This window comes from Dama dama, chromosome X (genome assembly GCF_033118175.1).
Source record: "Dama dama isolate Ldn47 chromosome X, ASM3311817v1, whole genome shotgun sequence".
NCBI lineage: Eukaryota > Metazoa > Chordata > Mammalia > Artiodactyla > Cervidae > Dama > Dama dama.
Window position 1 is genome coordinate 40,201,614 of NC_083714.1, and position 242,749 is coordinate 40,444,362.

Below are 242,749 nucleotides of genomic sequence, written 5' to 3' on the forward strand. Positions count from 1 at the left end.
TTTCTTAAATGATTATGTTCTATATTTATGGAGGATGTTAGCATGCAAGTAGACATGTGGATAGCAAATGAGCACATGCAGCGATGGTCAACATCATTAGCCACTGTGTGCATGCTAAGTTGCTTCAGTCATGTCCGACTCTTTGCGACCCTATGTAGCCTGCCAGGCTCCTCTATCCTTGGGATTCTCCAGGCAAGAATACCGGCAAGAATACTGGGGTGAGTTGGCCTGCCCTCCTCCAGGGATCTTCCCGATCCAGGGATTGAACCTATGTTTCTTACTAACCTGCATTGGCAAGCGAGTTCTTTATCACTAGCGCCACATGGAAAGCCCCATTAGTCAAATCAAAACTACAATGAGATGATACTACAGACTTGTTAGAAGGGCTAAGATAAATAATGCTGATGATATCAACTGCTAGTGAGGATAAGGAACAACTGGCAATCTTAGTCAAAATGATTCTTTGGTGATAGGAGGCAGAATAGTGGTTACCTTTGTGAGAAGTGGAGGTGATTGGAAGGAGACAAGAGGTGGACTTCCAAGATGCTAGTAAAAATCTACAACTGTTCAGTCTGGGTGATGGTTACAATGGCTGTATTTACTTTATGAAAATTCACTAACATGATTTGTGCACTTTTCTGTATATAAAGGTTTACTTCAATAAGTTTATCAAAATTATAAAAGTCAGGACTTCCCTGATGGTGCAGTGGTTAAGACTGTGCTTCCAATGCAAGGGGCGAGGTTCAGTTCCTGGTTGGGGAACTAAGATCCCACATACCATACAGCACACCCAAGAAAATATTTTTTTTAATTATAAAAGTAAAATATTCTCATTATAAAAATAATGCAAAGGGTACAGAGGCATACATCAAAAATTAAAACTTGTTCCCTGTAAACTCCATTGTACTTCTCAGTGGTAACCACTGTTACCTGTGTCTCTTGTCTATTTAAGCACATAAACAAATAAGGCTTTTCTTACACTAATGGAGAGTGGAGCCATAGTGTTCACAAGTTAGAAACAAAGAGTGGACATTTGTCAAGAAAATTCATTTCGGGGACATAGGATGGAGATGTGCAGCTAGAGATCGAAGATGCCGGTCACACTATCAAAACTAATGTGCGTGTGTGCTAAGTCACTTCAGTCATGTCTGACTCTTTGTGACCCCACGTATACAAAGTTATCACAGGTGTATCTTCTTTGAGAAAGATTTCCTGAACATTCTTCCTATCCTACTTCCCTGCTGTGACTCTTTCTTAATGCTCCCACAACATTCTGTGCTCACCTCCACTGGGGCTCTTCTCACATTGTTTTCTGCTTATCTGCTCATGTATTCATGGGTTTTTCTAGACTGGGAGCTCCTGATAGGGTAGGGATTATCATTTTTATTTTTGTATTCCCAGCATCCAACTCAGCACCTGGGCCACAGTAAGCACGCTGTGAATGTTGATTTGAGCAAGTGAACCGATTGAAGGAAAAATCTCCAGGAAATGCATCTTACAATCTCACCAACAAGTGCAGCATCTGGATGGAAGCAGCAGATATCAAGCCATCTCAGGTTGTCTGCTGCAGACTTGTGTGGAGAATCCCACAAGGTGAAACCAGAATCCTCAAGGTGAGATAGGACTTTGCATTGGAAGCTTTAAAATGTAATGCCTGGCTTTGTTTTTTGTTTTTGTTTTTTTTTGTTTTTTTGTTTTTTTACAGTCCAAAGGGATATTTCCCCAAATAATATTTTTTTCCATTTATTTTTATTAGTTGGAGGCTAATTACTTTACAATATTGTAGTGGTTTTTGCCATACATTGACATGAATCAGCCATGGATTTACATGTATTCCCCATCCCGATCCCCCCTCCCACCTCCCTCTCCACCCGATCCCTCTGGGTGTTCCCAGTGCACCAGCCCCAAGCACTTGCCTCACAATACCTGGCTTTGAAAGTGAAAGTGAAAGCCACTCAGTTGTGTCCAACTCTTTGTGATCCCATGGACTATGCAGTCCATGGAATTCTCCAGGCCAGAATACTGGAGTGGGTAGCCATTCCCTTCTCCAGGGAATCTTCCCAACCCAGGTATGGAACTTAGGTCTCCCGCATTGCGGTCAGATTCTTTACCAGCTGAGCCACAAGAGAAGCCCAAGAATACTGGAGTGGGTAGCCTTTCCCTTCTCCAGGGAATCTTCCCTACCCAGGGATTGAACCCAGGTCTCCCACATCGAAGGCAGATTCTTTACCAACTAAGCCACAAGAGAAACGCAAGAATATTGGAATGGGAAGCCTATCACTTCCCCAGTGGATCTTCCTGACCTAGGAATCGAACTGGGGTCTCCTGCATTGCAGGCCAATACTTTACCAACTGAGCTATCAGGGAAGTCCGCCTGGCTTTGAAGAAGCTGAATAACACAATTTACTGTGCATTTACTATTCAGAAAACTAACATCATGGCATCCGATCCCATCACTTCATGGCAAATAGATGGGGAAACAGTGGAAATAGTGGCTGACTTTATTTTTCTGGGCTCCAAAATCACTGCAGATGGTGACTGCAGCCATGAAATTAAAAGACGCTTACTCCTTGGAAGAAAGCTATGACCAACCTAGACAGCATATTAAAAAGTAGAGGCATTACTTTGCCAACAAAGGTCCGTCTAGTCAAGGCTATGGTTTTTCCAGTGGTCATGTATGGATGTGAGAGTTGGACTATAAAGAAAGCTGAGTGCTGAAGAATTGATGCTTTTGAACTGTGGTGTTGGAGAAGACTCTTGAGAGTCCCTTGGAGTGCAAGGAGATCCAACCAGTCCATCCTAAAGGAGATCAGTCCTGAATGTTCATTGGAAGGACTGATGTTGAAGCTGAAACTCCAATACTTTGGTCACCTGATGTGAAGAGCTGACTGATTTGAAAAGACCCTGATGCTGGGAAATATTGAGGGCAGGAGGAGAAGGGGACAACAGAGGACAAGATGATTGGATGGCATCACCAACTCGATGGACATGGCTTTGGGTAGACTCTGGGAGTTGGTGATGGACAGGGAAGGGAGGCCTGGCGTGCTGCGGTTCATAGGGTCGCAAAGTCAGACACGACTGAGCGACTGAACTGAACTGAACCATGCATTGATCTGACTAATGGAAAATAAACAATAACTTTTAAATTCTCTTCCTTTGAGTGTGATGTGTTCAGGTTAACACATTGATTAGTCAATGTTAATATATATATTGTTAATATATAAGTCCTACATATATATACAAATATATAGGACTTCCCTGGTGGTTGAGTGGCTAAGACTTCATGCTCCCAATGCAATGCAAGGGGCCCAGGTTTGGTCCCTGGTTGGGGAACTAGATCTCACATTCTGCAACTAAGACCCACTGCTGCCAAATAAATAATTTTTTAAAAAAAGAATTTTGTGTGTGTGTGTGTTTGTGTGTGTGATTTTTAGCCTTCCAGATCCCACAGAAATGCTTAAAAAGTGAATCAGTGTAATTAAATCACTTTGCTGTACACCTGAAACTAACACAACATTTAAATCAAATATACTCTAAAGTAAAATTTTAACAAATTTTAAATAAAAAATTAATAAGTATAGGCTTATTTGTTGCAGCATTATTTAATATCATATGACTGGAAACAACCTAAATGTTCATCATGAGGGGACTAGTTAGATAAATTGTGGTATGTCATTCATATAATGGAATATTATACAGTTCTTTAAAAAAAAAGAAAAAAAGAAGCACTTTGTTGCCATAAACTAATCTCCAAGGTATAGTGTTAGATGAAAAAAGAATGATGCACACAGTCCATTGTATACTACTATGTGTAAAAAAGAGTGAAAGAGAATAACTGTATTTGCTTGAATGTACATAAAAGCATCTCTGGGAGATACCAAGAAACTGACAATATTGGTTGCCAGTGAAGAACTAGGCAGAAAAGGCTGAAAGAAGACTCTACATTGCATACACTTTTGTATCACTTATATATCTAACCATGTGAATGTATTACTTAGTCAAAAGTAAATGTAGGGACTTCCCTGGTGGTCCAGTGGTGAAAACTCTATGCTCCCAGTGCAAGGGGTCAGGGTTCAATCTCTGGTCAAGGCACTAGTTCCCACATACTTTAACTAAGAGTTCACATGCTGCAATGAAGATTGAAGATCCTGTGTGCTGCAACTAAAACCTGACACAGCCAAATAAATAAATAAATATTTGAAAATAAGTAAATATAAAAAGAATGAAATCACAGCAACAATGCTAAACAAGAAAAGATGACATCAATATGAAATAAATTTTAAGGAATATTGGGAAGTAAAAAAGTCAATGAATTTGGGCTAACAGAGAAATCACAGCAGAAAACACTGCAATTCAAAAAATCAGACTGAGTGGTCTTTCTCAACAGCACAGCAATCTCAGAGTTGGTAAATGCAAAGAGTGGGGTAGGTGGGGAAGAAATCATTATGGTAACTCATTTAAGATCTGGAGTAGGGACTTCCCTTGTGGGCCAGTGGATAAGAATCTGCCAGCCAACTTTGGGAGGCACAGGTTTGATCCCTGGTCTGGTAAGAACCCAAATGCCTTGGAGTGACTAAGCCTGTGCCCCACAACTATTAAGCCTGAGCTCTAGAGCCCATGCTCCTCAACAAGAGAAGCCACCACAGTGAGAAGCCCATACACTGCAACAAAAATCAATATAGTGAAAATGAGTATACTACCCAAAGCAATTTATAGATTCAATGCAATCCCTATCAAGCTACCAGTGGCATTTTTCACAGAACCATAACAAATAATTTCAAAATTTGTATGGAAATACAAAAAACTTTGAATAGCTAAAGCAATCTTGAGAAACAAAAATGGAACTGGAGGAATCAACCTGCCTGACTTCAGACCGTACTACAAAACTACAGTCATCAAGGCAGTATGGTACTGGCAAAAAGACAGAAATATAGATCAATGGAACAAAATAGAAAGCCCAGAAATAAATCCACACACCTTTGGACACCTTATCTTTGACAAAGGAGGCAAGAATATACAATGGAGAAAAGACAATCTCTTTAACAAGTGGTGCTGGGAAAACTGGTCAGCCACCTGTAAAAGAATGAAACTAGAACACTTTCTAAAACCATACACAAAAATAAACTCAAAATGGATTAAAGATCTAAACGTAAGACCAGAAACTATAAAACTCCTAGAGGAAAACATAGGCAAAACACTCTCTGACATAAATCACAGCAGGATCTTCTATGACCCACCTCCCAGAGTAATGGAAATAAAAGCAAAAGTAAATAAATGGGGCTTAATTAAACTTAAAAGCATTTGCACAACGAAGGAAACTATAAGCAAGGTAACAAGACAGCCTTCAGAATGGGAGAAAATAATAGCAAACGAAGCAACTGACAAAGAATTAATCTCAAAAATATACAAGCAGCTCATGCAGCTCAATTCCAGAAAAATAAACGACCCAATTAAAAAAATGGGCCAAAGAACTAAACAGACATTTCTCCAAAGAAGACATACAGATGGCTAACAAACACATGAAAAGATGCTCAACATCACTCATTATCAGAGAAATGCAAATCAAAACCACAATGAGGTACCATCTCACACCGGTCAGAATGGCTGCTATCAAAAAGTCTGCAAACAATAAATGCTGGAAAGGGTGTGGAGAAAAGGGAACCCTCTTACACTGTTGGTGGGAATGCAAACTAGTACAGCCACTATGGAGAACAGTGTGGAGATTTCCTAAATAACTGGAAATAGAACTGCCATACAACCCAGCAATCCCACTGCTGTGCATACACACCAAGGCAACCAGAATTGAAAAAGACACATGTACCCCAATGTTCATCACAGCACTGTTTACAATAGCTAAGACATGGAAGCAACCTAGATGTCCATTGGCAGACAGATGGATGAGAAAGCTGTGGTACATATATACAATGGAATGTTACTCAGCTATTAAAAAGAACACATTTGAATCAGTTCTAATGAGGTGGATGAAACTGGAGCCTATTATACAGAGTGAAGTAAGTCAGAAAGAAAAACACCAATATAGTATATTAGCGTGTATATATATAGAATTTAGAAAGATGGCAACGATGACCCTATATTCGAGACAGCAAAAGAGACACAGATACAAAGAACAGACTTTTGGACTCTGTGGGAGAAGGCAAGGGTGGGATGATTTGAGAGGATAGCATTGAAACATGTTTATTGCCATATATGAAGTAGATAACCAGTCCAAGTTTGATGCATGAAACAGGGCACTCAAAGCCAGTGCACTGGGACAACCCTGAGGGATGGGATGGGGAGGGAGGTAGGAGAGGGGTTCAGGATGGGGGGACACACGTACACCCATGGCTGATTCATGTCAATGTATGGCAAAAACCACCACAATATTGTAAAGTAATTAGCCTCCATATTAAGATAAATAAATTAATTAAAAAATAAAATGAATACAGTAGAATAAATGAATAAATAAACAACTTTTTTTTTAAAAAAGTGCTAGAGTGGAACAGCTAGGACAAGTGACCCCTTTCTTCCTCTCTCCCTTCCCCCATGGATCCTTTGTCAGCAGCAATACTGGGCCTTTGCCCTCAGGCTAAAGCCTAGGGAGGGCCCTGAGAGCTCTCCAATGAATAGGAAAAAGAAAACAGAAAGAAAACCAGCCTCAGTCAAGGGTGAAACCCTCAAAAGTGCTCTACCCCCAGATGAAAGCCCTTCTTTATCAGTTGTGGGGGTCCCAGCCTTTCTGCCTCTCCACCCACATAACCTAAAGGGAAGACTGCCTGTTGACAAGCCCTACCCACTTAAATAGAACCCACAGTCAGCTCTCCCATTCCAGAAAGAGGTTCATGGGAGAAGCAGATCAACACAATTTTAGAGGAAACCCATGCCATCCAACCATAAAAGCGAACAGATTCATAAATATGACCAGACAACTAAGGTCATCAGACATTGGAGGAAAACTGTCAACATAAAACAGAAGGACCAAGATAAAGAAAATGAAACTGATCCTAGAGGAAAGAGAGATAAAGGAATGGAAGAAAACAGAAAACAAATGCATTGTGATGTCTATCACCAGAGGGCCTTGCCAGTGCTGTACTACCAGATTAGAATGTTTTACACTTTCCATTCTATCCCCTGAAAAGAAAATTTAGTAATTTGGTAAAGATTTACTAATTCCTTACAATGTGTCAGGAGGCAAGGATTCTGAGATTTGCGTTTTAATCATCTTTCCTCTAAAAGCTAATGGTAGGGAAATCAGACAAGTCAACTATGATGTAATATGTCAAACTCTATGATTGATTAAGCACAGAAGAGGGCATTTTATCAGCTGGGAGGGCTTATTTCACAGAGTGGGTATTTCTTCAACATTAGTGAATAAAAAAGGAAGGAGTCATGAGCTTCCCTGGTGGCTTAGTGAGTAAAGAATTCGCCTGCAATTCAGGAGATGAGAACTGGATCCCTGGGTTGGGAAGATTCCCCTGGAGGAGGGCATGGCAACCTACTCCAGTATTTTTGCCTGGAGAATCCCCATTGACAGAGGAGCCTGGAGGGCTACAGTCCATGGGGTCACAAACAGTTGAACATGACTGAGCGACTACACATGGATGCATTCATGATATTTACAGCAGACAGCTTGAACAAACAATATGTTTAGGGAAATAAACTCAGCTGGACATGGGTGAAGCTCAAGGTTGAGCATGAGTGAGTTGTGGAGGATAAAGAAAGAAAGGTGGGCAGGGGTCAGAACTTGTGCTATGCTTGCAATGGAAACACTATCCTCTAGGCTAGGGTTTTACAGACATATTCAGGGAAAAGAGTCCTTGAGAGGCCCTTTGTAAAACAAACAAAACGCTGATATATTTAACTCTTTCTTATGTACTGGAAATAACTTTCCTAGCAGAAACTCTGACTGTGTTCTAGGTTATCAATATAAAATCACAACCACAAGCATAGTCACATCAGAATACATGAGATCCATTGTTTTTTTGAGTTTTTCCCTTGATGCTTGTTTGTTGTAGATCAATCACCAGCAAGAAGGAAAGAAGAGAAAGGTGACAGAAATTTCAGAAAATTTTAGGCAAGAAAAACTGAAAACTGAAACAATTCAATCCATTAACTTGATTCTTTCCTGTGAACTAAGAAAAAGATGGTCAATATTTGACTTTAGCTAAAGGCACTTTCCTGTACTCCCCAGGTCTATAGATTTCTTGGTAATCTAGTTTAAAAAGTACTTCTGGATACAGTAAGCAACTGAAATTTTTAAAGGGGTCCCAGGGCCAGTCCACTCCTTGTCGGGGGAGAGACAGGTATGGGAGGTCCTTAGACAAAGGACATCTGACAGAGAATCAGAAAATAGAACTAAAATGTGGAAGCTGGAAAGGTAGCCATTGTTACAGTAATCTGGGGGCTTCCCTAGTAGCTCAGTGGTAAAGAATCCACCTGTAATGCAGGAGACACAGGTTCGATCCCTAGGTCAGGAATATCCCCTGGAGGAGGGCAAGGGGACCCACTCCGGTGTTCTTGCCTGGAGAACTCCATGGACAGAGGAGCCTGGTGGGTTACAGTCCATGGGGTTGCAAAGAGTTGGACACGACTGAGCGACTGAGCACGCATGCAAGTTACAATAATCTAGAGGACCAGGCAGAGGAAGGATGGGAGAAAGAGTGTACTTCAAGGATTAAAGGATTATCAGGCTATTTGGAGCTAATCCCATTCATGATGAATATGCCAGGAAACTGTCAATCTGCTTCCCTGGGTCCAACTCAGAGTCTTAGGAGGGTAAAAATAGATTAGATAATATGGTCAGTGACAAGATTCAGAGTTAACATTCTTCTGGAAGATGGACGGGATGGGGCTGGAAAGACAACAAGGTAATCAATTAGGAGAGGACAATTCAGTCATCTAGGAGAGAGGGGATGTGCCCTGGACTAGGATGTTTCCCTGGAGGCTAGAAAGGAGTGGTGTAATCAAGAAGCTTTTGGGGATGAGGAAGCCACTGGGATTGGGGAGTAATCTGGGCAAGAGAGAGGAAGGAATCCTGGATGGCTCCTAGGTCTTGGACAGTTAGGTGAGTATAGTAGTACCATTCACTGAGATGGGGAGAGCCTGGAGGGAGAACAAGTCTGGGTAGGAAGTGGAGTGGCGGGATGAGTTAATTTGGGGTCCTGGCAGATGCAGGATGGCTTTGGGGTGTCCAAGTGGAGATACCTTGGACTCAGAGGTAACTGCACTTACAAATCTTCAGTTCAGGGTTCAGGTATACATCTGGGGTTTATCACAATGAAAGTAATAGTGAAAACCATGAAAATGGATGGCAGTCATCCCAGGTAAACATATAGAATGAGAAGAGGGGAGGGGTGGGAGGAGCATGAGGATGGGAGATGCCAAAGTTTTAAGGTGTACAAGGGGAAAAGGAAGCACATGGAGAAGGAGAGTAAGAGGCAAGAGGGAAGAGATTTCAGAAGGATGTCAACAAAAAAATAGTTCAACAGACTACTGGAAAGGTCACTAAAAATTAACCCTACGAAGTATTCAACTCAAACCATTGTGTTGAGAATAGTGGAAGCAGTTTCAGGGGAATGTTATGAGCAGAAGTCAGGAAGTGTAGGCAGGGAGATGGGACAACAATTTTCTCCTGAAGTTTGTCCCAGGACCAAACGTGCCACTGTCGGCATCTCTGTGGTCCCTCCTGCGACCTCTCCCTCGGAGCTTGGCTGAACTGATGGTCACAGGATCCTTGCAACTCTGGCATGCTGTCATCACATGAAACTGGCCTTGGAGATGTCCTCGAGCCCCTTTTAGCTCTCGTGATAATTTTCCTTTAGTGGAACTAAGGTTCCTTGTCTAAGAACTGAAGCCTCTGATTTGACTGATCAAAGTTTATCACATGCATTGAAGCCACCTACTTGGCAGATGTAGTGAGATCTGGGCCCAGGACAGGATGCTGGGGCGTGGGAGGGGAAGAGAGCAGGTGGTAACTATGCAGATAGCATGCCTAGCAGAGGAGTTTGTTACATTTCCTATTTGTCTGTCAAAACAATTTTATAGGAATCACAAAAGCAATCTTATCATGGTTCTAGAAAAAGTTGGGATGTGGGGTAGGGATTTCCATAGCTGTTTTTATTTCAAAGGCAATCTGATAAGACCATCAAAAGCCATTCAGAAATGGGTAATTCTACACACTTCAATAATTCAAATCGCTGTCAAAACATTGGGTGTTTTTGAAGCTATTGTTGTTTGTTTGCTGTTTACTAATATGCAAGGAGTTGGCAATCATTTGGAAAACTCATAGCTTAAACAAACACCAGAAAACTTAAGGTGAGAGTGTTTTGCTATTGCTTGTTTCAAAGATCTTTCAGGCACATCTTTACTTGATTTCTCAACAACCTAGAGGACAGGCAAAGAAGGTACAATTGCCCCTTTGGGTATGAGGGAACTGAGATCTGTAGAGGGAGAGTAGATTTGCTGGAGGTTCACAGCAATTCATTGGTACCCCAAGGTCTAGAATTCAGGTCTCTTAACTGCAGCTTAGTTTCCCTATTCCAAATAGACAGATCAGCATCAACAATTATTTGATGAATTAGAACAGTATAGACAGGCAACTTGGCTAAATCAACCTAATATTCCTACTTTAACCTCAATTCCAGAATTTTGGCCTGAATTACACAAGACTCTACTTCTCTTGGCCTTGGAGAAGTGTATTTTTCTTTTCTTTTTCTTTCTATTGGTGTATAGTTGCCTTATGATACTGTGCTAGTTTCTGTTGTACAGCAAAGTGTACAGACACACACACACAGTGTGTGTGTGTGTGTGTATATATATATATATATATAAAATGTTTTTGGGGTTTTCTTCCCTTTAGGTCACCACAGAGCACTGAATAGGATTCCCTGTGCTATACAGTAGGTTCTCATTAAGAAGTGTATTTTTCTTGAATACACTTGGAAAGAAAGTGTATTTTCTTTCCAGTTAAATTTTTTTACTAATTGTTAGCACTCCTTTTTGCTTTATGCCATGTAGACTTGACTTGAAATGCCACAGGGATTTTGTTGGGTTTAAAGATGAAAGAAATCTTAAGGAGCCAGCAGCAAGCCAGTCATAAAATCAATCCAAACTTTTGTTGGTGTTTCTTTCTTTCTCCATCTACCAGGTTCCCGCTTTATATTAGTAAGATTGAAATTGAAATAAGCCTATTGCTGGTGGATTCATCTGTCACTTTCCTTGAAACTGGTGAACCCCATACGTTAGACAGTGATAGGAAAATACTGCCATTGTCTGTTAAGGAGTCTATGACATTTCAAGGCAAGAATGAATATATGGAAGAAGAAACTTATTTCTTCTTTACTAATGAAAGGGAAAGCCTGGAAGTGAATGATATGGTTAGGTTAAAAAAAAAAAAACCTTTACGTAACTTTTTTGCTGGGAGAGAAGACTGCGAAGCACATTTTCCAGGAAGTGTGGGCTGCGACGATTGTGTGCTCTTAACTAATCCTGAGTAAGGTGGCCACTTTGACAGTCTTCTCATGCTGCCTCTGCCACCTTCTCAGTCAGAAGACATCATTTCAACTCTAACGCAGCATGATCGAAACATACAGTCAACCTTCTCCCCGCTCTGTGGCCACTGGACCACCTGTCAGTATGAAAATTTTTATGTATTTACTTACAGTTTTTCTTATCACCCAGATGATTGGGTCAGCGCTTTTTGCTGTGTATCTTCACAGAAGATTGGACAAGGTAAGATGAACCATGGGTCTTCATTAACTAAATTTACGGTTTTTATTGATGTGTGGGTTGGTTGGATTTAGTGCTACCCAAATAATGGACAATGTTAAGAACCCAAATAGATAAATGGTCTCGTGGCATAGTGGTTGTGGTCTAGTTAGTGAGATATTCTATTCTTTTCTCTGGTCAAGACCCTTGACTCTGGAGTCAGATTGCTGGGTTCAAATCTTGACTCAATCCCCTACTCGTTTTCTGATCCCCGGACAAGTTATTTTACATTTCTATGCCTCAGTTTCCACATCTGAGAAATGGGGATGATAATGGTACTCACCTCATATATTAAATTCAAGCTAAGACCAGAACCAGGCACAAAATAAGCATTGTGGAGACATTAACTATAATGTTTTGCAAATGTTTTGCTTAAAAAGTAAACTTTTTTTTTCTGATGGAGACAACTGTTTTTCTTCTAAATTTTCAACAAGAGAAGGAAAGCATCAATTTGACCTGAAAATTCATAGTGCTTCAGGTTAACATAGACATAAAGAAGTCCCCAATTTGCAACTTATAGTGGAAGTGGTGGTCTCTGTATAATTCTCAAATGCTGATTTTAGCTGTAAGCTGCTCAGTTTCCCTCTGAGATGTTGTGCATTCTTGAATAGCCAGACTTACAGAACAAAAGAGTGGAGTAAGTTAGTAGGTTGCTCTGCATTCTTAAGAAAAAGTTGCCATTAGGATTTATTCTGTTTCCATGTGTTTACCCATCTCCACTGATGAGCATTATTGGCTGTGTTGACAAAATATCAATCATGGATGAAAAGGAGAAATTTTATCAATTATTTGTCTGGTCTGGATGTGGGAATTGTGGATGCACAGCATCTGGAGACTGTGTTTTCTCAGGGATGTGCGAGGGGTCTTTATTGAGCCACCAACCTTGAATTATGACCATAGGATTTTCTATCAGGATAAGGTGGGGCAGGCAGAATTGAGGCATTTCACTGGGTTACTACAAATTTTAGGTTTCACTGCTTAGAAAAGAGTGGGATTCTGTGTCTGGTTGTTTGTTCATGGGCTGGTGGGCTCTGCTAATCAAATGCCCTGCCAATCAAATATTTCCCCTAGCCTCAACAGGGGAAATATTGACCTGGGTAGATCCCTGTGTGGGGAAGATCCCCTGGAGAAGGGAATGGCAACCCACTCCAGTATTCTTGCCTGGAGAATTCCATGGAGAGAGGAGCCTGGTGGGCTACAGTCCATGGGGTCGCAAAGAGTCGGACATGACTGAGCGACTAACACATACACACACAGAGACTCAAATTTACCCTGGCACTTGGGTGTTCTCTTAATGACAGTGAAAGCCGCTGGCTAACTGGACCTTGTTTTGAATCTAAAACTGTAATCTGAATACAAGAAAATGTCACAGAATTCGTTGATTAGCCAAGTGACTTCCATACATTTAATTATTGTAGGACATCAGAAAATAAAATATCTCAACTTTGGGAATGAAAGATGATTTCTTTAAAAATGTAAATGCTTTTTGCAGATACTAAAGTTAAAAAGAGAGAGATGTAATTAGAGTTTGAGTAATTGAGACGCATTGCAAATCCCCTTCTTTTTATAAAGCACTGGATCACAAATGTTAAAACTAAGTGGGCAAATTAGCTCACGAGAAAACTATTTTATAGATTATGTTTATAATGACCTATCATTATTGAAGCAATGGGAAATATGACCATTAAAGAACGTTGCTGCTAATATACATGAAAAAACATACACTTTGTGAAGAAATTTCGTTACAATGACTATGATTTCTACCTAGTGTTTCAGGCAACATCATATTCTCTTTGCTGGCTTTTGTAGATTTTTTTAAACTGCTAATACTAAATATCACTAATTCAGTATCATTGCTTAGTCGCTAAGTAGTGTCTGACTCTTTGCGACCTATGGACTGTAGCCTGTCAGGCTCCTCTGTCCATGGGATTTTTCCATTAAGAATACTGGAGTGGGTTGTCATTTCCTTTTCCAAGGGATCTTTCCCACCCAGGGATTGAACCTGAGTCTCCTGCATTGGGAGGCAGATTCTTTATCATTGAGCCACCTGGGAAGCCCCAGTCCAGTGTACTAATGTGTTATCATTCCCCATTTATATTTGCAAAGCCCTCTTGTGTTGCTGAGGCTATGGAAGTGATTGTATAGGCAGACCATTAGCTGCCTTCTTCAGAATTACAATTTCTCATGTCCCTGTCATTTCAAAAATAGATAGAAGACGAAAGGAATCTTCATGAAGATTTTGTGTTCATGAAAACGATACAGAGATGCAATAAAGGAGAGGGGTCCTTATCCTTACTGAACTGTGAGGAAATTAGAAGCCGGTTTGAAGAATTGGTCAAGGTAAGGACCTCAGTCGTTGCGAAAAAGATCATTGAAAAGTTTTGGAGGGGGGAACCTGCTAGGTTGGGCAACTAAAACCTAACCATGTAAAAGTTTAAACATGTGTCGGGTATATACTATAGATACAGGTAGACATACATATGTACACACGTGTATATGGGTGTGTGTATAAAAAAGCAAAAAAGAAGCCAAAACTCAATGGTTAAAAGGGAAAGGAAAGTTTAAAGTGTGCTCGCTCATAGGAATGCCCTTAAGAAGAACAAAAAAGGCTCTCTCTGGAGAAAATACACACTCTCCTGGGCACATTCACACACGCACATGAGCTCAGACAGGCAGATGGCTCGGGGGGAAAGGATGAAGTCCACCACACTTGCTTTTTGCATTTTCTTACCTTTCCATCCAAATCTTGGTGTCTTCCCACTGAGGACCCAGGGTCTGGTCCCCATTTCCCAGGGAAATGATAAACATGGGCCACTGCAGTGTTGGCAGGCCACCAGTTAAGGGTTTACCTTCATTGGGGGTGATGGGGACTTCTGAACACTGATAGACTCTTAACATGTGAAGGAACGCTTTGCTTCTCTCATGATGGAATTTCAGGTACCATGTAAGTAAGATCTTTTCCTTTTACTGTGAGGAGAGGTGTGGGCAATGGGTGATGGACTGTCTCAGTGCCACTCGAACCAGACTCCATAGAATACCACCTGCTCATGGAGCCAGTCTGCTCTAGGGCCAATCAAGACCAGAGGCAGAGAGAGTTTAAAGTTGTCTTGCCCAAAAGACTGGTGCCCAGCATTAAGTCACTGCAGTGGTTCATGTTGTTGTTGTTGTTTAGTCGCTAAGCTGTGTCTGACTCTGTGACCCTATGGGCTGTAGCGCACCAGGCTCCTCTGTCCATGGGATTTCCCAGGTGAAATACTGGAGTGGGTTGCCACTTCCTTCTCCATCAGTGACCTATGATGGGTGCCTAAAGCAAGAGTTTTGGGACAGTTTACTGAGGATGTGCCTACAATATTAATCTCATCGTCGTAGACAAGGGGTCTAGGAGCTCTTTCTCCAGAACAGCATCTAGAAATCTTTGTGCCTGTTTCGCCCTCAGAACAGAGTTAAACACCTTGGGCCCTCCGGGGACTTGGGGGTTGTGAGCAGGAGGCCACATCCAGGCTGAGGATAGTGCTGTGCCAGTTGGGTGGGTATCTAGAGAAACCAACAGGAGTTCTCACATAGAGATAATGTGTAATTTAACCCAGGAGTGGAAGGGCCTGAGATCTTATTTCTGAGCTTTTTCCTGTCCTCCTATACTGTCCCTGGTATGTCATTTAATCCAGTAGTGAGGACTCTGGGAGCTTATCCCTGAGTCACCTATGGGAATCAGAATGCAGCTCAAATCTGTGGCTGGCTTTTAGGTTCTCCACAGGAATGCAGGTTTTAGAGGAAGACTCCTAACTCTTTACATGCAAGGCTTGGAAATGATTTGAGTTTCCCTGGTTCCTTGAGGCTTCTGGCCAGTATTACAGAATATTGGAAGGTGTTGCAAATTTAAATGTGATTAAATCCACTTGGAGATAAATGCTTAGCATATTAAATGTGCTTGGCTGTGTGATCTTGAGCAAATGACTTCACCTCTCTGGGCCTCATTTTTCTCAGTTATCCAATGAGAAGGTTGAGATGTTCCACCGGCACTACCAGCTTCAACATTCTATAATTCTGGGATCAGCCTCCAGTTCCCCCAAAGGCATTGAGAATGATTGTTGGTTTCTTCCCTCCCTCTTACTGAGAGTTTTATAGTTATATTGCCAATATCTCATGGCTGTATTTCTGGTCAGATATGCAAAGCTTCCCAAATCAGCTACCAGGAGAAAAGCAAGGAAAAAGTCAGTTTTGTCTCTCCGCTTATACTTGCATGAAAAAAGTGGCAGCTCCCAAGTTTCATATTCTGAAAAGGCAGACCTTCTCAGGCATGTCCACCAGAGTGCCTTCTGTGAAATAGAGGAAGCCTCTTGCCTCCACTGCTGCAGGGTAGAGTCCGAGTCAATGTCATCTGCACCTCCAATGCCCACGACAGTCAGACCCAAAATACTCCAGCTCCCTCTCCTCTTCCAATGACTGACCCCACTCCAATATCCATGCCATGAAACTTCTCATTCTAAAACAAAATATTTTGGACTTTTTTTTTTAACCCAACAGGCCAACAGCAAAATAACCCCAAATTGGATCATTTATATTCTTAGCTAAAGTTAACAGGCTTTCTTTCTGGATCACAATCTGACTACTCCAGAGCAACCCAAAGTTTGAATCTCAGGAAGTGATGTCCAAAATCATCAGATCCAATTATCAACCCAGAGCTGCTGCTTCTCCCCACAGTCTCTACCCAGCAGTCCCTCCATCTCTGTTGGAACACCTCTAGTGACAAAGAACTAATTACTTCCTGAGGCAGGTAGAACCAAGCTGTCACTCTGGGCAGAAGATGGGATTCATGGTGGACATTAGGTAAATGGAGGCAGCATTTCAACTAGTATAATTTCACATTAAATCTTCCTCCCTGCCCAACCACCTGCTAGAATGATCAGTTCCATGATTGTCTGCTGGCCAATGCCCACGATGTCTTCGATAAGGTCAGAGCATCTCCTTTTCGAGTTAAAGATCAACCTATCCATCCCTGTCAAACGAGTTCCCACTAAGAGAGAAATAACTCCTTCCAGATTTTCTAAAATCAACTTTAAAAAGTCTGTCAGTTGAGGTGGGGAGTGAAGCAAGAGGAGGGGGAAGGCTCTGGGGCGTGTGGCTGGGGGAAAGTTCACAGAAAGGCAAGGCCGGACGCGTAAAAGACAAACTTTGCTGACTTCACATTTTCATGTTGGCCAAGCCCTGACACCAGGGCAACCACCTAGTCTAAAAGTATCTCGACTTCGATCATCACACTCCATCTTTTGAAAAGACACGAAATACTCTTTTGTTGGCTTATTATCTTACAAACATTTTCCTGTCGCCGCACTTTCACGCCACCACCCTTGAGCTCAAGTGGAAAGTTGAAGCTCTGAGCCCCGTGCAAGCATTTTGAGGCGCAGGCTGCCCATTAGGCTCCGTGACTTATACTCTCACACCTGACACCTGAGCCCCTCAGTAGTAACAACACTTTTAATTCCTTTTGAGGGAAGAACAAAAAGGAAGGGTGCTGTGGAAAATTGACTCCAGTAACGGGAAGGACCACAAACCTTTGATTGTCCAAAGATGTGAAAATATTATTGCTGTTCTCCTTTGTGCACAGAGCACAGGGTGATGGTGTGGGTTAAGCCCTGCCTCAGAGTGTGATCTCATAGTTTCTACTCTCGGCTTCAGCCTCAGACTCCTTGGGTGACCTCATGCCTGCCAGTTAAGCCCACCAGGCCTTTTATTCAGTATCTTTAAAATGGCAACAGCAGCCTTTACTACCTTCCAACCTGTGTAGATGACACTCTGTGCTAGCTTTCATAAGGGCCTCTAACCATTCTGCAGTTGCTAGTGAGAAGCAACCCCTTAAGAAGTACTGTGTTTGCCTTGGAATCTCAGCTGCAGTGAGAGATTACTTAGGTTTCTTCTACATAGATTATTTTAAATAAGAACAGGCCACATGAGGCAACAAACAACAAGAGAATCTCTTCAGCCCATTGAAATGGACAACAAAATAAAAAAATGTCTGAGGGTCTTTTCAGGGTCTGAGATTTCTTCCCAGTGTCAAACTTACTACTTCCATTTCCTAAGAGGTTTCAGACTAATTTTATTCTAATAGATACACACCATGTTTTATGTTTAGTAATATTCTATCTACCAGTTCCCAAGGAAGAATCAGCTCCCCATTCAGCATTATTTGTCAATATCTCTCAAAGTTGGGGAGGTTGGGGTCATAGGAGGGGTCAGGATGGCAACCTCTGGCCTGGCACAGTAACAGAGCCCAAATGCTGTTTCCAGGTCTACCCCTGGGCTTTCTGGGCTGTCAGCTCATCTCTCAAAGCCCTGGGCTCTGAATTACAGTAGGATGGAATTAATGACAGGATCAGAGTCTATACGATAATCCTCACCAGAAACAGACAACAGAGTAGTGACAGATGTCAAATGCATGCAACCTCCCTCTAAAGACCCCCGCCAGAGTTCCTGTCAAAATGACCTTTCTCTATGATTCTTATTTTAGGATATAATGCAAAACAAAGAAGTAAAGAAGAAAGAAAAAAACTTTGAAATGCACAAAGGTAGGTTGCTCTTCTTTACCATTTCTATGAATACTTAAAAGCAAAAAGGAAACTTTAGGCTGACTGTATTGAACAACGCCAAGTTGAATCAGGGAACCTTTAGCCCTGGAAATAAAGCAGGAACACAGCTGCGAAATCAACACCTTCCTTGGTGCCTGTTACTTGGAAAGGATTTGTGTGGACATATTTACAGGGAAGGCTGTGCTCCTTTAGTGCTGACAATACCAAGTATGAAGAAATTGTATTATTTTCAACACCTTATAGCAACCATGCAGCCTAGTGACATCTATGGAGGATAAGATGACCAGACAGTCAGCATTCGGTAGTGGTGTCATTCATCACTCAATGATAACAGTTTTTCATGGGGAACCACAGCCAGTAGAACCTCAGGGATCAAGAAGTGATCCCTTTGTTCTTTGCTCTGTTCTTGATGTCCGAGCATCTCAAACATCCCAAAGTTGAAGGGACCTCTTGACGGTCCTCAAATCTCTCACCATCCCCAGGTCATGAATCTCCTTTATGCTAGCACTAACCGTCTTCCCTCTGAACAAACATGTCTAGACACCTTCTAGCTCATAAAGCAGCCTGGGCCATCTTTGAATGACTCTAATAATTAAAAGAAGGTTACTATATACTCAAGAAAAGTCTTTTCTTCTCTGGAGTTGAAATTTGTTCTTGTAATCTCTATTCACTGAATTGACTTCTGATCTTTGGGGCCATACTAAGCAAAGTATATAATTCCTCTTCTACACAGCAGCTGTCCAGATGTTGAAAATGACAATCATGGCCCCTGAGCCTTTTCTTCTCCAGGATAAACCTCCTTAGTGTTTTCCACTGTTCCCCCTTTCCAGGATTTTTCCTGTTCTTTCCTGGACACACTGACTTCCCTTTTCCTGTTAGAATGTAGCACCCAAAACCAATATAATAATTCCTGGAGTGACCTGAGCAGCTGAGTATGGGAGAAATGGAGTGTTGGTAAATGGGTGTTATTAGAGAGACTACTATATCACAAAGTCAGTGTAAAGATGGTATAGCTTGTACAAATTTAATATACACAAAGAAATGCATTCATACATATAGAGATACATATACTGTTCTCTGAGGCAAAGAGCTTGCTTTAACTGTTGGTCTGAATGCAAGGGGTTGCCTGATTTCCATGAAGGCTTTGCTTTCAGAATGACTGTAAACTACGTTGAGTGGTACCAAATTGTCTGTTAATTGCCATGAAACTTGAGGAACCAGTTCATGTGGGTGCTGCCTAGCAGCCTTTGAGAAAATGATATACTTAACAAAACTGGTCATTTAGGTCATACAACTTGACTCAGTATTTATAGGACACCTACAAGGTGTCCAACTCCAAGCTCATTACTGGAAAAAAAAGGAACTTTCACATCATGTCTACACTTAAAAGATCAGCACAGCTAATTAAGGAGCAAGTCTTTTACACGATCAACGGTTGGAGGTAGATATACTGTGGCCAGTGCTTGACCAAATCAGACACCGTAAGCATCTTACTAGCTAAGTGTGTAGGCATGACTTTGGGGTTCACTAAGATGACCAATGGATGGGAGCTTTCTTAAAAGCAAGATTCAAAATGTGTTTAAAGAGGATCATTTTTCTTTAGCCTGTGTCAATCTTTGTAAAGCGAAGTCAAGTACTGAACTACTCTTGGAAGAATTGGGCTCAGTGGAAATAATCAATTCAATTGTTCAGATTTTGGAAACAAACTTTGCCCTTTGTGGGAGGGATTTCAGGCCATCTTACCCTTCTTTTCACATAACCTGTTTAAGTACAGTCTCTATGGCCCAGCTGCAGAACTAGACCAAATTGTTTGGTGGCCAGTTTCGTGTTTCTTTGTCCTGACAGTTGGTCTTTGGTTTCATTTCAGGTGATCAGGAGCCTCAAATAGCGGCACATGTCATCAGTGAGGCCAATAGTAAAACAACCTCTGGTAAGTCCAAAGCATCTGCATGTTAGTCACCTGAGTGAGGGGCAGGCCAGGAGGCTAGAGTCAGGCAGCCTAATGATTAGGCTCCTCTCTTCCTTTGGGGCCCAATTTACAAAGCTCCCCAGACACGTCTCATGCACTTGCCTTTGTCTTCAAAGTGGGCTCAAATGCACAGATGGGACTTGGAGGAACAAAAGGCAGTGGAAAGAAATCCCGATGTTCTCATTAGGTTCTTGCTCTGTAGTTGATTCTGAGTGATGAATTACTGGGTGGAGGGACCATTATGCTGACAACATAGACGAGATGGCAGATAGTGACCTTTTGACTGGGAGCATCCCATTCTAACCCCTCTTCACTGTGTGTAAATGGGCCTCAAGGGGTATTTCCTGCCATCTTCCAATCCCTGTATGATTAACCCCCACCTCTTTGGGGCCAACCTTAGGGAAATTAAAGGTAAAATCATTCTGCACAGATCAATAGGTGCCGGTACGTTAGATTTTCCAATGAAGTAACAATAGACGACATACTGGAATCTTTTCAACTCTGAATGATTTATCTTTCCATATACGTTCTGCCATGATTCTAGCCCTCAGATCTTTTTTCCCAAATCTGTACCTCATACTAACTGGCGTTGGAGAATGTGGCCCATCTGATAAACGGATGGAAATGTACACACTAGCATAAAATCTCCCATCTACATAAATGCATGCCAAGAGCATTAAAGCAGTCTGAAAACTTCAGCACAGTGCTCTGGAATGGAGTTCTAAGCAGTGTGTGTGTGTGTGTGTGCATGTGTATATGCACATGTGTGAGACACAGAGAAACAGATAGAAACCAAGAGAGAGGCAAGGAGACACAGCCTCATCTCTGAGGCGGCTCGGGCTTCTCAGTGGGCGTAACACATAGGTGGTTATCCCGGATCATGGTACAGGAGTAGGAGTGCTGGATAGAAAGGTTTTGAACACTGAGGTTTAAGAACCATGACTGCCACTTGCTGAGTGACCTTGGGCAAGTCCCTTTCCCTCGCAGCAGTTTCCTCTCTCACTTACTTCACGAGGTGACTCTGAGCATCAAATCAGCTAATATGGAAGAAAGTTATTCTGTCAAGCATTGTACAAATCTAAAGTGTCATTCCTTAACTGACTTCCCTGTAGCTGTCAGAAGAGTAACAAAAAGCCCTTTTTGAATAACACTCCCACAATATTTCGTAATTCTGCCAGTACCCCTTTCTCAGAAAATACACTTAGGGGAGAATATCACAACCATGGTCATCCACATGATACCCTCTCATCCGGATTGGATGGATGCCAGCCACAGAGACACCTCTTAGAAGAATAGCTTGACTTGGATAGATGTCACGGTGCTCCCACGTTCTGCCAGAAGGTCCATGATGGCTCTTGACCCTAGTGTAGTTGACAGTCTTCAACCCGGTAGGTTTGCAGAGGATCAGATGAGAAGAGAGTCACATTTCTTACCCCACCCCAGCCACAAACTTCTCAGACCTACTTGGTCATGCTGCTCTAATCCTGACCTACCTCTTACAGCAAGGACAAAAATTAGGTAAGGACTTGATAACAATAAACCTTTTGGACAGAAAGATAGGGAAACTGCCCGTGTTTTCTCAATCAGATAGTCTAAAAGTGAACACATCATAATGAAGACTTTCTAGAGTGGTCTGGAGGCCCAAGCAATGTCAGGTATTTCAGGATGCCTTTTCTGATTATAAAAGGGTGAATCTCAACAGGTGGCGTCTTGTACACTGATAGGCCTAAGACCACCAAGCAGGAGTGAAAAAGAAACAGCTCAAGGAAGCAAATGCATCAGTACTTTCAGTTCTCCCCACCCCCACCCCCCGCAGCCTCGCTCTCTGTGGGAGCTGAGATTTGAAATCGGCTGCACACACTACTTTGAACCCACTCAACATCTCAGCCGAGAAAATGGCACATTGTTGGTGGGTACTCTGGCTTAGCCACAAGAATACAGGCACTTTCAAGTTGGTGGCGCCCACTACAATGGGAGATCAAAACACACAGTGAAATGACAGGTTTATTTTCATACTTCCTTGCCTAATTTTAGTCGTTGCTGTGGGAGGCAGACTGGGTTTACAAGAGCCCAATCAGGTAGGAAGAAATGGGGGTCTTGTCTTTGCTCTATGCTGCGGCTGAGTGAGAGAGATCAGCAAGTCTTCGATTTTAGAAAATTCAAGGAAAGCAAGATATGAAAGTTGATATTAGCAAGGCTTTTAGCATTTTGGCATGCATGATTTATGACATGGGATTTTTTAAATCATTCACACTGTCTGAAGTTCAAGGGTCAATTGGCTTTAAGAGCTTTTAAGGGGAGAAGGAAACTCCCTGTGCTGTTACTTGAGTTAGTCTGCACAGCGAGTCTCAGGGAGATTGACTTGCCCAAGCTTGAATAAGATCTGGATTGGAACCAGCTCCGTCCAACAGTGCAGGCCAGGCTGAATGGTCAGCCGTGGCTCCTCCATTGTCTCTGAAGGCTGGAGGGGTCCTTTAGACTCCCTGACGCTGCAAACTTGCCTTCCTGTACGAAGTCAGTATCCAGTATGGAACTTTATTGTCTGTGAGAATCTGAATCACATATGCACAACCTCACCACGGCTTTCCCCCTTCTCCATTACAGTTCTCCAGTGGGCCCCCAAAGGATACTACACCCTAAGCACCAACCTGGTAACCCTCGAAAACGGGAAACAGCTGGCCGTGAAAAGACAAGGACTCTATTACATCTACACCCAAGTCACCTTCTGTTCCAATCGGGAAACTTTGAGTCAAGCTCCATTTATAGCCAGCCTCTGCCTGAAGTCCCCAAGTGGATCAGAGAGAATCTTACTGAGAGCTGCAAACACCCACAGTTCTTCCAAACCATGCGGGCAGCAATCCATTCACTTGGGAGGAGTCTTTGAATTGCAACCGGGTGCTTCGGTGTTTGTCAACGTGACTGATCCAAGTCAAGTGAGCCACGGGACCGGCTTCACATCATTTGGCTTACTCAAACTCTGAACGGTGTAAGCTGGCAGGCTGCGGCTGGGCTGATGCTGGTGGTCTTCACAATCCAGGAAAGCAGTTAAGACCACTCCCCCATTGAACTGCCTATTTATAACCCTAGTATCCTCCTGACGGAGAACTATTTATTATACATCCCAAGGCATGTAGGGCTGCAATGAGTAAATTACTGGGCAGGGGAAACCTCAACAGGCCCTGATCCATAAGAGCTTATATTCTGAAGCAGCAACTCCACTGACACAGACATTCAGAGTCCTGTGAAAAGACACCATTATGCACAGCTCGAATTCTGAGTAAACAGCAGAAAATTAGCCAAGTTTAGTTTTGTTTCTTTGCATGCAGTGTCTTTCAGTGGAGGATATATTTGATTTCTCAGTGAAGATGCCAAAGGGAAATGGGGAGCTTCAGCTCACATTAAATCATGGTGGATTCTGGGTCCCCGGGGCCCTGGTGGAGGTGGGGCAGACTTTAGGAAGTATAAGGCAGTAGAGAACCAAAACCCTGCCCCCACCAGCCACCCTGACACTCATTCTCATCCTCTCTTTCTCTCCTACACACACACACACACACACACACACACACACACTGAGTCAGGCTGTTGCTCATCAAGTATCTTATTTCAACCCTGTTCCTGTCTCCACTACTGTTGATGGGGTGGGGGGTGGGGGGGAAGAGACATCAGCTCTGAGGCTGCACACTCCTCCCTGAGAAATGACTGTATTTAAAGGAAACCTATTGTATCTACCTGTAGTCCTCATTGTTTCCAGAATGAACTTGTGATTATCTTATTTATTTTTTGAATAATAAAGATCTCTTAACATGATTGTTGTTACTTAGCATCTGAAGCCCCAGGCCAGGTTTCGAGGGTGCGGGTTCGGGGGAGAGGAAGAGTGTGGTGTTTTCAGAAACTTGGTTCTGAAGCTTGTGGCACCACAAAATATCTTGGTGACAGTACACTCCCTGGAGGGCTGTGATAGCCTCTGATGGATGATAAGGGAGCTTAGCCAGTGAGAAGCTTATTCTGGAAATGTTGCAGGAGATTGAAAAGAGGCTGGGTTTTCTTCTAGATTAGTCACAGCTAAGTGAAGCTTAAATGAGAAGCAGTTGCTTATCTTTTCAATAGTTGTCAAAGTGGTTCCACCTTAGGTAAGAGGACATGGAGTGGGGACCAGCCGAGGGGAAGCATTTGCCCCTCGGTCTTGTCACCTCCAATTGAGGGGGTTTCACACAAGAAACCCAGAGTGGCTTCATCTTCCTGACCAGTAGAGGGCCCTTCCTCTGGCAAATACAAGCAGAAAAACATTACTGTAGCAATAAGAATGAGGCTGAGGAGAGGTCAGTACAGTTCTTGGCTGCTGGTCCTGCTCTTTGGTCCTCTGGACAACACAATCCCTTCTTGGCTGAGTGACTCAGAAGGCCTTAGAGCATGAATTTCTAACATGAGGCTGAAGAGTTGCTAGACAAACTTGCTGGGTTGTGTACTTTCTCCAACAAGAGAACTTTGGTCTGACCCTGGGTGACATTGTGGGTTCAGAGATATATCCACAGTGCTATCTTGTCCTCCAGAGTGAAGATCCTTCTACAGTGTCACTCTCACATGGGAGACTTGAAGAAAGAGGGGCAGCAGCTGTGGCAGCAAGAAGACCCTGGTCATGATCTTCTCACAGGTGAGCCAGGCCCCCATCTTGCTGACGGGAAGGCTTGGTCCAGTCCCAAGAGAAGACAATACACCGGCCATGACTGCCTCTCTCACGGTTGCTGAGAACCCACTGTGAAGCACAGCCTTGGGTGGGCAAGAGGGTCATTAGAAGGTAATTCATGTCCAGGCCTTTCTACACTCACATCCTCTGAATGAAACCTTGTCCCTGCACTTCACCCCGCCTTCTTCTTCTTTGGAAATCATGATGTTCCAGGCTATCTCTACCTCTAGGAACCGAGTGGCTAATAAAATCTGTTATCAGAAGGAATGCTGTACACACAGAACTTCAAAATTTCTAGGCTATCTCCTCTGCTGCTGTGCTTCCTACTGTCCTCTAAATGCCACCTCCCATAGCCCCAGCCCAGAACTTTCTCCTAAGTGTCAGCCTCACAATCCAAGTGCCTTCAACCCCTCAGATGGCTTCCACCTGAGGTCAGCCTTACCCTTGCCAAGAACTCCAAGGCCCGTCCCCTCCTGTTCTCCTCCTGTTCTACCTGTTCACAGGGGGTCATCTCTCTCAGCTCAGGGCTTGAATGACCCCCTTCAGGCTACTAATGTCATGCCTTTGGTCCTGACCTGCCCCCTAGAGTGTGTCCCCTCTGCTCACATTTCCAAACGGTGGGCCCAGGGGTCAAATCTGAGGTATCCATATGGAGCCCTTGATCTTTCCCCTGCACGACGGGACCTACTTTCAGTGTTGCCCATTCCACTCAGGACAGCCTTACACAGTCTGCTTCCCGAGCCACCAACCAGGCCTGACCCCTCACTGCCCTCAATCCCACATCCCATCCCCCCCACACAACACGTCAACCTTATTTCTTAAATAGCTCTTAATCTACTTTCTATCTCTACTGCCAGGATCCTAGTCTGAAGTCCTGCTGTCTGTCTTCTGGAAGTTACAACAGCCTCCTAGACTTCCTGCCTCCACGCCTGCTCCCTCTCACCCATTCATCCTTCTCATCCATCATTCAGCAGTCAGAGGGAATTCTTAAATACAATCCTGATGTCCACCACTCCCCTCCCTTTTTAAAAAAATATTAATTTATTTATCTATGCCTGGTCTTAGTTGTAGCATACAGAATCTTTAGTGTTGGCATTTGAACTCTTAGTTCCAGCATGTGGGATCTAGTTCCCTGACCAGGGATTGAACCCAGCCCCCTGTATTGGGAGTGCCAAGTCTTAGCCACTGGACCACCAGGGAAGTCTCACGCCCCGCTCCTTCTTAATAACCTTAGAATAAAGACCAAAAATAATGAACTGATTTTTTATTCTGCCAATGCCTGTCCCAGGGTAAGTGCCAATCCTCAGCTCCTCTGAGCAAGGCTACAAATGCTTTCCTGCCTTAGGAAATGGGAGTGCAATTTTCTCTGCTTGGGCCCCATTTCCCTCCCCACTGTCCCCTGCACTGAGGCTCACAGCACTTACAAGGTTAAGGTGTTTCCTCCTACGTTGGGAGCTTCTTCGGGACCAAGACTTTTTCTGTGACAGTAAGGAAGACTTTTTCTATGACAGTAACTTTGGTGTCTACCGAGGGTCTGGCACAGAATTGGTTCTTTATTCTTTGTGTAGGAAGGAATCAGTGAATTAGTGCATGCAGCTGCTTCCAACCCATGAAATAATTCTGTGTTGGTGAAAGCAAGAATTTGCCATACTGTAGAAACCTTCATGACATCTAAAATATTTATAGGATGAAAATATACTCAGGGAGGAGAGAATGACTGAAAATTATACTGTTGATAAAAACAGATAATATATTTTTATTATATTTTGCAAAATAGTACATGATCATTGGCAAGATAGTCCGTGATGTTGGTTACAAAATTCATGTAATATTTTCAAAGTTGTTCCAGTAAATGACGAGGACTTGGGTCCATTTCTGATCTACCTATATTAATAAAATTCTGATCATAAATTATCAAACTAAATTTATTTTTGTAAATTATCACTTTGCATTCCCGCTAACAAGTGGGGAGAGGAATGCTTGAAATGATCAGTGATTTTTATTTTCAGATAAAGAGAAAATAAAGTATAAATAGGACTGTCTGAGTTCCTTGATAAGAAGCAAATGTCTACAAATACGAACAGCGTGCCCTGGCAAGTTATCAATACAGGGGCCCCAGTTAAAAAGAAACAACATATAGATTCCTGGGCTCCAGGAGGGAACACATTTTGTGTTGCATTTGACTGCTTCCAGGGAGAAGGCAATGGCACCCCACTCCAGTACTCTTGCCTTGAAAATCCCATGGACGGAGGAGCCTGGTGGGCCGCAGTCCATGGGGTCGCTAAGAGTCAGACACGACTGAGCAACTTCACTTTCACTTTTCACTTTCGTGCATTGGAGAAGGAAATGGCAACCCACTCCAGTGTTCTTGCCTGGAGAATCCCAGGGATGGGGGAGCCTGGTGGGCTGCCGTCTATGGGGTTGCACAGAGTTGGACACGATTGAAATGACTTAGCAGCAGCAGCAGAGGGCCTGACCGCATTGTTAGAATTCACACTGCCTTAAGCCTTTAGAGCAGTCTGAAATACTTTGGAGACACAGACAGGGAACATGAGTTTCATTATTTTTCTTTTGCTCTGTGAAGCACATCTCTATTAAAAAAAAACTACCGGAAATCCTCAGTGTAGTGCAGTGGTTAAGTCTGGAGTCAGACAGAGACAGTCTTAATCCACACTCCACTGTTTTTCCAACATTATCACCACAGACAATTCATTTCATCTCCTCTGGGCCTCGGTATCCTCATCTGTAAAGTGAGGAGATGCTAAAAATACCTGCTTTGCAAACTTGATGAGGATTTGATGAGACCATTCTCAGAAAGCCCCCAGCAGAGTCTGCTCTCTGGAACAGACCATCCTATAAAGAGCACCAAAGGGGGTCCCCGTTGGTCCCCAGCACACCAGCCTGCACCCAGTGGCATAGGCAGAGAGGATGGCACCTTAAAATGTTTGAAACTTCCGAGACCAAGGTGAATGGTAGCCCAGGTACACATGAAAGGCCTTGGCATGTAGTAGACCAAAGACCACACCCAATTTGAAGCAAAGTGAAAGCAACACCAAAAAAAAAAAAATAGGCAAGGCTAGAACAAGGACATATACCGAATACTAGAGCAGGTCTGTGTGTAGCAAAGACTTTCCTATGGTTTCATTGTCAAAAATGATTAACAATCAGAGGCTGAGGTTGCCAAACTTTACAGTAGCCTTAAGCAGTTCTAGGTTCCATCCTCAGTGTTGGTCCTTTAATGGACCGGAATCTGGTGGTCCGGAGAGTAAGAGAGAGAAAGAGGCTGATTCCCCTGGTTTACGCGGAAAGCCAATAGTAGGCACCAGGCGCCCTCTCGAGTGGGTGAAGGTACAGTGCACCTTCTCGAGAGGGTCTTAGAAGCCTGGGCAAGAAAGTGAGCTCAGCGGGCCTCCGCGCTCCAAGGAATCAGTCAGAAATAGAGAGAGAAAGACAGAAAGAATAGAAAGAAAGAAAGACAGACACGGGGACCAAAGCTCTGAGGGAGCAAAGGTGTTTTAATCAACATGACGTGGGCATATATACTGTCTTACAAGGTGGTTATTCTCAGCAAAGACAAAGATTAAAATTCCAGACTTACAAAACATAAGATGGCCCCTATCAAAGAGAGAGTTGCAAACAATCAACTTTTACCGTATGGCTCATAAAAAGGAAGAGGGTACTCATCACCGTAATGAGAAATGCCTGGATTCCTCAGCCCCAGGAAAGGCGTGCCTCTCCTCTTAATTCCTAAATATTCAGGAATTAATAAGGGCCAGAGGGTTCCTGACAGATCCAAAACAGCACACAGGAAGCCTCTTGTTAAATGCTTCCTGACACTCAGGATATTTAGGAAGATTTTTTTTTTTAAATCATTGGTTCCCAATATAAAGTATGTCAGCATATAAACTTCCCCCTTCCAAAATAAATGTAGCATAGGGATGTATTAATATAGTCAATATCCTGTGATAAACTGTAATGGCAAAGAACATGAAAAAGAATATGCATATGTATGTATAACTGAAACACTTTGCTGTACACCAGAGACTAACACAACACTGTAAATCAACTGTGAAGTGAAAGTCATTCAGTCATGTCCGACTCTTTGCGACCCCATGAACTATACAGTCCGTGGAATTCTCCAGGCCAGAATACAGGAGTGAGTAACCTTTCCCTTCTCCAGGGGATCTTCCCAACCCAGGGATTGAACCCAGGTCTCCCACATTGCAGGTGGATTTTTTACCAGCTGAGCCACAAGGGAAGCCCAAGAATACTGGAGCGGGTAGCCTATCCCTTCTCCAGAGGATCTTCCCAACCCAGAAATTGAACTGGAGTCTCCTGCATTGTGGGCAGATTATTTACCAACTGAGCTGTCAGGTAAGCCTGTACTTCAATAAAATTAATAATAATAATAATAATAAAGCCCCCTCCTTCCATACCACACTCCTCTGAGTAACCCCAAGAGGCAATTCAGCAGCTCTCAAGAAAACCATTTAAATATATAGCTGCTTTTTATTCTTCATTCCTGGAGTTCCATTGAGTTATCCATCACATTTTCCCTACTAATGTAACTCCATTTAAAGCCCAGTAATTTTGGTCACTAAACTTATCTTCTGTACCTCTCTGACGGTAATTGTGTGTGTGTATGCATGCATGCTCAGTCGTGTCCATCTCTTCGACGTCATGGGCTGTAGCCTGCCAAGCTCCTCTGTCCATGGAATTTTCCAGGCAAGAATACTGGAATGGGTTGCCATTTCTTAAAATCCCACATGAAACCTTTAACACATCTTCAATCTGATACACATTTCTTGTTACTATGAGTTAAAGATGTGTATTTTTTGAAAGATTTTTTTTAATGTGGACCATTTCAAAGTCTTTATTGAATTCGTTACAATATTGCTTGTTTTATGTTTTCTTTTTCTGGTCACAAGGCATGTGAGATCTTAGCTCCCCAACCAAGGATTGAACCTGCACCCCCTGCATTGGAAAGTGAAGTCTTAACCACTGGACCACCAGGGAAGTCCCAAAGATTTGGTTTTTTATCCATCCACCCACCCATCCAACAGTGAGTTGGTTCTGTGCTTTGCATGCAATGGATATGACCCAGTTTCTGCTGTCAAGTAGCTTACAGAATTTTGCATCACAGGTGTGCAAACGTTGAAAGCCCACCATGAATGCTGCAAGATAGGTCAGAATCAGTGTTACAAGGGATACATGGGAAGGACATGTAACTAGGACAAGCAGGGGAAAGTGGGTTTCAGGAAAGGCTTTCCAGGACATGTGGCACAGATCGAGCCTTAGGGGATGTTGGGGGAGAGGGACCACATGGAGGAAAGGAGGGCCCAAGAGATAGAGCAAATTGTGTAAAAGCAAACGTGTGAAGACAAATAAAGGGTTCTGGGGAGTAGGCAGGAGTCAGCTCACAGAGGGCCTCATGTGAGAAAAAGATGTTGGTATACTGGCCTAACAGCACATGCTGAAGCCCAATCTAGAAGAGCATTTGTGCTCACCTGGCAGAGAAAAACAGCTCTCTGAGCTCCTTAAATTCTTTTGTTTGCTTGTTTTTTCTTTTTCTTTTTTTGACTCTGTGGCATGTGGGATCTTAGTTCCCCAACCAGGGATGGAACTTGTACCCGCTGCAGTGGAGGCGCAGTCTTAACCACTGAACCACGAGGGAAGTCCCTAAGATTGTTCCTTATTTTGAGTTTGTCTGATATTTCCCCATGGTTAAAATCAGGTTACACTTTTTGGATGGAAAACTACATACCTGATGTGTTCTTCTCGGGTGTCCTATTTGGAGGCAAGTGATGGTCATTGGCCTCTCATTGTTGATGTAAACTGTGATGCCTCACTTCAGGTGCTGTCCAATATCCCCACTCTATCTAGAGTTACTATTTCCTACCTTGCAACTAGTAAGCACTCTTTGGGGAAACACTTTAAGACCATGCAAGTAATTTGCTCATCATCAAAGTTTCCCTCTATGTTTAGCATCCAATGGTAATTTTGGCCTGAATCGGTCTTTACTACAATGGCTGCAAAACGGGGATTTTCCAACTCCAGAGTTCCTTTCTCGTTTACCAGTCAATACTCATGGTATAATAAACAAGAACCTTCCTTTTCTCCCTACTTATTTATCGGTATAGACTCATAGATTTCTACTTTTTCCAGTGTTTTCTAATTCATTACTGTATTTTGGTGCTCAAATTTTCCCTGGTTTGGCCAGTAAGAGCCTCTTCAAGTTCACACCTGGGTCTTTCTCACATGCCCCTCTCATATTTCTGAGCATCACTTTCTGGCAGAACAAGATGTTCCAGGCTCATCTTGTACCTTTCCTGCCTCAAACGTAGAATCAGCCATTTCTCCAAGAAGCCCTTCTTCCTTTCAGTGCAGAGTATAGTGTGTAGAAACCAAGTTATGGGCACTAGGTGTGTTCATTGTATTAAGATGTCACTTCTCCTAGGAAATGTATGCATTTAGATGTACATGTATATGCACATACATACCAAAGCTGTCAGCCTTAGCAAATAAAAATTCAGGATACCCAGTCATATTTGGATTTCAGGTAAACATTGAAAAAATTAGTATAAATATATTCCATTCAAAATTTGGGAACTGCTATATACCAAAACATTATTTGATGTACAGCTGAAAGTCCAATTTAACTGGGCATCTTGTATTTTATCTGGCAATCCTAATACATATAAACATACACACTACATGTACATAAATGGACACACACACATGCAGAGATATATATGCACATGTGTTTTGGAGATCATGAGTTCATACAGATACTTGACCTGAGTCTAAATGGAAAAAGAACAAAGTTGTTTGATGTACAGGGATGGGAAAGGGATTCTAGACAGGACAAATGGCATATTTGGGACTTAAGAGAAATTCAAGGAGATCAAAATTTACTGAGTGTGGTAGTAGCAAGACACTACATTTTTAAACAGGTCAGTGACATAGTCAGATCTTTTAGATAATCATTCTACTGGCACCAAAGAGGCCAGACTACAAGAGGCAAAGAGATGCATGAATCTGAGGGAGAGATGACAAGCACCAGAAATAGGCAATGGAGGATGGAGAGAAATTCAGGGGCTACTGCAGAGTTAAAAATGGTAAGACTTGATGACTATATGTATAAAGGGTTAATGTATACATTTATACAGGGTTGAGGGAGAGAAAGGAATGAAGGATAATGCCTATTTTTCTGGTTGGGGCAACTAAGTGGCCAGGGATGCCATTTATTGGGATAGGAAACACTGGAAGAGCATATCTGGGACTACAAATGAGGGGTCCAGTTTGGGACACACTGACTCTGAGGTGCTGTAGGACATCCAAACTGAAATGTCCACAAGGTAGCTGCCTCCACGGGTCTGGAGCTCAGGAGAAAGGTCAGGATGGAAAAATATGGACAAGGGAGTCATCTGTACTTTGATAAATGAAGTTATAGGAACAGACAAGATTGTCCAGGAAGAGGCAATAGAAAGAAAGAGAAGAGGAAAAGAGCATTAAGGATCAGCAACATTCATGGGGCAGGCAGGAGACAGATCCAGCAAAGGAGACTGTGGGGTGGTCAGAAAGATTGAATAATGCCAGGAAAGTTGGGATCATGAAAGCCAAGGAAGTAGAGATTTAACAAGGAGGCAAGGGACAAATGTCAATATAATGAAAGCTATGGTTTTTCCAGTACTCAGGTACGGATGTGAGAGTTGGACCATAAAGAAGGCTGAGCGCCAAAGAATTGATGCTTTTGAATTGTGGTGCTGGTGAAGACTCTTGAAAGCCCCTTGGACTTCAAGGAGATCCAACCAGTCAATCCTAAAGGAAATCAACCCTGCATATTCATTGGAAGGACTGATGCTGAAGCTGAAGCTCCAATACTTTGGCCACCTGATGTGAAGGGCTGACTCACTGGAAAAGACTCTGATGCTGGGAAAGATTGAAGGCAGGAGGAGAAGGGGATGACAGAGGATGAGGTGGTTAGACAGAATCACTAACTCAATGGACATGAGTGTGAGCACACTCCAGGACATAATGAAGGATAGGGAAGCCTGGCATGCTGCAGTTCACAGGGTTACGAAGACTTGAGACGATTTAGCAACTGAATAACAAAGGGTCAGATACTGAAGAGAAGTCAAGATGAATATTGAAAAGTCCTCCCTGCATTTGTTAATAAGAGCTCATCAGTGACTTCAGGAGAGTAGATGGCTAAGGTAGAGGCCAACTTGGCAAGTGTCATATGTAGAAGAGGCAATGCAGTAGAAAGAACATGGATCCAAGAGGCAGACAGACCAGGGTTTCAAATCCCTGCTCCACACACACTAGCATATTGTTCAATCACTGTACCTTTCTTCACTTGTAAGATGGGGATATCAATACTGAATACCTAATAGGGTTGTTTTGAGGGTTACAGGAATTTAACCATGTAAAACAGTGCTGAGCCTAGCACACAGGAGGTGCAGTGTTATAGCTATTGCTTCAGAGTAGGAAAGAAACCACTGAAGCGATCTCAAGCAGAAGAGTAGTATCAGGTGCCTACAAAATTGATGACGACAGAAGTGGAAGTCAGGGGGCTTCATTAGACTAATGGCTGTCAAGGTCATAGCACAGTGGTGATGATCCAAATCCAGTTTCAGGAGATACGGCTGCTGCTAGAGTCTGTCATCCACAAAGCTGTGAGTACAGAATGTAGTACAGAAGCCACAAATGTGTCTTTGGATCTCCCTGTCAGCCACCAAGCCCTGGGAAGAGAGCCTCTGCCTAACTGAAGCCTTTCAACCTTGTGCAAAGGCATCTCATTGGCAGAACTGAAAAGGTATCAGAACCCACATTGTATCCAGAATCCTAGCTGCAAGGGAGTCTGAGATAGTTATTTTTTAGCCTTGGGGTAAGGTAGGAAGAGGAATGGATGCTCAGTAGCAACCAATAATACCCAGTGCAGCTATCTTGTTTGGGAGCAAATATTTTCATCCCGACCACTGAAACCAGCATTCCAACTGTGGCCAAAATAGAGCAAAATTGGCAAAATCCTGCTAAATATACTGAGAGATGGAAACAAGACTGAAGATCAAGGGATAAGTTTGAAGAGGAAAGTGAATATCTCTATCTCTAATATTGAAGAAAAATGGCAAGAAGAGGTACAGACAGTTTCTGGTTTGGGGCCAGGAGGAGAGGGATGGTAAAGTTAAGGGACGTTCTCCCTCAAGAGACATATTATCTCTGTAAAGTGGGGAACAAATATCATCTGCCCTGAGTGGAAAAGATAGAAGCTAGTTCAGGGGCCTGATGAGCATGGATAACTAATGAGGGAAACAGGAAAGGAAGCTGACACAGTATGAGAAATCTTTCCACACACCAGTGAGCAAAAAAAAAAAAAAAAGAAAGAAAAAGAAGAAGAAACACAGGACTTATTTTATAAAGCATTGTTATTCTTATTTATTGAAAATGTCCATTTTAAAAGTCTTCAAAATAAAAACAAGTTAGAAAATTTGAGCTTGTGTAAGAAGGGACACGACAGAAGAGGAACTGAAAGGCCTCGAAGGGTAGCAGTTTAACTACAGGGTTAACAGGGACCCATTTATAGAGTATTGTAAACAACACAACTATGGAGACACTGCTGTCAGGTTAACATGGCTTCATTTCCTGTATAGGATTATTCAGTGTGAGCGTGGACACCACTCTGCAAAAGCTACATTACCCAGAATACCCAGGGCCTCTCATCAGAAGGGCCACACCCCCAAAACATGCATATAGACACGTCACTTTAAAATAAAGACCTTTCAATATTTTAAGCAATCCTATATACCTTATCAACTAAAGTATTTGTAATCACAAAAAATGTTTCCTACAGATATAGTTTGCACATTTATAGCAAGCCATTGACTAACCACAGACAGGGCAGATGCTACGATCTGTGTTGTTATTGTTGTTTTTCATCTGGAAGTGAAGGATGGCATGTCTAAATCATTGGACTAAAAACAGAACACAGCCATTCCAAGAAGTCTTCTTCAGTCTTCAGCTTCCAAAGACAGCTGTGTGTGGTTGGCTGAGATTGGTCTGCAGGAAAAGTCCATTTCCTGTGGATGATGTAATTTCTGCTGTGTGGCAAGCAGTCAACAGCCCCATAACAGGTAGCTATGGGAGTTGAGACCCACCCACCCCCCCCCGCCCCGTACTAAAAAGGAAAAGGGCTTAGCAAGCTGAGGAGTTCAAGTTTGGTTTCTAAACAACATTTGCAAAACCCACAGTTATAAGTACCTACTGAATGTATCTGGGAGACAACTTTGATCTGTCCATTGGTCCTTGACCTCTCTTTCCAGCGATCTCCCCCATCTGGCCAAATTGCCTCTTTTGGGGAGAGACAGGGGCAGGTTGTTACTTCAACTGTGCTGGATTTGGATGTGTGCTGCCCTGCCATGACCGTCTTCTACACCCGGTTTATCACAGTTCTAACTTCTCAGATATTAGAAACCCTCAGCAAGGGTTTGATTCGATGAACAACTTGAGTAAACCAGTTCCAAATAATCAGCTTTGCTAGGAACCAGCACACAGCTACTAGAGGGGCCCTTTCCTTTCAGCTGTACAAACTGGCCCAACAGCACAAATCTGCAAATCAAGCTTAGAGTCCTACTCAAAGAGGCTGATGATTATTACAGCATCTCACAGCATACATGGGAGGACAATCAAGGGAATTAAAGCTGTCTGCTAGGGCGCCACATCACCTCAGTGTAGACTGAAGGATGAGAAGTTGCAACTTGAATATGTGACATAGATAAAAGGAACTGCTCACAGTTTACATTTTAAAAAAGCAAAAGCACACACAAACCAGTTTACACACCGATTGGGATGGTTGGCTTAAAGCACTGGGGAAATACAAAACTTCTACACAAGGCAGAAGGCCAGGGACAAAACCTAGCATGCACTGGCAAGAGATGGGCAAGTCGGCTACTGAGGGGAAGACACTCCAGTGCAGGCTGCTAATGGATTTGGTGTTGGCGTGGGTGACCAGAGCTTCTGCCCCACAGAATGGAAACATAAACCAACACGAAAGGAGGAAGGGTGCTACAGTTTTCTTGGTCTTATAGATAACACAGGGTAGTCATTTTAAAAAGTGGGTATTGAGGGTGGCACAGGCTGGGTCAGGGAAGGGCAGCTGGATCACTGGGCAAACATATTTGCCTTTCACCTTCCCCAGTCAGAGTTCCAGAAATGTTGCCTTCAGTAAATTAGGTACTGAGGGACTGCCAGGTAGAGGGAAGCATTAGGGGGAAAGTCAAGTTCACATTTAATAAGCCATGGCCAGCCACTTGGGGAGAGCAGCCAGCCCAACAAGAGTGACCCAAGGATAATGGCTGGTAAAGAGGCACTATGAGTTGAAGGCCATCTGAAGACCCTGTGAGTCATCTGCCTACAATAGCTTCCCTTTGCTTACTATTGGAAAAGACTCTGGGGAGACTTCTCCCACCCCCTCTTGCTTTTTTACTCCTGTCAAAAAAATAAACAACCAACCAATAACCAAACAACTACAAACACTCGTCCAAACACACACACACACACACACACACACACAAAGATATGAAATAAAAACCAGAGAAGTGAGCAAACTGAGTCAGATCACTCAGCTGGACATTTCCCAACACCCTACAGGCACCCTCTGCCAGCCGCACAGTGATGGTTATGGGAGAATGGAGGTCTTGCTACTGGACTCGGCCCGAATACACTCATCAGTTTGCTTCAGCAGCCTCCGGACCAGCTTCTCTAGGTCCCTTCTTGATTTCAACTCTTCCTCCAGGCACTGCTTCATTCTTTTATTCTCCTATGATGGGAAAAGGCTGATTGGTTACCAAACAAACAGTCCCTGCCACAGGGCTCCTCATACTCAACCTCTTAGCAGCCTTCACCACTGAGGACACTCTCCCTCCTCAAACTCCTCTCCCTCAGCAGCTTCTGGATTGTTCTACTTCTTGCTGACCAATCCCTGAAATATTAAGACAAGCATTCTCTAGGGCTCTAGCCTGGGCCCTCTTCTGACTCACTCTTTTCGCCTACTGTTTCTTTTCCTTCAATTCGCCTACTGTTTCTTTTCCTTCAATTCAAGTATCTATGAAGAGGCCACCCCAATTCTCTCTGGCACTGACCTCATCTCAGCTCAGGAGCACCAGGTCCACAGCCCCCAGGGCCAACTTGATATTTCTGCCTACACTTGTTATAAGGCCCTCAAGTTCATTATGTTCTAAAGTGAACCCAATATCTCCCCCATTACCCAAACATCTCTTCCTCCTGTAGTTTCTGATTTTCATGAAGGGCACCACCATATCAAAGTACATACCCAGATGAAAAAGTTTCATCTTCCATCTCTGGCTCTTTCTCTCTCTCTTTTTATTTTTTAAATAATTTTATTTATTTATTTTATTTTTGGCTGTGCTGAGTCTTCGTTGCTGCACGGGCTTTACTCTAGTTTTGGAGAGTAGGGGCCACTCTCCAGTTGTGGTGCACAGGTTTCTCATTGCAGTGGCTTCCTTTGTTGCAGAGCATGGGCTCTAGGCATGCAGGCTTCAGCAGCTGTGGCACATGGGCTCTACAGCACAGGCTCAATAGCTGTGGTGCCCAGGCCTAGCTACGCTGGGGCATGTGGGATCTTCCTGGGTCAGGGATCAAACCCGTGTCTCCTGCATTGGCAAGTGGACTCTTTACCACTGAGCCACCAGGGAAGCCCTCTGGGTCTTTCTTAATTCGCACATCACAGCACCATTCTCCACAGACTCTAACTCGGTGATATACCTCCTTTACTTCCATGTCCCTCCTCTGCAGCCTCAGCAGCTCTCTCTCCTCAGCTCAGGACTTCATCATGTCTCACCCTGAGTTCTGTAATAGCCTCCTAAGTGATCTTCCAGCTTCTGGTCTCTCTCCCTACGATCCATCCTTTACCCCGTCAGCAAGTACAGGCAGTCTTCAAACTCAAGGAAGAGTGACAGAGGAACCCACAATTCATGACTTATGGTTCTATTTACACTTGCTCATGAATGACTTATCTTTTCTTAAATTCTGTTTGCAAATGTCAGGGAACATGAAAGTTGCAACTAAGTTTGGGACCCTATTTTAAACGCTAAATAGGTATATAAGCAAGCCTCAGAAATTGAAATCCAAGGCCACATGGTAAAATCTACAAAACCCACCTGGATGACACAGGGAAATAAGAATCCCCACCTCACCACCTTGTTCCTGGCTTTCTCCTGAGGGTGTTTATCCATGCGTGGCAGGGAAGAGGGAGCAGGCCTGTTAGGATCTGAGAAATTTCATTACCTGTTTCAGCTCTTTGACCTCATCCTTCAAGGCATAAACAGTATCGACAAGGCTCCTAGAACATAAAGTTCAGAGATTAATAGCTGGCATCAAAGTATTAAGTGATACTTAAGAAGAAAAGCAGCTTTATAGAAATACAGTTTCTGAAAACCAGTGACCTTTCTGGAGGATGGGGAGAGATACTGCTATGAATGGCCCTTGTGTCCCTCATTTTCATGGGCTAACAACCACCGTCACACCAGCTCATTCCAATGCCGAGTCACCACACTTTTTCTATTACTTCTCTCCTCCACTGCTCACTTCCCAGCTCGGGTGAGTACGGAAAAAGCGACTAGTATATTGTACACCTGTAACTTATGTATTATTGTATATCAACTCTACTTCAATTTTTAAAAAGAAAAAAGTGAAAAAAAAAAAAAGAGACTAGGGCTACTCGTAAGGTTCTGATTTCTCTCTTGGGGGAAGAGAGGTGCATCACCTGACATACTGTAATGAGAGGTGTCACCAGGCCCTGCCTAGCCTATAATATCTGCACAAGTGCATTGCCCTTCTCACCAGCGTACATGACACAAAGTCAGGGCATTATTTCTGGAAGATTCCACATATTCCAAAAGGGATAAAGCATCTTGGCTGAGTTGTAGAAGAGTCATTCCCTCTCTCTCTCTCTCCCTGGACAAGGACTTTGGAGATCGGAGTTCCACTTATTCTACAACTTACCAGTCCTCTAACCTTGGGTAACCAGTTTTCTTCTCACCCTCTCTTGGTCTCATTTTCTTCACATACAAAATGGGGATAGTAACCCATTCCCTGAAAGCCTCATAAAGTCGTTGGGCAGGTGAATGTAGCCATAATGATAGCAATTACATTATTACTATTATTGAGTTAATAACTATTACTATTGAGTAAATAACTATTACTATATGATCATCACTTATTGAGTGATTATCATGTGCTAGCCTTTGTACTTATTCATCATTTAACCTCACAACAACCCTGAAAGTATTATTATCACATCCAGTTTATAGATGAGGCAACTGAGGCAGAGAAAAGGGAAGGAACTTGTCCCAAGTCACACAGCTAACAAGTACTAGAATCTGGACTTGAATCAGGGCTGTTCTTCTCTTGAGCCCAAGTGCTTTACCATTTGGCCGTATCACTTCATACACCAGATGGAAAAATATATTGACGGTGCCAAGCGCTATGAAACAAGCTGTCTTATGCAAATTTAGGCCTGACTTCAGAAATGACTCAAGTTTAAACAAGTACTTAACCTGATTTTCCCCTGGTAGGTCACCCTCATTACTGTGCAAAGGTAGGTCAAGGACATAACTTTCTTGAATCACAATTTCCTCATCTGTAATGGTGGTGAAAGCAATGTATCTCATTGGATTGCTGTAGGAGTTTAAATGAGGTCAAGTATTGAAAGTCCAGTGCCTGAGTCCATAAATGTGAGGGGCATCGCCATGAGCAGGGGAATTGGTGCTGTGGCCTTCCCAATGCCTCCCAAACCCATCTGGAGTGGTATTCCTTTGTACTCTGAAGTTCCTTCCTGTCCGGGGAGCTGGCTGGCCCCTCTGCCTCTCCTTTCTCCTTCTCTTTGTTGTGGGAGCAGCCCTCCCTGGGCTCCCAACTGTACGATCAACCAAGAGGGCCTCATTCTCTGATGAGGAGGGTCTGCCCTTCAGTGCAGGCTTGGTGTGCTGGAACCTTCTTTTCAGCCCCTGGAAATATCAGAAAAGGTTTAGCCAGCTCTACTCACTTTTCTTCAATGATGGTCTGGCCGTTGCTTCTGGTTTCTTCAACGATGAGTTTCTCCTCCTCGGGGAGTAAGACTTGGGGAATGGAATCTTTGCGAGCACCTACAGGCAAGGGTAGCGAGAGGCAGGGGAGGGGGATTACTAGAGGAGACTATTGGGGGTTTGTTCCTTTCTACGATTGTTTTTGAGGGGTCTTTGTTGACGGCATCTGGCTGACCGGCACCCCAAGAGCAGTCACGTTTTCTGATGAAATCTTTCAGACATGAGGAATTCAAAATGGCCGAATACACTGTTTCAACCCTGGGGGCAGGGGCACATTTTGTATTCAGAAACAATGTGAAAAGGCTGCTGTGAGACTGTCCTCAACCAAGGGCTCCTCCTTTCCTGTTCTGCCTCCTCCAAAGCAAAGAGCTGGCCAGCAACCATTCTTCCCTGCCCATCTCTGTGTGTTTTGTATTTTAGTAAAAATCATGCAGAACATAGCACTACATGGGGATGCAACATGCTTAAAAGGTCTTCAGAAGCATCATTCACCCCCATTTGTTCTCTTTACCATCTTACAGGGTGAGGTAGAGTCAGTGGAGACCATTTTGATCAAGGGTAGAGTGGGGGGTGGGGAGATGATCGCAACAGCTGCAAAGATGCAGGCGTCCTGACCACTGTCTGCTCACCATCTCCCGGCTCTGGGATGGAAAAGGTGACAGAGCAGCCATGGGACCTGACCAGACAGCTCTCCTGCACCTCCAACCTCTGCCTCCCTTCTGGATCCTTCCTCTGAGAGCTAGATCCCTTAATCTTCTGTTTCCTTGAACCACTGGCTTCCTCTCTTCTAAGCCAATTCCCTTCAATTTATGAACACTCACTGCCTTCACTCAATCTCCACACCTTTCTCGAAGCAGATGTGTCTCTGTCTTCTGCAAGGCCCAAGACTTTGTAGGTGCTTAATAAGTGGGTAGCAGACTGGCTGACTGACCAACCAACTGGATGCAGCAAGAAACAGTAGGGATCAGTTTTAGGGGAGCAGGACTTTTGGCTGGAGAGGGATGTATGGTGTCGGTCGCCATGACACCATGATGCTAAATGGCTTACTGCGTGCCAAGCACTGTGCTAGACACTTTCCACACATAAAAGGGAAGCCAGGGAGGAGGGCGGACAATGTGACTCTTGAGGCCAGAATGCCTGCCTGCACCTCTGAGCAAATTTCCTGTCTCTATCAGAGTGAAGACAGGAGGAAGCAGGAGATGAGGTCAGATATCATAGGAGGACTGCTGCTTCTAGTGTCTCCTTGTGTCCCTCTCTTTCCTGGTTTATACAATAAAAACTGCTCTCACTTGTCTTTTCTGGCTCCTGGAATCTTGTTATTAGGGCTAGGCATGCCCAGGGTTGCAGCCAGGTTGGGTCTGAGAAGTACAAGGTGTGACAGTCTCCCCTTCAAAGTCAAATGTATCAAAGTCCACATAGAATGCTTTTCCCATGATGTCCTTGGAGACATGTCACTTTGACAGTACCCCTCAGGGTGGTTCACCGAGGAAGCCCTGCCCACGCTCAAGCATGGGCTCAGTGGCTGTCCCAGTGGAGCCTTAGGGAGAGTTCATGTCTTCCGCAGAGGCAAGACCCTCACACCAGGTATCCTTAATGTCTCTAATAATGAAAGGCCAAGGACATGAGCCATGTGACATGTCTTTTATAAAAGCACAAGGAAGAATCAGAAAACATCATCTCACTTTCAGTCTGTAGCCTGAAAGTGGCTGGGGGAAATACCCTCAGCTAATAGGTCCCTGATAAATTGTAGACACTCTCAACAGGCCCTGCTAAGCAGCTACATTTCCAGATTTTCAGAGCAACTCTGAAACTTGAGCTTGGTGAAGCTCTGTTTGCTTAAATATGCAGCTGATCAAAGATAATATTTTGACTTCCTTTCCAAATCTGCCTATAAGAAGAGATTAGCATCAGTTCACAGACACAGGAACCCTTTGGGCTCTTTAATTCCTAACTAGTGTTGGTGAAGGTATTTGTGTACTTCAAAGGAAATTGGCTTTAAAAAAATTTTTTTTCATTTCTATCACCTCCAACTTTTTTTTATTCTTGCATCTCTCTTTCTCTCTGGGTGAAAAGAAACAGTGGGTAAACAAACCGCTTGGTAGCTAAAATCAGCTTATCTGAAAGATGCAGCCTTGTACCCACTCCTCTGCTGCAAGTCACCTGCTTTCCACACCCTGCAGCCCATCTGGGTTGCTTTGCTCTTTTTCCAAGAGGCAGTAAGCAGTAGCGAAGAAACATCACTCATTAGAGAAAGTGGCTGGGGGGACCTACTTGAGGCATGGCCTTGTGGAAAGCTTGCACTGGTACAGTAAGCTTCAATCACCTTCAGAATCTGAGCATCTTCTTCCAGAGCAGCGGTACCTGTCAAATGTAACGAATCGTGACTTTTCACAGAGATACACGCCTCTGGACCCTTGAAATGATGCACGCGGGTGCTGGGCACTGGTTTCTTTGACCAATGGTGTTCATGCTAGGCGGGAGAGAAAAGCTGACCAGCTGTCATGGTGGAGCGAGAGTGACAGTAGCCCTGAGGAGCTCTGCGGTCAGCACCAGTGAGTTCAGCACCGAGAGTGGTCTGCTCTGGAAGCCGCTCGGAACACTAAATTAGAGGGTCTCCCAAGTGTCTCAGAGGCTTACAGGGCCAGCACTGTGCTTGGCGTTGGCCTCAGTTCTCAGCTGATACACCACGCCCTTCCTCACCATCAAATTTCAAGGCTCACCTTCTCTAAAGAAGCTTTCCATCACTAACACAATACATTTTTTTTCCAACCAGCCAGGCTAGTCATTGATTCTCCCTCTCCTCCCCAAGCCCCTCCAACTCATCCTAAAAGTGACTGTTAACACACTCATGTGCAGACCTAGGAGTGGGGTAGGGGATGGGGGATACAGAAGCTAAAGTCTAGCAAAGGGTTTATCCAGACTACTTCTGACTGATAGGCACAGCTCTGTCACCCATTTGGGAAGCATCACTTGCTCCTTCATGTGTGTCCCAGAGTGCCTTGTTTCCAGCCGCAGAGGCAAATGTGTACGTATCCACTGGCTGACCGACTTTGCAGACTGTCTCTAAATCCAGCCCTATTTCTATATGCCAGCAGGCAGATTCCTTGGCTAACTGAAAACATCACTGAACATTAAACTCCCTTCGGGTCTATTGAGTCAGTCTCAGTAAAGGCAAATATCTCAGGCATTCAGAAACTAAGAACAGAAAAATGTATCCACGGCAAATAGGTCCCTTTAGTGTTTCTAAACCAGGTAAGGCCAAATAGTCAACACAAAAACCATCCAGGTGAAAAGCAGCAGGAGACAGCTTATTCCAAAGTCTTAAAGGAGGCCAAGCTTTCGCATGCGTTTTTCCCTATGGGCAAGATGATGCTGAGAACACACTGCTGGAATCTTCTGCTTTCAAAAAATTCCTCATCTATAATCAACTTTCTAAAAATAAAAAACACATACATACTTTTCCGGATGACATATTCCTCCTCTGATGGTTTTCTTTCGGTCTTTCTTTTATGAAGAAACTTCTTCATCGTTTTGGGGCTTTTACTAGACTCCTATAAGGGTAGAGGTTTCTTCATGAATTAAGGTTCTCCTCCCGCCCACCCCCCGCAAAAAAAAAGCAAATTAAAAACAGCAAATGAAATTAAGTAGAATGGCTCTCTGATTTTTACAGTCTCACTTAGGAGGGTATCAAAATTTAATACTATACACAATAAAAATGGCTCCAAGAATGGCATGGGCCAACTGCAGATGCAGGAGGCCAAGTGCCTTTAGGGTACCATCTGGAGAGATGGTAATGGATGTCACTCCTAGAGAAATAACACTACTCCTAACTGGGTTTATACTCCCCATTGATACAGTTTTAAGGGAATGAAATAACAATTATAACTATTAGTGGGGTATAGACCACTTTTCAAAGAGCTTCAAAACTAATAAATTCTCCTTAGCAACAGTCCCACAAAGAAGAATATCAACTTCCATTTGCGAGACAGGAAAATTAAGGCAGAGAGACTAAGTACATTCCCTGTATTCAGAGAGAATAGCCAAATGAAAGATTTCCTGATAAATAATTTGGGGTTACCTGTAATGTACCTACAGCCAAGCAAGGCATATTTTTAATTAGTAGATAAAAGATATATGAATTGTTGGATTTGCCATATGAATAACCAGAAAGTCTAAAAAGTGCTCGTAAAGTATCCAAGTAAACAGTGATCATCTTATTCCAACCTCCCATGCAATGTATGTACAGGATGAATGGATAACAATTGCTACCTTAAAAATAAATGCAACAAAGAATTTAATTTCTTCCTGTTAACCTCAGTGATTTCCTTAGAAAGCAGACAGACATGAAAAACTCACATATGACAAAAATAACAGGAAAAATAGAAATAGCAAAAAAAAAAAAAAAAAAGCCCATGGAAAACAGACATTTTACATGCTATTTCTATTTTTCCTGTTATTTTTGTCAAGCGTGAGTTTTTCATTTTTGTACATATTTCCCAAGAGCCTGCTTTTTTGAAGAAAGTACTTACATGTCAGAAATGTATCTTCATATTTTAGCTACCAATTGTAAAAAGGGACAAAACAAGCATAAAGGAAAGCTTCATTCATCAAAGATTACAGCACAGCATTAAATGATGTCACTGTACACCAAAGATATTGTTCTACCCTTACCTTTAAGATATAAGACATCCTCTAAAGTGAATATGTAAAGAAAGAGAAGATGAGCGTGAGAGGTCGATGGTTATAGTGACCAAATCCATTTATCAATAATTCTAAAACAACATTTGAAATGTTAGTGTTATCATAAATTACACAGAGAGAATATCATCATGTTTCCCACATTAGTTTCAGATGCAATATCATCATGCAAAAGCCCAAGGAATACAGTTCTGTGCAGAATTACAAATGCTGAAAATTACTGAAATACACACTATATAGTAAGAACATATTAATAACTCACTTCTCCCAGCAGAAACAAAGTGATCATGCCTTAGTTTTAATGGATTAGTTCTGTGAAGGATTAAGTCAACTTTACCCTTCAAAGCTCACCTTAATTTGAATTTAGTAACTGACAATTACAAAATATCCATCATTAAAAAGGGGACTTAGGTAACTATGAAGTGGCACTCCTGGTTAAGGTAATCAGAGGAGAAAATTGGATGATTGCAGGAATCACCGATCAATTTCCAAAGCCAATCTCTGGGGCTGTTTTCTGGCCAAATTCTGAATAGAGGTACATAATAAAGATTCAGCTCAAGGATTATTTTCCTATCATGTCAGGTTGAAAAGATCAAAAAATCCTCTTGTATCCAAACATAGTTCTACTTTTACTGCACTAAGCATTGGAGGCAAGAAGTGAAACAATGGCATGGTGTTTTAAATCAAAACAAACTCAAAACTGAGCTAAGTCTGCATCACACATCAAAAACACACATCTGGTACAAAAATATATGCTGCCTTGGCACCGTAATTCTAAGACACATCTCATAACTGTCACGAACTTAAATCTTCATGTGGTAAGACCTATTTAAAGAACAGTTACTAATAAATGAGGATCTTTTCTGAAAGCTGGAATGATGAGAACCGTGCTAGGGGAAAAAAAAGTTTGGATGGAAAAGGTAACACTCCACACAGTTTCAGAAGACAGTGACTGGCATTTCCTGACTGCAACTTTGAGACAAGGAAAAAAAAAACCACACCTTGAAATACCCATTCTACCCAAATATCAAATGTCCTCTAGGCTTGTTGCTTAGAAGCCTCTTTTTTTAAAGACACTCCTTTCATTAAATTCTTTCTTTCCAACTGCAGCAAATAATTCAGATTTTCATAGTTTAGACCCGGGGTTTGGTCCCATAAAACTTTTACTGATTTGGTTTCATAGATCAAAATGATTCAAAATGCAGAATTGGGTCTGTTTGGTTAGCAATTCCAAGCTAATGAAGTGACTTTTGTTTGAGATGTATGTACATTATGACCAATTTATAGAATTCTCATATCATCATAAAGGCAGGGGCCCTTCAGGAGGAGACCAGAGAAACTCAGGCAGTGCACAGAAAGCCTGTGGGTATTTAAGACATATGTGTAGATGGACAATGGGGAAATGAAAAATTAAGAAATAAAAAAAAAATCACTGAGTCTGGCAACTCAAGACTGACTATATCACCTACCATCAATTCTAGCACATCCCCACAGAACTGTTTCTAATAAGCTACAAAATCAGCTTGTCAGAAGCATTTTATACCATATGTAGCAAAATTACCTCTTTATAACCTAGTGCTGCTGATGGTCTAAGTGGAGGTGCAGGTCGTAGACAACTTAAGCTCCACGGTTTTATAATTTGAGGAGGCTCCAAGGGTCCTCGGGGCTGTCCAGTAGAGCTAAAAGACTGGGAAAATGTCTGATGAGATGGTAGCAATTGGCCATATGACCCCAATCCTGGGCCACACAGTGAGAGAACAACAATAGCTTGGTTGGATCTGAAAAGCCAGGCCCAGAAAGGAAAAGATGGGAAAACAAGTCTCCAGTCAGAGGACTGGCATTTTCCAGTCAAGACTTGGGGCCTCAGAGGAACAGCACAACTCTGACTCCACATCCCATGAGCCCGCCCTCCCTCTGTCCTGCAATTTCCTTCAAGTCAGATGTTCTTTTTCCCCTGAAAGGGAGGAAAGTGGAATAACAGTCAACATTTAATGAGTTCAGTCATGTGTTTGGCACTCAATTAGGTGCTTACATAGGTTATTTTCATCAGAAAAACTTACGGCAAACTTTAGCAAAGCCAAGTAACCAGTCAGCAATTGGCAAAGTCAAGATTTGAACCCAGATCTGATGCCAAAAGCCCCTTTTCTTCTCACAACACACTATGCTCAAAACTGGAATTTGGGCATCACAAGTTTGAATGTTAACAGACAACACAGCACATCTTCAGTCTCACTCAGCAAGTACAGTAAAATCTCATCAATTCAAATTCCGTGAACTCTGTGATAAAGCAGAAGGAGGCAGCTCTCAAAGTTTACCCTTAAAGGTTAATGAAGAAATGTGATAGCATAAATGAGATTGCATGGAGATGTTTAAGTATTTAAGAAGGTAAACTATCTCTTTTGCCTTAGCACATTATTAATACGAGCACGCTGTTGTTCAGTTGCTAAGTCGTGTCTGACTCTTTCTGATCCCATGGATTGAAGCACCCCAGGCTTCTCTGTCCTCCGCTATCTCCCGGAGTTTGTGTAGATTCATGTCCATTGAGTCAGTGATGCTATCTAACCATCTCATCTTCTGTCACCCCCTTCTCCTTTTGCCTTCAATCTTTCTCAGCATCAGGGTCTTTCCCAATGAGTCAGCTCGGCGCATCAGGTGGCCAAAGGATTGGAGCCGAAGCATTGATGAGCATAACAGTTGCTAAGTAAAATAAATCCTGTTTATCACTAAAACATCTTAACAGGACTTCTGGTTAGAAAAACTTTGCTAGCAGTTCAGCTGGAGTACCTTAATAACTGTCAAACAAAGCTGCATATCTCAAACTCTGTGTTAATTGGGATGGGCCTCCCCCATAACAAGAAAGCAGAATTAATGAGGTTTGACTGTACTTCTAATCCTAAATATCCAAACTATCTAAAGGCTAAGGGCATGCTCACCACTCTTGTAAGTCCTCAGTAGGCAGGATTTGACAAGAGACTCAATAATCCCTGGACAGGACAGACACACTACTTACGGAGTGAGCACTACAAGATGATGATGATGTTTTCGATAATGAACTGCAAGAGGCAGGTCCTCTGATCAGCCTGTACAGATGCTCCAGCCAATCCTGGAAGTCCTGGTTGTTGCTGCAGTGGACCACAATTCTCTCTACTATGTTACCTGGATCATCCGATTAGGAGCATTTGGAAACAAAAGACAAGGAGGACCTTGAGCTTGCCTCATTCATAAACACACTTTGTGCAGCTAGGACTTGGGTGTCTATCTTGAGAAGTTTTCATACCTATGAGTTAACCCTGTTGAAACTCTTCTATCAGGAACAGACAAGCCATAATAAAGATATAAATACTCGTATTTGATTTATAAAAACCATCCTTGATTTCTACTGCTTATAGAATCTTGGAAGTAATAATAAAACTTCACTCTAAACAAACTCAGTCCCCAGATTTAAGCATAGGGCCCATCTAGTTCATAATCTAAAAGGAGAATAGCATACTGCTTTACCCAATATCAAAGATGAAGCCAGATCCAACTAAGACTGGTCTTTAGGCCAACACCAAACCTCGGACTCCTTATTGGGAAAGAAGGGGTTAAGGTCTGGGGCCAGCATCCTAGTGTTAGCCATTGAGTTGTATCAGTGAAAAACGTGCAACCATTACATGGATATCAAACAGGTTTGGCTAAAGGGACAACAGGCCAGTTGGGGGGCATGACCAAGGTGTGGCAGATTGCTCAGTCTGTGAGGAAAGTTTCATGGCTTTTCAGCACTTTTTAGAAACACAAGTCTTGCTAATTCATAGGCTGATGATAAAATTGTTGATAAAAGTTCACATCTTTGGCTCCACTGCCACCAGGGGATAGATGACAGAGGGAGAGAAAACTATATTTACATCAGTTCATCTTGTTATTTGTTAGCTCTTATGCAAGAGAAGATTGAAACTAATAGCAAAGCTGAGGCTCATGAATGACCACGAGTCTTCCCTCCTCTTGCTGTAACCTAATTATCCAAGGAAATGGGATATACTTTACCATGTCCATGGAAATCTTGCTAATGGACTATATAACAGAAAATAATAGCATTTATTTATTTAAACCCCACTTCATTTCGAAAAGGATTTGAAGAAGAAAAAATTACCTACCTGTGATTTCGAATGTGGAGTCATTCCCTTCAATTTCATCTAATCTAGTCACCACCATTCCTGCTATTGGTATTTTTCCCTACCAGAAAAAGAATATCCCCATTAATTCTGTGGTTATACATGTCTCTGTTTTTGTTAGATTTTCTGACCCTCTTAGGAACCACTGCTGAATTCTGGCGAGACATATTTCTCCAGTCTGTCAATAGATAATGTGTTTCTCTGCTTTAAATTTTAATCAGAAAAGAAAGCAACGGGAAAATGTGGGTTGTGTTTTGCTAACACACTGTAAATCATGAGGTCAGGATTTAATCACAGTTTACCCTTCTAACAGATTTTCAGGAGAGTCTGTCAACAAAGCAAAAACTCAAATTTCATGAAAATTAGTCATTGCTAGGCCAAGATAGGATAGGCAACAATAACTTATAATATGCAGTGTCTTGAGAGTCAACTGAAAGAAGCTGAATTTCCTAAGGAGTTGAATGACTTCATCTCAGAAACTTGAGTCATATAATGTGACTATAAGAAGACAATCACAGAGGCAAGTGTCAGCTTTATATCTTCTCAGCAATAATGATATGATCTAGGCCTGGAAAATGCTGCTGTTAATTTACTTAGTTGCAGACTTTGATTTCTGTTTACACATTTATGACCTATCTCATAACCAGAACAGTGGAGGTTCAGGATAAACTCATTATGCTAACATAAAGGTCTATGTTCAAAGGAATATCTGCTCTCATAAATTGTTTAATTATACAAAGGGTCAGAACATCCTGCCTTTTCTGGCTGGGGCTCTTAATACCAGAGTGAAAACGGTGCATCTAGATGAAAACCTGTTTTCATTATCTGTCTTGTTGCTTTATATGAAATCTACTAACCTGATAAATAAAGCCACTCATCCGAGGACTTGCAGATAACATTATCAAAACACTTGAAAATAACATGAGGTACCGCTCCTCTTTTTCCTGAAGTGGAGGGAAAAAGATTACATGTAAACAGAAATTGCACATTTTGTTTACTAAGAATTTCTGGGAAAAAAAAAGAATTTCTGGAATAATTTTTGTAAGATAGATCTTATATAAGGCAATGAAACACAAATAGTGATTTTTTTAAAAAAGATACCCAACTTAAAAGTACAAAACTCGTTTAATTGTACTTTGAAATGTATATAAATCCAATTTATCTGTCTCTTTCCTATACACAACGTGTGTGCTCAGTCACTCAGTTGTGTCCGACTCTTTGTGACCCCGTGAACTGTAGCCCACCAGGCTCTTCTGTCCATGGAATTTTCCAGACAAGAGTACCAGAATGGGTTGCCATTTTCTTTTGAGGGGACTTTTCTGACCCGGGGATTGAACCCCCATCTCCTGCATTGGCAGGCGGGTTCTGTACCACTAGCACCACCTGGGAAGTCCATCTATACATAACAGTTAAATACAAATGACCATGCTTGTTTCCCAAGCATGAAGCCTGAAAAGTCACACTGTTAATGCCTTCTCGCCCATGATGCAACCACAGCACAATATAAGTCTTAAGGTTGTCAAAGTGAAAATGATTTTACTTTGAAAAGTGGCCAAATAAAGGGGTTCAAGTGATAAGAAATTTATTATGCTCTAACACAGGGGTCCCCAACCTCTGAGATCTAATGCCTGATGATCTGAAGTGGACCTGATGTAATAATAATAGAAATAAAGTGCACAATACATATATTGTGTTTGAATCATCCCCAGACCATCCTGCCACCCCTCTCCCGTTCGTAGAAAAATTGTGGTCCCCCAAACCCATGTCTGGTGCCTAAAAGGTTGGGGACTGCTGCTCTTAACACATGTGTTAAACTCTTCCTAACATTACTGTTAATCAGTAACTACACAATAATTATTATACTCAAATAAAACAAAGAAGGAAATACTTTTTTAAATGGCACTAAAGGAAATTTTGGACACAAATGCTTCTCTGAACTCCTTGAGCAGATATACAGTGAGTAAATGCCAAAGATGGCGCTGGGCTTGCACATCTAGCCATTTTACCTACAATTATCCACAAGCCCAGCTCCATCTCCTTCCTCCTGCTTGAGAAGAGCAACTTTTCAAGGCTAATTTTTCTATCAAGTGTTCTGCATTCTCTCCCATCTTTCTCTTGGTTGGACTTCCTTCTACAGACATCTTATTTCCTGCTCCTGCTTCCAGCCACTTTCTCCTGTCTAACTCGCTTTTTCTGCTGCCTTTAGCATAGGCACATCTCCTGTCCATTTCATAGACTTTCATCTGCCCCCTGTGGCTTTATTTCTTGACGTTTTATTGCCAAATTACTGGCTGCTTTCTTTTTCTCCCCATTGATCCCTCCCTAACTGCACCCTTGTCACTCTCTCAAAGTCATCAATCACTGCCTTTGTGTGACATCCCATGGCTTCTCGGTCTCCATACCCTGACCCTTCTGCAGCCCTCAGCAGTCTGACCGCTTTCAAATGTTCTTTCTGGAATTTCCATGACAACACACCCCCCTCATTTCCCTCTTTCTTTCTTCCACTTTCTTTTTCTGGCACTATTTCCTTCTTGCTTTACCCAAGAGGTTTATCCCAAAGGTATGAAAGACTGTTAGAATGGCTACATTAACTTTCCCCAAGGTATCTGCATTTTACATGAGATTGCTTATTTTTTTTCTAGTGTTTTTTATTGAAGCCTAGTTGATTTACAATGTTTCAAGTGTATGACAAAGTGATTCAGATATATATATTTTCAGATTCTTTTCCATTATAGGTTACTACAAGATATTGAGTATAGTTCCCTGTGCTATACAGTAGAATCTTGTTGTTTATCTACTTTATGTATAGTAGTTGGTATGTGTTAATCCCAAATGCTTAATTTATTCCTCCCCACTTTCCTCTTTGGTAACCACATTAACCCAAAGTAATGAATCTCTGACACAGACCTGTCAGGGAGTAGAAGAAGATATTTGGGGAGGGAGAAGATGATTGTAGTACCCAGTAAATCATGCCAGGTGATGTAATCAACCTTCTTCCCCTACCCCGCCCCCTTCCTAAAAGACATAATCCATCTTCAGGCCTTTGTGCTTCTCTCTGGACATTTACTTCCCAAGAAAGCACATCTGTCAGCGACATGTAAGCCTCTGCCTCTAACTCTGACCTCCTACCCACATTTCTATACCTTTTCAGCACCTGCCTACAAGTCACCTCCATCTGGTCCAACCATCACTTAAAGTTACCAGGTCTGAAATGACATCCGTCATCTCTTCTAGCCCCTGGATCACCACTTCCAATAGGCTTTCCTTTCCAAACAGGTCTCAGACTTGCCCCTTAAGTTTCATTCTCTCCACCATCACCTTCTTGGGCGGGGGGTACTTACTTACCACTTTCCAACCCAGCTGGCCTGTCTCCAGCCCCATCCCCTCCAGTTGAGCGGACATGTATGGCTGCCAGATCAGAGAAGGCAATGGCACCCCACTCCAGTACTTCTGCCTGGAAAATCCCATGGACGGAGGAACCTGGTAGGCTGCAGTCCATGGGGTCTCGAAGAGTCAGACACAACTGAGTGACTTCACTTTCACTTTTCACTTTCATGCACTGGAGAAGGAAATGGCAACCCACTCCAGTGTTCTTGCCTGGAGAATCCCAGGGATGGGGTCACACAGAGTCGGACATGACTGAAGTGACTTAGCAGTAGCAGCACGGCTGCCAGATGGTGTCATAAACAGCTCTTTCATTATGTTTCTCTACCTCTCAGGCCTGGCATGGTTTCCTGCTGCCTGTTGCATCCATTTGAACTACCCTTGCCTGACATCCGACATTCTTCAAAACCATCAGCTCGCTCTTGCACTCCGCCTGGGAGGTTTCCTCTGCTCCCAATCAAGTGCCCTGAAGAACAAAGGCCGCCAAGTTCCCGCTCTCTCCTGAGACAATAAGGACCTCTCCCTTACAAAATCTTCCCCTCTTCTCTTCATGGCCCCCTCCTCTGGTCCTGTCTCCATATAGTCCTTCCTTGCTCTCTCCCCTCTCTGAACTTCTATGGAACCTACTGTTGGGATGTCACAATCTGTCATGAACTATTTTGATTTGTTTTCCAGTTGCAGTTTGGGTTTTCATCTGTCTCTAATGAGTACTTTGAAGGCAGAGATCAAGATCATGGCTGTTCTTTCCTCCTAACCCCCTCCCACAGCACCAAGCAGAGGACTGGGCAAAGAAGAGGTCCTCAGTTTCTGATGCGAAAGTTCAAGTGTTTGATCTTGATGGGAGAAGACATAAAGGAAGAAACATATAAGAGATGGAAGGAGTGGTGTCAAACTGTGAAAGCTCTTACCTCACTTGTTCCACACTGCACCATGACTTGTGACATAAAGATCACATTCCCCAAGGTTTTAATATCATCCCCTTCCCATGCCTGAATAGGTTCCGAAAGGATCTGCAGCTCCAGCTGTTTTCTCTTTCTGAGATCTTGGCACTGCCCCTACAGAACCAAAGCAGAACATAATGGAATAGGAATTCTTCCGAAACAGACCTAAAACAAGACTAAAATAAGATGTGGTTCTTGACTCTCAGATTTCCACTGAGTCCCTGTTGTTCATCACAAATCCCATCACCTGCTCCATTCTGGACAGACAGAAAGGTCTACTACCTTAAATTGCTAGCCCTGAGTCCCCAGACATTTGTAAGGAAGAGCTACTTCTCATTTTGTCAAAACATCAAGATAAACTGGTAGAAGGGGATTGCCTCTCCCTCCCCACAAGGAGTATGGGAAAATAAGCAGAATTACATCAAACGGGGACAGTACATTCAGATCTGCTGCCTGGCATCCCTGTTGGCGCCACCTCCCCTCCATCTTGTCTATCTTTGCATGAAGAGTGCTTTGAGTTACAAAGCAATCTTATTTTTCTAACTCAGTTTCCAACCAAATAATATCTTAATTTATAAAAAGACTCCAAGAGCTATTGAAAAAGAGAAAATTAAACTACTTATGCCACAGTGATTCAAACTGATCTTATAATGAAACATGTGCACCATCCTACACTTTGTTTTGGGACTAGTAGTAGGTTGCTATAAAAAGTACTAAGTTCATTTTTATCCTTAAAAGGATTAGAAAAAGAGATACAACTGAATTGCACAAATACAAATTGCAAATACAAGCCAAGAAACAATATGTGGGCTATAGTTACTATATATATATATATATATGTGTGTGTGTGTGTGTGTATATATATATATAACTGTTTTGGAAAATGCAGTTATCTTAAAATAATTTAACAGTAATCAATCCAAATTGAATATGAAAATAAGTATATGATTAGTTATAGTCCTGTTTCCAAATGACTGTCATAGCATTTTGGGATATGTTTTCTATAAAATCTCTCTCTGCTGTTCCTTTCAGGTAAATGGAAGCTTGAAGAAATAAATTGATACATTTTTGAAGCACCTGGAATGGGAATAAGTATACTATAACCATCAAAGTAACTTGTACAACATGTAAAATGATTAGAACTAATTTGTTTTCAAAAGAGACATGTTATATTCAATCTACACAGGAAAAAAGAAAGGGGACACAAATAACAATAACAAATGCCACAGGTTTCAGTGGCCTGTTCTATTAGGTTGAACCATATCAAACAGCCAATATTTGACGATTTTTTGTCTTCCACGGGAAGTTTAACCTGATACCTTACTCTCTGGTCTTCAACTTGCTATTTAACTGTAGACATGTCAGGTACAGATCTTTCAACAGCAACAAAAATGAGGTGACGGTGAAAGTTGCATCATAATCTTACAGCAAGAATCAATAACTGAACATTGATCTCTATCACTTGGAACACTATGGAAATGTCTAAAATGAAGCTTAACTTAATCAATGACCCCAAATAACATTTACTTTCCTCCTAAAATGCCACCAAGCGGTTTTACATCAGTGGTTTCAAGAGGACATTAAGCCATCATGCTCGAGATTTGAGATAAAGGTACCTTTGATAGCAATCTGTATACGGCAATTGTATTTTAGCTGTTTTTTTTCTTTTAGATTTGATGAAGGATTTCTTTTTCCTATGCAAAGAATAGACTCACACCTTTTGGCATAAGTAGATGAATCCAGTATTGATGCCTATCAGTGAAGGATGAGTTGCACAGACGTAAGGTGAGCAACACAGGGGTAAAGACAAAGACACAAAAGGAAACCCCCCACCTACACAGCCATGCTTAATGTGGCAGAGACTTCAAATGTGAGGACTTTACACCCTCAGCCTGGCAACCTTTCACAGGTAAGCATGATGTTTGGAAGACAACATTAAATGAAACAATCACTGCAATACGGTCACTAGAGCTTACTGTTTCCACTCCAGAGACCTTTGCAAAAGGAAAGAAACATTACACACAAGTCACTGTTTTAGAAACAAAGACTACGAAATAGAGAATAATAACTTTAGAGCATCACCTACCATGAGAGTTTTGAATGCTATGATTGCTTTCAGAATATCCTGGTGATCTGGATGCGTATCCTATCAAAAGAATACATTTTAAAACAGTATTAAAGGAGAACAAATCAGTGGTTGCCAGAGGGTGGGGTGGGAGGAAGGTGTGGCTGCAAAGAGATCAAAAGAAGACATTTTGAGGGATGATGGAACTGTTGTGTATTGCATCAGTGATGGTGGTAACTCAAATCTATACATGGGGTAAAAGTCATAGAACTGTACCTCAAAGAAAAAATCAGTTTTGCTATATGCTAATTTCAAGATTACAAAACAAGACAGCACTTGAGCCTTTGGAATCTCAGCACCTCTAATGATTAGGTGATAAAGAAATTAAGACTGTTCGGAATACATTATATATTTGGTAACATATATTTGGTTATTGAGGCAAGAGTTTCCATTTCCCCTTTTGCTACTATACTGTGGATAATAAATAATAATTATTTAGGGTCATCATTAGGTCGTGTTGTTAGTAAATGATAAGAGGTAGGGAACTGTGGAAACTGAGTGATGCTCAGAGAAAAATCAATCCAATCTCATCTGCTAACCCCCCTCCATTTTCTTTCAGCAGACTAAACCTGGCGGACGGGAAAAAATTCCGTTTCATACCATGTGCTCCTTCTTCAGCAAGCTTATTTGGTCTGCAGTTTCACAGGACTTACAATCCCCAAAAGTGAACAGGTTCAAAAATGGTTCTGAGGGGCTTCCCTGGCAGTCCAGTGGTTAAGACTCTGTGCTTCCAAGGCAGGCAGCAACAGTTCAATCCCTGGTTGGGGAACTAAGATCCCACAAGCTGGGCGGTACAGTCAAAAAACAAATTAGCTTCAGAACGAATAAACAGCCATTTTTTAAAAAATGGTTTTGAGGAGTCCACACCTGCATAACTCTTGATGAAAGGAAAGTGGAACTCCTTGGGGAGAGATCCAGCTAAGCTTTGAATTTCAGCAGGAGTAATGGGAAGATATCTGCTGTGCAACCAGCCTCCGGTGATAAAATACAGAGCTGAGTAGACTAAGGGTCTAACCCAAGCCAAGAACAGCACTGCTTATGAAAAGAAAGGTGGTATTCCTTTATAAACTCATCCTTCCCCAAATCAGCTGACCACTGTGAAGTTCAAATGTTACTCTATCATGAGCCGGCAGCCATGCTTAGTGATCAGAAAGCTGGACAAAGTGTCTTACCAGATGTTGAATTCATACTCGGGGTATGTATAATCTCATAGTGGGAAATGAAAGGCAGCCAAAGGCAGGTGACCACCAGCACATGGAGAAGGAGTGGAAACAGGCTCCAAAACAGAGGATCCAGGCAGGAGGAGCACCTGGGATTTTATCTCCTCCAGTGAAGTGTGTATTAATATTTGCACTTCAGCACTGAGCAGTTACGGAACCTGAGGCCGCTCATTTCTGAATTTTTGTGAGAAACAAGGAGGGGCCAACCTCAAACAATTTAGCAAATTAGTTTAGCTTTTGGAAAGCCATCCAGGGCTCAACACATTGCCGGGCTCTAACTGAAATTTCATTCTGGCTGGCATTACTCACTGGCTCCCCACTGCCTGCAGATTTCTGGCAGGTCAAAGAACCTGAGAATGTGGTTTCGCTCAGAGTACACACTTTCAATCCTTACAAATGCTGACATGACTGGCAGCATGCAACCTTTTTCTTTAAAGATATTCAAACCCTTTCAAACCTCAAAACCTTTCCCCAGACACAGGAAGAACAAGTAGGGTAAATGCAGCCTCCAGGCCCCCCTCACCCACCCACAACCCCATCCCCCAGGCTCCAGCACACAAGAACTACTCAAGAAGCTATCCCTGTTGACTGGCTTTTAATAAGAGGATTTGGGCTCTTGAGGCAAAAAATGCAAGGGGACTTTGATGGAGATGTCTGGCTGCATAAAGAAAGAAACTGAGAGTGGACCCATTTATTCTTCTTTCAAGAAATACCAGAATCTTCCACTGTAATCTAGCCTCAGAAAGCTGAATGACCGCAGTGACCTAGGGATAAATGCTCCTGTCTATAATAATAAAAAAAAGTTCTGTGCATTTTCTGATGCTGATTTGCTTTGTTTATCTCCCACAAGAAAGTTGGTTCATATATCAGAGCAACAGAAGATTTCTTTGTGAAAGATCTCTCTGTAGGACCACCATCTGAGTCAACCAGTGAGCAAGACCGAGGCTGGGAGAAGGGAGGGGAGGGAGAATGACCATGAATATTTAATAATAAAGAGGGAGTATCTTTCAGTTATTAGATGAGTAAATCTGGGGGATCTAATGTACAGCATGGTGACTATAGTTAGTAACACTGAATTGTATACTTGAAAGTTGCTTAAAAAAAAAGGCATTAAAAGTTCTCACACAAAAAAAGTGGTGGATGTGCTAATTAACTTGATTGTATGGTCATCATTTCACAAAGTACGTGTATAATGAATAATCACATTATATACCTTTTAAAAGTCACGTTATACAATCTAAATGTATACAGTTTTTATTGGTCAGTCATACCTCAAAAATAAAGCTAGAAAAAAATTGATAAAAATAAGTCCAAAAATTTAAAAATCTTCAGAGGGAAAAAAAAAAGTCCCCTTTTTATCTTGTTGCATTAAGAGGAAAACTAAAAGCCCAGGAAGAGGGAACACTGGATCAAGTAAATTTTGAAACCAAGATTTTTCCTAAACTCCTCACCAAGGCTAGTTTGGAGGTGGACTGGCTGCTGCCTCCATAGCAGAGGTCCATACTTTGTATGTGAGCTTAAAACAGTTCACCTTCCCTTACCTCCATATGCCGTTCCAACTCTTGCAAGAGTGTAACATACTTTTCCAGTCGCATGAAAGGTTTGCTGAGGCTTGTTGTTAAAATGAGGATACCTGGACTGGACGCACCTTGATTTTCCATAAATCGTTCCAGATCATCACTGGCAAAAGGACGAATATAGTTTTGTTATTGCTTAATATTCCATGTAAAGAGCTATCGGCTGAACATGATTGTCCTATATTTCACAGCATATAAAACCAAATAAATTTTGTGTCACCAGCCCAAATGCTGTCCAACGCATTTCAACTCAATTCCATCAGCATCGCACGCAATTCCATCAGCATGGCACGCAACACGGTACAGTGGTGAGCCAGGCACTCATGACCCCTGGCTTCGTTTCCTCATCCAACAATTATTTATTGAGCATCTACTAAGTGACAGGTTCTGTTCTCTGTTGGGAATACAGCTGTGAAGAAAACAAAAATCTCTGCCCTTAAGGAAGCCTATACCCAGAGTCATGGGGTGTACAATCTATCAGATGATCTTAATGTCAGGTTCGGAAAGTCTTTTCTGAGTCCCTGCAAACATTTAGTTACTGGCTGGCGAGATGCCAAAGAGAATAACTCACCAAGTGCTCTCTATCACCAGAACACCACTTGCAATGTTCCAGAATCAAGTCCTAAATTCAGACAGCAGCATGTCTCTATGACTAATCACAAAGTCACTTAGCCTAGGATCTGAAAACATGCAGCAGGTTACCCAAATAACTCGGCCAAAAATAAAAAAAGGACTGTAGGGAATTCCCTGGCAGTCCAGTGGTTAAGACTCCGAGCTTCCCTGGCAGGGGGTATAGGTTCCATCCATGGTTGGGGAACTAAGATCCCACATGCCAAGTGGTGGGGCCAAAAAAAAAAAAAAAAACCTCTTAGGAACCATGTCCTGCCAATGTGTAACCTTGGGTTTTCCCTGCCCTTCAGCACATTCTGGGTTTTCTCCTTTCCTCCATCTGGATTCTGAGTCCTAGGGCTGCAAGATCATTATAGTTCACATTTCTGCAAAATAGAATTAAAGAAGGAAATCTGCTTTATCACTTGACCCGTCTCCTTCCTTGCTCGCCCATGCATATCCAATCCATCACAAGCCTTCTTGTACCTGTTCATTCCTTTCTATTCCCACTGCCACTGACTTAGTTCAGGCCTTCATCTCATTCAGTCTAGTTCGCTTCAATAGTTCAGTGGATCCCCTGGCTTCCAGGCTTTCTGGTTTCTGAAACCCCCTGCAGACCACCACTCCTGCTGCTTTCCTACTTAAAAACCGCCAATTGCCTGAGAGATCAATTCTTAACTTTTTAGACTCCCACTGACCCCACCAATCTTCTCATCACTCTGCAACAGGAACCCTGTACTACCAAATGACCTATTTATTCTCCCTAGAATACATCTTACGCAGCACTTTCTGACTATGGCATGTTGGGATAAGTTGTATTGTGTTCAAAGAAACTCACTATCAGTGATAACATGCTAGGGAGTTGGGGTGGGGTGGGTTGCAGGTTAACCCTACTATAAACACTCTCCCTCTCCCTGGGCTTTTGTGAGCAGGAGAGAAAAGAATGGAGTTTCAGTTGTTAAACAGAAACCTTGAATCACACAGAATTAAAGGAATGTCAGAGGAAAAAGAATTGGGAATTGCACCTTCACGGCAGCTAGAGCTCATCTGAGTGGTCGCACCTAACCATCAGTGCTGCCTGTTTTATCAGTTTCTGCAGTCTTGGTCCAGAAGCAGCCAAGGGGATTGAAGTGCCCTGGACTTGAAATCATAAAACAAATTTGGTGACCCTGGATCAGTTACCAACCTCAGCTGACTCATCTGTAAAACAGAGATAAAACCTACTTCCTACTAAAATCGTGAAGCTTAAATATTGAGGTTTATAAGGCTATTGCTTCATGCTAAGTCTTTGCATGCATTTGTTCTTGTTTAATATTCACTAAAACATTTTCACACAGGTGTTATCTTCATTTTACAGACAAGAAACATAAGACTCAGGAAGGATGAGTGAAAGCAAGTAAATAGCTAAGTTGGGGTTCATACCCAAGTCTGTTGGAAATCAGTACCATCTGATGCTTGATGTGGAACACAGCAATGGCATGGGCCATCTCTGAGGTCTAAATCATGAATAAAAGGAGGGTGGGAGCTGAATTGACTTGAATAACACATGGAGAACTTCTATAAGAAATAGTCCTTTGGACTTAGAAATTATAATACTAAGTGAAGTAAATCGTATAGAGAAAGACAAATATCATATATCACATATATGTGGAATCTAAAATATGATACAAATGACCTTGTTTACAAAACAAACTCACATAGAAAATAAACTTATGGTTACTAAAGGGGTAACAGGGTGGGGAAAGGATAAATTAGGAGTTTGGATTAGCAGATACAAACTACTATATATGAAGTAGATGAACAACAAGGTCTTACTATACAGCACTATATTCACTATCCTGTGATAAACCTCAATGGGAAAGAATATGAAAAAGAATATGTATCTATACGTATAACTGAATCACTTTGCTATACACTTGAAACTAACACAACATTGTAAATCAACTATATTTCAATAAAATTTTTTTTAAAATAGTGCTTAATGCAAGTCACTAGGGAAACACCTAAGTTAGCCTGCCTCTGGGTCAGATTGGCTTAAACTTAGAAAAAAATCATCACATATAAAATATAATTAGGAAAATAACTCGAAGTAGGAGAGTGCATTTGAGAAGAAATGTAATTTTAAGAAAATCGTGTTCATAATTTCTTTTCAATTTGGTAAACAAGTCTTATTTTTCCTTTCCATGACTAAATAACTACCGCATCCTCAATGTTCTACTCAAATTGATACAAGGGTTACAACAATTAAAAGCAAATGTTAATGTGTATTTTACTACTTTCCAGGCAGCATTCTAACTTCTAGGCTTGTCAAATACTACAAAAGAATTTCTTTAATTTTCCCAGTATAACATGAGATCACTGTGTCAGAATAAAACACTGGTTATTGGGGAAAAAATAACATTTGACTATTGCAACAAAAGAACAAAATTATCTTAAAGTCACTGCCCATTATGATAAATAGATCCTCAAAGACACATTTTACTTAACCAAATAAATCTAATGCACAAATTAATATCATTATACACAAATATAATATGCAAATATATATCACTATACCAAAACACAATCTGTCTTTCAAATACAGCTTTTAACTTTTATACAGCCTATTTGAAATGTCTTTTGAGTTTAACACGTTCTGTATGTGTGATGTAATACAACAGAAGCAGTTTTCAATGTGTGAATGTTGTTTACAACTCAATATAACCTTATCTCACAGAATGCACACAGTGGATGGGGCTTTGGCACATTCTGGGTTGGGCTGGAAAACTCAAGAAAACTGTACATTATAACGACAGTACAGGGCTTAACTATCTCATCTGACAGTGTTTCTGTAGACTCTCTGCATAGATTTCTACTTCGAGTGATGATAACTCCATGTAAAGCAGCTAGAAGAGGGTTAGGCTTTCCCCCCTTTTTGCCTCACTCTCTCGCACCAGCCTTTCTTGGGAATCGCTGTAGTCGGGAAAGTGGTGGTAAGACATGAGGCGCTGGGAGGCTGGGTCTGGCCAGTGGAAAGTCCCGGGGATACCACTCCCACTGGGTGGGGTGGATCTCACTTAGCCCTGTTTTCACTGATCCAGTCCCAGAATCTAGGCTGCCTGCTGCTTTCCTGTCCCCACCACTTTTTGTTTGTGATTAGTCTCACTTGCTCCCTTCCCTGGTTCCTCAAAGACAGAACAGAATCTAGTCTCAGAATTTTCCCTATGTTTTACGTCCCGGAAGCAAGTACACAGCTCTGGGTTTTTCTCAAAGTCTTCACTGCTGACAACAATGGTAAACAAGAGAGTGAATAAAACTAACAAGAGGAAAAGGACACGTCGTGTTCGTGGTAGTTGCCACAGCAGAGCCGGAAGTGAGGTCCAGATCTGCCTCCATGCTCTCTCTTCCTCTCTCTACTCTGTCGGTTCACACCGGGTCTCTCTCCCTCGTGAAAAAGAATGGATGCCACACTGAAGCATGGGAGAGAAGTGGGTATTTTTGTAAGGGTGAAGTTACTCCCAGAAAGAAACAAGAGCTACAATAGCAAGCCAGAAGGGGAGAGAGAGGGGAAATCCCAAAAGACCTCACCCAGGGCAGAGCAAAAGACCGGGCCAGTCATTCAAATATATGTAAATATGGGGAACATATCAAGGTTGGGGTCCGCTTTATATCTCGAAATCCAGAAAATGGCTTACTGCACTTTTCACAAGGTACCAACACACGATCATAGCATTTTAAGGCTCTGTGTGTGGGCTCAGTGCCAATCGTCATAAACATTTCTAGTATGCTACTGCCACCTGCTGGCAGAAAGCAAGATGTTCACCTGACTGGCTTGCTCTGACTCGGTGATTAGTGAGTGAAAGTGAAAGTCGCTCAGTTGTGTCCAACTCTTTGCGACCTCATGGACTACACAGTCCATGGAATTCTCCAGGCCAGAATACTGGGGTGGGTAGCCTTTTCCTTCTCCAGGGGATCTTCCCAACCCAGGGATCGAACTCAGGTCTCTGCAGATTCTTTAGCAGCTGAGACACAAGGGAAGCCCTTGTGATTGTCCAGCTGCTAAATACCTACAGCTTTAGCAGAAATCCAGCAGTGTCCCTATTTCAGCTGAAACCTTCATGTAAAACACGATTTTAATCTGAATTTTCATTCAACTATGCTTTGCCTCTAGTATGTCTGCATAAATTACCACAGGATGCCTAAAAAAACAGCTGAGATTATACTAGAAACACCATTGAGGATATCCCCAAGTATTTTAATTTTCATTCCTTACATGTAAATAAGTTACTAAGATAAAAATTCAGTTCTATGGGACTCCAGTAAGTCTTCCATCAATTCAAGTGATATTATAAAATTCTCAAAAAAATCACTAACCATATGTAAAATAGATAAATAAGGAGCTATGATATAGCACAGGGAGCTATATTCAATATCTTGTAATAACCTATAATGAAAAAGAATCAAAAACTTGGGGCTTCCCACGTGCCCCAAGTGGTAAAAAACCTGCCTCCCAATGCAGGAGACATAAGAGACTGCGGGTTTGATCACTTGGTCAGGAAGATCCCCTGGAGGAGGGCATGGCATCCCACTTCAGTATTGTTGCGTGGAGAATCCCATGGACAGAAGAGCCTGGCGGGCTACAGTCCATAGGGTTGCACAGAGTTGGACACGACTGAGGCGATTTAGCACACATGCACACACACACACACACACATATACGCTGAATCACTTTGCTGTAAACATGGAATATTGTAAATAACTATACTTCAATGAAAAAAATCATTAACCAAAATCAAGCCAATAGGATACAGTAATTTTCCCCCCAAAGTTGAGAATCTTTATATTAATTGTGGAACAAATTTTTAATCATAATGTTTGAAGGAATCTCTACTGTTATTTATATTTTAAATTCCTAACATGGATAAATACAAACTCAGTACCATTTCAGCACACAGAATTACAAGAGAAAATTCTTCAGTTGCGAACTTTCAAAGATGCAAACGTGGCGGTTGCTAATGAAGACCTGTTGGAAATGGGGGCCCAGAGAAAGGATGAAGGGAGACAAGAGGAAGAAGAAGTAACTGCAGAACTGAATAACTTCACGATGCAGGAAAAGGCAAGGGGATTTTCTTTATTTGAGGAGGCTCTGTTAGTCACAGGACCCAAACGTAGAACAGTACACAAAGGTTGCAGCAGCCATTCAGACTGCAATCCAGAGCTACCGTGGCATCTCTGACAAGAAAAAAAAAAAAAGGAGCTGCTACCCAGACATCACTGGATTGGTTTTTCAAGAGGGTGGATAGAATTGAATCCAGCAAGGAACCAGAACCTGTGCCATCAACATCAGGCATGAGTGAAATTGCACCTTACCCTCCATCTCCTATTGCTCTACCATCTCCCACCTCCTCTTTGTCCTCCAGTCAGTAACTCATCTTGCCTGTTCGCTCGATGCCAGCTCCTGTATGCCAGCTGTCGTACTGTACTACTGTGCTTTTCAGGGTACTGTACTGTAAGATTTAAAATGTTTTTATTTTTTGTGTTTGTATTTTATGTATTATTTGTGTGAAATGTATTACAAACCTACTACAGTACAGTACTATATAGCTGATTGTGTTAGTTGGGTACCTAGGCTAACTTTGTTGGATTTATAAACAAACTGGACTTACAAATGTATTCTCAGAATGGAACTTGTTTGTATGGAGGGGACGTACTGTATCATATAATATTGCTTATATGTGGCATCTAGAAAAATGATACAGATGAACTTATTTGTAAAGCAGAAATAGAGACAGATAAAGAGAACAAACAAATGGACACCAACAGGGGAGGGATGGGTGGGATGAACTGGGAGGTTGGCATTGACATGTATACAGTACTGATACCATGGATAAAACAGATAACTAGTGAGAACCTACTGTATAGCACAGGGACCTCTATTCAATACTCTGTATGGCCTCCATGGGAAGGAAATCCAAAGAATAGGGGATATATATTTACATGCACTTGATTCACTTTGTTGTATAGCCGAAACTAACACAACAGTGTAAAGCAACTATACTCCAATAAAAACAAAAATAAATAAATATAAGTAATTTTTTTAAGACAAAATTCTCTAAACACTACAAAAATCTGCCATCTGAGGTACACCATTTCTTTCTGGTATTTATTCAGAATTGCTATTCTTGGATCAGAAAAAAGAGACTATGTACTCCTATAAATAGCAAGCTAACATGATGGGGATATCTTTTTATAGGTATTAAGAAATTTGCCCTTATCCCCACAGGATGTTTAAGTATCCATCACAGGAAAAATGCCTCTGAACCATTTTGTCTTTAATGAAGATAAGTAGTAAAGTATGAAGACATTCCTGGAAATAATCAAAACAAATTCAAGACTGGCGTTCCCTTGGGGGAGGGAGCAAAGGAGGAGCAGGAAATATTGGAAAGTATGCACAGGGCTCCAATTGCTGCTATAATTTGCTTCTTAAGCTGAATGGTGGGAATGTGGGTGTACTTTATTTTCTCTCTGCTCTTTGTGTGCTTGAAATAGTGCATGATTTTTTTCTAAAAAAACAACAAGTAGCTGGTAGAAGATGAATAAAGTACAAATGAGGAGTGACAGTAACTACCTTGCCGGGTACTTTGTGCACACTGTTTCATTGACTTCTCACACCAACCTGGAAAGCTAGGTGGTTTTATTTTCATTTTACAAGTGAGAAAACTAACGTTTAAAAGTGAAGTGAATCCTGTTTACAATAGCTAGAAAATGGAAGCAACCTAGATGTCCATCAGCAGACAAATGGATAAGAAAGTTGTGGTACATATACACAATGGAATATTACTCAGCTATTAAAAAGAATGCATTTGAGTCAGTTCTAAAGAGGTGGATGAAACTGGAGCCTATTATACAGAGTGAAGTAAGCCAGAAAGAAAAATACCAATACAGTATATTAACGCACATATGGAATTTAGAAAGATGGTAATGACGACCCTATATACGAGACAGCAAAAGAGACACAGATATAAAGAACAGACTTTTGGACTCTGTGGGAGAAGGTGAGGGTGAGATGATTTGAGAGAATAGCATTGAAACATGTATGTGAAACATGTATGTGAAACATATGTGAAATAGATGACCAGTCCAAGTTCGATGCATGAAACAGGGCACTCAAAGCCGGTGCACTGGGACAACCCTGAGGGATGGGATGTGGAGGGAGGTGTGAGGGGGGTTCAGGTCGGGGGAACACATGTACACCCATGGCTGATTCATGTCAATGTATAGCAAAAATCACCACAATATTGTAAAGCAATTAGCCTCCAATTAAAATAAATAATGTTTTAAAAAGTGAAGTGAATAACCCTAGATAACACAGCTTCTAAGTGGCAGAATTGTAAACTGAGACAATATAAAAGTGGTAAAAAGTTTAGGATCTAAAAGCAAGGACCTAACAGAAGCATAAGAGAATAAGAAGAGGTAGCAGGAATATACAGAAGAACTATACAAAAAAAGATCTTAATGACCCAGATAACCACAATGGTGTGGTCACTCACCTAGAGCCAGACATCCTGGAATGTGAAGTCTAGTGGACCTTAGGAAGCATCACTACAAACAAAGCTACTGGAGGTGATGGGATTCCAGTTGAGCTATTTCAAATCCTACAAGATGATGCTGTGAAAGTGCTGCACTCAATATGTCGGCAAATTTGGAAAACTGAGTGGTGGTTACAGGACTGGAAAAGGTCAGTTTTCATACCAATCCCAAAGAAAGACAATGCCAGAGAATGTTCAAACCACCATACAGTTGAGTTCATTTCACATGCTAGCAAGGCTATGCTCAAAATCCTTCAAGCTGGGCTTCAGGAGCATATGAACCAAGAACTTCCAGATGTACAAGCTGGGTTTTGAAAAGGCAGAGGAACCAGAGAACAAATTGCCAACATTCGTTGGAACATGGAGAAAGCAAGGGAATTCCAGAGAAACATCTACTTTTGCTTCATTGACTATGCTAAAGCCTTTGACTCTGTGGATCACAACAAACTGCAAAATTCTTAAAGAGATGGGAGTACTGGAACACCTTACCTGTCTCCTCAGAAGCCTGTATGCAGTATGAGAAGCAAAAGTTAGAAATGGACATGGAACAACTGACTGGTTCAAAACTGCAAAAGGAGTACAACAAGGCTGTATATTGTCATCCAGCTTATTTAACTTACATGCAGAATACATCATGTGAAATGCTGGGCTGAATGAATCACAAGCTGGAATCAAGATTGCTGGGAGAAATATCAGCAACCTCAGATATGCAGATGATAACACTCTAATGGCAGAAAGTGAAGAGGAACTAAAGAACCTCTTGATGATGGTGAAAGAAGAGAGTGAAAAAGTTGGCTTGAAACTCAACATTAAAAAAAAACTAAGATCATGGCATCCAGTCCCATAACCTCATGGCAAATAAATGGGGAAAAAATGGAAACTGGCAGATTTTATTTTCTTGGGCTCCAAAATCACTGTGGACGGTAACTGCAGTCATGAAATTAAGACACTTGCTCCTTGGAAGAAAAGCTATGACAAACCTAGACAGTATATTAAAAAGCAGAGATATCACTTTGCCTATAAAGATATATATATATATATATATATATAGTCAAAGCTATAGTGTTTCCAGTAGTCATGTATGGATGTGAGAGTTGGACCATAAAGAAAGCTGAGCGCTGAATAATAGATACTTTTGAACTGTGGTGTTGGAGAAGACTTGAGAGTCCCTTGGACTTCAAGGAAATCCAACCAGTCAATTCTAAAGGAAATCAATTCTGAATATTCACTGGAAGGACTGATGCTGAAGCTGAAGCTCCATTACTTTGGCCACCTGCTGAACTGACTCATTGGAAAGACCCGGATGCTGGGAAAGATTGAAGGCAGGAGGAGAAGGGGGTGAGAGAGGATGAGATGCTTAGGTAGCATCACCAACTCAATGGACATGAATTTGAGCAAACTCTGACAGACAGTGGAGGACAAAGGAGCCTGGAGTGCTGCAGTCCATGGGGCCACAAAGAGTTGGACATGACTCAGTGAATGAACGACAACAACAAAAACTGAGAGGAGGCTGGTCCTCTTAATTAAGAGCAACAAGCTACACAAGAGGCCAGCTAGAACCAGGGAAAGAGACAACTAAGGAGGGCCAGAAGAAACTTCAAACATTGGTCTCAAAAAACTATCCCTAGAATGAGACCCCAGAAATAAATCCAGATACCTATGGTCAATTAATCTTCGATAAAGGAGGCAAGAGTATAAAATGGAGAAAAGATAGTCTCTTCAGCAAATGGTATGGGAAAGCTGGATAGCCACATGGAAACCAATGAAGTTAGAACACTCCCTTACACTACACACAAAAATAAGTCAATATGGCTTAAAGACTTAAATATAATATAGGACACCATAAAACTCCTAGAAGAGAACATAGGCAAAACATTCTCTGACATAAATTGTACCAATGTTTTCTTAGGTCAATCACCCAAGGCAATAGAAATAAAAGCAAAAATAAACAAATGGGACCTAACCAAACTTTTAAGTTTTTGAACAGCAGTGGAAACCATTAACAAAAAGAAAAGACAACCCACAGAATGGGAGAAAATGTTTGTAAACCATGTGACTGACAAGGGTTTAATTTCCAAAATATACAAACAGCTCATACAACTCTATATCAAAAAAACTATCCAGTCCAAAAACAGATTTGACATTTTTGTCAAATAAGTAGACATTTCTAAGTAGACATTTCTCTGAAAAAGACATACAGATGGCCAATAAGCACATGAAAAGATGCTCAACATCACTAATTATTAGAGGAATGCAAAATAAAACTAAAATGAGGTATCACCTCACACAAATGGAATATAACAAATACTATACATATATCCTCACTCCACTTTCTTCTCTCAGTTTCATTAATAGATAGAAAATTATTATACTACTAATAATTATGGGAATGTATTATTGGGTTTATAACATATAGTCATGATATGTATAACAAAAGTAGCACAAAAAGGGAAGTAGAGAAAAAGAAAGGGAAGTAGAAATAGAGCTACACTAGGAGCAACGTTTTTATATCTCCCCAGAATTGTCACTGGTAACATGAAGCAGATTCAGGCAAGATGTATATGGAAAACCTCAAAGCAAACAGTAAAAAAATAATTTATGGGGTGGGAGAAGAGATTGACTCTGGTGGGCATGAGGGATCTGCTGTGACAGAAATGATTTTGAATTGTGGTGATGGTTGTAAAACTCTATACATCTACTAAATATAAGTTAAGCAAACTGGTTAGAAAACAAAATAATTCAAAAAATCATTAAAGGAAATTGGGTTTCAGCTCTGACATCCAAAGAGCTTAGAAGTTATCATTACGATTCTCACAACAAGAAAAACACTGAACAAACTGAAAATCAATTACTTTTCTTAGATCCACTGAGAATTGACATCACAGGGAAAGCCATCAGCCCAAAATCTAGAAAGCCAGTCAAACACAAAGAATTAAAACCAAGATCAACTTCCCTGAGGAGAAGCCACTGGAGCCAGTAACTGGTAGAACCACTCAAATGGTACTTTTGATACATTGCAAGAGTCTGAGCATGGACTAGCTTGACAATTAAAATTTCCAAGGATCCAGTCTTGGGGAGCCCAAAACTTTTGTGTGTTTTGTATCCATTAACCCAAGCAGGCTCTCGTAGAGAAAATCAGAGAAAAATCCCTTTGTGTTTCAGAAAAGGGGAGAGAAAACTGACCATACTGAAATGCTCCCAGAACATTCTCTGTAACAAAGGCTTGTTCTCCAAAGGAAACTATGTTGTCAGAGACTTATCTGACCTTCTCTCATCTTCCTCTCATAAGTAAGAGGAGGAAAAAATTCTAAGAAACACTTCTACAGATCAGAGGTCAAGGACACTGGTCCATTCAGTTCAGTTGCTCAGTCGTGTCCGACTCTTTGTGACCCATGAGTCGCAGCACGCCCGCCTCCCTGTCCATCACCAACTCCCGGAGTTTACCCAAACTCATGTCCATTGAGTTGGTAATGCCATCCAGCCATCTCATCCTCTGTCGTCCCCTTCTCCTCCTGCCCTCAATCCCTCCCAACATCAGGGTCTTTTCCAATGAGTCAACTCTTCGCATGAAGTGGCCAAAGTATTGGAGTTTCAGCTTCAGCATCAGTCCTTCCAATGAATACCCAGGACTGATCTCCTTTATGATGGACTGGTTGGATCTCCTCGCAGTTCAAGGGACTCTCAAGAGTCTTCTCCAGCACCACAGTTCAAAAGCATCAATTCTTCGGTGCTCAGCTTTCTTCACAGTCCAACTCTCACATCCATACATGACCACTGGAAAAATCTAGCCTTGACTAGACAGACCTTTGTTGGCAAAGTAATGTCTCTGCTTTTTAATATGCTATCTAGGTTGGTCATGCTATCTAGGTTCCTTCCAAGGAGTAAGTCTTCTAATTTCATGGCTGCAATCACCATCTGCAGTGATTTTGGAGCCCAAAAAAATAAAGTCTGACACTGTTTCCCCATCTATTTCCCATGAAGTGATGGGGCTAGATGCCATGATATTAATTTTCTCAATGTTGAGCTTTAAGCCAACTTTTTCACTCTCCTCTTTCCCTTTCATCAAGAGGCTTTTTAGTTCCTCTTCACTTTCTGCGATAAGGGTGGTGTCATCTGCATATCTGAGGTTATTGATATTTCTCCCGGCAATCTTGATTCCAGCTTGTGCTTCTTCCATTAAATAAGTGAAATTTATCCATAATATTATAGAATGCATCCCCTCCATCACACCTTATACCACATCAACATGGCTCCAATATAACAACGGTGGATTACAGCTGAGAGAGCTGCAAGATATAGACTTTATGAAGAAATTCTTAAGAAACACAAAGATACAGAGGGAGGGGAAAAAACAAAGAAGCTAGAAAAAACTAAAGCCTCTAGTACTCACAGAAGGCATAAGCAAAAGAAGAAAAAATAAATAAGTGGGACTATATCAAACTCAAAAACTTCTGCATGCACAAGTAAAGGAAACTATCAGTAAAAAGAAAGGCAACCTACGGAATAGGAGAAAATATTTGCAAGTCATAATCCTATAAGGGGCAATATTCATAATATATAAAGAATTAAACTCAAAAGCAAAAAATAAATAAATAAATAAAGAGCCAAACAATCTGATTTAAAAATGGGTTGAAGAACTGAAAAGACATTTTTCCAAAGAAAACATACAAATGACCAACAGGTACATAAAAAGGTGCTCAGTATCACAAATCATCAGGGAAATACAAATCAAAACAACAATCAAATACTACTCATGCTTGCTAGGGTGGCTATTATCAAAAAGACAAGAGATGACAAGTGTTGGAAAGGATGTGGAAGAAAGGGAACCCTTGTTCACTATTGGTGGGAATGTAAATTGGTGCAGCTACTATGTAAAACAGTATAGGGGTTCCTCAAAAAATTAAAAATATATCTACCATATGGCCCAGCGATTTCACTCCTGGGTGTATATCCAAAAACAAAATAAAAAAAAGAAACTCAATTTAGAAAAAATACATTCACCCCAGTATAGCAGCACTATTTACAATGGCCAAAATATGAAAACAACCTAAGTTTTCATGGGTAGATGAATGGATAGAAAGAAGCTGTTATATATATATATATATATATATATATATATATATATATATATAACATTTCAGCCCATTTTTAAATCAGATTGTTTGGCTCTTTTTTTGCTATTTTGTTATATATATTTATGTATATATATACACACACACACTAATCAGCCATGAGAAAAAGAAATTCTGCCATATGCAACAGCGTGGATGGACATTAGGGCATAATGCTAAAGTGAAATAAACCAGACAGAGAAAAATATTGTATGGTATCACTTACATGTGGAATTTAAATAAAAAGTCAAGCTCAAAAAGAGAGAGACAGAGAGAGAGAAACTTGTCATATATAATAGAATTCCCATAAAGCTATTAGCAGGTCTCTCAGTAGAATCTTTGCAGGTCAGAAGGGAGAGGGATGATATATCCAAAGTTGTTTTTTTCTTAATTAATTTATTTTTTAACTGAAGGATAATTGCTTTATGTAATTTAGTCACTAAGTTATGTCTGACTCTTGTGACCCCATGCACTGTAGCTTGCCAGGCTCCTCTGTCCATGAGATTTCCCAGGCAAGAATACTAGAGTGGGTTGCCATTTCCTTTTTCAGGGGATCTTTCCGACCCAGGAACTGAACCTGCACCTCCTGCATTGCAGGTCGATTTTTCACTGCTGAGCCACCAGTGAATCCCTATATTGAAAGTACTGAAAGAAAAATACTGCCAACAATAATATAATATCTGGCATTATTATCCTTCATAAACAAAGGAGAAATAAAGACTTTCCCACACAAACAAAAGCTGGAGACTGTATCACCATTAGATCTGCCTTTACAAGAAATTCTCAAGAGAGTCCTTTAAGTTGAAATTAAAAGACACTAAACAGCAACACAATAGCGTTCTTATTTATAAAGTCACTGGTTAGTTAAATATATAAACAAATACAGAATACTACAATACTGTTAGCTATAGTACATAACTTGCTTTAATTCTGGCATAGAAATTAAGAGACAAAAGTATAAAAATAACTATAAAAAGATGCTAATGGATATACAATGTAAAAAGATGTATCTTGTGACATCAATAACATAAAGTGGAAGGGAAGTTGTGTGGAAGTGGAAGTGTAGAGTTGTGTGTGTAACTGAAGTCAAATTTTTATCAACTTAAAAGAGACTGTTACATTTTATGTAAGCCCTATAGTGATCATAAAGAAAATGCCTATAGATGATACACAAATGAAAATGAGAAAGGAATCAAAACGTCACTACACAAAATCAATAAAATATGAAGGAAGACAGCAAGAGACAAAAAAAGCTGCAAGATAAACAGAAAACAATGAACAAAATGGCAATAGTAAGTCCTTCCTTTTCAATAATTACTTTAAATTTAAATGGATTAAAGTCCTCAATTAAAAGATATAGAATGGCTGAATGGATTTTTTTTAAAGACCCAAATATATGCTGTCTAAAAAAACTCACTTTATTTTTAAAGACAAGCTCAGGCTGAAAGTGAAGAGATGGAAAAAGACATTTTATGCAAATAGAAACCAAAAGAGCACAAGGGTGGCCATATTTATATCAGACAAAACAGAACACTGTCAAAAAAGACAAAGAAGGAAAAAAAAGCATCACAGTAAAACGATTAACTTACCAAGAAGATATAACAATTAAATTATGTTTATATACAAACATCAGAGCACACAAATACATAAAGCAAATATGAACAGACTAAAAGGAGATACAGGCAGCAACACAATAATACCAGCGAAATTTAATATTGCACTATCAATAATGGATATAACATCCAGATAATAAATGACTTGAAAAATGTTTATAGATCATATAGACCTAGCAAACATATACATATCAATCTGCCCAACAGAGCAGCATATGCATTCTTTTAGTGCACAGAGACCATTTTCCAGGTTAGGTTATATATTATGTTACAAAACAAAACTTAACTTTAAAAATACTGAAATCATACCAAATATCCTTTCTGATTCCAACAGAATGAAACTAGAAACTAATAGAAAACTGGAAAATCCCCAAATATGTGGAAATTAAACAACACACTCTTGAACAACCAAGGGCCAAAGAAGAAATCAAAAGGGAAATTAGAAAATATCTTCAGACAAATTATAATAAAAATACAACATAGCAAAACTTACAGAATGCAACAAAACAATTCTAAAAAGGAAGTTTATAGTGATAAATGCCCATATTAAATAGAAGAAAGAGCTCAAACAATCTGACTTTACACCTTAAGGAACTAGAAAAAAGAACAAAAAACTAGGTCCAAAGTTAGCAGAAGGAAAGAAATAATAAAAATTAGAGCTGAAAAAATAAACAAAATTGACCTTTAGTAGACTAAGGAAAAAGACTCAAATAAATAAAAACAGAAATTAAATAAGAGACATTACAACTGATGCCATGAAAATAAAAAGGATCATAAGAGACTACAGGCATACCTCTTTTTATTGCACTTCACTTTATTGTGCTTCACATATATCGTATTTTTTACAAATTGAAAGTTTGTGGCAACCCTGTGTCAAGCAAATCTATCAGCACCATTTTTCCAACAGCATTATTTTTAAATTAAGATATACACATTTTTAAACATGTTGATGCATGCTTAATAGCCTATAGTATAGTGTAAACATAATTTTTGTATGCATTAGGAAACAAAAAAAAATTCAGGTGAGTTGCTTTATTGCAGTGGCCTGGACCAAACCTGCAATATCTCCAAGATATGTCTATTCTATGAACAATTATAAACTAACATACTGAATAACATAGAAAAAATAGACAAATTCCTACCTACATACAACCTACCAAGATTGAATCATGAAAAATAAAAAAAATTTAACACACCAATGATGAGCAAGAAGATTGAATTTGTAATAAAAAACCTCCCAACAAAGGAAAGCCCTGAACCCAATGGCTACACTGCTGAATTCTATCACACATTTGAAAAATTCGTTAATTCGTAACACTAATTCTCCTCAAACTTTTTCAAAAAATTAAAGAGACAGGAACACTTTCAAACTAATTTTATGAGACCAGCATTACCCTGATACCAGAGCCAGAGAAAAATACCACAAGAAAAGAAAACTACAGACCAATATATCCTGATGAATATAGATACAAAAATCCTCAACAAAATATGAGCAAACCAAATCTAATAGCACTTTTTAAAAGCATCATACACCACGACCAAGTGGGAAATATCCCTAGGACACAAGGATGATTTGACATACAAAAATCAATCAGTGTGATATATCACACTCAAAGGACAAAAGATAAAAATCACATGATAATCTCAAGAGATGCAGAAAAAGCACTGACAAAAATCCAGCATCCTTTCATGATTTAAAAAAAAAAAAAAACACTCAACTAATCACGAACAGAAGGAAATTGCCTCAACATAAGAAGGCAATAGATGAAAAGCACACAGCTAACATACTCAATGGTGAAAAATAGAGCTTTTTCTCTAAGATCAGGAACAAGATGCCTACTTTGGTTACTTCTATTCACATAGTACTGGCTGTCCTAGCCAGACAGGCAAGAAAGAATAACAGAAGGTATCCAAATGGGAAAGGAAGAAGTAAAATTATTTCTGTTCACAGGTGACATGATTTTGTATGTAGAAAACCCTAGAGATTCCACAAAAAACTGGTAAAATTGATAAATGAATTCAGTAAAGTTGCAGTATTCAAAATTACATAAATCAGTTGCATTCCTATACTTTAACAATGAATTATCCAAAAAAAAGAAACAGAGTGAGAAAGAAGGAAGGAAAAAAGAAAGTAAATAAGTCTTATTCACAATAGCATCAAAAGAATACAATACTTAGGACTAAACATAACCAAAGAGACCAAAGATTTGTACACTGAAAATTACAAAACATTGATGAAAAAATTAAAGAAGGAACAAACAAATGTAAAGACATCCCATGTTCACAGATCAGAAGAAATCATTTGTTAAAATGTCTAGACATCTAAAGTGATCTACCGATTCAATGTTATCCCTATAAATTCTTAATGGCATTTTTTAGAGAAAAAGAAAAAAAAATCTCCAAATTCATATGGAACCAAAATGGACCCCAAATAACCAAAAGGATCTTGAGAAAGAACAAAGCTGGAGGCTTCGCACTTCCTTGTTCCAAAACATATTACAAATCTACTGTATTTAAAACAGTATGGTATTTTGGCACAAAACAGACAATAGATCAATGGAACAAATAAGAAAGCCCAGAAATAAATCTATGCATATATATTTAATTGATCTTTGTCCAGGATGCCAAGAATATATAATAAGAAAAAACTGTTTTAAACAAATGGTACTAGGAAAACTGAACATGCACATGCAAAAAAAGAAAGAAAGAAACTGGACCCTTACCTCACACCACACACAAAAATCAACTCAAAGGGGATTCAAGACTTAAACCTAAAACCTGAAACTGTAAAATTCCTAGAAGAAAACAGGAGAAATGCTTTACAACATTGGTCTTAGCAATGATTTCCAAGAGCACAGTTAACAAAAGGAAAAATAGGCAAGTGGAACTACATCAAACTAAAAGCCTTCTTCACAGCAAAGGAAACAATCAAGAAAATGAGAAGGTAATCTATAGAATAGGAAAAAAATATTTGTAATTCATATATTTGATAAAGGGCTAACCTCCAAAACAAATAAGGAACTCCTACCACTCAATAGTAAAAATACTAATAACCCAATTTAGAAGTGGGCAAAGGACTTGAATAGACATTTTTCCTAAGAAGACATACAAATGGTACATGAAAAGATGTTCAATATCACTAATCCTTAGGGAAGTGCAAATCAGAACTATGATGATATTTTATAATAACTATAAATGGAGTATAACCTTTAAAAATTTTGAATCACTATATTGTACACCTGCAACTTATATTAACATTGTACAATTATACTTCAATTAAAATATTACATGAGTATTTATTTGAGGAAAAGAGATACATGACCCTTAGTACATAAGATTGTATACATTTAGGTAAAGAACTGGAGAAGGAAATGGCAACCCACTCCAGTATCCTTGCCTAGAGAATCCTGTGGACAGAGGAGCCTGGTGGGCTGCCGTCTATGGGGTCACACAGAGTCAGACACAACTGAAGTGACTTAGCATGCATGCATGCACTGGAGAAGGAAATGGCAACCCACTCCAGTGTTCTTGCCTGGAGAATCCCAGGGACAGAGGAGCCTGGTGGGCTGCCGTCTATGGGGTCGCACAGTCGGACATGACTGAAGCGACTTAGCAACAGCAGCAGCAGCAGGTAAAGAACTGTAGAAACACACACAGAGATACACACACAATGAGACATTCCCTCACATCTGATTAGGATGGTCATTATCAAATAAGAAAGAGAACTTCTCTGGTGGTGCAGTGGATGGGAGTTCACCTGCCAGTGTGGGGGACACGGGTTTGATCCCTGGTCCAGGAGGATTCCACGTGCCGCAAAGCAACTGGGCACCACAAGCACCACAACTGCTGAGTTCATGCTCCAGAGCCAGCACTGCAACTACTGAAGCCCATGTGCCTAGAGCCTATGCTCCACAACAAGAGAAGCCACCCCTATAAGAATCCTGTGCACCACAACTAGAGAGTAGCCCCTGCTCGCTGCAACTAGAGAAGGCCCACGCAAAGCAATGAAGACCCAGTGCAGCCAAAAATAAATAAATAATTAAAATTAGGAAAGAAAGAAAGACAAATAAGACACTGGAATCTTCAGGCACTATTGGTGGGAATATAAATTGGTGCAGCCACAGTGGAAAACAGTATGGAAATTCCTCAAAACACTGAAAATAGAACTACTATTTAATCCAGCAATCCAACTTCCAGAGATTTATCCAAATAAACTGAAATAAGAATCTCAAAGAGACATTTGCATTCCCATGTTTGCTGAGGCATTATTTACAACAGCCAGCCAAGTTGTGAAAACAACCTAAATGTCCATTGATGATGAATGGATAAAGAAATGTAGTATGTACATGCCTATCTCTTTAAACAGAAGGAAATACTGTCATATGTGAAAATAGAAATGAAACTTTGAGGACATTACACTAAGTGAAATAAGTCAGTCACAGAAACACATTACATGATTCCATTTATATAGGGTATCTCCATTAATCAAACTCATAGAAGCAGGAAGTAAAATGGTGGTTTCCAGGGGCTGAGATGAGAGGAAAATGGGGAGTTACTCTTCAATGGATATAAAGTTTCAGTTACAAAAGATGAAAAAGTTCTAGAGATCTGCTGTACAAAATTGTGCTAATAATTAAAATGCTGTTCTGTACACTTAATAATTTGTTAGGAGGACAGATCTCATGTTGTACTTTTGTTTGTTTTACACAATAAAAATAGAAGGAAAAAAAGTGGAAGCAAAATTAAAACTTTCTCAGGCAAACAAAAACTGAGGGAAATTGTCACTAGTAGATTTTCTATCAAATATTTTTAAGAGAAGTATTTCAGAGAGAAGGAAACTTGGATCTACATAAAAAAGGAAGAGTGTCAGAGAATAAATGCAGGTAAAATAAAATCTTTTTTTCTTATTTTTAATAGAACTGTTCAAAGTAATATTAGCAACAATATATTGAGTGATTTTACATTATGAATAAATGAAATGAATGGGAATAATAAGAGACGAGGGGGAAGAACTGATAATGCTCTAAGTTACTACTTGTGAAATGGTAAGTGTTATGTGAAAGTGCTGTTAGAGTAGTTGTAAATGGATATTTCAAGCTCTAGGGAAATCACTAAAATTCTTCCTAAAAAAGAAGAGAAAATGAAATCATACAAAATGTTTAACTAAAACCAGAGAAGGCAGTACAAGGGGGATAGCAAAGAAAGAACAAGTGCAATGAATAGAAAACAGAACATTTTAGATATTAATCCAACTATAATAATAATCACTTTAAATATGAATGGTCTAAATATGCCAGTTAAAAGATACAGACTCTCAAAGTGGATTAAAAAACAAGACTCAATTATATATTGCCTACAAGACACAGATTACAAGCAAAGGAATGGAAAAAGACATATTAAGAGTAATCAAAAGATAGCTGGACTAGCTATGTTATTTTCAGAAAAAGCTGATTATCAGAACATGAAAAATTATCAGGGATAAAGAGAGAGAATTACATGAAGATAAAAAGGCCATCTCTCCAACAAGATAAAGCAATCCTTAACACAAATGCATCTAACAAAAGGACATCAAAACACTTGAGGGAAAAGAAAGTGATAGAACTGGAAGGAGAAATAGATGGCTCTGCTATTGTAATCCATCCCTCTATCAGTATCAGTAAATTCAGCAGGTCAAAAATTGATAAGGATGTAACTGAAAAGAATAGTATCATTCATCTAGCTGATCTAATCAACATTTATTGAAAAATTGATTCAACAAGAGCAAATACAAATTCTTAAGTTCACATGAACATTCACAAAGAAAGATCCAATTCTGGGACATAAAATACAATGCAACAGATTTATAAGAATAGAAATCAACAAATGGTGCTGGGACAATTGGGTCAGTTCAGTTCAGTTGCTCAGTCATGTCTGACTCTTTGCAACCCCACAGACTGCAGCACACCAGGCTTCCCTGTCCAATACCAACTCCCGGAGTTTACTCAAACCCATGTCCATTGAGTCGGTGATGCCATCCAACCATCTCATCCTCTATTGTCCCCTTCTCCTCCCACCTTCAATCTTTCCCAGCATCAGGGTCTTTTCCAATGAATATTCAGGACTGATCTCCTTTAGGATGGACTGGTTGGATCTCCTTGCAGTCCAAGGGACTCTCAAGATTCCTCTCCAACACCACAGTTCAAAAGCATCAATTCTTCAGAGCTCAGCTTTCTTTATAGTCCAACTCTCATATCCATACATGACTACTGGAAAAACCATAGCTTTGACTAGATGGACCTTTGTTGGCAAAGTAATATCTCTGCTTTTTAATATGCTATCTAGGCTGGTCATAACTTTTCTTCCAAGGAGCAAGTGTCTTTTAATTTCATGGCTGCAGTCACCATCTGCAGTGATTTTGGAGCCCCCCAAAATAAAGTTGGTCACTGTTTCCACTGTTTCCCCATCAATTTGCCATGAAGTGATGGGACTGGATGCCATGATCTTCATTTTCTGAATACTGAGTTTTAAGCCAACTTTTTCACTCTCCTCTTTCACTTTCATCAAGAGGCTCTTTAGTTCTTTGCTTTCTGCCATAAGGGTGGTGTCATCTGCATATCTGAGGTTACTGATATTTCTCCCAGCAATCTTCATTCCAACTGTGCTTCATCCAGTCCAGCATTTCTCATGATGCACTCTGAGAAACCCTAACCCCTAGGGTTAGGGTTAAATAAGCAGGGTGACAATATACAGCCTTGACATACTTGTTCCCGACTTGGAACCAGTCTGTTGTTCCATGTCCAGTTCTAACTGTTGCTTCTTGATCTGCATACAGATTTCTTAGGAGGCAGGTCAGTTGGTCTGGTTTTTCTATCTCTTTAAGAATTTTCCACAGTTTGTTGTAATCCACACAGTCAAAGGCTTTGGCGTAGTCAATAAAGCAGAAGTAGATGTTTTTCTGGAGCTCTCTTGCTTTTTTGATGATCCAATGGATGTTGGCAATTTGATCTTTGGTTCCTCTGCCTTTCCTAAATCCAGCTTGAACATCTGGAAGTTCACGGTTCATGTACTGTTGAAGTCTGGCTTGGAGAATTTTGAGCATTACTTTGCTAACACGTGATATGAGTGCAATTGTGCAGTAGTTTGAGCATTCTTTGGCATTGCCTTTCTTTGGATTGGAATGAAAACTGACCTTTTCCAGTCCTGTGGTCACTGCTGAGTTTTCCAAATTTGCTGGCATATTGAGTGCAGCACTTTCACAGCATCATCTTTCAGGATTTGAAATAGCTCAACTGGAATTTCATCACCTCCACTAGCTATGTTCATAGTGATGCTTCCTAGGCCCACTTGACTTTGCATTCCAGGATGTCTGGCTCTAGGTGAGTGATCACATCATTGTGATTATCTGGGTCATGAAGACCTTTTTTGTATAGTTCTTCTGTGTATTCTTGCCAACCTCTTCTTAATATCTTCTGCTTCTGTTAGGTCCAGACCATTTCTGTCCTTTATTGAGCCCATCTTTGCATGAAATGTTCCCTTGGTATCTCTAATTTTCTTGAAGTGATCTCTCTTCTTTCCCATTCTATTGTTTTCCTCTATTTCTTTGCATTGATCACTGAGGAAGGTTTTCTTATATCTCCTTGCTATTCTTTGGAACTCTGCATTCAAATGGGTATATCTTTCCTTTTCTCCTTTGCCTTTAGCTTCTCTTCTTTTCAGAGCTATTTGTAAGCCCTCCTCAGACAACCATTTTGCCTTTTTGCATTTGTTTTTCTTAGGGATGGTCTTGATCACTGCCTCCTGTACAATGTCACGAACCTCCATCCATAGTTCTTCAGGCACTCTGTCTATCTATTTCTAATCTAAGATCTAATCCCTTGAATCTATTTGTCACTTCCACTGTATAATCATAAGGGATTTGATTTAGGTCATACCTGAATGGTCTAGTGGTTTTCTCTCCTTTCCACATACAAAAAAAAATGAAATTGGACTCCTACCTCACATCACATGTAAAAATTAACTCAAAAAGGATTAAAGAGTTAAATTAAAGAGCTAATACTATAAAATTCTTAGAAAGGCATATCTTCATAACCTAGATTAGGCAATATTTTTTAGATATAACACCAAAATATAAGCAAAGTAGATAAAATAGATATATTGGACATCATTAAAATTAAACAAAATAAAAATTTTTGTGCTTCAAAAGATACCATCAAGTGAGTAAAAAGAAAACCCACAAAATGGGAGAAATTTTTTGCAAATCACACATTGGATAAGAATATATAAAGAAGAATGTACAAAGAAATGTTGCCACTCAAAAATGAAAAGATGAATTAACTCACAAAAAATGAACAAACGTTTTGAGTAGACATATTTCCACAGAAGATATTAAAATAGTCAAGAAGCACAGGAAATATCATTAGCCCTTAGAGAAATGGAGGGTGACTGCTACTAGTAAGGGGTTTCTTTTGAGAGTGATGGAAATATTCTGGACCTAAACAGAGATGATGGTTGCACAATGTAATATATAAACAACCACTGAATTGTACATTTTTAAATGGTGAATTTATGGTATGTTAATCATATCTCAATAACGAGACAAGTAACCCAATTTAACAACAGGTGAAGGATCTGAATAGACATTTCTCCAAATGAAGGTACACCAATTGCCAATAAGCACATGAAAGAGGTTCTACATCATGAGTCATTGCTGCTAAGTCACTTCAGTCGTGTCCGACTCTGTACGACCCCATAGACAGCAGGCCATCGGGCTCCCCCGTCCCTGGGATTCTCCAGGCAAGAACACTGGAGTGGGTTGCCATTTCCTTCTCCAATGCATGAAAGTGAAAAGTGAAAGTGAAGTCACTCAGTCATGTCCGACTCTTAGCGACCCCATGGACCGCAGCCTACCAGGTTCCTCCGTCCATGCGATTTTCCAGGCAAGAGTACTGGAGTGGGGTGCCATTGCTTTCTCCGTCATGAGTCATTAGGTAAATGCAAATCAATATCGCAATAAGGTATCATTTCATACCCTTTAGGAAGGCTATAATCTATAGTCAAAAAGACTAATGATAACAAATGCTGGTGAGGATGTGGAGAAAGTGGAACCCTCATAAATATAAATTGGTACAGCCACTTGGAAAAGTCTCACAGTTCCTCTAAAAGTAAAACAGAGTTACTGTATGACCCACCAATTTCACTCCTAGGCATCGACCCAAAAGAAATGAAAACATGTCCACACAAAGACTTGTACATGAACCTTCATAATAACACCATTCACAATTCGTATGTCCACAAACTGGTGAATGGAAGAACAATATGTGGTATGCATACAATGGAATGTTTTTCATTATATGACAATTTAAAAAGCAGTGTACTGATAAGTGCAACAGCACTGATGAACCTTGAAAACATTATGCTGAGTGAAAGAAGTCAGACACAAAAGGCCATATGTTGTGTGATTTCACTTAAATGAAATGTTCAGAAGAAGCAAATTCATAGTGACCTAAAGTATTTCAGTGGTTGCCTTGGTCTGGCAATGGAGAGTCACTGCTAATGAGTATGGGTTTGTTTGGAGAATGATGAAAATCTTCTAATATTGATCATGGTGATGGTCGCACAACTCTGAATTTACTTAAATTAATTTAACACTTTAAATGGGTGAACTGTATAGTATGTGAATTATATCTCAATAAAGCTGTTATATTAAAAAGGAAATGGTAACATTTTATTTCTTAAGTACATAGGTGTTCATTTTATGATAATCCTTTAAATTTGCATTTAGAGTATTCTGTTTGTAGGTGAAATACATGCCTCCATAAAAACATTTTTTAGAAGTCTGACAGACTTGGATTCTAATTCTGGCTCAACCACTTAACAGTTATGAGTACTTGGGCAGATTACTTAACCTTCCAATGTCTTATCTGTAAAGCAGAGATGGTAATAATAGTAACTCTATCATAGGCTTTTACATCATGCGCTTGGCACATTGTCAGAGTTATTATTAGCTCTAAGCAGTTGAGCCACTTGCCTAAATAATCCAGAGTCACGGCTTCTCTTTCTTTGAACTCCAACATCCATATTTGCTATTTCATAAAAATTCACAACTTTCATCAGGGACATAAAACTGACCTCCAAGGAGGACCTACTGAATTTTACCTTCAAAATGCCCTTACATAACAGATCTATAAAGCCAATCAAGCCCCTCACAAAACAGGACAAAACCAAAGTTTCCATCACTTTCTGAGTGTTGGTGTCAACTAGCATTCCAGCCTGGCTCTGGGAGTTCAAGTCAAATTAAGAGAAAAGTCTTTTCTGCCTTGAGCAGCCTCCAGAATCATGTTGGTCTGAATCTAGACTCAGTTCACTCATAAGAGCCTCTGTGTGTTGTTCTTCCTATTGTCCCACCTGGATTTCTAGTACACAGTTTCAAAGTCAAAACTGTGTCTACAGAATCCTGGTCCCGATGAATATATCAGTGAATGTGTCAAGGATGAGTCGTCAGAGGGGAAGGAAGGGCAGGAGAGACGTGAGCTCAGCTGGATCCCTTGCAAGGACTCTTAAAGGAGACAGTGTTCTGCTGTTCTCTATGAATCTGAAAGCTTATATTCATGCATAATTATAATCAGAGATCTTTGCTTAAAGTATGTGACACATAATTTCATGTCTATTTCTCTCAAGGGTCTATGCTCCATGAGGGAAGGGACCTTCTCTTCCTTGTTCACAACTGGATCCCCATCAGCTACAATAGGACTTTGCACATAGTAGGTGCTCAATAAATTAGTAGTTACATGAATGGGCAATAAAACCATATAACAATGAATCGATTTCTAGTATAATGAACAGGGATAATCAAGAGTTCAGAGGCAGACTCTAGATTTCCAAATAGGTAGTGTGAGGAAAGGGTATCATTGCAAAACAGCTTTTGGGGGGAAATGTTAATAATTTACCTGTGCTGGGTGAGCACATTTACAGCTGAAGGATGATTTGCACAGTAAGCCAGATACATAGATTTAAAATGAGGCATGAGGCTCAGAAGACAACCACCTACTTTGTGTTGGTTTTCTGGAAACCTGTAAGTAAAACAAATGGAACACACAATGTGATATAGAAAACAAGATAAAGGAAGATGATTTCTATTAAACCTGGCAACATGCAAACCTTTTGAATTCTTTTGCCAAAATTAAAAAGAAACTTCTATATTATAACCATTTTATCTATGAAATGCAAGTTCTTGGCCACTGCTTTAAAACCCAGCCACCAAACATAGCTCCAATACATAGAGTCAGATACTTATTTTGCATTAATAGGGGTTTTAAGATGCTTATTCAAATTATGATATTCAAATTTAACCAGACACACTAAAAATACTCTTGATTAATTTACATGAAGTTCAAGTACAGATAGTTTAGTTGGTAAAGAATCTGCCTGCAATGCAGGAGACCCTGGTTCGATTTCTGGGTTGGGAAGATCCGCTGGAGAAGGGATAGGCTACCCACTCCAGTATTCTTGGGCTTCCCTGGTGGCTCAGCTGGTAAAAAATTCACCTGCAATGTGGGAGACCTGGGTTCGATCCCTGGGTTGGAAAGATCCCCTGGAGAAAGGAACAGCTACTCACTCCAGTCTTCTGGCCTGGAGAATTCCATGGACTGTATAGTCCATTAGGTCGCAAAGAGGCGGACATGACAGAGCAACTTTCACTTCACTTCACTTCAAGTACAGACAAAACTAACTGAATCCAGAAATGACACATCACAAAGGAGTGTTATGTAGTCTTGGTGACAGTTTCTAGGCAAGGTGACATCCAGATGTTTAAACTTACAAGTCACCTATCTTAGTTTATCTTCCCTGGTGGTTCAGACGGTAAAGCGTCTGCCTACAATGCAGGAGATCAAGGTTCAATCCCTGGGTCTGGAAGATCTCCTGGAGAAGGAAATGGCAACCCACTCCAGTATTCTTGCCTGGAAAATCCCATGGATGGAGGAGCCTGGTAGGCTACAATCCATGGGGTCACAAAGAGTCAGACACAACTGAGCTACTTCACTTTTTCTTAGTTTGCAAAAAACTCAGAAAAGCACAAGAAAAAAATTACTTGGCATTCCACCATTCAGAGATACCGATTATAACAATTTTGGCTTATTTTTGGACTCTTCTATGTGTTTCCTATAAAATGGAAAACAAAGATGACAAATCTAGATGGCAATCTGCTCTTAGTCACCATCTTTCCATACCAATCATCTGAATCCCTATCAGCATTTGGAGTGGCTCCTGAGGTCTCCTTGTGAGGGCTCTCACCAGCTTCCTCCGTGGACAACCACTTGTGCTTCACTAAGCTCAAGAAACAGGCAATTGCCCCCAAGTTCCCTATAGATGACAAAAGTCACCAATGTCTGAGATCCACCACTTGGATAACTAATCTTGCTCCAGAAATAAACTGCCTGATGATCATCCAGTTCATTCTGCAGTATGAAGTTGAACACCTCAATGATCTAGCTAGCCTTCAATGATGTATTGTGCTTCACATAAAGGTATTACTTGGAAAAGTAATTTGCTATGTATGAATTATCATCTAATCGATGATAAAGGCATCATCCATAGTCAGTTTAGACCTTGTCAATATAATTTTTAAATAAAGCCATAAGCAATTGACTAGATGTAGAACACTGATAAGCAACTAGTGGTCTGACACTGTGAATACCACCACCTAGTGAATTTTCTCTGTTGTTGTTGTTGTTGTTGTATAGTCATGTCCAACTGTTTTGCAACCCCATGGACCGTATGTAGCCTGCCAGGCTCCTCTGTCCATAGGATTTCTCAAGCAAGAATACTGGAGTGGGCTGCCATTTCCTTCTCCAGGGGCTCTTCCTGACCCAAGGATTGTACCCCCATCTCCTGCTGTGCAGGCAGATTTTTTATCACTGAGCCACTGGGGAAGTCCAGATTTTCTCTGTACTGGGACAATTTACTAAAGTTGTAATAAATGTATAAATGCATAAATACAGAGTGCCCATATCTAAGACAACAGTAAAAAGAAAACAAAACACACATTTAAAAAACCCAATGATGCTAGCTATCTTAATGGCAATGTGAGACACTTACTTTGAACATTCTTCCAAGGCTTGGCAGAGCGTCTGTTGAAATGTGCATACTTCCTCGAAGTTTCCCAATAAAGATGTAAACTCCACAGTACTCAGACTGAAAAATATATATATGCAGCTTCAGTGAAGAGAACTTGGGGATGACTTGAGCTATCTCTCTCTAGTCTGGTTAGGTGATAGTTTGCTAGTAACCGGCAAATGGGACAAAGGAAGCAATTCTTATATTTTAACTTTTGCTTCTGAGTTGACGCCAACTCTGTGGTCTTAAACAACTTTCTAAAACTTCTTTCCTTGGTTTCCTTTTCTATAACAAGAATAATGATCCTAAAGAAAATGAGTGTTTACAAGGTACATTAGGTATTTTACAAAACGAGGAGTAAATGAGTAACAAGTGTTTAGCATCTGAGCATTGACAGGTTGGTGGTTGCCAAAGGTAGGGAGAGGGGGTGGGTGGAATGGATTATGGTGCTCAAAAGGTTCAAGCTTCTGGTTATAAAATAAGGAAGGCATAGGGATGGAATGTGTGGCATGGTGACCATAGTTAATAATACTGTACTGCACATTGGAAAGTTTCTGAGAGAGTAGGTCTTAAAAGTCCTCATCACAAGAAAAAAAGTTTGTAACTATGTGTGATGATAAATGTTAACTAGATTTACTGTAGTGATTATTTCACAATATATACAAATACTGAATCATTACACTGTACCTCTGAACTAATATAATGTTTACATGTCAACTGTATCTCAATAAAAAATAAATAAGAATCTAAAGTAAGTAGAATACATCACAGTTGGGAATAAGTGTAAAAACTTTTGAACTCTCTCCCCTAGAGGAGCTGGGACAGTAATTGGAAGATATTATATATGCCATATAAGGCAAAAGGAAAAAGAGCAAAATCCAGCTTCTCTTAAATTAAAAGGCCCATAAATCAACTCAAGGAAATCTGGAGAGGAAGTAGGAGGGAAGAAATAGTACTGATGTGTGTGTGTTTGTTTTTGGAATGGAATGGAATCAAACAAAGACAAACTGAACAATTTTATCCATCACCTCTGTACTAAGAATTTTCTCATCTTTTCTTCTCCTACCAAAAAAAAAAAAAAAAAAAAGGAGCCAACACTAGTGTAGCGCTTAACACTGAGGTAAGCATTTTACAAATAACAACTTGTCTTAACCTTACCACAACTTTATGAGATTGATACCATTGCTGTCTCCATTTTACACATAAGGAAACCCACACACAGAGAGGTTAAGCAAATCAGCCAAAGTCACAAGCCAGCGAATGGTGAAGCCAGAAGTTGAACTCAAACATTCTAGCTCCAGAGTAAATGCTCCTAACCACATTTTGAGAGAAAACTTTTCTGAAGATTGACTTAAAAGGCCAAGGTCTGCCACACGTTCTTTCTCCTTAATATAATAATACTAGGGGAGGGTTTCCAGGAGAGTAATTTTTGCTGACACTAGGGGAGGGTTTCCAGGAGAGTAATTTTTGCTGACAAAGAAAAGGAAGACCCAAACAGATGTTACCAGTAACCCCTAGAGTATAAAAAGCACCCAGTTCCTCCACTCTGATGCCCTCTTGAACCACAAGTTGAAAAACCCCTCTCATGGGTGTCAAAAGTGAAACCGTTTAGCCAGCTTTCCTGGCTGTTGCTCTCCTAGAGCAGGAGGAACTTGACTGAGCACTTAGCTGGACCCTTCAGGATTAAACAGGAAACAGTCTGCTTTGCTCAAATCACTTTGGGGTCTACAAGGCAGAACCAATGGAAACTGACTGTAAGTGCACTTCGAATTTCCATGGAACAGTGTGGTTCTGGTTCGGTTCTCTCACCTCCTCTACCCTCACTCTTTTCCTTTCCTTTCCTTTGTCTAGTTCGCGATTGCTCATCAATCACTCCTTTATTTGAAATCTTACCATCGCTGCTGTCAGGTTTAACACATCAGTTTCCCTCTCCTCCTCTGCCTGTCACCTCTAGAACACAGACCCACATTTCACTCAGTGGCAGGAGACACAGCGGGTTGAGTCTGGTCATTGACTGACCATGTGATGGGCAGGGCAGTGAGCCTCTCTGGGATTTGGTTTTCTTGTTTATTCAATGAGGAAAGTCATTTCTTCCAGGGCACTAGACCCAGTGATTCACTGAAGTTCCATTCAGCTCTAAGAACTATGATTCACAGAGCACTTCATATTTTACAAAATAATAACAAAAGTTACTTTGTTGTTGATCATTTAAACTCTGACAAAACACAGGAATACAAAATCCTTTCATACTGAAGTAGGATTCCCATAGTGTCATGAAAATAACCAAGTGGGAAATTTAATAGGACATTATGCCTAAGCAAGCATGATTTAGAAAAAGGGAGAAAATAGTGAAATACATCATTAAATTTATTTAAGCTAGAAGTCAACAATTTAGGCAATTGTTTGGCAAAAATATACTCAAACTGAGGTAAAAGAAGAGGCTTCTGTCCTCCACTCTACGTATCTACTGCTAAAGTTTCTATTTGACTTAAATCATAATCTCTAGGAAAGTTTAATCCATTAAAATAAAAACACACAAATGCAGTTTTAGACATTATTTGTTACATATGCCAGGTCTACAAGCACCGAAAAAATGAGTGGTCAACAGTTTTCTTTTGTGAAAAGGAAGTTTGCAATTCAAGTCTTCGGATTTCTACGACCAGATTAAGGTTTCAATATTGGATTGTGAAAAACATTCTAACATCTCTTTCTCATTCACTTTGGCCTGGGTGAAATACTGGCTTGAATGGCTCTTAGGAACACTCACAAAACGCCACACTTTTTCCACTCTCAGAGCATGGGAAAGAGTTTCTGCCCTGGCAAGCAAAGGTCACAGCAAGCACAAGAATTTCCAGTGTCTGTGCTTTTCACATAAAAACATCAGCAAGTCCTTTTTCTGGAAAGTAAAACCAGATATATCCCTTTAAAAATGGACAAGATAAAAATGGTGACAGACAGAAAAGCAGATCGACTCATTCCCGCCACAGCCAGAAGAAAGAGAAAGTCAAGCTCTCCAAAAGCAACATCTTGCATAATTTCTGTTGCCTTGACCATGTTCTTGGCAACCTGTGATCTGTGGAAATTCTTCTAAAGGGCAAAATCAATTATTCAGTGACATAAGAGTAATGACTCCATATGCTGACATTATCTTGCTTTGCTTAGTGAGGAGTTTGAAATATAAATCTTACTTGTTATTGGACTGCAGGGGTCTTAAGTAAGTAACAAGAAGAGATTGAAGTTCTTTAGCATAATCTTTTTCAGTGTCCAAGATATTCTGTAACACCTATGGAGAAACAAAAATCAAGGTATTGTAATTGTCAGAAAAGTCCAAAGTAAAATACTGTTTTAGATCTTTTTTTTTCACTTATTTTTATTAGTTGGAGGCTAATTACTTTACAATATTGTAGTGGTTTTTCCATACATTGACATGAATCAGCCATGGATTTACATGTGTTCCCCATCCTGAACCCCCCTCCCACCTAGTTTTAGATCTTTTAATCAAATTATAAGAAAGAAAAGTCCTATTTACTCAGGCTAGCACTGTGAGTAAGGAACACAAAATCTGAACGCATTCTAGCAAAGTAATAATTGCATGACAACTGGTTATATTGCATAACTCATACAAACATGTTTTTTCAGAATTACCTTTATTTGGAGGGGCCCTACTATTTACACAGTATGGCTCAGAATGCTTTTGTATGCTTTAAATTATTTTATCCTCAGTAAAAGTCTCAGCTAACAAAGGATCATCATTTCCATTTTATGGTTGGGAAGACAAGACCAACTACGCGAAGACATAGAGATTCAACATCAGGATAATTTCATGATAACTGATATCAAACACCAAAACAGATTTTTTTAAATGATGTTTTTGAGAAGATCTTTAGGTGACAAAATCTGAGGACACTGAATTTTTAAGCAGGGTAAAAACTGGTTTTTTAATTAAAAGTAAAAAGTGCTAGTATAAACATTTCAAAGAGAAAAAGAAGCTGAGGTGTGAGGAATTAAATGAGGGAAATGATGCTTACCAGTATTATTAATGATAGCCAAAAAAAAAAAGTCCTCTAGGCAAAATAATCAATAAATAAGTACACAGTTTCTCTTCCCCCACCAGCCCTGGAGTCATGCTCCATTTCCCAGCCTTTCTGGAGGCAGCTACAACCTTCATTCCAAGCTCTTAGAGATCCACCAAGCTAACATTTTGGTGTACTTTCTCTCGTATCTCCTAATCCACTCAACACAAATTTACTGAGTGTCTATGGGGTGACAGAACTTCCCTTGTGGCTCAGCTGGTAAAGAATCAGCCTGCAATGAGGGAGACCTGGGTTTGATCACTGGGTTGGGAAGATCCCCTGGAAAAGGGAAAGGATACCCACTCCAGTATTCTGGCCTGGAGAATTCCATGGACAGTCCATGGGGTCGCAAAGAGTCGTACACGACTGAGAGACTTTCACTATGTGGTGACAAAGGCCATGCCTGCCCTCAGGGAGTTTCTACTCCATCTGCAGAGGGAGACATTCAACAGGGGGGGGGGGGCTCACAAGACCATGTGAAGCATTCTTAGCCAGGAGAAGCCCCTTAATCTACCAACATGCCAAACGTGTACTCACAAGACAGTGCATGATGATCTGCTTTTGAAAGGTGGAATGGAAAAACCGCCTGGAGGTCCAGGTAGCTGTGGGGTTCTTTTTGAAACAACTGAACTGAAGGGTGGTAGTCCAGGCTCTGCTACCAATGAACAGGTTGCTTCAGTTTTAAGGTTTCACTTGCCTCATCTCTGATTGTGACATTTCACCTACCTCAGGGACCATTGTGAAGAGGCAAGGGAGACACCACACATGCAGGTGCTGGCTGAGTTGGGAACAGTCCCCTCCAATTTAAAGGGCTTAAAAAAAGGTTCCTCAGTGGCGGTACTGACATTTCAGAGCAGATCACTCTTTGTTGTGAGGGGATGCCCTGTGCACTGTAGGATGGTTAGCAACATCACTGGAATCTATCCCTCAGATGTCAGCTGCACGCCACCCCCTACCCAAGTGTGACGATCAAAAATGTGCCCAGACAATGCCAAATGTCACCTGAAGGGCAATATCACCCCTAGCCGACAAGGACATAGGCTACAGGGGTGGCCTCAAAAGTTAGGGCTTAAGTTGTAGTCCCTCCTCCCAGCCACTCATGTCTACTTTCAGTTTCTCTGTTCCTTAAGGAGGAATGCCTACTCTCAAAATAAGCATGTATCTAGGGGCCTGGAGGTACCAATGCGCTGTGAAATTAATCCAATAATGGAACAGAAATGTTACCCCCTATAGGAAGTCAAAGCACAACAAAGGAAATTAGAAACTATCTTGAGATGAATTTAAAAAAACACAACATAAAAAAATTGTAGAATGCAGTTAAAACAGTGCTTGGAGACTGTAAATAGCTATACATGCCTATATCAAAAAAGAAGAAAGAGGACTTCTGGTTTCCACTCCAGCATTTAAGGCATTTGCTAGTCATTATGTGTTAGTTGCTCAGTTGTATCCGACTCTTTGCGACCCCATGGACTGTAGCCTGCCAGGCTCGTCTGTCCATGGAATTTCCCAGGCAAGAATACTGGAGTGGGTTGCCATTCCCTTCTAGTCATTACTCCATCCTAAAAACAAGCAAATAGCTAAAAAAAAAGAACTTTGCTTACATTTGTCAGGGAATTGAGGTCACAGGGGAGAAATGATACACTCAAAATTAGAGAAACAGACAAGCAGATAGAGATCATATCTTGCTGGAGCAGAAAACCATGAGAAGCCTCTACAGGAATGGGAAGCAAGGTAGGAAAACCTGAACTGTAACTGATGAGTTGCTGGAGGCTCACTTTGCTGTACACCTTAAACTAACAACACGAACATTGTTAATCAACTATACCCCAATATAAAATAGAGTTTTTAAAGAGATATTTTTTAAAAAGTGGTGCTGTAACCACTGGATAACTACATGCAAAGAAAGAATTTGCACTCCTACTTCACATCATATTAAAAAATTAACTCAAAATGGATGCCAGAATTAAAATTACAAAACCCTGAGAAGAAAACAGAAGAGGAAATCTTCCTGACCTTGGATTTGGCAATGGATTCTTGGATGACACCAAAAGCACAAGCAACAAGAAACTAAAGATAGATAAATTGAAATTCATGAAAATCAAAAACTTTTATGTATCAAAGGACATTGTTTAGTCACTAAGTCATGTCCAACTCTTTTGCAACCCCATGGACTATAGCCCGCCGGCTCCTCTGTCCATGGGATTCCTCAGGCAAGAATACTGGAGTGGATTCATGGCAATGTATGGCAAAACCACTACAATATTGTAAAGTAATTAGCCTCCAAATAAAATGAATAAATTTATTTTAAAAATTAAAAAAATTAAATTAAAAAAAAGAATACTGGAGTGGGTTGCCATTTCCTTCTCCAGGGGATCTTCCCAACCCAGGGATCAAATCCATGTCTCCTGTGTCTCCTTTGGATTCTTTACCACTGAGCCACCAGGGAAGCTCACCAAAGGACACTGTCAAGAAAAAGACGACCCACAAAATGGGGAAAATATTTACAAATCATGTATTTGAAAAGGGTCTACTATTCAGAATTTACAACTCAACAATAAAAGTAATCAATTAAAAGTTGGCAAAGGATTCAAATAGACAACTTGCCAAAGAAGATATACAAATGGCCAACATGCACATAAAAAGATAGTCAACATAGTTAACCACTAGGGAAATGCTAATCAAAACCACAATACTACTTCACACTTAGTAGAGTGGCTATAATAAAAAGAAAAAATAGAAAATAAAAAGGGTTGGTGAAGATATGGAGAAACTGGAACCTTCATACATTGCTGGTGGGAAAGTAAAAACCTTTCTATGGAAAGTAGCTACTGTGGAAAACAGTTCCGCAGTTCCTCAAAAAGTTAGACATACAGTTATCATATGATCCAGTAATCCATTACTAGAAAAAATGAAAAAATATGATTATGTGTATGCAGGTCAGGAAGCAACAGTTAGAACTAGACATGGAACAACAGACTGGTTCCAAATAGGAAAAGGAGTACATCAAGGCTGTATATTGTCACTCTGCTTATTTAACTTATATGCAGAGTACATCATGAGAAATGCTGAGCTGGAGGAAGCACAAGCTGGAATCAAGATTGCCGGGAGAAATATCAACAACCTCAGATGTGCAGATGATACCACCCTTATGGCAGAAAGTGAAGAAGAACTAAAGAGCCTCTTGATGAAAATGAAAGAGGAGAGTTAAAAAGTTGGCTTAAAGCTCAACATTCAGAAAACTAAGATCATGGCATCTGGTCCCATCACTTCACGGCAAATAGATGGGAAAAGAGTGGAAACAGTGGCTGACTTTATTTTTCTGGGCTCCAAAATCATTTGCAGATGGTGACTGCAGCCATGAAATTAAAAGACGCTTACTCCTTGGAAGGAAAGTTATGACCAACATAGACAGCATATTAAAAAGCAGAGACATTACTTGGCCAACAAAGGTCCATCTAGTTAAGGCTATGGTTTTTCCAGTGGTCACGTATGGATGTGAGAGTTGGACTATAAAGGAAGCTGAGCTCCGAAGAATTGATGCTTTTGAACTGTGGTGTTGGAGAAGACTCTTGAGAGTCCCTTGGACTGCAAGGAGATCCAACCACTCCATCCTAAAGGAGATCAGTCCTGGGTGTTCATTGGAAGGACTGATGTTGAAGCTGAAACTCCAATACTTTGGCCACCTGATGTGAAGAACTGACTCACTTGAAAAGACCCTGATGCTGGTAAAGATTGAGGGCAGGAGGAGAAGGGGACAACAGAGGACGAGATGGTTGGATGGCATCATCGACTCGATGGACATGGGTTTGGGTGGACTCCAGGAGTTGGTGATGGACAGGGAGGCCTGGCGTGCTGCGGTTCATGGGGTCGCAAAGAGTCAGACACAACTGAGAGACTGAACTGAACTGAACTGAAATATTTGCACATCAATTTTCACAACAGCATTATAAATAATAACCCAAAGGTCCATCAGGTGATAGTTTGATAAACAAAACTTGTTATATCCATACAATGAAAGATTAATCAGTCAAAAAAAGCAATGAGTTACTAAGACATTCTACAACATGGGTGAACCTTGAAAATGTTATGCTAAGGAAGAAGCCAGACACAAAAGAACAAAGATTGTATGATTCAATTTATATGAAACATCCAGAATAAGGAAAATCTACAGAGACGGAAAGTAGATTAGTGCTTGTTAAGGGCTGGAGGGTGTGAGTACTAATGGGTACAGGGTTTCTTATTGAGGTGATGAAAGTGTTATAAAATAAGATGGTGGTGATCATCACACAACTCTGTTAGTTTACTAAAAATCGGTGAATTGTACACTTTAAAGTGGTTACTTTTGTGGTATGTGAATTATATGTCATTATAGCTGTTATCTTAAAGTCAAAGGACAGATTTCTCATCTGTTAATGGAAATTTTTCTGTTTTTTCTTTGAGTTCAAGTCCTTATCCAGTAGAATATCCTTCCAAACTCAATTTGTCCATCCTTACACCTCTCTACCCAGCTGAGCTGTTGCTCACCGCAGTGTGTTAAATAATCATTTTTACTCACACTCAGCACTAGGATTCATTTTTTTATTCTTAGAAATGGAAAGAGCTGCACTAGAATTCAACAGGGCCACAGTTATTAAGAGGTAAAATTCATACAGATTTCCTTTTTAGGAATATTTATTTGTCTACAGTATTCATATTGAAAGATAAAGAGGTTGGTGGCCTGGCTTCCCACTTATATCCAGGAGAGAATGAAGTCAGTTTATCACTTCCTTTGTTCACATTTTTCTGAAGAGACCATGTCTGGTAATATACTGTCTCAAATCCTCAACCTTACTTTCAAGCACCATTGTCTGAAACTGTCATACTACCCAGATTATAATGTCCCTTAAAAAAAAAGAAAAACAAAGCCAAAAAGAAAACAAAACACAATCATTACCTGAGGGAATTTTTAAATTAGAAATTTCAAAGACATGATTTACATCATAAAGTGTGATTTTTTAAGACAACTAAACATCACTACTTTAACTCCATGGTTGCTATAATTCAACCTCCCTCTCCCTGTTGAAACAGTTTTATTATTTCAACTTCCTTTAAAATGCAATCATCTCGAGTTCCCTTAAGAGAAAGGACTAAGATTTTGCAAGAAAGGTGCCAACTGCCCTGCTCCAATGGGTTTATTGGAGTGTGCTAAGTGAAGCAGCACGCTTTCCAAGGGTTCCATCTGCGCTGCAATCACTCATACGGGACAAACAGAAGTAGGAAGGCAGACACCCCTTACTGCCTTAGACTGAGTTCTGGAGAGCTGAACAGAAACATATACTAAACTCATACTGTTGCAAGTTTTGAGGGTGGCTGAATGCTGATTTTACAAGCTAGATTGACAAAGGTGATTAATGAGTCCTTCATTAAATAATGCAAAATGTGTTTGAATGATGATGTACTAAACAGTATTGCCCTTGCTGTGGTGTGATTAGTAGAAATGCTCATCACGGTGGATGCCTAAGATTCTTTCCCAAATTCACTTGGACTTTTATTGCTTTCCTCCATCTCACAAGACCAACTGATGAACTTCGGAGACTGGTTCTTTATTTTTCAGGCCACAGGGCATCTACTGTAAAAGGATTAAAAAGGGAAGCAGACAGAGAAGGCTATGTGTTCCCAAACAGAAGGCCTCAGTGGTGAGTCAGAAGGCAGGGAGTTTGGCAGGCCAACCAGCTTCAGAGCAGTACAATCTGATTGAGATGAAATCCACTCAAATACTAAAATAGACTGTCCAGACATTGCCTTTGCTTCCCTGACTCCTTCTTCACAAGGACAATGGAGTATCCTTTTGCTCAATTAACCTTTGACTAAATTCAAAATAAAACAGATGGTTAGAAGCCATAGAAAAAGAGGTAGAGGCCTTTTGAACCTACATCCTAGGCTATTGATTTTCCAGTAAAATATATTTCCTCCATTTCCTGGAAAGGCTTTAGAGTGAATTCATTTTTATAACTGTTTTCCAAAGGGAACGAATCATATAAGTCTGAGGAAATTATTTTAAGGGGCTAAAATGCAGAAACAAAGGCTGAATATAGAGATATGTCCCATGATAAAGGAAAACTATAATGGCCCTAGGAAAACTTAAATCTAAGCCAAACCACTGTGTTCTAGGAATTCTGAGATAATTATGATGCCTAAAAAAAATGAGTTTGTGTTGGTAAACTACTATGAAACAGGAAAGGGCAATCCATTATTGTATTTATACCATATTTGGCTTATATGACAGAAAAGCCACCTGGTTACATTCAACTGCAGTGGTCAGTTTCACTTCTCCAAGTCCTTGGTTTTCACACAACAAGCAGCACCATGCCCTGTAATTGACAGACTCGGCAAAACAGAATTGGACTCTGAAAACTCTCATCATCTTCCCGACTTCAGGTGGAAGACATGGATGGATGAGTCAAACAGGAAATAAGAAGGCAAAAAAGAATAGGGCATATGGGAAAGGAATAAATGGATAGATGGGTAAGGTAGTTTAGATTAGTGGTTTAAAAAAGAGAGAATGCATAAAAGTATTTTAGGGCAGTGAAATTACCCTGAACAACACTCTAAAGGTAGATAGATGTCATTATACATTTGTCCAAACCCCTAGAATGTCCAACATCAGGAGTAATGGCAATGTCAACTCTGGACTTTGGTGCTAATGATGTGTCGATGTAGGTTCATCAGTTGTCACAAACATACCACTCTGATGGGACATGTTGATAGTGGGGGAGGCTAAGCATGTGTGGGGGCAGGGGTATACAAGACATCTCTCCCTTTTGATCAATTTTGCCATGAAGCTAAAACTGCTCTAAAATATAAATTTTTTTTAAGAAGGGTAGATAAGCACTAGAAAGGTAGAGGAAAAAATCTTCCCACCTTTCCTACCAAATGGAGGCACTGAGGACAGACTGGTTAGGCATCTGCCATACATTACAATAAAGTAGAAGAAAGTTAGAAAAAATAAACAATACTGGCCCTTACTTATTATATTTGCCTATTTGGCTGTAGGGGAATATCTCTACAGATATACAGCTGCAGACAGAGGCAACTTCCAGAGTTTAGTACAGGCAAACCTCGTGTTATCGCACTTTGCTTCATTTCACTTTGCGGACATCATGTTTTTTCACAAATGCAAGGTGTATGGCAGCCCTGAATCAAGCAAGTCTACTGGCGCCATTTTTCCAACAGCATTTGCTCACTTCGGGTCTCTGTGTCACTTTTGGTAACTCTCCCGAGTCTACATTTTATCATTATTATTACATTCATTGTGTGATCGGTGATCTTTGATATGACTACTGCAGAAAGATTACAACTCACTGAAGGCTTAGCAATAAAATATTTGTTAATTAAGGCGTGTACATTGCTTTTTAAGACATAATGCCATTGCACACCTAATAGATGACAGTAAAGCATAAACAGGGACTTCCCTGGAGGTCCAGTGGTTAAGACTTCACGCTTCCACTGCAGGAGGCACGGGTTTGATCCCTGGTTGGGGAACTAAGATCCTAAATGCTGTGCAGCATGGTCAAAAAAATTTTTTTTCATTCATTTTTATTAGTTGGAGCCTAATTATTTCACAATATTGTAGTGGTTGGTTTTTGCCATACATTGACATGAATCAGCCATGGATTTACATGTGTTCAAATTTTTTTAAATTAAAATTTAAAAATCAGATAGGACTTAAAAGAAAAATAAAGTGGAAACATAACTCTCACATGCACTGGGAAACCAAACAACTCATGTAACTGTTTCTTGCGATGCTCTGGAATCAAATGGGCCTTCCCAGGTGGCTCTAGTGGTAAAGAATCTGCCTGCCAAAGCAAGAGACTCAAGAGACATGAGTTCGATCCCTGGGTCAGGAAGATACCCTGGAGAAGGGAATAGCAACCCACTCCAGTATTCTTGCCTGAGAAATCCTATGGATAGAGGAGCCTGGCGGGCTACAGTCCATGGGGTTGCAAAGAGTCAGACATGACTGAGTGACTGAGCACTCATGGAATCAAACCTGCAATATCTTTGAGGTGTGCTTGTATGAGGATTACTGTGAGCCGGGCCTATTTGTGGCAGCACAAAGGACCACATTCTTACAGTGGGCAATAAATAAGGAATTTCACCCTCTGAGAGGCATTTTGATGGGAATGGAAGAGAATGCAGTCCCTTCTGCAGGGACAGGTTGCGGGCACGCACATTCTTGCTGGGATGAATATGCTCACATGGTTCTCCCTGCCTCACTCCTCTTCTCTGCTTATCTAAGTCCTAACATGTCTTCAGTCCTCCCTGCCATTCAACCTTTTCCTGTTGCTGTTGTTTAGTCGCTAATTCATGTCTCACTCTCTGCGACCCCATGGACTATAACCCGCCAGGCTCCTCTGTCCATTGAATTGTCCAGGCAAGAATATGGGAGTGGGTTGCCATTCCCTTCTTCAGGGCATCTTCGCGACCCACAGATCAAACTCGCGTCTCCTGTACCTCCTGCACTGGCAGACAGATTCTCTTTTTTTTTTCCTTTTTTCCCATTTATTTTTATTAGTTGGAGGCTAATTACTTTACAATATTGTAGTGTTTTTTGCCATACATTGACATGAATCAGCCATGGATTTACATGTGTGCCCCATCCTGATCCCCCCTCCCACCTCCCTCCCCACCCCATCCCTCTGGGTCATCCCAGTGCACCAGCCCTGAGCACTTGTCTCATGCATCCCACCTGGACTGGCGATCTGTTTCACACTTGATAATGTACATGTTTCAATGCTGTTCTCTCAGATCATCCCACCCTCGCCTTCTCCCATAGAGTCCAAAAGTCTGTTCCATACATCTGTGTCTCTTTTTTCTGTCTTGTATATAGGGTTATCGTTACCATCTTTCTAAATTTACCACTGATAGACCTAGGAAATCCAATATTTTCCTTTATTGATTTTTGAATTTTAGTTTAGTGAGTATCAGAATCACCTGTGAGGAATGGAGAGAAGGCAGCTGAGGGAACTGTTTAAAAATGCTGTTTACTAGGACCTATGGCCAAAGATTCTGATGTAACAAGCTAGATGTGGATCCCAGATATCTACAGTTTTAATGGTCTCCCTGGGGGCTTTCAAATGCAAAAGATTCCCCAGCCACATCTGGAGCAACTCATCTTAGGACAGTTTGTCACTTGACATCATTACCTGCCATGGCTTACACCATGTCGGTCCTGTCTTCCCAGTGAGACCATGGATGCCAAGACCTAAGCGCTGCATGCAAATGAAGCCTGACAACTAAGCTACATAGTTTCCTCTTTCTTTTCTTTTTTCTCAATTTTATTGCAATCTAATTGACAAATAAAAATTATATATATTCAAGATATCTTACTTGACTTTTTGATGTATGCACGCATTGTGAAACGATCACCGCGATCAAGCTAATTAACACATCCATCACCTCACAGTCACCATTTTCTTTTGTTGCTATTGTTCTTCTTTATTTTTAATCCCTCCTGGCACATAACATCAACTTACAATAGGCAAAGAGAGTCACTGAGCAGAAGATTATTAGAAAAATAACTCATAGAAAACGATATGCTTTTGTTCAATGGTGAGAGACGTTTAACAAATGACAGTGAATTTTTAGGACAATGAAGGAACCAAAGTCAGGAGCAGCAAAAATCTCCTCTAGGCTGCCATGTCCCTAAAGGATGCTAAACTCCCTTTCAAAACAACCGGCTAGGAGAGGCCAAGCCTCAGTTAGACACATTAAACATGCCTCATGGCAGATGTAAGTCTGAGTCGGGCTCCCTATGTCACTTTGATCATACTGGAGAACTTCTAAACATTTCAGAACTGATGTGCCACCAGAAGCAAACTGAGGTCTGAATGCGTCTGAGATCAGCTGATAATCCCTCGGAAACTTGAAAAAGGGGACAGAATGTGTGCAGACCTGCAAATTCCAAGAGGTCTCTATCCTGCACAAGCTTACAGAATGTGACAGTTAATTTTATGTGTCAACTTGATTGGGTCATGAGATGCCCAGATTAAATAATATTTCTGGGCATGTCTGTGAGAGTGTTTCCAGGTGAACTTTGAACCAATAGCCTGAGTAAAGCAGATTGCCCTCCCCAATGTGCATCATCCAATCTGTTGGCCTGAATACAAAAAGGTGAAGGAAGGGAGAATTGGCTCTCTTTGTACCTCACTGCTTGAGCTGGAACATCTTCTGCCCGAGGACTGGAATTTACACCCTTAGCTCTCCTGGTTCTCAGGCCTTTAGACTCAGACTGAACTACACCACCACCTGTCCTGGGTTTTCAGCTTACACATGGCAGATCGTGGGACTTCTCAGCCTCCATAATCACACAAGCCAGTTCCTTACAGTAAATCTCTCTATATGTATCTATTGGTTCTGTCTCTCTGGAGAATCCTAATACACAAGACCAAAATAAATAAAGCATTTAGACTAGCGAGGACTCGCTGAATGCAAGAGCATAAGAACATGTCTGATCACAGACAGTATCATCAGGGTATGAGAACAAAAAAATCTCCATGAAGGAGAAATAATGAAGAAGACATAGTTCCTGTTTTATTTATAGCTATATTTATATTTAAACAGGCTATGTATATGTATATATGTATACACACACCCACACATCAAAGAAAGTTTGGCATCAGATTCAGCAAGATGTTAATGATGATCATCTCTGAGTGGTGGAATTACAGGTGATATTTATTTTCTTCTTTATACTTTTCCTGCACTGTCTGATTTTTTAATCATTATTAATATAATAAAAAATTCTTCCTGTTTTTAAAAAAATGAAGTAAAAATCAGACACTAGTGCTCTTATAGAACTAGCAACGGAAAACATCTACAATTAATGACTCTTAGGAAGAAGAGCTAATGTGAGATGAGATGGGGACACCTTACATATGGGTGAACAGATCTCCAAATACTGTGGGTGAGTACTCAGGTATTCAACACAGATTGTGAGGGCGATCAGAACACTCGGAACATATTTTTAATTTGTTGCTGCTAAAAATTTGCCCAAATACGCAAAAACGTAGATTTTTAAAAAACACCAACAACTAGCCCAAATCCCTTCACCTGCATATCTAATTACAATAGTAAGTCCAACTGGTCTCAATAATCCAGCAATATTCATACTAAGGCTCTACAGTTCCTTCTCAGGCCATCATGGGCTCCCCAAGACCTTTTGAGTTTTTTTAAATTAAGTTTGGTTTGAGAAAAAATTTAAATATATATATTTTTTTTGGCTCAACAATTTAACTTCTAGGACTCCACATGACAGATCATTACACACTTTGTCAAAGTTACACACAGGATGTTCACTGCAGAACTGTTTATAACAGCGAGAAGTAGAAATAAGGTACATGGACTCCAACAGGAGGTGGGTGATAGAAACTGCAGTACATCTTGAGTTGGTATATAGTATAGATAGGATTTATATAATGCCCATAAGAATCACAGAGGTTAGTCTGCCTTGGATAATCCCAACAACATTTAAATTGATAGACTCAGCAGAGGCAGAGAGAGAGTCAAAGCAGAGTGATTGTATGCTCCAGACCAGCAGGGAGAAGCAACTATTATAACACTTTCATTCACCATTTGACTGCACCCTTCCATTAAAAATTTAATCATTGGGGTTCACCTGGAAGCTAAAAGAAATGGTCAGGACCAGAGGTGGGGGGGAATTGTGTGAAGGTGGTCAAAAGGTACAAACTCACAGTTATAAGTACTAGGGATATAAAGTACAACATGATAAATATAATTGACACTGCTATATGCTCTTTATGACTGTTGTTAAGATCATATCCTAAGAGTTCTTGTCACAAGGAAAACACATTTTTTTCTATTTCTTTGATTTGGTAACTCTGTGAGATCATGGATATTCAATGACTTACTGGGGTCATCATTTCATGATGTATGTAAGTCAAATCATTATGCTGTACACCTTAAATTTACAGTGTTGCATGTCAATTTTTTCTCAATAAAACTAGAAGGAAAAAAATACAAGGCAAATAAAAAATTGAAAATATGATAACCTTGAGTGACAACTCACAACACAAATTGTGTAGATAGCATGATTACAACTACATAATGATATATAGCTATATATGTGTAGGAAATGCATCAAAACATTACCAGTTTAGAAAAAAAAAAGTGATCAGGGATGAAGAGAGAAGGGAGCCTAGCTCTGTTGGGTGATATATTTTAACCTCAGAAATGTAAAAGGAAAATAGTGACAAAATTATCCCCTATGATTACTGTCCATGCTACCTATGAAGTTCCTACCTGATTTTTCATACTAACTACTGTTCATGTTATCATTATGAAGCAAACTCACTGAAGAATGATATTTCATTTTTGGAAACCAAATGTATAGAGAGATTTAAAAACTCTTGAGGGACTCCCCTGCCGGCCCAGTGGTTAGGACTCTGCACTTCCACCTCAGGGGGGCATGGGTTCCATCCCTGGTCTGGGAACTAAGCTCCCACAAGCCACGCAGTATGGCCAAAAAATAAAATAAAGACTGTTTATCCATGCACACGATGAAAGGAGTCGGCAGCAAAAACACACATAGAACATTAGGTGAAAAGTGAAACTATATTTCAGCTGTGATGCGGAAGATGACAAGGCTACCGAACAGGGAGACTTTGAGGTTATGAGGACTTGACCTTTTCATTAGTGACTGGGCCAAGTCTGGAAAGAAGACATGGAGGAAAACAGAGTAGATTAAGGGAAATTATACAATTTCGTTTTCAAACAGGAACTTATTTTGAGTATTGCACATGCCCTATTTATAGCTTATATATTTTGACATATCTGTGTTCAAGCCAGAGCCATTTCATTCCTCCCTCTGTGCCAAAGGGCAGTCTTCTCTTTGGGCTCTCCTCAAGAACAAGGTTGATGATATTTCCAAGGATATCATGGCAGATTGATTGATCCTAAAATAAAATCACACTCTGCAATCATGTAAACTTTACTGCATTAAAGGAACTTGGGAATTCACCTCCTATCTTATCTGTAAGGCGAGCTCTAACTGCTGAATTTCCCCATAATGTCCACATATCAGCCAATTTCTCTTTTGTTGCACTTTAAAAGGCCTTGCTCTGAATCTTTGTGCTACCCTTGAATTACCCAGTACAGTGGATTTAAAACTTCTAGACATCTATAAGAAACCTACAAGTAGAAGAGTTCCATTATAATGAAGCTGACATTAGACCCTTGCAATGCAACTTTCTCCAGTCTTCCATTGGTGTTGCCTCGACACTTCAGTGGTTCTCCATATAGAGTCAAGAAAATTTTTGTTCATCATCTGAATACTCACCACAGTATAATAATTCTTGGTAAGTGGAGTCGCTTCAAATCCTTTGACAGCCTTGGGGGAGAGAGGTCTCTCTGTGAAAAAGACATTTAAATTATGTTAATATCACACAAGTCTAAGATGAACATTTTATAACATAGGTCATCTAACATATTATAAATATTGTCAAGTGGAAGGCTCAAAGGAAATGTACATTTCTAAACAAATGAAGTTATAATCTTACTAAACTACAGATGGTCAAGTCACAGCTTCTTAATGACAGGGTCAAGGCAAGAACTTCAGATCCAGTTTGGGCTGTTTCTTCACTCATTTGCCTGTCCATTCAACTTATTATAAAACAGATAAGCAAAGGAATGCTAACCAAATACGTTATGTTTGTAACTTGCAACTAACCATACAAGAATAACATAATACAGATAATAGCAGCCATTCTTTCTTGGGACTGGCTGTTTATTGTGCCCAGAATAAAATAATCAGAATCTTGAATACACTGAAAACTAGCAAGAAATTCTTCTATGTATCATTTTAATATCATTAATTGTGCTATAAAATGTTGCCTTTCTTTTACAAAGTTTGTCTTATCTATTAAACTCAAGACTAAGAGACATCCCAAGATGCTTTTCTTAAAAACAAAGAAATCACTTAATAAAAATACAGACAGGGGACTTCTTTGGTGGTCCAGTGGCTAAGACTCCTCACTTGCACTGCAAGGGGATCAGGTTCAATCCCTGGTCAGGGAACTGAGATCCCACAAGCCACCCTGTGCAGCCAAAAGAAATTTAAAAAATAAAAAATACAAGACAGCAATCATAAATGTTTAACAGTGTCACTACAGACTATCTTCCCCACTCTCATTTTGTCCTTTGTTTTTTTTTTATTTTGTCCTTTGTATCATTGCTTTATATTCCATTTTTACCTTGCTATATTATATTGTATGCTGCTTTACACTCCTTCTGAAGTATGGTACAGTATATATAACCAAGTATTATCATCAGGCCTTGATCTTTCCTTTTCTAAAAGTAATATTTTCTAGTTTTATATCTATGACATTCCACTCCTAAAAATGCAATATATAGAAAAGAAAAACCAACAACTAACCCGTCACCAAGAGCTAACCATCATCCACAGTAATGTTTTGAAATATATCTTCCTATTCCTTTTATCATGTGTTTGTGAAGACACACACACACACACACACACACAGTGATCTTTCTTAATTCACCTACAGCTTAACTCTCCTATTACAACAGTATTTCATGAACATTTTTCCATTTAACCTTGATTTCTAATGATTTTTATATTTAAAATATCCCTTATGTTTACTTGGCACTTAACAGCTTTTAGGACATTTTATTTAATCTTTACAATGACCCTGTGAGGCAGAGATGATCTTCTCATTTTGCAGAGGTCACTAAAGTACAGAAGGGTGAGGTCAGCTGCCTAAGGGCATGAATTTGGGAGATGGCAGAGCCAAGACTGAAGCCCAGGTGTGTCTTGACAAGAGCCTGTGCTCCCAAGCAGCAGGACGTCCAGAGATGAAGCTACTGAAGGGCCTGGTCGATGGCATGAGCAGTGGTTCTCCCTCCACCTCGGAGCTCAGAGGGACCATCAGTTCGATCTGGGATGGTCAGAGAAGACCTTGCTGGGCAGGGGGGTATTTGATCTGTCCCTGGATGGGGGCTAGAATTCAAACAGGCTGAGAAGACAGTAGAGCGTTTTCTCAGCAGGGAAGATTCTAGAAGCACAGCTGTAGAAATGGCAACACTCAAGGCAGGGCTGTTCCTGCGACAGTGAACTGTCCAGCTGGGCCAGACTGTGTAAAGTGGAAATACAGCAAAAACGCAGCAATGAGGGCCAATTCTCCCACTCCTCAGCGACAAAACATGGGGCATTAAGATCTGCCTGGATCCACATGGTGGCTTCACGAGGCTTTACTGGATAAATCTGAGCAATTCAGAGCCACCCAGACTATTAACTTGAGATTATAAGTGGCAGAGTCAGGACATGAACCCAAGTACTGTATTGACAAGTTTGGTGCTTGCCCCTCCACCACCACACTATGGTTTTGGACTCTTCAGCATACTTGAAATCAACAGTTACCAAATTCTTTTAGTTTTTATTAACCAAGTTTTCTACAGTATAGCCCTGATGCTACTTAGAATTCAGTTGTTTTGTGTAATTATGACATAAACCAGTCTGATAAAAATAGAACGTTCCAGAGGAACCAGCAAGATGTGGTCGCCTTTCGAAAGCAAGGCCAAAAGGAAGGGTAAACAGTAATGGAAAGTCTGTTAAGACGCAGAAGAGGAAAGGAAAGCCCAAAGGAATTGGTCACTGCAATTGAAAAAAAACTGGTAACTATGTAAAGTAGAACAGGGAAACATGAAAGAAAACAGTGACTGCCATGGAGATTCCTGGGTGGCTGAACATAAGGCTAAAAGAGCTGGTGCTTTGATAAGATCAATAAAATTGTTAACAAGGATTTACTGAATAGCCCAGGGGACTATATTCAGTATACTGTAATGACCTATAATGGAAAAGAATTTTTCAAAATATAGAGATATATACATACATATGTATAACCACATCACTTTGCTATACACCTGAAATTAACACAATATTGTAAATTAATCACACTTCAATAAAAAAATTATAGTGAAAAAAATTTTAATAAAATAGTCAAACTCTAGCAAGACTGACAGAGGAAAAAAGAGAGAAGACACATACTGTCTATATGAGAAGTGAAATATGGGATATCACTACAGACTCTAGAGATACCAAAAATATAATAAATATTATGAACAACTCAAAACACATAAATTTGATAATTAGGTGTGAAATGGAGCAATTTCTCAGAAAACCAAAACTACCACAGTTCACCCAATATTAAATACACCATTTGAAGAACCTTATAACTATTGTGGAAATTGAATTTATAAATTTAAAACTTTGGAAAAAATGAAATCTCCAGGCCCATATGGTTCTAATGGGGAGTTCTACCAAATATTTAAGGAAGAAGCCATATCAATTCTTCTCAATCTTTTCCAGAAAATAAAAGAATTCATTTTATAAAGTTCACTATTACACTGACACCAAAACCAGACAAAGACAGTACAAAAAATAAAACTGCAGACCCATATCCCTCATGAATTTCGATGAAAAAACCTTAACAAAGTATCAGTAAATAGAATTCAGCAATATTTTATAAGAACTTTATACCATGGAATTCATCCCATAGATACAAGTTGGTTAAATATTCAAAAATCAATAGATGAAACCCATGTTAGTAATAGTCTAAAAAGAAAAATCACATGATAATATCAACAGATGCAGAAAAAGCACAGGGCAAAATTCAATACCCATTCAACAAAAACTTCCAGAAAGAAATAGGAATAAAGAACTTCTCCAACTCAATAAAGAGCATCTACAAAAACCTTACAGCTAGCATCTTACCTAATGGAGAAAAACCTATGGCTGAATGCATTCTGAACCCCAAGATCAGGAACAAGGCAAGGATGCCTGCTCTCACTCAGCGTCGTGCTGGAAGGTCTGGATGTCCCTGCAGTCTTGATGCAGAATGGGGAATCAACCCCGAGAGAAGAAGGAAAACAGATTTGGAAGGACAACCTTGGAAAGTCTTTAAAAATGTAGCCTTTGCAAACAACCGGCCCCATGAAAAAATTCAAGGGGTGGATGCAAAGAGAAAAACACCAGTACTAGGTTTCAGTGACAGTTCTTGCCTCTTGTTCCTCCTTTGCCCTCTAACCCCCAGCCCACCACTGCCTACTCTTACCACGTGTGGTCTTAGCTGAAACCCACTCTCAGCGAGACACGCAGAGAAGGAATGAATACGTGGAGGTTCAGAAGAGACAAGTTCAGTCCCTGGGGGTGGTTCCAAGTGACAGAAGGGGGGTCAATTTTCCCTCCCCAAAATGTCTCTTTGGCACGTGGATTATATTGAGCTGAAAACAATCAAGGCTCTAAAGACTCAAGAAGTCTTTCTTTTTGCCTCCCCCTTAGATGCCTAGAGAATTTAGGTAGAGGGCCTGTTCCCAGAACAGAGCTATCAGCAGAGACATCTGCAAAGAACATGGGCTGGGGGTGGTGGGGACAACTCTTGGAGATCAGAGTCCACTCTGTATTCCATGGTCTCTGCAAGGCCCAGCAAACATTTATTTGCCAAACATTTGCTTTTCCATCTCTATGTCAATTGCCTTCCTCCCCTTTGAAGTCTCAAACCACTACCCCCAACACCCTCTTTTATCTTTAACTGAAGATGGTATTTAAGGTGAACGTTTCACCATTTTGGCAACTTACTCAGTTCCCCTGGGTCTCTCCCACGTAGACATATTAGTAAAAATTTTTTGTGATTTTCACTTGCTGATCTGTCTCTTATCAATTTCAAAAGAACCTAGAAGGGTAGAGGAAAACTTCTTCCCCCCCAAGATAACCTAACCAGAACTAATATGAAAATATAAACCTTTTAGGCGGTGTTTCTAAGGCCATTAAAAAACTGGTCAATTCAATTCAATCAACAAAAAAATCAATCAATGTAGTGAAGAATTCAAATGGGTTATTTAGCATAACTCAAACAACAACAGTGTCACACAGGTATAGACATTAAGTAAACTTCCTAGGGCATTATGCAAAGTGAAATAAATCAGAGAAAGACAAATACTATACTGTACAATATGACGTATACATGGAATCTAAAAAATAAAACAAACTAGTGAATATAACAAGAAAGAAGCAAACTCACTGATACAGAAAACAGATTATTGGTGACCAGTGGGGAGAGGGTAGGGGAAGGGGCAATATAGGGATAGGTGAGTAACAGGTACAAATTATTAGGTATAAAATAAGCTACAAGGATATACTGTACAACATGAGGAATACAGCAAATATTTTATGACAACTATAAATGGAGTATAACCCTTAAATATTGTGATCACTATATTGTATAATTTATATAATACTATACAACTGGGTACAACTGGGGCTTCCCTTGTAGCTCAGCTGGTAAAGAGTCTGCCTGCAATTCAGGAGACCTGGGTTCAATCCCTGGGTCAGGAAGATCCCCTGGAGAAGGAAATGGCAACCCACTCCAGTATTCTTGCCTAGAGAATCCCATGGACAGAGGAGCCTGGTGGGCTACAGTCCATGGGGTTGCAAAGGGTTGGACATGACTTAGCGACTAAACAACAGTAACAAATATTTCAATAAAAAAAATGTTACAACTGTTAGGAAAAAAAGAAATCATCCTTATTCCTATGTAATGATCCTTTTCTCATTAACTCTCCATTCATTCCTCTCCCTCACTAAGGTATAGATTCCTATGCCTATTGGCGGTGAAAAGTCAAAAAGAAATCTAGTGATAACTGGTTTTCTCTGGATGTGAAGGATCTGTGTGATACACCCTGGGGATTAAAACAGGAAGTCTAAATATAAAGCCCAATCATGGTTTTGGATTAGAATAAATAGGAAGAGTCATTTCTTAATCTGCCTTAATACAAATTTAATTAGCCATCTACCTAATCCCCTCATTTGACATCTATATTTACCTGCAAAGAAGTTTTAGAAGGATTTATTGACCCCTTAACTGAATCAGCTGAAGAAAACAGAACTTGCTTAAAATATCTGCTCCAATCATATTTGCCTCAATAGGCAGGGAAATTTTAATGCAAAGTCCTGATAAAACCTTCACCCTTTCTTGGTAACAAAGACAAAAATTTTAAGGGGAGATATAACCTACTGTGTTACTGAGATACAACTTACTGTGATGTAGTGACAAATATGATTTTGGTGTGTAAACAACAAGGTCATTTACAAGTTACCACTAATTTTGAAGAAAAAGACTGAAAACAGGATAAATCGCTAATTTTCTTATTTATAATATATCTGAATTAAATGAAATGATGGAGAAAAAAGAGCTTCTGTAGTTTATATAATGACTAAGTTATTCATACATGTACTTTTCAAGAAGTAAGATCCTTGAAAAAATATTTTTTCCTCAAAATGGGGTTTATTTTTCTCATGTGACAAGAAATTGAAAGGTGGCCAGCAGGACTGGTAACAAGAGCTTCCTAATGTCACCTGTGTCTGAGTTCTGTCATTCTCGCGGAGAGGCTTTTGTTATCATGGTCACAAAAAGCTATTCTATCTTCAGCCTTAAACTCATGTTGAAAGGTGTGTGTGTGTGTGTAAAATATTACACTCAAATATTCTATTTCTCAACTTTCTACAGTATTAGAGTGGTGGTTCTGTAAGTCCTCAGAAATCAACCTCCTCCTGAAGAGAGGAAGAAACTGTCTCCAGGGCTTTGGCCATAATTATCTCTAGACAAAAGTTACAGAAGATTTCTCAAACTTAAAAATCCATTCCCCAAGGGCAAACTTACCAGAGCATGAAGTGCTCTTGTCAGTGGAACAAAACTCTGCACAGCTCTCCACCGCGGAGCCAGCAGAGCCATCTGCGGGCTGAGGGTTGCCTGGGACTGGAGTTCCTTTGTTTGATTTCTAAGACAAAAGAACCTGTAGCATCAGCCTGAATTGCAGGCTACCATGAATGAGTATTCCAGAATTCCTGACTCTTCCAGTGATCTCTGTGTTACACATCTGACCCAACAGTAAGCAGGTAGAGATCACAGAAGTCCTCTGTTCCATGCCTGATTCAACTTTATAAAGGACCCAGAAGTTGTATAGCAGAGGGGTTGAAAACTCCAAATTGAAGGTTTCATTTCTTTGAGCTACACATTTAATCTAGAAATCATTTTCAAAGACTCTTTATCTGTAGCTCCATTTTGTTTTCAAGATTTTGGATCATTTTTATTATCATTATTCTAAATTCTTTTTCAGGTAGATTCCCTATCTCCTCCTCTTTTGTTTGACTTGGTGGGCATTTTTCATGTTCCTTTATCTGTTGGGTATTTCTCTGCCTTTTCATCTTGTTTAGATTGCTGTGTCTGGACTGGGCTTTCTGTATTCTGGAGGTCTGTGGTTGCTTTTTATTGTGGAGGTTTTACCCAGTGGGTGGGGTTAGACGATTGGCTTGTCAAGGTTTCCTGGTTAGGGAAGTTTGCGTCGGTGTTCTGGTGCGTTTAAAGACTCTTTAAAGATAAATGTTCTTTCCTAAGTGGTCACATCACTATGGATTTTATGGAAAGACATTCCAAAGTTGACAAGTATTTTCTAAGAGTTAGTCACTCAGTCGTGTCTGACTCTTTGCGACCCCATGGACTATAGCCCACCAGGCTCCTCTGTCCATGGAATTCTCCAGGCAGAGCATACTGGAGTGGGTAGCCATTCCCTTCTCCAGGGGATAAAACAGAATAACATTGAATTTATATTGTCCCTCAGCAGCATTCTAAGTAGATTGTGGCCTTCTTACTGTTTTGTACAGAAAGATTTGGGTGGCAAAGGATTCAAGTCGGCAAAGAGCTGATACCTACCTTCCCAACAAGATGTTTGCATTACACCAAGTTAATCTCCTCCACAGTCCCTTAAACACTCTCCACTTGAACTACCACAGATCTTTCATGGTTTTCATTCTCCCCAAACAATCACTACAACTTATATTGTCGTCCTCTCTCTTTTGGACCTATCCACACGGCCTCCGTGTCTTTGAGGGTTCAGCTCAAGTCCTATCTCCTCCAGGAAGCCTCTCCCAACCTCTCCAGTCACAGTGCACTCTGTCCACTGATGATCTGTTCTCTATTTGACACTTCATCATCCACCACTTTGTAGTGTCCATTGGCAGTTTAATCTCCAGCTCTTACCTCTCTCCCATGCTCTAAATTCATCCTGCCAACCTGCTAGAAATCTTCAGAATGATAACCTGCTGGCGCCTCCACTCAACATGTCCAAAACAACTCATCATCTTCCAGTACCAATCAGCCCCAACACACACACACACACACACACACACACACACACAGCCTCCTATCTTCTCTGTTAAGGGAGTTCAGCATACCAAACATTCCCTTTGTCTAAAGCACTACATTAGGCACTATGGACACAGAAAGATATACAAATTTGAATAATTTCCGTTTGACCCCCTTGTCAGGATGAGCTGGGTACCTCTCTTCTGCGCACCATTCTCCAGACTACCTTGTATTTAGAACTTATCATTCGATATGCTAATAAGACCATCTCCTCACAAGACTATGAACACCACGAGGGCAAGAGGCATGCCTCAGGTTTCTGTGCCTCACTGGTGCCCTCATCATAGAACTGATATCCTACTCCTGGCAAATAAACCTTTGCTGCCGAGCTAGGTGGATGACAACTGCATGCCCTTAAGGAGCTCACCATCAACCTGGACCCCTAGACTTGGCATTATGTTCACCTCTTCCCTTTCCTCATAGCTAATCATCAGCAAGTTTTCTTGATTCTGTTTTGACAGTATCTACTGTATCCATCCACTTTCTCTTCTTCTCCACAGTCATCAAAGTCGATTGCTCGGACCTCAGCAGTAGTCTTTACTGCTTTCCCCACATCCTCCTTGATTATCCCCACCACTTCCTTGCCATCCAGCCCCAACATCACCACTAGAAAGATTTCTCTAAACCACATGCAATCCCCGGCTTGCAGCTTGTCACTGACAGCCTTCTTAAAGTAGCTCCAGTCACACCCCTTCTCTTCACTCACCTGACCCTCAACCCAAATCCTCCTACCACTCACTCCATGCTTCCCTACTTCCCAGCTTTAACTTAGTAACTGCTTCTATCCTCTGCCCATCAGAAGCCTCTTTTCATCATTCAAGACCCAAGTCAAGTGCTTCCTTCCTCTTAGGTTACTGTTAATCAAATAATTTCTTTACTTTTCCAACTGCTTTATACATATAACTTTGTGTGACTCTGTCCTAATCTGTCATGTACACACCTATCCTGACTACTAGACTGCAAAGTCCTTGGGGGCAGAGTCCATGAGGACAGATTATTACAACCCCCTCCCCACCAAGTGGGCTTCCCTGGTAGCTTAGTTGGTAAAAAGAATCCACCTGCAATGCAGGAGACCCAAGTTCAATTCCTGGGTCAGGAAGATCCCCTGGAGAAGGGATAAGCTACCCACTCCAGTATTCTTGGGCTTCCCTGGTGGTTCAGATGGTAAAGAATCCGCCTGCAATGCAGGAGACCTGGGTTCAGTCCCTGGGTTGGGAAGATCCCCTGGAGGTGGGCATAGAAACCCACTCCAGTATTCTTGCCCAGAGAATACTCATGGACAGAGGAGCGTGGTGGGCTACAGTCCGGGGTTGCAAAGAGTCAGACACGACTGAGTGGGTAAGTAAAGCACAGCCCCACCCAGTACCCAGGAAATACTCAACGAACAAGCTGAACAGAATTGAATGACCTGCCCCACAACATTCATTCATTTTACTAATATTTACTGAGCCAAACCAACAGAAAAAACATCTCTGCCCTTGTGGCACTTATATGCTAATGGTATAATACAGATGGAAAATGAAATAAATAAGTAAATATACACTGTTAGAAATAAACGGTAAAAAAAAAAAAAACCTACAAAAGAGAAAGGGGACAAGAGTAGAGGGAACAGGGTCGGATTTCCCCCTGGGTGACCGGATAAGATGCTACTTCGAAGCCAACAAGGGAGCAAAGATCTGAAGTAGGTAAGGGTGGCGGGACAGCAGGTGAGGCAGGAACCTGTCTGGAACAGGCAACCAGGAGGCCCGCGTGGCTGAAGTGGGACAAGTGAGGGGGAGAGAGGTCAGAAAGAAGGTCAGAGGGGACCACCAGAGGCCGAATCCCGGAGGCCATGTAGACTATTGGGATGACCTTGACCTTCACTGTTCTTGAGATGGGAGCCATTACAGTACTCAAGTTACATTTTAAAGGATCATTTTAAAAGTACCCTCTCAATCATTTCAATAGTGCTCAAGGTACATTTTAAAAGTACCCTCTGGCTACTGAGTTTAAATTACACTATAGGAGTGACAAGGACAGGGGCAGGGATGCCAGTTAAGAAGCTACTGCAATAAACTAGGTGGGAAGTGGTCCATACTCTTCCAGTCCTAGGCATTCCCTGATGGGCAGGCCTCCTGACCCCAGTTAGCCAGACCTATTCTTGACAGCTGGAAAAGAGTTTCTAAGGGTTAGGTTCCCCGGGTGCTCAAACAAGAGCCAGAGCTTGCCAAGTGCATCCTTAACTGAGTTGTAAACCAAAGAGAGTTTAGGAAAAACTCAAAGAGAAGGGGTCCAAGACCAGGACCAACAGCTCAGGGTGGTTGGTTCACAAGGGAGGAGCCAGACTATATGCTACAAGGCATCTCAGTAAGGGACACGATAAGTAGTGTGGCATGCTGTCTGTTTGCTACCTACATCCCCTCAACAATGCTTGGGATTCCCAGGCCAGGCCAGGAAGCAAGCGCTGTTCCTTTTACTTTTCTGATGAAGGCATTGAATCAGTGAACAAAGTTAGGGTGAATTTGTCAAATTATTTAGAGATTCTAACAATCAGATTATTCACATTGAAAGATATAAAAGGGGTAAAAATCAGCTGTGAAAATCATCAAAACCAAGGAAATTCCAGGCAAAGCCCATGAAAATACTTCAGGGCTCAACAGAAACTCCTTGATTCCCAGTACTAAAAGATACTAAGACATTTGCACACACACATATAATTATAAATCTGTTAGTAAATACTCATTCCATTAAAGGAAATGCTCCACCTTCACCCAACACACAACACAGAAAAGCATGAAGCTAAATTTTAGCTCAAATACTTTAGGGAAAAGCTCCTAACAGTGGTTATCTGGAGGAGGAGATGAGAGGGGAACTTTTATTATCTCCATTATCTCTTTTGATAAGTTTTAACTTATAGTGAGCCTATAATCTTACTAAATAATAGTATTAATTTTGAGGTATTAAAAAAGCAAAAAAGACATCGACCAAAGGAAAAAACATACCAAGGAGCTAACTACTCAAAAGGAGCCCCTGGGTAAAGAGTCTTGAAGCATGAAGAGCTATAATAATGTGAATAACTGAACCTTATTTTATCTGTATTATGACATTTTTATAATGCTAGGGATTTTTGTTGGTTTTGTAATATAAGCAAGATTTCGTTTTTTGAAGAATAAAAGGCAAGTAAGTTACCTAAGAAAGTTCTAGAATGATTACTGATGAGTGATTAGATTGCATTTCTCTGGGTATCATCATGATAAAGGGTAAAGGGTTAGCAGTGTGCAATGAGTTTAAGTGCAATCTTATTCAGAATCAAAGTGGCCAGACAGCTTCCTGAAGCCTTGTGATTGTTATTTCTCCTACATATCTCTGAGACATTTAGACTTAAGTCTGCTCAAAGAGCTCAGGGCTAAAAAAGGAAGTGAGCACATGGCCTCTCTTATTATTGTATTCTGCCATCATCAGTGATTCTTGGAGTAGGAGGAAGGACTTTGTACATGGACTACATGGGCTAGAATTAGTAGCAGAAGGGGACATAGTTAAGGTGGAACAGTTGTCTAAGCTTTGAATTCTTTTGCTTTTTTAGTTTTTTGCCGCCTTGATGTAATCTAAATACAACTTGGCTTCAAAATATCTAATCACAGATTTTTTTCCCCCAGTTCTGTGCTAGTCTTTTTTACATATACCAGTACAAACAATTCTGTGAACCAATGAAAACTGCAAGATTTTCCGTCCAAAGACCAAGAAAATAGAAGAGTCAGAGTCAAAAAAGCTTTGAAAAGATTGACTTACCACTGGATTTAATTTCTCGGACATAATTACTAGGGAACCAGCCCGTTCTCCCATTTAATGTGCCTTCCCACCAGCCTCCTTCTTCAACTCTAGTGACGTAAATGATGTCCCCTTTACAGACAGACAGCTCATCTTCATTAGTCTGCTTAAAGTTGAATCTTGCCTTTACTATCAACTGGTGACTTCCATTTTCTGTCATCTCCTGGAGAAATAAAAGTCACACCAGATTAGGTACTCATCTCAACGAGGCTGGGGCAGAAATTCTATGAATTTAGACAAATAAAGTAGGGTGACCAAGGATAAAACCCCAGATCTATCTCAGTCTTGAATCTTTAACTTAGGAATGGGCCTAACATAGGTAGGCCTTGCAGGGGCACAGGCAGTGAGAAGGGGACTAATAAAGCCCTCAAAATTGTAGGCAAACTTTTGCATTTGTGAGAATGCCTATTTTGAAGGGGGTCATGCCTTCACTTCCTTGTCCCCCACCAGTTATCTAAAGATACTACTTTTATTTTTTTGGCCACACCACTCAGCTTGTGGGGATCTTAGTTTCCCAACCAAGAATCAAACCCAGGCTCCCCGCAATGGAAGCATGGAGTCCTAATCACTGAACTGCCAGGGAATTCCTGAAAGATACTTATTTAAATGAGCTAGGAAACAAAGTAGATTAATAAACTATCCCACTCCGCCTGTACCCAACACCCAGACAAAGTCTTACATAACTACATGACCAAGATTAGGTACTAAACTCCTCTCATAAAATCTGCCTCCCACCTCCCAATTACTAAGAATATCTTAAATTGGCTAAGGCTTAGTCATATGCAAAGATCAAATATCCCATAGTTTCCCAAGTCAGGAGCTCTTAAGCTGTCATAGGTCCCTGAGAAGATGATAGCACAATGTGCCTTTACCCAAAACAGAGACTAGTAAGTTCAGGGAGAAGATTTTGCATACAGTTTGAGGGGGCCCAAGGGGTATGGAACCATATAGTGTTCATCAGCTTCTGAAAGGGATCTCTGATCTCAAAAGGTTAAGTGCTTTGGAAGTAATTAAAGTACTTTGGAACTAATAGCTCCTGATGGCTTAAAGCAAGTGGGTGGATTTTGACAAGGAATAAAGGTCTCATAAGAGCAGAAGCTAGGGTGCTTCCTTCCAAAAGAAAGCTCCCATTAAGACCAAATGCAATGATAACTGAGCCATCCCAATACAGGAGCTCCTCTCGAGCTCAATAGGAATGCAAAGAGAAAAAGAAAATGGCAGTGATGCTGATGAGAACAAGTAATATATATTGATTGCCTGCACTGTGCCAGGCGCTATTTAGTTCTCTAATAAGCTGAGGGCAGGGGGCGGGGGTTACGGGGAAATAACAGCAAACTTCCCTCAGGAAGTCGGACTAAGAGCTGACATTTGCATAGGGTTCTCAGTTGCTCAATTCTAGAAAGGGATGGGCTTCCCTGGTGGCTCAGACAGTCAAGAATCTGCCTGCAATGCAAGAGACCTGGGTTTCAATCCCTGGGTCAGGAAGATTCCCTGGAGAAGGGAATGGCTACCCACTCCAGTAGAAAGGGATAGAACTTTGAGGCTTCAACCCTGACTTTCTGACTCTGTGGCCCACATGCCTTTGATGTGTTCCCTTGGGCCAGCCTGAATTGGGGGTGAGGTTCCAAATTCATTTTATCACAACCCCCAAACCAACAGGATGGTATCTCACCACCTATGGAGATGTAACAGAGATAGCCATCAAATTTTATGGATTTAAAAACAGGCCAGGGGAATTGAGGACCATACTTACCACTGGCTTTGACTGCCTTTGCAGTCCTGGAGCTGTGCTAGAAACTGCTCCCTGTGGGTTTGTCTGAGAACTATTAGCAGCGCTAAGAGAAGAGGAACGTCCACATGGCCTTTCTGAGAGCTGATCTGTGAAAAGAGGAAAAGGCACTGTAAAGAGAGCCCCTTGTGTCAGAAAAACGTCTCCAGCAAAATATTATCTTTCACGGGACATTATCAAAGGCAATCTGACCAGACTTCTAACTGTTCCATGATGAACATGCTGAGCTTGTTTCATCCCCCCTCCCCTCCCCTGCAGTGGCCAACTTCTCTTTCTTAACCTTACTGGCCATTGTTCTCCAGTAGAATGAAAAACAGCAACACAACCACATTTTCTCTTAACCCATTTATCTACAACTCTTTGCTCTTGAACCCATTGCAGCAGTATGCCCTGTGATCCCCAGCAGAACTATGTTGGGTACCAAACAGCTGTCTGTGGCTCTTATTACTTTGAAATATTTTAAATTTCTTGCTTTGTTTTTTGGCCCATAACTGAGTGGTTCTTTTCTTCCTCACATGGAGCAGTCTATGTGGCACAAACAATGTCAAATCTCCCTTGTGCCTGGGGGATGGGAGAAAGAGAATGGGAGAGAATGTGTGTCTGGGAAAGATGCAGTCTTGATACTAGAATCTTTTTTTTAACTCAAACTCAAGAGTCTTTTCCTTGAAACCATGTGAAATTCGATCAGCCCAGCGCTGAGTTGGGTGTTTTCAGAATGCCCAGAGCATACTAAACGGAGGAGTTGGCTCCCTGACAAATTCAAATGAGAGTTCTTTTCCTCTCCATTTATTTTTAAAAGATATAAACTGCAAAAGTCTAAAGCCCAAACAATCCCTAGGCGACAAGCTCAGTATCCAAGTAATTTCCTTGATGCTGTGGGTTTTAACTTTCACCTCCTTGTATTTTATAAATATCTGTGGCAAGGGAAGAGACTGTAAAACTTGCTAGGAGAGTTTGGCAAAGGAACATATAATTTGTATGGCATAATGTTAGAATTATACGATCCTCCCTGCCCAGAACTGGATAGTTGTCATGTGTGTTAAATATAGTTACTTGAATTAGCTGTACTTTCTGCTATACGCCTTGCAATAGCGCCAAAGCATTTTCTTCCAGAAAGCAAAAGAACAACTTCAGAGAAGTTTTTACATTTATTGCTATTATATACAGCTCTTTTGACTAAAACTGTAATTACTTGATAGCTTCCTAGATGCTCCAGCCTCTTTGGCACTTGATTATATTGTCTGTTCTTGTTCTGTAATTGTTTCACGTGGGTAAGTCGAGTCTCCCTAAATAGATGGTAATTTTCTCCAGGGCGGGGACCACGTCTTACACTTCTTTTGTAGCACCTGGTGGTGCTGGGCACACAGCGTGTTGACTTTCCAGTATTTTGAGCAGCAAGACCCAAGTTGGAGCATCGGGGCTCTAGAGTCAGTGAGATGTGGGTCTGAATCCCAGATCTGCTGCTTACTTTCTACTCGAGCCACTATGGGCCTGACCTTCTTTATCTGTAATATGGACCTAATACTGACACCTACTCCACCTACTCCCAGGCTTGTTTCAAAGATTGAATGAGACTACTGATGGCTCTTAGGACAGCCATGACCCGTGGTAAGGGCTCAACGCATTTTAACTATGGTTATTACTGTCCTGCTCTCAGTAAGATACTGTGGCATGGAAGGAAAGAAGCTATCCTTTGAGGTTATCATCTTTGGTTCACATGTACTAGGATTTACATATATTTCATTCTGTCAATGTGATGGGTACTAAACACTTAAATAAATGATATTCTTTTCTCTCACTATGAACCTGAGGTTTCATTTCCAGTGCAAGGTTACTGAAGGGTTCCTTAACATGGACAAAGACATACTGAAAACTATGGTTTTCAGAGACAAAAAATATGAATATAAACAGAGACAAAAAAATATGTCTCTGGCGGGGAAAGGGAAGTAACGGCTGCATTTTGTAAACTTTATGAAAAAAGGAACTGATCTTTTTCCTTTTAATTTTCTGCCTTGTTATACTCAGGGGCCTATTTGATAGCTTTGAATGAAATTGCTTCTTGATTCTTATTATATTAAGGGCATTAGAAAAACATCTGTAATAGTTATGTTGAAATCCTAAAGTATGACGAATTAAAGCATCTGGCACCCATGGGGTTCTTTTAAGGGGAAGAGAGAAATCTGTCCCAAGGGCACAGTTGTGGCCATAGTCGGATCCTAGAGGAATCAGAGACACGTGAATCCAAACATGTCACCCAGAACCCCCCACCCATCTCAAGTCCTACTTACCTTCTGTTGCTTTGTTGACAGCTAAAAGAGTGTTCAGAACCTTGGAGAAATTGACCCCTGCATAAAGGTCATCAGGATCAAATATCTATGAGAAAGGAAATTGAAACTGTTAAGACACTGTAAGTATTCAACTCAACAAACCAAACTATCAGAAGGCCACTTCCTCCAGCTCTCAGGGGAAAATAATGTAAAAGCCAAGACCCAAACTTCTGTATACCTTTGGGAAAAAATGAAAGCGGCAGCAAAGCCGCCTAATGACATGTGGCAGCCATCAGTGAGTCAGAGAGAAGCAGTAATGGGAAATGAGAACTACGCCGAGTGCAGGGCCCACCAGGAAATGCACAGACCTGCTCTTCTGACCTGAACCCATCAATACTCTCGGCCCAGTTACCGGAAACCCTGTGCTGGGTTACAGTCAGTGCCCATCACCTACCGAAGGAGGGGGAGCCTTTGTGACACCCTTTCCTCAGTACAGTTTATTCACTGTTCTCAGCCAGGCACTGTCAGCAGTGCCTTCCTCTCTTCTCTCCCTCCTCACTGCGGCCACCCACTGGGTCCCAACTTCACACTGCCCAAACTTCCTGCCTAGGCCTGCCTCTTGCTCCCGGCCTCAGTGCCCAGTTTCTGCCGCTTGACCTTGCCCCTCTCAGCTCATCTTCATGGATCTGACCCTTGGCCAGTCTGAGCCTCTAAGTTCTTCCTGGCCTTAGGTAACTTTTCCGGATATGACCTCTGGCCTTCCTGGTATTGCTCAACTGCTGGCAGCAAAACACTGAAGAAATACAATATTTCACTTGGCCAGTTGCAACCATCATTCTGATATCCCACTGTCCCTAGGGAAGATACCAAGCAGTTACTGTTTTAAAGACAATTGTTCATTTAAAAGTGTATTCAATATCTTGTAATAACCTATCATGGAAGTGAATCTGAAAAGGAATAGATCTATAGATGTATAAGTGAATCACTTTGCTGTACATCTGAAACATTGTAGATCAACTATACTTTAGTAAAAAATAATTTCACAAATTTAAGAATAAAATTTCAAATGCATTCAATGTATTAAAGTGTATGGAGATGTCTTCTAGTTTCATAAATGTGTATTTGAAGCTAGAAGTCTGCTCAAGGACAGGCTCAACCTACTAATCTGCCAGTCAATGATACAGATCTATATATGTTTTAGTGGCTAAGTCTTATCCGACCCTTGTGACCCCATGGACTGTAGCCTGCCAGGTTCCTCTGTGCATGGGATTTCCCAAGCAAGAATACCGGAGTGGGTTGCCATTTCTTTCTCCAGGGGATCTTCCCAACCCAGGGATCAAACCCACATCTCCTTCATTGGCAGGCAGATTCTTTACCACTGAGCAACCTGGATTCCCAGATCTATATATACATATCTATTGTGCGGTGCCATGCTGTGCTCAGTTGTATCTGACTCTTGCTACCCAATGAACTGTGGCCCACCACACTCCTCTGTCCATTTCCAAGGCAAAAATACTGGAGTGGGTTGCCATTTCCTTCTCCAGGGATCTTCCTGACCCAGGGATCGAACCCACGTCTCCTGCATTGGCAGGTGGATTCTTTACTACTAGCACCACCCTCCAGTGCTTAACCAGATGCCCACTTTCTGGATGGAAATACACCTTCTTAAAACATTTGGTTCCAGGATGTCAAGAAGTTTGTATCCTTTTTTCCCCCAGTGTGGTGATGGGAATGAAATGTACCTTTTCATGTGGGGCATGGTTCGTAATGAGCCTAAGATTCTGAAGGATCTGTCTTCCCATCAGGTAGAGACATTTGTTCCATTTCTAATCTGCATGTTTTCTGGGAGCTATGTCAAGATCCAATTTTATCTTCTTTGTGTACATATTCTTTAAGACCTAAAATCTGTCTCTTGAGTGAAAATATATAGTATCCATTTTTTTCCCACATTTGGGAGGGAGGCCGTCAGCGTAAACAATATATGCAAATGTGGGCCTCTTCTGAGACTCACAAGTCTATTTAATCAATGAACGTTTTGCATTCAAACTTAAAATGACTGACGAGCCCAATCACATCTAAAAATGAGATCCTAATATACTTCTAGCAAAGGGGAGATGTCAATATTACTAAAGAGTTAAAGAACACTACAATCCAAATATGTTCCTGAATGCTACAATCTAAAATGCAAAGGTTTCCAGGAATAAATGGATAGGCATTCTGTTTTAGTTTGCCAAGATCTGAGTGAACAAGATGCAGCAGACCCTAGAGAGACTATCAAGTATCCCATGGGATTCCAGACTTATTGCATCTCCCTTAGAAGTGATATCAATGGGAAAGTGTTAATAACATGTATGCCAAAATGGTAACAAAGCAAAAAACTCCTAGTGGGAGTGTGAGCATGTGTATGCATGTGGATGTGTGTATTGGGTAGATGTGGTGGAGATGAGTAGTGTCTAAAATAATAAACGGATATAAATATTAGAAGAAAAAGGCCGAGAACTGTGATTAAAAAAAAACATCCACCTTTCTTTTGAGGTTGCTCCTTATTCAGGTTAATTGACCTCCTATAGGCGACCACACTGGCAATATTCACTTGTATTAGTCATTGTTTAGTCGCTCAGTCATGTCCAACTCTTTGCAACCCCATGAACTGCAGCCTGCCAGGCTCCTCTGTCCATGGGATTTTCCAGGCAAGAATACTGGAGTGGGTTGGCATTTCCTTCTCCAGGGATCCTTCCAACCCAGGGATCGAATCCACATCTCCTGCATTGGCAGGCGGAGTCTTTACCACTGAGCCACCAGGGAAGCCCATTTGTGTTGGTACTTGGCTGAATTTGAGAATAAAGACACTGATCAGAAAATGAAACATGCATCAGCAAGAGGCACTGCATCTGCTTGAGGGAAGTTGCCTGCACTATACACAGTTCCCTTTTTTAGAAAACCTCAATACACTAGAATTTACCCACAGATGCTGTTCTGAAGCACTCGGAACTACATAGGAAGAAGTTGGAAGGGGCCTCTCGGGACTAGTAGAGAAGGCAAAGTCTGAGGGTTATGATTTCTGAGCCAATGGAAAGTTAGACAGAACCATGTCACCCTCCACTGCACCGCACCCTCACGAGCCTCACATGGAATAATACGGAACATTCCGTCCCAGACCTTCTTCCTTGCTCTTGAGATTGGTCACCTACTAAAATGGAAATACTGTCTACAGAAAGTGCAATACTTTCAGCTGCCATCAGTCTTTTACACCTTAGTGGAAATGAGAGGTGTGTGAGACCAAGTTTAGAGATGATGATGTGGAGAAAAACCAAGGGCACTGGCACCTAGCTGGGAAAAAGCAAGGGAGACTCCCCCACCATGGAGAGGGTATGAGGTAAGTAGATTCCAATACAAGTCACTTGCCTAGGATTAATCCCAATCATTTACATGTACAAAATGGAGAACCAATTCCCCTTTTCTATCTGCAAAGCACTGGGATGGTGAAAAGGTAATGCAAATTTGTGCTCAGATGTTATATGCGATTTCCCAATACAATGGCCGGATGACACGCATCTCTGGCTTCTCTATGCAAGCTTCATGCACCTGTTTGGTGTCTCTGGTATGAAACTGAGCTTCAGATTAGCTGAACTTTATTTTTTTTTAATTCTTTTTTTGGTCCACACGATGCAGCATGCGGGATCTTAGTTCCCCGACCAGGGATTGAACCTGTGTTCCCTGCACTGGAAGCATGGAGTCTTAACCCCTGGACCACCAAGGAAGTCCCTAGATGAACTTTCTTGATACTTATTTTGGTGCAGAAATTAGCTGCTTAGTTCCAGTTGGATCTGTGAAGGTTGGATGAACAGCAGGATTCCCTCCCTCCATTTACCACTACTGTGAGGCAGACAGGAAAGAAAAGATCGCTTCTTAGACTACAGCTCAACGGTTTCAAGGTCCCAGGCCTGCCATGGAATGAGGCAAGGTTCAAGAATAACAACAACAAAAAAACATTTACTCTACACTGGGTAAGCAATGGAGAGACAGGGAGTAAAGTCCATTAAAGATTTTAAGTATTTACATAGAGCCAGCCTAAGGTCTAATCCTACATCAGCAGCTGAAATCAGACAAGGCCTTTCATTTTTAAATGTTTCCCCACATTTTTCCATTTTGGATACCCACAATGGCAGCAAAACCTATTTTCCATCCACTAAACACCAGGTGTTAATTCTGAACCATTGGGGATCTGCCAGTATAAGCTGCACAGAAGTTAATATTTATATGGCTTTACAAATAGATCCTTTTTGGAGGAGTTTTCAGTTTCAACATGTATGCTATTTTATGACATCCTCCCTAAACTGACAAAAGTAAGGAAGTGCAGGAGAAGACACTCCCCCAACCATTTGGTAATCTTACTGCTACAATTTCCTGATTTACTGAGCCCTTGATATGTGCTATGGGCTGACACCATCCATTCATTGCCCTCGATTCTCCCAGCAAGCCTGTAATCTGGGTACAGTTATTTTTCCCATTTTAGAGATAAGTAAATGGTGACTCAAAGTAAGTAGTTAAGTCACAAAGCAAGAATGTGATGGAATCAATAAAAATATACAAGAAAGGGCTCTGAGGAGCATTTGAAGTTTTACTGTGTGTATGTTAGTTGCTCAGTCATGCCCCAACTCTTTGCGACCCCATGGACTGTAGCCCATCAGGCTCCTCTGTCCATGGGATTCTCCAGGCAAGAATACTGGAGTGGGTTGCCATTCCTTTCTCCAGGGGATCTTCCTGATCCAGGGATCGAACCCAGGTTTCCTGCATCGCAGACAGCCTCCTTAGCATCTGAGCCACCATGTTTTCCTGACATTAAAAAGATGAGAACGAAATCTGTGAGTTTGTACATGAAAAGAAATCCCTTGCTGCTGTCAGTACAAGGAGTACCTTTACCACCTGCAGCAAGTTGGTTACAACCTCTAAGACAACTCAGTTCAACTAATTGTGACAAAGAGAAACTCACCTGTATGAGAAGACTGTCTCTGCAGGGGTTTGCCTAACTCCTGTGCTGTCTTTCTCATTTCAGGGGGCAGCCCTGACCCAGCAGGCACCTCGTCGTGTTTGCCAGAAGGTGTTCAGGGCTGCACTAAATTACTCCTGTTTGGTCGTCTGGTTCCATCGTCCATATATGTTAAGTGTTGGCTGACGGGGTGGGGGGTGGAGGATCCGGCCCATGGTTACAGGACCAAGTGAAACCATTCCTCAGCATCATGCTCTAAGCATCTGCGTTAACCAGTCATAGCCCCAGCCACATCCTCGTTAAGACAAGAAGCCATACCACAAACCAGTTCAGAACTCGGTGATGCCTCTAATGTCATGTGGCTTCAGTACCACTCAGGGCATTTCATTTAAAGCTAATTCATGGTTTGAGGGGATCACAATAGACTCCATCACTCAACTATTAAAGCCTAATCAACTGCAAAGCAAGTGATTCAGTGAGACCACATGGATATAGCTTATGTTGCAGGCCCATTAAAAAAAAAAAATACTTTTTTCAAATATTTTAGGAACATTCCATCTCTTCCTTGTTCTTCTTGTTCTTATTGAATAAGATCTTAAATTAACTTAGACCATCTTGAATCACATTCTCTAATCCTCACAGCTGAGCACACTGCCTCTGTTAACCCCTGAACTTTGGAGGAAATGTCATTACGTTGTGCGACAGAGCAAGCAAATCTGAGCTGCTTAGTCATATTTCACTGGGTGGCAGTGCTCCTGGCTCAGTAAACATGACCTGGGATGCTTCCACCCAGCTCCTCCTAAAAGCAGTCACCCAGTCAGCAACAAATAATCCTCTCATCTCAGAAAACTGGACTCACTTCGATACTGTTATTCCACTTACTAGAATACAGGAGTTAGCATTTATACTCTGCTTGGTTTTAAATGATAACTCTTCCAATTTGATATGGTACAAAGCCTGCTCGCTACTTCTCTCCCTTATTTCCTTCCTTTCTCTACACTTCAGCCATTTAGAGAACAAGGTCTGACTTATGCACGTAGCTGCAATAACATTGGTGTACTGAAAAAAGCACCAATGTGAGGGTCAGGAAACCTTGACTCTAATCCAAGATTTGTCACTGCGGGGCAGTTGTGAGGACTCAAGGAAAGCAACACTACTTTCTTTGTGTCTCTGTTTCCCATCTGGACGGTGAGAGATGTCTTTGACCAAAGGAGTGCAGTAAAAGGCCTGCTGATTCATCCTCTGAACAGAGGCTCCCAAAGGCACCATCTTGGCTGGGTCCCCAAGGTCCAGAATCTGGTCTTCAATTCTCAAGGCTCTTGAAAATAGACTCACATTAACCATGTTCACAAAAGGCTAATACATAAAGCAAAAAGCCAATGTACTAATTTTTTTAAAAAATGAACCATTAAGAGGATTGGATCCTTCCAATCACTCTCTCCCAACAGAGAAATCTACATGATAAGCCAAATGACAATCAGAAATTTGTTGGATAATACAGAATCAGAGCAAAGGGAGTCTGGGGTATCACAGCCTAACATAATTATTACCTGTTCACAGCTGATTTTTTTTTCAAAATGTCATTTTTAACTGGCTTATTTATAAATTCTGTCTCTATCTTGCTGCCAGTGCCTCATGGGACTCGCGTTGCAATTGGGGATGGCTTTGACCATCTATGTCCTTTTGTTTCTGTAGATTTATACAAAGCTACTTTAGATAACAAATATGGGCTTCTTGATGACTTGGACCTCATGATATCCAGAGCCAGGAAGCCCAGCTTCATAGAGCTCCTGTACAACGAGCAAAGGTCTGAGCGTAATTGTTACTGCTCACGCCTCATCTCGAAATCCCCAAATCCACTTCCAGATGGCTTCCTCAGCATCACTGACATCAATGCATCCAACTTTATGATCTCCATTCTTCCTTGTTAGCACATGTTTACGGCAAAAACCACTTTCTCCACAACAGAAATTTATCTTCAGTTGAGTAGCAAGTGTTCAGGAAAGAGGCAAAGGAATGAGGAATGATATGGGCATCCTGGTGGAAACAGTGCCAAGATTAAAAGGAGAAACAGAGAGGACAACTGGCTTTGGACAATCTCACCAAAAGGAGAGTAGATGTGAAGGAAAGGAAAAGACGAAATCTCTTTTGTCAATAGCACTTGCCAAGCCTAGGAGGGAAGCCGGCGACCTAGAACCAGCTGCCGCCCAGCCAGATGGCCGCTGTGGCCCACCTCCCACCCCCCACCTTCCTCCTGTGCCCCTGTCACTAGACTCACACAAGCTGCCAGTTTTGAGGGGTGGGGCAGGCAGACACAAGATGTCCCAGCTGCTGGAGCATCTGCGCACCAGAGCTGGGGTGTCCTCCCGGAGCCCTAAGTCCCCACCCCTTCAGAGAAGGCAACTTGTTTCTTAGTCTTGCCGATTGGAACAAGGCGCATATTTTCCCAGAGATACAGTGTCATCCCCGCCATTTAGTCTCTCTGACATCTGTAATTCAGTCACATTAGTTATTAAACAAGCTGCTGTGGGCTGGCCAGAAAACAGCCACTGTGTAGCACCATATTTCTATGGGAAAATGTGTTGTGTGCTCCTTACAATAACTTAAAAACAAACTTTTGGAAAATCCATTTTTATACTGAAGAATGCCTGAACATGGGGTCCCGAGTCAACATCTTCATCCTTTATACTTCTTCCTTGTCCTTTCATGTAAAGGATGAATTAAAAAGATAAAAAATTACCCTAGACATTCCAGGTACTATTTCTTTTAGAACTCCCCATGATGAATCCAGCCATAGGTATAAAGACCATGAGAAATCTAAGAGCCGAGAGCTCCGGCTGGTTTAATTGTCCAGGAAGTGAAGGAGGGGACTCTTCTGTGAATACAGGGTTCCCGAAGCCCCTTCTTTCTATGATTTAGGCTCAGAGCCTGAAAACCTAGTAGAAGCAACTGCTTCGCGACAAATTCCATGCACATGAGAGACTAGTGTTACATGTTGTTGCTCAGTCGTTCAGTTGCATCCAACTCTTTGCAACCCCATGGACTACAGCACGCCAAGCTTATATCAATTATTCATCACTCACTGGTGAACTGGTAAGGTGGACTATCAGAGAAACTTAAATAAGTCCCATGAAGCCAGTCTTTTAAAACATCTTCATGCCTGGGTGTCGGGGAGGGATGAACTGAGAGTTTGGGATTAGTGGATGCAAACAATTACTTATAGAATGGATAAAAACCAGGTCCTCTGTCGTCCCCTTCTCCTCCTGCCTTCAATCTTGCCCAGCATCAGGGTCTTTTCAAATGAGTCAGTTCTTCGCATCAGGTGGCCAAAGTATTGAAGCTTCAGCATCAGTCCTTCCAATGAATATTCAGGACTGATTTCCTTTAGAATTGACTGGCTGGATCTCCTTGCAGTCCAAGGGATTCTCAGGAGTCTTCTTCAACACCACAGTTTGAAAGTATCAGTTCTTTGGCGCTCAGCCTTCTTTATGGTCCAACTCTCACATCCATACATGACTACTGGAAAAACCGTAGCTTTGACTAGATGGACATTTGTCGGCAAAGTAATGTCTCTGCTTTTTAATATGCTGTCTAGGCTGGTCATAGCTTTCTTCCAAGGAGCAAGGATCTGTTAATTTCATGGCTGCAGTCACCATCTGCAGTGATTTTGGAGCCCAAGAAAGCCTGTCACTGTTTCCATTGTTTCCCCGTCTATATGCCATGATCTTAGTTTTTTGAATACTGGGTTTTAAGCCAGCTTTTTCACTCTCCTCTTTCACTTTCATCAAGAGCCTCTTTATTTCCTCTTCACTTTCTGCCACAAGGGTGGTGTCATCTGCATATCTGAGGTTATTGATATTTCTCCCTGCAATCTTGATTCCAGCTTGTGCTTCATCCAGTCCAGCATTTCGCATGATGTACTCTGCATATAAGTTAAATAAGCAGGGTGACAATACACAGCCTTTATGAGCACAAAGCTGAGGGAGGGAGGTGGGCAATGAATACAGGAGTCCCCCCTCCGGCAGTCTCACCCATTGCCTTCCTTAAAGTCCTCCACCCTCATGCCTCTCTTTCTTCTTGCTGTCTGCATAGATGGCACACACATAAGCTCTCAATCAACTCCACTGTAATACTCTCTACTTATTCTGCAGGGTTTAAGATTAGCCCTGGCTTTGCCATTGGAAAGCCAACTCTTTGCAGCACAGTGTCCCCCAGCCCTGGTCCAGCATTCAATACATATGAGACACTCAATAAACCACCATTCATTGGTGAATTGGTAGGGTGGACTATCAGAGAAACTGAAATAAGCCCCATGAAGCCAATTTTTTAAAACATTTTCATATCTGGGTGTGGAGGAGGGATGGACTGGGAGTTTGGGATTAGCAGATGCAAATTATTACTTATAGAATGGATAAACAACCAGGTCCTACTGTATAGCACAAGAAAGTATATTTGATATCCTGAGACAAACCATAAAGGAAAAGAATATAAAAAGTGTATAACTGAATCACTTTGCTATACAGCAGAAAGTAACATAACATTGTAAATCAACTATACTGCAATAGTATTAAAAATTTTTTTTCATCTCTGGATCTTCAGTGTCTAGAAGAGTGTCACATAGTAGGTGTTCAATAACTGTTTGATGAATTACAGTTTAGAAGCTTGCACCAATTGGTGATTAATTATAATTGAGGAAAAGGCATTGTCAAGATCACAAGTAAAGACAAAAAGAAATATGATTAGCAAAGAAAAAGAATCTATTTCCATATGACTTTTCAGGAAACATCTGTTATCTAAAATAACACACACCTGTGCTTGTCCCCAAACTGAAGCCCAGTGACTCTGAGGTGACTAAAGATGCTTCAAGCTCCACGGTGATGGGTTTCAGTGACTCATGTGCCCATGTAATTTCTGGCTTGTCTCAGGTGGTACAAATCTCCTCCCAAAGCACCATGATGTGGGCACTATAGAGAAGGGATGCTGGAAAGAACTGTGAGATGTTACTGTTTGGCTGGCTGGGTTATCTTTTTTTTTTTTTTTAACGGTCTATTGTAAAACAGCTTAAAAGACAGCCACTACGAGCCACATTAACCTGTTCATCCCTTGCTTTAAAACAGAGTCCAAGTCCCAGCAGGGCACAGTGGGACATGACAAAATACAGCAAAGTAACCCACGAGAAGGAAGAAGCAGTGACAGGCAATTGGCAAGACTACAAATCACACGCCTGAAGTCCCTCTCACACCAGCTAATCTGGGTGGGAAGGAAGTTGTGCCAAAGTTTCTCCCACTTTCTTTCTTTCTTTTGAGATCACCTTCAACAATTCATTTGGCAAAGACTTTTGGCATACTTTGCTTACTTCTCTATGTGAGTCACTTCTTCAAAATCATGCCCTTTTCAGAGATGCCCATCGATGCCTAACAGACATCAATCAACCAATTAATGAATAAGTTAATTAATTTTCCTCCATCTGACCCCAAACAAGATCTGTGCCTAGGAAACCATCCAAACACAGGAAGGTGGGCATTCAAGAGCTCAGACATCCAAGCCAGCATGAACAGTGCTTTCTGTTAAAAGTCACGTCTTTCAGCCTACAGTAACCTTGCCTATGACTGCCTACAAGATCAAGTCCACACTCTTCAAGCCAGCATTCAAAGTGCTTCTCAAGCTGGTCTCACCACTAGCAAGTGCGTCATTTCTTACCATCACCTCTATGTATGCCCCAGAATCCTTTGCTTCCTTCACTGTGCCGCTCTCTGCTAGGCACCCTTCTCTTTATGAACAAGGTCCCTCAATCATCTGAATTGTAGCGGGTCTTCAGGGCCCATCCTCCATCACTCTCCTCCATAGGGTCTTCCTCCAACATTCTACCTCAGTACATAATGCGCTTCTCTTTCCACTCTGTATTATGCTTTAGACTCTGGCAGCATGGCCACCTAGCCAGACATCCACTGCGAGACTCCATGACTATTTCCCGTATACACGCTGCCTTTTCCCACAATGCTCAGCACTTGCCACATAGACGATCCACAAACGTTTGCTGACTATTCCTCTTTCCTTTCAACCTAAAATTTAAGTGGCTATTTCTTCCACCAGAAACACCTATCCTTGGGCCTACCTTCTCCAGAAGGAAAGACAGGGAGAGGTCATTTTTTTTCTCATAGAACTTGCTAAATCAGGGCTCATATATTTTCCATCACATGGGAAGACAGATGTTTGTTTTTGAAGAATATGATTGAGAGAAGAAAAGAATGCTGATAAAGCATTTACCTCACCCAAAGGAAGTGCAGTTACTGCCTGGGACCACTTTGGAGAATCAAAGTTAGAGTCCTGGATGTGCAAATTGCACACTTGAAATTGTAGTGAAACTGACAGAGTTTGGGTAACACAAGGAATAAGAAGTGACCTGAGGACGGGAAAGGCAGAGAAAGTCTTCCATATGACACTGTGTGACCTAATCTCTCACATTTTTCTCTTTTTTGTCTTTTTTTAACTTTTAAAAACATGAAACAGGTGCTCCATCTTGATGTAAAGAAACTGAGTAATTCTGACTAGGAGAGACCCAGTTTTCCTGTTAGCCTTATTTTCATCCACTAAAGAGTCACTTCAATAAATAAAGTCAGCTCCTGATAATCTACATATAGGCTGTTATATATTCAAGCTATCTAAAATTAATTCTTAACAATTCATCCACTCATTACCCATTCAACAAATATTTACTGAACACCTGGCATATGCCAGGCACTAATGCATAAATTTGTTTTAAGATAAGAAATAAAACGGATGCTACATAAAATCTATCAAATAAAAAAGTCCCTACAAGTATACACCGTCAAACATTATTTTTCATTCTGTTCTCTTTCCTTGAAGGTGATTTTTTAATCCCCAATCAAGATTTCCCCCAATCCTTTCCCAAATACCAGCCTATCTTCAAAGAATGCAAGCGGGTTATTTCACAGTAAAAATGCTCATTTACACTATCACAACACACATTTCTCCAAAGAAGTGGTTAAATTTCTTTGGTTAGTAAAATACCGAATTCTCTTGGTTTGCATACATTTCTCAGAAATCATGGTAAGTAGCCCCAGTTTGCTGGAAACCTAGCCATGAAGAACAGACAAGTTATTAATACAAGACAGAATGTTCCTCAGTGTTGAGGAACTGCTTCACAGGGCCAGCTCTTCATAAAAGCTGTTCACAGCTTGACCCCTTAAAGATGCCTCTTAAAGTAATGCCCGCGCTTCCAAAGGGTAGGGAAACCTGCATGTTTTTTCTAGGGTGAGACAAGCAAGTCCTTATAACACTTTCACTCTCTGCTTTGCAAACTGCTGTGCTTCATCTCACCTTAATTTAATTCCTTCTCTTCCCCATTGCCCTATTCAATCCCTCAGTTGACATGTCTGATCTCTGTAATAATATTCAAGTCCCTAAGAAAGTATAAAGCTGGGATTTTACTCTATTTCTCTAAGCAGAACTTAATTAGGAAGGTAAATCTTCTGCCAAGAAGTCAAATAAAAATGACACGTGACTAGACGTCATCTGATGCCACACAACCCTCTGTGTGGTAGGGTCCAGTTTGCCAGGGTCTGACAAAGCTGGGAGCTAATTAGACAGATGTCTGGTGTTGTAAGTCTTTCTTCCAGATGACAATGGAAGAAGTGGCAAGGTCAATGTTGAAATGTAGATAAGGAGCAGCCTTCTGGGCTGAGTGGACATACACCTCCTCTAAAAACAAAGGTAAGCAAAGGCCCTAAGCAATTGGCCAGACCTTGTACTTCCCTTTGGTGCTAACCCCAGGGTCATCACCAACGGCTCTGCCTACCTTATGCTGTGTTGGCAACGTCCTCACCTCTCAGACTGATCCTTGGGGGGGTCGCCTCAATGATAGCATATGACCAAATTAGAAAGGGGCTGGAGCAGGGGAGAACTGGCCAAGATTGTGTGGTCTTAATAAAGGCCTGTATTGTGCTCTGTTGCCCCCAGAAACAGCCTGGATTCGAATCAACATTAAAACCAGAGTTGAGTTAGATTTAATTCCAACAAAATGCCTTCCTTTTGGTAGTATCAGCACACATTCAATTCAATTCAGAAACTTTATGTTTCCTTTATAAGTATTACATACCATGGGGGTTTTGGTTTGTTTTTGTTTTTTGTAGAGGGGCAATTGATTTTTATTTTCCCTCCTTAACTGTGCTCAATTCAACAGGTCTATTACTTATTTCCTGGGAGCAAAGGGGAAAGCTTTTGTCAGTCATCACCAAAAACAAAAAACCATTTGTTGAATTGTTTAATTCAACTAAAACAAAAAGCAAACTGCTCTGGGGTGGATTTTTAAATTTCAAGCTATAGTAATTATAAAACGAATATCAATACCTTTGTTTTAAAAGACACACCTACTATTTTATCCAGGTAAACATGAGAAACTGAAAATATCCTTTTAAACATTCTCCTAGTTTATGCATAGACTAGAAAAGAGTGAAAAGCTTTCCTGATTTTTCAATTCCAAGAGGAATCCGTCCAAACCGTTTCTATTATTAGCACACAAAATGGTAGCTAAAGAAGTTACTGTGGTTAACAACTGAATAATTCATAGTCTCAGAAGAATTCAGTCGCTTTGTCTTCTCCAGTTCCTCTTTAGAACTGGATCCCCAAACATATTTCACGTCCTGAGTTGTTATAAAGAAAACCATATACAAATTTCTTCTCAAAACTTAAAAATCAGCCACACTAAGCACTAAAAACAACAGCAAGACATTAGGCTGGAGACTTAACAGGAACTTTTATAACCAGTTCATGAAACTCTTAAGATTACACATATATTACCAGAAATTAGAGTTACAGCTTCCAGTTTCTGTCCCATGGCTATTACTGGGCTATAACATCACCAAAATTTAAACTGGCTTTATGCAATCTTTCAAATAAAATATGTAAACACAGTAAATATGACCTACAAATAATTTTCAACACATTTCAACACCCTCTAAAGTCAAATTATTTTCTATGATGCGAGACACTAAGAATTCCAAGTTCAGAAAAAGAAAAAAAAACCCACTTCAATTAGTGAGTGAAAGAGGTTAATAATGTTGGCAGGATGGAGTTCTGCTGTTCACCAGGAGAACAGAGGTCAAGCCCACCACCACTCTTCACCGAAAATTCCCAGAAACAGTCAACTTTGATTTGTCTTTGGAAGAAAGATGTTAAGTATTAGAAAATATGTGGCGATTTTAACCTTCAACTTTATTTTCTAACAACGTTTTTCCAAAAACAAGCAATCTCTGCCAAATAAAGCATAGAACTGTGAAACAAGATGGCTGGATTTTCTTTTTCCTGGTTTACATTTCATCCTCGTCTAAATTCTCACTGGAACGAGTGTAAAACCTCAGAACCCCAGGTGAAGCCATCATTCCCCAGAGGCCACAGTTTACCCTTCCTTGTCTCCAAGGGCTTTTATTTTCTTTTATTATTTATTTCGCTGCACTGGGTCTTCATTGCTGTGCAGTCTTTCTCTAGTTGTGGCAATCGGGGGCTACTCTCTAGTTGCAGTAACTGGGGGCCTCATTGCGGTGGCTACTCTTGTGGAGCACAGGGTCTAGTTGTTGAGGCCTGCGGACTTAGTTGCTCTGCAGTATATGGGATCTTCCTGGACCAGGGATTAAACCCAGGTCCCCTGCATTGCAAGGTGGATTCTTAACCTCTGGACCACCAGGGAAGTCCCAAGGTTTTTTTTAAATGTTAAAATTTCTAAAGCAAATCTTTCTATAAATCACGGTTCCCTTCTTAAATAGAGTTTGCCTAACCTGTCAACAAGAAAAAAAGCGAACCTTTTTTGGATAATGCAATGTGATCATTTGTGAACACTAGTCTACTAGGATATATTAAAATTCCAGGGACTGCTTTGATGGTTCAGTGGTTAAGAATCCACCTTCCAATGCAGGGGATGTGGGTTCAATCCCTAGTCAGGGAACTAAGATCCCACATGGCCCATGCTGCAACGAAGACCCAGTGCAGCCAAAAAACTAAATTACAGCTAAATTAGGAAATAATTAGATGTTAGTGAGAATTTACTCAGTGCCAGGCACTAAGCTAAGTGCTTTACTTCTCTCATTTAATGCTAAGAGGTAGCATATATCTAATACAAGAATGTAATATATACCTAATACTACCTAACATTACCATGAAGAAAGGGCTTCCCTGGTGACTCAGTTGGTAAAGAATCTGCCTGTAATGCAGGAGACCTGGGTTCAATCCCTGGGTTGGGAAGATCCCCTGGAGAAGGGCATGTCAACCCACTCCAGTATTCTTGCCTGGAGAATCCCATGGACAGAGGAGCCTGGCAGGTTACAGTCCGTGGGGTCATAAAGAGTTGGACACAACTGAGCAACTAACTCTTTTCACCATGAAAGAAATTATCATATAATTCACAAGTGGCTACCTTAGGTCAGTTCAAGTCCAAAACTCAAGCTCTTAGCCACTGCACTACTACACGACTTCTCAAGAACAAAGGCTCCCTGAGCAGAAATCAGACCCAGACCAAGGCGGAGAAAGTTAGAAATTCTGGCCACTAGACCACACAGCATGTGTTGGGTTACCTGACCCCATACCAAAAATGCCCGGATGGTTATGTTTGGCAGTCTGCTTTTTTATAGTTTTTGTCTCCTGCTGATTTCATTGCTTCCATGTTTCACATAGATATAGACTTTCTACCATCACCAGCAAGTCTCATCTGGAGCAACCTCTATTTTCCCTTTATCACAACTTTCCATTTAGATGCTGTTTTCCAGTTTACAAAGTGCTTCCACATACCTTATCTCATCTGATCTAATTTTCTAATCAGTTTGGGGATGAGCAACCAGATTACCCATAATTCCAACAGGCTTCGATAAATAAAAGCAATTAGGTTCTGAGTGAGGGCTTAAGGCAGACTCCTAGGAATGAAGTGCACATGTCCAAGGACAAAGAGCGGGCATCTCTTTTGCAGCCCAGACCTTGCCTGACCACTCAGTCATTCTAGCAATCATTCATTTAATATATATTTACTGAGCACCTGCTATGTGCCATGTTCTGTCATGACTGCTGGCATTTTAAGGATGATCAACCTCTAGTTCCTGCCTTTGAGAAGCCCCAAGACTAGTAAAGAGAGAAATGTGATCACAGATTACCATGCTGAGAATGGAAAGGATTATGGGGAAATGGATGCTAGCTGCCCAGTTCAGCAGAGATTTTCTAGACGATCCAAGGCTGATGAGGTTCTCAGCTTGGTGGCAGACTCTAGGGGTTGCTGGACGGCTGAACTCTAAATAAACCAGGGAAATAGTTCTTGACTCTGGCTACACATTAGAATCACTTGGGAAGCTTTCAAAACCAAATAATAACAAGACCACTTCGGAAAACTGGGGGGCAGCACTTACTCAGGTCAAACATGCACATACCCTATGACCCAGCAGTTCCATTCCTATGTATAAACCCAGCAGAAATGTGTACCAGAAGACACACAGGGATATTCATAGTAGCATTGTTCATAGCAACCCCAAACTGGCAACAACTCAGATGTCCATCAACAGGTGAATGGATAAAGAAAATAGGGGACATCTACACAATGGAATACCACTAGCAATAAAAAAAAAAAGAACAACGAAGCACAGACTCTAGGGCGCCTGGGCTCAGTAGCTGCGGCACAGGGCTTAGTTGCCCTGTGGCGTGTGGAATCTTCTCAGACCAGGGATCGAACCTGTGTCCTCTGCACTTGGCAGGCGGATTTTTAAGCACTGAACCACCAGTCCCAGATGTGTTCAGTTTGTAAGGATCCAGCAAACTTTTTACTCAAGACTTGTGCAGTTTCCTGAATTCATGCTGTACGTCAATATAAAATTTACTTAACATTAAACAAAAAGAAGAAGAAATAGTGAGGAAGGCCTAGATCTCACTGTAGACCAATTAACCCAAAAGTCCAGTGTGGGTAGATCCCAATATTTGTATTTTTTTAAAAACACCCCAAGTGGCTCTGATGTACAGCTATGTGTGAAAACCAAGGCTAGGTGTTGCCATATTCTCAATAGCTCCGTTGGGTTAACAGCCTGGCACGTTGCAAAGGGAACAAGTTCTGAAGTAAGGAACATCAGTGATTACATTCTGGCTCTGTTTTGCACTGGCAGTATGTGGCATTTGTCTGGATCATCGCCAAACCTCAGTTTCCACCAGTGTATAATGGGTACAATATCCTCTCCCTCCTAGGATTGTTGTCAGGATGAAATGAAAGAAAATACCAAGAGCACTTAGCAGGCAACCTAGAACACAGTAGGTGCTTGAGAAATGGTAGGTACCCAACTCCTCTCCCTCCTTCAAGTCTAAGTTCCTAAGTCTCAGCCCAGTGATGAGCAGATCGCTGCAGACCAAAACTCACACTCTCCGGTTTCTCCTCCTGAATGAGTTTCTTTGTAAAGACTGAAGTAATGTTATACTTGGGCTAGTGACGTCAGATGAATGTCAGACATTTCTGGGCTCCGGGGGCTCAGTCTGTTCAACACTGCTACCCCCAAAGATGACTGGAGAGGAGGCAGACCATAGATCAACACCAACCACAGACCCCCCTGTGGAAAGCTTTGTCCCTGACCTCACCCCTAGTAACCGCACCAGTCCTATGAGCTGGCAAGAAAGAACAGAAAGAAATAGTAGCTTGGAAGACCTACCATCCACGATATGTACCAAATGAGATACTTTTGTATCAAATGACATGTTGTCCTAAAAACAAAGCAGAATCATGGGCTGAGAGCAGAAGTTTCAGGTGAGACTTTTGATGACACCACCCGCCGGCTGTGTGACTTTGGTTCACTAAACTTTTCTGTTTTTCTGGCCAATGAAACCAATGCCATCTCTCCTACATCCTTTACAAGGGCACAGTGAGTTTTAGATAAGATAAATCGAACGCTTTCCAAAACCTGAAGCAGCAAAGGAAGGCAAGATGAGATTTCTAGGCTGGAAATTTACTTTGTTCCAAACTCCAGTCACCAACCACCACCCTCCCTCCCCAAGACTGAGAACTCTCTGATCTTAACTGCTCCAAGCACACCCAGAGACTCCACCAGCCTGAAGCTCGCTTATGTAAGAAGAGACTGCAGCACTGCCTGGCATGTAGCATAATACTTTGCTTAAGAGAAATCCTTGGAAATGCCTCAGCTGAACTCCAAGGGCAGGCCCAGGCTTTACGTTTTGGAGACAGGAGCTCTCAGTCACGGAACACCAGAACTGTGGCTGGAGCAAATGATGTCATCGGAGCTCTTCTTACCATGGTCAATGTCAAAATTAAGATAGGAAGTTCAAGGACAAATCGTGGGGTTCCCAGGCAAATACAAGTTAGAAAAACAGTCTGGATCTCAGAATCTTGCTTTTAAAATTGTCTCCTCTCCTATAATGGTTTCTGGTTTATGTGAAGCTTTTCTTGACAAAAGGTACATAGTTGCATAGAAAAATATATTCCCTTAGGACTCTATTTTTTCTCCATTACACATTAAGGAGAGACAAAAAAAAAAAAAATCATGTGAGTCACCCCTGTATCCAAAAACAATAACAAACCAAAAATAAAACTATAAGATTTTCAAAGAGACAGAGATAACTTAAGGGCTCTCCACTCTAGAGCTGAGAAACGAAATCGCTCAAATACCTGTTGGGTTCCTAAATGACTGGAAAATGAAAACTCGAAATTAACCACAGGCACGTTGGAACACCTTGTAGATACAGGACTTTCCCCATCCACAAACCATTCCTGCGACAGACCTGTGTACTCAACGCCTAAAATATCCCCAAATGTACGGATGCCGGGGATGGGGGGGGGGGGGGGGGCGAATGTCAATTAGTATAAAAGAAAAATAGTACTGTTGACTCCTGCCCTGGTTTCAGGGAAAAGAAGGAATCCGGTCGGATGCAAACCTCGCGGCCAGAGCCGGACAACTCGCCCCTAAGTTTGGTGCGTCCCCGCTCCGCGCCCTCGGCCCCCGCCCCCGCTCCCGGCACCCAGGAGCTCAGAGCCCCGCGAGGCCCTGGCGGAGGACGGACCCCGCGGCCACGGCCCGGGGAGCGAGGGCGGCTCCTCGCCAACGAGGGTCCTTCGGCCCCACCCCAGGCCCTCGCGCGCTCCCCTTCCCCTGACCCTTCGCCCGGGCAGGTCACCTGGCTCGGCGGCTGCCCGCTGGTCCTCCAGTTTTTCGCTCGCTCTATCCGCGCCGCCGCCGCCTCCGGGAAGCCGCTCGCCCTCCCGAGTCACCGGGCCGGCGAGCGGGCGGCCGAGCCGGTGCCAAGGCTGCGGGAACGGTTCCACTCGGCCGGAGCTGGGACTCTGCCCTGAGCGCGGCCGCCACCAGGGCGAAACTGGAGAGCTGGGCTCGGCTCGCCGGGGCGGGGAGGGGCGACTGCAACTTTGCTCCTGGACGCGGACGAGGAGGGGGCGCCCGTCTCCAAACTCTGAGCAGCGCCCGCAACCTCTCCAGACCAGGGGGGTTTTTTGTTTGTTTTTTAATGCCCCCCCCCCCTTAACCTAACGGGAAGCCAGATGCTGGCCCTCAAGTTCTTGTTTCCAGAGCGGCTGGGAGCGCGGGGCCGAAAGCGGGGTGCGGGAGGCGCGCCCTGCTGGGTGCGCGGGCGGCGAGCCGGCCGAGGGCGCGCGGGGCGGCGACGGGCGGGCAGCGGCTGCCCTGGGAACCCGCCTTTGCGGCCGCTCCGCACCCGGCTCTCAGTACCTCGCCGGCCCCCTCCAGCCGGGAGCCAGAGCCCGGGAGGGAGAGCGGCCTGGAGGGACCGGGCCAGCGGCGGGGAAGCAGTGACCCGGACCTGGATCGCCGAAGTAGGAACTGGAAGTGACAGCGGCGCAGGGCAGAGCAGCCGCCGCCGCCGCCCGGTAGCCGTGGCGGCAGCAGAAGCCACGGAGCGGCGGCGGCGGCGGCCACACTGCGCATGCTGCTGCCGCCGGGTTCAACCCCGAGCCCGGGGCTGCCGCCGCCTGGCCTGCCGCGGGCCTCTGCGAGAGCCTCGGGCGGGAATCCCGGCCTCACTGAGCAGCCCTGCCAGGCGGCCCGCTTCCTCCTCCAGCCCGGGACGCGGCCTGGAGCCCCCAAACCCTGTGGTGAGCCGCTGAGCCACCCCAGAGAGGAAGCGCTCTCCAGCGGCCCTCCGCACCCCTCCCTTCCCCGAACTGTCCTGGATGCCCTTCCCGGACTTCTCGGATAACAGGCCCCACACCAAATAGTCTCTTCGAGGGAGAATGAAAAGGTTCGTGAAAGAAGGCAAATATTTCCGACCTTACTTGAAGTCCAGTTTTTACCGAAAAGAAATGGAATCGGTAGATTGGGATGGCCAGACTCATGGGTGTCATTTGATGTAACTCACGGAAATTCCAGTAGGAGTGTCAGACTGGCTCGACAGAAAAAGGAGAAAGAAAAAAAAAAAAAAAAAAGACCAAAAACTTACCAAAATCCTCTTTAGTCTTCCCACTAGCTCAAATTGAGCGGCTAAATATACAAAGCTTTCCCCAGCGGAAACTGATGGAAACGGGCCAGTTAAAAACAGTGTCCAACAGTGAGACATTACCAATCCTTACTCCAGTCTCTTCATTTTTACAGATGAGTCAACCGAGGCCGAGAGAAGGGGACTCAGAGTTCTCGGAGCGAACGTGGCGTTTCAGGGCCTGATACCCACTGCAGCTACTGCTTAGTTGCCTGGCCTTCTGCCTCACTGCTCCAGGGAGGCTTTGCTCTCCTAGAGCCCAGATCGATTATGGGAGATTTAGCCCTTGACTCATGATCATTAGTAGAGCTGCCTTCCTTCCAGAACTGCTTCCCTGTCGAGCAGCCCCTGGGAAATGGCAAATTGTCCATCCCACCGGCCCCACTTTGGGGAGGGCACCCATGCTGTTCCAGTGACAAGGCAGATGGAGTGACTCAGGGAGACAGGAGGCAGTGAACGGATGGGGGCAAAGAAGAAGCCATACTGATACCAGCTGGTGAGAGAGAAGGAGGGAGAAAGAGAGTGAAAGAAGCCCTCACTGAGCTTCATATACATTCAATGAAATCCTTCATAAACAAAACAGCTTTCTACAAAGTAGGGTTGGCCCAGGAGCAGAATAGGAGATGTAGAGTATCCCTGGCAATGGGTTGGTCATAAAAATGGCAGGTGAAAAAGAAGTGCCTACTGGGGATGAGGCTGGGGGAAGCCTGGCTGAAAGAAAAACCAGAGGACTAGAGCTGGGACAGACCAGTCCTTCCTGGGGCTTAGCCAGGACCGCATAGTCAGAGAGGTACCACCCAGGCCAGTCCCAAATGATCACAAGAACTGTATCTGTCCCTGACTCCCAGCAAGTTCAAAGGCAGAACAAAGACCATTGCTAGGATAGTGCTGTCAAGGGACTTATTGGTCACATTAGTGACACTCCACCTAGACATGAGGATTTTTCCATATGTTCTGGAAGATATTCTCTTGAGGCCTGAGTGTCCTCCCTGCCTTCTCCATTCTGTAAATAAATAAGAAATATACATTTGGTTCACAGAAATGGAAATACAAATAAACAATAAAGGCATGAGAGATGTCCAAATGCACATGGAGTCATGAAATTCATATTACAGCAATAAATGAAATACCATTTGCACCCAACATTTTAGCCAACATTAATGATAAATAATATCCAGGGTCATCAGAGACATGAGGAAGAAGGCACTTTCTACACTATTGGTAGGATTAGAACTTCATACAGCATGTTTGTAGGGGAATTTGAGAGTATCAAATTTTAACACAGTTATTCCATTTCTATGAAGAAAGATGCTTCAAGAATAATCACAGATGTACACAAATCTCTATGTGCATATACAATGTGACCCTCTGGCTTTTATCCCAAGAATACAAGATTGATTTAACATATGAAAATTAATAATGTAATAAACATTGCAGTATAATAAAGGAGAAAATCAATGGTCATCTTAACAGATGCAAAAAAAAAAAAGCATTTGAAACAATCTGGCACACTTTCATCATAAAAAACACTCAAAAAACTAGGAATGGAATAGAATTCCTTTAACCTGATAAAGAGCATCTATGAAAACCCACAACTACCATTATGCTTAATGGTGAAAGGTCAATTGTATTTCTATGCAATAAACAACCCAAATGTGAAATTAAGGAAACTTCCATTTGCAACAGTATCAAAAGAAATAAAATACTTTGGAATAAATTGAATCAAGGAGGTACAAGGCGTGTATGCTGAAAATTACAAAACATTGTTGAATGAAATTTTAAAGACCTAAATCAATGGAAAGACATCCTGTGTTTATGGATCAGAAGACTTAATGTTGTTCAGATGGCAATATTCCCCAAAGCAATATACAGACTGAATACAATCCTTATTAAAAATTCCAGTTGGCCTTTTTGCAGAAATGTACAGGCTGATCCTGATCCATATGCGCACACAAGAGATCCAGAATAGCCAAAATTATTTTGAAAATGAAGAACAAAGTTGAAGAACTCATGCTTTCTGATTTGAAAACTTACCACTCAGCTACATTAATCAATTCAGTGGGGGAAAGAATAATCTAGAAAAAGCAAGGGAATTCCAGAAAAACATGTACTTCTGTTTCATTGACTATGCTAAAGTCTTTGACTGTGTGGATCACAACAAACTGTGGAAAATTCTTAAAGAGATAGAAATACCAGACCACCTTACCTGCCTCCTCAGAAATCTGTATGCAGGTCAAGAAGCAACAGTTAGAACATTACATGGAATAATGGACTGGTTCCAAATTGGGAAAGGGGTGTGACAATGCTATATATTGTCACCCTGCTTTTTTAACTTATATGCAGACTATATCATGCGAAATGCCAGGCTAGATGAAGCACAAGCTGGAATCAAGATTGCCGGGAGAAATATCAACAACCTCAGATATGTAGATGATACGACTCTAATAGTAGAAAGTGAAGAGGAACTAAAGAGCTTCTTGATACTAGTGAAAGAAGAGAGTGAAAAAGCTGGCTTAAAGCTCAACATTCAAAAAACCAAGATCATGGCATCTGGCCCCATCACTTCATGGCAAATAGATGGGAAAAAGTGGAAACAATGACAGATTTTATCTTCTTGGACTCCAAAATCACTGTGGACGGTGACTGCAGCCATAAAATTAGAAGATACTCCTTGGAAGGAAAGCTCTGACAAATCTAGACAGCATATTAAAAAGCAAAAACATCACTTTGCTAACAAAGGTCTGTCTAGTCAAAACTATGGTTTTTTTTCAGTATTGATGTGAGAGTTGGACCATAAAGAAAGCTGAGCACTGAAAAATTGATGCCTTTGAATTGTGGTGCTGGAGAAGACTCTTGAGAGTCCTTGGAGTGCAAGATCAAACCAGTCAACCCTAAAGGAAATCAACCCTGAATATTCATTGGAAGGACTGATGCTGAAGCTGAAGCTCCAATACTTTGGCCACCTGATGCAAAGAGCCAACTCACTGGAAAATACCCTGATGCTGGGAAAGGTTGAAGGCAAAAGGAGAAAAGGGCAGCAGAGGATGAGATGGTTGGTTTTATACCATCACTGACACAATGGACAGGAATCTGAGCAAATTCTGGGAGACAGTGAAGCACAGGGAAGCCTGGCGTGCTGCAGTCCATGGGATCACAAAAGTCAGACATGACTTAGAGACTGAACAACAACAACAAACCATCAAAAATACCAACGTGGCATTTTTCACAGAACTAGAACAAATAATTCAAAAATTTGTATGGAAACACAAAAGACCCCAAATAGCCAAAACAATCTTGAGACAGAAGAACAGAGCTGGAGGAATCACACTCTATGACTTCAGGCTATGCTACAAAGCTACAGCAATCAAAACAGTATAGTACTAGCACAAAAGCAGATACGTTGATCAGTAGAACAGAATAGAGAGCCCAAAAATAAACCCACTCACTTACGGTCAGTTAATCTATGACAAAGGAGACAAGAATATACGATGGAGAAAAGACAGTCTCTTTAATAAGTGGTGCTGGGAAAAGTGGACAGCACATGTCAAAGAATGAAATTAGAACATTCTCTGACACTATACCAAAAATAAGCTCAAATGGATTAAAGGCCAGATATAAAATTCCTAGAGGAAAACACAAGCAGAATATTCTTGGACATAAATCACAGCAATATTTTTTGATCCATCTCTTAAAACAAACGAAATAAAAAGAATAAACAAATGGAACCTACAACTTAAAATTTTTTGTATATCAAGGGAAACCATTGACAAAATGAAAAGACAATCTACTAAATGGGAGAAAATATTTGCAAATGCTGACTAATAAGAGGTTAATACCCAACATATATAAACAGCTCATGCAACTCAACATCAAAAAAACAACCCAATTGATAAAATGGGCAGAAGACCTGAATAGATATTTTTCCAAAGAGGTAATGCAGATGGCCAACAGGCACATGAAAAGATGCTCAGCATTGCTAATCATCAAGGAAGTGCAAATCAAACCCACAAGGAGGTATCACCTCACACCTGTGAGAATGGCTATCATGAAAAAGAACACAAATAACAAATTTGGGGAGGGTGTGGAGAAAAAGGAACCCTCCTACACTGTCGGTGGGAATGCAAATTGGTGCAACCACTGTGGAAAACAGTATGGAGGTTTCTCAAAAAACTAAGAATAGAACTACCATATGACTCAGCAATTTTATATATATATAAAACAACCAAAAACACCAATTCAAAAGATACATGCACCTCAACGTTCATAGCAGCATTATCTACAATTTACAAGGTATAAAAGCAACCTAAGTGTCTATCAACAGATGAATGGATAAAGACACTGTAGTGTATATATATATACATATAAAGTGTCCATCAACAGGTGAATGGATAAAGACAATGTGGGGTGTGTGTGTGTGTTATGGCTGGAATACTACTCAGCCATAAAAAAGAACTAAATAATGCCAGTTTATACCAACATGGATGGACACTTGGATGGCATTATGCTAAATGAAATGAGTCAGAGAAAGATAAATACTATATGATATCATTTATATGTGGAATCTAAAAAATACAACAAACTAGTGACTAAAACAAACAAACAAATGAACAAAAAAGGCACACTCACAGATATGGAAGACAAACTGCCTGTGGGGAAAGGGAAGGAGGGAGGGGGCAACATAGGGATAAAGGAATAAAAGAGGTTATTATGGGATTATATGAAATCACATGTATGAAACTTTTAAAAATTAGAAAGCACTATAGAATTTAAAGAATTTTTCATGTAATAAAAAATAATTTTTAGGGACTTCCCTGGTGGTCCAGTGGTTAGGACTCCTTGCTTCCACTGGTGGGGGCCCAGGTTTGATCCCTGATTGGGGACCTGACATCCCACAAGCCACACAGCACAGCCAATAATAATAATAATAACAATTTTAATTAAATTAAAAAGAAAGAAAATGGGGAAATTTTTTTTGATGTATTTTTAAGAAGATACTATCAAAGTCTGGGAGGCACTTCAGAGACACCCTTGTCTCCCAGGTGTCTCAGCAGACCTCCCTGATCAGTTGCTAGTGGTGTGAGCCTCTAGCGACCCTAGGACACTAGAGCCACATGGGAACACAAAGATGGAGGTCACTTGCAGAGACCAGCTGGCCACTCAGAGGGTCAGAAAGCAGCAGCTCTTTCATGTGGTCACCGTGCCCCACAGTCAACACTCAAATTGTCAATGTACTGCTGCATCTCTGCTTTCATTTTTCTAGATTTCCAAACTGACCGTTTCAAGCTGGCACTCTTTCTGTATATAAATAATAGTGTGTCCTTGGCAACAATTAAGCCCTGCTCTTTTTGCTTTTTAAACATTAACAGTTTCATAGTGTCAACAAAAAAGTATTAAGTATGCCCTAAGGGAAAGGCTACCCACTCCAGTATTCTGGCCTGGAGAATTCCATGGACTGTATGGGGGTTGCAAAGAGTAGGACACGACAGAGCAACTTTCACTTCACTTCACTTCAAACTAGGCACTGTGCTAGGTGCTTTAGGTCTGAGAGATACTCTATCTAAAGTGACAAGATACAGAAACAATTTAAATGTTCATCAACGGATGAATGGATTTCAAGAAAAGATGTGGTATATACACACTATGGACTGTTATTCAGCCATGCAAAAGGAGGATGTTCTGCCATTTGCAAAAACAAGGATGGACTTCTGAGCACATTATGCTAAATGAGATAAGTCAAAGAAAAATACCGTGTGGTCTCACTTATACATGGAATCTTAAAAAATCAAACATAAAAAAGAGCCATTACCAGGGGTTGGGGGCTAAGGGATGAAAACTGACATTGTTTAAGCATACCAACCTACAACGAGTAGTAAATACACCATAGTGGTCTAATGCCCTTTATAGGGAACACAGACAACAATATTGTACTTAGGTGATGTGACAAATATCGCTACAATGGCAATATTACAAAATATAAATGCATCAAGGTAACACATCGTACACCTTACATTTACACCATATTGTATGTCAAATACTTTCAATTTTTAAAATAATGTTTTTAAATTTGCAAGTATTTGTGTTTAGGTCTATCTCCTAGCTACCTTGGGAACTTGAGACTGGATGGTCAGTATTTTTGGCTGCTGGGTGCACCCTAGCTCAGCTTTCTATCTCATTCCTCATGTATTGATTTTATTAATCTTCCCTCAGGGTTCTAGGAGTGCCTCAGTATGGCTGCTCTGCACCCCTTTCGGGCATAATTTTGTGTACAACACTACCTAGTAATAATGGTATGAGTGAGCAGCTATTATACATGCTTTATGTGCAGTGACATATGAAGTGCTTTAGATGCATTATTTCATTTGATCTTTAAAAGAATCCAATGCAGGGACTTCCCTGGCCGTCCAGTGGTTAAGACTCCCTGCTTCCACTGCAGGGGGCAAGGGTTTGATCCCTGCTCAGAGAACTAAGATCCCACATGCTGCAAGGTACAGTCAAAATATTAAAAATAAATCCAATGCAGTACCTATTACTCATGTCTCCATTATACAGATGAGGAAACCGGAGCAGAGAGAGGCCAAATAACTTTTCCCAGAGTCACAGAGCCAAAATTCTGACTCATGTCTGTCTGTCAAACTGGAGAAGGTATGTGCTTAACCATCCTGCCAGATATTGCCTCCTCACAACATTCATCTGATGCTCAGGCCAGCCTGAATTATGAAAAAGAGATCAAAAATGTTTGGTGACCTTCATGTAAGAAATGAAAATTATGTTATACTTTTAAAGAAAGATTTTTGTCCAAAGTGGCCAAAAATATTTTAAGTATGGGTGCTTAACAGAGTAAGCATTAGTTATCAGAAAAATCCACTTATGTGAAACAACTCATTCTCCAACAATGCCAGACCCAGGAGGTGTTTCTGTATCACCTAGTATTCTTAGAACCACAAAGAAGCTCAATATACCTTCTGACAGCTTCAGAGTGCATAAATCATTGGCAACCTCACCATGTTTTTATTTAACAAATGAAAAGAAAATGCCATGATCTGTTCATAGCAGACATCATTCCATAAGGGATACAGAGTAGGTTGCACCTGCCTTAAAAGCCATACACACCATGTACCCAGGCACACACACAGAAAGATAGAGAGAGAGAGGGAAGGAGTTAAATTTGGCAATAAGGAAATCTGAAGTAAAATATTCTGAAACAAGCATAGCTTGATGCTATGGCTAACTTTCAGAAAAATTCTGAAGGAAGCAAAGTTTATCTGGGGAAAAGGTACTTGTACTAGTACTACTAGTCGTTAACTAACATTTGGAGAAAACTTTCTGTGTGCCATGCACTCTTCCAAGGATGCAAATTCTTTGAAACCTTATACCAATCCCATGAGACAGGTGCTGCTATTCTTCCCATTTTGCAGGTAAGGAGACTGAGGCATAGAGCCATAGTTAAGTAACATGCCCAAGATCACAAAGCTACTAGCAAGAGATAACTGAGATTTGAACCCAAGTAGTCTAATATCAGAAAGTGTGTGAAAGTGTTGGTTGTTCAGTTGTATCCAATTCTTTGCAAGCCCACAGGCTGTAGTCCACCAGGCTCCTCTGTCCATGGGATTCTCCAAGCAAGAATACTGGAGTGGGTTGCCGTCCCCTTCTCCAGGGAATCTTCCCAACCCAGGGATCGAACTTGAGTCTCCTGCCTTACAGGCAGATTCTTTACTGTCTGAGCCAGTAGGGAAGAGTCCAGGCTCAAACCAGTACTAATACTTCTCCACAAGTGATACTACTAACGCATGTCTATACTTCTTACACCCCAGGTCCTGTGCTGAGTACTCTACCTACGTTACTTCATAGATCTTTGGAATTTGGAGCTCTTAGCTCTAAATTATTATGCAGTATCTCATTTGATCCTTAAAACAGCCCCATGAGGTAGTTATTATTGTGTCCATTTTACAGATTAAAACACTAAGGCACAGTGCTCGCTTCGGCAGCACATATACTAAAATTGGAACGATACAGAGAAGATTAGCATGGCCCCTGCGCAAGGATGATACGCAAATTCGTGAAGCGTTCCATATTTTTACTCCATGGCTGATTCATGTCAATGTATGACAAAACCCACTGCAATGTTGCGAAGTAATTAGCCTCCAACTAATAAAAATAATTGAAAAAAATAAATAAATAAAACACTAAGGCACAGAGACATTAAATAATGTGACATACAAGCAAAAGTGTCACCTCCTTTTCAGCAACACCCCCCATACTTACTGCAAGGATCCACATAACATAAAAGAATACAGTGTAACTTAATATACAATTTCTACCTCAGGGCCAAGTTCTTTCATGGCCTCTGTTCTAAAGTGTTAGTGGGGAAAAGTGGTTATAATCTTTCCACCCTTCCCAACTCGAAAGGATTACAGTAACCCTCTGCAGCATCCAGTGGCCCACTTTGGGCTCCACTTAGTAGGGATGCACACCATACAACCTCTGGCACCAAAAGCCTGCTTTCAGAGCTTGGGAGCTGTTTTGTTTTGTTTTTTAATTTATTTTTAATTGGAGGATAATTGCTTTGCAATATTGTGTTGGTTTCTGCCATACTTCTACATGAATCAGCCATAGGTATACATATGTCCCCACCCTCTCAAATCTCCCTTCGACCTCCCACCCCATCCCACCCCTCTAAGTTGTCACAGAGCCCTGGTTTGAATTCCTTGAGTCATGCAACAAATTTGGGGAGCTGTTTTTAAGTGGTACCATATTTTGTTTTTTTTTAATTGAATTATAGTTGATTTACAATGTTGTGTTAATTTCTTCTGTACAGCCAAATGATTCAGTTACACATATACAGACGTTCTTTTTCTTAGTATTCTTTTCCATTATGGTTTATCATAGGATATTGAATATGGTTCTCTGTGCTATACAGTAGGATAAAAGTTACCATATTTTGAATTTTGATTTTGTTTTGCTTTGGAATTGGTTTCTGGAAAAACAAACAAACTAGCAAACCATGACTGGGGACCATCGATCTTAACCATGGTTTCCATAAAAGTGCTTCCTCTGTTTAACAGTAAAAATAAGCCTTTTACCACAACACCATCTTCATTAGCAGAGTGAAAAATGACCACAAGGAAGGCAACCTGGGTGGGCTTACCTCCACTTGAAGGGCTGCACATCCTTTCAGGAAGTCATTGATGTTGTTGGTGCAGTCAGCTTCAGTCTGGGGCTCCAGACAGTACTAGAGAAACACAGTCAAATATCAGTTGGAGACTGTCATCCCAAACGGGACACATCATTGCATCATTCGCTGATAACTACATAAAGTAGGCTTTTTAAGGTGGGGCCAACACTGCTGTCAATCCAGGAAGAGAAATTAACCACTGAAGGAAGTGATGCAAAAATCTAAACGGTTGGTCTTGTTCCAAATGTCACCAAATCCTTAGCCCCAAGCCATCTCTACTTATAAACTTTCTCATGCTTTCTACCAAAACGTGGTGATAGCAAATTAGAGACACCCTGCAAGTTTTTTTCATCCTGGTTCCTGCTTTCAACCTATCATTTCCCGTCCGTCCTCCTCATGATAATGTGTTAAAAATTGTATTTTCCTCTTCGCTGTAGTTTACATTTGATCACATTTCTTGACATTTTCCATTTTATCACTGTTTTCCAAGTTTGAGAAATTATAAGTAAATCGGTATGTTCAATAAAAACACAAGCTGCCTCAAGGAGGGAAATGAACTGTACTCAGTGTCTTATTCCCTGCTGACCTTAAGAAAATAATTTATGGCTCCACTTTTAAACTTACTTAAGGTGCCCATTTTAAAAATTATTCGTACTGGTGATCATGGGTTTCCAACATTCACAGTTTTGGATTTTGAAAAATGAGTAAGGTTAGTTTCACTTTGAACACGTGTTGCATTCAAAACATATATTTGGTTTCTATTGTTTTAACAAACCCGTTGTGGCATTTTGGATTATTTCTCCTGATTGCTAAACAGCCTCTCTTTCAATGGATACATTATTTCTTTGAGAAGAAAATCCACACTAAATTTAGTCGTACCATCAATAAGCACCCTGAATATATGTTACAAATCACCCCATTACTCCACGGACTCACATGAACCCCAGGTTCAAAACATGTCCTCGGTACACAGGCAGGTACAACACGCACCTCTATGACAGAGCCAGCTCGTGACAGGGGTGTTCTCCTTGGCCCCTGGCACTAGTGGGGTCACAGGTTTTTACTGTACTAACCTCCAGTGGCCAATCACTAAAGGATAACCTTTCATTTTCTGACTTTTTCCAACTACGAAAACAGTAAGAAAGAACAGTTAAATCTCAGAAAGAGATGAAAGCAGGAGTGTCCCCTGACCCAGGCAATTGAAAATCTCCAGAGTGACATTACCCCTGCTCTCTGGTGGTGAGCAACCCCAAAGATACTGCAAATTTCCCTTACCTTTTCTACAGAGCCAGGCCTTAGTCTGTTGATCAGTTTGCACAGCACTACCCCATTTTTCAACGAGGACTTCAAGAACTCCTCCGGATCACAGATGGTCTTTTTGGGGGAATCTAATACTCCCAAGGATATGAGCCAGGTCACGACGCGCTCTTCTGGATTCATTACTGCAGACTGAACGCTCCCGAGCACCTCTCTGGGGCAGCTGCAAGGACTAAGCCACATCCGCGATTGCATCTGCTGTTGTCTTCCTTTTTATGAGTTCTCTTCTCGTGCTTGCAGAGCAAAGCTCTAAAACTACGTTCCTTAGACAACGGTGGAAGCCACTCCAATTCTGGGATTTGAAAAACCACAGAGCTCACACTCAAAGACATAGAAATAGAATGAATGGGGGGGAAATCCTGGGTAACACTGGGTTTCTTTTTCAAAAGCTGCAAAACAAATTCACTAGGATTTTTTTTTTTAAAAAAGAAGAAATACATACACACACTCACACCCCTCCCCCCCCCCCCCAAAAAAAACCAACAGTGTAAGAAACTGTAAGGGAAGGAAGTGAGCAGGATGCTGGGGAGGGAGGAAAGAGACGGCAGCGTGCGCTCTGGGAAAACAGAGGCGAGCCAGCACTTCAGGGGACCTTGGAAATGAGATACTCATGGGGCAGTCTGGGAAAACGCTGTCAATAAATAGTCTAGCCCCAGTGAAAATCTGGCTTCTGTCAAGAAGAAGATGCCAACTGGCTCTTAGGTCAGACAGATCTGAGCCTCGTGGGGAGCTGTGCTGGCACAACAGGGCTCAGAGAAGGTAAGCTGGGAAAATTCTTCCAAGAAATGGCCGGATGTCCTCTTACTGTCTCACCGAGATAATGTGTCATGATCATTCCTTTGCAAAACACGTTGAATTGCACGGTGACAACGTGCCAAGCAGATGAAGACTGTGCCTGCTGTCAGCCATCACTCTGTGTAAGCACAAACTAGAAGAATGGCATTTTACTTTGCAGCCAAAAAGCTATGTTTAGGGAAATAGACTAAGGATAACATCTGACATCCTGTTTACTTGCATTCTTGAGCGATTCTTTTTCTGGACCTGGTTCCACTACACAATCCAGCTGCAGTGCCCTTAGCAAAGGCTCAGACACAGTCATATCAGGCGAGTGAAAAGCACTTGGAAACAGAATTTTCGAGAACAATAGAACACTTGTCCTCTGTCTATACTACAGTCTGAAGGTTGATGTTTCCCCAACAAGAAACACTTTGCCTTAATAATATTGCTCTGAAAAAAAAAACTGGTCTATAACAAAAGATCTACACTATTCTTAAAACATCTTCATAACCAGTTATAACAGCCACATGATTAGGAAATTTATGATAAGGCCAACAGTATAGCCTGATCTGAGCAAATGCATGGTACTCACCATCACTACCCTCACCTGATGCATGGGATCCTGCTAACTTTCAGAATCTTTTCAACATAGTGACAGGCATCTACTACCAAATAATCAGCTTAGATAATCCTGCTACATGTTTGGGGAACTTCCCTGGTAGTCCAGGGGCTAAGACTCCACTCTCCCTATGCAGGGGTTCCATCCCTGGTAAGGGAACTAGAGCCCACATGCTACAGTGAAGATCCCACATACCGCAACTGATACCAGGTGCAACCAAATAAAAATTTTTTTAAAAAATCTGGCTACATTCTTTCAAAGCTTCCCCTTTTTACCTTGTCATAACAGTTATCCAGACTTGACTATTGTCATTTGTTGATCTGTCTCCTCCACCAGAACGTAGCCTCCGCTAGGGGAGGGGTCTTGTCTGCCTTGATGAACACTGTCCCCAGCAGAGTGCCTGGTACACAGCAGACATTTTAATGACTTAAAACCAACATGTTTTCCTTGCTAATGATTTTTGTACTTTTACTGAGATATAATTGACATAATGAATCGCACATAGTCAAGACGTATGATTTAATGGATTTTGACATATGTGTACATCCCATGATACAATCATACACACACACACATACACAATTCAAAAAATTTTTCTGTCATCCCCAAAAAGTGTTATTGTGCCCTTTCAACCCCATCTTCCCTCCCTTCCCTTAAAATCCCAGACAATGAACAATGCTTTTTCAATCCTATAGATTAGTTTGCATTTTCTAGAATCTTGTATAAATGGAATCATACAGTATGGAACTTTCTGTTGTCTGGTTTCTTGCAGTTAACATCATCACTTTGAGATTCATTCATGTTGTTGTATCTATCAATAGTTATATAAGAAAGATTTGACCTCCAGATATTCAGTTTGATATAATTATATTTATGAGCAAAATAAGTATAGTCAATCAAACATTTTCATTGACTTTTGATCCAAGACCAAATCTATGTAATGGAAATAAAACCAAAATCCATGTGTTGATCAATGAAATTCTTAAATGTAACCTGCTTAAATATACTTTGATATCTCATTTGACCAGTTTTCTTACAACTGCTCATCAAAATTGTATTCTACAGACAAACAAATCCAGCAGTATTATTGAGGTATCACTTACATTTTTTGTTGAAGAATAAAGCCTGGGTAATTTCAGGAACCCAGCCTTGTTCAAAATAGGCTTGAGCCCACTGGGGTTATTGGGGTGAAAATCTGCCTCATTTTAGACATTGGCTATTGCAAATGACTGTAAGCAATACAGTAAAATCAGAAAGGCAAGGCCATCTCAAAGCAGAAGAAACACTTCTACTAGTATAAAGATTGGAAGTTAGGGTTGGTATGAGCAAATGTCAAGAAAGCAAGGCATTCCAGGACAGCAGCAACCATACCGGTGAAATGACTAACAGTGGAACCCAGGGCAATGAAAAGAAGTTAATGACCTGGGGGAACAGAGTGGAGGGTTGAAAGACAGGAGATCACAGCGGCAAAGAGCACAGGCTTTACATAAGAGTATGAAAAAATAAAATACTCTGCAAAAAGTTACCTTGTCAAGACTGCAAGAGGAGAATGGCAGAAGTAAAGGTGGATAAATGTATCCAGAACTTGCATGAAATTACCTCACTGACTCATTTAATTCAAGCAGAAGCCTAAGTTTTCTCTTCCATCATATGAATATTAGAGTTTATCCATTTTGATGAACAACATTATCTGCTCTCCTTCTGCTATACAGAAATCTAGTGATCGTTTTATCTAAGCACACAGTCCAGTTCAGTCACTCAGTTGTATGTGACTTTTTGTGACCCCATGGACTGCAGCATGCCAGGCCTCCCTGTCCATCACCAACTCCCAGAGTTTGTTCAAACTCATGTCCATTGAGTTGGTGATGCCATCCAACCATCTCATCCTCTGTTGTCCCCTTCTCCTCTCGCCTTCAATCTTTCCCAGCATCAGGGTATTTTCAAATGAGTTAGCTCTTTGCATCAGGTGGCCCAAGTATTGGCGTTTCAGCTTCAGCATCAGTCCTTCCAGTGGACACCCAGGACTGATCTCCTTTAGGATGGACTGGTTGGATCTCCTTGCAGTCCAAGGGACTCTCAAGAGTCTTCTCCAACACCACAGTTCAAAAGCATCAATTCTTCAGCGCTCAGCTTTCTTTATAGTCCAACTCTCACATCCATACATGACTATTGGAAAAACCATAACTGTGACTAGATGCACCTTTGTTGGCAAAGTAATGTCTCCGCTTTTTAATATGCTGTCTAGATTGGTCACAACGTTCCTTCCAAGGAGTAAGTGTCTTTTTATTTCATGGCTGCAGTCACCATCTGCAGTGATTTTGGAGCCCCAAAAAATAAACTCAGCCACTGTTTCCACTGTTTCCCCATCTGTTTGCCATGAAGTGATGGGACCAGATGCCATGATCTTAGTTTTCTGAATGCTGAGCTTTAAGCCAGCTTTTTTTTTTTCTTTTTCTTTTTTTTTTTTTAGCCCCGCCCTAAGCCAGCTTTTTCACTCTCCTCTTTCACTTTCATCAAGAGGCTCTTTAGTTCTTCTTCACCTTCTGCCATTAAGGGTGGTGTTATCTGCATATCTGAGGTTATTGATATTTCTCCCAGCAGTCTTGATTCCAGCTTGTGCTTCCTCCAGCCCAGCGTTTCTCATGATGTACTCTGCATAGAAGTTAAATAAGCACAGTGACAACATACAGCCTTGACGTACTCCTTTTCCTATTTGGAACCAGTCTGTTGGTCCCTGTCCAGTTCTAACTCTTGCTTCTTGACCTGCATACAGGTTTCTCAAGAGGCAGGTCAGGTGGTCTGGTATGCCCATCTCTTTCAGAATTTTCCACAGTTTATTGTGATCCACACAGTCAAAGGCTTTGGCATAGTCAATAAAGCAGAGATCTACTTCTGCTTTACTGACTAAGCACACAACATGACACAAGATATGAAATCAGTTTCATAATAACCTTAAAAGACAGACATTGAACTTTCTGAAAAGATGTTTTAAGTCTGAGTTTTCTGAACAGGATTATAACTTTGAATTTCTATAATCTTGGTATTGTATTCAAGTAATATTGTTCAGATTTGTTAAAAGGTAGCCAGTATGTGCTCTATTTTGCAAACTATATTTTTTTGAAGATTTTTTCAAGTTAAAATTATACATAGATTTCCTAAGGTAAAGTGGAACATAAATTATGAGCAAATCTTTTAAAAAGATAAAGCAACTATATGCCAATGAAAATTAATTTTAAATTAATTAATTTAATGTCCCCAATTATTTTTTGAAATTTGAACAAAAGCTGTATTATACTTAATAATATTGTGCCACATGTCAATTTTCTGGGTTTTTTTACATGATATTTCTTTATATTCTCAGAATTGGATTAGAAGTTTCAAGACTTATTCAATTTTTTTTAAATCACTAAGATGTTAAACTTTCTAGACTTTTAGCAGTAATACTGGATGCCAAAATACATGGAATTATACCAAAATTTTGAGTGAATGAGTTAAAAATGTAACATTCTATTTATACTAAGTTAAACTAGTGGAATCAAACTGTCATAAACTTTTTAGCTACGCAAAAATTCATGTTTTCTAAAATATATATGTTATACATATATTACTATATGTATACAAAAGCTTTTCTACTATGCTTGATAGATAAAGGCTTGAGAAAGAACATTAAAAAAAAAAGTAAGAAACAGAGAAATTGGAAAACATAAACTAAATTAAATGGGAGCACTGAAGTCTATTTTTTCAAGTAGAAATTACATATAGATTTCACCTAAAATAAAGTAGAACATAAATTATGAGCAAATCAAATTTTTAAAAAAGACAACTATCCTCCTATAAAAATTAATTTTAAATTAATTAATTAAATGTCCCCAACAAAATTTTTTAGTATAGTACTCTTTATTTTTTTCAATTAATTAATTTATTTAAATTGGAGGATAGTTATTTTACAATATTGAGATAGTTTTTACCATACAAAGAGCAAAGGTTTCTGGTTCTACTTCAGATCCTTAATACACCTTGGGCCACTGAAACTGCCTCAACACTGGCTTTCCCCCTTCATCCTCTCATCTTAATGAATTCCCTTGCAGAGCACAGTTTGGTTGATTTTTCAAAAACACCTCTGTAATAGTTTAATATTCCTGCTCAAAAACCCTCAAAGGCTCTCCATCACCTAAAGCAGTGATTTACAAATGACAACGTACAAAAATAATCACCTCTTGTGATGGAGGGAGGAGAATGGCATGAGAGTGGAACTTGTGCCAATTGGTAAATTGGTAATATTATATTAAAAGTAAAAAGACCTACAGAAAATAAGGCAAGTGTTAACATTTGTTAAAATTGGTTTCTGGGTACATTGGAACCCATTTTGTTATTTTCTTTACTTTTCTGTGTTTGGAATAATCATAATTGATTTTTGACATTTTAAATCTAGGGCACTTGTTAAAGAGATTTGGGGGCTCAATTCCCTAATACCCTAGTTTAGACGATCTGCAGTGGGACAAAAGAATCTGTATTATTAAAGTATCCCCTTGATTCTGGGGCAGTGAACCAAGATCACACTTGAAACAAGTTGTTTTATAGCCTTATGCTCCACCAAAATTTCTGCACACACTGGTGATAATTTCAGTATTCACAAGAACAAGAATCCAACTGCATGACCACTCAGTTTCTTGACCTCCTGTACCTGTAATTGATATAGTACCTCTCAGTCCCTCTTTTTGTTGTGAAAATGGATCTGGGGCCTTTCAAGCTGTGTTCCTTTGCCAGCAGGTTTGATACATTTTATCCAGTAGATGGTGGTGGAAAGACCTGGCAGGAAGAAGGGGCTTTACTTCTTGTTTCCTGTGTGCTTCCTCCATGGGCTCCTGGCGAGACCACGCCCCTACCCACCTGATCCCCGCTGACACCCCACCCCACCCCACCCTCCACTCTCCTAGCGCCCACCTTCTGTGCACTGGCTTCCTCAATGCACAGTGGGTGGCAATTTCCCCTGGCACCACCCTGGGGTGGTTCTGTAGCAAAGTGTTTCTGGTGAGATACCTCCCCTATGAATGAGAAACATCCTAGAGAAGCACATTTTCAGCCAGTTCCAGAGGGTGGATGTCCAGCAAGTTCCTCTGACTCAGCACACCACAGGCAACTTCTCTAACAAGGCCTGGATCTCAGCTATACAGGGAAAGAGAGATTATCACAGCTCTGTGAGTAGTGACTATTACATATTGTTTTTATATTGTCTGCCATTGTATATTATACCTGCTCTTCCTCTATTCTTTTAGAGTTCCCTTGACTTCTTACCAGCCAATCTCTTATTACTCCAGTCCCCTGTTATCGTTAGTAATTCTTTATGTTAAACTTTTCCTGTTAAAATCCCCCTGTGCTTTCTCTGTCCTGACTGGACCCAGACTAACATGCTTCATCATCTTTAGTGAACTCACCTCCACTTTAGCTAACCACTTGCAAGGTCACACCTTGTACTTGGTCATCGAACAAACTTCTCTGCCTCCTGCATCATGAATTCAAGCACTACATTTTCTAACCACAACCAACTGTCTTTTCAGCTTGTTTATTCAGTTACTCCCACTACAATTAGTCCTTAGCTACATAGCGATCCTCAAAGCGTGGTTTTCTAAGATGATTATACAAATTTACATTCCCACAAGCAGGGTATGATTTCCCGTCACTCCATATCATAGCTAACACTCCATATTACAGACTTTTTAATTTTTTAGAAAATTTTTGTGGGTGTGAAATTTACTCTTGTGTGATTAATAGTAAGGTTGAGCCTTTTTTCTTTTTTTTGGCTGCACCACACAGCTTGGGGGATCTTAGTTCCCCAACCAGGGATGGAACCCAGGACCTCTGCAGTGAAAGCACAGAGTCCTAACCACTGGACCACCAGGGAAGTCCCGAGAATTTTTTTTATACGTTGATTGGCCACACATATTTCCTCTTCTGTAAAATCTTTGTTCATTTCTATTGCCCATTTTTTACTAGGTTGTTTGCCTTTTTGTTACTGATTCATAAAAGTTTGTCATACTGGGAGTTCTCTAGCAGTCCAGTGGTTGGGACTCCACGCTTCCACTGTGCAATGGGAAGGGGGGCAGGTAGGGAGTATCTGTGTTTGTTCCCAGGTCAGAGACCTAAGATCCATAAGCCGAAGTGTGCAACCAAAAAAAAAAAGTTTGTCACATCTTATGGATACTAAATCAATGTCAGTTATTTGTTTGCAAATAATTCATTCTGTAGCACATTTTAGGAAACAGAGGTCCTCAATTTTTTAAATAAGATACTTCATCTCACTCTCATGTAAAACAAATGCAGAATTTGGCAGTCCAAGGCTAGCATGCAGCTACCTAGTCATCAGAGATCCAGGATGCTACTTTTCAGTTACTTTGCCATTTTTAGCTTCTCACCTCATAGTTCAAAATAATTCTTTGTGTGAATTTGGATTAAGCACTGGGTTTGTTGTTGTTGTTGTGGCTGCACAACATGTGGGATCTTAGTTCCTGGACCAGGGATCAAACCGACGCCCCCAGCACTGAAAGCATAGAGTCTCAATCAGTGGACCACCAGGGAAGTCCCCACAGTGGTTTCTTAGATATCACACCATGGCCACAAGCCACAAAAGAAAAGAAGAGATAAACTGGTCTTTCTCAAAACTAATAATTTTGTCCTTCAAAGTACACCATCAGGAAACTAAAAAGACAACTCAGTATGGGAGAAAATATTTGCAAATCATATTTCTGATTAGGGACTTGTATCCAGAATATATATATATTTAAAAAAAAAAAACTCTTACAACAACAAAGAGACAAATAGCTAAAAATGGGTAAATTGTCTGAAGAGACATTTCTCCAAAGATATCAGTTCAGTTCAGTCACTCAGTCGTGTCCAACTCTTTGCGACCCCATGAATTGCAGCGCTCCAGGCCTCCCTGTCCATCACCAACTCCCGGAATCCACTCAAACTCATGTCCATCGAGTCGGTGATGCCATCCAGCCATCTCATCCTCTGTCGTCCCCTTCTCTTCCTGCCCCCAATCCCTCCCAGCATCAGGGTTTTTTCCAATGAGTCAACTCTTCGAATGAGGTGGCCAAAGTATTGGAGTTTCAGCTTCAGCATCAGTCCTTCCAATGAACACCCAGGATTGATCTCCTTTAGGATGGACTGGTTGGATCTCCTTGCAGTCCAAGGGACTCTCAAGAGTCTTCTCCAACACCACAGTTCAAAAGCATCAATTCTTCAGCACTCAGCTTTCTTCACAGTCCAACTCTCACATCCATACATGACTACTGGAAAAACCATAACCTTGACTAGACGCACCTTTGTTGGCAAAGTAATGTCTCTGCTTTTTAGTATGCTATCTAGGTTGGTCATAACTTTCCTTCCAAGGAGTAAGCATCTTTTAATTTCATGGCTGCCGTCACCATCTGCAGTGATTTTAGAGCCCAGAAAAATAAAGTCAACCACTGTTTCCACTGTTTCCCCATCTATTTGCCGTGAAGTGATGGGACCAGATGCCATGATCTTAGTTTTCTGAATGCTGAGCTTTAAGCCAGCTTTTTCACTCTCCTCTTTCACTTTCATCAAGAGGCTTTTTAGTTCCTCTTCACTTTCTGCCATAAGGGTGGTGTCATCTGCATATCTGAGGTTATTGATATTTCTCCCGGCAACCTTGATTCCAGCTTGTGCTTCTTCCAGCCCAGCGTTTCTCATGATGTACTTTGCATATAAGTTAAATAAGCAGGGTGACAATATACAGCCTTGACGTCCTCCTTTTCCTATTTGGAACAAGTCTGTTGGTCCCTGTCCAGTTCTAACTGTTGCTTCCTGACCTGTATATGGGTTTCTCAAGAGGCAGATCAGGTGGTCTGGTATTCCCATCTCTTTCAGAATTTTCCACAGTTTATTGTGATCCACACAGTCAAAGGCTTTGGCATAGTCAATAAAGCAGAAATAGATGTTTTTCTGGAACTCTTGCCTTTTCGATGATCCATTGGATGTTGGTAATTTGATCTCTGGTTCCTCTGCCTTTTCTAAAACCAGCTTGAACATCTGGAAGTTCATGGTTCATGTATTGTTGAAGCCTGGCTTGGAGAATTTTGAGCATTACTTTACTAGCGTGTGAGATGAGTGCAATTGTGTGGTAGTTTGAGCATTCTTTGGCATTGCCTTTCTTAGGGATTGGAATGAAAACTGACTTTTTCCAGTCCTGTGGCCACTGCTGAGTTTTCCAAATTTGCTGGCATATTGAGTGCAACACTTTCACAGCATCATCTTTCAGGATTTGAAATAGATCAACTGGAATTCCATCACCTCCACTAGCTTTGTTCATAGTGATACTTTCTAAGGCCCACTTGACTTTGCATTGCAGGATGTCTGGCTCTAGGTGAGTGATCACACCATCATGATTATCTGGGTCGTGAATATCTTTTTTGTACAGTTCTCCTGTGTATTCTTGCCACCTCTTCTAAATAGCTTCTGCTTCTGTTAGGTCCATACCACTTCTGTCCTTTATCGAGCCCATCTTTGCATGAAATGTTCCTTTGGTATCTCTAATTTTCTTGAAGAGATCTCTAGTCCTTCCCATTGTGTCGTTTTCCTCTATTTCTTTGCATTGATCGCTGAGGAAGGCTTTCTTATCTCTCCTTGCTATTCTTTGGAACTCCGCATTCAAATGGGAATATCTTTCCTTTTCTCCTTTGCTTTTCACTTCTCTTCTTTTCACAGCTATTTGTAAGGCCTCCTCAGACAACCATTTTGCCTTTTTGCATTTCTTTTCCATGGGGATGGTCTTGATCCCTGTCTCCTGTACAATGTCACGAACCACCATCCATAGTTCATCAGGCACTGTCTATCAGATCTAGTCCCTTAAATCTATTTCTCACTTCCACTGTATAGTCATAAGGGATTTGATTTAGGTCATACCTGAATGGTGTAGTGGTTTTCCCTACTTTCTTCAATTTAAGTCTGAATTTGGCAATAAAGAGTTCATTATCTGAGCCACAGTCAGCTCCCGGTCTTGTTTTTGCTGCCTGTATAGAGCTTCTCCATTTTTGACTGCAAAGAATATAATCAATCTGATTTTGGTGTTGACCATCTGGTGATATTCATGTGTAGAGTCTTCTCTTGTGTTGTTGGAAGAGGGTGTTTGCTATGACCAGTGTGTTCTCTTGGCAGAACTCTATTAGCCTTTGCCCTGCTTCATTCTGTAGTCCAAGGCCACATTTGCCTGTTACTCCAGGTGTTTCTTGACTTCCTACTTTTGTATTCCAGTCCCTTAAAATGGAAAGGACATCTTTTTTGGGTGTTAATTCTAAAAGGTCTTGTAGGTCTTCATAGAACCATTCAACTTCAGCTTCTTCAGCGTTACTGATTGGAGCATAGGCTTGGATTAACGAATGGTTTCCCTTGGAAATGAACAGAGATCATTCTATCATTTTTGAGATTGCATCCAAGTACTGCATTTCAGACTCTTTTGTTGACCATGATGGCTATTCCATTTCTTCTAAGGGATTCCTGCCCATTGTAGTAGATATAATGGTCATCTGAGTTAAATTCACCCATTCCAGTCCATTTTAGTTCGCTGATTCCTAGAATGTCGACATTCACTCTTGCCATCTCCTGTTTGACCACTTCCAATTTGCCTTGATTCATGGACCTAACATTCCAGGGTCCTATGCACTATTGCTCTTTACAGCATCGAACCTTGCTTCTATCACCAGTCCCATCCACAACTGGGTATTGTTTTTGCTTTGGCTCCATCCCTTCATTGTTTCTGGAGTTATTTCTCCACTGATCTCCAGTAGCATATCGGGCACCTACCAACCTGGGGAGTTCCTCTTTCAGTATCCTATCATTTTGCCTTTGCATACTATTCAAAGATATACAAATAGCTAATAAGCACAAGAAAGGGTACTGTACATCATTAGCCTTCAGGGAAATGCAAATCAAAACCACAATGAGATTCCAGTTGACACCTATTAGGATAGCTATGATTAAAAAAATGCAGACAATAACAAGTGTTGGAGTGGCTGTTGCAAAATTAGAGCCCTCATACATTGCTGGTGGAAATGTCAAATGGTACGCTGCAGTGGAAAACAGTTTTGCAGTGACTCAAAATGTTAATATAGTTATCATATGTGCTAACAATTTCACTCCAAGAGAAATGAAAACATGTCCACATAAGATCTTGTACACAAAGATTCATAGCATCATTATTCATAATAACCAAAAAGTGAAAACTCAAATATATATCACCTGATGAATGGATAAATAAAATGTTACAAGGGAATATTATTCATTTATAAAGAGAAGTGAAGTACAGACACATCCTACACATGGATGAACCTTGAAAACATTATGCTAAGTGAAAGAAGCCAGTCACAAAAGATTATATATCATATGGTCAGTTATATGAAATGCTGAGGATAGGCAAATCCACAGAGATAGAAAGTAGAACAGCAGAACAGCAGTTGCCTAGGACTGAGGTGAGAGTTGAGGGGAAATAAGGATTGACTGCCAATGGATATGAGTGGGACTTCCAGGCGGGGAGGGGGAAGTGAAGAAAATATTCTAAAATTGATTTGGTGATGGTTGCCCAACTCTGTAAATATACTAAAAGCCACTGAATTGTACAGTTTAAATAGGCAAGTTATATACTATGTTAATCATGTCTCAACAAAATTGCTATTTTTTAAAAGGCCACTGTGGGACTTCTGTGGTGGGCTAGTGGTAGGACTCTGCACTCTCACTGCTGAGGGCCAAGGTTCAATCCCTGGTCAGGGAACTAAGATCCCACAAGCTGTGAGGTGCAACCAAATAATAATAATAATAATAAAATAAAAAGGCAATTGTGATGAGAAAAAAATAAAATAAAACAGACTGCTTGGACACTAGTCATGATGTTTGTATTCCAACCAAAAAGTCAGGATGGGGGACTAAAACTGAAACTCCTCCCTCCCCACACACAGTTTAATAAGGAAAATGTATAACTTACTGAAAGACTGAGGGAATATGATGATCTCCTTTGTCCCCACCATCTAGATTTAATCATTAGAAACATTCTGCCATATTTCACTTGCCTAAATAGGTTCAGTGGCTATATTTTTGTAAATAAATGATTAAATAAGTTGCAGACATCCTATCACCCTAAATCACCCTAAATACTTCAGCATGCCTCTCCTCAAATTAAGGATATTTTCAACATAACCAAAATTCACTAATGCCATCCAATTTTCAGTTCATATTAAAACTTCCCCCATTTGTCCCTAAAATGTCTTTCAGAGACTTTTTTTCAACACAGCATCCAATCAATTTGCCCCTCCTCATGTCATAGAACTGAATTTGCCTCTAGGCAAAAATCTGAGTGACCATAGGGTTCTTCTCTATTTGTTTCGCTTCTTTTGGGGATCAAAGTCCTGTACTGATGGTTGTCTCAGTTTCTGGAAAGAGTTGTTTCATATATTCTGACTGGTTTTCAAGTTGTTTATATTGGGAGGACAAGTCCATACTACATAATCCTTCATGTGTAGAAGCAGAGGTTGGCTTAGCCTACTTTTTTTTTTGGTGTGTACCATTTTTAAAGTCTTTATTTAATTTGTTACAATATTGCCTCTGTTTTATGCTTTGGATTTTTGGCCACAAGGCGTGTGAGATCTTAGCTCCCTGATCAGGGATTGGCCTGCACCCCCTGTATTGGAAGACAAAGTCGTTGGGGTTTTTTTGGCTGTGCTGGGTCTTTGTGGCTTTTGCATGGGCTTTCTCTAGTTGCGGTCAGCGAAGGCTACTCTTGGTTATGGTGCTTGGACTTCTCATTGCAGTGGCTTCTCCTTGTGGAGCACAGGCTCCAGAGCATGTGGGCTCAGTAGTTGTGGTGCGGGGTCTTAGTCGCTCCAAGGCCGTGGAATCTTCCCAGACGAGGGAATGAACCCTTGTTGCCTCCACTGGCAGGCGGATTCTAATCCACTGCACCACCAGGAAGTCCTGAAGGCAAAGTCTTAACCACTGGACTTCCAGTGAAGTCCCTGGCTCAGTCCACTTTTAATTATGTCTTCTACATCATACAACAAATGAGACCTAATACAGTTTGTTCTTGTTCACTTATAATCGCTCTTTAGATATTAAGGATACTAACTTTTTGATATATATATATTTTAAGTTGTTTCCTGGTTAGTATTTGCCTTTTTTACATTTTATTAATTTCTTAGCAATTACTATACATAAACTTTAAATTTTGTACATAATAAAATATACCAATCTTTTCCTTTATGATGTACATCTTTTATATCATGCCTAAAGTTCTTCCTCAAGGTCATTTTAGAAACTTATCCTAGGAAAATAATGACAAGTTTGGAAGATTATAAAATCACAATCTACAGAACAAAAAAAGTTTAAAAATTAGGCTTCATCAAAATTAAGAACTTTTGTTCTTTGAAACCCATTTGAAAAGGATGAAAAGACAAGCTACAGACTTGGGAGAAACTCTGACAAACCATATACGTGATAAAGACCTACTATCTAGAATACATGTGAAAAAGTCTAAAACACCTTTTAATACATTTTAAACTCAGTGTTAAAAAATAAACAATCCAATAGAAAATGGACAAAAGACATAAACAGCTCTTGAAGTAGGACATGTGGATGGCAAATAAACACATGAAGAAGATGTTATATATCATTAGCTACTAGGAAAATGCAAATTAAAATCACAGTGAGATCTGACTACACACATATCAGTAGAGCTAAAATAAAGAACAGTGACAACAGCAAATGCTGCTAAGGATGCAGAGAAACGGGATCACTCCCATAATGCTGGGGGGAACGTATAATGTTGCAGCCACTATGGAAAAGTAGTTTGTGGGAAAAAAAAGTTGTATGGCAGAAACCATCATGACATTGTAAAGCAATTATCCTCCAATTAAATATTTTTTTAAAAAAATTGAAAAAAAAGTTGTTTGTAGTTTGTTAAAAAATTAAACATGCATTTGCCATCTAACCCAACAATTATACTCCTGGGAATCTATTCCAGAAAAAATAAAAATATCAGTATCTATACATAAATGTTCACAACAGCTTTATTTGTAGCAGCCCAAACTGGAAATAAACCAAATGTCCTTCCTTCAACAGGCAAATGGATAAACGAACTGTGGTCCATCCATATCATGGACTCCTACTCAGCAATAAAAAGGAACAAACTATCAATACGCACAACAGCTTACATAGATCTCAAGTGAATGATGCTGAATGAAAGACAAACCAATCCCCAAAAGTTACATAGCGTATGATTCATTTATATAACATTCTTGAAATGACAGTTACCCACAGGTCTCACAATGCCAGAGACACAATATACACTTTTTAAAAAAATATTTATTAATTTGACTGTTCCATGTCTCAGTTGTGGCATGCAGGATCTTTTAGTTGCTGCATATGGGGTCTAGTTCCTTGACCAGGAATCAAACCCAGACTGCCTGCCTTGGGAGCTCAGAGTCTTAGCCGATCCTTCCCTTAGGATCATGAGGGAAGTCTGTGGATTCACTTTGGTATTTCACACCTTGATTGGGCCTTTAGCACTACCAAGTAATCTTACCGTATTTCTCTAGTTCACTCACTGTTTCACTTTATCAGATTATTGAAAACACTAGCTTTTCTCATCAGATCTGCATCTTTCTTTCTACGCTCCTCACTCCCAGATGATGATCTTGCTTATTTAACTGAGAAAATTGAACCAGTCATCTCCCCTTCTCCCCAAGTCAACCAAGCTATCTGCATCTGTACACATCTGCTCTGTCCCCTCTCCTGTTATAATGAAAGAACTGTCAGTGCTCCTAGCGAAGATAAACCTCACCCACTAAAGGACTTTGCTCTTGCAATTATCCCCCCTATTTACTGCAACAATATTATCTTAGTCTGCTACTATAATAAGGAAGAACAAATCTTACTCCATATTGGATCAATTTCTTTTCCTTTAACCTTTGTATTCTATTGCTTTTGCTATAAGTTAATCACTAAAGAGATGTTGCTTATAGCTTCAGTTCACTTCAGTCGCTCAGTTGTGTCCAACTATTTGTGACCCCATGGACTGCAGCATGCCAGGCTTCCCTGTCCATCACCAACTCCCAGAGTTTACCCAAACTCATGTCCATTGAGTCAGTGATGCCATCCAACCATCTCATCCTCTGTCATCCCCTTCTCCTCTCGCCTTCAATCTTTCCCAGCATCAGGGTCTTTTCAGATGAGTCAGTTCTTCGCATCAGGTGGCCAAAGTATTGGAGTTTCAGCTTCAGCATCAGCCCTTCCAATGAACACTCAGAACTGATCTCCTTTAGGATGGACTGGTTGGATCTCCTTGCAGTCCAAAGGACTCTCAAGACTCTTCTCCAACACCACAGTTCAAAAGCATCAATTCTTCGGTGCTCAGCTTCCTTTATAGTCCAACTCTCACATCCATACATGACCACTGGAAAAAGCATAACCTTGACTAGATGGACCTTTATTGACAAAGTAATGTCTCTGCTTTTTAATATGCTGTCTAGGTTGGTCACAACATTCCTTCCAAGGAATTAAGTGTCTTTATTTCATGGCTGCAGTCACCATCTGCAGTGATTTTGGAGCCCCCCAAAAATAAAGTCAGCCACTGTTTCCACTGTTTCCCCATCTGTCTGCCATGAAGTGATGGGACTGGATGCCATGATCTTAGTTTTCTGAATGTTGAGCTTTAAACCAACTTTTTCACTCTCCTCTTTCACTTTCATCACAAGGCTTTTTAGTTCTTCACCTTCTGCCATTAAGGGTGGTGTTATCTGCATATCTGAGGTTATTGATATTTCTCCCAGCAGTCTTGATTCCAGCTTGTGCTTCCTCCAGCCCAGCGTTTCTCATGATGTACTCTGCATATAAGTTAAACAAGCAGGGTGACAATATACAGTCTTGACATACTCCTTTTCCTATTTGGAACCTGTCTGTTGGTCCATGTCCAGTTCTAACTGTTACTTCCTAACCTGCATACAGATTTCTCAAGAGGTATGTCAGGTGGTCTGGTATTCCCATCTCTTTCAGAATTTTCCAGTTTGTTGGGATCCACACAGTCAAAGGCTTTGGCATAGTCAATAAAGCAGAAAGAGATGTTTTTCTGGAACTCTTGCTTTTTCGATGATTCAGTGGGTGTTGGCAATTTGGTCTCTGGTTCCTCCGTCTTTTCTAAAACCAGCTTGAACATCTGGAAGTTCATGGTTCATGTATTGTTGAAGCCTGGCTTGGAGAATTTTGAGCATTACTTTACTAGCATGTGAGATGAGTGCAATTGTGTGGTAGTTTGAGCATTCTTTGGCATTGCCTTTCTTTGGGATTGGAATGAAAACTGACCATTTCCAGTCCTATGGCCACTGCTGAGTTTTCCTATTTGCTGGCATATTGAGTGCAACACTTTCACAGCATCATATAGCTTAAGGTAGACATAATGGTCCATTTCCCAGGACCCTGCCTCCTGAGCAATGAAGTTAAGCTAAAATATCTTAGCTCACAGGAAACATTCTGACTAGGCCCACCTGTGAAAGGCTGCAGGAAAGAAGACATCAACACATCTCCTCTGGAGTCTGCCAGAACCAGGAAATATTTGCAACAATTTATTATTGTCTTTTGGGGCTTCCCTGGTGGCTCAGATGGTAAAGAATCTTCCTGCAGTGCAGGAGACACAGGTTTGATCCTTGGGTTAGGAAGATCCCCTGGAGAAGGGAATGGCTACTCACTCCAGTATTCTTGCCTGGAGAATTCCATGGACAGAAGAGCCTAGTGGGTTACAGTCCATGGGGCCACAAAGAGTTGGAGATGACTAAGTGACTAAGTGACTACAATAAAAGAAACTAGCATCCAAACCTGGGCAGGATGTTTCTTTGGGAAACTGGTCCACCATCTTCTCAACCTGCTGGCTTTCCTAATAAAGCCACTACTCCTTGCCCCAACAGCTTGTTTCTCCATTGATTGGCCTGTTGTGCTGCAAGCAATATGAGTTTGGACTCGGTAACACTGGGGCTGCCATAACAAAATACCACAGACTGGGTAGTTTAAACAGCAGAAAATTTATTTTCTCACAATTTTGGAGGTCATCCACCTACAGGTGCCCTTGAAAGCATTGAAGGAACTTAGAAATTGTTTGACAAAAAGTGAACCATGATGTTTAAGCCAAATATATTAATGATGCTAAACAAATTGTAGGGCCTATTAAAATTGAGACCAACCTCTTCAGTGTAAAAGCTTAAAACGGGAAAAGACAGCTCATTTAAACTGTATATCTATGGTGATCAATTTCAAGCTAAGTTTTTTTCTATATTGTATACAGTATCATATTTAAAAGAAAAGTTTATTATAATTAAAGAATATCATGGTTGTATTAGTTTCCTAGAGCTGCTATAGCAGATTATCACAGAACTTGGTGGCTTAAAACAACAAAAGTTGGACTTCCCTGGTGGCAAAGTGGATAGGAATCTGTCTGTCAGTGCAGGGAACACAGGTCTGATCCCTGGCCCAGGAAAATCTCACATGCAGTGGGGGTGGGGAGCAGCTAAGCCCATGTGCCACAAGTATTGAGCCTGAGCTCTAGAGCCCACGAGCCATAACTAATGAACCACTGTGCCACGACTACTGAAGCCTAAGAACCACAGAGCCAGAAAATCACAACTGCTGAGCCTGCGTGCTGCAACCACTGAAGCCCATGCTCCTAGAGCCTGTGCTCCACAAGGGAAGCCCATGCACTGCATCTAGAGAGTAACTCGCACTCTCTGCAACTAGAGAAAGCACTGAAGACACAGCGCAGCCAAAAATAAATAAATAAAGCAGTGTGAAAAGAAAAACAACAAAAATTTATTCTTCCATAGTCCTGGAGGCCTGAAGTCTGAAATCACATTGGGCCCTGCTCTCTTTAGACCTTCTAGGGGAGAAGCCATTCTCTGGTCCTACCAGCATTCCCTGCCTTCTACCCACATCACTAAAACCTGTGCCTCTATCTTCTTTTTGGCCTCACTGCACAGCATCCTAGTTCCCCAACCGGGAATTGAAATTGTGCCCTCCCTCTGCAGTCAAAGCACAGAGTCTTAAGCACTGGACCACAAGAGAAGTCCCTGCCTCTCATTTATAAACACACTTGTGATGGCATATAGCGGCTACCTGGAAAATTCGTAATAACCTGAAGGCCCTTAATCACCTCTGCAAAGATCCTCTTTCCAAATAAGATGACATTTACACGTTCCATGGTCCTGGCTATTCAGACTAGTGGGCTTCCTTGGTGGCTCAGAGGTAAAGAACCCACCTGCTAATGCAGTAGACCTGAGTTCCATCCCTGGGTCAAGAAGATCCCCTGGAGAAGGAAATGCAACCCATTCCAGTATTCTTGCCTGGAAAATTCCATGGGCAGAGGAGCCTGGTGGGCTACGGTCCATAGGGTCAAAAAAAGTCAGACATGACTTAGCAACTAAACAACAACAATTCAGCCTAGTACAAATCTGCCTTTTCAGTGTTGCAAACAATGTTAGAGAGTAATAATACAAATATAAAATATAATTATGATTTATATTTAAACAAACTTCCCAGGTGGTGCTAGTGGTAAAGAACGTCTCCTGCCAATGCAGGAGAGGTAAGAGATACAGGTTGAGAAGATCCCCTGGAGGAGGGCATGGCAAAACACTCTAGTATTCTTGCCTGGAGAACCCTATGGACAGAGGAGCCTGGTGGGCTACAGTCCATGAGGTCACAAAGAGTCAGACACAACTGAAGTGACTTAGCATGCAAACAGTGAATATATAATTTATAAATACCTATATATATTTATGTCATTAATAAATATAGTATATAAACATAAAATAATAATAATAAGCTAATACATCTAGGAAGGCTTAAAATGGAAATGACTGATGATATTATGTAAGAAATGAGATACTGATAATCTTTGATGTATGAGGAACTAAAATATGGAACTGAAAAGCTGGTTACTAAAATCTAGTAAGCCTCTTGTTGAAGTACGCCATATATTTGCAGCAATGTTGCTGTTGTTATTCAGTTGCTAAGTCGTGTCTGATTCTTTGTGACCCCATGGACTGCAGCATGCCAGGCTTCTCTGTCCTTCACTATCTCCTGGACTTTGCTCAAAGTCATGTCCATTGAATCGGTGATGCCATCCAACCATCTCATCCTCTGTTGCCCCCTTCAACTCCTGCCTTCAATCTTTCCAAGCATCAGAGTCTTTTCAAATGAGTCAGTTCTTCACATCAGGTGGCCAAAGTATTGGAGCTTCAGCTTCAGCATCAGTCCTTCCAATGAATATTCAGGGTTGATTTCCTTTAGGATTGACTGGTTTAATCTCCTTACTGTCCAAGTGACTCTCAAAAGTCTTCTCCAACACCACATTTCAAAAGAATCTATTCTTCAGTGCTCAGCTTTCTTTATGGTCTAACTCTCATATCTGTACCCGACTATTGGAAAAACCATAGCTTTGACTAGATGGACCTTTGTCGGAAAACTGATATCTCTGCTTTTTAATATGCTGTCTAGGATTGTCATAGCTTTTCTTCCAAGGAGCAAGCATCTTTTAATTTCATGGCTGCAGTCACCGTCTGCAGTGGTTTTGGAGCCCAAGAAAATAATATCTGTCGCTGTTTCTCCTTCTTCCCCATCTATTTGCCATGAAGTGATGGGGACTGGATGCCATTTTCTCTAATATTTCAATGTTGAGCTTTAAACAAACTTTTTCACTCTCCTCATTCACCTTCATCAAGAGGCTTAGTTCCTCTTCACTTTTTGCCACTAAAGTGGTATCATCTGCACATCTGAGGTTGTTGATATTTCTCCCGGCAATCTTGATTCTAGCTTGTACTTCATTCAGCCCGGCATCTCGCATGAGATACTCTGCATATGACTTAAATAAGCAGGGTGACAATATACAGCCTTGACGTACTCCTTTCCCAATTTGGAACCAGTCCATTGTTTCATGTAAGGTTCTAACTGTTGCTTCTTGTCCCGCATACAGGCTTCTCAGGAGACAGGTGGTGGTCTGGTATTCCCATCTCTTTATGAATTTTCCACAGTTTGTTGTGATCCACACAGTCAAAGGCTTTAGTGTAATCAGTGAAGCAGAAGTAGATTTTGGGGAGGGGGGGAAGGGAGCAATTTCATTCTTTTTTCTGTGATCCAATGAATGTTGGCAATTTGATCTCCAGCTCCTTTGCCTTTTCTAAATCCAGATTGTACATCTGGAAGTTCTCATACTGCTGAAGCCTAACCTGAAGGATTTTGAGCGTAAGCTTGATAGCATGTGCTGTGCTGTGCTTAGTCGCTCAGTCGTGTCCCACTCTTTGCGACCCCATGTACTATAGCCCTCCAGGCTCCTCTGTCCATGGAGATTCTCCAGGCAAGAATACTGGAGTGAGTTGCCATGCCCTCCTCCAGGGGATCTTCCCAACCCAGGGACTGAACCCAGGTCTCCCACATTACAGACGGATTCTTTACCATCTGAGCGACCTGGGAAACCCAAGAATACTGGAGTGGGTGGCCTATCCCTTCTCTAGGAGAACTCCCCAACCCAGGAATTGAACTGGGTTCTCCTGCATTGCAGGCAGATTATTTACCAGCTAAGCTACCAGGGAAGCCCTGGTAATGTGTTAAATGAGTGTAACTGTGCTATAGTTTGAGCATTCTTTGGCATTACCTTTCTTTGGGATTGGAATGAAAACTGACCTTTTCCAGTCCTGTGGCCACTGCTGAGTTTTCCAAATTTGCTGGTATATTGAGTGCAGCACTTTCACAGTATCATCTTTTAGGATTTGAAATAGTTCCACTGGAATTCCATCACCTCCACTAGCTTTGTTCATAGTAATGCTTCCTAAGGCCCACTTGACTTCACACTCCAGGATGCTGGGCTCTAGGTGAGTGACCACACCATCGTGGTTATCTGGGTCATTAAGATCTTTTTTGTATAGTTCTTCTGTGTATTCTTGCCACGTCTTCTTAATCTCTTCTTCTTCTGTTAGGTCTTTGCCATGTCTATTCTTTATTGTGCCCATCTTTGCATAAAATGTCCCCTTTGTATCTCCAATTTTCTTGAAGAGGTCTCTAGTCTTTCCCACTATTTTGTTTTCCTCTGTTTCTTTGCATTGTTCACTTGAGAAGCCTTCTTATGACTCCTTGCTATTCTCTGGAACTCTGCATTCAGTTGGGCAGTAATAGTTCACCAGATACATTTCTGAATACTTCTAGAGCTCTCAGGATGTATTTAATTTCATCAATAATGGTCACCAATAGAGAATGCGGTTTCCCCAAATTAAAATGTATTAAGAACTACTTAAGGACTTCCCGGATAGTCTAATGGTTAAGAATCCACCTGCCAATGCAGGGGACACTGGTTCGATTTCTGATCTGGGAACTAAGATCCCACAGGCCACGGGGCAACTAAGCTCATGTGCTACAACTACTGAAGCATACCTGCACCCTACAGCCCATGCTCTGCAGCAAGAGAAGCCACCGCAATGAGAAGCCCGCACATGGCAACTAGAGAGTAGCCCCACTCGCTGTAACTAAAACAAACCTGTGCAAGGCAAGGAAGACCCAGCACAGCCAAAAATAAATAAATAAAATAAAAAACATGACAAAAGACACTTTAAGAAAAGAAAAAGAACTACTTAATGTCTACAGTGTCAAAAGAAAACTGTCATATATAGTGATTATTTCTATAGACATAGAGCAAGTCAGTATTGAAATTGTCATAAAGATTCTGTTTTCATAAAAATAATATGTAAAACTGTTAAATAATAAAATTATTATACTTTGACAGCTTTGAGTTCCTAATGTTGTGATTAAATCTTTGAGTTGTCTCTACTTTTGTGTTCAATATTTGATTTGTATAATTTATACAGAATGACTTTCTAGTTTTATAATTGGTATACTGGAAAATAAATAGCACACTAACAATTATTTTTTCTAACTTGAGGAAAAGATAGGGTTTCTTGTTTGTCTTGTTATTTGCTTTGTTTTGGTTTCACAAAGTAATAATATGGCTTAGCAGTTGCTCTGCTTGAAACAGATTCTTCATTTGGCTTCCAGACTGCCACATAGTTTTCCTCCAGCCTCACTGGTTTCTGTTTGTATCTTTCACTGGTTCCTCCCCTCCTTCCATAAGTTAAATATTGGAGCACAGCAGGTTCAGTTGTTGGGCACCCTCTCTTTTCTATCTACGTTAACTCCCTAGGTGATTGCATCCAGGGTCATGCTACATCTCCTCTCAAATAGAGAAGACTATTTTAAAAAATAAAAGTTAAAAAAGGGATTTTACCCACAAGGCACATTTCCTTTCCATAAGGAAATGTTATAAAGTTACAATAATTAAACATGTGTGGTGTTGACTCAAAATTAAGTGAACAAATCAGTACTTCCCCTAAAAATAGAGTGCCCAGAAACTAACCCATGTACATGTGGGAATTTGGTATATGTTAGACATGGTATTTAAAACCAACAGGGTTGGAGGAAAACAAATATATATTAATGCATATATATGGAATCTAGAAAAATGATGTATATGATCTTACTTGCAAAGCAGAAATAGAGACATGGGCATAGAGAAAAAATGTATGGATACCAAGAGGGAAAGGTGAGGATGTGGTGGGAGAATTAGGAGGTTGATATATATATATATATCAACATATATACACTGTTGATACCATGTATAAAATAGGCAACTGAGAGGAGCATACTATATAGCCCAGGGAACTCTACTTAATTTGCTGTGGTGACCTCAATGGGAGGGAAATCCAAAAGGGAGCAGATATAATGTATACATGTGGCTGATTGATTTTGTTGTGCAGTAGAAGCTAACACAACATTGTAAAACAACTATACTCCAATATAAATTCATCTAAAAAAAAAAGAAAAGGAAGACTTCCCTGGAGGTCCAGTGGTAAAAAATATGCCTAATGCAGGGGTCATGGTTTCCATCACTGGTCCAGGAGGATTCCACATGCCTCGGGGCAGCTAAGCCTGTGTGCCACAACTACTGAGCCCAAGCGCCACAGCCCATGCTTTTCAACGAGAGAGGCCACCACAATGAGAAGCCCACACACTGCAACTAGAAAGTAGCCCCCACTCACTGCAACTAGAGAAAGCTCACACACAATGAAAACCTAGCACAGTCAAAATAAAATGAAATAAATATTTTAAAAAGAAAAAATCAATAGGGTGGGAATTCCCTACCCCACACTTCCACAGCAGGGGGCCCAGGTTCAATCCCTGGTTGGGGAACTAAGATCCCCCATACCAAAACTAAATATCCTACATACCGTATGACACGAACAAAATAAAAATTAATGTAATTAAATTAAATCTACAGGGAAAATATTGACTTCTCCATTAACGATGTTGAGACAACCAACTATCCATTTGGAAAAGAGGTAGATCACCAACTCATACCACTAACAAAAATAAATTTCAGGAGAAATGAAATAAATCTTTATGTACAAAACCATGGGCTTCCCTGGTGACTTAGATGGTAAAGAATCTGCCTGCAATGCAAGAGGCACGGGTTCAATCCCTGGTTTGGGAAGATTCCCCTGGAGGAGGGCATGGCAATCCTCTCCAGTCTTTTTGCCTAGAGAATCCCATGGACAGAGGACCATGGGGTCACAAAGAGTTGGACACAACTGAAGTGACTTAGCACGATGAATGCATGCATTATAGCAGCCATGGTTTCTGTCCCTTTTATGACCAGTGTACCCATTTTCCAGCTCCTGGGAGTGTTTCAGCCAACAGCTTACAACTGCAGCCTTCTCCTTGGATTTGCTCTTAGCTGTTGGGGACTACCTTGCTGTATTAGTCTTCTATTGCTACAATTTTAGGGGCTTTAAACAATACTAGTTTGCTATCTTACAGTTCTGTAGTTCGGAAGTCCAACATGGCTCTCATGGGACTAAAATCAAGGTGTTAGTAGGACTGTGCTCCCTTCTAGATGCTAAGGCAGAATTCATTTCACTGCCTTTTCCAGCTTTTAGAGGTTACTTACTGCTATCTTCTGACTTGTTGCCTCCTAACCACTAAATTCTTCTATTGAAACCTTAACCCTCAAAAATGATGGCATTAGGAGATCAAGCCTTTGGAAGGTACTTAGGCTATGAGGGTGGAGCCATAATAAATGGGATTAATGTCTTTTTTTTTGCACACTACATAATCTTAGTTCCCCCACCAAGGATTGAACCCAGTCCATGGCAGTGAAAATGCTGCAGCATAACCACTAATCCCAGAATTCTTGGGATTTAGTCTCTTATAAAAGAGGCTCCCAGTCCATTCCACCATGTGAAGGCAGTTGCTATGAACCACAAAGAGGCTGTTTTTTAAACTGCCCAGTATATGGCATTTTGTTATAAGAGTCTGAACTCCATTCCCTGGCTTTTGGCCCCCTGTCTCCATCGTGAAAGCTGGCAACAACTAGTTGAGTCTTCACATCGAATCTCTGACCCACTCATACGCCTCTCTCTTTCATTGTTTAAGAACTCGTGTAATTAGATTGGGTTGCCATGTCCTTCTCCAGGGGATCTTCCACACTCAGGGATCAAACCCAAGTCTCCTGCAGCTCCCTGCATTGCAGGCAAGTTCTTTACCGCTAAGCCACCAGGGAAGCCCAGCTGGATTCAGTTCAGTTCAGTCGCTCAGTCGTGCCCAACTCTTTGCGACCCCATGAATCGCAGCACGCCAGGCCTCCCTGTCCATCACCAACTCCGGGAGATTACTCAAACTCATGTCCATCGAGTCGGTGATGCCATCCAGCCATCTCATCCTCTATTGTCCCCTTCTCCTCCTGCCCCCAATCCCTCCCAGCATCAGGGTCTTTTCCAATGAGTCAACTCTTCACATGAGCTGGCCAAAGTATTGGAGTTTCAGCTTCAGCATCAGTCCTTCCAGTGGACACCCAGGACTGATCTCCTTTAGGATGGACTGGTTGGATCTCCTTGCAGTCCAAGGGACTCTCAAGAGTCTTCTCCAACACCACATTTCAAAAGCATCAATTCTTTGGCGCTCAGCTTTCCTCACAGTCCAACTCTCACATCCATACATGACTACTGGAAAAACCATAGCTTTGACTAGATGGACCTTTGTTGGCAATGTAATGTCTTTGCTTTTAAATATACTATCTAGGTTGGTCATAACTTTCCTTCCAAGGAGTAAGCATCTTTTAATTTCATGGCTGCAATCACCATCTGCAGTGATTTTGGAGCCCAGAAAAATAAAGTCAGCCACTGTTTCCACTGTTTCCCCATCTATTTGCCGTGAAGTGATGGGACCAGATGCCATGATCTTAGTTTTCTGAATGCTGAGCTTTAAGCCGACTTTGTCACTCTCTTCTTTCACTTTCATCAAGAGGCTTTTTAGTTCCTCTTCACTTTCTGCCATAAGGGTGGTGTCATCTGCATATCTGAGGTTATTGATATTTCTCCCAGCCATCTTGATTCCAGCTTGTGCTTCTTCCAGCCCAGCGTTTCTCATGATGTACTCTGCATATAAGTTAAATAAGCAGGGTGACAATATACAGCCTTGACGCACTCCTTTTCCTATTTGGAACCAGTCTGTTGGTCCCTGTCCAGTTCTAACTGTTGCTTCCTGACCTGTATATGGGTTTCTCAAGAGGCAGATCAGGTGGTCTGGTATTCCCATCTCTTTCAGAATTTTCCACGGTTTATTGTGATCCATGCAGTTAAAGGCTTTGGCCTAGTCAATAAAGCAGGAATAGATGTTTTTCTGGAACTCTCTTGCCTTTTCGATGATCCATTGGATGTTGGCAATTTGATCTCTGGTTCCTCTGCCTTTTCTAAAACCAGCTTGAACATCTGGAAGTTCACGGTTCATGTATTGCTGAAGCCTGGCTTGGAGAATTTTGAGCATTACTTTACTAGCGTGTGAGATGAGTGCAATTGTGTGGTAGTTTGAGCATTCTTTGGCATTGCCTTTCTTTGGGATTGGAATGAAAAATGACCTTTTCCAGTCCTGTGGTCATTGCTGAGTTTTCCAAATTTGCTGGCATATTGAGTGCAGCACTTTCACAGCATCATCTTTCAGGATTTGAAATAGATCAACTGGAATTCCATCACCTCCACTAGCTTTGTTCATAGTGATGCTTTCTAAGGCCCACTTGACTTTGCATTGCAGGATGTCTGGCTCTAGGTGAGTGATCACACCATCATGATTATCTGGGTCGTGAAGATCTTTTTTGTACAGTTCTCCTGTGTATTCTTGCCACCTCTTCTTAATATCTTCTGCTTCTGTTAGGACCATACCTTTTCTGTCCTTTATCAAACCCATCTTTGCATGAAATGTTCCCTTGGTATCTCTAATTTTCTTGAAGAGATCTCTAGTCCTTCCCATTGTGTTGTTTTCCTCTATTTCTTTGCATTGATCGCTGAGGAAGGCTTTCTTATCTCTCCTTGCTATTCTTTGGAACTCTGCATTCAAATGGGAATATCTTTCCTTTTCTCCTTTGCTTTTCACTTCTCTTCTTTTCACAGCTATTTGTAAGGCCTCCTCAGACAACCATTTTGCCTTTTTGCATTTCTTTTCCATGAGGATGGTCTTGATCCCTGTCTCCTGTACAATGTCACAAACCACCATCCATAGCTCATCAGGCACTCTGTCTATCAGATCTAGTCCCTTAAATCTATTTCTCACTTCCACTGTATAGTCATAAGGGATTTGATTTAGGTTATACTTGAATGGTCTAGTGGTTTTCCCTACTTTCTTCAACTTAAGTCTGAATTTGGCAATAAGGAGTTCATTATCTGAGCCACAGTCAGCTCCCGGTCTTGTTTTTGCTGACTGTATAGAGCTTCTCCATCTTTGGCTGCAAAGAATATAATCAATCTGATTTTGGTGTTGACCATATTGGTGATGTTCATGTGTAGAGTCTTCTCTTGTGTTGTTGGAAGAGGGTGTTTGCTGTGACCAGTGCGTTCTTTTGGCAAAACTCTATTAGCCTTTGCCCTGCTTCATTCCGTAGTCCAGGGCCAAATTTGCCTGTTACTCCAGGTGTTTCTTGGCTTCCTACTTTTGCATTGTAGTCCCCTATAATGAAAAGGACATCCTTTTTGGGTGTTAGTTCTAAAAGGTCTTGTAGGTCTTCATAGAACCATTCAACTTCAGCTTCTTCAGCATTACTGGTTGGGGCATAGGCTTGGATTACCGTGATATTGAATGGTTTGCCTTGGAGACGAACAGAGATCATTCTGTCATTTTTGAGATTGCATCCAAGTACTGCATTTTGGACTCTTTTGTTGACCATGATGGTTACTCCATTTCTTCGAAGGGATTCCTGCCCACAGTAGTGGATATAATGGTCATCTGAGTTAAATTCGATAATCCAGGCTATTCTCCCCATCTCAAGATTTATAGCCTTAATCACATCTGCAAAGCATCTTTGGCTATATAAGGTAACATTCATGAATTTCAGGGATTAGCACATGGGCATCTTGGTGGGAGTGGGCATAATTTTGCTTAAGTTGGAGAAATACAATTTAAAAAAAAATCTCTCCAAACTCAGAAATCCCTTCCACAATGGTAGCAGAGAAAGAAAAACACTTGTTAGTCCATAGGCAATAAACCAGAATATGATGTGGATCACAGGTAATCTACTAAGAGATTGCAAAGACTGAAAGCAATCTCACCCTTTTGTATGGCCAGGCAAATACAACCTATTACACACATGGTTTTGTTTGCTTTTGTTTATTTTGGCCTTGCCATGCGACTTGTGGGTTCTTAGTTCCCCAACCAGAATTGAACCCAGGCCCAGCAGTGAAAGTGCCAAGTCCTAACCCCTGGACTGCCAGGGAAGTCCTTAAATGGTAATTACTTCTTCAGCAAAAGGACCTGACAGCACCATTTGTCACACAGTTAATCCTAACTTCACTTGGTAATTGGGGTGATCATCTGTGTTAGCAAATTTATCAAGTTAAAAAACAAATGCCTCATATCTTTATGGCAAGTTGTAGTTTTGCAGCTTGAGTGAAGTACCTACCAAAGTTAATCTCCTACCATCCCACAGAAACTAGGAGATAAGGGGGCAATCTCTCCTGAGGTTTACATCAAAGAGTTTGTTCCCAGGTCCATAAGAGAGAACTTCCTGGGTCACAAAACTTGCAAAAAGTCTATAGTCTTCAAAAGGATAGCATTGAAACATGTATATTATATGTGAAATAGATTGCCAGTCCAGGTCTGATGCATGAGGCAAGGTGCTCAGGGCTGGTGCACTGGGATGACCCTGAGGGATGGGATGGGGAGGGAGGAGGGAGGGAGGGTCAGGATGGGGAACACATGTACACCCATGGCTGATTTATATGAATGTATGGCAAAACCACTACAATATTGTAAAGTAATTAGCGTCCAATTAAAATTTTTTAAAATGGACGTGTCAATGCATGGCAAAAAACACCACAATATTGTAAAGTAATTAGCCTCCAATTAAAATAAATTAAATAATTTAAAACAAAATAAAATAAATTTCAAAGATATGAGAAAGTGCTTATTATTACAAGTTTTCTAAAATAAATGCTTTGAGAAAAAGGAGAAGGAAATCTCATACTTTATTTTCAACCAAGAGAATTAACCTTCTTGAAATAATACTATTTGCAGCAACGTGGATGGACCTAGAGATTATACTAAGTCAGAAAGAAAAAGATAAATATCATATGATATCAGTTACATATGGAATCTAAAATATGACACTTATCTATAAAAACAAGTTAATCTACAATGAACTTATCCACAAAACAGAAAAAGATTCAGATATACAAAACAAACTTATGGTTACTGAAGGGGAAAGGGAGGAGGACAGATAAATGAGGAGTTTGGGATTAGCAGATACAAAGTATTATACATATTGATAGAATGAATAAACAACAAGGTCCTACTGTATAGCACAGGGAACTATATTCAATATTCTGTGATAAACCATAATAGAAAAAGAATATGAAAAAGGATGTCTATATATGTATAACTGAATCACTTTGCTGTACATTAGAAATGCTTTTTTTAATTTTTATTGAAGTGTAGTTGATTTACACGTACAGTAGAAATTAACAATTACGTGCATGTGTGCTAAGACACTCAGTTGTGTCCGACTCATTTGCGATCCCATGGACTGTAGCCTGCCAGCCTCATCTGTCCGTGGGATTTCCCAGGCAAGAATATTGGAGTGGATTGCCATTTCCTTCTCCAGGGGATCTTCCCAACCCAGGGATCCAATCCACATCTCCTGCATTGCAGGCAGATTCTTTACCACAGAGCCACCTGAGTAGCCCATTAAATCAACTATGCGTCAATAAAATAAGCTTTTTTAAAAAGGGTCTTCCTTATTTAAAATATTTATTTATGTATTTATTTTTGGATGTGCTGGGTCTTCACTGCTTTTTGAGGACTTTCTCTAGTTGCAGCGAGCAGGGGCTACTCTCTAGTTGTGGTGCACAGGCTTCTCGTGGTGGCTTCTCTTGTTGCGGAGCATGGGCTTTAGGTATGTGGGCTTCAGCAGCTGCAACCATGGGCTCAGTAGTTGTGGCTAGTGGGCTCTAGACTGTGGACTTGGTAGTTGCAGTGCACAGGTTTAGTTGCTCCTTGGCATGTGGAATCTTCCCAGACCAGGGATTGAACCTTTGTCCCCTGCGTTGCCAGGCGGATTCTTAACAACTGGGTCACCCAGGAAGTCCCTAAGTAGTTCTTAATAAATTTTAATTTGGAGAAACTGCATCCCATGAGGGAAGTCCAAACAGTCTTCCTTTTAAGGGCAATAAATTTATCCTGAGTTTCCATTGATTATACAAGTAACATCACATTTACATGATGTTAGGCCTTTCAATAATTGTTTCATCTTTCCAAATATATTTTTTCAGATGTGAAACACAAAGAGACACATGTCCATAATCTAGTATCAAAGTCTCATTATGAGATAACCAGTTCAAGAATACAGATTGAAACTGTAGTGTTTCATGTACATGATTCTAATGTTTTACGTCTTGAGGGCAAACCGATCTTATGGGCCATTTTCACATTGGTCTAAATCAATACTTACACTATTTTAACAGTCAATTGAATATCTATAGATAACATACATCCACCTTTTTTTTTTTTTTAATTTATTTTTTTTTCCAGTGGGTTTTGTCATACATTGATATGAATCAGCCATGGATTTACATGTATTCCCAATCCCGATCCCCCCTCCCACCTCCCTCTCCACCTGATTCCTCTGGGTCTTCCCAGTGTCACCAGCCCAGGTGGGATGCACGAGACAAGTACATCCACCTTTGTTTATCCAGTCATACTGAGACTGGAGAGACTTGTCTCCAAGTGTTAATCAGACCTGTCTTCTGCAGTTTCTGTCTGTAGATGCCAGCTTTCCATTTGTCTGCTAATTAGACAATTTTTAAAATTACATCAACCTGGTCCTTGGCTAAGAGGAGACTCTGCCTTGGGCCCGCCAGTGTAATAAACTGCACTCCACCATCTGCATTGTCCTTCTGAGTGAGTTTGCTTCCCGGAAAGCGTGGCTATAACATTTGGTGCATTGGCCGGGAGACTCCTCACTTTGAGGAGACAGGTCTCATTTGAGGCCACCCCGAGGCTTTGTAGCTTGAACCTCCTAGAGGGGGGAAAGCGCCTCGCCCCTCTGGAAGGATTCTGCTTCTCAACGCCCGGACCTTTCACGTCAGCAGGTAGTGGACGGCAGCAGGGGAACTGAGCGCTCAGTTAAAGTTGCAGGTATTGTCCCTTGATCCATCACACCAGAGCAAAGAAGGCATACCACGCTGACCGGGAGGACGCCGAGTGGACCACCCAGAAGGACCCCACCGACCCACGGGAAACCAAGATCATTCTGAGGAGGAAGAAGAAAACTAGGTCCCAGACGAGCCCTCTACAGGATGGAGCTGGGTAAACGACTCCTGCTGCTCGGCCTCACCAATGCAATTCTGAACTTGGGTATGTGGGGCTATGCCCCTGTCAGTAATAGACAGACTCCCCTGGTGGGTATCGTCACTCCGTTATGGGGACTTTAACAACAGAAAGGAACTTTCCTCTCTCTCACCATCCATAACCTTTCTTTGCCCTCTGGTGTTAGAAGAAGCCATCAATGGGCCAGGGACATAGGGTTACATTTAACATGAACACCAGCCTTATGGAGATAACAAAGGCTTATACCTCATATGAAACTTAAAGAGGAAAAGGGCTCCCTTACAAAAGGGGGACAGGCCTCCCGGTGCCTTGAGCAATACTACCAGGTCTGGGATGAATATTTCTGGATGACTCCTGAGAAAGGACAGTTGATTGCCCCTGCTACTATTTGCTGGGAACAAAAAGAACAGAAAGTTGGATTTGGAGACCATCCCCTAGATCCAAAAGAATTGTTATTTGTGCCCTGAACAATGTAAACAAATCTTGGAAGTTACCTATCACCCCAATCAGTCTGCTCAGTGGCCCGGTTCCGACTGGAAATATAATCCTGGAATCCACTGGGTAGCCCCCAATGGGACCCAGTGGCTCTGTGGGCTTAACTTATGGCAATGGTTACCAGTTGGCTGGGTGCGGCGTTGCACATTAGGATTTGCTTTCGCCCATGGCAGAATTAAGCCTAGCCTACACCAGCCTCCAGTAAACCTGCCTTATCTGCATGCAAGATGGACACGATCTGTGTTCCAATGGTATGACTATGTTGCTGCCTTGTTTATCATACTGCTTTGTGGGCCCTGCTTCCTACAATGCCTCGTGAATTTTGTAACCCAGAGGTTGATAGCATTCTCTCATGTGGGTGGCAGGAGGGCTAAGGTACAATATGTCTCAATAAATGATGCTCGTTATGGAAACTAAGAGCATCAAGAGGGGGGAATGAAGAAGGAATTCATAGGGCCTGGACTCCATCTCAGGCCTGTCTGTGCTGATCGTGCGCGGCCACCTCTCCAGTGGACTCTGAACTCTGTGCTTAGCGCCTGTGGGAATGACAATGGAAGGATAAGACCCCCCTCTGGGCAGGGGAATGTTGAAGAAGAGAAAACAGACACTAATCACCCCTGCCTCTGGACACTATCTATCAGAATGTAAGCACAGGCTTATCGGTTATTAACTATTTGGAATGTAACTGCGGGCTTATTGATTATTGACTGTTTGAACACATAACACGTGAATGATGGGGTTATTGTAGTTGTATTTACCCTTCCTTTGTTTATGTAAGTCTCAAGGGAATTGGGGTAGTGGGTTTGGACGCGTGCACAAGGGGTATAAAAGATTTTCACAAATGCTGGTCGGGGTCCTTGGCTAAGAGGAGACTCTGCCTTGGGCCCGCCAGTGTAATAAACTGCACTCCACTATCAAAAAAAAAAAAATTACATCAACCTTCCAATCAAACCAGTTGAAATATTCTGTGTTAAATTTAAAGCTCAAGTACATAGATGCAAGAACCTGAAGCTGGGAAAGATTGAAGGCAGGAGGAGAAGGGGATGACAGAGGATGAGATGGTTGGATGGCATCACCAACTCAATGGACAAGAGTTTGAGCAAGCTCTGGGAGTTGGTGATGGACAGGGAAGCCTGGCATGCTGCAGTCCATGGGGTCGCAAAGAGTCAGACTGAGTGACTGAACAACAACAATCAAAAATTATTAATGAAGATGGTCCCACTTGTACTCTGCCAGTAATTCGATTGTTAGATTTTAAATTGAGATCAAGTCCAAACTGAGAGCACACGTTAGAGTTTATTGGAAATATGTGGTTTCGGGAACCATTAAGAGTGCAGAAAGAAAAAGTTATGTCACAACGTTTCTTTCCTTAGTAAATTTGATTCTTTAAGTAATTAGAATAAGCACTGCTGTGAGTAGGACAGCCATGTAGCTTATGAGAATAGTAATCAATTTTCTAGAATATCTCTTTTCAATTGAGTTCAGTATCAATATCCGTGGCTCTAGAAAAGTCCTTTGTGAAAACCACAGTGCAGTTTTCCTGCAGTGGGAAGCATGAATCCAGCTAAGTTTCTCCTTTACCTTTATAGCTGTATGGGTGATCAGCAGTGCTTAAAAGCGTTAAACTCAGCCCATCTTTTGACTGGAACACCTTTATACAGATGAAGTTTTCCAGTTGGTATAGGCGGAAGACTTCCTCCGGTGGGTTCTTCCAGGTCCTATGACATCAGGTCTCAAGGTTTCCAGGGAAGAGAGAAGCTTTTTTTAAAAAAAATCTTTTGCCCATGCCACATGGCATGTGGGCTCTTAGTTCCCTGACCAGGGATGGAACCTGTGTCCCCTGCATTGGCAATGTGGAGTCCTAACCACTGGATCACCAGAGCATCCCCCTGACTTCTATCATTTTATGGTTTACAAGTTATCATATTTCCAGGGATTTGATTATTATCTTATTTTCTGTGGTCTTATATATAAGTTTCTAAGAGTCTCATATCCTCCTATAAATATGAAATTTAAAGCTGTAATTCCTACTTTATGATTCTTGACCTTTAACATATCTAGTTTTTCTATCAGAAGCACTTAATTTAAAACAAGATTTAAAAGAAAAGTTAGATTTGTCTTTTACCCAGGCTATGTTGTATTAAAAATAATTTTTGAAAAATCTACCCTGCCAAAACTGGAAGTGAACCCAGGTTTACTAATGACGATTCAAACCTAAAGATCCTGATTAAGATCACCTTCTCTTTCTCAGGCCAAAGGAAGAGAAATTTTATTTATTTCTGTATGTATTTACTTACTTTTGGATGTGCCTCACAGCATGTGGGACCTTAGTTTCCCGACCCTGCAGTGGGAGTGTGGAGTCTTAACCCCTGGACTTCCAAGGAAGTCTCAAGAGAAAGCTTTCCAAGTATTGCACATGATTATGAGAAGATTCAGTTAAATCAGGCACAGGACCTGGTGGTCTCAAACCCAAATTCATAGAGCTGCCAAATTTTCAAAGGGAGAGATTCCATGCTTGCTTGTAGGCATCACTCAAATTTTAAATAAGGCTCTAGGCCATGTTAACATGGTAGATTGCTGAGTCTTAGCCAAGGAGTTTGATTCTTTGCTCTACACATCCAGAGGACTGAGGCTTACAAGAATCTGCAAAAGTTTGCATATTTCCTGAACAACAGTAGAAATAAGATGACTTCCTCTGTCCTAGCCAATATGCTCCAGTATCTCAAAAGGGGGAAATATATACATTAAGAGAGGTTTGCCACCATCTGAATATTGGCTTTTGAAGTGGGCAACATTTCAGGCCATCCAAACATCCTACATACCATAACCAGACACAATCTCTTACTTTTCACAACCATTAGTTCTATGAAATCCAATCATCACCAGGTGCCTGGTAAAGTTGGTTAGGGAGATTCTCCTGTGTTACCTTGGGAGAGGCCTGTAAAGAATTCTGCTGACAAATAGTACATTTCTTTAATATGTTTTTGCCTTTAAAATATGTTTTTTATTCAGATGGATTTGTTGAAGACACAACACTAACCAGGACACAAGGATTATTACTAGGGGCTTCCCAGGTGACTCAGTGGTAAAGAACTTGCCCGCCAATGCAGGAGACATGGGTTCCATCCCTGGGTCGGAAAGATCCCCTGGGGAAGGAAATGGCAACCCACTCCAGTATTCTTGCCTGGAAAATCCCATGGACAGAGGAGCCTGGCGTGCTACAGTCCAAGGGGTTGCAAAGAGTCAGACACAACTGAGCATGTACTCAAGGATTATTGTTAGGTAATTCCCACAGCCCAAATTTACTGCTACACTCAGTGCCCCAAACCCTGCAGTAAATTTGGGCTGTGGGAATTACCTAACAGTAATCCTTGAGTGCATGCTCAGTTGTCTCTGACTCTTTGCAACCCCTTGGACTATAGCCAATGTTACAAATGTTCAAGCTGGTTTTAGAAAAGGCAAGGAACCAGAGATCAAATTGCCAACATCCAATGGATCATCGAAAAAGCAAGAGAGTTCCAGAAAAACATCTCTTTCTGCTTTATCGACTATGCCAAAACCTTTAACTGCGTGGATCACCACAAACTGTGGGAAATTCTGAAAGAGATGGGAATGCCAAACCACCTGACCTGCCTCTTGAGAAATCTGTATGCAGGTCAGGAAGCAACAGTTAGAACTGGACATGGAACAACAGACTGGTTCCAAATAGGAAAAGGTGTACTTCAAGGCTATATATTGTCACCATGCTTATTTAACTTATATACAGAGTACATCATGAGAAACGCTGGGCTGGAGGAAGCACAAGCTGGAATCAAGACTGCTGGGAGAAATATAAATAACCTCAGATATGCTGATGACACCACCCTTACGGCAGAAAGTGAAGAAGAACTGAAGAGCCTTGTGATGAAAGTGAAAGAGGAGAGTGAAAAAGTTGGCTCAATATTCAGAAAACTAAGATCATGGCATCCGGTCCCATCACTTCATGGCAAATAGATGGGGAAACAGTGGAAACAGTGGCAGACTTTATTTTTGGGGCACTCCAAAATCACTGTAGATGGTGACTACAGCCATGAAATTAAAAGATGCTTACTCCTTGGAAGAAAATTACGACCAGCTTAGATAGCATATTAAAAAAACAGAGACATTACTTTGCCAACAAAGGTCTGTCTTAAGTCAAGGCTATGGTTTTTCCCATAGTCATGTATGGATGTGAGATTTGGATTATAAAGGAAGCTGAGCACCAAAGAATTGATGCTTTTGAACTGTGGTGTTGGAGAAGATTCTTGAGAGTCCCTTGGACTGCAAGGAGATCCAACCAGTACATCCTAAAGGAGATCAGTCCTGAATATTCATTGGAAGGACTGATGTTGAACCTGAAACTCCAATACTTTGGCCACCTGATGTGAAGAACTGACTCATCTGAAAAGACCCTGATGCTGGGAAAGATTGAAGGCGGGAGGAGAAGAGGATGACAGAGGATGAGATGGTTGATGGCATCACCAACTCAATGGAAACGAGTCTGAGTAAACTCCTCAAGTTGGTGATGGACAGGGAGGCCTGGCATGCTACAGTCCATGGGATCGCAGAGTCAGACACGACTGAGCGACTGAGCTGAACTGACTGAACTGAACAGCCCAAATTTATTTATTTATTTTTAATTGATTTATTTATTTTAATTGGAGGCTAATTACAATATTGTAGTGGTTTCTGCCATACATTGACATGAATCAGCCATGGGTATACATGTGTTCCCCATCCTGAACCCCCTACCCACCTCCCTCCCCATCCCATCCCTCAGGGTCATCCCAGTGCACCAGCCCTGAGCACCCTGTCTCATGCATTGAACCTGGACTGGAGATCTGTTTCACATATGATAATATACATGTTTCAATGCTATTCTCTCAGATCATCCCACCCTTGCCTTCTCCCACAGAGTCCAAAAGACTGTTCTATACATCTGTGTCTCTTTTGCTCTCTCACATATAGAGTCATCATTTCCATCTTTATAAATTCCATATGTATGCGTTAGTATACTGTATTGGTGTTTTTCTTTCTGATTTACTTCATTCTGTATAACAGGCTCCAGTTTCATCCCCCTCATTAGAACTGATTCAAATGCATTCTTTTTAATGGCTGAGTAATATTCCATTGTGTATATGTACCACAACTTCCTTATCCAATTGTCTACCGATGGACATCTAGGTTGCTTCCAAGTCCTGGCTATTATAAACAGTGCTGTGATGAACATTGGGGTACATGTGTCTCTTTCAATTCTGGCTTCCTCAGTATGTATGCCCAGCAGTGGGATTGCTGGGTTATATGGCAGTTCTATTTCCAGTTTTTAAAGGAATCTCCACCCTGTTCTCCATAGTGGCTGTACTGGTTTGCATTCCCACCAACAGTATAAAAGGGTTCCCTTTTCTCCACACCCTCTCCAGCATTGTTTGTAGACTTTTTGATAGCAGCCATTCTGACCAGTGTGAGATGGAACCTCACTGTGGTTTTGATTTGCATTTCTCTGATAATGAGTGATATTGAGCATCTCTTCATGTGTTTGTTAGCCATCTGTATGTCTTAGGTCCCATTTGTTTACTTTTGCTTTTATTTCCATTACTCTGGGAGGTGGGTCATAGAGGATCCTGCTTTGATTTATGTCAGAGAGTGTTTTGCCTATGTTTTCCTCTAGGAGTTTTATAGTTTCTGGTCTTACGTTTAGATCTTTAATCCATTTTGAGTTTATTTTTGTGTATGGTGTTAGAAAGTGTTCTGGTTTCATTCTTTTACAGGTGGTTGACCAGTTTTCCCAGCACCCCTTGTTAAAGAGATTGTCTTTTCTCCATTGTATATTCTTGCCTCCTTTGTCAAAGATAAGGTGTCCATAGGTGTGTGGATTTATCTCTGGGCTTTCTATTTTGTTTCATTGATCTATGTTTCTGTCTTTGTGCCAGGATCATACTGTCTTGATGACTGTAGTATAGCCTGAAGTCAGGCAGGTTGAGTCCTCCAGTTCCATTCGTCTTTCTCAAGATTGCTTTGGCTATTTGAGGTTTTTTTATTTCCATACAAATTGTGGAATTATTTGTTATAGCTCTCTGAAAATACTGTTGGTAGCTTGATAGGGATTACATTGAATCTATGCTTTGGGTAGTATAGTCATTTTCACTATATTGATTCTTCCAATCCATGAATATGGTATATTTCTCCATGTATTTGTGTCATCTTTGATTTCTTTCATTAGTGTTTTGTAGTTTTCTATATATAGGTCTTTTGTTTCTTTAGGTAGATTTATTCCTAAGTATTTTATTCTTTTCATTGCAATGGTGAATGGAATCGTTTCCTTAATTTCTCTTTCTCTTAATTCCTGTTTTCTCATTGTTAGTGTATAGGAATGCAAGGGATTTCTGTGTGTTAACTTTATATCCTACAACTTTGCTATATTCATTGATTAGCTCTAGTAATTTTCTAGTGGAGTCTTTAGGGTTTTCTATGTAGAGGATCATGTCATCTGCAAACAGTGAGAGTTTTACTTCTTCTTTTCCAATCTGGATTCCTTTTATTTCTTTTTCTTCTCTGATTGCTGTGGCCAAAAACTATGTTGAATAGTAGTGGTGAGAGTGGAACAGCCCAAATTTAATCCCTTTTTCAATCCATTTTCCCTTTTCCTTTTCTGAAATACATTTTTAAAAATTAACAGAAATTTCTTATCATATTAAGAATTGAACTTCTGAGAATTCCCTGGTGGTCCAGTGGGCAAGGGTTCAATCCCTAGTCAAGAAACTAAGATCATACAAGCTATGCAACAAAACCAAATCAACCACTACAAAACAAATAAGGCTTCTACAACCTAAGTGTCCATCAACAGATGAATGGATAAAGAAGCTGGGCATAGTTTCCAATGGACATTCATGACTGGCATGCTGTCCCCAATCTAGGCTACAGACAGTTATACACGGTGCCTTTGGAAAGCCCAGGGCACAGTAGCCAGGGTCCACATTGGACAAGTCATAATGTCCATCCACACCATGTTACAGAACAAAGAGCATGGGACTGAGGCCCTCCACAGGGCCACACTCGAGTCCCCTGGCCACCAGAAGATTCACATCACCAGGAAGTGGGGATTTACTAAGTTTAATGTAGATGAATTTGAAAACATGGTGGCAGAAAAGCAGCTCATCCCCGATGGCTGTGGGGTCAAATACAGTCCTAAAATTTGGCCCTCTGGACAAGTGGTGGGCCCTTTGCTCCTAAGAGCCTTGGCACTGGCCCCTCCTTACTCATGTCCACCAATAAATCCTACCTTCTTTCAAAAAAAATGTGGCATATATTACAATGGAATACTGCTGCTGCTGCTGCTGCTGCTAAGTCACTTCAGTCGTGTCCGACTCTATGTGACCCCATAGACGGCAGCCCACCAGGCTCCACCATCCCTGAGATTCTCCAGGCAAGAACAATGGAGTGGGTTGCCATTTCCTTCTCCAGTGCATGAAAGTGAAAAGTGAAAATGAAGTCGCTCAGTCGTGTCCGACTCTTCGCAACCCCGTGGACTGCAGCCCACCAGGCTCCTCTGTCCATGGGATTTTCCAGGCAAGAGTACTGGAGTGGGGTGCCATTGCCTTCTCCGACAATGGAATACTACTTGGTCATAAAAAAGAAAATGTTGCCATTTGCAGCAACATGGAGGAACTTGGAGGGTATTACATTAAGTGAATTAAGTCAGACAGAGAAAGGCAAATGCTGTATGATATCACTTATATGTGCAAACTAAAAACCATAAAAAAAAGGAAAAAGAGGCAGACTCACAGATAAAGAGAATGAACTAGTGATTGGAATTCCCTGGCTGCCTAGTGGTTAGGACTCCATGCTTCCACTGCTGGGGCCCTGGGTTTCATCACTGGTTGGGCAACTAAGACACTGTAAGATGCACAGGGTGGTAAACAAAAAAAGAGAGAGAAAACAAGGGCTTCCCTTATGGCTCAGTGGTAAAGAATCCACCTACCAGTGCAGGAGACATGGGTTCAATCCCTGATCTGGGAAGATCCCACATGTGGAGGAGCAACTAAGCCAGAGCATCACAACTATTGAGCTTGTGCCCTAGAGCCTGGGAGCCACAACTACTGAGCCCACACACCCTAGAGCCCATGCTCCACAAGTGAAGCCATCACGATGAGAAACCAGAACACTGCAACTAGAGAGTAGCCCCCACTCCCTGCAACTAGTAAAAGACTGCTCGCAGCAGTGAAGACCCAGCTCAGCCATAAAAAAATAAATAAGAACAAACTAGTGGGACAAGGGCAATATACGAGTGGGAAAGTGGGAGGCGTAAACTACTGGGTGTAAGATAGGCTCACAGATATATTGTATAACAGAGGGAATACCGCCAATATTTTGGAATAAATGCAAGTGGAAAGTGACTTCTTAAAAATTGTACAAAACATTAAATTTTTTTAAAAATAAAATCTCCCAGCTGAAAAAATAATAACAAATTTAAAAAAAAAGAATAGAGCTTCTAAGTTTGTAAAGTCTGCCATGTTTTAACAGCAGTTTTTGCCACTCTGTCAGCAATGTGAACTACTACTGTTACCACAAATCACCTTGCAGTTTTCCGTGAGATTTTGTGTTTTTTACTTCTAAATAAAGTGAAAATCCTCCATTTTTTAAATTGCCCTGTTGCATGACAGACACCAAATATACATTTATTATTAGTGCTATGTGCTTAGTCACACAGTCATGTCCGACTCTTTGCAACCCCATGGACTGTATGTAGCCTGCCAGGCCCCTCTGTCCATGGGGATTCTCCAGGCAAGGATACTGGAATGGGTTGCCATGCCCTCCTCCAGGGGATCTTCCCAACCCAGGGATCAAACCCGGGTCTTCCACATTGCAGGCGAATTCTTTACTGACTAAGCCACCAGGGAAGCCCTTTATTATTAGTTGATACATTATATATTTAAGTTCAGACCAAGGACTGTAGCTCTAGTAACTGATATTAACTCATCTGCTTGTGTTGGCTTAATTCCAGACAAAACATGAGCTTCCGTGACTGTATGACAAGTCAGCACAGCATTGGAGGACATAAGTGGGTCACTTTTAGCTACAATACATTGCCCATTGGTAAATATCATTAAATCTGCATTTATTTTCCTTTGGCCACCCCACACAGCTTGAGGGGTCTTAGTTCCTGGACCAGAGATTGAACCCAGGCCACCTCAGTGGGTGGAAAATGCCGAGTCCTAACCACTGGACATCCAGGGAATTCCCTTAAAGCTGCATTTTTAACCAGAACAGCACATAAAACAAGTCAGATTTTTTTTTCAAAATTTGAACTCCTCAAAGCCGAAGGAGAGGCCATCGTCAATTTCAGTTTTTCAAAAGCCTCTTCAGATTCTAAGGACCAAACCAGAAGATCTGGAGGTGAACCAGGCAGTTGCTTCATCAGAAGATTTGTCCCCTCTGCAAAAACTGGAATCTACTGTCTACAGCTCTTTTGCACTCGTCACAAAATTATCTCAGGTTTTTAAAGTAACAGTTAGATCTGCAAAATGGGCTATCTCCCAGACTGCCACACTCTGTGGCCTACAGCTGACAACAGATGTCCTGTTTTACCTCAGATGAGCAATATATTGATTTGTCCAATGAGGCCTTATGCCCCTGTGAAGCAAAGAACTGTACCAAAGCCAAAGTATCAATCAGTTTTATATTGTTCTTTAGTTTCTGAGATTAGTGACAAACCATTCACAACACTAGTGGTACAAATTTCTCTGTTTTCCTGTAAATGACTAGAAAAAACAATAGAGGAGTCTCAAAACCTGTGAGAAATTCTTTGCCATAAATACTGGACTCCTGGGGACTTCCCTGGTGGTCCAACGGATAAGAATCTTCCTGCCAATGCAGGGGACACAGGTTTGATCCGTGTCCACACGCATGTGTGGAAGGAAGTGTGTGGAAGGAAGGATGTATGGAAGGAAGGATGTGTGATGGAAGATTCCATACATCATGGAGCAGCTAAAGTCAGTGTGCCACAGCTACTTAGCCTGTATCCTGTACACACTGAAGCCCACATGCCTAGAGCCCATGCCCTGCAACAAGAGAAGCCACTGCAATGAGAAGACCATGCACTGCAACTAGAGAGTAGCCCCCTATCACCACAACTAGGGAAAACCCTGTGCATCAACAAAGACCCAGCACAGCCAAAAATAAAATAAATATATGAAATTTAAAAAAATAATGGACTCTTACATAAGCAAAAGCAAATAAAAATAGATTTATCCATTAGAGGAACAGAAAGAAAGGAGGGTGAAAGGAAGGAAGGGAGGGAAGAAAGAGAGAGAGAAAGAGGAAAACAGGGGAGGAAGGGAGACTGTGGATGTGAGCCAGGGTTTATGGTAGAAGATGCTATTACAGGACTGGACTCCCTAGTAGCAATAGGGGTGATAAGATTCTGGAAAATGTGAGGTCAGGTGGTAGCACTTAAGCATGAGAAGCAAGGTGGGTATAATTACTGTAATGGGCACCGAATGTACAATCTCACCAAAGTGTGCCTGACCCACGCATTTCAAATGAGATGATTCATAGAACACTTCATTCCTAGGGGCAAGATCATTCTCTTTCATAGAGAGAGAGAGAGAAGATGAGATGGTTGGTTGGCATCACTGACTCAATGGACATGAGTTTGAGCAAGCTCCAGGAGTTGCTGATGGACAGGGAACTCCGGTGTGCTGCATGGGGTTGCAAAGGGTTGGACATGACTGAGAGATTGACTGAGGTTGCAAAGAGTTGGACACGACTGAGAGACTGACTGGTATGTATATATATATATATATATATATATATATATATATATATATATACACACATATATACATATATACATATATATGTCTGAAAGTCAGGATCTATGACCATTTACTCAGCTGGGGAAAGGAGAGTACACTTCAAGGTCTATTGGAACCAGAAAATAAGTTGACACTGATACACAGCAGCCCAAACTGCTGTGTGGCTGCCCTGTTAGAGAGGGATATATGAGGGTCAGATAATAATGAGATAAACAGTATCAGCTCAGGTCTGTCTCTGTAGGTCCAGTAGTCATCTCCATGACTCCCAGATGAATAATTGCAATGAATATATTAGCAGTTAGTAGATATCTTACACTAGTTCCTTGATCTACAAAGTAAGAGATATTATAATAGGAAAGGCCCTATGAAAGACCCTGAAACTCTCTCCCCTCACCCAAAACAGTCCAAGGGCCAAAATGGTAAATTAAAAAAAAAAAAAAACCCTCACACCCCTGCACAGGCATGGGGGTGGGAGCAAAGATTAGTGTCACTCTCAAAACATTAAATGATGCAAGAGTCATGATTCCCAGGCTTCCCGGGTGGTCCAGTGGTTAAGAATCTGCCTGCCAGTGAAGGGGACACTGGTTCCATCCCCGGTTAGGAAACTAAGCCCTTGCACCACAACTACTGAGCCACACTCTAAAGCCCGGGAGCCACACTACTGAGCCCGCATGCTGCAAGAGAGTTCACTGCAATGAGAAGCCCTTGCACTAGTGAAATACACAGTGAGAAGTAGCCCCTGTTCACTGCAACTAGGGAAAGCCCATGTGTAGCATAGTCAAAGACCCAGCACAGCCAAAAATACAAATAAATAAACATTTTTTTAAAAAAAAAAAAGAGCCATGATCTCTATCATATGCCCATTTAATCAATCTGGCATCTGCCCAGTAACAGTCCCAATTACACTTAACTGAGCTGGACGTGGTCTCTTTACTAGAGCAGATTAACAGGTGGCCACAGATTTGGGCAGATATTCTTTTCACACACATCAGGAAGGAAAATGAAAAACAGGTTCCATTCGCATGGGACAGGCACCAAGACTATATATTCACAGTCTTACCCCAGGGCTATGTTATTTCTTGTACTCTCTCCCATAATATAGCACAAAGGAGACTAAGCCATCTGGATACTTCCTAAAACATCGTATAGGTCCACCATACAGATGATATCATATTAATTGGACCTGAGGAGCAAAATGCAAAAGTACCCTGGATGCCCTGATAAGACACACACTCTAGAGAGTCAGAGAGAAACCCTACAAAGATTCAGGAGGCAGGTTGGGCCCTTTGGGTCTGGAAGCAACATTCTGCACTTGGAAATACTGCACTGGTCCATTTATTGAATGACACAGAAGGCTACTCATTTTCAATGGGGCTCAGAGCAAGAAAGGCCTCTGTAGCAAGCCCCAGCTGTAGTAAATGCAATCCTGTTACTTGGGTCAGTGAAATGCATGATCCAGAAAGTTCCATGAAGGTAGAGGTATTGGTGGTTTTCAAAAGAAAAAATGCCATGTGGAGTCTCTGACGAGGCCAAATAGGAGCAGTGCAGTGCTATTACTCAGTGTTCTGGAGCAGGGCCATGCCATCTGGAAGCAGAGAATTATATACCATTTGAAAAGAACTTCTGGCAGGCTACTGGGCCCTAAAAGAGATTGAACACCTGAACTTGGGACATCAAGTGACCATGTTCCCAGAAATGCCTATCATGAGCTGGATCCTGTCTGATCTACCCAGCCACAAGGTTGGGCAGACCCAGCAGAAATTCATTCTAAGATGAAGTGGTACATCCAGTGGGATTGGGATCAAGCAGAGGACACAAGGAAGCTATAGGAACAGGTGGTCCAGACATTTATGTCACCCACCATTGTTGCACTGGTGGTGCACTGGTGGTGTTGCACTTCAAATCTCACCTATGGGAACATGAAGTGGAGCATCCCTTATGACAAGTTGCTAGCAAGAAAAGAGCTCAAACTTGGTTCCTGGATGTGTCAGCTCAGTGTTTGGGTACAAGCTGAAAATGTGCAGCTGCTTCCCTACCACTCCACTCAAGGATGTCCCTGAAAGACTGGACAGACCTTTTGATGGTACATTTGGTCATCCACTTTGTGTGGAAGAAGTGGCCTGAAGTTATAATATATATTGGTTCATGGCCAACAGTGAATGGTTGGTTGGTTGGTTGGTCAGGAGCTTGGGGAAAGATGGAAAGATTGGGGTCAAGGAGGTCTGAGGAAGAGGCGTGTGGGTAGACTTATGGGAATGGACACAAAGTGAAGGATTTTGTCTTTTCATAAAATGACCAAGGAGACAGGATGGTCTGGTCAGTTGATATCAGCCAGTCTTTCCTCTGCCATCCCAGTCCTTGAACAATGGAGTAGGCACAGTGGCAGTGATGGCAGCTAAGCATGGGCCCATCAGCCAGTGCTTCACTGATGTACACATTGCCATGGCCAAATGTCTAACATTCCAGCAACAGAGGCCAACACCAGGTCCCCAATATGACACCATCCCTTGAGGATATCAACCAGTCACTTGCTGTCAAAATGATTACATGACCCCTTCCCTTTGACAATGTCAACTGTTCATTTTGACACACATGCAAAGTATGGATTTGCCTTGACTGGCCCACAAGGTCTCGGGCAGCATCTCTATCTGAGGGCTCACAGAGCATCTGCTCTAGCAACACATGCCAAATTCCTAGTCCCATAGGGGGAAGCAAGTGAGGGGACAGAGAAGCCTGGAGTGTTACCTCAGTGGGTGTTCCTCCACCTGCAAACTGCAAACTGGGGAATGAGGAATAAATAGCTCCCTCGTCTTGGGTTGGGTTCCCCAGAAGCAGTTGCTGAAATGTACATGCAATGAACTTAAGGAAGTTCTCCCAGGACAACCTGATAAGAGAATGGAGGAAGTGGAACAGGAAAGAGGAAGAAGCTAAACAAATACCTACTTTCTGGCAACATCTTGTGGAGGGTTGCTTCAGTGTGATCCAGCAGGAGAACACTGAATGGAAATTCTGCCTCAGAGCTTGTCCCTACTTGAGGCAAAGGACCTACATACACATACTCTCCCAGCAGTCAGTCACTGGGCAAAGACTGTCCACAACTTGCAGATGGGAAGAAAAGGGATTGTGTAAGGATGACTATACAGAGACAATGCCAGCTCTCTGCATGTACAAGCAAAGTGGCTCCATTAACCCAAAACCAGGCTTCTAAGAGCAATAGAGACACAGGTACAGAAGCAAAGCGACAACAGCCAGTGGAATGGTGCTCACAAATTGTTAAAACAATTTGAGGTTTGCTAGAGTGGCTCACAGAAGTCAGGAAAAAGTTCACGGTTAAGCCTTGAGTAAATCGGGTTTGAACTGTGAGTATCTAGTTATATGCATTGGTTTTTTTACATTAATAAATATGACCTACTATACCATCTGCCATTGGCCAAATCCGAGATGTGAAACCTCAAATATGGAGGAACCACCCAAATGGAGCAGAGTTTCAACTGCTCAGAGGATCAGTGCCCCTAACCCTCGAATTTTTCAAAGATCAACTGTAATTACTATTATCAATTTAGTATAAAAGGATACAACTCAGGAATATCCAGATTGACAAGATGCACTGGGCAAGGTCTGTGGGAAGAAAGCAGAGCTCCGTGCACATTCCAGGCGTACCATTTTTCCAGCACCTCCATGTGGTTACTAACTGGGCAGCTGTCTAAACCCACCCTTTTGAGTTATTATGGAGGTTTCATTCCTTAGACACGAATGATTAAATCACTGGTCACTGGTGATTGATTCAACCTCTACCCCTCTCCCATCCCTAGAGGTTGGAGGTTGGGGCTGAAAGGTCCAACTCTCTAATCACAAGCTTGGTTCCCATGGCAACCAGCCCTATCCTCGGGGGCTTTCCAAAAGTCACCTCATTAATAGAAACTTGGTTGTGGTTCAAAGGGGTTTGTTGTGAATAAGAAAAGATACCTTAATATCTCTTATCACTTAGGAAATTTCAAAATTTTTAGCAGCTCTGTGTAAGCAATGATGAAGAAAACCAAGTATATACTTCTTATTGTAAATCACAGTATCCCTGGAGGGGATCCAGGCAGAACAACAATAGTAATGACTATACATCTCTAACACACATCAGTTTTTTAAAAATATAATTTTATTGGGAATTCCCTGGTGGGCCAGTGGTTAGAACTTCATGCTCTTCCTGTTTGTTCAAACTCTGGCCAGGGAACTAAGATCTCATAAGCCAAGTGGCAGAGCCAAAAAATATATTTATTTCTTTATTGATGCAAATTTACATATCATATAATTTACCCATGTCAAGTGTACAATTCCATGATTTTTGGTAAATTTACCAAACTGTATGATTGTCACCATAAATCCATTTTAGAACATTTTCATCATCCCAGTAAAATCCTATTTACTGTTAATGCTTGTTCTCATCATGAGGCCCATGCAACCACTTTCTGTCTCTATGGATTTGCTTGTTCTGGACATTTCATATAAATGGTATCATATAATACATGTGATACAGTATGTGTATCAATACATGTAGATACAATCTGCAAACTTTCGTGTCTGGTTTCTTTCATTTACCATCACAGATTAGAGGTTCAGTGGCATAGTGGCATGTTTCAGTATTTCATACGTTTTTGTGGCTGAATGACACTCTGTTATATTACAGTTTGTTTATCAATTCATCAGTTAGTTGACATTTGGCTTGCTTCTACTTTTTGGCTATAATGTAGCACCCTCCTTGGAACATTCTTGTACTAGTCTTTTTTTGGGTACTCATTCACCCTAGAAAATAACTGCTGGGTCATATGGTAAACTTATAACTAAACATTTTAAGAAACTGCCAAACTGTTTTCCCATGCACATTCCCATGTACATTCAGCACCATGTACATTCCCATCAGCCATCTATGAGGTTTCCCATTTCTCTGTATCTTTACCAATAATTGTTATTGCCTACTTTTTTAATTTTAGCCATTCTAGTGGATATGTGATGTTATTGCATTTGGGTTTTAATTTGCCTTTTCATAGTAAGTAATGATATTGATCATATTTTCAACTTTATTAAGGTATAATTTGCATACCATAAAATTCACCTCTGTAACAGTTCAACAATTTTTAGTAGATCTACAGAATTGTGCAATCATCGCCTTCATGTTCATTTGCAGTTAATCTTCACTCCCAAACCTAAATAATAGCTAACTAGTTTCTGTCTATATAGATATGTCTTTTCTGGACATTTAATATAAATGCAATCAGAGAACAGGTAGTTTTTGCACCTAGTTTCTGAATGTTTTTGAAGTTCATCCATGTTATAGTAGGGCTTCCCTCATAGTTCAGTTGGTAAAGAATCCACCTACAAGGCAGGAGATCCCAGTTCAGTTCCTGGGTCAGGAAGATCCTCTGGAGACGGGATAGGCTACCTACTCCAGTATTCCTGGGCTTCCTGTGTGGCTCAGCTGGTAAAGAATCTGCCCACAGTGTGGGAGACCTAGGTTCGATCCCTGGGTTGAGAAGATCCCCTGGAGAAAGGAAAGGCTATTCACTCCAGTATTCTGGCCTGGAGAATTCCATTGTGAACTCTACAGTCACAAAGGGTTGGACACGACTGAGCAACTTTCACATATTTAGCGTGAAACAGTATTCTGGTTTTTTTTAATCTCTAAATAGTATTCCACTGAATGAATATATTTCATTTTATTGTTCTCCAGTTGATGGAGATTTTTGGATTGTTTCTAACCATTGGCTATTATGAATTAAGCTGCTACAAACATCCATGCATAAGTCTTTCTGTGAATGTGTTTTCATTTCTCTTGGATACATACCTAGGACTAGAATTGCTGGGTCACATGGTAACTCTGTGTTTAAGTTTTTGAGGAACTGTCAAACTGCTTTGCAAAGTGGCTGAAACATTTTATATTTCCAACATCAATACACAAGGGTTCCAATTTCTCTACATTTTTTGCTAACACTTATCATTATGAGTTTCCCAGGTAACACTAGTGGAAAAGAATCCACCTGCAAATGCAAGAAACGTAAGAGATGAGGGGTTCAATCCCTGGGTTGGGAAGATCCCCTGGAGGAGGGCATGGCAACTCACTCCAGTTCTCTTGCCTAGAGAATCCAATGGACAGAGAAGTCTGGCCCACTACGGTCCATAGGGTTGCAAAGAGTCAGACATGACTGAAACTACTTAGCACCCAAGCAAGTAATCATTATAAAATGTCATTCTTTGTCTCTAGTAACATTTTTATCACATTGAATGAACACATCTTCTTTTATCTTCTCACTTGCAACATAGTTGTGTCTTTGAAACTAAAGTACATCTCTCATAGAGAATACATAGTTTCATCTTGGGTTTTTAATCCTCTCTGATAATATTACCTTTGATTAAGTCACTTAATCCATTCACATTAATGTTATTATTGGCATGGTTGGATTTATGTTGGCCATTTTGCTAATTTTTTATGTATGTGTCATCTGAGGAATATTCTGTCCCTCTTTTAATTATTGCCTTATTTTTTACTAAACACATTTTCTACTGTATCTTTTTCATTCCTTTGCTGAATAATTTCTCTATTTTTTGAGTTATTTTTCTTAGTGGTTGCTCAAATTTTTTGTAGTAACATAGATATTACCACCTGTGGAATCCTTTTTTTTTTCCCTGTGGTTTCAACTTACTGTTTTATGTCATTTATTTGCTCTAATATAGTTTTATTCCTTCTCTCCTCCGCTTGATACTATTGTCATGTAGATCATATCTTTTTATGTTAAAAGCCCAATAATAAATTTTATAATTATTATTTTATGGAGTTATTTTAAAAATCTATTCAGATGAGAAAAGAGAACGTACTATAGATATATAATTTCTGTCTTTGTATAACTGCCTACATAATTACCTTTAGTATGCTCTTTGCTCCTTTGTACAGATTTGATTTACTCTCTGGTATCAAATCTTTTCACCCTAAAAAAAACTTCTTTTGATATTTCTTTTCCATTTAATTTATTTATTTTTTGCTATTTCTTGTGAAGTAATTATGCTAGCAATACATTCTCTCACTGGTTGTTTATCTGGGAATTTGTGTTGCCTTCAGTTTTTTATTTGTTTAATTGCAAAATGATCACCACAATAAACACAATAAATCTAGTTAACATCCATAAGCACACATAATAATTTTTTTCCTTGTGATATGATAATTTTTCCTAAGATCGTCTGTTAGTAACTCTCTTCAGTTTTGAAGAACAGTTTTCTGGATATTGGCTTCCCTGGTGGCTCAGCTGGTAAAGAATCTGCCAGCAATGCGGGAGACCTGGATTCGATCTGTGGGTTGGGAAGATCCCCTGGAGAAGGAAAAGGCTGCCCACTCCAGTATTCTGACATGGAGAATTCCATGGACTATATAAGTCCATGGGGTTGCAAAGAGTCGGACACGACTGAGTGACTTTAATATTCATTTTCTGGATATAGGACTCTCATTTGACAGATTTTTCTTTCAATACTTTGAAAGTGGAAGTGCAGAACTAACTGTTCCATTGAAGAGGCAAAGTTAAAATTTTACATAACCTCCTGCTCCTTGCAAAGTTTGGATCACATAGGTCTCAGAAAGTGGGGACTCACAATACTAGGAACTGGAGCTTATCTCACTCACCCTTGTCCTGCTCTTTGCAATCTCCCAGCCCCTGCAAACCCACAAACCCACAAACCCACTTAATCATACCTGTCTGTGTATAAACTCTGTAACCCCTTTGTTCAGGGCTCAGAGCTTGGAGAGTTAACCCTTCTGGGCCTGCCTGTGTAATAAACATGAGTTCTCCAACTCTCCGAGTGTGGTGTTTGGTTTCTCGAGTACTGGTTTCTGCAACACCATCATCACAAGATTCCTTCATGCAATCTCTTACACCAACCTCAAAACCTTCCATGCCCCAATGCCCAGTCCTTGGCAACTACTAATCTGCTTCTCATCTCTATAAACTTGTGATTTTAAGAATGTCATATAAATGAAACTATATATTATGTAACATTTGGGATTGACTTTTTTCATTTAGTACAATGCTCTGGAGATTTACCTAGTTTGTGGCATGAATCAAGTTCACTCTTCTTTATTGCTGCACATTACTCCATGCTATGGAGGTAGCATTTTTTTTGTCTTTGGCTGTGCCAGGTCTTAGTTGCAGGATATTTGATCTTCATTGTGGCCTGCAGGATCTTTAGTTGTGGTATGCAAACTCTTTGTGGCATGTGGGATCTAGTTCCCTGACCAAGGATTGAATCCCCGTCCCCTGCATTGAGAGCCTGGAGTCTTAGCCACTGGATCACCAGAGAAGTTCCCAAGATTTCTTTTTTTTTTTTTTTTTGGCAAATCCTTTCCTTTATTTCTCCCCCTTGTAAAGGAGCTTTTTCAGTATTCTTGCCTGGAGAATCCCATGGACAGAGGAGCCTGGTAGGCTACAGTCCATGGGGTGGCAAAGAGTCAGACACGACTGAGCGACTTCACTTCACTTTTAGTTTGTGAATTCAAACGTCTTTTGTGGTGAAAGGGCTATTCAGATGATCTATTTTATCTTGGTTGAGTGTTAGTATAGGCCCACCTCATTTCATTGTTCTTTACTTTATTTCACTTTGCAGATACTGTGTTTTTCACAAATGGAAGGTTTATGAGCATCAAGCAAGTCTATCGGCACCATTTTTCCAGCAGCATTTTCTCATTTTGTGACTCTGTGTCACATTTTGTTAATTTTCACAATAGTTCCAATTTTTTCATTATTATATTTGTTACAGTCATCTGTGATCAGTGATACTTTATGTTACCATTACAAAAAGCTTATGACTCACTGAAGGCTCAGATAATGGTTAGCATTTAGCAATAAAGTATTTTTTAATTAAGGTATGTACATTATTATTTTAGACATAATGCTATTGCACATTGTATGGTTAGGCCACTCAAGATGGCAGCTCTCTTGCTCTCTGTATATCCCCTGCCCAACCAGTGCATGCTTCACCTACACGCTACTCACATGACTGACCTTCCTATGTACTTGCCTCAGGCCCCAGCTAGTCATTGTTCTCGTCAAAGGGGTGGTGAGGGGCTTGCCCCTCTGCTAGTTGCCCTGGTAACTAATGAGCCCACCTGATGTCAATTCCCCTATAACTGGCTATCTCCCCTCCATCCACCACACACAGTGGGTGGGGTATCTCTGCAGGACCTTGCTTCTGTCATGTAAGCTCCCCCCACCCATCAAACCAGTGATGTCTCTGTCACTAAGGGCTCTTTCTTTGGTCTTGAAGCTGGGTGAGCATAGGACTTGTAAGCCTGCAAGGGGCAGTCTAACACCCATTTAATTAACCACAATATAGTGTAAACATCCCAGGGATGGAGGAGCCTGGTGGGCTGCCGTCTATGGGGTCACACAGAGTCGGACACGACTGAAGCGACGCAGCAGCAGCAGCAGCAGCAGTGTAAACATAACTTTTATATGCACTGGGAAATCAAAAAACTGGTGTGACTCTCTTTATTATGATATTTATTTTATTGTGGTGGTTTGGAACCTAACCTGCAATATCCCTGAGATAAGCCTGTACTGTATTAGTGTTCTCCAGAGAAACAGAACCGACAGGATATAAATAGATATACAGAAAGAGATTTGTTATGAGGAAGTGTCTCATAATTATGGAGGCTGAGAAGTCCCATCTCCATCTGTAAGCCCAGGACAGACACCTGGTGGTATAGTTCCAGTCCAAACCTGAAGGCCCAATAATTAGGGGGAGCCAATGGTATAAGTCGGTTCAAGTCCAAAGGCCTGAGGACCAGAGAATAGATGTCCAAGGGCAGGAGAAGATGGATTTCTCAGCTCAAGTAGAGAGCAAATTCATCCTTCCTCTGCCTGCTTTGTTCTTTTAAGGCCCTGAATCTATGATGCCCATCCACATGGATGAAGGCAGTCTTCTTTATTTAGTCTACCAACTCAAATGCTAATCTATTCCAGAGACACCTTCACAGACGCCCAGAAATAATATTTTACCAGTAATCTGGGCTTCACCTAGACCAGTCAAGTTGACACATAAAATTAAACATCATAGATACCTCGTGGGTTTGGAGGAGTTGGTACATTTCTTCTGTTTTCAAATATGTGAGTGTCAAGTTGTTCCTAACATTCCCTTTTACATCTTTTCAGTGTAAGATCTGTAGTTTTATCCTTTGTTTGATTCCCAATATTGGTATTTATAACTTTTAAAAAATCTTTGTCAGTCTTGCTAGAGGTTTATCAATTTTATTGATTTTTTTTAGAGAATCACATTTTGCTTCATTGATTTCTCTACTGTTTTCCTGTTTTTAATTTCAGTGATTTCTGTTCTTATTCTTTCCTTCCTTCTGTTTCCTTTGGCTTCATTTTGCTTTTTGTTTTCTAGTTGATTGAAAAGGGAACTTAGATTATTGAATTGAGACCTCTCCTCTTTTCTAATGTAAACAGCATTTAGTGTTATAAATTTCTCTTTCGTGGAATTGTAAAATGGGGTAGCCACTTTGGAAAACAATGTGTTTTGTTTTCTTTTTTACTCAAAATGGTAAGCAATGTGTTACCATATGACCCAGCAGTTATGACCTAGCAGTTTGACTCTGAGGTATGTTCCCAGGAGAACTGAAAACATGAAAACACACACACCAAAACCCACACAGTATTACTTATGACAACCAAAAGGAATAAACCACTCAAATGCCCATCAGTTGTGGAATGGATAAACAAAATGTCTTATATCCATACAATGGAATATTATTGACAAAAAAGAAAGTTCTGATACAGGGTACAACATAGATGAACCTTGAAAATATTGTTATCTAAAACAAGCCAATCATACATATTGTATGATTTCATTCACATGCAAGTAAAAAACAGGCAGATCCATGGAAACAGAGAGATTAGTTATTTCTAAGGCCTGGGAGCAAGGAGGAATGGGAAACTGCAATAGGTATGGGATTTCTTTTGAGGGCAATGAAAGTATTCTTAAATTAGATAGTGGTAATGTTGTACGGCTCTGTGAATACACTAAAAACCACTGAATTGCACACTTTAAAAGGGTAAAGTCTATCTCAGTGAAGCTGATATATAAAAAAAAATTTCCCTTTCAGCATTGCTTTAGCTCAGTACCACATATTTTGATCTGTTTTATTCAATTCTATGTATTTTTTAAATTTCCTTTGAGACTTTCTCTTTGATCCATGGGTTATTTAGCAGTGCTAAAGATTTATTTCTAAGTGCTCATAGATTTTCCTATTGCATTTCTGATATTGATTTCTAGCATGGTTCCATTATAATTAGAGAACAAATCCTATATGGTAGGCAGAATAATGGCCCCCCAAAGATGTCTACATTTGATCCCCAGAACCTATAAATGTTATATTACAAGGAGAAAAGGAGTTAAAATTGTAGATGGAATTAAAGTTACTAATCAGTTTACATAAAATAGGGAAATTATTCTGGATTATCCATGTGGGCCCAATCTAATCACAAGAATTGTGAGAAGAAAAAAAAAAGAATTGTGAAAAGTGAAAGAAAGAGGCCGAAGAGGTCAGAGAGATGTAATGTAACAAGGACTTCACCTGCCATTGCTGTCTGTGATGTTGGAGGAAGGGGGACACAAGCGTAGGAATTTGGTAGCCTCTAGAAGCTGGGAGGGCTTCCCTGATGGCTCAGCGGTAAAGAATCCACCTGCCAATGCAGGAGACGCAGGAGAACCAGGTTCAGTCCCTTGGTCAGGGAGATCCCCTGGAGGAATGGCGACCCACTCCAGTATTCTTGCTGGAGAATCCCATGGACAGAGGACCCTGATGGGCTACAGTCCATTAGGTCTCAAAGAGTCAGACACGACTGAAGCTATTGAGCACACAGAAGCTGGGAGCATCCTTCAGTACCTGCAAGTAAACACGGACCACAGTTCTGCAACCACAAGGAAATGGAATCTACCAACAAAGCAAATGAGCAAGAAAATGGATATTCTTGAGCCTACCGAGAGGAATGCAACTTTCCTAACAGCCTGACTTTAACTTGATTGGACTTGGACTCCACCTCCCTGTGTTACAGTCAGGAAAGTGTCCCAGGCCAGAGAACTGGAGTGAATATGCAGCTCCTCTCATGTGTTTCTCTTTTCTCAGGGATTGTACTCCTGTAATACTTACTGAGCAATGCCTGAAAATAGTTGTCTCATATTTTATCCAGTTTTACTGTTGCTTATGGTGGGAAAGTGGGTTCAGTACCAATTACTCCATCATGGTCAGAGGTGGAAGTCGCTTTCTTGACTTTTCTGTGTCACACTTCAATATTTTTTAAAATGTTTTTTAAAAGCTAAAGAAGATTACTACAACACACAGGTAGTTGGGCTCCTCAGGAATGAAGATTTAGGTTATATCACCAAGTAAAATACCATTAACTGAAGTAAAAGTGTATAATAAATGGATCTTTTAGGGAGAATCTTATAAATACCAGTTATGGCCTTGTGACTAGTTACCTAAGCAAGGGCTATAGATTCCACTTGAATTTTGTCCCTTGCTGTATCATACTCTTGTTTCCACCCAATGCTTTATATAGAATGTTTGGGGAGAAATTTAGCATTTTTAGTCCATATCTAGGAGAATATAGAGGTAATATCCCAGAAATTCTGCATTTGGAGTTGAATGCAATTATTCACAAAATTTGGGTTATCTTTCTTTGGGGTTGGCCATAGAGCAGTATGGTACTTCCCCGGTGGCTCAGCGGTAAAGAATCCACCTGCCAATGCAGGAGATGCAAATTCGATCCCTGAGTGGGGAAGATCCCCTAGAGAAGGAAATAGCAACCCTCTCCAATATTCTTGCTTGGGAAATCCCATGTACAGAGAGGCCTGGTGGGCTACAGCCCAGTCACAGAAAGAGTCGGACATGACTGAGGGACTAAACAACAAAATGGAGCAGTATATTTGGGGGTATATGCAAAATAGTCAAAATGTGTTAGGCAGAGACATTTTGGGAAGAGTAAGGGCAGAAAAGGGTATTCAACCATTCAACATATTTGTTGAACTCTTACTCTGCCAGGCTTTTAAGACACATCAATAAACAAACAGGTAGTTTCGAATCTCACAGAGGTTATATTCTAACAAGGAAGGACAGAAAATAAATAATGGATATAATAGTAGGTAAGAAAGTAATAAAATTATGGAGGAAAACTAGAGCAAGGTAATGGAGTTCAGGCCTGCTGGGCATGGGAGAGATGGGATGGGCTGTGCATGTGTGCTCAGTCATGTCTGACTCTTTGCGACCCCGTGGACTGTAGCCTAGCAGGCTCCTCTGTCCATGGGATTTTGCAGGCAAGAATACTAGAGTGGTTTGCCATTTCCTTCTTCGTGGAATCTTCCCAACCCAGGGATCGAACCCATGTCTCTTGTGTCTCCTGCATTGACAGGTGAATTCTTTACCGCTGAGCCACCCTGGAAGCCTGGGATGGGCAGATTGCAGTATTAAATAGGAGAGGCAGAGTAGGCCTCATTGAGGGGATGAGATGAGCAAAGACTTGAGGAAGATGAGAGAGTTAATCAAATGGATGTTTTCAACCCAGTTAGGTTTTCTGCTTAGGGTCATCTAAGGCTAATATCAAGGCACTGGCTGGGCCAAGCTATTCTCTTGAGGTTCCGAGGAAGAATCAGCTTCCAAGGTCATTTGGGTTGATGGTATTCTTTAGTTCCTTTTCCTTACTGGCCTTTCTCAACTTCTAGAGGCTACCCTTTGGAGAAGGCAGTGGCACCCCACTCCAGTACTCTTGCCTGGAGAATCCCATGGACAGAGGAGCCTGGCGGGCAGTAGTCCATGGGGTCTCTAAGAGTTGGACATGACTTAGCAACTTCACTTTCACTTTTCACTTTCATGCATTGGAGAAGGAAATGGCAACCCACTCCAGTGTTCTTGCCTGGAGAATCCCAGGGACGGGGGAGCCTGGTGGGCTGCCATCTATGGGGTCGCACAGAGTCGGACACGACTGAAGTGACTTAACAGCAGCAGCAGCAGAGGCTACCCTTATTCCTTGACATGATCCCCCTCCATCTTCAAGCAAGTCATGGCATATGAAATCCTTCTCATACTTGAATCTCTCTGACTGCCTCTTGTGCTAACAGCTATAGAAAAAATCCTCTGCTTTTAAAGAGCTCATGAGATTATATTGGGCCTACTCAGGTGATCTCTCTTTTGGTTAAAAGTCAAGTGATTAATAACCTTAATTATATCTGCAAAATCCCTTTTATCAAGGAACATAATTGGGACTATGACATATCATGTCCCAGGGACTAGGCAGGGAAATCTGGGGAGCCATTTTGGAATCCTGCCTACCACAGATACAAAAAGAAATAGAAAACCTGAATAGACCTATATCTATTCAATAAGTTAAATTTGCAATTAAAAAAACTTTCCACAAAGAAAATTCCAGATCCAGAGGAGTTCATTAATGAATTGTATCAAACATTAAAGAAGAGACAGTAGTACCAACCCTGAACACACTCTCAGAAAAGAGAGGAGGAGGGGGAGTTCCCTGGTTGCCCAGTGGGGTTAGGACTCTGTGCTTTCACTGCCAGGGACCTGGGTTCAATCCTCTAGTCAGGGAACTAGGATTCCACAAACTGTGCAGCATGGCCAAGGAAAAAGAGGAGGAAACATTTCCCAATTCATTTTATAAGACTAGCTTTACCCTTCATGTTGTTGTTGTTTAGTTGCTCAGTCGTGTCCGACTCTTTCACGACCCCATGGACTGTATCCTGCCCAGCTCCTCTATCTGTGGGATTTTCCAGGCGAGAATACTGGAGTAGGTATCCCCTTCTCCAGGGGATCTTCCCGACCCAGGGATCAAACCCTAGCCTCCTGTGTTGAAGGCAGATTCTTTACCCTGATCCAGCGGGGGAAGCCTGTTAACTCTTTGGTTAGGGTTTTTATGAAGGTATCATTACATAGGCATGATTACATCATTGACCACTCCTCTCTACTCCCTGAGGTCAGGAGGTGGGTCTGAAAGTTCCAGTCCTCTAATCACAGAGTTGGTTTCCTGGCAACTAGCCCCACACCCTTAGGGACTTTCCAAAAGTCATTCTATTAGCACAAACCCGGGTGTGGTGAAAACAGGCTTGCAACAAAAGACAATCATCTCACATTTACCACTCTGGAACTATTTCAGGAACTGAGGACAAAAACCAAGTATTACAGCAAAAGATGCTCTTTTCATGTCTATCACTCTAGAGCTGTTTCAGAAGAAGCTGGGGATGAAGATCCAAGTATGTACTTCTTATCCCATCACAACATGATATTATGTTTTGTCAGTAAAGGACACTGTAGAGAGATTATAAGAAGAAAAAAGGACTTTTGCTTTCAGGGCTTGCCTGGCAGGCTCCTGCATGTTTCTCCAGCCAGGGCAGCTTCTGGTGGAGGTGGATGTCTCCAGCCTCAGGCCCTACTGTGCTCACAGCCCCTGCAGTGTGCTATGGGCAGCAGTTGCCCCAGAAACTCCCCTGCCTGCTCAAGTTTTACAGTTGAGTACCAAAAGCCTCCTTCAGTACCCTAAAGGCTTCCCAGGTGGCGCTAGTGGTAAAGAATTCGCCTGCCAATGCAGAAGATGTGAGTTTGATCCCTGGGTAGGGAAGATCCCCTGGAGAAGGAAAGAGCAACCCATTCCAGTATTCTTGCCTGGAAAAATCCCAGACAGCAGAGCCTCGTGGGCTACAGTCCATGGGGCCTCAAAGAGTTGGACACGACTGAGCAAGAGACACTTTCACTTTCAGTACCCTAAAGGGTAGAGTTCTAGCAAGTTCTGTGGGTGTGACACCACAGTGACTTCTCTACCATTCAACAAGCCAAAGCCATGCCTCCCCAACAAGGTCTAGATTTCAGCCCTGGGGTGGGAGTGGGGTTCTTCCTTGAGTACTCCATTTTGGCCCTAGGAATAGTGGTTACTACATATGCTGTTAAGAGTTCTCTTTATTTCTAAGTAATCCCTCATTATTCTATCCATGTTAAATAATTCTTCATATCAAACCTTCCCTGATCAAAGTGCTGTGTAGTTTCCCTCTCCAAATAAATACTGAAATGGCCTGGAGATAGACCCTGAAAATTGACAACTCCAGACCCACAAAAACAGGATTTGGGAATTGATTTCTTCATGCCTTTGGGCTTGAGGGAAAAGATGCTAGTCATCCATGGCATGCTGAGGCAATCACAATGCATCAAGAAGTGCCAACTGAAGCAGTGCTTTGGAAGATCAAGTAGCTGCTGCGCCTAACCATTATACCAGTAATGACGATCATCAAACTGTGGTGTTGGGTGGACTTTTCTGAGTTTGTCTGAGTGCTTACAAAGAAACAAAACTATAAGCTCAAGTACATTAATTCTCAGTTCAAATCAAAGAAAATCAAAGAGCTTGCAGGACAACCCTAAAACAAACCTCTTATTTTTTGTAATCACAGGGCTGATATTCCTGAAAACCAAAAAACCAAAATCATAAGATGTTGAATTACAGTGACAGTTGAATTCAGCCTCAAATTTCTCTTGTGAAAGGTAGTGATTGATAAGGAATGGGACCCTGAAACTTAGAATGGAGTTTGAACCTAGATGAAACTGTTTGGACCTAGGTGAAACGGACAATTTTGAACCCTCAAGCCATTCTCAACCTCCCTTACCAGTTGAAGCAGCTTGTCCTGCTATATTTGGAGAAATAAGCCTTCCTCTGCTTAAAATCCTATGATAACCTCACCTGAGGCAGATTCCTTGAAAGGGGGTGGTATTCTCTTTAAGACCCACCACAACCACTTACAACTGCCATTAAATCCATGAAAATGAAAGTGAAGTCGCTCAGTCATGTCCAACTCTTTGTTACCCCATGGACTGTAGCCTACTGGGCTCCCCCGTCCATGGGATTTTCCGGGCAAGGGTACTGGAGTGGGGTGCCATTTCTAGCTACGGTCAAATCTCAGTCTACTCTAGGCAGCTAGATACACACTTAAAACCCAGAAAGAACAGTTTATACACCAAACTGGGAGAGTGAACAGGCTAAACAGGGGAGGAACACCTTCAAATACTATGCTAGTTAGAAGCAATGCACTAGATATATATTTGCAACATCTTCAAAACTTCAAAACTGGTGATAAGTTGTAAGAAACAAAGTAAGATATATAATATACCATTTAACTTAAAATATATGCCTTTGATGGCTAAGTTGACGATCTCCTTTGATAAATGTCACATAGCACTGGAAAATGTGGATTATTTTCAAATATCTTTTGATAATGATTTCTACCATAATTCCACAGTGGTAAGAGAACAGACTCTGTGTGATTTCAGTAACTTTAGACCATGAAATTTTTGCACCTTGTTCTATATCCCTGGATATGTTCCAGTGTCTCCTAGTTTATAGTCCATGGGAATTTGAATAGAATTTGTATCCTACTGTTGTGTGAAAATTGTATAAATCTTAATTATGTTGAACTGGTTCACAATGCTTTTCAGGTCCACTATATCCTTCTACTTCTCTGTATATTCATTCTATTAATTTTTGAGAGTTTATTGTTGAAACCCCAACTAAAACTCGTAATTTATCTACTTATAAAATAACTGTAACATACAGTGGAACTTCATGTAACCTTGTTCTGTATTTTCTAAGTCTCCTGTAAATGTGTTTGATAACACACATTTATCCTGTAAAAAGTATAATACTTTCATAATTTAAAAATAAAAATTAAAAAATGAATAAAACATATGCATATAAAACATTGATATATTCAGTAAGAACACACACAAACAAAAAGAATATAGATTAAATGCATTAGAATTGTTGCCACTGCTGGACAGGGGAATGGGAGTGGGAATAAAAAGTGAAAATTAAATGACAAGGGTCCTGTGTGGACTAATCACAATTAAAAAATTGAGGAGTATGACTCAGGAGAGAAAGAATGAACATTGGCTTGCAGCGGGGACTTTCAGTCCTTGACAAGATGCTGGTCTAACATAAGGTGCTGGCTCCCTGCAATTCCAGTCCTAAAGATGACACACAGAAGGAAAATTGACAGATAATGATGAAATCATTCTGCAGCATTTACCATGTGCCAGGCACTATTAGCTCATTTAACCTTCCCAGCCAATGCTATATTAATCCCATTATACAAATGAGAAAACAAGTACAGAGAGATTAAGTAACTTGCCTAAAGTCACAGAGCTGGTAATACTGGAGCTGGAATTCTAACCCAGTCCAGATAAAACTGAGGACCACCAAGAGACTGGAAGGGGTAAGTCTGGGGTGGGGTTGGAGGTCAGGGACAAGCGACCTAAAATGGAAGAGGGGCGCACCAGGGACGAGAGAGGCCAGAGGAAAACTTTCTGATTGTGTCCTTTTGTTCCCCCTTCTGTGTTGTTCTGGGAGAATCGCGGTCTACCTTATCAGCATAGCAAGACAGAACAGTGGTGTCAAGTGTCACACAGGGCAGCATCAGAGTTGCTGGGGAGCAGGGGGTATATTACACTGGCAGGTACACGGGCCAAGTCATCTCTCACCCCCATCCACACAGAGAACCCCCAGCCCTACGTCTAGAGCTAGTAAATAAACACAAGACCCTCTAAGGCAGGAATTTGATGGAGATTTCGTTGAGGAATGTGAGCATCCCAAGAAGAAAAACCAAAGGCAATGGCATCAGGACTTCCCGAGCACAGTACTCATAGTGAGGCTGTGAAGAAGCCCTCAGAGCTTACAGGCATGTTAATCCCCTGCTCATAATCATGAGCACCAAACCAAAAATCTCGACTCCTTTGAGGCAAGCCTTTAACGTGGAAGAGAGTTTGAAGTCAGAAAGTAGAACTAAGTAACAATAACCAGCGGTCCAGTGGTTAAGATTCTGGGCTTCCATTGCAGGGGGCGTGGGTTTGATCCTTGGTTGGGGAACTAAGATCCCACAAACTGTGCCGTGTGGCCAACAAACAAGAAGTCACTATGTGATACCACCACCACCACCCCATCCACTAAAATGGTTAAAATGGAACAGATCAACAGCAGCAAATGTTGGAAAGCAACCAGAACTTTCATAAATTACTAAGGACTAAAGTGGTAGTCACCTTTGAAGAAAACTATTTGGCAGTTTCTTAAAATCAAGCATGTATCATCTACTCTATTATGGTATCAATTCCACTACAGGATATTTCTCCAGAAGACATGAAAATGTATGTCCAAAACTTGCTCAAGAATATTCACAGCAACATTATTCCTGATAGCCCCAAACTGAAAACACACCAGATGTCCATCAATATAATGAATAAACTATACACTGGAATTCTACCCTCCAACGAAAAGGAACATAATACAACTACATGGATGAGCCTCAAACATGTTGAAAGCTAAACACAGAAGGTACACTGATGTAGTATTTAATGTATATAAAGTAGTAATTTAAGCAAAAATACCCTACACCAGTAGAAATCAAGTCAATGGTGCTTCTCTAGCAGGTGGGAACCTCCTGGAGGGAAACGTTCTCTCCTGATGTGCAGGTTACGGCCTATTTTTCAGGACTAATCAAACTGAGCGCTTGACATCTATGCATTTCACTGTAAATATTTCAGTTCAAAAAATGTAAATACTGGGGCTTCCCTGGTGGCTCATGGTAAAGAATCCTCCTTCCAACACAGGACACATGGGTTTGATCCCTGATCCAGGAAGATCCCACGTGCAGTGGAGTAACTAAGCCTGTGAGCTGCAACTACAGAGCCCACATGCCCTAGAGCCTGTGCTCTGCAACAAGAGAAGCCATCACAATGAGCGGCCCCCACTTGCCACAGTGAGAAAAGCCCACACAGCAGCACAGTCAAAAATAACATGCATTTTTAAAATGCAGATACTACTCACTATTCACTGGAGATACACAAATTTAAGCCAGAATGATACATTGATGGGGTACAGAGTAACCAGAACTCACATTGTTAGTGGTAATACAGCTTTGGAAAAATCATCTGGCCATTTCTTATAAAACTTTCTGCTTTACGTAATATCCAGCAATTTCTTACCTGTTTTCATCTCTAACCATGTACAGACTTGCATAAGAACACCATTCATAGGGATTTTATAATAGCCAACAGTATGTTAAAAAAAAAGTCCAGTACGCATACATACACATGCCTGAATCTCAAAAGCATTCTGCCTAATGATAGCCTTATACAAGGACCCATATCTTGCATTTTTAAGTTCCAGAACAGGCAATTAGTCTGTATGTCTGGGGATGAAGGAAAGAATTGTTGAGGAAGGGCCACAAGGTAACGTGGTGAGGTGACAGCAACGTTCTCTACCTTGAGAGTGTGTATGTCTTTACCAAATCTCATGATATGCTTTAGGTTGAAGTCCCTTCAAAATCTGTCCAGAGCTTGTTATTGTTACATTTTTCAGATTGACATGTTCAACTAAACAGAAATTGATGGGATTAAATAGATATACCTATGGCTGATTCATGTTGATGTTTCACACACAATGGAATAACTCAGCCATTAAAAAGAATTCATTTGAATCAGTTCTAATGAGATGGATGAAACTGGAGCCCATTATACAGAATGAAGTAAGCCAGAAAGATAAACACCAGTACAGTATACTAACGCATATATATGGAATTTAAAAAGATGGTAACGCTAACCCTATATGCAAAACAGAAAAAGAGACACAGGTGTACAAAACAGACTTTTGGACTCTGTGGGAGAAGGCGAGGGTGGGATGTTCTGAGAGAATAGCAGTGAAACAAGTATACTGTCAAGGGTGAAACAGATCACTAGCCCAGGTTGGATGCATGAGACAACTGCTTGGGCCTGGTGCACTGGGAAGACCCAGAGGGATGGGATGGGGAGGGAGGCAGAAGGAGGGATCCGGATGGGGAACACATGTAAATCCATGGCTGATTCATGTCAATGTATAGCAAAAACCAGTACAATATTGTAAAGTAATTAGCTTCCAACTAATAAAAATAAATTAAAATAAATATTTAAAAAATAAAAATGGATGGGATGGATTTAAGTTTTTCTGGAACAACTGGTAGTACAGAGCTGAGGCTATTCAAGCTTCCCAGATGGCTCAATGATAAACAATGAGCTTGCTAACGCAAGAGACTCAGGTTCGTTCCATTGCTGGATGGGGAAGATCCCCAGGAGTAGGAAATGGCAACCCAACCCAGTATTCTTGCCTGGAAAATTCCATGGACAGATGAGCCTGGCAGGCTACAGTCCCTGGGGTCGCAAGTTGGACACAACCGAGCATGCACACACTGCCATGAACTGCCTGAGGTTATTTACAGAATGAGTGTTAGTCACTCTGTCCTACTCTTTGCCAGCCCATTGACAGTATCCTGCCTAGGCTCTTCCCCCCAACCCCCAACCCCCATCCATGGGATTCTCTAGGCAAGAATACTGGAATGGGTTGCCATGCCCTTCTCCAGGGAATCATCTCAACCCAGGAATGGAAGAACCTGGGTCTCTTGCATTGCAGGCAGCTTCTTACCATCTGAGCCATCTTAGTTTTCACCTGGCTATATAATCTAATCAGTGTATTAGAAGGGAACAGAGGATGAGATGGTTGGATGGCATCACCAACTCAGTGAACATGAGTTTGAGTAAGCTCCGGGAGTTGATGATGAACAGAGAAGCCTGGCGTGCTACAATCCGCGTGCTACAATCCATGAGGTTGCAAAGAGCCAGACACGACTGAGTGAAATCAAATACATTTAACAGGAACCACAAAATGAAGGCTGTTGCAGTGGCCTGACTCACCTCACAAATGCAAACCTACAAACCCCATGCTTACAGGAAACCACATGTCAAGGTGACCTTTAACATTGTTCAATCATGTCACTTGCAACCCCATGGACTGTTTCTTGTAGCTGGCCAGGTTCCTCTGTGGAATTCTCTGGGCAATACTAGAGTGAGTTGCCATTCTCTGCTCCAGGGGATCTCCCCAACCCAAGGACTGAACTCTTGTCTCTTATATTGGCTGGCAGATTCTCTAACCACTGAGCAACCAGTCAAGCCAGGACACAATTGCAATCCTCCAACTCGGCTTTATAGGTTTCCCAGGTAAAGAATCCATCTGCCAATGCAGGAGATATGAGACGTGGGTTCAATCCCTATGCTGGGAAGATCCCCTGGAGAAGGAAATGGCAACCCACTCCAGTCTTCTTCCCTAGAGAATCCTATGGACAGAAGAACCTGGTGGGCTACAGTCCACAGGGTCATAAAGTCTGACTGTATCAACTTAGCCCAACTCAGCTTTAGCAAGCTTACCTTCCCCTACGCAACAGGGCACCCACAGCCAATGATCCCCTGTGAACAGTGCTTCGCTGCCTGTGAGGTACTGTACTCAACCCACCTAAATTAGTTTTATCAAGTGGAAATGAACGAGTCAGATGTACATAGAACCAACAAACACTAACCTTGTGCGGATTTAATGACATCCCCAAGGGACTTGGTCTGAAGTGGGACTCACTGCCAAATTGAATTAACTGACCTGTTTCTCCCAGGAGCCAAAAAGTTAATACTAGAAACATTAAATCTTTGGTACTTTAGCTTCCAGTTTTTTGGTGTTCTTGCTCCAATTTCAGGGTAAGGATTACATGAAATCATCTGAATTACCTCAATGCCCACCCGAAGCTTCCTCCCCTAGGAAGCCTAGCCATAGGCTACTTCAGTGACTATGTTCCCTGGCAACTGGCTGCAAGGGCCCAAGAACTAGGGTTTGGGGGTGGGGGATGTTTGCAGATCCTTATTTAAAAGCCAAAATAAAATCCCTTATTATAAAAAAGACCCCAGAGCCACAAAAAATGCACGTCAAGTTTTATTAGGTTCAAATACAAAACATTCCAAAAAGAGAAAAGCCATCTATTATATCTAAGTACTATATTCAACTACCAGTTAAACAAGGAAAACATGTTATTCTGTTTCTTTTACAACCAGTATAAATCCAGAAGAATCAAGACCAATTCTTTTCCCAACAGGAGCAGAAGTAAGTCTGCTGGGTCAGTAAACTATTTGCCAAATAGCTGTGTGGTCATTAAACATTCTTCAATTTAGTATTTGTTTTACTATGATTAGTCTCTATGTCCTACACTATCTTCAAGATACCTAAATAAAATCTCAAGAGCCAAAAGGTCCTTGGGAGCATAGACCCAAGTAATTTCGATTACAGAATGATTGAGGAAGACAGCTATGTAAGTGCAATGGCTTTTTAAATTTGGTCAATACCCTCATGACCTGTGATTGGAAGAGCCTATCAAAATGAGGGTTAAATTTCTGCATATTTTCCACAACTGCAAATGGTAAACATGACAGTACTGATATTTACTAGGTAAACATTCAGAAGGTGAGTTGGTTCCTTCTAACCCAACAACTCAAATCTGTTTCCTTTGAGAACATTAGCTTTTACACCATTGGCTCTAATCTTCAATGCAATCATTGATAAAGCTGTAACGATTTGTTTGCAAGACATGGACTGGGGTAGGGGGTAAAGGAAGCTTACAAAACAACTATTCTTTAAAAAGAAAAAGAAAAAAAAAAAACAGCAGAAGCCAACCGGCCAAATTTTGTTTCCAGTTTTCAAAGTGTGCTTTCGAGCATTTCAGCTATGTTTCCAGTTACTTTAGTTTCCAGATATTAGTCTTCCATTTAGTTTTAAGACTAAATCTCACTTTTGGATAAACTAACAGTAAGAAATATTTTACTTGCTGAAAAATCACTTTACTGGATAAAGTTACTTCTTATGCCTTTCAGTTTTCTAATCCAACTTTCTGACAATCACTGGTAATTAGGAAGTTCTAAGTTGCAGTTGTCCCTATGACTTTGGGCTTTCCTTGTGGCTCAGCTGGTCAAAAATCTGCCCGTAATGCGGGAGACCTGGGTTCAATCCCTGGGTTGGGAAGATTCCCTGGAGATGGTAAAGGCTACCCACTCCAGTATTCTGGCCTGGAGAATTCCATGGACTGTATAGTCCATGGGGTCACAGAGTTGGACACAATTGAGCAACTTTCAGGTCACTTCTATGACCTTAGCTAAAGTAAAGTCAAAGCTGAAAAAAGAACCACAAGAACTTCCTACTACCTCCACTTACCCATTTCCTTAATTACTCCCCTTTCTCCATCTTGTCAATTACTTATTTTAAGAAACTGCCACTCCCTAGTTAAGAGTGCTAACCAACTGGGGTTGATGCCTTCTATAGAGCCACGGGAACCCTGGAAGGCAAAAATCTTGTCTGCACCAAACCAATTCTGATGAGTACTGCTTATGCAACTGTTGTGCCTTAAGGACAATCAGCAATTCTTCCGCTTCAACAGCTCTGTAAAATGAAAAGGTGCTATCAGGTCGCAATATATTTACTGTTTCATTCTGGAAATAACCCAGGAAGCTCAAAAAAAAAAAAAAAAGCCCCATCAGAATTCCTGTTATCATTCTACCAGTAAAACTGTTACTCAAGCTAAGGACTTAGTGGCATCTGTTATCAGTTCACCCTTTAGCCAATTTGTAACTGATAAAGTATCCTTTTTAAAAAGGCCCAGGACAAAGTTTGAACCTCATACAAGTTTGTTCACATAGCAAAATGCTACACTGTATCACTCCAGCCAACAACTGGTAACAAAGTACTAGCAAGTTATATAAATACATTCAATACAGCTACGTTTGAGAAAACCTTACTCCCATTTAATGTGCCAGGTGTTACAGATTTACCCTGCTAATCCTAAAATTAACCCATTACAGATAACTTGCCAATATCAAGGCATGCAACATGGCAATGCCATGGTATTTATACCTGTAAAAGCCACTGCTATCAAAACTTACCTTAGCATTGCATTTCACTTGTTGCCAGCTTTATCTAGTGTGAAAAAAATCAGCACTCCATGACCATGACCAAAATTCTCAACCTGTAAAAATTAAATAGGTAACTAGTTATCTCTCTTAAGGAAATTCTTCAAAACTTGCCTAAAACTGCCCTCTTTTCCAGAAAGAAAAGGCAAGTTCAGACTTGCAGATTAACGTATTTCGTGTTTTACTATTTCTCTTAAGTGGTGGAAGCTTCACTGGCTTGGGATGGACTGGAATGGCTTAAATGGTTAAGTTGCATGGCTTATGGATTCCCATTCTGTTCCAATGGTGCACTGCCATGTTAAATCCATAAGTTGAACGGACAAAACTTATTTGAAGGAATTAAGTGCAGTGTAAGGATTTTTAGTTGGAGGTCTTCAAGTTTACTATATTCAAGAGCATCTTTTTCAACTTCATGGCTGGACCTGGGTCATGCTGCCTCAGGTTTTGCTTTTTAAAGACCACTTGCAATAGATTTTCTCCATAGAGTGTAGTTTCACAGAACTAAAAACAAGTCAGGCATCCAACTAAATGTCAGGTTTGCAATGGCTTACAGGGGGTAAAGAGAGGGGGACCCCAAACTTAAGCCATTTCCTATATTGACTAAAAGACTAATTTGAAAAATGTTAAAACATGAAGCATGTTTAAAGGTCTTCATCAAAAATAAGATTTAAGATTTAAAAAATACCCCCTCCCAAGCCCCAGATCGCTACTGGTAAACAGCTTTATTAAGGCCTTTAAGTGTCACACATGCTTTAAAAAAAGAAATCCAAGTGTTGAATTTGGAGGACTTCTAATATGCTATCGAACACTTTGTTTTCCAAAAGTTTTTTTTTTAATCTAGAAAGCATTTCCATTGCCATGAGGTACAGTATGTTTCACTGTACTATGAGGAAGGTTTAAGTGTTCAATTTCGACTTAGACGGAAAAACTAGTTTGCTTTGCTTACCATCTTTGCTGTTTCACAGGCATTTGATGCTTTAAATCTGATGTGGAATGCTGATAGATTCACTTTTTAGAAGTCATAAGCCTTTGAGAAGTTGGAGATAACTTCATTGCTTATCTATTTTCTCCTTTGCAATCAAGCTGTTCCTTAAAAGTGAGACACTACAGAGTTGCAAAAATTTGAAACAGTAAGAGCAAGCATCGTTTGCAGCTTCATGGTTGGTTTTGGCCAAACTTTTTATTTAGTATTCTGTAGTTGCTTAACACACACTTAAATGGTCTTATTGGGGAGGGGGAAAGGGGAGGTTCTTGTAGATTCCCAAGGAAATGTCAGAAAGGCAAAATATGGCCAGCATTATCCATTTGCTTTTTTCTGGGTTTACTGGGTGAATAGCACTTTCCTTACATATATGCATCTGATCTCAGGTTTTTCATACTGAGAACATTTGAGATTTCAGTTTGAAGACACTCTGAAATCTTAAGAGTAGCATACCCCGACCACCCTCTAATAGCTAGCTTGTTTATATAGGCAGGAGGATTCATCTCTCCATTTTAGATGACTAGATATTTTGTGTAAGATAAACTGCTTGCCTCATCATTTACTGGGGAAAATCCTATAAGAAGTGGCCTTTAGGGACACTTTTACTTGGAAGATTACACCACTAGTACACATGTCAAGTCTTAAACACACTTAACGTTTCATTTGCTTGTTGAAAGCAATGTCATAAAATCAAAGATTAAACATGTTTTACTTTCTTTCCTCACAAGAACATAAAAATTATGGAAGGGGAACTTAACAGGAAATTTAAAAAAAGTAACACAATCTTTCCTTTTAGTAGTCCTTGGGTAGTTATGATAGAACAGGTTCCACTTTTGTTTGTTTCTTTGAACAGGGATTTTGGTCCAAAGTTGTTTGTTTTTAATATCTGCTTCTGCCTCCCCCTCTATCAGATCGGCTTCCTCCACGGCCACCACCTCTTGGTGCTCCGCGGCTTGAACTGCTGTAGGAATCTCGTGGAGGAGGGTACCCCCTTTCCATAGAAGGGGGAAGCCCTCTTTCTTGTCTGCCAACCCGATCACGACCACTTGAGTAGAGATCACTTCGGCTGCTTGAGTAACTGTCTCGACTTCCACCATATCCGTCACGTGAGCTGCTGTAATCATCATAGCGACTGCTTCCACCATAAGATGGCGGGGGCCCTCGTGTAGGTGGAGCACTACGTGAGTTACCTGCAGGGTCAATGGTCAGGTAATATGGCAACACTATAAATTGTATATATACAACATTTAAATCTGAATTTACAGAATTCTTGTATTAAACGTTTACTGTCTTAACTGGGAGGTTTTAAACTCTGCCATTGCTGGCCATTAACAGGGATTTGCTCATCTGCTGAGACACGGAAATGGGTGGGTTTTAATGTTTGTTTGAAAAGACTGAAGACGGTGTGTATTTCAAGAGGATATTCCAGACAGCTTGTTATTTTATAGTAGACACTCAGCCAACTTTCCAGTGATAAGTTGCAATTTTGAACTGTAGACTTTCCTTCATATTGCAATGGTAAACATTTGATCTTGTTAATAAAGTTTTTAAATTGTATTTTCACTGTTGGGGGAAAACACATAAGGCTGCCAATTTAAGCAAGCAAAATCCCCTCCAAAGCAAGCCAACAGCCTCAAAAAAAACTTAGAAAAAACAAAAGCCCCTCACAAGACTAGGAAAAGCCCAGCTGAATAAATTACCCCCTTAAAAGCAAGCAAACATCCCTTTGAAAGCAAGCACCACAACAGCCTAATAAACTGGCTCATGAACCTAAAAACTCAAGCTGGTGATAGTCAGAGACCCTCAACCAAAATCTTACCATAACTCTCATATGAATCTCTGTAGGAACCTCCACTTGGATGATCTGAATAGTCACGATCACGACCATAGCCATCTCTATCACTATATTAAAGAGAAATATGTGTAAGTCCCAGAACATTAGTTTTTACAGCTAAAAAAAATTTTTTTTACATCAAGCCATGGCAGCCAAGAGCAAAGTCACATACCTATAGCCTCTTGATGGATAGTCATCACGTGAACTGGAATGACCATAATCACGGTAAGTATAATCTCTTGGTGGTGGTGCATAATCTCTTGTATCACGAGAACTTGGGTAATCTCTGCTTGAATAGCTAAAGAAACAAAAGTAACTTGGTTCATACTTTTGATGAGCTCTCCTTCAACCTGAAGTATTAACAGACAAAAGCTACTATACTTTTCTGTTACCTGTCTTTAGTAGAATATCCATCATCTCTTGGGGACAAATAAACATCTCTACGAGAGGGCAAGGGCTCCCTTCGAGGTGGACCTCCGTAACTATCTCTTCCACGTGATACAGGAGCTTAAGGAAAAATCAATTTTAAAAAATACACCCAGAGCAAAGTAAAAATGTAAATTTGCATTGAAGCAATGAAAAGCAGGGATTCAATCTATGACAATATGGATGTATATGAGGAAATCCTCTAAAATTTCTTAATTACACCAAAACTGTTTTCAATGCTCTGCATTTAACTTTGTGACTCCAAGTGATCTAGGTAGTTTAAATATCATTTTTAGGATTCACCTCAATCCTTGTGTTATGATAGTAGGATAGACAGTCATATACAGAACATTTACCTCTTCCTCCCATTCCACTGCTGCTTCGAACTGGTCCTGAAGGGGCAGATCTTTTAGGAGGAGGACCCCCACTTCGTGGTGGTGGTCCTCTTTTTACCGGAAGTGGTCCCCTGGAAGAACTCATGTTAAAATTCATGGAATAGCCACCATCATCTACATTAGAACAAAAAAAATCATGTTAATACATGAAAAAGCTACAAAAGTTTTGCTTGATCAAGAACAAGACCATATCTGTTTAGTTGGGGAAATCTTTAGTTGTTAGTCTACATAGAGACTGAGACATGTTAGTCTACATAGAGACACATGAGTAGTATAGATTAGAAAAGTAGAACTGAAGAGTTCTACTGAGGGTTCAAGTTACTTAAAAAAAAAAAACCCAAATTATTCAATATTCATATGACCAATAATATCTATCAAAAATTTTCTGTGTTTTTCCCTATAGAATGAGTTCATCTGGATAAAAAATAGCTTATTGTTAATTATTTCAGTTCAGTCGCATTTCAAGGCATTGTTAATTGAACTGAGGATGCCTTCTATGTTTCCCTTAAGGAAATCACTTTGGTAGATGAATAAAATGTTCTCAATTTCAAAAGCTAAGGCCTTTAAAATAAAGATTTATTAACCAAAGTACACACTGATGTGTTTACAGTTCTTAATTTATACACCAAGCCTAAATTAAACTTAAGTCATTACCCATGTGCCCTCCATGGGATGGAGGTCCCCTGGTTCCTCCACTTCCTCCTCTTCCTCCTCGAAGACCTCTGGGAGGGCCTCTGCTTCTTGGAGGTGGAGGTGGTCCACGTCTGCCACTTTCAAATGACGGTTTAGTGGCTTGTTCTACCTTGATGGCTTTTCCATCTAAGGACTAAATAATATCAACGGTTAATTAAAAACATTCAAAAGAGAACTTGCCGATCCACTATGCACTGACACTAATATGTCCTTCAAAATGTTTTTACCTTTCTGTTTCACATTCAAATTTTTAAGATTATTATTTGAACTACAACGTTAAGTAATGGGTAAAGTTGGTAAAATTTAACAAGGCCAAACAATTACCAACTTATTAAGACAACTAACCAAAAAGAAAAGCTGAAGTATAATATAAAGTATCCTACATAACTTTTTTTTTTCTACATAACATTTAAAATTGAACGATTTTTTTGTTAAGAAAGGTTTATACTCAAATTCAAGAGCAGCCCTACACCAGACTTGGGTTAACAATGTGCTGTTTTACATACTAGGAAACATCGTATCCTGCAGATAAGATACTCTTACCTTTCCATTCATGTCTCTGGCTGCATCCTTAGCATCTGCTGGGCTTTCAAAGGTGACAAAAGCAAATCCTCTAGATTTATTGGTTTCACGATCTTTCATCAAGAGAACTAAAAAGTAGTTTTCAGGGGAGAAAAAGTGTTACTCTAGTTGAAAAGGAAAAACAAAAAGTTAATCTGTAAAAAAGAAAGCAAGCTCAGAACTTCTTAGAGGACAAAGCACATTATCATTTCATGTGGTCAATGCAATCAAAGTCATCACAGCTCACCTTTTTAATTATAACCCTGCATATATTTTCAGATAACTCACCTTCCACTATTCGTCCATATTTGCCAAATACTGCTTCAAGGGCTTTCTCATTTGTTTCTGTATTGAGGCCACCGATAAAGAGCTTTCCTGGGCGATCTGCCTCAACCATTTTTCCCCCCTGGTTAAAATCTGTTGGGGGAAAAAAAACGAGTTACCCTCCCTTAAAAAAAAAAAAAGTTAAAGTTAACACAATTTTATGTATCAGGGCTTATTTTTTGTGTACTAAAATCATTAACATAATACAAGGAAAGCAATTCTTAAGCCTCACCAAAAAACCTGTGTAATTTGTTTTTTTAATTTTTGTTTTGTGTAACTAGTTTAGTAAAAGCAGTTTAATAAACTGGTTTAAAAAAGCCAACTTAATTAATTCCTCTATCTTTAATCCACTTTGGTAGCCTTAATTACAACACTTCAAAAAGCGCATTTTACCTTAAATACTAGATTTGCTGCCTTTTATAAACTCAATTGTTGTTGTTTAGTTATTAAGTCGTGTCCGACTCTCTCACGACCCCATGGACTGTATCCCGCCCGGCTTCTCTGTCCTTGGGATTTTCCATGCAAGTATACTGGAGTGGGTAGCCATTCCCTTCTCCACGGGATCTTCCCAACCCAGGGATCAAACTCTGTGTTGCAGGCAGATTCTTCACCGCTGAGCCACCAGGGAAGCCTTAAAAAATTCAATTATCCCATCCCAATTACCCTAGTGATATTAAAAAACCTACTCAGTCAAGGTCACAAGCCAAGCGCAGGTCCCCCTGACCAATCCAACAACTCTGGCTCCTTTCACTACGATTTCCTAGTAAATCTAAGCAGCAATTTAAAGTTTTAACCAAGTTATGACTCTCCGTCAACAGCCCCTGCCCCGCTCACGTTACGACTTTTAAAAAGCGTCAATATTATCTCATGCGAAATAACGGAACATGGAAGCGCGCCCTGTAACCCAGCACTCAAAGGCTGCAGTGGAACCCAATTAAAACCCGTCATTAAAAACCGCGTGGAAAATACAAAATGGCGACACTTGGATTGAGCCCAGAACAACCTCCGCCGGTCAGGGACTAACTTTTGCCACCAGCGGCGCTTCAGAAAATTCAAAGGGCTTCCTCTCCAAGGCCCGCCAATGAACAAGGACCCCACGCAAAAGTGCACGTGCCCGCCCGAGGTCAGGACCATCCCCACACAGGTATCGGCGGAGGAGGCGCGGTCCCTCCTCGTCCCGCTCCGGTCTAACCTCCGCCACCCCCCGCCCCTGCAGGAAAAACAGCCAAACTTTCCGGTGAGGCACACTACGAAGCGCCCCCCCCCCCTCCCCCGCGTCGGTTTTCCGTCGACACTCCCAGCTTTGCCTAAATAGGTCGGCACCTCCGGGTTCTTAAAATGGCGCCCGCCACCCTCATCTCCAGGGAGATAATCCCAAATTGTAACGTGGCAAAAATGGACGCAAGATACAAAGTAACGAAAAGGACTCACGTACTGGAGAGGTGACGACGGTCTCAAGCTCCTACGAGCTCGCCAACTGCGGCTTCCTAGCAGCTCGGCACGCGGGAGGGCGGCCGACCCTGAGAACGGAAGCTGTAAGGCGCTCGCACTACTGCGCAACGAGGGCGAACAAAGGAGACAGCAAACTTTATACGGCCCGGGAACGAGGCTCAAGGACCCGGATGGAGGCGGTGCTTAGAATTTGAAACGTGTAGGGAGGGGGAGCGGTTCCCAGTATCCCCACTGGCTGCCCCCGCTGTTAATCACTCTTCGCTCCTCCCCCTTTCCCGGGCCCGCCTCTCTTCGGCCGGCCCCAGTTTCTAACCGTTTTCCCAGCCCCCACCGGTGCTCCACAAACCCGCGTTTTTGCTTTCTTCTAAAATGGTTCACGGACTGCATATAATAAAGAATTCAAATTTTTTGCGTGTTCTAGTGGTCCCGGCAAGGTGCTAAACTTTACACCCATTAACTCATTTAATTCTCGAAACAACATGATGAGGGTAGAACTATACCAGTTTTGCAGAAAGGAAAAACAAAGAAGTTTAGATAATAAAATATATTTCCCCAAAATACCTTTAATAAGAATTTTTGGTGAATGGGGAAAATTCTGATAAATGTCAGGTGGGGGAAAGAAACTGTATAAAACAGCGGAGAGATAACCCGTTTTATAGAACAATTACTGAGCACCTACTAAATTGCAGGCAGGCTCTGGGCTTGGCCGTGAGGGTACAACCCAGAATAAGCGAGACAAGGTCAACGCGCTTCATTGGTAATGCTGCCAGATTTAGCAGGTGAAAATACAGAAAACCCCGTCAGGTTTGAATTTCGGATACCAAATACTTTTTTCAGTATAATAGGTCTCAATATAATGTACTTATTAGCCGTTTATCTGAAATGCAAATTTAACTGGAGATGTCGTTTTTACCTGTCAAGCCTACTCGTGGAGGGGATCACAAACATTTTTGATTTGCTAATTTCTTTAAAAACTGAAGAAGATATTTAAATACAATTAACAAATAAAACAATTGCATGCTGTGATTAGTGCTAGGGAGGAAGTAAACTCGGTGCTTTGATGGACAATATTTGAGAGACCAAATTCGATCTAACCCTCAGGGAAGGTCTACCTGAAGAAGTGACTTTGGAGGTCAGATCTGAAGGAAGAAAAGAAACCCTCCATGGGTAAGCTGGAGGGCAGGGAGGATCAGAAGTTTTTCAGAAAAAGAAGCACAAAGTGGAGTGAAAGGCCTTGCATGTTTCAAGGGACTAAAACGGATCCAGGGTGACCAGAATTTAAGGGGCATTATATGAGGGAGCCAAGGCAGGCAGAACGTTCAAACCCACTACAGGATTGCAGGGGGTAGGTGTAGAAGCAGGGACAACAACGAGGCTGTGCAAATGGACCAGGAAAGAGAAGACGGTGCCTTGAATTAGGGTTGTGGCGGGTGTATATGGCAGGCAGCATGGACAGGATTTGCTCATGAATCAGATAGGAAAGCATTGAGGCAGAATTCGAAAATTAGGATAAGTCATTATGGGTGAGTGAATATCTGATATTAGTAAGGGGTGGCCATTTACTAAAACAGCTGCAAAGGAGCAAGTTTGGGGATGTTAGCGGGGATGGAAAAATCTGATGCTCAGAGTAGAGATCAGGGCTAAATTTGTTGCTTTAGAAGTAGTAATAAAACTCATCAGAATGAATGAGACCACCAAAGAAGAGACTATAATGGGAAAAAGAAAAGAAGTCCCCAAATCACACAGTATTAAGTATTAAAAAATACACGTGGAGAGAAAGACACTGGAAGGCAATAGGCTAAAATGTTACCAGTTTATCTTGCAGGAGGGATAGAATTTGTGAACAGTTGTTACTTTTCTTCTACACAGTTACAGTTGCTCTGTCTGCCATGGTGAATTATGGTTTATGCCAGGGAGGTGGTAGTAAATGATGCTCAACTCAGGTCATGGGTAAAAACCCCCAAGGAACTTTGGAACCAGCTCTGAGTTATTAGCATTAATGTGCTCAGTAGCATAAGAATATTTGTTCTTATTTTTTTTCTTTTCTCAGCCAAATAATAAGTAAAGCAAAAGTCACATCTACTTGTGTTCAGAATAAGTTTTATATATTACTGTCTCTGCCAATAGTTGGGAACTGGCCAGGTTGGCATAAACTACTTAAATGTATGGTTCAGGAAGCAGAGTCTGCACCTCCAGGCAGAACTAGAAGAAATCCCCCCTCCTGAGGCCAGCAGGCACTCTTTCTCTGTCTCAGATCCAGACAGAGGATGACAGGGCCTCTTCCAGTCTAGGGCAAAACAGGGCTGACTCTACCATAGGTGTCTTTGTCCCCTTGGGTCTCAAGAAGGGAACTTGCCTCCCTGCGGAACAGATCGTGCAGGTTTTGTGGTTGGTGCTCAGGAATGTGAGGATAGGCGGGGTGGGGAGTGGAGTGCTCTAGACTAGGGTAGACAGCACTTCAAAGGACCACAAGAGAGAGGAAGGTGTGGTGGGGCATGTCTAATTGGGGAATCTGTAAGAGAGAATCCTTATGGCTGTAGCTTAGAATCTAAAGGTGAGACAGAGAGGACAAAGCAAGTAGCTGGAGAGGGAGGCAGAGGGTGTACAGATCTGATCAGAAGTGGAGGTAATCAGATTTCATCTTAAGAGATGTACAGATCTGATCAGAAGTGGAGGTAATCAGATTTCATCTTAAGAGATCACCATGGCTGTGCTGGGGAAGGGAGGGGCAGGAAGCAGGGTGTTGCTGATGTAGTTCCTAGAGAGAAGGGATGTGGGCAGGCTGAGGGTTAGCAACTCTGGTCCACAGGCAGTCCGGTAAGCAAGTCTCACCCTGCCCCAAATGAATCTCTGAATCCCATCCTTCCCTCTCCTGGATCTTCTAGATTTTTCTTTTCTTTCTTCCTATTTACTCCTTTGGATTATCATTAAACATAGTTATAGTTTTCTTAACTCTGATTTTTCCTTTGCCCCATTTGTGTCTCTCCAGATGTCATCTCAATGATTGATAGTCTGAGGCAAATGATATTAAATTTGCCCCTATGTATCCCTGGAATATAATCAGTGCTAAATAAATATTGACTGAATGAATTACAGGGCTTCCCAGGTGGTACTAGTGGTTAAGAACCCACCTGCCAATGCAGAAGATGTAAAAGACATGGGTTTGATCCCTGGGTGGGGAAGATCCTCTGGAGGAGGGCATGGCAACCCATTCCATATTCTTGCTTGGAGAATCCCATGGACAGAGGAACCTGGCAGGCTACAGTCCATGGGGTTGCAAAAAGTCGTACACAACTGAAGCACGCAGTTAGCACACACACATGGATGAACTACAAGCTGTTTTTATCCTCCGTGGCACTTAGTATGAGATGGGTGTATAGTAAATATTTAATGAATACTGATGGCCTTGTCTCAAATCCCAATTCACCTGAAAAGCGTTCACTTTTTTTTTTTTCACTGAACAGACAACAATAAAACAAAAACACTCCATAGTTTTAAAAGCTTCAAACCATTAAATGGTTAAGAACTAACCTTCAGTCATCAAGCTAAGGGTCCTTTTGCGATGAGTTAGTTAAGGGAAAGCTCTCCTGTCAGCCTTGCCTTTGTACAGAAAGGGCAAATGTGAGGTCACTCTGCAGCCAGTTGTGTCTGTTTTCCAAATTACAAAAAGATATCTTGCCACTTGTTCTAAAAATGTCTGTTATCTGGCATGAAACAAGGAGGAAGGGAGGGAAGAATTGTATGTGATTAAAGATTGGGAGGCTTTCCAAGCTACTTTCCAGAAGATAGCCTACTTTGCTACAACAAGCAAGGAAAAAAACTTTGTAACCAGTGTACAGTTCTGATATATAGTAACTGGAAGAATGAGTGAAGATACAATTCTACTGTATCTTTCTCTACAGTGGAGGAGATGATGACTTTTAACCAGGCTTCATACTTGAGCTTCCCTGGTGGCTGAAACAGTAAAGAATCTGCCTGCAATACAAGAGACCCTGGTTTGATCCCTGGGTCGGGAAGATCCCCTGGAGAAAAAAAAGGCAACCCACTCCAGTATTCTTGCCTAGAAAACTCCATGGTCAGAGGAGCCTGGTGGGCTACTGCCAAGAGTCGGACACAACTGAACAACTAACGCCTTCACCTTTCATACCCCCTTAAAAAGGAACTGAGGTAAACCATAAGAAACATCTTAAAATGGTGGGGGCTGGAAAGATTGCATTTTCAGTAACTTGTGTCAAGGCAATTAGAGAGCCTTTGAAAGGGGGAAAGAAATCTGGATTTGTTAGCAGAACCACTGACCTAAATCCCCCACCCTGGCCAGACACATTAACCATTTGTATGAGTTGTTTTACTACAGGAGGCCCTGGTAGGGAACATAGAACTGACAAGCCACCAGCAAGCACAAGAATTCAGGAAAGGTCAAAAGGAGACGCCAGTCTATAACTCCTACCAATCTTCCAGGATCCTTCTTGCTGAAATTCATCTTGGTTAAGGGATGCATTTACCACCAGGAAGGACCTATGTCAGAATGATTGGCCAGAGACAACCCAGAAACTAATCCCATCACCATAAAACCCAAGACTGCAAGCCACATGGCAGAGCCGTTCTCCTGGGCACCCCCCTCCCTCCTGCTCTCCTCCCAGGCACACCTTCCCAAGAAAATTTCTTGTTTTGTCAGCATCTGTGTCTCCTCAGACAATTCCTGAGTGATAAACAAGAGACCCCGCTTGGGCCCTTGAAGCGGTCCCCCTTCCTGCAGTAGATTCATACCATACTTTTTGAAAGAAAGTGTTAGTCACTCAGTTGTGTCCGACTCTTTTGCGACCCCATGGACTGTAGCCTGCCAGGCTCCTCTGTCCATGGATTTCTCCAAGCAAGAATACTGGAGTGGGTTGTCATTCCCTTCTCCAGGGGAATCTTCCCAACCCAGAGATTGAACCTGAGTCTCCTGCATTGCAGGTGGATTCTTTCCCGTCTGAGCCACCAGGGAAGACCACATTTTTTGCTCCAAAATAAATTCCAGCTCCAAGGTTTAAATGTAAAATGTAGAACCACTGAAGTACTAGAGGAAAAATGGGTAGATACTTTTATAATCTTGTCATGAGGAACATCCATCTGCTCATTCATTTAGCTAATATTTATTCAGTGCTTATTGTGGGTCAGCACTGCTTTGAGTGTTGAGAATACATCAGTGAACAAAAAGACAATAGTCCCTGACCACCTGAAGCTAATATTTTAGTGAGGAGGGCTAGACAATAAACAATAAATCAAATAAATAATGTGTGTTTGAAAATGAAAGATGCTATGAAAGAAATTCTTTGGCCTTGCCTTTCTTTGGGATTGGAATGAAAACTGACATTTTTCAGTCCTGTGGCCACTGCTGAGTTTTCCAAATTTGTTGGCATATTGAGTGCAGCACTTTCACAGCATCATCTTTTAGGATTTGAAATAGCTCTACTGGAATCCCATCACCCTCACTAGCTTTGTTTGTAGTGATGCTTCCTAAGGCCCACTTGACTTAGCACTCCAGGATGTCTGGCTCTAGGTGAGTGATCACACCATCATTGTTATCTGGGTCATGAAGATCTTTTTTGTACAGTTCTTCTGTGTATTCTTGCCACCTCTTCTTAATGTCTTCTGCTTCTGTTAGGTCCATACCATTTCTGTCCTTTATTTTGCCCATCTTTGAATGAAATGTTCTTGAATAGAGAGGCTGTAAAAATATAGTAAATATTATGTGTAAATAGTAAATATGTGTAAATAGTAAATATGTGTAAATAGTAAATATTATAGTTGATTTTCAACAAAGGTGCAAAGGCAATTATACAGGGAAAGGGTAGTCTTTTCACACTTTTCACAAATGGTACTGGGAACACCCATATATTCTTTTTTTCTTTATTTTTATCTGTTTATTTGGATTCACTAGGTCTTAGTTGCAGCACACAGGATCTTTAGTTGCAGCATGTGGGATCTAATTCATTGTGGTTATTCAGGTCATTAAGATCTTTTTTGTATAGTTCTGTGTATTCTTGCCACCTCTTCTAAAGAAATAGAACAGAGTAAGCAGGAAAGGGTGTCAGGAGTACAGGAATGAAAGGGTTCAAAATTAAAAGGGTGGATCTGAGTTGGCTTCAACCAAGAATGTGCCATTGAAGTAAAGATAAAGGAGGGAATAAGCCATTTGGGGGAGGAGCATGCCAGAAAGACTGAAGCATACCTGCCCCCTTCTAAGAAGAGCAAAGGGACCAGTATGGATGAAACTGAGTGAACGAACACAAAAATAGTAGAGCACAAGGCTAAGGCCAGATCATGGAGGGTTTTGTAGGCCATTGGTAGAGACGTTGCCTTTGTTGGGGAGGAAAAATCATTTTCCCTCTACTCTTCAAGGTTCTTGGCTGAGATGTCCCCACCTCCCACTGTAATAAAAGACATTAATAGGAGAAAAAGAAACAGAAGTTTAATAACATGCATACCTCCCGTGTACATGGGCGATAACCAGGAAAATGGAGTAATTCAGGAAATGACTCAAGCCATCATTTTATTTTATTTTTTAATTGAAGTATAGTTGATGTACAATATTATATGTTACAGATGTACAATATAGTGATTCACAAGTTTTAAAGGTTATACTCCATTTATAGTTATTATAAAATATAGGCTATATTTTTGTGTTGCACAGTATATCCTTGTAGTGTTGTGGAATCAAGAGTCGCAAGTATAGTTTATTATGCCAGCTGGTCCAAGGGGAATCAGTTCCCAACCAGGACCCTGATGTTTCTGAGAGGCCTAGTTTTATACCCTCTGACACACCCCTCTATGTGACTGGTTACATGTTAGCAACTTTTTTGTGGTAAAACTCACTCATGTACAACAATGATTATACATCAAGAGGGGATGTCTCCATGGTTAATCTAACAGGGGCAGCCTGACCTCAACTACAATCTCCATTTGCCATCTGTAGGGAGGGATGTCTCCAGGAGACCTGGTTTTCATTAGCAACGGTTTCCTCACTCTTGGGAGGGGTTCATCCTGTCTTTAAGATGGATGACAGGCTTCAAGATGGAGTCTCTCCTGTTTTCCTCACACTGGCCCCAGTAGTAGTATATTTTTTCAAAAGTTTGTATTTGAGTATAGCTGCTTTACAATGTTGTGTGTAGCTTATTTTGTGCACAATATTGTGTTGACCCAAAAGTTCGTTGGAGTTTTCAAACTGAAAAATGTGTTCATTTGGGTTTTTAAAGTATCTTTTTGGCTAACCCAATGGTTTGTCCCTTTTACCCTCTACCCCAATCTTGGCCCTCCCCCTTCCACTCAAGCCACCATTTTAAATACCTCATCAGCTAAAACAGATGTTCTAGGAGCCAGTTACCTAAGACTATCAAGCCAAGCACGGTAAACAAGAATATGATTGTGATGCAAATCGCAAGCATTCCACTCTCCATTTATAAGAGCTTCTAAACATAAGATCATCCTTCTGTTTCTTCTGCATAGAGAGAAAGATACTTACAAATGGAGATTTTCCTTGTAAATGTAAATGTCTCTTACAAAAGGGTAACTTCTCCGTGAATCTAGTGCCTTTTCTTTGTATGGGAAGATACAAGAGTCTGGACTCACTGAAATCATTCTTTTACTATGCACCTTAACTATCTAGCTGGTACCCCATTCTTTCCCATCCTGAGTCCCCCAGGACGCACATTTGGGGGCTTCCTCCAGTCTCGCCCTTGCATGGTGGCAGTGGCTTGACGCCTTGATGATCACAGCATCTTTTGTTTGATAATAAGGCAGGCAATATTTTTCTTTCATGGGAGCAAGGCTGAAAGCAGGGAGACCTATTGAAAGCTACTGTAATAAAGCCTTGGGTAGTGGGGACAGCACTGCTGGTGGTGGTGGTGGTGGTGAGAAGTTGTCTGATTCTGGATGTATTTTGAAGGTAGAACCAAAAGGACTTCCTGACATGAAACTCAGAAGGCATGAATGAAAAAACACTGATTCACTTAACTATAAGGGCATTCGTTCATTCTCAAATTGCTTGGATGTTTCACTCATTCTTTTTTTTTTTTTTCAAACTGCAAACTAACTTTGTTCAACCACGGTTCTCGAAAGCCTTTGGTATTTTCATAACTTTATTAAAATTAAAAAAGCTAAGGGGGCTTCCCTGGTGGTCCAATGGTTAAGACTCTGGGCTTCCACTTTAGGGGGCATAAGTTAAACCCCTGGTCAGGAGAACTAAGATCCCACTAGCCAAGTGGTTTAAAAAAATAAAAACTAAATGTATACATGAAAAAATAACAGAGAATACGGAATTCTATCAGCTTTATTAGCTGCAGTAAATCAATATTTGTAATTATATATGATAAATTAGAAATTGGGCATCCCTGGTGGCCCAGTAGTCAAGAATCCACATGCCAATGCAGGAGATGCAGGAGACACGGGTTTGATCCCTGGGTCAGGAAGATCCCCTGGAAGAGGGAATGGCAACTCACTCCAGTATTCTTGCCTAGGAAATGCCACAGACAGAGGAGCCTGGCGGGCTACAGTCCATGGGGTCACAAAAAAGTCAGAAACAGCTTAGCAACTAAATAACAACAGATTAGAAATTACATGTAACATAATTGTAACAAATACTTTCATTTTGAAAAATATTTTCTTCAAGAATTGCCTAGGAAATGCCATGGACAGAGGAGCCTGGCAGGCTACAGTCCATGGGGTCACAAAAAAGTCAGAAACAACTTAGCAACTAAATAACAACAAATTAGAAATTACATGTAACATAATTGTAACAAATACTTTCATTTTGAAAAATATTTTCTTCAAGAATTTTCCAGTCCATCTTTAAATATTACAGTTTCTTCAGTCTCATTGCTAGATGCTCTTGTTTTTTCATTCTCTCCTCACCCCTTAAGTAATCTCATCCATTCCCAGGAAGCCCACTACAGTAATATCTCTGTGGTCTCAAGGGTTTTTTGTTTGTTTGTTTGCTTTTCAGGGGGCTTTCAGGGATCTTAGTTCCCTGATCAGGGATCCAACCTGGGTACCTGGCAGTGGAGTGCAGAGTCCTAACCACTGAGCCACCAAGGAATTCTCTGCCTCAGCATTTATCTTTATGTGGCAGATCTCTCTATTTGGCTCCTCAACTTGAATGTTCAGCTTCCTGTCTGACATTACTACTCAGATACCTGCAATTAATTAACTCATTCTCTTGCCGAATATTCACAGGGTATATAATCTGTGTTGATCACTATAGTAGGAAACTGGTACACAATGGTGACTAAAATGTACTTGGTCCCCACCCTCATGAAGTTTACATTCTATTACATTCTAATTGGGGAGGAGGTTGTGAGAAAACCAAGAAAACAATAAGTAGTGAAAACCTCAGTGGTCTCAGAACTGTTTGTCTCAATTGACCATTTAAGTTTAATAGTAAAAGACTGGTTAATGATAACAATGCATCGTAAAACCGTCAGAAGGAAAGGAGAATGTTTTTGTGGACCATATGTTTTGTGTGTGGCAGTTTAAGTTATTTGTTTTAAAAATCAGTACTTTTTAATGAAAACAACTTGACCAAAAATCTGTCAGAGAATTTGAGACCCATTAAAAAAAGTTTAATGAGAAAAAAAAAAGTAGTGAAAACCTCCGTGAAGAAAGTAAGCTGCAGCAATAGAGATCCTTTTTTTTTTTTAATGTGTGTGCCATGGGAGGAGACTTGCAATAGCCACGGGAGATCTCTCTGGGGGTAGTGTCATGTAGTCTGAGAGTTTAAGGATGAGAAGCAACCACCCTTGGGAAGAACATTCTAGATTGTTGTAGCAGTATGTGCAAAGGCCCTGCTGAGAAAAAGAATGAGATGTATATGAAACACTTAAAGGAAGTCACTATGGTGATTTAGGATAAACAATGACAGTTAATCCAGCTGGCAGGTTAGGACAACATCAGATCACCCAGGATCCTGTAAGTCATAGTGAGTTTTTGTGGAGTGTATGCTAAGAACGATGGGAGCCACCAGAGAGTTTCAGTCTGGGAGAAGCACTGGGGCTGATTGCTAGTTTGAAAGATAACTCTAGCAGCTCCATGGAGAATGAGCTTCAGTGGCAAGCATGGAAGCTGGAAAAGGAGTTTAAGGCTACATGAGCGCTGATGTGGCATGGACTAGGGGTTGTGGACAGAATGAAAAGTGGAGAGATCAGAAAGATAGTTGGAGCAATTTGCTGGTTGTCCAGTGCTCACTGCTTCCCTGGTCAGAGAATTAAGATTCCCCCCATGCCCTGGGATGTGGCATATATATATATGTATATTATATATATATGATAGTTGGGAAGTTGAAACAGTGAATAGTCTACCTAAGAACTAACCCCTGGTGCTAGAATACCTGGTTCGAAGCCTGGCTCTGCCACGTTTTAGTTGCATGCGTGCATGCTAAGTCGTTTCAGTTGTGTCAGACTCTTTGTGATCCTATGGACTTTGGCCCACCAGGCTTCTGTCCATGGAATTCTCCAGGCAAGAATACTGCAGTGGGTTGCCATTTCTTTCTCCAGAGGATCTTCCCAACCCAGGGATCGAACCTGCAGGATGGATTCAGGCAAATCTGTAATTTCTCTGCGCCTCAGTGTGTGCGTCTACAAAATGATGATAATAATGGTACTTATAGGAAGTGTCAGGATGAAATGAGTTAATATACAAAGCATGTTTACCACATTTTCTAAAGTACAGTAAGCACAATTGATATTGTGTGTTAACTATTAATTTTGATGACGCACTGGAAACTGAGGAAGAAATCAATGGTGGTGTCAGGTTTCTAGCCTGAGCTACTGTATGTCTCCTTGAGTCATTAAAGTGGCAAAACCTTGGTCTTGAGTAAAACTGATAATTTATGTTCTCCATGGCTACTGGAAAAAGTCACATAATTGGGCAGGTTGGGCCTATTGTAAAATTCATGATCACAGACCCCAAATGAGACTTCAGTATTGCCTAGTAATTTTATTACATATTTTTGGTCAATCCACTCACCTGCCTTCTGCAACCATTTTTTACAACCTTCCTCACTCTTCTCTAACCTCCTACCCCAGCACCACCTCCTACTTGCCCTCATACATTCAATACTTGACCACAACTCTCATTTCACAGAGAAAATAGAAGCCATTAGATAGGAACTCCCTCATCTTCCGCTGATCAGATATATATATCTACCCAGCTCCTTACCCACCCTGTCTTCCTTGCCTCCTGCTACATAGGATAGTGGTTCCCAAAGTGTAGTTAATCCCCCAGAACAGATCAACAAAATCAACACTGCCTGGGAACTTGTTAGTAATGCAGATTTGCAGATCCCACCTCCAAACCTACAGAATCACAAACTCTGGTGGAGGAGGGGGCAGTGATCAGTTTTAAGAAGCTCTCCGGGGAATTCTGTTTTATTTATTTACCTTTGTTTTGTTTCTCTTTTGCTCTTGTTGTCTCCAGGGAATTCTGATGCACAATCCAGTTAGAGAACCAATGCAATAGAAGAATGATGCCTCTTCTCACGTAAGGCTGTTCCTTCTATTTCTTCTTGGGATAATGTCCTCCTCTGCTTTCCTGGGAATTTTTTGTAATTAATTATCTCTTTTTCATCATGTTTATGCAACCTCTCCTTCTCAACTGGAACTTTCTCATGCATATGAAAGCATGCTCTGGGACTTTCTGGCAGTCCAGCGGTTAGGACTCAGCGGTTCCACTGCAGGGGGCAGGGGTTTGATCCCTGGTTGGGGAACTAAGATCCCACACGCCTCACAGCAGGGCTCTGCAAAATGCTCTAACACAACATTGTAAATCAATGATACTCCAATAAAAATGAATTAAAAACAAAACAAACAAAAAACCAAAAAACATACTCTCGCCTTTCTCATATACAAAACTCTTTCAATCTTTCACCCGCTTCTAGCTACCAGGGGATAGTTTTCTCCCTCCCCAGCCAAACATCTTGAAAGAGTTGCTGCAGGTGTGGGATAAGGGGTAGTCAGTAGTCTTAAGAGACTCCCACTGCTGATGGGTGGGAAAATTGGTACAGTCATTTGGGAGGGCAGTTTGGTAATACATTTTCTACTAAAATAGGAAAAGTGCAAGTCGTGTCTATTGAAATTTAAATGAGCAGACCCTTCCTTTTGCCTTCTTTGACAAAGTCAGTGTATACAAGGCAGTGTTTTGCAGAATTGTGAGTGACTTGGGGGAAAAAATAAGAAGCACTTAAAAGACTATCAGTAGAAGAATGTCAAATAAATTATAATATAGTATGTGATATCTGTGGTGTATTTATTTAAAAAATGAAGTAGTTCATTCCATATATCATATTATACTATATAATATATGTATTGATATAAATGGGCTTCCCAGGTGTCTCAGTGGTAAAGAATCCACTTGCCGATGCAGAAGATGCAAGTTCAATCCCTGGGTCAGGAAGATCCCCTGGAGGAGGAAAGGGCAACCCCTTCCAGTATTCTTGCCTGGGACATCCCATGGACAGAGGAGGAGCCTGGCAGGCCACAGTCCATAGGGTCACAAAGACTTAGACACGACTGAGCAATTGAACATTGATACCTGTAAAACATATGCATATGTGTGTGTGTGTATATATATGGGGTTGTTTTTTTTTTTTGCCTTTTTATACAGTTCATGGGGTTCTCACAACAAGAATATCAGAGTGATTTGCCATTCCCTCCTCCAGCGGGCCATGTTTTGTCAGACCTCTTCACTATGACCTATCCATCTTCAGTGGCTCATAGCTTCATTGAATTACACAAGCCCCTTCACCACAACAAGGCAGTGATCCATGAAGGGGGATTCAAACATCTGACTCACTGGAAAAGACCTGATTCTGGGAAAGATTGAAGGCAGAAGGAAAAGAGGGTGACAGAGAATGAGATGGTTGGATGGCATCACCAATTCAATAGACATGAACTTAGGCAAACTCTGAGATATGGTGAGCGACAGGGAGGCCTGGTGTGCTGCAGTCCATGGGGTCACAAAGAATCAGACACAACTTGGCAACTGAACAACTATGTTAAATTATGCTGTTACCTATAACAGTAATATATCAATATCTAGAAAAAGGCCAGGAAGGACATACCAAACAAATAACTATGGTTACCTCTGAAAGATGGAGAAGAAAGCCAGGATTGGTGGCAGTGATCAAAGAGGATTTTAGTCTTGTTCGTAATGTTTTAATTTTTTTAAAGGAAAATATATTTATATATTATTTATTTAATTAAAAATCAAATAAAAGAGTTGTCAAAAAAGAGTTATCTATACCAACTACTCCATTTTATCACCTCTCACTCAATTCTCAATCCACTCCAATCTGGCTTTTATCCAGATAATTTCCCTGAAATAGCTCTCTTTCATGTTGCCAATGACATCTGTGTCACCACATCAAAAAGATAAGATGTTTTCTGCTTTGTTACTTGGCCTTTTTTTTCTTCTTGGCCACTTTCTCCTTGAAGCAGTCTCTTCCTTTGACTTCTAAGCTCTTTTATATTTAACGTTCTGGTTTTCCACCTACCTCTCTGCCTGCTCTTTTTCTAACAACCCTGAACCTTATCCTTCTCTACTAGACCACAAATTTGTTGAATTTTTTTAAAGACTTGCCCTAGATCCTCTTCTCATTCAGTACTCTCCCAAATGTGTGCCTGTGCTCCGCAACAAGAGAACCCAACACAGTGAGAAGCCCGTGCCCCGTAAATAGAGTAGCCCCCTCTCGCCACAACTGGAGAAAGCCCACCTGCAGCAATGAAGACCCAGTGTAGTCAAAAATAAAGAAGTAAATAAACCACAAAGAGATATCTTCTCACACCCGTTGCAATGGTTATTATCAAAAAGAACAGAAATAACAAATATTAGCAAGGATGTAGAAAAAAGCATGCAGTGTTGGTGGGAATGTAAAAAGAAAGTGAAGTCACTCAGTCGTGTCTGACTCATTGCAACCCCATGGACTGTAGACTACCAGGCTCCTCTGTCCATGGGATTTTCCAGGCAAGGGTACTGGAGTAGGTGGCCTTTCCCTTCTCCAGCGGATCTTCCCAACCCAGGGATCAAACCCAGGTCTCCTGCATCAATTCTGGATTCTTTATCAGCTGGGCCACCAGGGAAGCACAAGGATGCTGGAGTGGGTAGCCTATCCCTTCTCCAGCAGATATTCCTGACCCAGGAATGGAACCAGGGTCTCCTGCATTGCAGGCAGATACTTTACCAACTCAGCTATCAGGGAAGGAAAGAAATTGGTACAGCCAGTATGGAAAACAGGCTTTGCAGGTGGCTTAGCAGTAAAGAATCCACCTGCAATGCAGGAGACACAGATTCAATTCCTGGGTCAGGAACATCTGGAGAAGGAAATGGCTACCCACTCCAGTATTCCTGCCTGGAGAATCCCCATGGACAGAGGAGCCTGGCAGGCTACAGTCCATAGGGTTGCAAAGAGTTAGACATGATTGAACAACTAAACAACAACAACAACTATGTAAAAAAATATGGAGGGTCCTCAAAAAATTAAAAATAGAACTACCATATGATTCAGTCATTGTACTTCTAGGTATTTATCTAAAGAAAATGAAAACTGTAACTGGAAAAGATACATTGCCCCTTCCCCCACATCCTTTGCAACATTATTTACAATGGCGGAGATACAGGAAAGCAACTTAAATGTCCATCATCGATGGATGAATGGATAAAGAAAATGTGATGGACAGATATATAGATACACAGTCATGCATGCAACACACAAATGGAATATTATTCAGCCACAAAAAGAAGGAAATTTTACCATTCGTGACAATACAGATAGACCTGAGGGCGATATCCTAAGTGAGGTAAGTCAGACAAAGAAAGATAAATACCATATGCTGTCATCTATATGTGGAATCTAAACAAAACAAAAGAACAAAAACTGAGCTCATGGGTATAGAGAAGAGATTGGTGGATGCCAGAGGTGTAGGATTGGGGGTGGGTAAAATAGGTGAAGGGAGTGAAAAGGTACAAACTTCCAGCTATAAAATAAGTCCCATGGGGTGTAGTGTATAACACAGTGACTATAGTTAATAACACTGTATTGCATATTTGAAACTTGCTAAGAGAGTAAATACTAAAAGTTTCATCACAAAGATGAAGTATGTATAGTGATAGAAGCTAAACAGACTTATTGCGTTGATCATTTCTCAATGATCCCTGTAATAAAGGGATATAGTGTACCCTTTGGATAATAAGTTAATATTGGTGCAGAAATATGACTCACAGAAACTCAACAATATCAAGGAAAAAAATGAAAACTCTCCATTCTCACTGTATCACAGAATATATAAACTATATGAATAATTACTTGAATGAAAAACTCAATCCTCAAAAGTTTTAAACCTGTGAAATCAAGCTATTTTTTTTAAACTTTTTTTTTCATTTATTTTTATTAGTTGGAGGCTAATTACTTTACAATATTGTAGTGGTTTTTGTCATACATTGACATGAATCAGCCATGGATTTACTATATATGGAATTTAGAAATCAAGCTATTTTAATGGCTGCCTTGCTGTATGAAAGTCGTAGGTGTGGCTAGAAGGAGAAGACCCAGAGTCAACAACTGACAAATGTGGGAGAGAGAACTATAATACAGTGTGAAAGTGACAAATCACAAAAATGCATAGGGTGTAGTGGGAGCACATATAAAGGACACTTAATCCAATTCTGGTGTATCCGTGGGGAGGGAGTGGTATATATGTGGAGTAGGGGGGCGGGTTGTCAGGGAAGATTTGCTAGGAAAGGTAACTTTCCAAGAAATATACAAGCAAGATTTCAGCCAAACAAAAGGTGAAAGAGGGGGTGGCAGGATCAGCAGAGCCTACTAGATGAAGAAACAGCAAGGATCAATTTGTTCAGAGGCTAGAGAGAATGGCCTTTTCATCAAACTGTAAGTAGTTTTTTGGAGCAGAATTGGAGAGTGGCCTGACTGTGGGAGTGGAATTCCCATCCTTCCCCACCGCCCTCCACCCTCCTTCCCTGCACTAAATTTTGATGCTGGAGCATGTACGTATGTGGGGCTGAAGGGTTAGGTCATGCAGGTCTTCCTGAGCAAAGGCAAAGAATTTGTACTTAATCCTTAGGGTAATGAAGAGCTAGGAGAAGATTTTTCCCCCACTTTTTATTCTGAGATAATTTTAGATTTACTAAAGTGTTGCAAAAATAGTACAGAAAGGTGTCATATACCTATTCACTGAGCTTCCTTTAACATGAACCTCTTACATAACCACGGTAGAATGATCAAACTAAGAAATCAAGATTGGTACAATATATTAATATTAACTACACTACAGACTTTATTTGGATTTCACCAGTTTTCCCAGTAATGTGTGTGTGTGTGTGTGTGTGTGTGTGTGTGCGCGCGCGGGCTGGCAGCAGGATCCAATCTGGGACCCCATATTGCATTAATTTGCTCAGTAAAGGATTCTAATTATATTTATTTATTTTTTTCCCTGTGCTGGGTCTTGGCTGTGCTGGGTCTTTGGTGCTATGCGGGTTCTTCTTCCCCCACTCGCTGGGGGCTACTCTGGAGCGGCGGTGTGCGGGCTTCTCATCGCGGTGGCTTCTCCAGTTCAGAGTCCGGCCTCTAGGGCGCACAGGCTTCAGCAGCTGCGGCACGTGGGCGCAGTTGCTGTGGTTCCCTCTAAAGGAGCAGTATCAGAGCAGAACCAAGTTTCTAATCCTAGGGTTAGTCACTCAGTCGTGTCTGACTCTTTGTGACACCGTGGAATGAAGCCCACCAGGCTCCTTTGTCCATGGGATTTTCCAGGCAAGAATGCTGCAGTGGGTAGCCATTCCCTTCTCCAGGGGATCTTCCCAACCCAGGGATTGAACCTGGGTCTCCTGCATTGCAGGCAGATTCTTAACCATCTGAGCCACTAGGGAAGTCCCTGGTTCCCTCTAGTGCACGGACTCCGCCAGAGTGGTAGCTGCACAGGCTTAGTTGCTCCGCAGTATGTGGGATCTTCCCGGATCCGGGATCGAACCTGTGTCTCCTGCATTGGCAGGCAGTTTACCACTGAGCCACCAGGGAAGCCCCAGTAAGTGATTTTAAAGAGGAGTGTAACATGATCACATTTGCACTATCAGTTTTGAGAGAAACATATTTAGACTGTGGGCAATGGGGAAGGGAAAAGTGAGCCGAGGCAGGAAGCCCAAGGACTAAGCTAATCTGGCCCTATCTATGAAACATGTGATGTAGTTTCTGGAGCTGACACATTGACCTACCATGGCAGGTTAGTTCTCTTTTTGATATTCCAATATGCTGATTTAGAAACGTGGCTTAAATAGAGTATGATTCTGCTGGATCCCAGTATTCCTTTGTTCTACTCAATTTTGGTATGGGCACGTTGAAGTGAACTGGAAAGAGGATGGGAATTGTAGCTTGGATACCTTTAACTCCACATGGTTAGAAACATGGGGAAAAATAACTATTAAAACCTAGTAGTTGCATTGGTCTATTTTATACATTTTCACTAATGTGTCCTGAAGCATCTGCTTTTGTGAAGTATCATTCCTTGTGTTTCTCTTCCTTTCCAATGTTGTCCAAGTGACACTGCATTTCACAAATTCCATGGTTAAATCTATGTGCCTTTGTCAAAGATAGCTCCTAACCTGATATTTATATGCTTTGCTTAATTCTTTACCTGCTTGTTTCCAGAACATTCTTAGTTAATGTAGCTGGAAATGGAACAGCTACATTATAAAATGAGTTTCTTTCTTTATTATTTTTCACTTCCTTTTAAAACATTTATTTTTGGCAATGACACAAAGCTTGCAGGATGTTAGTTCTCCAACCAAGGATTGAACTTGAGGAGCCTGCAGTGAAAGCATGGAGTTCTAATTACTGGACCATCAGAGAATTCCTTCACTTTCTTTTAATTCCATTAATTTAAGAACTATATTAGATATCAGGAGACCTGTTTTCCAGCCTTGACTTGGTCATCTATTATCTGTGTGACCTTGGACAAGCAAATTAACTTCTCTTGGTCTAAGTTACTTCACATTAAATAAATACCCTGCCTACCTCTTAATCACTTGAAGTAATGGATGGGCACAAACTTTGCAAACTCTACTGCTACGTAAATAAAGGGGGTATTATCCTTCTTATCTATACTTACTCTTGTCTGTCCTTTGAT

The 242,749-nt window shown here is 41.1% G+C and overlaps 3 protein-coding genes, 1 long non-coding RNA gene and 3 other non-coding genes across 13 annotated transcripts in view; 3 read left to right on the top strand and 4 right to left on the bottom strand.

The window, feature by feature from the left end:
- Positions 1 to 3,120, top strand: part of LOC133051975 (uncharacterized) — a 5,594-nt gene extending 2,474 nt beyond the window's left edge. The window contains exon 3 of the long non-coding RNA XR_009691977.1: positions 1,402 to 3,120. This is a non-coding gene — a long non-coding RNA (uncharacterized LOC133051975). The remainder of the gene's footprint in view (positions 1 to 1,401) is intronic.
- Positions 3,121 to 11,475: 8,355 nt separating this feature from the next.
- On the top strand, positions 11,476 to 24,113 carry CD40LG (CD40 ligand). The gene is made up of 5 exons (XM_061138035.1): positions 11,476 to 11,727; positions 13,972 to 14,103; positions 18,269 to 18,326; positions 20,215 to 20,277; positions 22,921 to 24,113. Exons 1-5 carry the CDS (start codon positions 11,572 to 11,574, stop codon positions 23,295 to 23,297), a joined length of 786 nt encoding a protein of 261 aa, XP_060994018.1. The 5' UTR covers positions 11,476 to 11,571; the 3' UTR covers positions 23,298 to 24,113.
- Positions 24,114 to 34,854: 10,741 nt separating this feature from the next.
- Positions 34,855 to 150,570, bottom strand: ARHGEF6 (Rac/Cdc42 guanine nucleotide exchange factor 6). 6 transcript variants are annotated; one of them, XM_061137095.1, is made up of 22 exons: positions 150,328 to 150,570; positions 149,026 to 149,109; positions 119,423 to 119,507; positions 117,099 to 117,223; positions 115,307 to 115,508; positions 103,603 to 103,673; positions 89,382 to 89,476; positions 86,176 to 86,271; positions 84,027 to 84,149; positions 58,165 to 58,303; positions 55,365 to 55,424; positions 53,246 to 53,392; positions 49,811 to 49,897; positions 48,936 to 49,014; positions 47,813 to 47,958; positions 46,364 to 46,489; positions 44,776 to 44,796; positions 43,562 to 43,655; positions 42,376 to 42,465; positions 40,065 to 40,164; positions 38,306 to 38,360; positions 34,855 to 36,818 (listed from the first exon to the last, which is right to left on the bottom strand). In XM_061137095.1, exons 1-22 carry the CDS (start codon positions 150,562 to 150,564, stop codon positions 36,678 to 36,680), a joined length of 2,403 nt encoding a protein of 800 aa, XP_060993078.1. In that variant the 5' UTR covers positions 150,565 to 150,570; the 3' UTR covers positions 34,855 to 36,677. The 6 variants fall into 6 exon arrangements, with proteins under 6 accessions (XP_060993078.1, XP_060993080.1, XP_060993079.1 ...); XM_061137097.1 differs by lacking the exon at positions 46,364 to 46,489 and having other exon boundaries at positions 150,328 to 150,560; XM_061137096.1 differs by lacking the exon at positions 44,776 to 44,796 and having other exon boundaries at positions 150,328 to 150,559.
- Positions 147,850 to 147,956, top strand: LOC133053178 (U6 spliceosomal RNA). Its single transcript, XR_009692113.1, has one exon. It is a non-coding gene; the product is annotated as a U6 spliceosomal RNA (small nuclear RNA).
- Positions 150,571 to 157,594: 7,024 nt separating the features above from the next.
- TRNAE-UUC (transfer RNA glutamic acid (anticodon UUC)) lies at positions 157,595 to 157,667 on the bottom strand. Its single transcript has one exon. It is a non-coding gene; the product is annotated as a tRNA-Glu (tRNA).
- A 61,412-nt stretch (positions 157,668 to 219,079) lies between these two features.
- RBMX (RNA binding motif protein X-linked) lies at positions 219,080 to 224,726 on the bottom strand. Of its 2 annotated transcripts, none has more exons than XM_061137452.1 (9): positions 224,569 to 224,726; positions 223,098 to 223,226; positions 222,792 to 222,898; positions 222,210 to 222,381; positions 221,517 to 221,669; positions 221,127 to 221,241; positions 220,907 to 221,032; positions 220,720 to 220,802; positions 219,080 to 220,090 (listed from the first exon to the last, which is right to left on the bottom strand). In XM_061137452.1, exons 2-9 carry the CDS (start codon positions 223,204 to 223,206, stop codon positions 219,780 to 219,782), a joined length of 1,176 nt encoding a protein of 391 aa, XP_060993435.1. In that variant the 5' UTR covers positions 223,207 to 223,226; positions 224,569 to 224,726; the 3' UTR covers positions 219,080 to 219,779. The 2 variants fall into 2 exon arrangements, with proteins under 2 accessions (XP_060993435.1, XP_060993436.1); XM_061137453.1 differs by having other exon boundaries at positions 224,565 to 224,718.
- LOC133053321 (small nucleolar RNA SNORD61) lies at positions 222,981 to 223,052 on the bottom strand. The gene has a single exon (XR_009692238.1). It is a non-coding gene; the product is annotated as a small nucleolar RNA SNORD61 (small nucleolar RNA).
- Positions 224,727 to 242,749: the final 18,023 nt, after the last annotated feature.

Coding starts and splice junctions, on each gene's coding strand:
- CD40LG (XM_061138035.1), top strand. CDS start 11,572: ATGATCGAAACATACAGTCAACCTTCTCCCCGCTCTGTGGCCACTGGA. Junction 11,728..13,971: donor TTCACAGAAGATTGGACAAG/GTAAGATGAACC, acceptor TTTCAAAAATAG/ATAGAAGACGAAAGGAATCT. Junction 14,104..18,268: donor GGTTTGAAGAATTGGTCAAG/GTAAGGACCTCA, acceptor TTCTTATTTTAG/GATATAATGCAAAACAAAGA.
- ARHGEF6 (XM_061137095.1), bottom strand. CDS start 150,564: ATGCAATCGCGGATGTGGCTTAGTCCTTGCAGCTGCCCCAGAGAGGTG. Junction 115,509..117,098: donor AAAGGCAGTCAAAGCCAGTG/GTAAGTATGGTC, acceptor TTATTTCTCCAG/GAGATGACAGAAAATGGAAG. Junction 103,674..115,306: donor CCGAGAAATTAAATCCAGTG/GTAAGTCAATCT, acceptor TCTTTTTCACAG/AGAGACCTCTCTCCCCCAAG.
- RBMX (XM_061137452.1), bottom strand. CDS start 223,206: ATGGTTGAGGCAGATCGCCCAGGAAAGCTCTTTATCGGTGGCCTCAAT. Junction 222,382..222,791: donor CCAGAGACATGAATGGAAAG/GTAAGAGTATCT, acceptor GATATTATTTAG/TCCTTAGATGGAAAAGCCAT. Junction 221,033..221,126: donor GGATATTCTACTAAAGACAG/GTAACAGAAAAG, acceptor TTGTTTCTTTAG/CTATTCAAGCAGAGATTACC.